This window comes from Calliphora vicina, chromosome 1 (assembly GCF_958450345.1).
Source record: "Calliphora vicina chromosome 1, idCalVici1.1, whole genome shotgun sequence".
Classification (NCBI taxonomy): domain Eukaryota; kingdom Metazoa; phylum Arthropoda; class Insecta; order Diptera; family Calliphoridae; genus Calliphora; species Calliphora vicina.
The window spans coordinates 25577926-25866283 of record NC_088780.1 but is presented as its reverse complement, the minus strand read 5'-3'; the positions used below and the strand labels follow the sequence as shown (position 1 = coordinate 25866283).

The following is a 288358-nucleotide window of genomic DNA, read 5'->3' as shown; positions in this document are numbered from 1 at the left end:
AGGAAAAGGTTTATTAAACCTTTATTATTTTTCATGAACTATATGGCTAAAATGCAGATGAGAAACGATATAATGAAACTTAACAATAAAAAAAAGTACAAAATGTTATTGCTCCACTTTATGGGCCATTTTAATAATAACTATAATATCCTGTTTAATTACATTAAAATTTTACAAACATCCTTACTTGTATCATATAAAAAGTAGTTTCTAACAAATAAAAGAAAATCGAATTTTTATTTAAAAAAAAAAAAATAACTTAAAAAATATCCAATGAACTTATTAACCCCATAAATCTTGTTAGTTTAGATGAACTTTAATGTAAAATTTCACTTTCTTTCAAATTTATTTAACAATTCCACAATATTTATTTATTTAAAATGAATGTAATCACCAGCATCATCATTAGAGTTTCATGTCAAAAATTAAGAAAGAAAAATTACACTTTTACGCTTTACAAAACAAATCATCTAAATATTACGAATTTTTTTTATCTTCAAAACGAAAATAAAATGCAAAATTGTAAAGAAACTAATGAAAAAAAAAACATTGAGTACGTGTTTAATAATAAATTACTAGCATTCAACACTTTCAGTCATCATTGCAAAAACTTACTTACACTCAATTCGATTTTTCTTTTTTTTAAATTTCAACTACGAGTGTGAGATGATTTTTCTTTTATGCCACAAAACCAAAGATGATGTTGCTACACTGTTTATGCTGTTTGTTGAATGAAACTGAAAATGCACAGAAATATTGTATTGACATCTAAAGATCATAAAATAATTGAAATATACGTACGTTTTCAAGTGTTGAAAGATGAGTAAGTTTTAAATGTTTTCTTTATTTGCATATAACTAAACAGCTTAGAGATGATTTACATAATAGAATTATGATTATTATTATGAAATTGTGTGTGCAAAATGTATGTAGAGACTTTAGAAATGTAATTTGAGATTAAAATTGCATACAAATTGATTGAAAGTATATTTAGTTGCAACATTGTAAGAAGAAAATTATCTTTAGTATGAGTATAAGTCATTTATATTGGCATAACTTTGTATTATTATAGCATCGATCAGTTGTGGAAAGCTCAATCATTTGAATAATCAATGATGATAAAACATAAAATCGGAGTAAAGTAAAATAACCATGCGAAAATTAATATCTTACACATTAAGTAAAAGTAAGTTATTTATTAGTTTGTCTTATATTGGCTATTATTTTTCAAATGTGTTAATTTAGAAAAAGTATTCTAAAGGTCCTTTCATTAAGCGCTTACTATCTTTAAATGTAAATAAAACACTGTTTTTATTCGTTTGAAAGGTCTATCGATGCCATTATGTATGGAATATAACATATCTGCCTCGGAGTATCCGAAATATCCAATTTTCTATAACTCTGGCGCATAAATCAGGCTGAATTTTACCGATTTTACCTATGAGCTGTATAGACCGCTGTAGTTTTTGGATTATTATTATTATGTCCTGTGGTTCCTATAAGGAACAAAGGGCCACCACAAGCTGATTCCATTCAGTTCTGTTTGATGATTTATGTTTGATTTTCCTCCAGTTAAGACCGCTTTGCGTTATCTCGCATTCAAGTTGACGCCTCCATATGTGCAATGCGTGTTACCCTGGAGTGTCCAGTCAATGACGGTTCTTGCTATGTCTCCTGTGGGCCTGCACGAAGTATGGACAATCCATCGCCATTTTCGATTGATTATTTCAGTCTGGATTGGACGTTGATTTGTTAAGCGCCATAGATTTGAGTTTGATATTGTTGCAGGCCAGAATATCCGAAGAATTCTTCGCATACATCGGTTGGCAAATACCTGCACAGCATTTATGTCACATAGCAGCAAGTTGCACGTCTCGCTGGCATATAAGAGCTCGGATTTGACATAGCTGTTGAACAACTTTATTTTGATGTTGAAAGATATGCTTGATTGGCCCTTGATATTCGGTATGCCACATCGTTATTAGAGCCGCCAGTATTCGTAATGATACTACAAAGGTAACATAAAGATGTTACATCATCCAGGTCGATTTTGCGTATTTTGAACCTGTTGGTATCGATGGTGTTACATCGCAAGCTTTTGCTCTTGGTGGTGTTTATCTTTAGACCAGCTTTTGTCGCTTCGATCTCTAGAGCCTTCTGTTCTGATACCATGTCTCTGTGGCTATGTGACTGTAAGTAGATGTCGTCTGTATATTCAAGGCGTACATTGAGGCCCCATCTTATTCCTCTGCTAGCTCGAGTTGTATTACGTATGATAATGTCAAGCACAATGTTGAACAGCAAATGCAACAATACGCATCCTTGCCTGACTCCTGCAAGTACTTCGAAGCGATTGCTTAGGGTATTGTCATGCACAACTCGGCAACAAACATTCTTATAGAGTGATTGGATAAGATTTATAAGTTTTGGTGGAATACCTTTACAAGCAAGAAAGCTCCATATCGCATCTTGTCTTAAGGTATCGAAAGCTTTTTCGAAGTCGATGAAGACCATATACAAAAGAAACTGCCATCATCCGCAAGGTATTGATGTGATCAGTACAAGACATCTGTGGACAGAGTTCAGCTTGCTCATGCCGATGTTCGGGCAAAATAACTTGGGATATTCTATTATTTATAATGTGAACTATGATCCTGTTCGCTGCGCTGAGAATTGTTATACCTCTCCAATTTTCACATTCCGTTGGGTCCCATTTCTTTAATTGGGATATCTTGTCTCACGCAATGGCTAGTACCAGTACACATGCTTTCAGTAGAAAAGGGTGGGTTGGGCAGCAAGCTAGAGTAGTGTTGTCTTCATATTTCAAGTTGCTCCGACCGGGATGTTGTTAACACTCCCTCTCTGTTCTTTAGGGGCTTTGTGGTTGCGAAGTTTTTAACAGTGAGCTTTTTGGTGATAGCATAAAGATCTCTTGGTATGTGCTCTTCCGCAGCTTTTTGGGTATCGCCTGTGAGTTTTGTATTATAGCGTCGTTTGTCGCTTCTAGCGCTTCGCTTTACTTGTTTGTCTTGTCCTCCCTCAGCGCAACTGTCTCCGATCGAGTTCTGGCTGCATTAAGTTTAGATTTGGCATCTCTTTTTGATTGTATCAGATGCCAAGTGTCATCAGACATCCATTGCTTTTTCCGTGGTGTTCTGTAACCAATATTCTCTCTGGCAACATCCTAAAAATGTGCTTTTATGTTTTTCCATTCAGTAACAGGATGGGCGCATTCGACGTTTAAGCCTTCCTTAAGCTCTGTGATGTAGATATGCCTCCTAGCTGGGGTTAGCAGGTTCCTTACATCGTATTTTTCCGCTGATGTTTCGGGTCTTCGGATTACAGCGGTCTTAAGACGGATAGATACTATTAAAAGGTGGTGATCAGAAAAGGAGTCCGTCCCTCTTTTAGCTCGTACTTCGGGAAGGTTTCTGCGCCAAGTTTTGCTGATGGCTATATGGTCTATCAGGTAGCCTTGTGCACTGCTCTGTGGGGAAATAAAGTACCTCCGACTACAAGGTTGGAATTGCTGCACATTTCGGCGAACAACCGCTCATTCTGCTTCATTCTACCGATGCCATGTGTACCCATTATCCTCTCCTGGCCTTTGTTGTCGGGTCCCAGTTGCGCATTTACATCGCCCATTAGTAGCACTATATTGCCTCTTGGTATTATGTATAGAACTTGATTCAGATGACTGTAAAAGATGTCCTTTTCAGTAATATCAGATATCTCTGTAGGTACATAGCACTAGATTTCTTGCCTTTGTACGGAAATTCGAAAGAATTATTCTATCTCCGCATGGTTTCCAGTTAATAAGGCATGTCGGGCTTCTTTGGACAATAGTATCGGAACACCATTTGATTTTGGTGTGAGGTTGTCAGATGTTTTGTTTTCGCCTGTTCCTGGCCATCTGGCCTCACACAATCCTAGGAGTAGCAGGATGTACCTTGTTAATTCCCAGCGGTCCAAGTTCCGATTCTCATTGTCCCTTTCATGCTAAATGTCGTCATCGTAGGGATCTGTTGGTTTCTATTATTTGCTGTGGTTTCTGCAATCGTTAATGTATGATGTGTGACTGATTGGGACTCCGCATCCGATCCCAGTGTTGGGGCTTTCAACAGCCCCAAGTGGATAGCAATCAGAGAGCTTTCCATCTTTACGAAAGACTCCATTCCCCAAGCAGTTTTTGGCTCATTCGCATAGAACTGCGACTTAAGAAAATACCTATCGGGGTTATATCGCACGATCTCGGTGGCCAGTACATATCATTTCCACCTAAGATGACATGACCTCAAATCGCTCGTGTATAATGTCCAATGTGGCATGAGCTGCATATAACGCCGTTCTGTTGAGACATATCGACATTAGGGTGGCCCTTAATAAACGAAAGTTGGATTTTGGCCATTCTCACCCTCCAGTTTGGTGAACATTAGTAAAAAAATCATCCTGAAAAATTTTTAGGTAAATCGGTTGGGGTTAAGACGTGCCGCAAGCCCTCTGAAGTTTTGAGATGCATTTACAAGGGGAAAAATGCATTTTTTTAAGTTTTTGTAAAAATTTTGCCATTAAAAAATTACTTTTGTAATTTAATTTAAAAGAATCGAAATGTGTACGTAATTGTCGTTCTAATGAGATATAAAAAACAGAAATCGGTCGAAAAATGTTAAAGTTATTAAAATTCGCCAGGCCTTTAACGTGTCTCAGGCCACTAGAACAAGAAATGTAGGAACAAAATTAACATATTTTGATAAATATTAAAATAAAAGCTCATTTTTACTTAAAATATGTCCATATATACTTGTATATGAGTTTTTGTCTTCGTAGGATACCGTTAACCTATTCTTAGGTTTGATCAAAAAAATAAAAATTTTTTAACGGCAGTTTCAAAACTCCATTTTCAAATTTTTAAAAATTTTGTTAAACAAATTTCAGAATTTTTTGATCATCTCATTGGGATTTATTAAGAGTATAATAGGGAATAAAAATGTGAAAAAATTATGAAAATATCTCTTATAGTTTTTCCGTACCTGCGATTTAAATTTTGAAATTTTCGAGAAAAACCAATTATTTGGCAATTTTTAGGCCAATGAGCTCTATTTCCTTACTCTTATGAATTTTAAGCAAAACTTATACAGAATATTATAGTCGATATAATTTTAAATATACTCTGAAACTTTTACTAAAATCGGAAAACGTTAACCCTTAAATCGTGAAGGTCAAAGGTAAAATTTTTCAATATTTGGAATTTTTCATTGAGAGATAGCGAAATGTTCGAAATTTTGTATATTTTTGGGCCGATTTTGATGAAATTTAACAAAACTATAACATAAACTCTGGGGTTTATAGTAACAGCACAAGAATGGAAATTAACGCTTAATGGCACTTGGGGTTAAAATGACACCAAACTTTTAAAATCATAATTTTTTTATGGTTTTAGAAGTTTGGGGTCATTTTAACACCAAGAGCTATATAGGGTTAATTTTAATTTTTCTGCTGTTTTTGTAAATACTAGGCTTTGTGTTATATTTATGTTAAATTTCATCAAAATCGGCCCAAAAATGTACAAAATTTCGAACATTTCGCTATCTCTCTATGAAAAATTCCAAATATTGAAAAATTTTACCTTTGGCCTTCACGATTTAAGGGTTAACGTTTTCCGATTTTAGTAAAAGTTTCAGAGTATATTTAGAATTATCTGGACTATAATATTCTGTATAAATTTTGCTTAAAATTCATAAGAGTAAGGAAATAGAGCTCATTGGCCTAAAAATTGCCAAATAATTGATTTTTCTCGAAAATTTCAAAATTTAAATCGCAGGTACGGAAAAACTGTAAGAGATATTTTCATAATTTTTTCACATTTTTATTCCCTATTATACTCTTAATAAATCCCAATGAGATGATCAAAAAATTCTGAAATTTGTTTAAAAAAATTTTTAAAAATTTGAAAATGGAGTTTTGAAACTGCCGTTAAAAAAATTTTATTTTTTTGATCATACCTAAGAATAGGTTAACGGTATCCTACGAAGACAAAAACTCATATACAAGTATATATGGACATATTTTAAGTAAAAATGAGCTTTTATTTTAATATTTATCAAAATATGTTAATTTTGTTCCTACATATCTTGTTCTAGTGGCCTGAGATACGTTAATGGCCTGGCGAATTTTTAATAACTTTAAAATTTTTTGACCGATTTCTGGTTTTTATGTCTCATTAGAACGACAATTACGTACACATTTCGATTCTTTTAAATTAAATTACAAAAGTAATTTTTTAATGGCAAAATTTTAGCAAAAACTGAAAAAAATGCATTTTTTCCCCTTGTAAATGCATCTCAAAACTTCAGAGGGCTTGCGGCACGTCTTAATCCCAACCGATCTACCTAAAAATTTTTCAGGATGATTTTTTTACTAATGTTCACCAAACTGAGGGGTGAGAATGGCCAAAATCCAACTTTCGTTTATTAAGGGCCACCCTAATCGACATATAGCGCTCGCTGTGGACGATAATGGCTTACCCAACGTCGATCTCAAAGAAATATGGACCAATGACGCAGCCAGCCCAAAATCCACAGCAAACAGTCACTTTTTCAGGATGTATAGACACTCTTGGATCTCATATGGATTGGTATCGTCCGAAATTTGACAAGTTTGTTTCTTGACGTACCCAATCATACATAAATGGGCCTTATCTCTGAAGACGATTTTCTAATGCACAGAACAACCGTTTTGTTGAACCCTATATCCATTCAATTCGACAGATGTAGCATCAACAATAAGCCCGATATCAACTTTCAATTTTCGGAAGTCACTATTGGAAGACCCTTTACAAGTTACTGATATTTGAAATTTGTATTATTAAGATGTTACAAATGGAGAATATGAACTCTCATGAGCTACTTGAGTTGACCTCTTTAAAAATAAATTAAGTAGATTTTTTTTTTAAAAAAATACTTAAATTGCAACTCAAGGGATGTGTGTAAGCTAGTGAAGTTAACGCAGGGGATGAGTGTATAGTAGTTAATATGGCAAATATCAGTTGAATAAAAATACATGTATTTGTTATCTCATATTTTTCCTTAAAAAAAAAGTTATATTAATTTTCAGGAAACACAATAATTTCCTAATTGAATTTAAGTATTGTTTTTTTGCTACATAACAAAAGTATTTATTACAATAAAACCACCATAACTCCAGCTAACCATAATAATATGTGCTATTATTACTACCAACTAACTACTTAAATAAATATTGAAAGAAGACAAAGAAATCTGTTGTGTATGGAGCATTTGGCAACAATGCGGAAATCTTTGCCAAAAGGTAAAATTTGTTTAACCAAATTGGTAATTTGTCAAGTTCCTTAGCTATTTGATTTTGATTTCCTTGCCATATTTAAAACATAACTTAAATAACTTAAGCGGACTAGGAACAATTTTAGAAACTTGGCCATGACATTTTAAAGCAGTTAGTTTAAATCAACATATTCTTAAAATGTATAAAGTTTTTGTGATAAGACTCTGCTTGGCTACTAAAATCCAAGCAAACTTTAAGTTAATGATGATGATGATGTTGCTTTGTGCAGGATTTCTATTTTATTTCATTATATTGTGATTTTGATCGATGGTGCAATTGATGGTCATGTCGTTTGCTTAGTTTTTCCACTTTTTTTATTTTTGTAAAGGAATTTATGAATGTACATTTTTTTTTGGTTATTTAAATGTTTTCCTAGTAAATATTAAGCATCCTCAGCTTCATCAATACATTTATACAATCAAACATATTTGTGGTTTTCTGTAGTTTTCAGGAAACGATTATTCGAATCTGTGAGTAACAGCATAGAGTTGAATTGACCAAATATTGAAGGTACTGTAGCAGAGGACGTAATTTTACATTAAGCTTTCAAAGAAAGGAAATTATGACTCCCTGTACTAAGGCCTTTTGTCTATGATTTTCAAATAACATTTTTTTCCAGATGATCCAGTAGTTTAGAAGACCAGGTTCCTACAAGCTGAGAAAATGCATGATAACGACATGGTTGGGGCAACTATAATATGTTATATGTCATCATAAATGTTTGTCGCAAACAATTTTATGGTTAAATACATTTTATTTAATTTTTAACTTGTTTCTTACAGTAATGTTTTATAATTACATGATTGTCGCTATATGGTTGGCAATATAATTGATTCAGTACGATGTTATGTTTGTGGATAATCTAACTGTTTACAATCAGGACATGATCAGAAATATTCTATATTATGATTGAGCTAGAATCATAATATATTTTGGCTCAACCATAATATTATTGTGCTACAACCATAATATGATGATATCATCTATCATGATTTAGTATGAAGATATTATGGTTCAGGTGAAATCGTATTATGGTTGTGCTACTATTGAACCATAACATGTTCTACTCATTATTATAAAGGTTGTCTCAGTAAGAATGCACTCATTATATGAAAAAACATACAAACTTGTCAAATGGGGCAAGGTTTGTGGAACTTCTGAGGAGTAAATAAAAGCTTTTAATATAAGTATTTCATATTGTTGAAAACACTATGACTTGAGGATTGATATTTTAATAAAATTAAATAATTTTATACAATTTTGGGACTTCATTTACCTTAAAAAACTAAAAAAGAAATTCATTTTAACAATTAAAGATAACATAACAAAATTTGGAACCAATATAGACTAAAATGTCCATAAATCAATGGCATTAGAATTTTTTAAATTTTTTATTTTCAAATACTGAAATTCCTAGAACGGGGAAAATGTGTTCCAAAAACTGAGTTTTTTTTAGAAAAGTGCCTACAGTGACGTTATTTACCATGTGATATTAAAAATACTTAGTACGTATTTAAAAAACATATGGGGTTATACAAATATAGAGCTTCTTCTTGGATCGGTACTTTGCCTTTTTATAATTTTTTACTCAAACCGATTTTTTTTTTTAATTGGCCAAGTTTGGATAGAACTGGGGGGGTGGTTTGTCCGTTTAAGTGAGCCAAGCTTTTCCTTACACGCTTTTGCATTAAGTTATCTTTCCGGATCATATAAAAATTATATATAGTCCCGAAGAAATTTTTTTTTCTACAAAAGAAAAAATATATGGGCTTTTTTGGGGAAAAACGTAAAAAATGCGGTCCTTTTTACTAGTTCCAACTTTGGATGCGTATAACTTTTTATAGGGAAGGGATAACTGTTAGCAAGTTGCTTTTTTTATTTAGAATTTTATCGCCAAAATAGCTGATATTTTAAAAATTTCGACCCTCCGTAGGCCCGCCATATCTAAAAAACCATAAAAAGATCGAGCAAAATTAAAAAAAATAAATCAATAAACCTAAATACCTCTTCAACTAATAGAGATAACCTATACTTGTGAGCGTATTTTTTGTGGATCTGCTCAAGGACTATTTATATTTAAAACTTCAGCTCATTCAAATCATAAATGGATTTTTGGCGATTTTTTTAAAAAATTTGAGACCCGAGGTGACCAACTTTGAGGGGCTACGTACTTACCCCCATTAGCGCTAGGAAGCTGAACAAACGTAAATCAACTCGAAAACACCTCAGCTCAAACCATGTACAATATCTCCAATAGTTCCCAAGATACCGAATTATTTCCAAAAAAAGTTTTTAAACCACTGTGCAACATTTTTAAGCGATTTATGCACGTTACAGTGATTTTCGGAAGCGGGTCTATATGGGAGCTATGACTAATTATGGACCGATCGTAACAAAATTTGGTAAAATGAATTTTGTATATTTAAAACTTATTTGGAGCGGAATTTGAGGAGATACATATATAAATTAAACAGTTATGACCGATAAAGTCCAATTTCGGAAGGACATTTGTATGGTGGCTATGTGAAATAATGGACCGAGTTTAAATAGGCTTGGTCCTTGGGCCGAAAAAATTATATGTACCAAATTTGATCGAAATATCTCCAAAATTGCGACCTGTACTCTGCGCACAAGGCTTACATGGACAGCCAGCCATCCTAACGGACGGACGGACATCGTTTAATCGACTCAGAAAGTGAACCTAATTAAACTAATATTTTTGGGCGTTACAGACATCTGCACAAACGCATTATACCCTCCCAACTATGGTGGTGTAGGGTATAAAAACTGCGTTAATTCGCATAATCTTGGTGGCCAGTTGACAGCAGAATTTCTTGAGATAAAAAAAATGTGCGATGTGGCAGGTGTCGCCATCTTGCTAAAACCACATGTCGTCCAGATCCATGCCGTTCACTTGAGGCCACAAGAACTCCGTTATCATGTTCTTATAACGAATGCCATTCACAGTCACTGCAATTTCGGCCTCATCTTCAAAAACTAAGGCTCAATCAGGACGCCTGACCAAAATCCACACCAGACAATTGCTCATTGTGGGTGCATTTGTTTCTCATGAATTGCATGTGGATTTTCTGATATACATGAAACCATTAAGATGGAAATGCGCTTCATCGGAGAAGATGATTATTTTCGAAAAATTGGCATTGACTTCACTTAGCTGCATTACACATTTAATGAATTTGCGGTCGCTTTCCATGGTCTGCTGGTTTGAGCTGCTGAGTAAGCTACGTTTTGTACACATAAAGGTGGAGGGAGGTATTTTGTCAAAATTCGCTGCGTAGTGCTTTGTGAAATTTGAAGTTGTTGAGGACGATGCCTAATTAATGTTTTCGGGTTTTCGGCGACGAACAGTGGCGCCATTCGAAATTTTTCGTTGTAAAAATTATAACTTTTGAACCAAATGAGATAATCAAAAATTTTAAAATGACTATGATAGACAATTGATTAGCCTATGAAATGAGTGTTTGAAAATGGTTATACGCCTTTCAGGTGCCTACTTATGGGTTAGCAAAGTTGAAATTTGTGGAAAAATCAATTTTATGGGAAGTAAAATAAAGTATTTTTTAAAATTGTTGATATTTTATGTTTCTTTTTAAAGGCTTTTATGATATAAAATTATTCCAGAAAATGTTAAAACTAATTTTTTTTTTGGTTTTTTCACGGTTAATGTCATTTTTGGAAACATGTATTTTTTCAAAATTTTACCTCTAGCAAAAAATGGGGCAAGGACGTTCAGCTAGAGATTTTAGCATTAGGTAAAGGAATAATCAAAGAACTTATTTTGAAAATATAGCAAATATAGAAATTGATAATTAAAAATAATGACGATCCCAGATATTGTATATGAAAGCGGACCAAATTACCTATAGTCTGTTTTTTTGAAAACTGAAAATCAGTCAACTTTGAAGGGCTATATCTTCAGAACCAAAAATATTATTCTAATAAGAGTAGCAATTTGAAATCGTTGGACAATTTACTGTAAAATAGGTTTATTCAATATTTTTTAGGAGCACATGAAATCACTTGTTCTACGGGCGCCACTGTGCGACGATCTTGTTTACAACATCAATGTTTTCAAGAGACCTGCCGGTTTTTGACGAATGGTTGACACTTTCTCGACTGAAAATTCTTCGAAGCTACCTCAGCATTACTTTCCAAATATGTTTAACCTTTATGTCAACAGCAGAACTGCTTTACGCACGTCAACAGCAACATACCTGGGTATATCCATTCGTTTTGTATTTAATTACGATTACAAATAATTATGTATATCAAAGAATTGTGGTTATGTAGGACCATATTATGATATTTTATGATGCTATATATTAGTATATTACGAACAATAATTAGGGATCCAAATCGTGAAAAATTTCCCAGGAATTCCCTTGAATATTTTTTTGGAAATTTTCGGGAAATTTCGTGAATTTCTTTATAATTTTTCTTGTTTAACCCATTATCGGCCACTGCCAGAATCCGACGGAGCTTATTAAATTCCTTTTAAAGGCATGGTTTAAAAGCTCCAATTAAGAAAAAAAATTTAAATTTTTTGCCCCAGGGTTGCCATATTCCTAGTATGGCTTGGTCGAAAAATCGACCATTGGCCGAAAACGATATAATTTAAGAAATATAAATATTTGCAATTAATAAAAGAAAATCTTTTGTTTGAAGGAAAATATTAAAGTAATGCGGTTTTATTTAAAATAATTATCATTTCTGAATATGTGACATTTAAAAAAAATGTATGGTATTCATCAAAACATTTGATGTGTAGATAAATATTGCTCTTCTTAGATGTAAATAAAGTGGGCTTTTTGCATAACTTACACCAACTATGTTTATTCTACGCGATCTTTGATACGGCGTGTACTTTCTCATTGATTCGAGGAAAGTTTGTGGGATATTCCAAGTTCTCATTTTCAGACTCATTTTCGTATGTCAATAGTTTACTTATGACTTCAGAATGAAAATCAATTTGAGATAATTGTTTGTTGTTTTGAAGTTTTTCTATTCTTTTATCACTTTCGGCTATAGAATTGTTATGGTTTTCTTTTGCTTGCAATATCTTTTTGCATTGACATGTGGTTCAACTGTGGAGTTATTGTTACAACATTACTGTTGACTATCAACTAAAGGAACAACTTCTCCTCGCTACCTTTCTTTAGATTTTGCAACGTAAAATTTTCCATTCTGTTTTCACGTATAGTTCCAGTTGCATAAAATTTTCGCACAAAAAGACACGTAAGCTGATAAGTAGAATAAAAAATTGTCAAAGGAAACAGAATGAAACTCCGGATCAGGTACGTTAGCAAGCAAATTTAAAACTCTTTGGGCACCAGGACATATGCTCTTACTATAAGATGTGGCTGAACAACCGTATAAAATACTATAAAATAAGTAGCCCTTTTCTGAACATAAGCACCACGACTTAAAGCGGAATCGAATTGGCTTTTATTTTATAAACATCTTACATGAGTGCAACAAAACGATCTGATATATCCAAATTAGTACTATCGGCAAGATGCAAATACCTGTTTCAATATTGATAATGCCATGTCGGATTGAGAAGACCAATAATGATCGATATGTGGTAAAGTATGATAACCAGACAAATATAAAATTCCAATGAACCTACGCAATTCTGTTGGTGTAAGGTTAGCAGTAGCATTATTTTCACGCGCATAGATATTTGCAAAAGCAACCATTAACGCAATAATGGAATTATCCAAATATAGTGCATAGATATCAAAAGGAGATTTAGGTCCCACAAAACAAAATGATATGTATTTATCACACAAGAATTATCCAAGGGTAAAAATAAAACATGTTATGATTTTGAAGCATTTTAATATAATAAGAAAATAAAATAATTAAATTAGTATGCATGACGCTATATGATGGGTTTCGGCCATTGGTTGAATTTTCGATCACCAAAAATTACGGACTCTCAAAAATAAGAGTTTTATCATTTTGAATTTTATTTCTTTCTTCTCTTATAATTTGGTATTTTGTCTTCACGGAAAAGTAATAAAAATAAATTAAATTTTTATTTTTTTAATTTTTTTAACATTTTAGAAAAGTGACTAAAAATTGCATTTTTTGCTTCATCAAGAAAAAATTCTGGTTTTACTTAAAGACAAAAAATAAATATATCAAATATGTTAAAATAATATTAAACTTCATTTCTGTTAAAACACATTTAAAAAAATATGGTCAGCTTCATAGATATTCACTTACAAAGTTGCTGGTCGAAAATTCGACCACCAGCCGAAAATGGGTTAAATTACAGTATTATTTCCTCTCAGATAAATGAGATTCGTTGTGATTTGTTGCCAATCCAATGATTCGATTATATCCATAAATCGATACTAGCAACAGAAAGTCAATTGACACAGACGAATTACGATTTAAAAACCCTAATTTTTGTAGCACCAATTAAAATTTTTCAGCCACAACAGAATTTTGTTTTAATTTAGACTTAATCATTGGATATGAAATAAATTCTGTTATCACAACTAAAACTAATTTCGTTGTGTGACAAAATGTTTCTTATTATGTCTATTTAAAACAGGAAAATAACAATTCTAGTAGGTTGACTAAATTGAAATATTAAGTTGTTAAAATAATTATTGGAATGGTTGAAACTTCTATATATATTTTTATTTAGAGAAAAGAAGGTCAATGTTTTTAATTTGTTTATATACAGTTTGTCAAAAATATCTTTGTTATCTATTATATTAATAAACATATGTTTATAAAAAATGTGTTGAAAATAATAAAGAAGTTGATTATTTATATTAGTAATCAATGTTTTCTTTGAAATTTTGTTATTTTTTCTCTATGTGCAAAGAATTTTTTGACAAACTGTACATTTTGATTTGGAAATGTTCTCTTTCGAAAACCTCTTAAATCTTTCAATAAAGTTTATTGAATTTTGACGGGTACTTTGAAAAATTTTACTGATTTTTGTATAAATTTAGTATTAAAATATTCCCGGAAATTTACTGGATTGAACAGATTGTCTTTAATATTCCATGGGAATGGAAAACGTCCTGTAAATTAGGAAACCTAGCCGTAATATAATTTGGCAGCAACCCTAAAATCCAATCAAAATATAATGGTGTTCGATTATGGTCGCCACAGCCATGTTTTCTCTTTGCGTGCATAAAGAGTTCTAGAGATTTTGATAGCAAATAGATCTCTAGGAATCTTTAGAATTTATATATAAATAAAACGTTGTAATTGGATTCCTACTATTTACTTCTCTAAAACTCTTTATTAAACACTTGTATTTACATTAGTTTTAGTTTTGATTTTATATGTATGGCGCATAACATTCCTATTTCCTTTTTTAAAAACGAATCTCAAACTGAATCGCCAATAAACACCAAATAATTGTCAGCACTACCATTTCCACCAGCATGGATTGCAACATTAAACACATTCATGCAACATGCATCCATTTGACTATAAACTGTTAAACTGACATTAAATTGATTGCCTTTAAGTTAAAGACCGTAATAGTCAAGATGTTGTTTCATTTCTGTGACTTCTTTTACCAACATTTCTGTTTGCCTTTTATTTGTAGCCAGCCACACATCCACTTTATACTAAAGATGTTGATAATACCTACATACATATGAACATGTTATTGGGGAATCAAAAAAATAAATAAATAAAAAAAGGTACGAGTATTTTATTTTCCACATGTTATTTTGAACACATTCACACAGCCATTTGTGATGAAAATTCAATTGACAAATTGTTAAATCAAACAGATTTTCTTCACTTCAATCGATATCGTTACAATACCAAAACTATCATCATACCTTAACTTAACTTAGCTTTTCATACTCAGTTTGTGTGTGGTAAATTTTTTCCTTTACTTTGGCATAAAAAAAAGTTCGTCTTAAATGTTAAACAGCGTTTAGTACAAAGATATTGAGTCTTAGTTGAGGCAGAATAAGACATGCATTCAGCCTGGCTGGGCTGGCATCTGCGATTTACATGAAGGTGGCGTTTGACATATGCTTTCCGTCATTTGTACTGTACGTTTGTTCGAAAAAAAGGACACATTTTGAATTTGTTTATGTGAGAAATTTGTTCTTTGTTGATGTAGCAGCCTGTTTTTCTGTGTAAGACAACAGTTTGCAGGTTAAATAAATCACACGTTTTGGTATGAGAGACAGACGTTTGTTTCGCCTTGATTTAACATATAAATTTCCTGGAATATAACAATTTCCATAATGTGTTTTTTTTTGTTTAAAGATTTAAATTTCTAAAGAAAATTTACGGTTATATTTACTATGTGTTCCCTACAACTGAGACATGTTGATTGTAATGTTAAAGAGATGTACATTATGGACGTCAAAATTTATTAATTTTTTTAAGTGCTATGAGCCTGCAAATGGACTCTATGGCTTTGCTGGCACATACCCAATCATTTGTCCAAAATTTGTCATTACAATTTTCCATAAATGTGGTTGAATATCATTGATACAGTGTTAAATTACCTCCTCCAAGGCACGGAGGGTAAATTTCCAGAAAAAAATGGAAATAAATTTTTAATTCTCAAAATCTGATTTCAGAAACGTTGCCTTTTGAGAGCAATTTTGGTTACAATAGGGACTCTAAATCAAATATCAGATTTAAAACGATAATGATATAGAAATAATTTTATAAAAAAATATGCTAAATCTACTAAAATATCACAGCTCCCTGGCGGTATAGCATTGAAACGACAGCAAAGTAAATTAAAACAAGTAAGAGAGCTATATTCGGCTGTGACGAATCCTTATCCCTACAACAAATTATACTTTAAAATCAAAATTTAAAACTTTTTTTTTCAAAATTCCTATTTTTTGTTGATTAGTGGAGAAAAATTTATGACAAAAACTTTTTTGTTAAAAAAAAATTCGAATAAAAAAATATATTTCCCGATTATGACTAATTGTAGGTCCAACTTAATATGGCCTTATATACGTTGTTGGAAAGGACTTTGAAATATCTATCATTAGATAGTAATCTAGATATAGCTTAAAAATAGGCCAAAAATCTAGGTTGTACCGGTTTTTTCTTATATCTGAGAAATTTGTTGGCTGATTTTATCGAGTCTATAACGAATTTTCCCGGGTATATAGCGGATATATGAATCATGTGTGTAAGTAATTTGGGGGCTACGGAAAGTTGATTTTAACATACGGACGGACAGACGGACATGCGCACATATCTATGTATATCGACTCCGTATATGTATATCGACTATCTATAACGATCCAGAACATATATACTTTGTGGGATCGCAAATATATATGTTCTGTACCCTTCTCACTCATAGTGAAGGGTACAAAAATATAGGCTATACAATTTTAATTATTCCGCCTACTTACCATCAGAGGCGTTGCAACCTATACTAATATCAAACATAACGCGAAATTACAGATTTGTCAAGCAAAAAGATTTCTTCTTCTTTCACCACCTTGCCTTCTCCAGTCTATCCCCTTTCTAAAGCATATAATACAATTAATATATACATAGGCATTAATGTATATTCTCTTTAAAAAACGGAAAACATTCCATACGTTATAACAGCGCGAATTCACCAATATTTATGTCGTCAGAAAGTTCTAGCTATTGGCTTCAAAATAAAAGTTTAATCTCTGTCGTATATTGCTCCTTCCTTGAGATATCTTAATCTAAATTTTGAAGAAACCCGGTTTTTCGCTATTCATGGTATTTTCGCTATGAATGAAAAAATTTAAATTTTTCGTTACATTTCGTCTTTATTTTATGGCTAATAATATGTGTTTGATGATTTCATACTGCGACACTCAGCCAAACCCAGAGTTACGAAGTGAGGATTTTTTTGAATTTTTTTATATTTTTTTAATACATAAAAAAATTTGATGATCATCATAAAATCCTATGGAATCTGTGATCCTGTGTTAGTCGTGAACCTGTCAGAGACGATATCTCAGAGAATAGACGAGATATATTATAAATTCGCGGTAGGAAAATACCACGAATATAGCGAAAAAACTTTTTTTTTCAAACTTTAGGTTAAAATATGTATCTCAAAAAATGAACAATAGGAGTTAAACCTTTATTTTGAAGCCAATAGGTAGGACTTTCAGACGACATAACAAATTTTAAGAAAACTAGTATGGGAGCTACATTCTGCTGCGCCAAGTCTTATATACCATCAAATTATACTTTAAAATAAAATTAAATATTTTTATATAAATAAAATTTAAAACTTTTTTTTTTAATTTATTTTAAAAATGTTTATTGCAATTTTTTTAAAAATTTTTATTTTCGAAATTATTTTTTAATTTATTTTAAAAAAGTTTTTTCCAATTTTTATACCCTTCATCTTCGTGAGAAGGGTATATACATATATGTAAGTTTGTCATTCCTTTGTAATTTCTACAATATAATTTTCCGACCCTATAAACTATATATATTCTGGATCCTTATAGATAGCGGAGTCGATTAAGCCATGTCCGTCTGTTTGTTGAAATCAATTTTCTGAAGACCCCAGATATCTTCGGGATCCAAATCTTCAATAATTCTGTCAGACATGCTTTCGAGATGTTTCCTATTTAAAATCAGCAAAATCAGTACACAAATGGCTGAGCAACAACGTATATAAGACCATAGTAAGTTGGACCTACAATGGGTCAAAATCGGAAAAATATTTTTAACCGGAATTTTTTTTCACTAAAATAATAATTGAAAAAACAAAAAACAAAATTTTAAATTTCCAAAAAATTACAATTCGAAAATTTTTTTTTTCCAAAAAATGAAAAAAAAACATTTTTGGAAAAAAAATAAATTTTGTTTACCTAAAAATATTTAAAATTTGTATTTTGATGTATAATTTGGAGAAGGGTATATAAGATTCTACACAGCCGAATATAGCTCCCTTTCTTTTTTTTTGTAAATTTATTAAAAAAAAAAATTATTTTTTTGGTGAAAAAAAATTCGTGTTAAAAAATATTTTTCCCGATTTTGACCCATTGTAGGTCCAACTTACTATAGCCTTATATACATCGTTGCAGTGCATTTTGAAATATCTATCATTGGATATCCATATTGTCTATATTAATGACTTAGTAATCTAGATATAGATCAAAAATAGGCCAAACCAATTATTCAAATTATTCCAAAAACTCGTGAATGTTCACAGAATTCTATTCCGATCGAAAGTGGAATTATTTTAGAATTTAGCTTTTTCACAAAGATTAAACGAAAATTTTTGGAATAAAACCAACTGCGGTTAAATTGAATATTGTTTAATATTATTGGGATTTCTTGAAGTTTTATTTAACATCTTTACTTAATTTTTGATTTAGTAAGCATTGCCAATTTGAAATTAAAAGAAATAACATAAATTTATTTTTTGCGAATTAACAGAACTAATTGGAGTCTAACGAAGGTAGAACAAAATCTAATGGAAATTGAAGCCATTCCGATACAAATGATGACAGGTTTGTATATAACCAAAATTAGAAACCGAGTCAGTTTATTTCTTTACATTAAATTTTTATTGTATTTTTTTATTTTATCCAGTTACATTTTAAAACCAAAGAAATTTTTTAGATTTTTACGGAAGTCTACATTCTTAAAATTTAATTTTTTCTATGCGGGAATTCCCGGGATCACGGGAAATTTCAAAATTAATCCCGATTTCCCGGGAAATGAAAAAGTACGGGACTCAATAGCCAATTGAAGATCTTGCCTCGTTATCAGGTATGTGTGTCACCTGATGTTAACTCATTGTCTTTCTTCGATGTTCCGAAATTTCAGAATTCCACAAGTAGTTTGGTTTGGTAGTTTAGTATGCAGTTTCCTTATGTCTTTTCCTTTGTAATACTAAATCACTACAAATATGTTTAGAGTAAACAGAAATAATTTGTTTTTGCTGATCGGCCCATGATTATCTATAGCTACCATATAAGCCCTACTTGTGATAATCAGTTAAATCTAGTTAAAACACAAGCATCTTTTAAATTCATATTAATTTAAATATTCACTTTAAATAAATTTGCAGAATACATTAATTAAACTAAAAACTATTGAAAACTCATTGCTCACACATAATTGATATGTATGTTTTGTTCAATGTAAACAGCTTTAAACATACATAAATTAAAGTAAATTACCAGCCACTCTTGAACCAGTCAATATGAAATCATAATATTTATTTGAAATCCACACATATATACATATGAATTTAATCCTTGACATAATTAACACTTTCAAACCTGTGCCACATTCTAATAAATATAAAACTCAAAACAATGAAACATTTAATTACACACTTCTTCTATGAATAAATACATTATTTTTTACAATTTAATGCATTAAATAACAATATAATTTATACAAATTATAATTATGAATCTTTTATTTGAAATTATTTTTAGCATACAACCTACAAAGTAATTTGTTTTTTTCTTTTGGCCAATATCTCAGTGAAGATGTTAATGATGGTGTTCGTTCAACAGTACTTGTGGTAAGGTGGTCAAAAAACCAATTATATCATCTGGAATTTTTTTTTGTTTGGTATTATTTGGATATAGAAAGTTTTGGTGTGTTGTTTGTTTTTGAGGGTTTCTATTATAATGGATTTTAATGTTTAATTGCAAATACTTGTTATAGGCAAAATTATTAACGTTTTTATAACTGAATTTGTGTTTGAAACTCAAGCTCTTTTGTTAAATTAAATAACAAACAAAAAAAATACCATTAATATTTTTAGAAAAAATTTAAATGTAAGATCTATGATTAGTTTAATGCTACACATGCGTAAATTTCAGTTTCTTTTAACTTAAATTATTATTTAATAACCTTCACTTTAACACATCCCCAGTTTTTTTTAAATATTTACTCTATACTACCGGTAATGGCCAGCTATGTGTGGTCTTTTGTTTACTTTGATGAGCAGCTTTAACTAAAACTCATCTTGAAAAAGTCGATAAGCGTTAAACATAACACAACCTGCAAAAACTTTTAAACGGAAGTAACAGGTTGTATGTACTAAGTATTGTAACACCAATTGACTACATATTATGTTGCTGCGTATTTTAATCGTATCAAGAGATACTTACCTTTTTTTGTGTTCATAATTAAGGCAAAAAGAAAGTGATGAAAGTTGAACATGTGTTTTTTTGCAGTTTGTGAAGCTGCAACATAGTTGTTGGCCACAATGTGACCTTAAGATAATTTTATAGGTGTGATTATAAGTCAGTGAACTACGGCTTCAAATCAATGTATTTAAACTTATGCATATTGTGGTAATAACATACAATTTAAAGAGAAGGGTGGGATATTAGTGCTAAAAAAAATTAATAAAAATATTTCTTTAATTTATTTTATAAATATTAGAGGGACTCACAGAAATCTTATATGCCAAATCATATATAAGAATCATTTCTGTAAGTTATTTCGGGCCTAAATGAAAAAAGCTTCATTTAACATTATTTAGGGTGATTCATCGTGAGGATTGATTTTCAATATGCTTATTTTACAGATCACGCGGTGGTGTTTGGTTACTCTGGTATTTTATCGTGAAATTTTGTTCAGTGATGAGGCACATTTCTGGCTCAATGGTGATGAGCAGGGAAACCGCTTTAAATATGCAGTAAAAACTTTAAAATATGCTCTTAAAATTTAAAAAATATGTTCTTAAAAAAACAAACTTTTACATAATTTTTAACCAAAAAAATATACTTTTATTTAAAAAAATCAACACAATTCATTTCTAAAAAGGTAAAGTAATATAAAATAACAAATAACAAAAAATAAATACAACATAAAAACTATAGGAACTTAAGCTATGAAAAGGCCTCGAGAGGTATTTTTTGATGATATTTTATATAAATATAAAGTCACTTCTTCAATTAAGGTTATTATTGCAGTAAATTACAAAATATTGACTTAAATTTTCAAATAAAAATCGTTGTCTATTGGATCTGAAAACATTTTTATAGATAGAAAATGTTCTTTCGACATCAACTGATGTTATAGGAGCAAATTTAAAAGACAATATTTATTTAACACTTAGAACGGTTAAGTTTGAATTAGAACTAAAATTTGATGTTTAGATGGCACTATTATTAAAATAGTGCTTATTTTATATTAAATAAATTTTATATTAAAACAAGCTATATTCGACTGTGCCGAATCTTATATACCCTTCATCAAATTATACTTCAAAATAAAAAATTTAAATATTTTTAAGTGAACAAAATTTTTTTTCAGTTTTTTTCATTTTGTTGAAAAAAAAATTTTCGAATTGTTTTTTTAAATTTTAATTTTTTTTTTTTTTTTAATTTTTTTTTTGTGAGAGCATCTATTTTTCAATTTTGAATTTTAAACAAAGGAAGTAAAAACTGTAACACAACAGTGAAAATATGCTATTAAACAGTAAAATATGCTCTAAAAACGCAAAAATATGACGTAAATATGCTCTTAAAACAAATATATGCAAAAATATGCATTTAAGGGTAAAATATGCAAAAGTATGCACTAACAAATCGATGCCAAAATTCTTAAATAGTTCTGAAACATGTAAATATCTTATCCATGTGCTCATTAGATTCACCAGAAAAAACATGCATTTGCATTTTTTGGTTTCCCTGGTGATGAGCAACCCGATGAGTACCATGACCTACCATTACATCCATTAAAAACGACGGTATGGTGTGGTTTATGGGCTGGTGAAATCATTGGTACAACAAAATTGGACCTTCCGAATGGACCACCTCAGACGTAATCATGTCCAACATTTACCTGATATCATTTTCAAATGGTGATTTTGACACGGAATCGCCTAGACCAGCCAAAAAAAGTTTGAAGACCAAGAATTGGAGGCATTACTCCATTAAGATTGTTCTCAAACTCAACAAAAACATATTCACATTTTTCATACATATTTGAATGCACAGTAGACAGGGTCGATTCAGGTTCTGTGAAACGGTGAAATGAAAAGTTTTTCATATTTTCATAAAGTTTCAGATTCTCGTTTAGTGAAAAAATTATAAATAAATTCAAATGTTTATGTGAAATAAAACAAATTGAAGAACGGGAATCGCAATTTGTGTAATTGTGAAATGATAATATGAAAAGTTTTTATTAAAACGAAAATGAAAAGTTTTTTCTCATTTCACCGTTTCACAGAACCAGAATCGACACCCAGGTCTATTGTAAAAAAAATAGTTTTTAACGCCTGGAATTAAGCTTTTATAAGGATTCAGTTCCACAAATGTTTGAAATTTTGTGGAACTGAAAACTGAAATCGACGGACGGCTCCATTGAGTATGTGAGGGAAAATATATATTTTCCCTCACATACTATTCCATGACACAAATAATTTCTGTCATGGAATATAATGGACGATATATTTTCATTTAATTTATGTCAATGTTTGTTTAATTTTATTACCATATTCGTACTAGTTTTGGAGGGGAAGCTGTGAATACTGTAGCTTCTTCGTGTCTCAAACACCGACCATGCTTGGAGAAGAGCGTTGTACGAGTTGTCTCTGGGCGAACGAAGCCCATCCCAAGAAATTATGTCTGAAGAAGAGTTAGGTAGATAACTCTTCTTCAGAGTTATCTACCTATTAAGCTTGAAGTAGAGCTATGTTGATAGTTGTGTGGAAATCATGTGGGGGTATCATGGGGACCTTCACCAAAACGTTAGTATATGACATAGTCTATGTGACATGGTACTTTCTATGTTTTCCGCGCCACATTTTTCTCCGTATCAGCTATGGGCGACTTAATATTGACTTAATCTCCACACTGTTGACCTTCTTCGTCAGTTTAGAGAGACCTAACTGTGGGCCACAACTTGCCGTAGTTGATCAGTTCCGGTCTGGTTATCGCAACGCATCTTTCTGGTCTGTACCTAGGCTCCACTGCCAGCGGTGATGGAGAAAAGTCTTGATGTTGGGACGGTAGTCTCTTGGAGAGATATTATAGAGCTCTAACTCAGTTTTCCTTTATCTGTCGGCAAAGCCTTGGGCTTCAAGCTATTGGTTTCTAGGATTGAGATAAAAAGTAGCTCCATATTGCATGGTCTCCGGAAAGCAATCGGGAGTGAGAGCGGTGATAGTGGTTGTTGCTGCTTCAGATGTTGCAATTGCTGCTATTGTTACGATTATGGTGGGTAGGTGGTAGTGTGGCATATGATTAAGATAATGTCGGCAGAGAGTTCTATTGCCGTTAGCATCATGGGTCGTCAAAACACTTCAACCATTCTCTATTATGGTTAATTCCGGAAAAATTGAGGTGACAACAGCCCATCAATTGAGGTAAAACCAGCCCAAACAAGAGTTAAACCTTAATTGGTTCAACATGTGGTGAATAATATTTAGATTTTAATATTCCTATTGAAATGGTCGATACCTTAGTGTTAGTGGATTTGGATAAGGAAGACGTGTTATTCGAGATTATGCTTAACATGCCTAAAAAATCAAAGTTCTATGGGGCTGCATGAAATCGCCTTAAATTCAGCTTGTAGCACGGCATGAGCAACGAGGAGATATTCAAATTATGGCTAAAACCGATGAAGGATGTCCATATTGAGTTATGTAAACTGCAGATTCCTTGCTTTGCTATAGTTGGCTACATCCTACGCCCACATATAAAGATGTCTTTAAAATCGCACGCCTAGAAGTCATTCAACCGAGTATCCAAATTGTTGTTCTGGATAAAAGAGCTCTGTAAAATCGAAATTTACCGGCTTCATGTTCAAGCCTGTATATATGGTTTTAAAAGGTATAGGAAGAAAATTGACAAAATGTTGGTTAATAGATAAGTTCCTTCAATAAAACAGTTTAGAGTAAGCAAAAATGGACCATTACACATGTGAACAATGCGTTTACTGTGTTGAACATCATTTCAAAAATAATGAATGTTTGGTGGCCACAGTTTTGTACAAAATCATGAAAAGCATTGAAGAATATTTTCACCATAACGGCTATATTAATCATTTAACCCTCCGTTACTCGCAACTGATCTGGTTGATACAGGTAAACATTTATTTATTGTAAATATTTTAAGCTAGTTTTTGATAAAAAAATATTTTTTATGTATTACTCTTTTAAATACATTGCATTTAATATTGTATTTATGTTTTAGAAATAAAAAGTGATGAGATTATTTTCAAACGCGCCTGTTTTTATTGATGTCAATTTGATACATTGCGACTAGTCTCGATTGAAAATGATTGCGACTAACAGAAGGTTAAATTTCTTCATTTGGAGTTCAGATAATCCACATGCCAACCACAACGTGTCTCTCTTTTGTACGGAGTTTAGACTGGAGACATCATTGGAGGCATCATTATTCGATAATCAGGCTGTCCAAGCTAGGACTGGTGTTCGATGTCTGACATGATAGTTCTTTCTGTCTTAAGTAGATGACAATGATGTGGATTCAACCGGGAAATAATCCAATCACTGCATGAAGCATTTTCTGGTACTCTCTTGTTTCGGTGATCAGAATTGGCCCCCTAGATAGTGATATTAAACACTATTGGATTTCTTTTTATGATGTTATTTGAAGCCCAACAAGATCACAACTAAACGTTTAAGTAGGAAACTCAACGATACATCAACGAAATTCAGCTATATTTATGCAAAAATGGTCACTGGAAACTTCGACAAAAGAGTGCCGCAAAGTTTTGAAGGTCATTTGAAATATGATTTACAATATAATAATATGAACTTACGAGTTAATCACCCATTTCTAAGTCACGTGTGACAAATTTCTCTTTATTTTGTATACTAATTATGTATTATTGTATGAAACGAAAAACTACATCTAAAACATCACTTAACCTAAAATGTTTCCACAATTAAACATACTCTTAGGTATATAATTTTCTTTTGCAATTAACTCTTAATAAGTCTTAAAATGTCCAACAACTCCAATGCTATTTTGCTAAATAAAACATACAGTAATTTTCTTTTCATATCTTAAAACTAAAATTATGAAAGAATTTAAGACTTAAGTATATTATTTTTCTAATGCATTTATAATTGCTGCATTAATACAGAATAATGTTATTTTCATTGTTAGAACATTTGATAAGAGGAAAAAGCAGAAAATTACTTTATTTCATAGTTTTGTGCGGCTAACAAAACACTTAGAAAATTCCCCGAAAGGATTTTTCTTGAATACTATTGCACATATGTGTATACAAGTTTGAATTTGTTTTATTGTTAAAAAGAAATTAAAGATTATTAAAAAATTATTATAATATGAAAAACTCATCTTAATCTAAAACTCATTTTTTGTTGTATGTTAGCTGTGTTAGGAAGAATGCTGCATGTTTAACTTAATCATACTTTTTTTTGAAAAAGAAAAGATATAAAGAACATTTTTTTTCTACAATTATGTACTGGCAAAAGTTTTAGTATTAGTTTAGTTGCTTCCGAGCTGTGTTATTACAAGTATTAGAAATCTGAGAACAAAAGTTTTTAAAATAATGAAAAAAATGAATTTCTAGAAAGAACAAACAACAAGTGAATTAAACAAAGGCCAAAAACAACAACTAAATTGCACTATGGTTAGATAAGATATATTTGTGCACAAATATATTGTTATATAAAAATATATTCAAGATTTTCATTAGAAATCATACGAAGAAGGATACAAAATTTTTTAAAGTAGAAAAATATTAAAACATGCTCTCAAGAATATTCTACTGTAAAAGAAATGTAAAACATTATTTTTAATTTATTGAAAAGTTATCCCTTTTACATATTCTTTTCACTTCCTTTGTCTGCATCATTCCCTTAAGGATTCCGTGCTTTGGAAACTGGCGATTCGATATATTGGGAGTATGACTTATAATTCTGGTTTTTATCCCGGGAATTCTAGGGAATTTTTAGTAGGGATTCCCGGGAATTAAAAACTGACGAAACTACATGTTAGAACTCTATTTTTTTTCAAAAAGTCAAAAGTTTTTTTTTACAATTTTTCGTTTATATCTCGGCAATAATAGACCACTTATTATTGTTATTATTATTATTATTATTATTATTATTATTATTATTATTATTATTATTATTATTATTATTATTATTATTATTATTATTATTATTATTATTATTATTATTATTATTATTATTATTATTATTATTATTATTATTATTATTATTATTATTATTATTATTATTATTATTATTATTATTATTATTATTATTATTATTATTATTATTATTATTATTATTATTATTATTATTATTATTATTATTATTATTATTATTATTATTATTATTATTATTATTATTATTATTATTATTATTATTATTATTATTATTATTATTATTATTATTATTATTATTATTATTATTATTATTATTATTATTATTATTATTATTATTATTATTATTATTATTATTATTATTATTATTATTATTATTATTATTATTATTATTATTATTATTATTATTATTATTATTATTATTATTATTATTATTATTATTATTATTATTATTATTATTATTATTATTATTATTATTATTATTATTATTATTATTATTATTATTATTATTATTATTATTATTATTATTATTATTATTATTATTATTATTATTATTATTATTATTATTATTATTATTATTATTATTATTATTATTATTATTATTATTATTATTATTATTATTATTATTATTATTATTATTATTATTATTATTATTATTATTATTATTATTATTATTTATTTGCTGTTTTTCAAATGAACATTTAAAAAAGCATATGGAAAACTGCACGATATAGAAATAAAGGTAAAGAAAGATTGACCGGTGCGAATTATTCCAGAAAACACTAGCAGAACAAAGGCCCCTACTTTTGATCGCGGCACATCATTTGGTATTTTTATACCCTTCACCATGAGTGGCAAGAGTATATATAAGTTTGTCATTCCGTTTGTAATTTCTACATTTTTCATTTGCGACCCCACAAAATATATATATTCTGAATCGTTATAGATAGCGGAGTCGATATAGCCATGTCCGTCTGTCCGTCTGTGTGTTGAAATCAACTTTCTGAAGCCCCCAAATAACTTACATACACGAATGATACATCAATATCTCCGATATTCCCCCTCGGTTGCTATTTAAAATCGAGAAAATCGGTCCACAAATGGCTGAGATATAAGGAAAAAACCAGGACAACCTCGATTTTTGACCTATTTTTGACCCATATCTGGATTACTAAATCATTATTATAGACAATATGGATATCTAATGATAGATATTTCAAAGACCTGTGCAACGACGTATATAAGACCATAGTAAGTTGGACCTACAATGGGTCAAAATCGGAAAAAATATTTTTTAACCCGAATTTTAGTTTTCAAAAAAAAAAAATTAAAAACTAAAAAAAAAAATTTTTTAAAATTAAAAAAAATATTTAAAATTTAAAAAAAAAATTTACAATTTCGAAAAAACAACTGGAAAAAAATTTAAATTTTGTTTACCTAAAAATATTTAAAATTTTATTTTAATGTATAATTTGGTGAAGGTTATATAAGATTCGGCACAGCCAAATATAGCTCTCTTACTTGTCAAGTATAGAATTGATTTTGGCCTTGAATGGAAACACAGCAATAGTCCTTGGCCACAATGTCAGCTTTATAATGAGTGTGTTTTGCAGATGTTGTGTTATAAAAATTCACCTTTGAATCCAGTAATTTGGAAATTTTCGAGATCAACATAAATTTTATCTTTTAACTATTCAGTTAAATGTATTGAATTCATTCCTTTTACTAAAAGGATTAAGAAATTTTTTTTCAATTAATTTTGAAAATGATTAAAAGTTAAATAAAACTGAATGAAGAAAAAACATTTTAACTCAATTTGTAGTAGAATTGATTCAACAAAAATTTAATCATTCAAAGTTTGAATGAATTCTGTTATTAATGAACTTCAAAATTAATTAAATTTAAATGAAGCTTTTGAAGGAAATTAGATATTGGAAATATATTTATGAAATGAAAGGCTGACATTTTTTAATTACGGATTAAGATTTTAGTGAATTAAGCTCAAATTGAATTAATTACTACGAAGTTCTACATATAATGATTATAACACTAACTTTGTATATGAAATTTTGCAATAATATTCATAGTTTACAGTATTATTATATATTTCGGGAATAGCCGGCTACCTGGGAATGTAGAGAAAAATTTTACCGATTCCCGGGAATCAAAAAAGGTCGGGAAATTAAAAACCCTACTTATAATAGATGGCGTATCGTTTGAACACGGTTTTCGTTTTTAATAACTTTTATGACATTTTAAAGGGCACATATCTATCATTTATTCTCACTTAGTTGTTGAACATTCTAGTGTAAACAACAAAGTTTTTTTTTTTGCTTCGAAAATGTCGAATTTTAAGCCAGCAAAGCGGAAAGTTTTGCTTTACTTCTTTAATTTGAAAAAAAGTGCCGCTGAAGCAAACCGGTTGCTCACCAAAGCTTATGTATTTCATAGGTTTCAACGTGCGAGAGATGGCTTGTGCGGTTCAGAAGTAGTGATTTTGAAACGGAAGACAAAAATTGCCCAGTCCATCCAAAACAGTTTGAAGAAAAAGAATTGAAGGCATTACTCCAAGAAGATCTTTGTAAAACTCAACAAGAGCTTGAAAATTCATTAGGAGCTACTCAAGCAGCAATTTAAAAACATTTGCGAGCAGCTGGATTCATCCAAAAGCAGGGGAATTGGGTACCACACGAATTGAAGCCGAGAGACATTGAAAGACGATATTACATGTCTGAAATGCTGCTTGAACGCTGTAGAAGAAAATCATTTTTGCACCGAATTATTCCTTGAAAAATGCATCCATATAATATATATATAACCCGAAGTGTAAGAGATCGTACGTGAAGCCCGGCCAACCAGCCGAATCGTCACCAAGCCAAATATCAATGGCGCTAAGATAATACTTTGGTGGGACTAAAAGGGTTTTATCTATTATCAGCTGCATAAATCTGACCAGATCATCACAGGGAACCTGTATCAAATACAACTGATTTATTTGAAATGAGCATTAGCTGAAAAACGACCAGAATATGCGGCCAGACATGAAACTGTAATATTCCATTATAGCCGCGGTCAACCACATGTTGCAATACCTGTTAAAAGTATTTAGAATGAAGTGGTTGGGAAGTTTTTAATCCAGACCTTGCCCCGTCCGACTACTATTTCTTTCGAGCGAAGCAGAACTCTCTCTCTCTGGGATACGCTTCACTTTGGAACAGAGTATCCGAAATTGGCTTGATTCGTTCTTGGCCTCAAAAGATGAGTAGTTCTTTTGGCTCGGAATCCATATGTCGCCAGAAGGAAGGGAAAAGTTCATAGCTAGCAATGGAATAAATTTATATTGTAGAAATGTTTCAAAATAAAAGATAAACATTTTAAAAAATCCTGCATTTTTAAGTCATATACCCAATAAAATATTGTAGACGTTTTCTATTTTGAGGCTATTCCTGTTAGGATACCTCTGAAGAAACTCTACGAAACATTTTTCTAGGAAGCAAAGAGTATTATTAGTTTTTCGGTCAAAAAATAAGAAAATTCAACATTTTCGATATTTTCAGATTCAAAATCGGTTTGAACTTTGGAAAAATATAGCTTTGAAACGTTTTTCATATGATTTCATTATTTATTGTTTAACTAACAGAAGAAAAATTAATAAAATCTGTTGTATATTATGAAAAAACTGGACCAAAGTATGATGAAATTTCAATATTTGAATTTTAAAATAACTACAAAAGATAAATTGCACATGCCATTATGTTTTTATAGGGCCATTAAAAGTTTCGACAAACCAAAAAATTCGCAAGCGTTTATCAAAAGGGACCCCACAGGGTGCGAATAATCTGCTATGCCTGTGTGAAATTTCATGCCATTTCCAAAATATTTTCATTCTGCCCACTGTGCAGTGTTTTAAAGTTCTACCGTAGACTTCCAATTGAAGAAAGCTTCTTGTTTGCTTCTGTTATACAAAATCAAAAAAAAAAAAAAATAACACAAAAAATCTACTATGCAACATTGTAAACAATTAAATGTGGCAAGTTACCTTAAGAACACAAAAAGAAATCTCTACATTACTTTTTTTTTCGCCCATAAGACGATTATAATGTTTTTTTTTTCCTTTTCACCATTTTTATCACAATTGTATCACAAAAGCATTTGGAAGTGTCAGTTGCTATTGCTGATGATATATTAAAGATAATATACATTTTTTTTTATTTAATGCTATTTGCAGTTGCAATTGTTGCTGCTGCCGGTTGCCATTGTTGTAACATGTATGCAAGCTTAGTTGCAATTAGTTGTAACATTAATTTTTGTGAGAAAGTTAAGCTTTATTTTCATTTTTGATTTATTTATCAAGATTATGCTAAAAGAATATATTAGAAAATGTTACTGGAAATATTCTAAGGCGGAACGATACGTCAGAAATTGTGTGGTAAGAAGACGACATATGAATTTTTATTTTGTAGAGGGAGTGTTTTAATGGTTTTAGGAAGACATGTGTTTAAATAAAGAGTGTCTCAAAGTTTACGCAAGATTTGAATTATATAGATAAGACAGCTGTTATTATTTTATTGAAACATAAAGTAAACAGGATAGGGTAAATTATTCAATACAATATCAAGCAATTGGCGTCCACAGCTTTGCTGGCACATACGCACTCTTCCTTCAAGGTCTCGCGGCTTCAATTCGTATGCTACCCAATTTCCCTGCTTTTGGATGAATCCTACTGTTCACATACGATTTGAAATTGCTACTGGAGTAGCTTCCAATGATTTTGAAAGCTCTTGTTGAGTTTTGCTTCATGCTTTGGCGAGCAATCGGCAGAACTTCTTTTTTCAAATTAAAGAAGTATAGCAAAACTTCCCGCATATGATGACATTTTCGGAGCAAAAAATGCTTTGTTGCTTACACTATAATGTTCAATAACTAACTAAGAATTGATGACAGTTATGTAGGCTTCAAAATGACATATAAGTTATTAAAAACAGAAAACCGCGTTAAAAAGATTCGCCATTTATTGTAAATCCCGCATTTTTAAGTCATACACCCATAAGAAAAATAATACAATTAGAAGAACAAAAAAGTATTAATAGTGCGCCCTATGTTTGATTTATGTCGATAAGTTTAATAATTTATAATATTCAAAAAGGTGCCATTAGGAGAAAAAGTATAAATTTTCACTATTGAACACTCATGTTTGAATTTTCAAAATACACTCAGGTCCTGTTTTATGCAATAGATGCGTTCCAAAAAAATCGCATAAATTGAATTCGCATAAAACGATACTCTAGCTTCATATAAAAACTACACAGAGAAAACAGATTCGTGTTCACAACCGAATTTGGCACCAATCGAATGATTCAGCCTTTGTGACCGAATTTTACAGTTGTAGATAAAAATTTTTAGATGTTGTAATAAATGTTTGATTGTTTCAATCGAAATTGTTCTTTATCCACTGATTTTCTGGCACTAGAACCGAAAAATTCAATGTGTACAACCGAATCATTCGATTGGCAACAAATTCAGTTGTGAACACGAATCTGTTTTCTCTTTGTAATGATTCGTTCCAAAATTCTGAAAAACCGCATAAATTCAAATTTTAATTAAAAAACCAAAGCAAAATCGCATAAAAAAATCAACAAAACTATATTTATTTCATTTACCTAAACAGTGAAAACAAAAACCTAATATTAATATAATATTAATTCATTAATCACAGAAAAAACAGAAAATGATCCAAAAATTAAGCTAAAATATTTTTTAAGGATATTCTGTAAATATGTATGATCAATCTGAATGACTGAATAATTGTCGGCATCGTTTAGGAATTGGTTCAACGTCACTTTCATCACTAGATGATATAATCATATTGTCATTATATTGTAAAATATCATTTTCATCAGTAGAATTTAAAAAAAAAATATCTAAAATTTTAAAATCTGTTAAAATTCCAAAAAAATCGTTTATTTAAAAACTGCATAAATTTGAATCCGCATAAAATGAGACCTGAGTGTATTCTATTTTGCGAACATGTTTTATGATGCAGATGTCTCCAACCATGAAAATCTGTATTCATATTTCAAAAAAAAGACCAAACTGTTTACCCGGATTTGTCTACAAAACGATTTTTGGTATAAAATTTGAGTGATCATAGATTGAACTTATTTTACTTAAAATCACAATATTTATAAAGTTAGAAACCAAAGAGAAATATACAAAGAGCAGCAACTCTTCTGTCAAAGACCAACTCAGTTGTCAAAAACCTAAGTGGTGAGAACGTATTAGTAAATAAAACTATGTGAAAACGAAAACAATACTCGTATCTGTGTTTGTTTTGAGTAATATTTTTGTTTGAGTTTTTTTTAGTTTCCGCTCTATATATATTTCGCTATCGTAGAAACGATTTAAAATATTTGAGTTTTTTGTACTCAAAATTGATATAAAATGGTATAAAATATGTAAAATACATATTCAGCTTATTATCCTTAAAATATCAATATTTACGATTTAAAATATTTCAATGTTTTTTAATAAAAATCAATTTTTAGAAAATAAAGCTATAACAGATGAATTTATTTTCTTAAAAATTATGAAGCTAGTAACGACTTAAAAAAATTGAGTATTTATACCCTACACCACCATAGTGGGGAGGGTATTATGCGTTTGTGCAGATGTTTGTAACGCCCAAAAATATTAGTCTAACACCCACCTTAAAGTATACCGATCGACTTAGAATCACTTTCTGAGTCGATTAAACGATCTCCGTCCGTCCGTCCGTCCGTCTGGTTGGCTGGCTGGCTGGCTGGCTGTCAATGTAAACCTTGTGCGCAGAGTACAGGTCGCAATTTTGAAGATATTTCGATGAAATTCGATACATATTATTTTTTCGTCTCAAGGACCAAGCCTATTGAAACTGGCTGAAATCGGTCCATTATTTCACCTAGCCCCCATACAAATGTCCTCCCGAAATTGGACTTTATCGGTCATAAATGATTAATTTATATATGTATCTCCACAAATTCCGCTCCAAATAAGTTTTATATACACAAAATTCATGTCACCAATGTTATAGTCATAGCTTTTTGTATTAGTCATAGCTCCCATATAGACCCGCTTCCGAAAATCACTTTAACGTGCATAAATCTCTTAAAAATGTTGGTAAACACACAAAATTCAACATAGTTAACTTCAATATACACATAAATCACACGACCTAATTTCATGGTGATCGGTCCATAATTGGTCATAGCCCCCATATAAGGCCCACTTCCGAAAATCACTCAAAAATATAAATTATTGAAATTTTAAAAGAACATTTTTTTTGCTCTTTTACTTAGTGTAGGGTATTATATGGTCGGGCTTGACCGACCATACTTTCTTACTTGTTTTTACTAAAAATCAATTTTTATAAAATAAAGCTATCACAGATGAACTTATTTTCTTAAAAATAATGAAGCTATTAACGAATTAAGAAAATTGAGTTTTTTAAACTAAAAATCGTTACTTTCCCTAAAATCGCAGTATTTCCAAAGGTATAAGCTATTTAAAATATTTGAGTTTTTTTAAACTAAAAGCCTGTTTCACGGTGTAAAAAGAAAAAATTATTCGAACGAATTTGTATGAAAACTATTTGAAAGAATTTTAAAAACTGAATGTTTTTCATACACAATTTTTCGACTAATGCGTTTGTGCAGATGTTTGTAACGCCGAAAAATATTAGTCTAACATCCACCTTAAAGTATACCGATCGACTTTGAATCACTTACTGAGTCCTAATTTCATGGTGATCGGTCCATAATTGGTCATAGCTCCCATATAAGGCCCACTTCCGAAAATCACTCAAAAATATAAATGATTGAAATTTTAAAAGAAAACTGTTTCTGCTCTTTTACTTAGTGTAGGGTATTATATGCTTTTATTACATACTTTCTTAATTGTTTTAAATCAATGTTTGCTATAAAAAAAGCTAAAGAAAAGTTGTCGAATAATTTATTTTAGGGTAATTATGATCCAAAAAACTCAGAACAGCCTTCAGAAACTATTTTGCAAAATAAGTTTAGGAACCAGGTGTAAAAAAGTGAAGAGTGCATTGTTGCCGGTTTAGGTGTAAAAAACAATAATTTATTGAAAAACTGATGAAAAAGAAGTAATAAAAAATATTTCGAACAGATCTAGCAACTAAAATCTAGTAAAACTTTGATTTAAAAAAAAATGACATAAAATTTCACGTGCTAAAATTATGACATCTCTCACAAAACAGCTGACAGAACAAAAACTAAAAGTCAGAATGCATTTCGACCTTCGAGGGAAATGTTAAAAAAAACTGTAACTAAAGTCGATTCCCGTCAGAGACTCTGGGTGCATCTGCAGACAAGCAAAATCTTTCGCAGTTTCAGCTTATTTTGCCAAAAATCGTAGTATTTACAAAGTTATTAACGATTTAAGATATATGACGAGTGATGTGGTCTGGTCAAAACTGAATCCTTAAGACTCTACTTGATCTTTTCGCATTGTGAAATAGACTTTTAACCGACCAAATTTGGTAATACATCCTGCTAAATAGATTCCAATCAAAATATTAGTGCTGCTAAAAGGTGGAAGGAATTTTCACATATGTTTTAAAAGTTTTCTCTTTTATATTGTCACTCAAATGTTTAATATAATTAATTTTATACAAAATTATCAAGCACTAAGAAAGTAATTAATCTTGCTTAAAGTAGCAGCATTTAAATGTCTACTGTTAAACTCATCTATCTTCTTTTTTGTAAGCTTCAAAATTAGATTTCCTTGGAAATTTCTCTAAATTTTTGTTTTAAACACATTTAATTATGTTTATAGTTATAAGGATCACAGGTCTTGCTATCACTGCATACGCGGCATAAAGTGATTTACATTAAAATTAAAACTTTGAATTAAATATATTTATTTAAGCACAGCATTGTTTTTTCCTACTTGTAGTTTATTTTATCGCCTTAATAAATCTCTAAAGATTTCTCTATTAAGACGCGCTGCCTAGTACGAAAAATAGTGACATTTTAAACAAACAAAAAAAGAACTGGTGGCAGTTAAAGAAAAAAAGTATGTAAGAAAAAGAAAAACAAATTAAAATCATCTTAAAATGCATCAAATCAAGTAGAAAACAATTGTAACTATTGTATTAATGTAAAGTTTTTTTTTCGAAGACATATGAGAGTAAGTAGTGTAAGGTGTGTGTATTAAAAAAAAACTGTGAACTGTGTGGAAGAAGTGAACGTGTACTTGCACTTGTTGCAATTGCATTCGCAACATTAAAGCAAATAAAAATAAATGCCAACATTTCCCTAATTGCGTTTGCCAGCCTTTCAGTCAGTCAGCCAGCCAGCCAAACAACCAGTCGTCGGTCGGTAGCTATAGCATCATAAAACAGTGCGGCAACAGTATTACAAATGAAAACAGCAACAAACAAATGAAAAAAAATGTGGAAAAGTCAACAACAACATTGAATTAAACTTTCTTTTTTCGTCAACAATTTTTTCCTGCGAAAAAATTGTTTGTTTTATTTATTTTTTCAGATGAATGTATGAATGTTTTCTATTTTCTTTTTATGTGTTTTTTTTGTTTGCTTATTTTTCTATTTTGTGGATGCAACATTAGCAATTGTTGATGCAACAACAACAATAACAGCAATAATATTTGTGGTAGACAAGGTGTATTTTATGGCTGTTTTTTCATACAAGTTACTGAAGTTTATACGATTTTTTTGTGGGTTTTTTTTCCATAAGTCCATAATCTATTGTATACAATTTGAAATAATATTTATATAGAAAAAAAAAACTCAAAAAACTATGCAGACTAATAAGGTGCGAGGGAAATTGTTTATCTACTGTGGAAAAAAGCAGTAGTAGCTGCAGTAGTTGTCTGGCGTAAAAGAAAATTAAATAATTTCAAATATTTATTGTTACAATTCATTCATTTATTTAAAAAAAAAAACACACACACATGTCTACTATAAACAAAAAAAGTGAAGAAAATTTCAATTGTGTATGGTTAAAACAACAATAACAAACAGACAAAAATAAAAAACCAAGACATTCAACTTTTTTTTGTAAAATAAAGTAATTTAAAACAAAAGAGTTAAACAGCAAACCTTTTTTTCATTACAAATCTTTCTTTTTATTTTTTGAACAGAAATAAATAAATAAAAACCTGCCCCTGATGGCTAAGATTCAAGTCAAAAACCCGATATCCTTCCTTTCCAATGCGTACTTTCTTTTCCAGCTCTACACTGTTACACATTAGGGTGGCCCTTATTTTTTATCAGTTTTGACTTTTTCGATGCTCTCAAGCTCTAAAATCGTTCTTGTTTTTATACCCTTCACCTTCGTGAGAAGGTATATAAGTATATAAGTTTGTCATTCCGTTTGTAATTTCCACAATATAATTTTCCGACCCTATAAAGTATATATGTATATTCTGGATCCTTATAGATAGCGGAGTCGATTAAGCCATGTCCGTCTGTATGTCTGTCTGTTGAAATCAATTTTCTGAAGACCCCAGATATCTTCGGGATCCAAATCTTCAATAATTCTGTCAGACATGCTTTCGAGAAGTTTGCTTTTTAAAATCAGCAAAATCGGTCCACAAATGCCTGCGATATGAGGAAAAAACCTGGACAACCTCGATTTTTAACCTATTTTTGACCTATATCTGGATTACTAAGACATTAACATAGACAATATGGATATCTAATGATAGATATTTCGAAGACATTTGCAACGACGTATATAAGACCATAGTAAGTTGGACCTACAATGGGTCAAAATCGGAAAAATTTTGAACCCGAATTTTTTTTTTTCACAAAAAAAAAAATGAAAAAGCAAAAAAAAAATTTTAAATTTTAAATTTTAAAAAAAAAAAAAATTTAAAATAACAATTAGAAAATTTTTTTTCCAAAAAGTGAAAAAAACAACTTTGGAAAAAAAATAAATTTTGTTTACCTAAAAACATTTAAAATTTTTATTTTGAAGTATAATTTGGTGAAGGGTATATAAGATTCGGCACAGCCGAATATAGCACTCTTACTTGTTGTATTTTAGTTAGTCATATAGAAAATTTAAAAATATTATTGGGTGTTTGACTTAAAAATGCGGGATTTGCAATAGATAACGTTTTTTTTTTTGCTTTGAAAATGTGGAATTTTGTACAAACGAATTTTCATATGCGGGAGGTTTTGCTTTACTTCTTTAATTTGGAAAAAGTACCGCTGAAGAACACCAAAGCTTAAGGTGAATGAGTTGCATCGGTTTCAATGTGGGAGAGATGGTTTGTTCGGTTCAGAAGTGGTGATTTTCACACGGAAGACATAGATCGCCCAGGTCAGCCAAATAAATTTGAAGATCAAGAGTTGGAGGCATTACTTCATGAAGATTGTTGTAAAACTAAACAAAAGCTTGCAAGATTGGAAGCTACTCCAGCAGCAATTCCAAAGCGATACCCTTTTGCTCCCACCAATTATACTATCAGATGCTGAAATCTAACCAGACCATCACAGGAAACCTGTACGCAATTGATTCTATTGAAGCGAGCATTGACCGAAAAACGCCCGAATATGCGGCCATGGGAAGTTTAGACTCACTCGCTTTATAGTCCACTGATATGTACATTTAAGCTTTGAAAATACGAATTTTGTACCAACAAATCCTCATATTCGGGAAGTTTTGCTTTACTTTTTTAATTTGAAAAAAAATTGCCGCTGACCAAAGCTTATGGTGAATGTGTTTTAACGTGTGACAGATGTTTTTTGGGATTCAGAAGTTGTGACATTGACACGGAAGCCAAAGTTGCCCAGGACAGCCAAATAATTGAAGGCATTACTTCATGAAGATTATTTTGCAAAATCATTGGAAGCTACTCAAGCAGCAATTTCAAAATGTTTCCAAAAGCAGGGAAATTGGCTACCGTATGAATTGAAGCCGAGAGACTTTGAAAGACGATTTTGAATTTCCGAAATGAAGCTTGAATCATCACTTGCAATGGAAATGGGTCCATTACGTTCAACCTATGCTTAAAAGTTCGTATGTGAAGCCCGGCCAACCTGCCAAATCGACACCAAAGCTAAATATCCATGGCGCTAAGGTAATTCTTTGTATTTGGTATTTGGGAGCAATAGAGTCCTATCTATTATGAGCTGCTGAAATCTGACCAGACCATAACTTGCAACCTGTAGCTAGCATTGGCCGCGAAATGCCCAGAATATGCGGTCAGACAAGAAACCGTACTATTCCATCATGACAACGCTCATGGTTGGGGAGTTTTGTCTTCCCCGCTATATAGTCCAGACCACGCCCGTTCATGAATGCAGAACGCTCTCTCTGCGATACGCTTCACTTTGAAACAGAGTATCCGATATTGGCTTGACCACAAAAGATGAGCAGTTCTTGTAGCTCGGAATCCAAATGTTGCCAGAATGATGGGAAAAGCACATAGCTAACAATGGCCAATACTTTGAATAAATTTATATTGTTCAAATGTTTCGTAAGGTTTGTGGAGCTTTTGAAGGGTACAACAGACTTTTTATATTAGTATTTGATATTGGTTAAAACCTTAGGACTTAAAGATTGATATTGTAGTAGGTTGAAGAATTCTATAAATTTGTCGGGCGTTATTTATACTACCACCACATAGTGGTTTTCCATGAAGAAAAATATAAATTTTAAATGAATGTAAAGATTTAACGGTCAAATATATCATAACAAAATTTTTAACTAATGTAGATCCAACTATCCTTTGCAACTACGGAAATTCCAAAAACGGAGAAAATATGTTTCAAAAACAGAGTTTTTTTTAAAAAAAAAATACGTAATGTAATGATATTTATCGTGTGATAGTAAAAAGACTTTGTTTGTATTTAAATAACATATAGAGTTTTACAAATTTTTTACTCAAACCTAAAATTTTTTTGTAAAAAACTGGCCAAGTTTGATTAAGTCTGGTGGGTACTTTGGATGCGTGTAACTTTTTATAGGGACAAGATAACTATTATCAAATTCTTAATATTTTATTTAGAATTTTATCGATAATATAGCTGAGTTTTTAAAAAATCAAAAAATTATCGAACAAACTTAAAAAAAATAAAACTAAAAAATATCTCTTAAACTAAAAGAGATCATCTACACATGTAAGAGTATTTATTGTAGATCTTCTTAAGACCTATTTATGTTTTACATTTCTGCTAATTCGGATCATAAATGGATTTTTGTCGATTTTTTAAAGAAATTTGAGACCCGAGGTGACCTACTTTGAAGGGGGTGGGCCTCATTACCGCTAGGAAGCTTAGAAACTGTTAATCAAACTCAGAAACACCTCAGCTCCAACTATGTGCAATTTGGTAACAAAATATCCAATAGTTACCGAGATACCGAATTATTTCCAAAAAAAAACACATTTCTAAACCACTGTGTGACAGTAGATAGCGGACATAATGTTCAAGCTACATATGTCGAATTTAGGGTTTTTAATTTCCCGACCTTTTTTGATTCCCGGGAATCGGTAACATTTTTCTCTACATTCCCGGGTACCCGGCTATTCCCGAAATATATAATAATACTGTAAACTATGAATATTATAGCAAAATTTTATATAAAAACTTAGTGCTATAATCATTATATATAGAGCTTCGTATTAACTAATTCAATTTGAGCTTAATTCACTAAAATCTTAATCCGTTATTAAAAAATGTCAGCCTTTCATTTCATAAATCCATTCCCAATATCTAATTCTTTAGCTTCCTTCAAAAGCTTCATTTAAATTGAATTAATTTTGAAGTTAATTAATAACAGAATTTATTCAAACTTTGAATGATTAAATTTTTGTTGATTCAAATCTACTACAAATTGAGTTAAAATGTTTTTTCTTCATTCCGTTTTATTTAGCTTTTAATCATTTTCAAAATGAATTGAAAAAAATGTTAAGCCTTTTAGTGAAAGGAATGAATTCAATACATTTAACTGGATAGTTAAGAGATAAAATTTAAGTTGATCTTTTCCAAATTATTGCATTCAAAGGTAAATTTTTATAATATATCATCTGCAAAACACACTTATTATAAAGCTGTCATTGTTACCAAAATGGCCAAAATCTGTTCTACTAGTGTTTTCTGGAATCTTGGTCAATTTTGGCATTGAAGATTATTCACCTTTATTTCTAGATCGGGCAGTTTTCCATATGTTTTTTAAATGTTCATTTGAAAAACACCAAATAAATAACAATAATAAGCGGCTTATTATTGCCGAGCTATAAACGAAAAACAGTAAAAAAACTTTTCACTTTCTTTTTTTAAAAAAATAAGGTTCTAACTTGTTTTCTTTGTAGTTTCGTCAGTTTTTAATTCCCGGGAATCCCGACTAAAAATCCCGGGAATCGGGTAGTGAAAAATTGGCAAAATTCCCGGGAATAAAACCCTAGTTGAATTGGCTGTTGGACGGATATAGCGTTCAACAACAAGTGCAAATGATAAAATTGTTTTATCAAAATATGTGTTCTTTTCGGGCAAAGTTCCGCGTAGGTTGTGGAGTTCGGGCTGGTGATCGATCCATTTTGGCCAGGTCATCACCGTCAATGACGAGCGCTAAATTTGATGATATGGACACTAGCGCCACATTGGTCATTCTGCACGAGCGATTTGGCATATCATCTCTCGTATAGTTGATGTGAATTGGACACCAAGAAAACGTTTTAAATAAGTGCCACCCTATTACACATAAACACTCAAACATATAGAGAAATTTCTTATGCAATTTTTTTTGTTTGTTACTTTATCTTTCACAGATTTTTAGAATAAAATTAAATTCCCATAATATAATTTTTCTATATTAAAAACTTGTCTTCTTTTCATGCCTTATCATCACAAATAATTATTTTAAAGTTGTTTCCACACTAATGCCATCTTAACCGAACAAAACTGAGCAAAAAAATACAAAACAAAACAACTGTTTTTAGCTGGTCCAACAACATTCAAAGATACGTAATTTCGAACAACAAAAAAAAATACTGGTAAAAACATAAAATACAAATACAAAATCCCGTATCATATAATGGCATATTTGTTAATGCTTTAAGCCATTTTGGTTATTATCAGGATTTAAAGAAAATACAAAAAATACAACTACTCTTTTTTTTTGTTTAATGTTAATGAAAAACTTTAACTAAGTATTTATACAAGGAAAATGTTTTCCAAAAGCTGGTTTTTCTTTAAGTTTGACTTTGAGGAAATCGCTAAAAATGAAAATTGTTTTTTAAATAGTTTTTTTTTTATTATTAATATTAGTTTGTACAAGGTCTTGGCAACATTTTATTTGAAATAGGAAAATTATTATAGAAACAGGAATGAAATTCACTTGAAACTTTTATGTACATATTCAATGTAAAGGAAGTGCGTAGAAAATTTATGGTTTACATTGTTGACGCACATTTCCTGAAAGTTTCGTAACTGGAGTGAGTGATTTTATTTATTTGTAAGTATTTGCCATACCTTTAACTTTCAAATAAATTACTATGCATATAAGTATTCATATCAGCAAGACCAAGTCTGGAAACAAAATTTAAAGTTTTGTTTTATTAAAATAGAATTTGTTTTGTAAAATTAATGATTTTTTAGCAAGTAAATTCCGGCTAAACTTAAGGACCAGTTCTCTCCTTCACATACACAATAAGGAAAAGCAGTCTTCCGAGTCGAGGGTGCCAGGTTACAATTCAAAATATTGTAATATATATTCAATCTCAGTTAAAGTCTATAAAAACATAGTTACATGTGTTAGGACTAGATGGAACTTGATTAAGAGAATGCAAACAACCGTTCGGTTTGAATTTTTATAGAGAACTAATTTTTATTTTATTTACAAATCTTAATATTAAACAACCTATAGTATTTGGTCATTGTTAGCCATGACCTTTTCCCATATTTCTGGCAACATATGGATTCCTAGCCAAAAAGAACCGCTCATCTTTTAAGGCCAAGAAAGAATCAAGCCAATTTAGGATACTCTATTCTGAAGTGAAGTGTAGCCCAGAGAAAGTGTTCTGCATCGATCGAAACAAATAGTAGTCGGACGAGGCACGGTGTGGACTATAAGGCGGGTAGGGCAAAACTTCCCAACCACTAATTTCCAAACGAATCAGTTGCATTCGGTACAGGTTCCCTGTGATGGTCTGGCCAGATTTCAGAACCCTTTTTCTCCCACCAAATACAGATAATTACCTTAGCGCCATGGATATTTGGCTTTGATGTCGATTCGGTTGGTTGGACGGGCTTCACATGCGATCTCTTACGCTTCGGGTTATCGTAATAGATCCATTTTTCATCGCAAGTAATGATACGCTGCAAAAATAATTTTATAGCATTCAAGCAGAATTTCTGACATACAAAATCGTCTTTCAAATTCGTATGGTACCCAATATCCATGCTTTTTTGGATGAATCCAATTGCTCGCACACGTTTTTTAATTGCTGCTTGAGTAGCTCCCAATAGTTTTGAAGGCTCTTTTTGAGTTTTACAGCAATCTTCTTGGAGTAATACCTCCAATTTTTTTTAAAAACTTTTTTTGGCTGGAAATTTGACAAAATTGTATCAGGCAATCAACATATTTATGGCTGCTCAAACAATATTCGGGGGGTACATATGTATGGGGGCTGGATGAAATCATGGACCGATATTTTCCATATTCAATACCAGACAATAGAAAATGTCAGCCAGCTAGCTGCTTTTGTTTGGTCTCTATCGTATTTTCAAAAGACAGACAGACGGACGGACATTGATAGATCGTTTTAGAGTTTTATGAGGACCCATAAAAGATATACCAATGTGGGTATGCGACAAATATTTTTATTTGTTACAAATGGAATAACAAAATCAATATAAACCCCATCTTTTTTTACGGTGGGTATAATAATAATTACAATTATTGTTACTGCTTGAAACTAAACCAATTTTGGATGTAAATGTAATGTAAGCCAAATTATCTCTAATCGCATAGCTGGAATAAAAAAATTAAAGCCTCTTTTGGATGCTGATTCTGATAGCAAATATTGCAAAAAAATCTCCTCTTGGGGATTTTTGAAATGTTTTTTTTTTGGAAATTGATGGATTTGCAATCACAAATTGTAAACTTTTTTTTCCAATATAGCATTTCGAACTAAAAATTCTATCCTAGGCTTACTGATATCTCGTTAACTTCTTGTAATGTTGATCTTCGCCATTTGTTTCTAAGGAGACCTCTTTCCCAAATGCATTTCTTCTACGGATTATTAATTTCATTTACTTCTGCTCTTGCCCAAAGTTGTTCATTGGATATTATACGAGGCCAAACGATTTTAAGAATTCTTCTAAGACATGTCTTAACAAAAACTAGTAGTTTATTTTTAAAACCCTATGTGAATGCTCCAATTGTCTTTCTTATTCGGCTTTCGACATCTTTGACCTTCCATCCTCAGTTATGACACTGCCTAAATATTGGAATTCTTCGACACGTTGGACATGTTTTGGACATGTGTTGTGATCTAGGGTTAATGCAGATCTTCTCTGTCTCTATTCTAAAGCCAACCGCACTTGTGACAAGATAGGTTAAATTAGCTTTCATATACATGGTAAATTGACTTATCCTGTCACATAGAATATGAAAAAAGTTCACATTTACCATCAGCGTGATCTAATGACTCAAGGCGGTCTTAAGGTCTGGTTGGATTCCACAACATACCTCGTACGATCAGAAACAGTAGAAGCGATAAATGGCTACCTTGACGTATTCCAGATACGGAGTTATGAGTAGAGGCGATAAAAGGCAACCTTGACGTACTACAGATATGGTGTTGAACGGTTCTAATATTTGGCATTCTGAACATTCAAATCCATTGTAACTACTACGTTTGATGAAGATAATCATCTTTGGTACACCAAAATTTCACTGTTCGGCCATATACACTCTCTATGTATCGAATCAAATGCTTTTTCGTAATCTGTAAACAGTAAATATAGGGGAGAGCGCACCTCAATTGCTTGTTCAATAACACTGTGTGTAATTTTTTGAGTCCTGGAAATATAACCATATACGGACACCAATACGTAATAAAAGACCAAAGTTTATCCTAAGTCGTGCACTTATTTTTGGAAAAAAGTGATAATTTTCTCAGGCTCATATCTTGCAAATAGTTCGGAATAGTTCGGAAATCGGATTTACTCTCTGAGGCAATGTTGTAGCCCTTGTTATAAAGAACAAAAATTGTGAACATATAAAATCAAAAAAGCTTCATCTTCAAGATCAAAATCGCAAAAAAACTTCGAAATAAATTTAGAAATAAATAAATTTAGTTTATAATATTTTGATAGTTTATGGCCCAAAATACTTAATTCCTTTAGTTATTTCATACTAACTTATACTTACTTACCTAAACGGTGTTAAGAATCATTCCCAACAAGTTATAATGTTCTAGAAAGTTGTTTATTGAGATCTTAGTTACATTTTTGTAGTTGATTGTTTCCTTGAATTTTGAACGGTTTGCTACCTATGCACATAGGTCTCCAAGACCTATTTTTTTGGCCAAAACTCAAAACTTTTTTTCCTATATTTGTTGTTGGAATATTGTAGCAAACACTTCCGATAAACAAAAAAACTAATTTGTTTTTAACTTTTAACTTTTTATAAAAAAAAATAGTATACAACTTACATAATTTCAACCGATTTCAACGAACCAAAAACGCACAAAATTACAGTGATATTTTGTGCTTACGAATCATAAATAAATTTCTGCTAGTTTTTGCTTATTTTGAAGAAATCAATTTTTGTTTCAGGAAACTTTTGCTTCAAAAATTATGATTTACTCAGAGTTTAGCAGAGTGGAAGTCAAAAACAAGAAAAAAATTAAATTATTAAAAATTTAATAAAATTTATGTTTTTTTGTTATTAATTAATTGTATCTTTTGTTTGAATTCATGTATATAAGTGAATATTTTAGTTTTGGCCAAAAAAGTGGTTCGCCAGACCTATGTGCTATGGAGCTGAACAGGGGAAAAAAGGAAAAAAAATCTATTGCCTCAAATCCTGGCTTTTACAGATCGCAGTCTATTGTCAACTTGGGTGATCTTTCTCTCCAGGATGATTTTCATTTATATTTTCATGATAACGCATTAAATGGTAATACTTTGAAAATTTTGGTATCCAAATAAAATTCAACACAAATAAGTTTCATACATACAGAATTTTATGGGTATCGTTTCATAATTATTCATACATCTCATACAAATTTGTAAAGAAAACTGTTTATAATGATATAGGATATGATCGGGCTTGATCGACTATACTTTCTTACTTATTTGTAAGTTAGGTTTCATAATTCAAAGTCGATTGGAAAATATATGTTCAAAGTGACCGACTCGGATTAAAATTTTAAACTATTTATCTTGTTGTATTGAGTTAGTTTTGACCAATTTTTTTTTATTTCGAATTGAAAAAAATGCGACTATTCGAAAAATTTGTTATGGTAAATTGATAAATGTTATTCATTCGAATAAAAATATATATTCTACTCAATTATTCGAATGATAACCCTAATTTGGATTCACACTAGGTCATGAATGGTCATGCAAATGTGTGCATAAGTGCCAGCAAAGCCCTGGAGGTTATTATGCGTGCAAAATACTAGAATATTAAAGTTAAATGTTTTATTTTCACACACTTTAATTAAGTATTAAATAGTTACTTTTTTTACTTTCGGTAGATAAAATATTCATTTAATATTCCACCAGCAAAACATAAGCTGCATTCTAACTTGTTTTACATAGGCCACACCTCATGGTAATAATATTTTTAAAAAGTCTACAAGACGTAAAATTTCTAAATATAATTTTCCCATAAATACTTCAATGTATTTTAAATCTTCTGATAAGATATGGATTACTATCTTTCATATCTACTTAATACCTACTTTAAGTATACATTAACACTAAAAGTCTATCTATATTAAAGAATAAAACTCAACATTAATAGAAATTAAATTAGAAAATATTTGCCATCTTAATGATACTATTATTGTGATTAAAAATATATGGTATTTTTATGGTACGAGTATTTATATGCATTTAAAAAAAAAACTCTTTTAAATACCAACAACTCTTTATAATACAAAAAGTTAAAAAAAATATATAAAATAAAAAATAATGCAATCAATTAAAAAATCCCACAACTTGTAATAGGTACTACATAGAAGTTGAAAAGAAGTGGTGGTTATAGTAAGAAGAGTAATAAGAAGTAGAAGAAAAAAAAACTTAAGACGCGTGCCGTCATAAACATCATCTACTAGAAAAAAAAAACAAACAGACATTAAAACCAACGTACAAACTTATAGATTTTATAACAACTGTTGCTGCTACCACCAATTTAACAAGTTTATAGCTATGACAAGACAAGACAGACAGACCGACTGACTGATAAACAAACAAACAACCAAACATACATCCACTACTTGAATAACGTGGCTAGAACCGAAACGCCGCTGTTGCCACTGGCTACTGTTAACACTCTGTATTCGCTGCCTCACTCGTATTGTAAGAATTGTATAACATCTCTTCGTAATGAATCAATGCAATCTTTAACAATCCAGAATAACGTGTATCTTTCTTTGGTCTTCTTGATTGTTGGTGTTTGTTTTTTTTTAGTTAGAAAGAAGATACATATATAAACAGTACGACAAATGTTTGTTCAATAGCTGAAGATAGAAAAAATTTTAAGTAAATGCCACAAACTACGCATGAGCTGTAAAGCATTACACCATAAAGTAGGAGTATTAAAACAAAATCATAGTTTATATATTTATATGAGAACAGTTTGAAGATTATGGAAAAATGCAGGTGAAATAAATTGAACAAAGTTTTAGACGAATTACAAGATACTCTATTTAAATACTTCTTTAACTAATTCAGGAGCTTAACAATATTATAGTAATGGCAAGCACCGAACGGAAATCTGGAAATGATAGATTCGGAAGAGGATAGATTAACTATCGATATCTTAGAAAATTTTTAAGGAGGGAGAAAAACCCTGGATGACAGGGTATGTTAGGACAGAAACTAGAACCCAATAAGCATTTTTACTGGAATTCAAGTTGAATGCAAGTGTAATTCAAGCCTTTAATTATAGTCAAGCAATTATTTCAATAGCATTCTCCAGTAAAAAGGAAACATAAATTCAAGCCATATGTTTTTTGTTTGAAAAATATTTAATTTTTCAAATATTTGTCAAGTTTAAAACATAATTACATTTGCATTCAAGTCAAATTCCACCAAAATGTTCAAGTGCTTGAATTTTTGGGGCTTACTGGGAAGGCTTTTAAATGGAGCAACCATATAAGACTATCAGTAAACTGTAATGTGTTCAACACAAAACTTACTGTTGTACACATCCCAGTAAGGTAACACAAATTGCCAAACATAAATTCTGGAGTCTCTCCTGCGAACAGGTCTCAAAACCCATACAAAACCCGAAGCACTCACAGATTCAAATGGTAAGATGTCGGAAACAATAAAATAGATGTAAGGAATATCAAACGGAAAGAATGGGAGATACAGAAGAAACAAACGCTCTTGAACGAAACGCCACAACACAAATGGTAGATAATGCAGTCAAGAGTTTCTCACCATATAAAGCAGCAGGGCCGGCTTTCCTTGAGAAAAGTATCGACCTAATAGAAAGCAAACTGGCAAACATATTTACTAATTACTTAAAATATGTATACACTTCAATATCCTAAAGGTCATCTTCATACCAAAACCAGGAAAGGTGAGCTACACAAATACAAAATCCTATAGATCCATTAGCTTAATGTCATTCTTGTTGAAAACTTAGGAGTGAATTGTCGACACAATGGTAAAAAGACAAATACCAGACAGCGAAATGAAATTTAAACAACATGCCTATATTAAGAGTAGATCCATCGAGAAAGCTCTACAGGAAGTTATAAATCATATTGAAAATCATTTGATCTATGTTTTAAAATAGAAGGAGCTTTCAATAATGTTTTGACTTCGAGTGTTATTGGTTCAGTATGGCAAATTGATGTGAACCAGAACATAGCTACTTGAATAGGTCACATGTTGGAAAAAAGATGTATAAATTGCTAGACAAATGACACCTAAATAAGAGACATAGTATGCAGAGGAACCCCACAAGGTGGTATTTTATCTCCCTACTAAATTAAGGACTCAAACTCTACTAAGCACTCAATCCGATTAATGTTTCTAACCTATCTGTTATGCAGATGGTATCGCGATACTGATCAGATGAAAGGATCCCAAAAATGCATGTGAAAGGGCAAAGGAAGCCCTCAACATATCCTATAACTGGACCAGAAGAAGAGGATTAAATGTAAACCCAGATAAGATGGAAATTTCACTAGAAAGCTGAAAATTTCAATTTATGAATCCCTTGTGTTTTCAAACAATACAAATGACGAAGAAAGTCAAATATCTAGGAGTAGTACTCGATTGTATACTATACTGGAAGAACCACAGAGAACGGAGTAAAAAAAGCACATAGAATATGGGTTTTCTGCAGAAGAACAAAAGGGGGCATAAAGCAGTAGATAACACACTGGCTATACACGAGAATACTGAGACCGATTCTAATGCATGCCTCGATAGTATGGTGGACATCCTTAGACAAGAATGTAAATATAAAACCTCTGTTCTGCAATGAAAACCATATCGACACAAGATATTCGATCAATACTATAGATGAAATATGAAGCAGTTCTTGCTGCAACTAGACTGATAGTAATGGGAGAATGTCTGATAAATGACCATACAACCAGACACCAAAGTATAATAAATACCTTATTAGGGGGTAAATAGAAATAGATGAGACAGAATTCGAACAAAATATTGAAACATTTATGTGAAAGAATTCCACCAGAATATGTAAAAATAAACAGCATCACCATAATAAATGGCCTTTCAGTAAGCTCTTCCTAGCCTTAAATTTAAATAAAATTAAGTATATGTGAGATATCATCGAATTCTTTCCCTGACTCCATGAATTTGACTGATGGCATGGGTTATGTTGGTTTTGAGGGCGCTGCGACTTGTGGCATATTGTCATAGACCAGCAACTTAAGAAATCCCCACAAGAAAAAGTCTAACGAGGTCAAATCACAGGATCTCAGAAGCCAGTTCACATCACCACCACGTGAGTGAGGTGTGTGAAACGTAGTGGCTTCCTGTTGAACCCACATGTCGTTGGTGTCCATAACATCCAATTCAGGCTAATGAATTGGTAATCATCGACCTGTATGTTGGCCTGGACAACGTCGTTCTTAAAGAAATATGGACCAATGACACCGCAAGGTGCATAGCTCCTCAAAGTTGGTCACATCGGGTCTTAAGTTTTTTAAAAAAAATCGCCAAAAATCCATTTATGATCCGAATGAGCTGAAATTTTAAATATAAATAGTCCTTGAGAAGTGGCTATCTATTAGGGTATTCGAATTATTCGATTTTTCTCTTGTTCGAATAAAACAAATAATTCGAATAAGAGATTTTAACTTGTTCGAATAATTCGATCACACGTTTAAAAATAATCGAATTATTCGAATAATTTAATTTTTTTAATAAAGTAAAGAATGAAGTTTTGTTGTTGGTTTTTTAATATTTTATTGTTAAAGAAAAACAAAAAATAACGTTAAAGTTAAAAATTCAAAGTCCATCATTAAATTTTCAACAGAAATATTCTGATCAGATTAACTCCCGAACAATCTACAAAACAATTGACTAGCAAACCCTTCCGTTTTGGAGCTATGCTTTAAAAAATTTGAGCAGTTGGACATGATCCTGAATTCAAATACAATAACGTATTAAGAAGTTTTTTATGTCGTTCATTAATTCGGGCTTTAAATTGAGTAACTAATTCTTTAATTAATTAATTATTCACTATTTCTAAATTATTTATAACAAATTGTATTATACATCAAGCTCTATCAACGTTACCGAATCTTGGCTTAATAAAGTGGGCTTGGGGAATTACACAATAAAGGGAATCTGTCCAAAGTTTGATATCATTGTCAGTGAACGTGGCTAATTTGAAGTCAGTCAAAGGTGTTCAAAATCATGAATATGACGAACTCTTGCAACATAACGTTAGTTTTAGTATTTATGTTTACCATTCGATTTATTAAATATTTTGCAACACTTATGTACGCGGTTAATAACATGACTTATATACATATATTTTAAGATCATGGCCTTCATCTGTTTCAATGTAATCATTATAAATGTCATCCTCGATATCACTTTCGACGACCGTTTCAAAATCACATTCTCCATCACATTCAACTCCACTTTAATCTAAGTTAATATTTTGATTATTAATTTGCGATTCTTCTTTTATTTCGCCAGCTAAATAACAAATATTTTATTCCGTACCTTTTATTTTCATTGGTTCAAGTCCTAAGTTAAAAATTTTGAAAGATTTGTTTTTAGAATTGTAACTTTTTGCAGTAATATTTATATATTTATAGAAGGAGCTATCGGAACACTCATCTACTGTGATCGAAAGTCCCTTTGTCTTTAGTTATTTGTCGAATTTCAGAAACAATACAATTTTTGTGAGTCATTATTACTTATTTAAATTTGAAATTATGAAAAATTTTAAGCAATTTAATAAATTTAAATATATATGAACATTTATTCGTATTATTCGATTATTCTACATAAAGTTGTTCGAATTATTCGTTATTCGAAAATGGCCATTTTTAAGTTGTTCGAATAATTATTCGTAAGAAATTATTCGATTAATCGAACGATCATTAGTCGAATGAATACCCTATTATCTATATTAGTTGAAGAGATATTCAGGTTTATTGATTAATTTTTTTTTAATTTTGCTCGATCTTATTATGGTTTTTTAGATGTGGCGGTCGAAATTTATTTTAAAAATATCAGCTATATTGGCGATAAAATTCTAAATAATATAAAAAAACTTGCTAATAGTTATCTCTTCCCTATAAAGTTATACACATCCAAAGTTGGAACTTGTAAAAGGGGCAATATTTTTTACGTTTTTTTCCCAAAAAAGCCCATATATTTTTTCTTTTGTAAAAAAAAGAAAAAATATATGATCCGGAAAGATAGCTTAATGCAAAGATATCCAAACTTGGCCAATTTAAAAAAAATTCTATTTGATTAAAAAGTTCTAAAAAGGCAAAGCATCGATCCTCGAAAAAGCTCCATAATTGTATAACTCCATATTTTTCTTAAATACTTGCTAAGTGTTTTTACTAGCACACTGTAAATAACGTCACAGTAGGCACTTTTCTAAAAAACTCGGTTTTTGGAACATATTTTACCCGTTTTAGGAATTTTGATATTTGAAAATAAAAAATGTCAAAAATTATATTGACAGTGATTTAAAAATATTTGAGTCTACATTCCAAATTTTGTTATGATATCTTTAACTCTTAAAATATTACATTAATTCAAATTTTATATTTTTATTTGTGGAAAATTACCATATTATAATTTTGTTAGTTTTTAAGGTAAATGAAGTCCCAAAATTTTATAAAATTATTTAATTTTACTAAAATATCAATCCTGAAGTCCTAATGTTTTCAATAATATCAAATACTTACATAAAAGGCCGTTATTTACTCCTCAGAAGTTCCAAATTTGTTAGGTTTTTCATATAATGATTCTGAAATCGGCGGGCTCTCAAAAAAAGGTGTCATCAGTTTTTTGACAACACCTAATTCATACCTGGTGATAGCGCTTAAGTAGATATGGCAATAATATAGCTAAGAGTCTACCAAACTAATTTTGTTTACATTTTTTGACAAAAATTCTAAGAAATGATAATGTTAAATTTTAGAACATTTTACAATGTTAGAATCGCATACTATAATGGTGACAATCTTTAGATAAAATGGAAAGACTAGTAAATGTCTCGTATCAGTCTATCCGACAATACGATCTGCAGAGCGTGTGAGGAAGAGGATAACATATTGGAACATTATCCTCTCCTGCTTTCAGTAGAAATGAAAATGTTCATATGGATACCATGCCAAACTGGAAAATCTTAGGAATTCTGATTGACAAAGAAAATCTTAATATGTAACTGCCTCATGTAGGGTGCTTTTAAGAATTATGTTTGTTTTTATCGGTTCTTAACATTGTTAACGTTTTACGAAAAATAAATGATGTCTTTTAATAGTTGTGAACATATTTCTTCTTTTTCTTCTGCAACAACATGGCTGTTGGAGTTTTTGTTCTCTACTAAAACAACTCTCTCGATTAACAATTTTAACTTGGTGGTCTAGACGATTTACGATGATGAACAAATGAAAACTACAAGAATACTTTAGGAGAAAAAAAAATACAGTGAACAAGATCATCTCCTTTAGTATTAATATGAGGTAATTATAACAGTTTTGATATCGTTTTATTTCTTATTAAATACGACTCTGGTTTTTATGCTCGTTGTGGTAGCTGTATAAGAAAATAATAATAAAAAAAAAATAGTTTGAAATGAAAGTAGTGCCATATGGTGGGAGGTAACATGTGTGTAAGATACGTATAATAACGATTACGTTAGTTCAGTTATCACAAACAGCAGCAGGAAAAAAAATATAAAAAATAATAATAAAAAATACTTCAGAAATAATTGTTGGTACTTGTTGCAGTTATTTTTAAACTGTATTATATTTAATTAATAGTTTCTATACCAACAGTACATTTGTTTTTTATTTATTTTTTTGCAACTGACATAACTGTTAGGATTTTTCCTTAAGTATCTAAAATAAACACATTAAAAATCATATAAAAAAGTCAATAAACTGTTTTGTTTGTTTTACTTGACGATGATAATCTTTAGAAATAGTAGATCGCTGAACCACATCAATGTTTATTTAAGTTGTAATTAAATTTTGAAGTTTGATATCAAAACAATAACAATAAAAGTTGAAACAAAAATCCCCATTTAAAAAAAAAACAATTAAAAACTGTAATGAAGCTCGTAAAACTGAAAGAAGAAAAAAAGGTTTCATTAATTATACAATTATGTACTTTATTTTCTAAGTATAAAGTACCAGTAATGCACCGTTTACTTGTATTTTATAAAAATAATATTGACCTTACATTATTATTGCTGGAGTTTTTGACCAACATTTATATTTGGCTTTTATCTGTGTTATACATTTTTTCTAGCTATATACATTTGACATGTGCCTTTAATTTTTAAGTTGTGTTTTTTTCTTCTTCTTGGTTTGCTGCAATGTAACAGCATGACGCTGATTGGGGGAACTATCTGTGGTATTAGTTCCGCTTAGTGATGATTTGTAAATAGGGGTATGAATTAGTTGTGAGTAGACGACTGTGACGAATCTTTCACCAACTTCATTATATGAATTTTAAATATTGATTGATTTGTAAATGCATAAATTAAGTTTTCTTTTGTAGATGCCACAGAAAAGGTAATTAGAGTGTTCATTATGTCGATTCGTTATAATATTTATTTTTTTTTCTAAATTTCGTAGGACACAATAAAGGTGTTAAGACATTCGATATTTTAGTGTCGTATTAAATTATTCACAAAGATAGTGTTCGATTTATAAGGACTGCTTACTTACGTTTATCGTCATAAAATTGAAACTAATAAAATAATTGTTTTTATGTAATTTGAGGGAGTTGATGGTATCCTACCAGATGGGTCGTATCGAAATAAAAAAGATACCCCGAACCAAAACCAATAAACCAGCGTCTGTAGACCATGTAAGGTGCTGCTAAAGCGGGCGTCGGACTTGCATCAAGCGGTTTGTTATATAAATGTGTATCGGAAGCGTCTGTTCATCATGTTAGGTGTGGCTTCATTTTGAAGAATAAAATTAGCTAGCCTGGATTCTTTATCTGGCTGCCCCAGAACTAGAACAGGATGCGGTAGACTAATCACCTGTACTTCTTAAATTCCTCTAATTAATGAAACCTCAAATGAGATAAAATGGACGCATCACTTATTGGAACATGAAACGTGCGCACTCTGTTAAATTGCCTCAGCTATGCAAATAATTTAAGAACTAAAATCTTCTAGTGCTTGGGATCGATGAAATGAGATGGCTAGACTCTGGTGAAATGAGAAAAACTGAAGGAAAGCTGTTTTCTGGATAACCCAATTGTTCAAAACACCAAAACGTCGTAGGATTTTTGCTCTCAAAGGAAGTACAGAACGCACTAATCGAATGGAAGCTTCATTATGATCGAATAAAATTAATTAAGATCACGTGTCATAGAAATATAGATCATCCAAAGTTATGCATCGACCGAAGTTTCTGACCCTGCTGCAAGGGAAGAATTTTATAGCAGTCTTTCAAGTGTGTGATCTGCCATTAATCGTTATAATAATGGCTACGAACGAGTAGTGGGGAATCATGGTTGTGGGAGCATGAATCTATTCACAGAGATGTGTTTAAATAGCAACCTGATAATAGGAGGAACTTTGTTTCCACACAGAAATGTACACAAGGTCACGTGGTTTATCGTGATCATAGAACCCTGAACAAATCAGAACCACATTGCAATTAGCAAGAGGTAGCGGGGATATATAGGACTCTCACTTGGAATTCTCATTTATCCAACACTATCAAAAAGGCCACTAGGGCAATATATGCCTGCCAGCGTCTTTTTGGTAGAACATGGGGGTTAAAACCGAAGATGATTTACTGGTGTTTTATTACGGTAATTAGACCAATAATTACATATACTGTATTAGCATGGTTGAAGAAGGTAGAACAGGTGACCGCGAGAGCATTACTTGACAAGGTATATCGCCTCATCTATGTCTCCATTACTGGGTCGATAAGGACCTGGCCCACTCATGGTCTGGGTGCAATCCTACACAACCCACCTTTACACTTATTGGTAATGCAGGAGGCCTATAGAAGTACATCCAGACTACCGGGAATATCCGGTGTAATGTCGGGAGATCTGGTTGGGCACATGCGTATTCAAGGCATCTTTGAAAATTATCCTAGTATTGCAATATCGGACTATATGTCACCAACTCTGGTGTTAAATAGGAATTTTAGGGTCCTTAACCTAAAAAATCGGCAAAATAATGCCGATCAAGTATGGTTTATTGATGGTTCCAAACATGCTAATGGTGACACTGGGGCTGGTATCTATGGTCCCAATTTTCAAAGGGGTATCCCAATGGGTACATTCCCATCAATATTTCAGGCGGAGATTTACGCCATCCTTATATGCTCCAATGAATGCTTAAGAAGGATATTAAGGAGCAATAGAATATTTGTTATGTCTGATAGTAAGGCTGCTCTTAGAGCACTATCATCATATGAAGTGAGGTCTGGTGTTGTTATGGACTGCTGGACATCCTTGAATGAACTCGGCGCACACAATGAACTTACATTGTGCTGGGTACCTGGCCATGAAGGTCACGCTGGCAATGAACGCGCTGATTGTATTGCAAACAGGGGCGCTCGACGCTCGTTTATAGGTCCTGAACCGTTCTTTGGCATCCCACGTGGATACACTATGGAAGGTATTCGTTCTTGGGTTGAATCGGAATTTGCCCAATTTTGGGATAATTTACCAGGACTAAGACTGTCCAAACGATTCTTAACCCTATCCAGACGTAGATCTCAGTCGTTGCTTTCGCTCGGAAAGGGTGACTTGAGGATACTTACTGGATTATTCACCGGACACTGTGGTTTAAAATATAACCAATTTTTGTTAGGTAACGTTGAGAATGAACAGTGCAGATTTTGTGGACTCCAGGCCGAAAACTCTGAACATGTTCTATGCGACTGCCCAATGCTGGCAATATGCTGAACTAAATGGCTCGGAAGGGCCTTAATGGCCCCGGGGGACATAATTGATATCTCATCAAATAGAATATTTGGCTTTATACGTAGCCAAATCTGTTAGGATGAAAAATTTAAGGCTGCAAAAAATATCCTTTGGGTCGCAGTGCGTAGAGCCTCACTAATAATAATAATAATAATGCTCCTAAAGGGAACTATGAAAACAGATTCGTAGTAGCAACAGAATTTATTGCCAATCGAATGATTCGGTTGTACACATAGAATTATTTTGTTCCATCAACAGAAAGTCAGTTGACAAAGAAGAATTTTGCTTGAAGTAATCAAACGTTTGTTACCTCTTCTAAAATTTGGTAGCCTCAACCGTAAAATTCGGTCACTAAGGTAGAATCATTCGATTGGCAACAATTTCGGTTGCTATCAGGAATCTGTTTTCTCTGTGTATATGTTCTAGTTAAAAATTAATAAATCTCTTAGATTTATTTGTTGTTTTTATATGTTTTTTAAGCATGAATCATAATGCCTCATTTTAGCATCTTCAATAAATATGTATACCCAATAAAACGGATAATATTTCATGATTTCACCTAGGGTTTAGAATCCTCCACGGACACAATGAAATTCAATAAACCACTTTTTTACCATTGAAATTGATGGTTCTGAGTTCCCGGAGTATTTATCATGCTTAGCCTTTATTCGAGTAATGGCTTTTTCTGCAAATTTCTCCTCAAGTAAATTTCTCCTGCTATCAATGGCTGTCAAACACAAACTAAATGAGGCAACTTGTTCAAATTTTGACAGTAGTAAACTTACAGATGCCTGTTGATAGGAGCAATGTTGACCATTCAGTGAAGAGCCGGGAAATTCAAAAAGTCGCAGACTTATTGACACCTCATCGGTACATTAGTTTACCCCATAATCCAAATATACATTAACATCTATATCCGAAAATACATTAATTCTAGATTATGTAACTATCGAAACATAACTATACATTGTTCCTATATGAAGCACACATCCGGAAAATAAAAGGATAAAAGGATATCTTTGCAGGATAAAACCTAAGACAGCACATCGCGGCACAATAGTTATCTAGATTGAAGTAATTTAAGTCCTGCATCGGTATAAAATGATAAATTTTGATCGAAATTCTGGGCTGGAACTAACATGTTAAAAGCATACATCTAATCCTAATTAACTATTTCTGTTTCGACAAATAAATTTTTATTGTTTTTGGATATTTCAGACAATTTATACAAGAAGTCCTAACCTGATGACTTTTATATAATAAATTACTTCAGATAATATCTTATCTTAATTTCCTGATGACTCTTTAAAACTTTAAAGTTTAAACATTTATCATGCCATAAGTTATGTAAACTAACTAAACTCACAAAAATGAAACTCATCACAAATGTTAACAACAAAATTATATTAAAATTCAAACATTTCCACATTGATTTCCTTAAAAACAAACACTATCTACTTGAGGCAGGACAACATTTTAACCACACATTCGTAACGATGGGAATGTGCAAAGTAATTTCTCAACAAAAATCTTACTCATCTTATTGTTTGCCATTGATAATCGACCACTTTTTCTTTTCAATAAAGTTTATGTCAAAATAAGTAAAAACGAAGAGAAATATTCACATGGTAACTGAAAAAAATACTCAGTTTATGAAAACAAAAGAAAGAAAAACGCCTCAGACATTTTACCCGGAAATCAATCACTACAAATACTCGTAGAAAGGGCAGCATTTAAGACGGCATCACACAACGACCACTATATGCGAGAACTCGTACCAAGCAATTGCAAGTTTTTAATATCAAAATAATCAACATTTTATAGTGTGTTTTATTATCAATATTTTCTTTGTTGTTATTGTGTTTTTGAGTTTCTTTCTACCAACAGCAACCAGAACAACAACAACAACAATATGACAACATACCAAATGCCGCTAAAATAACCATAAGTAGCAACATCAAGCTACCACCAACAATAACATTAAGAGCAACAGCAGCAACAACATAAAAATCCACATCAAGATGGAGAGTAGTTTAAAGCGCCACTCTATGTTGAAGTTGAAAGAAAGAAAACAACAAACAAACCAAATAAAAATTATAAACAAAAAAAATCACAATCAAAACAATAACAACAACATTAAATTGTGTGCATATAAAAGTTGCATATAAAACAGCCAGTTCCGCTGCACTTGCAACAAGACAAACCAAACAAAAAAAAAAATAACAAAATCAGCCTGCTGCTAAATTTATCCTCACACAAATACATAAATACACACATCCATACTCAGCCGGCCACCACGCCACACCACAATATATACCACCAGCTCCATACTAATTCCATTAACTAACTAGCCAACCACTCTCTCTTCCCATAATCATCGTCATCATCATTATCATCATCGTCATTCTTGTATTGTATGTTTTTCTTTCTTAACTCCATTTTTTTGTATACATTGTTCATATTTATTCGTACTAAAGTTTTTGCTTCACCATCAACACCGTTATAAATTGTTTTTCTTCATCATCATCATCTTCGTCGTCATCATCATCATGATCTCTGTTCAATTTTTGCCGTATCTTAGAGATACACACGAGTATGTTGTAATGTAACTGGCTTGAAAATCAATGAAAGTATCCCCAAAACCCAAGATACTTACTTGCTCAGAAAGATGAAAGAAAAAACCAAAGACAAAAAACTAAAACAAAACAAACAAGAAAAAAGAAAAAAATTGCAAACTGAAAAAAACCATCTACAACATGTACGGTATCAACCCAACAATAACATTATCATGAGTAAGCGTTTCTTTTGCAGTTATCTCTACTCGTGTACTCGTATGTAGTGCCTCCACAAAACAGGTGTCTTGGAGCATAAAAACCATCCACGAAATTTCAAAACAATACGAGTATGTACTCGAAATATACACGTTCATTGATAAATAACCAAACGAGACATTTTCGTAATCTCTCGTAGAGCATTAGGTATTTTAAGAGAGAGTTTACTTATGTAGATACTTTGTGCTGATTCTCTGTTATTAACAGAGTTTGTGGTAAATAGTTGATACACTTTAAAAATTCCTACTTCACTACTATATAATTACTTGCATGACACAAATTTATACAATTTTGGGTAATTTAATGCAAAGAAAAGCCATCTGGTTACTTTTTACTCCCCAGGTAATCTAGCATGAAGTCAGTTGTCTCTTTAGTGTTTTTAAGTAATCATTGCAGCGATGCGCATTCATATTGTTCATATTAAGAAGATTTTCGTCAATTTACACCTACACAACTCGAATATAAGTAAGATGAACATATATAAATAGTGGCTGCTGTTCAGTTTATCATAGGCACTGTCAAAATTAACATAAACTGTCTTGTTCATTATAATAATTCTCAACCAATCTATTTCTGGAGGCTTCTAAATAATTATGAACAATATTGTTTACCGGCCGATTAACAGCAGTTAATATAACTGTGGACATTATTAATATATCTGTGGATATTATTAACATATCATTCTAGAAGTAGAACTTTCAAGATGCTACTAGAAAGAAGATGAAGATGTGTATAAATAGAGTTCAGTTTATTATTGTTCATTATAAAGTATAATTGAAATGAAAACAAATAGTGACTATTTATACTGTTGTTGTGTAAATTTAAATAAATAAAAAATTGTTAAAATTTTAAATTACTAAACTGCTTTTATTTGCAATCAAAAGTATCCGGTTTATTTAAAGGAAATAAATCACCGATTTTAAAAGGTAAAAATCGTAATAATATATTCTGGGTCCTTATAAAATTCTAAAACGATCTAGCTATGTCCTTCCATCTGTGAAGGTATGTTGGGGCCAAAGGTAGAAGAAGCTTTAAAGTAATAAAAACACACAAGGGAAAAACGAGGATATATAGAAAAGCGAATTTGGAACAAATAGTTATTACTGATAGCTAACTTATGAATGTGTCCAAAATTTAACCAAATCGGGGGAACCTGACAAATATTTTTATTCAAAATTTAGAAAAATTAATGCCCGTTATGGTCACCACAAACAGGCCATATACGATTCGGCCAAGTTTTTTACTCACTACAAAGTATATGCACAGAGAAAACAGATTCGTGATGGCAACCGAATTTGTTGCCAATCGAATGATTCGGTTGCACACATAGCATTTTTCAGTTCTAACAACAGAAAGTCACAACAGTAAAATTCGGTCACTAAGAAAGAATCATTCGAAAATAAACAAACTCTCCTCCATGTGGTGCACTCTTTCCCTAACAAACAAGGCTTTGTAGACCATTAGTAGGCAGTATAACCCTAAGAACCATGATAACAAAATTCACTGGCAGACTCAGTAGCAGAATCGGATAATTAACCCATTCAGTTACTAATTTTAAATTAAAATGCGTTTATCACCGCCATTGTGTGACTTGCAAGGACTACACAATTGGAAACCTCTTGTATATTGACTGCACAGATCAATGTAGAAACCCCTTCATCGACAGCACGGTCTATCTAATCCCTGCCATCCGTCGCTAGCTAATTAATTAACAAGTCCAGGACAATTAGCAAAACAGCAACATCTGGCCTGATAATCCAGTCCGATATATGATCTCTGACTTCGAAAGCTCCCAGTCGATAAAAGTCAAAGTGTGTGTTTCGACCGAGAACCAAGACCAACGATCTCGGAATTTCACCACCTTAATACGTTTCCTGAGCCCAGCGCCAATAGCTATCTGCTAATTTCAATAACCCTAATGCTTACAGCGCCTAGTAAGATACAATTGGTGGCCTGAAATTTGCCACTTGCACAAATATCAGTAATTAAACCAACGATATTCTACCAGCTTTGGTTTTTAACCACAGCCACAACCTGTTCACATAATGATCCGACAGGATAAGTCCTGGGGCCAATGGATATCTATGGCACTTGATAAAGGCTCTAGTTAGCTACGAATTTAAAAGGATTCACTTCTTACTATGAATGAGGTCCGTGCACCTCAGGGACCCCGGTTTTGCCTTTTATTTCCCTTGAGGCATCACATCAAGGTGTGTAGCTTCACCAAGATGTCCAAATACAGTCAGTGGCATAGATAATGTGGCTCATGGACACTTATGTATGTGTTAAGAGGAAACAACCCAGCAGTTCTAGGAGACAGTACCAAACTAGTGATTTTACCCATCATTTAGGGTGGGAGCTAGTTACTTCAATAGCCACTTGACTAGTTATTTTAACATGGGCATGTCCTAGGCAGGGGGTCAATTTTATATTTTTGATTACAATGGGACTGTCTAAAAGCTGGTCCAAAGTAGGCAACGCATTGGATTCACATACTGGTTACATAGCGTCAGTTACCTTGTTAGCTTTGTAACTGGGTACTTGATCAGCTACTTGACTAGTTCTTTTAACATGTGCATGTCCTAAGCAGGGGGTCAATTGACCCGTTTGATTACAATGTGACTATCGGATAGCTGATCGAAAGTAGTCAACGCTTCTGGTGGGTAAAATAAAGTGCAGTACAAAAAAAGTTTTGAAGTGACTTCACCATAGGTTGCTAAGAGACACTAAAGTGACTATTGACTTTATGCTATGTTACATGGGATATCAGTATACTTAAGCAAAAATAAAAGTAAACTGTATGAGAATTATATTAACACAATTTGTAAAAAACCAGTTTGTACGAATTACTCACAAAACGATTAAAGTGACTACACTCTACATTACTTAGAGACACTTAAGTGGCAATTGTCTTTACTCTATATTACTTGGGATGCATAAAGTAACAAATTGTCTTCTCTCTGCACTACAAAGTGCACACACGTGTCAAATGACCAAAATATATAAAATGGAGGCAGCCAAGTGATAAGACATTTGTGACAATTACTGTCTTTAAGGAATACATTGACTACTTGCTTAACTGCTGGGAATATAGAAATGAGTGTAATGTGTAGTGATATGTGATTAGTATTTAAGAATTGTAATAACCGATATTAACATTCTATCTTATTTTAATTTGACTTAAAGCAGAATTCAAAAGAAATAAATCAAGTGACATTATTTGAAATCAAATCGAATATTTCTTTTAGTGTAACATAATCTCAGTTAACACTGTAAATATATTTTCGTTTTAACAGCAATTTCTCAACTGCTTATTTTAAACTCACTTTCAACACGCTCTTTGATCAGGTGCAATAACAATAAGAAAACATTTTACAAACAGAAAAAAAAGAAGGCAAAACAAACGCAACAAAAGAAAGATAAAAACAATTTTACATGTGCACGTTACTGGAGAGGAAGCTTTAGAAAGGGGCAGAAAAAATGGTACCAGAATTAAAGGTACTAAAACTAATAAATTTAAAATAAAATTATTTAATAAAAATGGAATAATTTACAGAATTTTGTTAGATAAATATTAATTTAAATTCAATTGAAATAAGAATTAATTATTTTAATAAGAACCAACTAATATTGAATTAAATTTCTTGAATGTTGAAGTTAAGCTGTAGACATAAAATATTTAATAAAAATGTGTGTAATTTCTTTGGAAATTGAGTCGAAAGAAAACATTTTCTAATTACAATGTATTACTAACTTTAAATTTAACTTTTAACTTTTTGGAATCGAAATCAAGAGTAAACTCTCTGCTAAAAAATATTTTTTTCTTAAAATTTAATTCCAACTTAATATTTTTAGCTTTTATTCAAAAACATTTACTAATTCTAGAATTAAAAATATTTAACACATTAAATAATTATATTAATTAGTCAATATTTCTGCCATTTTCTGTATAGTTAAACTAAAAGTACTTTTCAAACACACTACACTACCCAGTTATCCCCCTTTGACTCATAACTAGACGATGAAACAAGTGTCAGTTAGCTGGACCGCAAACCCACTAAACGTAAAAAGCAGATGAAGAAGCACACAATAAACTTTTAGAGTTTAAGCCGAAAGAAAATATTTAGTATGAAAACGACTTTCGTGCGCTAAAGACGTGAGCAACGGAATAAATTGAAACACACATAAATACACACACAACACAACTAAAATATTGAAAAAATATTCGTTAAAAAAACCAAAACCAAATAAATTTGAAAAAAGAATAACAAACGAATTAATTTTTGGTGGTTGTTTTAACAATGAAAGTTACTGGCAAAGAAAAAAATGATAATAAGTGACTGGTGAATTTATTAAGAGAAAAATATTAAAAATTTTATTGAAAAAAAAATAATAATAAAAGAATATTTAACACAAAAAGCTATAAGAAAAAATTTTTAAAAAAGAAAACAAAGTTTTTTGTTACAAAAATAAAAAGAAGTGTAAAAAATAATATTAATTACAAAATTTGTCAAGCATTAATAAATTGTTGGTAAAGTTTTCAATACAATTTAAATAAAGATCTTCATGACAAAACTTCAATTGAAGCAAAAGTGTTTAATAACAAAAGTAGTTCAGAAAATTATAAAAAAAAAATTGCAAAAGAAAATCATAAAACTGCCGGTTTTACGCCTTTTTAATAATTTGTAACAAAGAGCAATAAAGCTAAATATAAAGTGTTTTACTGTTTAGTTTAAATAGAATCAGCCAAGTGTAAATTTTATTACAAACATAAAACCAAAAAGAAAAATAAAAGCTTAAAAACAAAAGACAGAAATTTGATCTGTTAAAGAATAAAATTTCTGATAAAATTTTAGATTTTTGTTACAAATATGTCAACACATCAGCAAAAACAACAGCAACAACAGCAGCACCAACGTCAAATCGATGTAATAATGACGTCCATGCAGCAGCAACACCAACAACAAACAAAACTGGAACAACATTCGAAACCCATCTTAAGCCCCACACGATCCCTTGATGAAGGTTTTGAAAGTGATCCGGATCGTGTTTCAACGGATTCAGAGCATCCAACAAGTGGAACGACTCAACACAATCAACATGCAAATGCTACAAATAACAATAGCAACAACAACATCAATAATAATAGTAGCAATAATACCTGTAGTACTAGTAGTAATAGCAATAGTTGTAGTAACATTAGTAAGCAACACCAACAACACAATGTTGGTTCTACTTTGGCACAATTGTCATCGGCAGCTACTGGTGGCTTGTCAGCCAATGCTGATTTGTCATCATCGTCTAATACATCTTCATCACTATTGACTGCGGGACATGTTGCTAATAAAACAATGGATTTATCCAAAACCAGGTTGGCTGCAATGGGAGCACCACAAATCATTCGCCGTCCACCCAATGTGGCTGCCATGCAGCTACATCATCATCAACAGCAACAACAACAACATCAACACCAACAACAGCAATTGCTGCAACAACAATTATTAGATAAATACTATAAAGATAGAAGAGGCTCCAGCGACAACAAGTTTATACAACAAATGAATATGCAAAATGCCGCACGTATTTCTTCTACACCATCTTCATCTACGGCCGCTGCATCGTCATCCTCATCATCATCATTATCGTCGGCGGCTGCTTGTGCAACATCGAATGCTGGAGGCTTAACGGCTGCCAGCTCTCAAGTCATGGGCTCACCACAAACTGTGCAACGTTTGCAATACCAAAAGCAACGGCAACCTGTGGTAGCATCTTCGGCAGCTGTACACAATCATCGTTACGCGCCAGGCGGAAGTAATGTGGCCAACAGTAATGGCGGCTTTAGACGGGCCAAAACTAGAGCCATGTCACCATCTGTACTCAAGACCAATACAAATGCCAATAACTCCCGCCAACTGCTGTTAATGCCTCGTGGCTCAGCCATACGTTCGCACTCGGTCGATGCCATTACACGTCACAGACAACATCAGCACCAGCAACAACAGCACCAACAATTACAGCTCCAGCAGCAACAACTGCTAGCTGCCCACAACTATGATCCCTCGAATGCTCTAATTTTGAAACATGAAGGTTCTGGTACTACAAGCAGCTCGGCTTGCAACACCAACACCACCACACGCATGCAACATTACAAGTTTCCTGGTAACTCTGTCAATGGCGGTTGCTCTTCTCTAACACCCGGTTCTACAACACAGGCGCTACTCGTGCAGCCAATATCAAGTGCTACATTGTCAGCTAGTGCCGTGGCTCTACCGCCCGCCACCACCGTTTTGAATACGGGCAATGTTGGTGATGCCGCTGCTGCCTTGGTGGCAGCAGCTGGTGGATCACCAGTAATTGCCTCATCCACAAATAGTTTGTATACATTCTATCCAGCTGAGGGTAATCTACAAGTATGGCAGTCCGAATGTGGTGATTTGACATATAAGTCATCGCGTAATCTACTAACGCATAAGGCACCAGTTTGTTGGACCCAGTCTATACCAAGGCAAACAAGACGGTAAGTCTCACATACACTACACTCATGCACTCACTGTACTGCACTCCCAACAAGAAAATATCTTAAAAAAAACTCAAAAAATCTAAAAAAAAACCATGTTGGTTAGTGTGTGTTAGTCTAATTGAGGTATTGCATTGGTTTGCCATGATACAAAAAAAAAATATGTTGCAAAAAATTGGTAAATTTTTTTAATTTTTGCAACCACCACAAATTAATTAAAAACAGTTTATATGTCTCTAAGCTTAGTTCTTTTTTTTCGATTTCTATTTCTGTTTTTTTATGCGTTTTGTGACAAAATTGTAAAGCTTTTTGCAACAAACAGGGTTTGAAACTAAAAATTCAACACAAAATTTACATCAAAATATCAAAAATTTGGCTGATATGAAGTTTGAAATGATTTTTGTTTAATATTAAACTAAATGAAATTTCCTATGTCTGCTTTTACACACAGCAAGTTTACTTGAAGCAAGTCTCTTCGATTCCCTTTTAAACTTGCTCGACTGTTTACACACAGCAAGTCTGTGTTCAATTTTGTATGTCAAAACCTAATGGACGCCATAGTGAAAATGAGAAAACAAAAGAGAATTGCCAGTACAAGCAAGTGTGTACCCCTCTTCATTCTTCTTGCCTCTCTCTCCTATAAACTCTAGACTTGCGCAAGAAAACTTGCCCTGTGTAAAAGCAGACTATATTTTGTAAGTTATGTCAGTTACTTAGATAGGTTTGTTTCAAACAGATTCAATTTGAGCTTAATTCGCTAAAATTTTAATTGGGAACTAAAAACTTCCATAAATCCATTTTAAAAATCGAATTCTTTAGCTTCATGCAAATACTTTTATTTACTGTAAATATAATTCATTTATCGTTGAAATAATTCATAACAGAATTCATTCAGACTTTGAATGAATCAATTTTTTTAATTCAAATCTCCTACAAATTGATCATTTCCAAATTAAATTGAAAAAAAAACTTCTAAATCCTTTTAGTAATAGATTCGAATTGAACAACAATTTAATCATTTAATACATTTTTAAAGCTTTTTTGTAATGGATTTGAATTAAAGAAAGAATGAATTCTTGAAGGAATGAAGTCAATATGTTTGCAGTACTGGGTGCCCCGATAGACCAGTGTGCTGAACTATTTATCTGAGGGTTGCGGGTTCGATTCCCGCCAGAAATTCTGGCAGACAATCAAAACGCTTCACAGTTTGTGTTTGTTAAAAAAAAACTAAGGAATTAAAACAGTGAATGAATTCGTGCTAAATGGTTTAATGGAATTGTTAAGAAAATAATCATTTTCTGAATCGATTAAATGATGTCCTTCCGTCCGTCCGGTTGGCTGTCCAAGTAAACTCACAATTTTGAAAATATTTCGATCAAATTTGGTATAAACATCGATCTTTTATTTCACTTAGCCCCCGTACAAATTTAGCTCGATATAAGTTTTATATACAAGGAAATCATGTCACTTAATTTTATGATGATCGGTCCATAATTAGTCATAGCTCCCATAAATTATTGAAATTTTAAAAGAAAAATGTTTTTCCTCATTTACACAGTGTAGGGTATTACTTGTTTTAACTCTTTGCGGTTGGGTGGTTAGTTTACTAACCACATTGTCTATAGTCTTTAAAACAGAGTTTATTGTCATCTATTGGCATTTTGCTAAACAATTATATTTTTTGAAGTCATCATTTATGATTTTTTGCAAAACTTTGCCGTCAGGGTGCTCTGGTTAGAAAAATATTTTCATTTGAAAATATTGTAAAAATCAGATTTTTTAAGCGATTTTCACGCATTCAATAAAAAAGCACAAAGTATTTTTTGTTCATTGAATTCAGAGTTACTTTGATATTTCGGTTGTTTGGTCAGAAAATTTTCGATTTCAAAAAAATTTATACGAAACAAAAATTTGTATCATAGTTATTTTTAATGCCAACTAACCACCCCACTCCACAAAAAACCTTAGAATGGGGTAGTTTTTTGATGTATTGATTAATTTTTTTTTCTTACTTTTTATAATAAACTAACCTTGATTAAAATAAAAATGCAATTGTTTTGATTTTAAACTTATACACAAAAAAGCGTAGCTGAAAGAGTTAATTTATTATTATTCATTTCAAATATTTAGCTAATTGTTTGCATAATTTAGCTTGTCTTTTATAAATTTTAAAGTTAACTGAAATATTTTCAAAATCCTATCCAAAATTTGCAAAATATTTTATTGAATTTTGTCACAAATGTTTGCCAAGTCTTTAAGATTTGTAAAATGTTTGTTGCTTGACTCTTTTGTTTTATATTTTGGCTTTCAATTGTTTTTATCAGTATAGATTATAATTAAAGTAATTTATTGGCAAATTTCTGTTAATTTAAAGCCAATTATTATTAAATAATAGTAATTACAAAATAGTTATTTGTTTTTAAATATAAACATAAGAAAATATCAATTACAAAAAAAAATAATATATTTCAAAATAATTATTTGTACGCGAAAAAAGTTTTCAAAATAAGTTAGCTAGCTATTGAGTGCCAATTATTTAATTGGATTTTTCCATACTTTTGACATCAAACGATTGCAAAGGTTGTCAAAGATATGGTGTGGCAAACTTCGGCTTCTCTTATTTAGATGTCTTTGAACTTTTTCTTGATTAATTTATGTTAAAAAATTTCATATAATTTTGTTTGGTACTTATTGGGTTGATGATTGGTTCTATATACCAAATGAAAGTCTGATATATAAAAAAATTAAATTTAATATATATAGTCGTCATGAAATTATATAGAGAGAGATAAGCAAATGAATACAATACTACTATGTTTTGATTAGTGTTGTCATAAACGTTCAGTATAATTTTATTAGTTGACACAGTAAAAATTAACACAATTAGGTGAAATCATTTAACGATATAAACCATTTCCAATACCAAACAAACTTTAACAACAAAGAGTATTTGTGGAAAATATCAACCAGCTAGCCCTTTAGTTTGGGCCCTATCATGTTTTAAAGAGACGGACAAAAATAGCTAGATCGTCTTAGAACTTCATAAGTACCCAGAATATATATATTCGTTTGTGGGTGTGCGACAAATATTTCGACGCTAAATCATAAATCTAAAAGCTAAACAAATAATCTAAAAGCCATAATTTTTATGAAAAAATAAAATCTATACTTGTTTTTAGGAAAGTTGTGTGTGCAACCCTGTCATTTTAATTAATCTTATATATTCTGTACTCCATTTGCAAAAGGAAAGGATACAGTTTAATATCCTTTAGTTTTTTAAAAATTGTGTTAGTTATGGTTTCGTTTTTTTATATTGTCTGAGTGACTGTTGCTTTTTAAGTCAAAAATTATAATATAGTACATTTTGCAGATAAACGACAGATTTTCATAGATTTTTTATGAGCTATATTAGGCATAATTCTCTATATCCCCGAACGAGACAATAAATTTCTAATTTTAATTATTTGCTTAGTTAATTTCGCTTATGAAGAATTTCAAGTCCACTTTTTATGAAAACTGAGGTTTAAATACAAAACTTTAGGATATTTTTGTTATTTCTGTGTGCAAAAAACAAAACCAATTATTAATTTATAACTAACAATGTGGGTAACGTTTTCAATTGTATGATAAGGTTCTTTTGTATACTGTATTTTTGAGAATCAAGCCCGACCCACACTGAGGAAATGATCAAAAACCTTTTTTATTTAATTTCAATAATTTATTTTCGGGAATGATTTTTGGCCTTATATGGGAGCTATGACTAATTATGGACCGATCGTCATGAAAATAGATCGTGTGACTAATGTCTATATGAAGCTTATTTCTGTTGAATTGTATGTGGATACCAATATTTTTTAAGAGATTTATGATCATTAAAGTGATTTTCGGAAGTGGGCCGTATATGAAAGCTATGTACCGATCATCATAAAATTTCGTATTGTAGATTCCCATATAAATCAAACAGTTATGACCGATAAAGTCCAACTTTTGGAGGACATTTGTATTGGGGCTTTATCCTTGGGCTGAAACAAATGTATGTTCCAAATTTAATCGAAATGTCTTTAAAATTGCAATCTTTACTTGGCGCACAAGGTTTACATGGACAACCAGACGGACGGACATCGTTTAATCGATTCAGAAAGTGATTCTGAGTTGATCGATATACTTTAAATGGAGGATATTAGACTAATATTTTTGGGCATTGCAAACACCTGCACTAACCAAATACACCGTCCCCACTATGGAGGTGTAGGGTATAAATAATCTAATCTTCTGCATTTCTTTAAAAAATACATATCGATTCCCGCCAGAGACTCTGGGCGTAACTGCAGACAAGCAAAACGCTACGCAGTTTGTGTTTGTTTAAAAAAAAAACAAATATCAAAGATGAAAGTTCTAAAAGTTATTATATTTACAATAAGAACTTTTTAAACATTTTTTTTTTGACTTTTTTTTCAAAATGGGCCTTTTTTTCTCAAAAGAAAGCATAGATATTTTCCTTGAAGTGCTATTGATATGCGAGTTCGATATCTATCAAAATAAATGTTTTGTAATACTATTTTTGACTTTTTTTGCAAACAGAAAGCTTAGCTCTTTTCCTTGAAGACTCTTTTGGTCGCTTAGTGGGATGCGAGTGGGATATCTATCAAAATAAATATTTTGTAACTCAAGACATACAATTTTTAACTCTTTTTTGCAAAATCTAACTTTTTTCCAAAATGGCCCCTTTTTTAATTTTATTTTTTGCTCAAAAGAAAGCATCCTTTAAGTAGGTTTTAGTTTCTTAGTGGGATGCGAGTGGGAAATATATCAAAATAAATGTTTTGTAACTCAAGTTATAAAATTTTTGATTTTTTTTTTTGCATCGATTTTAAAAGTTGGTTTACTTGACATATATAAAATAAATTGCATATATAAAATAAATTGCATTTTTACTTTTCATTATGACTCAAATGATTATGATTCAAATCCCCATTTTACATAATATTTATATGTAAACACTGAAATTATTTTAAATTTCTACTTAAGCAATAATGATAATCCAATTGATTTACATGACTGGCAACAAAGAATTTGTCACTATTGATATTTTTTGTTTTTTTTGTAAGTTTCCCGGCACCTGTTAGAATGAAATAAATTTAAAACGAACTAACAATATTCAATAGTTTTATATATGTATTTCTAAATAGTATAAACATAGTTTGTGGTGGGGTATTTGTTGCATTTATAAGTTTATTTTTTTTTTTTTTAATATGGTTAGCTAGACACCAACTATTTGTAAGCAGCTTTAGTTTTAATAGCAATTTTAAGCTGCTTTTTTTGAAACACTAGCTGATTTTATTTATTTATTTCTTTTCTGTGCGTTTTTTTTTTCTTCTCCAAAGTGAGTTTTTTTATAGTAAATAATGATTGGTTTTGTATGTTTTTTTTGGCCGTAAGTCTGTGTGGAAATGGCTTTTAATTAAAAAATGCTTTGTTTTGAGTGCAAATCACAATACAATATTACTAAGTTTTGGTTTCAGAGCAGCTAAAAGGGTTAAAACAATTTGAAATTGTTGTTACCTTGTTTTTTTTTTGTCTGTTTCTATTTGTTTGTGAAAAGTTGTTTCATTAAGTTTTATTTACAATTTACAATTTAAGCTTTAAATTGAGTATGTTTTAACTTTGTTTAAGGTATTGTTAATTAAACAAACTAGAAATAGTTTAAATATTTTGCTATGGTTTTTTGGAGATTATTAGGAAATTCTTGGCGAAAAATAGAAACCAACCAACCAACCAACTGTTTCTAATTTAACTAAATAGAAAAAAAGAGGTAATGCTTAAATCTATTTTTTCTTCTTCAAGTTTTTGTTAATAGCTAAAGTGGTTGATGTTTAAAAAAAAAACTTAGTTTTCTTAGTTTTAAGCTGGCAATTGGTTTGTCCAATTGCTTTTTTTCCTGGCAGTTTTTTCCCCAGTTTCTAGTAATTATTTGCTTAATTGATTTACTTAGTCTAACTATTTTGTCAACTGTTGTTTTGCATGCTGGTTTTTTTTTTCTTATTTTGTTTTGCTAAAAAGCTAATTATGTAATCGTTTTTAGGAAGTTGTTAATTAGTTATACTGAAAAAGTTTGGCCAAAAATCACAAAAAAACAAGAATTTTCTCATGCTAGCTACTCACTAGCTTTTATTACTTAAGTCTTTTGTATTGTCATGGTAAGTACTTAGTTACAATTTTCTATAGTTAAATGGCAATTATGGTAAATATTTCAACAGTTGAATTGATTTTTTTTCTTGTTGTAGCTCAAATATATTTTTTGAAGTACATATTATGAAGTTAAAGTATTAATTTTGTAAGAATTATGTAAAATAAAAGTTTAAGGTTGATTTTAGCAGTAATTGTTCATTAAGAAATGTCAAGCTGGATGGATTGGTGGTTTAGTACCATAAAACTGTAACTAATTATTGTTGTGTAATTGCAGGGAAGATGTGTCTACTATGGTGAATAATTTCATTTAAAAGATTTAATACAAATTAAATATTTGATAGTTTTACAAAAGTCAATGAATTGTTGATGTCATTGGTTCATCGATTACTTGGAGAAACAAGTAAGAGTGAATTTGTTGGGTTAAAAGAAGAGCCTCAATATTAAGCTGCTTTTTGATTTTTCAAGAAACTTTTTTTTGTGGAAAAATGCTTTTTTGTTGAAATAATATTTTTGATAAAATAAGCTTTTTTTGTTAAAAAGGCTGATAAAAGTTTTATTGCAAAAATACATATTTATCAAAAAAAGCTTTGAAAATCGTTTTGAAGAAAAAATCTGTTTATGTGAAAATGTATTTTATGAAGCAAAAAGCTTTTTTGTAGTAAACATTTTATTCCGGCTTTTTGTTGCCAGAAAAGTTATAAAAAATTTGTTGTAAAAAATCTGTTTTTGTAAAAAGACTGATTGATGTCTTTTGTGCTTAAAGCTTGTTGTTATAAAGACTGTGTTAAACATTTTTCAGAAAATATTTCATGAAAATATCTTGTTTGTTGAAAATTTGTTTCACCAAAAAGCTTTTTATTAGAACAAAATGTATTTAAATAAAAAATAAGCTTTTTTTGCTAAAAATTATGACAATATTTTTATTGAGAACTGTTTTTTTTTGTTGAAAAGCTTATTAAACATCTTAACCCTCTAACCGGCAAGGCCGCCTTTAGGCGGGGTTTGTTAAATGTATGTAATGCTACTTTATTTGCATATTTCTCCCGTTATAACGGTAAATATGTGTAAAGAGACAAATAATTTACTTATTGTGATAAATATGAACATGAACTTGTCTTTTTTTTTTATTCTCACGTATTTTCTTTTTATTCAAACAATAACCTGGTATATTCTTTTATCTCAAAATAAAATTGGCCGGTTAGAGGGTTAAGCTTACTATATTGTAAATATTTTTTTATGTGAAAAAAATATGTAGTTTGTTATTTGTAGTTAAAACCTCTTTTTGTGATTAAAAATTTTGCATACCAAAAAAGTTCTAAAAACTTTTGGGAAAAAATATATTTTTTGAAAAAAAAATAATAATAGTGCTAAAAGCTTTTTTGTTATAAGGTTGTTTTAAACGTTGTTTGAGAAAATATTCTGTGAATAAAGCTTTTTTGTGCAAATTTTTTTACAAAAAACTTTTTAAGAGAAAAAGCTTATTTAAATTGAAATATAAAAAATTGCAAAAGTTTCATTGAGAAGAAAGTATTCACATTTTTTAAAAATGTTTCTTTATATTTATTACCGTTTATGGTGTAAAATGTGAAAACATGTGTAGGATGCAAAAGCTTTTTGTAGTAAAAATATTTTATTTTGTGGTAAAAGGCTTTTAATGAAAAAAAAAGTTATTAAAATCCTTTTGTCGAAAAAAGCTTTTAAGAATAAATATTTTTTGTAAAACAATATTAATTGTCCAAAAAGCTTTTTTTTGGTAATAAGACAGTTTAAACATTTTTGAGAAAATATTTTGTGAAAAAGCTTTTTGAGAATAAAAATGCTTTTTGTAATAAATTAAATTTTACAATAAAAAGCCTTTTATGTAAAAACAATTTAAGCTTTTTATGTGAAAAATAAATACTTTTATGTAAAAAGCTTTTACAAAACATTTCTTTTATTTAAAAACCATTTTTGGTGAAAAAGTTTTAGCATTTTATATTAAAAAAATGTTTGTTAAAAGAATTTTAATAAATAAAACTGTTTATTACTAAATGCTTTTGATAATAAATAACATTTTGTGGTAAAATGCTTTTCTATGTAGAGATTTCTTTGTTAAACAACTTGTTGGATATAAACAGATTTTTTAAAAAGTTTAATTGATATAAAAACTTTTTTAATAAAAAAAAACTTTCTGATTAAAAAGCTTTGAAAAATAAATGTTTTAACGTAAAAGCTTTTTTAAAAACATTTTTATTTAAAATCTGTTTTTTTAAAGCCGCGTTTTATATTAACAAAATTTTTTTTAAAAAAGCTTTTAATAAAATAATAGCTTTTTGGTAAAATGTTTTTTATAATGAAAACACTTTTAAGTGAAAACGATTTTTGGTATAAAAAGCTTTATATAAGAAAAAAAAATTAAATGTAAAAGGCTTTTTATGGGAAAAAAATTTGTTAATGGAAAAGCTTTTAGGGAAATGCATTAAAAATAATTTTTTTTTTTTAAAAAAAACTAATTTTTCTTGGTGAAATATTCGAAAAGGGGATTACACAAATATTTGCCATTATTTTATTATTAAACCGATTTTAAAGCCTGTAATATATTTTCAAAACTTTCAAATTGGCCTTTAACCATTATCATAATTTAAATAATTTCTAGCCCACTTTCTTTTAATTTTGCTGTTTAAATTTCTTCAACTATAAATCCAACTAAGTGACACATTAGAATTCTTTTTCGTCGTCCACTTAATTTCTGGTAACCCCCTCAAAGGTCAACAACATGTTTTTTTATGAATGTTTATTAAATAATTTATTTTCTTCTAATTAAAAACAAAATCTCTATAAAACTTTCATTTTTCTTCCAAAAGCCATAAATGTTAATTAATTTAAATAATCTTACAGCAAAGCAAAGAATTAAAGTAGAAACAGAAATATAGACAAACATTTAAATTCTCATCTATTAAAGCAGAAAATTATTATGATAAACTTTCGTTTGAAAAAAAAAATGTAAATTAATTAATTTAGCCATGGTAGTCAGAGTTCAAATCATTTCTAAATTTATAATTATTTGTGGTTTGTTTTTATGTGTTTCAAACTTAAATGACATTTGGTTAAAATAGAACTTTAAAATATAAACAAAAATATTAATGATTTAAAAAACACGCAAAAATTAACAAAAATGGACAAGATAAAAGCCAATAAAAAGAAAAACGTGTTTAGCAAATTATTTTTGAAATTTGAATAAAAAATTTCTTCATTATGATGTTTTTTTAATACATACTTTCCATATATGAAGTCACACATAAATAAATAAAACGTGGGTTGTTTTTTTTTTGTGGCTGTAAATTGATTGTTAGCATCTTCTTTTTAATTTGAATTTCGGGTAGGGGGGGCATACATAATCATTAAATTTTTGGCCATATAAGTGTACTATAGTAAGTAGTATGTCTAAATAACAATATAAAGTTTAAGCTCTCTTCATACTTTCAAGTCTGTCAAAAAAAAAAAAAGTAATATTACTTATTATTGTTATTTATTTTTAAAGATTTCAAGTTAAACAACTGAAATGTTTATTTACAACGTAATCTTGGTAACATCATTGTGATTGCTGGGTCTACTATAATTTTGCTGAGATACTAAATCATGTTGCTGTTGCTGTGGTAGCTGTACAAGTATTTGCACTTTCTCTACAATTTCATGACAATGTGATATTGTTTTGTTTTTTCTTCGTCAGCTTTTTGCTGATCTCCCAAAGATGGGAACTTTTTTTTTTTTTTTCAAGTCACTTTAAAGAAGTAATTAAAAATGTTTTGCTTAATTTTTTTTTCTTGTCTTTGTTGTAAATTTTATTGTGTTATAATACGGATTTTTAAGGGAATTTTTTGGAAACTATTTAAAATGAAAATTTACAGCAAATGTTATTATTAATTGTAGAAAATAATGATAAATATAATTTAAGGTTTTTATTAAGTATGTGAAATATTTTTATTTTTTTATTATGTGGCAATAAAATATTTTTCTGATATAGGGATTATGTGGAGGGTAGGGTCAATTAAGGACCGTTCCTCAAAAAAGTTGGTAGAAAGATTTAGGTTCATATAAAACTTGTTAATGTCTAATTTCATCACGAAATTGCTACAAAATGACACTTTTTCAGAACTTGAAAAGCATCCTAATGGGCGTTGTAGGACATACTAAAACTGTTTTGAAAGATTTTGAAACACCCTCAACATTTTGAGATATTTTGAAAAAACCGTTTCAGGGTAGGTCTCAGTACTTTAGTATCCCTAACTCACACATTTTTATACCGATTTCAAATTTTTAAACAATTATGGAGAGGCAAAGAATTAAGCTTTCATAAAATGTATCCATGCTTAAAATTTATACTCCAAACAATTTTTTAAGTTTTTATAAAAAGTTTCGCTTTATTTTACATTTTTTTTCGTAATTTTTCAAATTCAACAATAGTTATTTAGATTTTTTTCTATGAAAACCTATTTTTCTGCACAGTGACAATAAAGACAATTTTATATAGACAAAAATGAGATATTACTTGTTAAAATCGGTTTATATTTGCAAAAGTTATTAAACTTTTTCGGAAAAACTTCGCAAAAATTTACCTTGTAAATTCAAAATTTTAGAAATATTTTTTTTTGTTCTTTTTTATACCCTACACCACCATAGTGGGGAGGGTATTATACGTTTGTGCAGATGTTTGTAACGCCCAAAAATATTAGTCTAACACCCACCTTAAAGTATACCGATCGACTTAGATTCTAAGTGATTCTTAGTCTTAGAATCACTTTCTGAGTCGATTAAGCGATGTCCGTCCGTCCGTCTGGTTGGCTGGCTGGCTGTCCATGTAAACCTTGTGCGCAGAGTACAGGTCGCAATTTTGAAGATATTTCGATCAAATTTGATACATATTATTTTTTTGGGCTCAAGGACCAAGCCTATTGAAATTGGCTGAAATCGGTCCATTATTTCACCTAGCCCCCATACAAATGTCCTCCCGAAATTGGACTTTATCGGTCATAAATGTTTAATTTATATATGTATCTCCACAAATTCCGCTTCAAATAAGTTTTATATACACAAAATTCATGTCACCAAATTTTGTTATGATCGGTCCATAATTAGTCATAGCTCCCATATAGACCCGCTTCCGAAAATCACTTTAACGTGCATAAATCGCTTAAAAATTTTGGTAAACACACAAAATTCAACATAGTTAACTTTAATATACACATTAATCACACCTAATTTCATGGTGATCGGTCCATAATTGGTCATAGCTCCCATATAAGGCCCACTTCCGAAAATCACTCAAAAATATAAATTATTTAAATTTTAAAAGAAAAATTTTGTTTGGACTTTTACTTAGTGTAGGGTATTATATGGTCGGACTTGACCGACCATACTTTCTTACTTGTTTTATTCATATGCACTGGGAAAGAAAATACTAAAACAAGGTGTTAATAAAAAGTTGAATAACTTTTACAATTTTTATCCGATTTGAATACTGAAAAACATGTTTTGTCAAGAATAAATATATCCTTTATGCGTAGATATAAATTTTCATAATTTCATATCAAAATAATTTCATATGAAAAGCGACTAAAATCAAAAAAGTTGATAAATTTTGTTTTTAGCTATTCTTAACAAAAACAATACTTATAACTTACAAATGCATCAAAAAGAGACACAATTTGTAATGTCCTCAGAAAGACCTATAACCCACGCTGGGTCGTTTTCCAAGTTTTTTTTTCCATCGTAGCACCGTGTTATTATAAGACAATTATGAATGTTCAAGTAATTTTTTGAGGGGGACCGTGTGTTTTCAAAAGACAGACAGATGGACGAACAAAACTATAGCGTCATAGATTCTTATAAGGGCCCATAATTATGATGGTCTGCGATGAATATTTCAATGTGCTACAAACGAAATAAAATAAAAAGATATTTTATAGCATAATAAAATGTTTGCCTTGAATTTGGAAAGACTATTCTATGAATTTTGTAATTATTAAAAATGTTATTCTTATTAATAGGTTTAAAATACACAAATTGAATTAGATATTTTAAACTTTTTGTTTTCTTGTATGTTTGGTAATGCAGTAGTCGGTAATGCAGTGACCAAAAATATTAGAAAATTTCCAGTATATTGTTGATTTTGAAGCCATTAATTTAACAAATGGAAAATAAAATGTAGAATGTATTATATATTGGTAGATAGGAAATTGTGTCTGCTTTTCAAAAATGTATACAATTTTTAATATACAAAAAATTTATAAAAGACTTTTTGCAAAAGCAAGACATATATAATTTCAATTGAGTTTTTGTGCCAATGAAAATTGTTTATAATGCAATAAAATGTTTATTTATAAATGTTTTATAATCAGATTTTAGAGAGATTTCATTTCCATATGCTATAATGAAAAAAACCTTTGAAAATTGTTATTGAAAATTCCAAAATTCCCAAAAAACTTTTCAAAAATCTAAAAAATAGGATTTATACTTTAAAAAAGTACTATTTTTAGTATCTCAATAAAAATTCATTTCAAAATAAAATTTCTTACTCATTTTGAATTTCTTTTAAAAGTATGAATTTCTATAACATTTTCTTACAAATTTCTCAATATAATTGTTTTTTATTTCGAAATTTTCGTTAAAATTTACCCTACACAAGTACCCTCAAACAACAAATATGTATTTCATTCAAATACTATTTTTTAAAGCATCATCAATAATTTGTTAAATAAGTGATGGGTTAATGATTTGAAGAGAAATAAAATAAGCAAAGAAAACTATTTTTATGACCAACAAACAAAATAATAAACAACTGAAAAAACCACAAAAAAGTAAAAGTTTTTTTTTCGTTCATATATACAAATTTTTATTGATCATCATAAACAAAATATTGTATGTAAATGTCATTAACTTACACATAATTTTACAAAGATACTCTTTCACACACTTTTGTAAAGTAATTTGTGCAATTTCATTTTGACACTAATAAGAGTACCAGTAAATATGTACATCTACATTAATATTAGGCTGGTCTCTAAAGTAAGGTGTCGATGTTTCCAACTATAACTAAAGTTTAGTTTGTTTGAGCAAATCATTTCTCAAAAGTTTTGTCCTGACATCAGTATTTGCTGAGCTGAATCAAAGGATAAATAGATAATTTTTAAGGTTTCTATGATCAGATCCACATCACATCGGATCATGGAGAGAATTGGTTTTGAAAAATTAAAATAAAATTCGTACTAAATTGGAAAACGGAAAAAACCATTTGTATTAATTTTAAAAAATTACTTTAAACAACTCTCTATAAACAACTCATAAAATCTTTCCAAAAAAATACAAAAGTTGGAATATTTTTGGACTTGAAAAACCTATTAAGTGATACATACCAAAATTGCTAATTTTTCTTTTACGAGCAATATGAAAAAATCATAAAAGGTACCTTTTTATATTTTGATCCAGCTCAACAAATACTGACAGTAGTAGGACACAAATTTTATAATAAATTAAACTTTCATTTCATTAAATATTTTGGTGCAAGCCTAATAAACATATTTATGAGAGTAACTGTTTGAAAAATATAAGAAAAACTAAGTATGAAAAATCCTAAAGTCATGCCCATGTCAAATAATCAAATGAATATTTATTTTATGTGTAAAATAAGTAAATAAACTCACACCTTAAAACAAAACTTGGGAATCTTTGAAAAGTTATAAATTTTAATTATTCCTTTAGAGTTTCTTTTTGAAAACTATGTGGTAATAAATTTCTGTAAATTTCTTTTCAAAATATTTCACAAAACAAAAGAAATTAACTAAAAGTGCTTAAATATTTGTTTAAGCAAATCATTATTAGCAAATATTTACAACAAATATTTTTTTCAGTTTTACAAAAATGTACTTAAAAACTAATCAATCAATCATTTAATTATTAACAGGGTAACTAATATATTTTCCTACAACACCTAGGCTATAATTGCTTGGCAAAATAAAGGCGTTACTTAGTATGTCTTCGCCAAATTTAAGAGGATTTCTATTTTTTGTAACACATTTAAATTATTGTTATAAATACTTTAAATAACTTGCATATTTTGCTTTAGTTTGTTTTTTATTTAAACCTTAATTTAAGATTTTTCTTGAATAATTTAATTTATAGAGTTATTTTTTTATTTTCTTTAATTTTTATTGATTTTTTTTAAAGAGATTTGTGTGAATTTTATTTATTTTCTAAATTTGCCTTGCAAATTTTGTTTAGTAAAAGTAATAAAATTTAAGTAAAAATAGAATTTATGTTAAACAAACTTATATTTTCATTTATATAGACAAACAAATTTCATATTAGTTGTTAATTTTATTGAAAAATAATTTGTTTTTAAGCAGCATAGTATTTCATCATCTTTTTGTAGAAAATTTGCTTAATCATTTGAATAATTTACGATTATAGAGTTAAGAGTTTAAAGTCCTCAATTTATAATACTTACTCAAGGACGCAAAAAGGTTATATACATGAGAAATACTTATATAGAATTAATGCTTTAAAAAGAGTATTGAAATAGATTAAATATGGTTAACACTAGTATTTGTATCTTTTCACCAAATTAACATATTAACCCTATAAAAATATTATTCCAAGGGAAACTAAATGGAAAAGATAGTAGTAAATAAATTAAGCAATTGCTATGAACAACTAAAGAACCCTTTAGAAATTAATTTTTGGTTTAAAAATATTAACATTTTGAAATTATTTATTAAAGTATGATGCTGTATGAAAATATTAGGGTGGACCTTATTTTGTACATTTTCTGTGCTCCCAAGTTCTAAAATTATATTCCATCGTCTAAAGTCCAAATACTGATAACAATTTTAGACCTTGGGAGCAGCAAAAAACGAGCCACCTTGATGACCATTTTGCATAAAAGTGGTTGAATTTAACCCCTTCAATGATCTTGGGCTTGTTGGATTAGACATTTGACTTTAAAGAACTCTATAAAATGAAATCCAATGGTGATAAATTACACGATCAAGGGGGACCAATTCTGATCTCAAAAACGAGTGAGTACAAGACCATATATCATGCTGTAAATAATTGGTTTGATATCCGATTTAGGCAGAAATAACTCGGTTATCTCGTAGAAGTATCAATCATAAGTATCAGTCTGCTGCTTAACCAGCCCGATTTTCGAAGAAGTATGTTTCATTGATGCTTTCAGTGCAAAATCCACAGCAATCTGTGAAACTTTGTGGTTGCGATTGTTTTTCGGAAATCACATGTGTATTCTTTGAACCCTAAATCCGATAATTTTAAAGACTAACAAAGCTTTCAACGCTTAAACAAAGCCTTCAGCGTGAAAATGGATTTAGCGCTTCATTAAATAATTATTTATCTGAAGCTATTAAGGGGAGGGGATTTTATTACTTTTATGGTACCTTTTGTTTCTTTTATATAAACCAAGCATGGAATTCGGGCAAATGGCCATCGTGGCCGATCTCGAATTCTGGAGGTCCAATTTTTGGACGACTTTTTCAAGCAATGCTAGCTGTATGTCACGAACAGTGTTGGCCTCCAAGACATCAATTATTGCTATTTAATCCGCATAAACATTTGACTTCACGTGACCCCACAGAAAATAATTGAGAGGAGTCAAATAACACCACCTTGGAGGCCCAGTAACAGGTTCATTTCTCGAAATAAAGTTATCGCCAAATTTTGATTTCAACAAATCGATGGTTGCGATCGCCGTATCAACGATCGCGTAGCGCCATCCCGTTGATGATGGTGCGATGATATCATTTGACGGTAATGCGAGCTACGGCTTCATGTTTGAAGAATAATGGTCCGATGATGAAACCAGCGTGTATGCCTGTTGTGGATTGGTCTCATTCCATTTGCGGAAATTTTGTTTACAAGCCAAAAATGAGCCTCTTCGCTGAAAACAATTTTGCGATAAAACAGTCGCCTATAAGTTGCGCGAATCCAATCATTATTTACAATAGATGTAGTATCTTTTCAACGCGGTTTTTGTTTTTAATAACTAATATGTAATTTTTTCTCACTTAGTTATTGAACATAATAGTGAAAACAACAATGTTTTTTTGCTACGAAAATTTCGAATTTTGTGCCAAAAAAGCGTCATATGCGGGAAGTTTTGCTTCTTTAATTTGAATGTTTTCTATCGGTTTCAATGTGTTGGAGATGATTTGTGAGATTCAGAAGCGGTGATTTTGACACAGAAGACAAATATCGCCCAGGCCAGCCAAGAATTGGATTCATTAATCCATGAAGATTATTGTAAAACTCAACAAGAGCTTGCAAAATCATTTAGAGCTACTCAAGCAGCAATTTTAAAATATTTGCGAGCAGCAGGATTCACCCAAATGCAGGGAAATTGGTTACCATACGAATAAAAGCCGAGATACCTTGAAATACAATTTTATATGTTCGAAATAATGCTTGAACGCTATAAAATGCTCTGTCACATGTTGCAATACCTGTTAAAAAGTATTTAGAATGAAGTGGTTGGGAAGTTTTGCCTCACCCGCTTTATAGTCCAGACCTTGCCACTTCCGACTGCTATTTGTTTCACTTTAGAACAGAGTATCCGATATTGACCTGATTCGTTCATGGCTTTAAAAGATGAGTAGTTCTTTTGGCTCGGATTCCATATGTTGGCAGAAAGATGGGTAAAGGTCATAGCTAACAATGGCCAATACTTTTATTAAATACTTTTCATAAAAATACCTTTTAATAATGGTAATTTTGCATTTATGATGCAAGGATTTATTCCATTAAAATAAATTAAAATAATTTAAAACGCAACTTTTTTTTTGCAAATCGAAAATTTTTCAAAAAAAGGTCTGATTCAGATTTTAACAGTACATCATGATACTGATATTAAGTTAAAATATTTATTATATAATCAAATTTATATAAAAAACATACTAAAACAAATTATTATAACACGCCTTATTTTTATGTAACTTATTATATGCGATTAAAATCGCCTGTTTAACATACAAAATTTGGGTGGTACTAAAACGAAATAAAACATTTTTATACAAATACCTTTATATACAGCAAATTTCATCACTTTGTTTTGTTTTGTTTTTTCACTTACTTAGATGACCACTTATAAAAAAAACATATAGTTAAATTAATAAAGTCCCTCCCTGGTTTAAGCGTTTAAAATTAATACAAACACAAAACATGTTACTATTTATTATACTAAAAGAAATACTTGATTTAAACACTACAAATTATAATTAAGGTAACTTTAATATAAGACACAAAATAAAAAGAAATAAAACATGATAAAAATGCCATAATAATTGTTTGCAAAAAATGGAAAAAAATTAAATAAAATAAAACATTTTAATGGACTTTATGGGATCAGAGGACAAGGTGAATTATTTATATATACATGGAATTTTTGAATTTGAGGTTTATGCGGAAAATATTTAAGTTATGCAATTATTGTTACATGTATAGAATATTATTGGGTGTATGACTTAAAAATATGTAATTTTGCAGCTTTTAATTTGAAACAATTGTAATAAATTTATAAATTTATTCAAAATATTGGCTATTGTTAGCTATAAACTTTCCTATTTTCTGGCTACATATGACCCCTTTCATACTAGGCTCAATAACAAAACAGCATGCAAAATTTTCTTATCCTTAACCCGACATTACCTCTGGCATCTACAAACACAAGAGACTTGCGCAACTAAATAGTTTGAAAGGGTTCTATGGTCTAGTTTGAAAGGGATCTATGGAATCCGAGCCAAAAGAACTGCTCATCATTTGAGGCCATGAACAAATCAAGCCAATTTCGGATACTCTGTTCCAAACTGAAGCGTATCCCAGAGAGAGCTTTCTGCATCGATCTAAACAAATAGTAGTCGGACAGGGCATGATCTAGACTAAAAATCTAAAGCGGGTGAAGCAAAACTTCCCTACCAGTTAATTCTAAATACATTTTAATAGGTATTGCAACATGTGACCGAGCATTGTCATGGAATATTACGGTTTCATGTCTGGCCGCATATTCTGGGCGTTTATCGGCCAGTGCTTGCTTGAAACAAATCAGTTGCATTCCGTACATGTTCCCTGTGATGGTCAGTTCAGATTTCAGCAGCTCGTAATAGACAAAAGCACCCTTTTTCTCCCGCCAAATACAGATAATTACCATACTGCCATATATATTTGGCTTTGATGTCGATTTGACTGGTTGACCGGGCTTCACATACGATCTCTTACGCTTCTGTTTATCGTAATGTATCCATTTCATCAGCTAATAATAGACAAAAGAACCCTTTTGCTCCCACCAAATACGCCATGCGCCTTAGCGCCATGGATATTTGGCTTTGGTGTCGATTCGACTGATTGGCCGAACTTCACATACGATCTCTTACGCTTCGGGTTATCGTAATGGATCCATTTTTTTTCGCAAAAATGATTTTATGTTACAGCGTTATTTTAAGGTCTGTCGACTTCCGTTCATATGGTATTCAATTTCCCTGCTTTCGGATGGATCCTGTTGCTAACAAGCCTTTTGAAATTGCAGCTTAAGTAGCTCCCAATGAATTTCCAAGCTGTTGTTGATCTTCAAATTTGTTTGTCTGTCCTGGGTCTGATCTTTGTCTTGCTTGTCAAAATCACCACTCTTGAATAGCACAAACTGTCTCTCGCACATTCAAACCGATGGAACACATTCACTTTGGTGAGCAATTAGTGTGCTTCAGTGGCTCTTTTTTAAAACTTAAGAAGTAAAGCAAAACTTCCCATATATGACGCTTTGTTGGCACAAAATTGGACACTTTCAAAACAAAAAAATCTTAGTTGTTTACATTATAATATTCAATAGCTAAGTGAGATTAAATGACAGATATATATCCTTCAAAATGATATATAAATTATTAAAAACAAAACCTCGTTCTATTGTAAATCCCGCATATTTAAGTCATACTTCCAATATAAAAACATTATTTATTTATTATTTATTTTTATTTACTATAATTAAAATTACAATAAATCTGAAGAACTAGAACACTAGCAACTAAAGCTATCGGCTTAATAAAAACATATTGTGATTGTTTGAAGGGTGTTGTGATTATTATAACCTATTAAAAATTGCTATAAATACATTCATGGTTTCAAATAAAATAATTGCTGCCTTTTAACTAGTTTTTGAACAAATTCTATTTAACAAATTTCAAATCGTTAAAACGAAAACCTAATAAAATGTTATGCTTTCTAAACCATCTCTATATTAATAAAAGAAAAGAAACAATAAAAAAAATAACATGATAATCTGCATCTTCGTCATCATCTAAATAAAGTAAACTAACTAAACAAATATAAAATATCAAAAAATTTTAAAATTATTATAAACATTTTGTGCAAGTTTTACATGAAACCTTTCACTTTGTTAAATCTTAAAACAGTTTAAATAGAAAAATTGTTATCTTTAGCAAACAAATTATATATTTTTCTACAGCAAAGTTTAGGTTGCAATTTCTAACACCTATTTTCAACAAATTACAATTTTCTCTTATTGTTGTTATTGCTTCTTTTTTTTTGTTAGTTTTGTATCAATATTCTTTTTACTAAACATTCAATACTTGTTAACACTCTTCAAACTCAAACAGTAATGTTTGTTTGTAGTTGCCTTTGTTTTTGTTTTTTTGTTTTGTTTCTTTAACAAGATTAAGAAATGCATGCAGTTGCATGACTAAAATAATATTTAATCTTAAAAAATAATACATTGCAGAGAACATTTCTAAAAACTGTTATAAATAATTTTGCAGCAATGGTTTCTTTTTCTTAGTTTTTTCCTTCTAAATTCTATGTTAAAAGCAAAGCGAAAAAAAAGCACACCAACATTCAATGATGCATTTTTATTGATAAGCGTCAGGCAATGTTTGTTGTACGAGCACTCGTATATATGTTGTTTTTTTGAACAAATATTGTCTAATTAATAATGATTGTCTGCAGATGACATGACACGACACTCTGTGTTGAGTGTGCTGAGTGCTTTGAGCCACAGTGTTAGGTGATCCTGAAATAGTGCAATTATTTCCAAGATTTTATCTTTTGTTTATGTTTAATAATTGGTAACACAGTTTTTTTTTTTTTTGTGGGTTTTTGAGTTTTTTCTCATTTCATCTTATAATCATCTTTGAAAAGTTAGCTGGAAAAAAGAATTTGTTACATTTTCGTTTTTTTTTTTAAATTAAATTTTAAAATAAATTTAAAATTTGATGTGTTTTTAACAGTAATAAGTGGAAAGATATTATAAGCCAGGGAGTTAGATAAAAGAAATTGCAATTTTTACAATTTTTTAAAAAAAAACGTTGGATTTGAAACTTTTATTAAAACACTCAAGTTTGTGCCTTAACTCTTTTGTTTTGTATGATTTAACCGATAGCAGAAGTGGTGCGATACAATGATTTCTTTAGCATTTCCACAATTAATTTAAGCTGTTTATTTGATTATTTCAAATGTAAATCATATTTTACACTGTGCTGCAAAATAAAAATATTCAAAAAATAAATTAGAACCTGTTTTTGTAACATGAAATATAAGAAGCTTGAAACAATTTTTATGAGTTTTATTTTGATTTGTTAGATTTTCATTGTTCTCAAAGTTCTAAAATAGTTCTACGTCATTTTATTATCAATAACCAAATGCTGAAAATTTTAGCAAAATCGGATAACGTTTAAATTAAAAAATTGTTTTTGTATTTCACTTACCCATTAATGTTTCAATATTGCGAGTATAACTGAAAAAGGCGGCGTTTTTTTAATTTTTTAGCTTTTGTTTTGAAAGATTTGTACAATATAAATTTATTTAATGTATTGGCCATTTGTTAGCTATGGCCTTCCCCATCTTGCTGGCAACATATGGATTCCGGGCCAAAAGAACTGCTCATCTTTTGAGGCCAAGAACGAATCAAGATAATTTCGGACAATCTGTTCCGAAGTGAAGCGTGTCCCAGAGAGAGAGTTCTACATCGATCGAAACAAATAGTATTTGAAAGGGGCAAGATCTGGACTATATCCCAATCACTTCATTCTAAATAGTTTTTGATAGGTATTGCATAATGTGGCCGAGCGTTGCCATGATGATTTATAATGGTTTCATATCTGGCCGCATATTCTGGGCGTTTTTCAATAAATGTTCGCTTCAAACGAATCAGTTACGTTCGATACAGTTTCCATGTGATGGTCTGTCCAGATTTTAGCAGCTTGTAGTAGGTAAGACTCTTTTGTTCTCACCAAATACAGAGCATTACCTTGGCGCCATGGATATTTGCTTTTGGTGTCTATTCGGCTGGTTGGCCGAGCATCACATACGATCTCTTACGCTTCAGTTTATCGTAATGGATCTAGTTTTCATCGCAATTATGATAGCGATCAAATTTCATTTCGGACATGCAAAATCGTCTTTCAAGGTCTCTTAGCTTCAATTCGTATGGTACACAATTTCCCAGCTTTTGGATGAATCCTAATGCTCGAAACAATATTGAAATTGCAGCATGAGTAACTCCCAATGATTTTGCAAGCTCTTGCTGAGTTTTACAATAATGTTTATGGAGTAATACCTCCAATTCTTGATCTTATCTTAGAAAAATATGTCAGTTTTTATGTTTAATTTCAATTACGTTTATTTGTTGTTAATCTGATTAAAATGAGTGACGAGAAAAAAATGCGTACTAAAATTATTACACAGAGAAAACTGATTCGTATTAGCAACCAAATTTGTTGACAATCGAATGACAGAAAGTCATTCTATCAACAAGGGAGAACCTGTCCGTTGATAGAAAACCTGGTTCGGGTATATGGAATGGTCCACATGATAGTTCTAAAGCCAATAAGTTGAAAGCATTTTCTCAAGAGCTCCCAATACATCAGGTAGGAAAGCAGTGCGGTTAGCTCAGTACTCGGACTATTTGGTACGAAAAGTTAAAAGTTTATAAACATACAAGGCTCAAAAAGTTCCTGACAGGAACTCTGCTAAAAATTTAGAGACCAAAGACAGATTACGGAAATTAAATTAAAATTTTATAAAAAAATATACCTGCGGCTTCCGGTTCAATATTTTTATATTAATGATGCTCGAGGGAATATTGTAAAAAGTGTTAGGACCCAAATGCAATTGCTGCAAAAGAAGCCAAAAATTTGTTACAAAGGGCTCTATAAATACCGACATTTGCATCAAGGAATGTTTACAAAAGAAGATGCTTCCATTCATAAGGCTTCTTAATGTGTCCACACATTTTTGGCCTGATTTGGCATCCTGTTACAAGTGGTAAAAGAATAATAATGTGGTATTTGTACCAAGAGAGGCAAATCCTCCAAACTGCCTGCAGCTAAGGTCAGTGGAGAGATATTGGATTCTTGTTAAAAGAGAATTGAAGAGCACAAAAAAGTTGTCCAATAGTGTAGTAGATTTCGATCGGAGATAGACTACCTGTTCGAACAAATTGACAGAAAATGCTCTAAAATCATAATGGAAGGACTTGCGGAAAATATTAATAAATTCATCACTATTGATTAGAACTAGAAAAATAATATTTTTTGTAAGTTGTAATAATAATTTCATTCAAATAAAAAAAATAAAAACTGTAGGTTTAGTGTTTTTACTAACATTTATGTATGTTAAGATTTTTTCGATTTCTTTAAAATTCTGTGATATTCTGTGATAAAAAGCCTTTAATAACGCTCTACAAAAACTTTATTTAACAATATACTCGTACAATTTATCATTGAACAAGTTCATTTGACATAATTCAATGAAAATTTATATACAGCACTTAGTTATAAATACCCGCATAATACTTAAAAAGAGCTACTTACTGTATTGTGTGAATTCCCAAAATTGTTTAATAAAGCAATTATGATTGAAGTTTTAAAACAAATATTTAAAAACATTTAAAATTTAACAAAAAAAGTTAATACAAAAAACCAGCAAAAAACATGATATAAAAAATCTTTTAAAAAACAAAATGATTCACTAAAAATAAATAAAAACAAATTGACTCAATGCCAGCTAGAAAAAATAAATAAATTTAAATTAAACTTTAGTATTGGACAGCAAATCTCAACTCTAGGAAACACCTACAATTAATTTACATTTTTGGTTAAAAACTCATAAAACTTAGAAAAGACTAAGTAACAATACAATTAACTTAAAAATCAGGCCTTTTGTTGAGGTAAAAAAAAATTAATTAAGTTTGTGAGAATAAAACTGTTTGAAAACAGATTTCAAATACTTTAATTGAAACCCTTTTTTATCTGATTTGTTTATTTATTTACTTTTTAAGGGCATCAAAATTCACACTTTATTGTGATGTTTACTAAGTATCTTCATTTCAAATTGGTTTTATAATTACAATTTTTAAAAATACAAACATACTTAATTATAAATTATGGCTTTATAATAATCTTGTTTAAGATTTCCGGTTTAGCACATATTTTAATTTTTAGCATTTATGATATTTTCTTAAGATTTTTGTTGCGGCCTTTTTTGGTTTATTTAATACCCTACAGTTGAAAACATTTAAAATTGAATTGCTGAAACAAACCCATATTAGGCTGAATATTCTGTTATTTTATTTGGAATTTCTGTAAAATTTATTAATTTAAATAGAAACATTTTCTATATTTTAGATATTTTTAAGTTACATACTAGTTTTATTTAACAGACTCTAGCAATTTTGTTTTATTTATTAATTTAAAAACAAACACACTAAATTATCATCAGATTTGTTTAGCTGTTTTAAAAGAAGCAAAACTAGTTTTGAAATTGTATTTTATTATTATTCATTCAAGCTGAAACCATAATATGAATTGCATGAATTGCTTATAAATTTCAAAAAAATAAATGTCAAAGGATTTAATCAACAGAATTTGAATTTTAACTGTTTGAAAACAAAGCTGATATATAAATTATTTATTTAAATTTAAGCAAGATTTAATAAAAATACAGGATTTTTTTTTTTATTTTGTAAATTTTTATAAGTTTGCTCAATGTTATTTGAATATTCCATAATTCCCAAACAATATTAAATATGTAGGAGTGCTATATTCGGCTGTGACGAATCTTAAATACCCTTCAACAAAGTATAATTTGGGAAAAAGTTTAAAACTAAATTTGGTGAATAAAAATGTCCCTATTATGATATCATAATGCACTGATTCTGGAAGGAGTATGAGGTCCATCTTTAAAACTTCAACTCGAATATTCCTCTGCTACATCTATGACAAATTTCATTACAAACGTTTCAGCCTGTTAAAACAAGTTACTAAACATTCTAGTGTAAACAACAAAGTATTTTTGCTTTAAAAATTCGAATTTTGTACCATCGAATCGTCATATGCGAGAAGTTTTGCTTTACTTCTCGGTTTCAACGTGCGAGAGATGGTTTGTTCGGTTCAAAAGTAGAGTTTTTGACATGGAAGACAAAGATCGCCAGCAAAAGAAATTGAAGATCCAGAATTGTAAGCATTACTCCATGAAGATTGTTGTCAAACTAAATAAGAGATTGCAAAATCCTTGGGAGCTAATCAGGCAGCTATTTAAACATGTTTGTGAGCAGCAGCATTCACTCAAAAGCAGCGAAATTGGATACCATAAGAATTGTAGCTGAGAGACCTTGAAATACGATTTTGAATGATGTTTGAACGCTGTAAAAGAAAATCATTTTTGCAACGAATCTTTACTTGCGATGAAAAATGGATCCATTACGATAATCCGAAGCCAACCAGCCGAATCGACACTAAAGCCAAGTATCCATGGCGCTATGGTAATTCTCTGTATTTGGTGGGAGAAAAAAGTCCTATCTATTATGAGTTGCTGAAATTTGGCCAGACCATCACATGGAAGCTGTACCGAATGCAACGGATTCGTTTGAATCGAGCATTTACCGAAAATGCGGTCCGACATGAAACCGTAATATTCCATCATGAAAACGCTCGGTCACATTGTGCAATACCTGTTAGAAACTATTTATAATGAACTGGTTGGAATATTATTTGTTTCGAACGATGCAGAATGATCTCTCTATAGAAAATATTCTGCTCCATGGAGGCAAAAATTTTCTATAGAAAATATTCTGCTCCATGGAGGCAAAAATTTTCTATAGAAAATATTCTGCTCCATGGAGGCAAAAATTTTCTATAGAAAATATTCTGCTCCATGGAGGCAATAATTTTCTATAGAAAATATTCTGCTCCATGGAGGCAAAAATTTTCTATAGAAAATATTCTGCTCCATGGAGGCAAAAATTTTCTATAGAAAATATTCTGCTCCATAGAGGCAAAAATTTTCTATAGAAAATATTCTGCTCCATGGAGGCAAAAATTTTCTATAGAAAATATTCTGCTCCATGGAGGCAAACATTTTCTATAGAAAATATTCTGCTCCATGGAGGCAAAAATTTTCTATAGAAAATATTCTGCTCCATGGAGGCAAAAATTTTCTATAGAAAATATTCTGCTCCATGGAGGCAAAAATTTTCTATAGAAAATATTCTGCTCCATGGAGGCAAAAATTTTCTATAGAAAATATTCTGCTCCATGGAGGCAAAAATTTTCTATAGAAAATATTCTGCTCCATGGAGGCAAAAATTTTCTATAGAAAATATTCTGCTCCATGGAGGCAAAAATTTTCTATAGAAAATATTCTGCTCCATGGAGGCAAAAATTTTCTATAGAAAATATTCTGCTCCATGGAGGCAAAAATTTTCTACAGAAAATATTCTGCTCCATGGAGGCAAAAATTGTCTATTGAAAATATTCAGAAATATTCAATATTTCTATAGAAAATATTCAGCTCTATGGAGGCAAAAATTTTCTATAGAAAATATTCTGCTCCATGGAGGCAAAAATTTTCTATAGAAAATATTCTGCTCCATGGAGGCAAACATTTTCTATATTCTGCTCCATGGAGGCAAAAATTTTCTATAGAAAATATTCTGCTCCATGGAGGCAAACATTTTCTATAGAAAATATTCTGCTCCATGGAGGCAAAAATTTTCTATAGAAAATATTCTGCTCCATGGAGGCAAAAATTTTCTATAGAAAATATTCTGCTCCATGGAGGCAAACATTTTCTATAGAAAATATTCTGCTCCATGGAGGCAAAAATTTTCTATAGAAAATATTCAGAAATATTCAATATTTCTATAGAAAATATTCAGCTCTATGGAGGCAAAAATTGTCTATAGAAAATATTCAGCTCTATGGAGGCAAACATTTTCTATAGAAAATATTTTGCTACATGGAGGCAAACATTTTCTACAGAAAATATTTTGCTACATGGAGGCAAACATTTTCTACAGAAAATGTTCTGCTCCATGCATGCAAACATTTTCTGTAGAAAATATTCTGCTCCATGCAGGCAAACATTTTCCGTAGAAATTATTCTGCTCCATTAATATCCATAGAAAATATTGCTCCATGGAGTTAAACATTTTCTATCCTCAAACTTACAGAAGTTCATAAAATTTGTTAAAACTATTTAAAAATATTTCAGCAAACTATTTTAAGATCTGCAGAAATTCTCACGGCACACTTCTTAAACCTTTCTCTAGTATAGTACGTGCCATACAACTTCAATATATCTCCCTCATTAGCTGCATGAATAATAACATATTTTGAATAGAAAGTAATTTTAGGCTCATCTTTAGAATCTCAATTAACTTGAGTCGTCGTAGGTAGTGCATTATATAGTCGCTTTAAATCTATTAAGATTTGATAAATTATTTGTTGTCTAACTCAGTGTATTTGTTTGAGTTTATTTCATGCGTAACCAATTTAATTGCAAATCAAATTCTGTCTCACAGTAACCACTTTTTTAGGAAATTTAGATTTTTGATACGAGTTTATGTTAATTTGGTTACTAACATATTTGTTTGCTTAAAACTTTATATGTACCCAGCAGACATAAAGGTTTGATTTTAGATTGAGAGTAATTTGAAGTTGAGGCATTTCTCAAAGGTAAACTTTTATGTATTAGGAATATTATGGCTTTCTCAACATTTTCTTCAAGATTTAATAAGAGATTTCAATTTGTATTTCAAATCCAATAAAAAAATTAGAAACCTTGTCAAAAGTTTGATAGTGTGTTGATAATATTTTGAAATCAATTCAATTCTCAAATATGTACAATATATACTTTTAAGAATGCTTTGATATTATTTGAAAATTATATTTTTCTCAACATTTCAAAAAGTTTTTCTTAAATTTTCTTAATTGTTGGAAATAATATTTGAAATTAATGATTCTTGTGTTTGATGGGTGGCTCTATATAAATGTTGTCGGCTTGCAGTTTTTTATACTTTTAAATTCTAGTTTGTTGGATTTCTTAAATACGTTTGTTGTGGTTTGCTATTTAAAAGTTTTGGTTTTGAAAATTTGATATGAAATAATAATTCTTTGATGTGTTTCTTAATGGCATTGCAGTTCTTGGTTTATAATATGTTTAGATCGTTTTTTGTTTTTGCATATTAAAGTGATGGTAAAGATTGTTTTCATTTCAATATAAATTAACCTTGAGATTTAAATCTAATTTGTTTAGATAAATTAAATTTTGTATTATAAATTTTAAGACTTTATGCAAAATTAGACATTTATGGATTTTGAGTTTAAGAGAAGGTGTTTGTTTTTATTTAAAGTGACAGATTTTTGTTTAAACTTCTTTTATGTATCAATTAATATTTTGCAATTTCTTTATATGATTGTTTTTTTATTATTATTGTTTGTTTTGTTTGTTTGTTTAGTTTGTTTTTATGTCTACTTTAATGGTATTGTTTTTATTGGCTGTTTGTATTTTTATTTTTGGTAAAGGCATTAAAGAAATAATGAAAGTCGGTCAAGTTTATATTTAAAATAGCGCACATCAGTCACTCTTTGTTTCAGGGTGACACATTTTGTATAAAATACCAAATTGTATGGAATAAAAAGGTTGCATTTAGTTATTTAAAATAAATAGTTTGAAATAGTTACAAAATTTGTGAAATTTGTTTAAATGAAGTAATTTTATTTAAGTTCAAGTTCAATTTGTTTTAAAAATTGTTTAAGAATAATTAGTAAAAGTTATTTGTGGACAATAGGGTTGACCTTATATTGGATTTTTTGGAGTTTATGTGCTCCACAGGTCTAAAATTTTTCTTAGTTTAGACAGAAAAACCATCTGAAACCTAGTATATCCTTCCCATCACCTTAGTGGGAAGGATATACTAAGTTAGTGCTGATATTTATAAAATGTAAAAATATTGTCCTAACACTCACCTTAAACTTTCTGAGTCGTCCGTACATCTGTCCGTCCTTGTAAACCTTGCAATCAAACTACAGGTAGCAATTTTAATGGAAAATTTAGCGCAAACTTTTATATTGCCCCAAGGACTAATCCTCTTGAATTTGGTTAGAATCGCTCTACAATTTCTTCTTAGCCTCATACAACTGCCCTATCTGCAAATAGTTAAACTCTCATAAATATCTTAATTATAAACATATCCAAACCAAATTCAACACAAATTAGTTATATATGAGCTGAACTCGTAATACCAAATTTAGTAGCGATCGGTCCACAATGTTCCATAGCTCCCATATAAGCAATATTCTCGAAAATTTAAAAATTTGTGACGATCGGTCCATAATTAGTCGTAGCTCTCATATAAGGCCCACTTCTAAATATCTTAAAAATGTTGGCATTTAAATAAGATCCAATACAACTAAGTTTCATATCAAAATAAAACTGTTTATAATCATATACTTGATGTAGGGTATCATATCGTCGGGCTTGAACGACTATACCTTCTTACTTATTTTTGTTTGAAACATCTTAAATTTCTTTATATATTTTTCATGTTTAAAACATAATTCCAACAAAATGTTCAAGTGCTTGTATTTCTGGGGCTTTGGAGTTTTTTGGGTATATATTCTGTGTCTCTATGAAATTCAAAGACGATCTAGTCATGTCCGTTCATCTGTCTGTTGAAAACACGGTAGGGCTAAAACGAAAAAAGCTATCACAAATACTTCTGTTGATAAGGCTTGTAAATGGGCTATGATTTCACCTGTCCGCCATACAAATGTCCCCCGGAGTACTCTTTGACCTGTCATAAATATGGTGATTATGCTGTTATCTTGATAAAATTGTTCACAATTTAGTTCTAAGTACTCTGAAATTATACTGTAAAGTATGGCGAAAATCGGACAGCATTTGTCCCTAGTCAGCAAACAAGGTCCCCCTCAGAAAATGACTTGAACATTTATAATTGTCTTAAGAGTCATGAAATTGGACATAAATAAGTTTTATATTCTACCAACTTTTATGAGGATCGGTCAGTAATTGACTCCACCCACCAAATTTTTAAGATATTTCGATCAAAGTGCCCATACAAATGTCCTCCCAAAATATGATCTTATCGGTCATAAATGCTTGATTTATATAGATATAAACAAGTTTTTTGTACAGATCATAATTGTGTGCTGATCGATTCATAATTGACCATAACTCCCATAAAAGGGCCACTTCAGAAAATCACTTTAACGAGCATAAATCTCTTAAAAAAATTGGTATCCAAATAAAATTTAACCGAAAAAAGTATCGTATAGAAATAAATCACGCGACCTAATATCAAAGCGATCTGTCATATCTTCCATATAAACCCCAGTTCCAAAAATCTCACAAAAATAAATTATTCAAATTTTAAAGAAAATTTTTTTTTCTAATTTACTCAATCTCAAATAAATAGTGCAACATATATACAATTTTGCTCAAATTTTGGGATTATAGAAAATCGAATAATTGCAAAATAAGGTACAAAACTGTTTCAAGTAATTTTACAAAATATTTAAAAATTTCTTTGCTATGAAATCTAACCTTTTTGGCTTTAGTTACAAAACTAATTACAAAAAAGTTGCAACACAAATTAGACATTTTCCGACAAAGCCAAAAAGTAAGAAAATGTGTGTTAAACCAAAAAAACATGTTCAAATATGTATACGATTACTGAAACACAATTTTGTTCCCACTAATTTTCAACTGCAAAACACATTAAATTTCATTATATATTTAACCCCTCAAAACAAAACATCAAAATTTTGCAAAAATTACCATGTAAAAACACTGACAAATGAGTCATATGTTAAAAAACAACATGTTATAATGTTTCCTGTATATGCATTTAATATGTAAAATATATCACAAAAAAAAAATACCTTAACTCTACATACTTTACATATGTGTCAAACGAAGCTCAAAGGTGACTACTGGCTGTCACCCTATAATACTTTATATGACAAAAAAAAAAATACAACAAACCTTGTCTCTAAATGAGGGTGTTACATATTTAGTCATGTGAAAAGTTTTTTTATATATATTTTTGCTTCTACTGTTGCTATATGCAAAATACAAAAAAAAAACAAACTGCATATTGTTGAGAATCCGCACAAAATATTACAATACTGAAAAAAAACAGCAAAATGTATTATATTTTATTTTTAACAACCATACGTTGACGATACAGTCTACTTCACAAAAAATACAGATGACGCAAACAGCTCTAATGTCATTTAAAATTACGAGTTTAAATGCAATCAACGACAAGAAAAAGTAAGTTAAATTCTTTATATTTGTATTCAGATATTTCAAAAATTAAAATGACATATTCAATTTGCCATTAAATTGGCTCTTATAAAAGCTATAAAAGAACTTTTTTAATGATATTGTTGCTTAACCAAACAACAAATAAAGAACAACTGTCTTCCCTTATAAATAACAGACTGCACCTAAAATTTCTACTTTATTTGGGAATTTTGTGAATTTTATTTATTCATAAAAACTGAATAAATAAAATACAAATTTAATTTGAACCTTGTTATTTGTATTTATATTGAATTTCTTGAAAAAATTCTAATTTAGGTTCATATAGAACTTGTTTATGTGTAATTTCATCACCGTATTAATTATTATAAGAGAATTATGAATGTTCAAGCCATTTTCTGAGGGCGACTTTGTATGGGGACTAGGGACAAATGTTGCCCGATTTTTGCCATACTTTACAATATAACTTCAGAGTACTTAGAAATAAATTGTGCAAAATTTTATCAGGATTGCAGCATAATCAACATATTTATGAGTGCTCAAACAGTATTCCGGGGGGAAATTTGTATGAGGGACAGGTGTAATTATGGCCCATTTACAATACCTAAGAAACCTTATCAACAGAAATTTCAGCCAGCTAGCTCCTTTCGTTTGGGTCCTATCGTGTTTTCAACAGACGGACAGACGGACGGATATAGCTAGATCGTCTTAGAATTCCATAAGAACCCAGAATATATACTAGGGTGATCGATTCTTCGACATTTTTTCGAAAAATGACAATTTAATATAAACAGGTTTCGGTTTTTTTATAATAACCGGTTCACCGGTTTTTTGGAAAAATATTAAAACGCCTAGAAATAAGATGAAAAAAGTTTTATTTATTATAATAATAGTGATTAAAACAATTCTGATTACTTCTTTTATCCTTCACAAGGTCTTCGGTTCAAATTTGACCCATTTTGAAATTAATATTTAATTGTTTCTAAAAGTGAGTGGTTGATATTTTATGAATTTTATTTAATTTCAAATGTCTTTAGGTTTTTAGAAAAACAAATTGGCAAAAAAAATATCTATAAACTTGTTTGGACTTAAGGTCTTTTGTTACAAACAATTAAGTTATATTTTTTCAGAGCTTTGGTAGCACTGCAATATATCTTTGGTAGCTCTAATATATATATGTCTATTTTCATCATACTTGCTGAACATTATACTCGAACTACTGTTTTTTCTAAAAATTAGTGGTTGATATTTTATGACTTTAATTTAATTTCAAATGTCAACAACTACGTTAGGTTTTTTTTAAAAAACAATTTATTTTCTATATGGGTCAAATTTGACACAAAGATCGTTAATGTCAGTATAAAGGTTAAATAATCTCTTAGGAATAAGTGAAAAACACTGTTTAAATGCTTTGGAGTATATCGATTTTTTTGTTTTTATAAAATTAGACATTGAAAATTATCTTTTACTCGGTGTATTTGTAGGACTTTCCAGATCACTTGTGACATTTTATAAATATAAAAAGTCTTCTAAAATAGTTGAAGTATTTGTTTAAATTTTTTTTTTGGAATTTTGAATATTTTTTAAAGTTTTTAATACACTTTTAGAAAAAACCGGTTATTCGAGGATAAAAACCCGGTTTCTTCGATATTCGTGAGCTTTTCAAAAAAACCGAAACCGACCTTACCAAAAAACCGGTTATTAAAAACCGGGCAGATTTTTCGAATTGATTTTAAATTTAATTTTTTTTTATAAATTTAAAAAATTTTTTTTTTGTTTTTTAAATTTTTTTAATATTTAGCGAAAAAAACTTTTGGTGAAAAAAAAATTCGGGTTAAAAAATATTTTGAAATGAAAAATGTAGAAATTACAAATGGAATGACAAACTTATATATACCCTTCTCACGAAGGTGAAGGGTATAATTAAGATTTTCCAAAAAAAAAAAGTAAGAAAGTGTAGTCGGACAAGCCCAACCATATGATACCCTACACCGAGTATATGATTATAAACAGTTTTCTTTTGATATGAAACTTATTTGTATTGAATCTTATTTGAATGCTAACATTTTTAAGATATTTATGCTCGATAAAGTGATTTTCGGAAGTGGGTCTTATACTAATTATGGACCGATCGTCACAGAATTTAGTAGGATGATTTGCTCATATATGTGTTGATATATATTTGGACGCTAACATATTTCCGAGATTTATGCACATTAATGAAATTTTCGAGAATGTTGCTTATAGAATGGAGCTATTGAACATTGTGAACCGATCGGTATTAAATTTGACAGTACGAGTTCAGCTTATATAAAACGTATTTGTGCTGAATTTGGTTTGTATATGTTTATAATTAAGATATTTATGTGAGCTTAACTATTTTCATATAAGGGCAGTTGTATGGGGGCTAGGAGAAATAATGGACGGATTCTAACCAAATTCAATAGGCTTAATACTTGGAGGAATGTAAAAGTTTGTGCCAAATTTTATAGAATTATCTTTAAAATTGCGACCAGTAGTTTGATTACAAGGTTTATATGGAGGGACGGATAGACGGACATCGCTTAATCGACTCAGAAAATGATCCTGAGTAGATTTAAGGTGGGTGTTGGAACAATATTTTTGCACGTTTCAAACATCAGCACTAACCCTCCCCGCTATGGTGGTGTAGGGTATAATCATGTGGCTTGAATTTATGTTTCCTTTTTACTGGAGAATGCTTTTGAATTCAATGCTTGAATTACACTTGCTTTCAACTTGAATTCCAGTAATAATGCTGATTGGGTATACTTTTGTGGGTCTTCGATAAATATTTCGATGTTTTACAAACGGAATGACAAAATCAATATACCCTCTTTTGTATATAAAAATCAAGGTAGTCGTGGTTGTTTTGCTTAAATAGCAGTCATTTTCAAAATTTTTGTTTTCTGGTGATTTCGTAAAGTTGGCTATTCCCGACTTATATAATGCTACTGTAAATTAGGAATATTATAGCCAAATTTCATATAAAAACTTAGTGTTATAATTTTTAAATATCAGAGCTTCGAATTAATTAATAAAATTTGTGCTTAATTCACTAAAATCTTAATCCGTAATTAAAGAATGTCAGCCTTTCATTCCATAAATCCATTCCTAATATTTAATTTTTTAGATTCATTCCAAAGCCATTGTTTAAACTAAATTAATTTTAAAGTTAATTAATAACAGAATTTATTCAAACATTGAATGATTAAATTTTTGTTAAATCAAATCATTTACAAAATTAATTGAAAAAATTGTCTTAAACCTTTTTGTACTAGATTTTAATTGAAGAAAATTTAATCATTTAATAAATTTTTGAAGGTATTTTGTTATGGATTTGAAGAAGAAATTTAAAGAAATTAGAATGATTCAATAAGAAATAAATTCTATAAATAATGAATTCTAGTTTTAAATTCTATTACGAAAAACCCCAAATAAATAATTATAAAAGCGGTTTATTATTGCCAAGATATAAGCAAAAAACTTTAAAAAAAACTGTTCACTGTTTTTTGGTGAAAAAAAATTGAATTCTAACTTGTTTTCTATGTATTTTCGTCAGTTTCTCGGGTAGTGAAAAATTGGCAAAATTCCCGGGAAATTTGTACCGGGAATTTCCGGGATAAAAACCCTAGTTGTAAATGAAAAACATGGAAACAACAAACGGAAGGACAGTCATTTATATAACATTATCGCTCATAATGAAGGATTTAATTAGTATCTTCAAACACTTCATTAACAAAGAAAGCCTTTTTGCAATAACTTGAATACTTAGTTTTCTTTTGTGATGATTTAACCCCAATTGCTTCCCAGTGATTAATTTGAAAATCTCTTGAAGCAAAATTCTTAAATGCTCCACAATTTGCTTGTCTTTTAATAACAATATTTCTTAAAATTTGATTTGCTTTCTAATAAAATGGTCTTAACTAATAAATTCATTAATTATCACACCAGATTTATAATTTCAATATATTACTTTTCTTTTTCAAAATAAATACTAATAATAAACTAAATATTTATGAATATAACCGTCATTCTCTTTACTTTGTATTGCTTTGTATAAAAGCCTTATAATTGTTAAGAGTTTAAAGTCTGTTTAATATTTTCTTGGTCTTTGTTGATGTTTTTTTTCAAATTTTATTTGTTTTTATCAATTTTGTTTATTTTTTTCTTAAAATTTTCAATGTTAAAACCTTAACATTAAATGGAAAAAATTTATATTTTTTTCAAAATAAAAACCTTGTTTATTTTCATTGTTCAATTTGTAGCCAAAGTTTGTTGGCTGGCCTGTTGTTTTTTTCTTGCAGTTGAGTTTCTTCCTCTGAAATTTTGCTCATTCATATTTAAAGCCACAAGCCAAATGCAACTTCCTTTTAATAATGTTGCAAATAACGAAAAGCATATTGTGGTGGATTGGCAACATTTGCATGAGATTGTCTGTCTGTCTGAATGTCTAACAAAGACAAGTGCAGTCAAGCGCAATAATGTTTTTGTGTTTTTGTTTATAATTTTATGCCACAGTTTTTATTTTATGCAGTTTTTTTTTTGTTTTGTTTTGGCCATAACAATAACAACTAATTTTCTATTATAAAAATTTATTGTCTTGAGGAGGAAAACAAACCAAAAAAAAAAATAAGCAAAAACCAGAGACCTTTAACAGAAATGAAGAAGCTAAATTTTAAGGTTGCATTACAAATAAAATTATTTATATTTATAAGCCTTAAAAACTAAAATAAAACGTTTATTTTTATTAAAATTTATCGATTTTCAATGAAACAAAGAAATAAAGTTTTGTGCTCAACTCTTTTGTTTTCTAAAAGGACAAACTTTTAACTACTTGCTTTAAATATCTGTTATATTATTAATAATATTGTTGTTTTAATGCAATTACTCTTTGTCTTTGTCTTTCCTTTCCTCATAATATGTAATTGTTTTTGTTGTGTTTTCTAGCCATATTGTCGTGCTCATTTATGTTGACCATCTGTTTTAGGCCAGATTTAATGCAGCATGACATGACATGATTGTGTTTTGTGTTAATTGAAAACGAAAGTGTAAACAATTCATTAGTCATTTATTTTTTTTCTCTGCCACTTTTCTATTTACCTTTAAAATACTTTTAAATACATCAGTCAAAGTTTCTGGGGTGTTTGTTTGTTTGTTTATTTAGCTCTAGATACTATTTTATTTGTGGTTTTTGTTGGTTTTCAATTTCCTATGGCTTTCGTTTATTACAGAAAGAAAGATAGCAAGAAAGATGAAAATGTTTCCGTGTTTAATTAAGAAAATTATTGACATTCGGTTTTGTCATGAAATAGTGCAGTAATGCGTGACAACTAGACCAACGAAAACAAAACTAAAGAAAACAAAACAATTCAAGCGACCAAACAAACCATCTAGATGAAAATAATAAGATCATGATAATGTTAAAGAAGTGCTGTATGCATTAGCAGCAGCAGTAGATGAAGAAGAAGTAGTGGCGTTTGATGATGATAATAATAATTACTTGATATTATTATGATAATCAAGTAAAAGTTTCCAAATAGCTAATGATGCATGCCATAGTGGCCAAAGAAGAAATGCTTAGAAACTATAACATGGAAATGTAGAAAATGAAAGAGAAAAAAAAAACACAATATAAATATGGGGTATATGAAATAAAATAAGAAAAATATAAAGAAAATAGAGAGTAGCAAACTAAATAATTATATTGAGATTTAAAATACAAAAAAAAAAAATAAAAACTTTTTTTGTTAGACAAATTTTAAACCAGAAACTTAAACTAACATTTAAATTCCAAGTTCCTAGTTAAGTTATGGTTTATCGGAGATAAATGAACTATTAATAAAAACCTTGTCTATTTGCCAATATTTTCAGCATCTTCAGCATGCCAGTGACTATTGTTAATGTGAGAATCCATCCCAAATGGACAGAAATCGAATTTTTCATTTCCAATTTCAATGAAATTTATCATAGATATTATGTAAACAATGAGTTCATCAAATCTATAAAACTATAGAAAAGTGTACATATATAAATACCCAAAACTTTTCTGATTTCATTTTAAAGATATTGCCTTTCAAATGGCATACATTTTCACTTTCAATAACTCAAAGGACATTTTTGAAACACAAAGTTCAAGACCGACACTTTAAGTATTCTAAATTCTAATTTAAACATCCGTCTTTGCTCATGTAAAATGTGGCCCTTATTATTTACTTTTTGGACTTTCGGTGCTTTCAGAGAGACGCAGAGAAAGAACATGATTGTGGTAAACATAATCTAAAAGCAACAGATTGTATGATTGTAGTCCAAACATATTATGATCATTATTATTATTCTAAAATATCATATAATGGTCAGATATATGATATATACATATATGATCATATTATGATCCAAAGTAATCACATTATGACCCAATTAAATCATATTATGATCAAAAGTAATCATATTATTAAAATTTATTTTTAATAGGTTTTAGTTTTAACATACTAAATTTCCAATTAAAATATTATTGAAAAATTCACTGAAATTTATTGTTATTCACTTTAGGAAGGCTAATGATATTAAACAAATAAATCAAACAATTACAGATACAATCTAAAAAATATTTTTTTTGTTGAAAAAACTCGGGTTAAAATGTATTTTTCATTGTCTGTCCTAATCATTAGAAATCTATATTGTCTTCAAAAATCAAAGTCATTGTTTTTTGCTTGCCAGTAAGAATATTTCTTGGAATTCAAGTCAAAAACAGGTGTAATTCCCGGCTTGAGCCCAGTGACAAGCTGTAATAAGAAAACATAAATTCAAGCCACATGATTTTTGTTTTAAAAATATTAAATTTGTTTAAATATTTTTTAAGTTTAAAACTTGCAAATTACAAACTTGCAAATATTACAGCAAAATATTGAATTTTTAGGTCATTGGCGCATATTGGGTTATATATGAGCCATTTGTGGTTAGATTTTCTCGATTTTAATTAGCAATCTAAGTTGGACTATAGCGGATATATTGATGTATGAAAGTTATTTGGTGGCTTTGGAAATTTGATTTCAACAGACAGATTTTTCACCTATTTATTCACAAAATTTTTTTTTGGATATTTTTTTCTTTCACCAAAAAAAATTGTTTTCACCAAGAATAGTTTTTAATGATTATCTTAAAGTATACTTTGGTGAAAGGTATATAAGATGGTACTACATCACATGATTTAGGGGGCCAATACTGATCAATGAAAGAAGAGAGTAGCAGGAATCTCATCTCATGCTGTAATTGCATTGTTTCATGAGCCACATGTCGTGCATATCTAAATTATGGAGATTGAACTCCGCTATCATGTCGCGATATCGAGCATGAGTAACACTAACTGATTATGCCTGAATTGTGTTGATGCAGCGTTGAATTTTCTCCTCTAATGAGCTGATGGTTTTGGAATTATTAGCATAGACCTTTGACTTCAAGTAACCCCATAAAACTAAATCTAATGGTGTTAAATCTCACAATCTGGAGGCCTATTTTGATAAGAGAAACAAGAGACAAGACAATTGAAGTTTTTCATGGGCTCTATAGTATATGGCATCCTATTGAAATGACATGTCGTCTACTTATAATATTATCCATTTTATGCAGAAAGAACTTTGTTATCATGTGTCAAAATTGAGCACCAGTTACATTCACTGCTTAACCAGCCTCATTTTCAAAGAATTACGTTCCAATAATGACTACAGCACCAAACAGTAACACGTTGTGGTTCCATTTGTTGTTCCATAATTGCCAAATGAGGCAATTTTAAGGATTATATAGGTGAAAATATGCTTCAGAGAATAGGATGCTCGCAAAGTATCCAATTGTTGATGTTCAATAATCCATTTAACAAAACTCTCTTCGTTGTTTATGTCCATTCGGTTTCGGTTCTTGTGTTAATTGAACATTAGCAGCATGAGCTGAGTACATGTTGTAGAGAGCTTCTTGAAAATGTTCTGTCTTGTCCTATAAAAGAAAAAATGTAGTTGTACATGTTTACCATAACCATTACATGTTCGAAATAAACATTTCGACAATATTATGGTCACTGTTATTATACCCTTCGCCATGAGTGGCAAGGGTATATACAATAAGTTTGTCATTCCGTTTGTAATTTCTACATTTTTCATTTGCGACCCCACAAAGTTATAGATCGATATGTCGTTATAGATCGATATGTCCGTCTCTATGTTGAATTCAACTTTTCAAAGTCCATTGCAACGATGTATATAAGGCTATAGTAAGTTGGACCTACAATGGGTCAAAATCGGGAAAAATATTTTTTTCTTTGTCTTAAATTCTTTTTCCAAAAAAAATGTGTAAAAAACTTTTTTAAAAAATTGAAAAAAAAATTTTAAAAAAACTTTTTTAAAAACCAATTTGGAAAAAAAAAGTTTAAAAAAAAAAATATTTTTTTTTTAATAAAAATATTAAAAAAAATATTTTTAAGTATAATTTGGTGAAGGGTATATAAGATTCGGCACAGTCGAATATAGCTCTCTTACTTGTTATTTAAATGATTGCGGTAATCATAATCCATTCAAATGATTATATCAATCATATATATGATTGTAGTAATTAATTATATGTTTGTTGCAACCAATTTAATACTATATGGTTTTCATACTCTTAGAACAACATTTTATGATATAATGATTCATCATGCACATGATTGCCAGAAACATATATTTATTTACTACAATCATATTGCGATAATTATGTGGATGGTAACTTAAATATATTATGATTACCGCAATCATATAATAATTACAGTGACCTTAATGTTGTTAAAAAAACTTGTGCAAAATTTTGAAATGGTTATGTTAGAATGTACATATTTTTTCTCTGGATGTGAACATTCACCAACATTCCTATGCACTGCTTCGATATTGACATTTGAATGAATTATTTTTGGACGGTAAAGCTTCCTGAAGTTTTCAGTTACTCTCTTCAGAGTTAATTTTTAAAATAATGTTCAACAATGGAAAAGTTTTATTTTCTCGTTTAGTGATCAATTTTTACTAACTGTTGTATTTTTCTTTTGTTTGGCAACAGTTTACTGCACAAAATGAGGTAATTTCCAATGCTGCTTGCATTTTGGAACACCTTTTAAAAGGATGGTATATTATTTTTGTGTATAAAGTCAAGTCAAAGCAATAGTACAGGTTTTTGTTAAAATCTATTCTGTCATAATGATGTTGCTATTCTGTTTTGCTAATTGAAATGTGTTTTTTAAAAGTTCTGCAACAAAAATTTAATTAACAATTTATTAAATATTTTAGCAATATGATCATTAAAAAAACAGCAACATACCGGTCAAACTAGATAATAATGAATTAGTTAATATTTTTTTGCTAAAATTAAAATTCTTAATCTTATATTAATATTTAAATACAAGTTAATAATATTAATAATGCATCTGTTTTTTTTAAAAAAAAGAAGAATATTTATAAATATAAATTTACTTTTTTCTAGAATATCTAACACAACTACTACATAATTAACATAAACTCATAAAAAAAAAACTAAAACAAGAAAACATAAAATTAAAAATTAAAAAAAGCAAAAGAGTTACACAACAAGTTTGTGGTTTAACTCTTTTGTTTTTGTATTATGTATGAGCAAAAAATCGTGCAAAACTAAAGCAAAAAAATGGTTTTTATATGAAATTTAAAACAAAAATAGAACCTAATTAATTTGGTTTAAACCATTTGGAAAGAATAAAAGTTAGAAAAAGTTGGTAAAATATTGAATAAAACTTTTTATTTTACTTATAAAACTTGAGTTAAGGGTAATAAATGATTTTTTTTTTGTATTTTTATTTATGTTTAAGAGGCGTAACAATCATCTTTTTTTTGTGGCATTTCTTATATGAATTATGTTTATTATGGTGGGTTTTTAATTTATTTTTCTAAAATAATAATAATAACAAATTGCGTAATAAACAAGATGGGTTACCAAATAAGTTAGAAAAAGAAATTTTTAAGCAAAAATATTTTTAAAATTTTTTTTAAGCCAATCCAATTTTTTATAAATATAAAACCAAAAAGCCTCTATTCAGTTTCTTACTCTAGTGTCCTATTCTTTTATTTTTACCTTTATTTTATTCTACATTTAAGTCTTAGAGTATGAAGCAATTAATTTTTCATTATTTTTTTTCAAATACCTCCAGAAGTTCACTGTCCCTTAATAGCAAAATTATTATAGATTAAAAACTTTGAACATTAAAAGCTCTAAAATACTATTACAAAAGCCTGGCATTCTTCATCTTTATTATTTTAGAATTTAGCTAAACAAAAAGTTCAATAAACTTTACAACATTGTAGAAAATAATTGTCGAAAATCATTTTAAAATTTAAAAGAGCGCTAATTAAAGGTCTTCAGAACTATGCATGTAACAAAACCAAATATTAATCAAAATAATTCATTAAGTTCCCAGGTTATACAAAAGTTAAAAGCAGATTTTTATGTTTGGTAATTTGTCATTCTAAAAAAAAGTTCTCAAAGAAAGCAACGCAGAACTTTTTCTTAAAATTAATAAACAACTATATTTTAACTAGATCAAAGAAAGGTTTAGCTGTAAATAGTTATTGCAAATATTACAATAGTAATATTAATACATTAATCATTTAGATTTCAATTATCTTAACAATTGACTTCAACTGTTTAAAGAATTTTCAAAGCAAATTACTTTTATTAACTCCCAAAATCTAAAAACATGTGTGAGAATATTTAATTCTCATCTAAAGGGTCTTTCATTAAGTGCTTCCTATCATCAAATTTAAATGAGATATCATCGACACCTTATCTGTGGCTTCGCTCAGTGTCCAATTTACCATAACTCTGGTGCATAAATCAGATAGAATTTGACCGATTGCATGGTAAGTTCATGTCACCTGGTCATGAGACGACCATACCCTCAAATCGCTAGTGCGGAATTTCCAATGAGGCATGAGCTGTGCGGCATGTAGCACCATCCTATTGATACCACTTGCTGTTTAAATCAACCAATTCAGGTCAAAATAAGTTTGTAATCAAAGACCTATATCGCTTGCCGTTGACGGTCATGATCTGGCCAACATCGGTCTAATAGAAATATGGACCGATGACACCTCCAGGCCAAAATCCACACCAAACAATAACTCTTTCGGAATGCATTGGACGCTTTGGGATCTCATGTCGATTGGTATCGTCCCAAATTCCAAAATTTTATTTGTTGACCTATCCATGCATTTAGAAATGAGGCTCATCGCTGACGATTAATTTTTGATGAAAATTAGAGAGATTCCTACTGCTCCCGGGCCTATTTAGCCTATGTCTATGGATGTCCTGGGTCAGTTGAATTTTTTACAAGTGGAGGGCCAAGACACGATACAATATTCGCCAAGTTTTGGCCTGCGTGACAGCGGACAGCTGCGATGTTTTCGACAGATCTTGCGTTTCGTCACCGTACTAGTGTCGGTTCATTATTTACTGAACCAGTCCACACCAAATAGTAACTTTATCGAGATGTATTGGATACTCTGGGACCTCATGTGGATTGGTATCGTCCCAAATTCCAAAATTCATTTAGAAATGAGCCATTCATTTAGTAATGAGCCTCATCGCTGAAGATTATTTTTTATGAGAATTAGGACTAGTTTCCATCTGCTACCGGACATATTTAGGACTTCTATGGAAGTCCTGGGTCAGTTGAATTTTGTACGTGTGGAGAGCCAAGTCACGAAACAATATACGCCAAGTTTTGGTCTGAGAGAGGACGAGTTCTTGTGAGCGACGCGGACGACGATGTTTTCGACAGATCTTGCGTTTCGTCATCGTACTAGTGTTGGTTCATTGTTTACTGAACCAGTGGACTCAGATTTATCCTATTTAGTGGACTCAGATTTATCCTATTTATCATGAATATTGCTCATGATAGGACAATTATAGCGACCGTAAAATGGGCGAAGCGAGCAGAAGGTAATCGAACAGAATATCCATTTTAATAAAACAATTTGATCAGTTGCAAGCATAGTTGAACGCTTTATCCATCCGTGATGATTTAACAAAACAACCTGAATAAATGACAATCAATTCGACAGATGTAGCTGCAACAATTTGGCTCCTATCAACTGTTTGCAAGACCCTTTACTTTGATGTAATTTCAGGCCTCCAATACACAAAACTAATCTCCATTATTCCTACTTTGTAATAATTAATTTCTTTTTAGCAAATTTTTCACTTAAAATTGCTAGTTTTTAACATTTAACAATACACAAACATTTACTTTCTTTTGACGGCTATATAATTTGAACCATAGTTTTTTTTTTTAAAAAAATCGCTGTAAAAAACTACAATAATTCTATTGCCTTTCAAACAACAACTTGGCCAGAACTATTTTTATTTCATAAAATCATTTTTCATTATGATTTTGCGGTATTCTAGTAAGTAAGACAAACTGAAACTGAACTAAAGTAAACTATTCTATTGAGGAAGTTTTCTGCTGCTGTTTTTTCTTTTATTATTATTTTCTTTTGCTGCTGGTGGTCTTTGAAAAATTGCGTGTTTACTCCATTAGCATCATTGATTGCTCATTGCTGTGGCCAATGTGTTGGCCAATTTATCTTTGTGTTATTTTTTTTTTTTTTGTTTTATTTGTTTGCCTCTTTTTTTCCATTTTGCTTTTATTTTATTGATGTGCCACAAACTGATTGTTAAATTGGCACTTTTGTATTTAAAGGTGTGTTATTTAAATATTTTGAAATCAACTGGTAGATACTTTCAGTTGTTGTATGCAACATTGTAAGAGTTGCATACAATTTGATTAATGATTTGATGTATTTAAGTTTTTATACTTTTAATATGTTTAGCGACCTTTTGAGGTTTTTTTTGTGAGGTGGTAAATAAGTGGTTTTTGAGGATAAAAGGAAGTTAATTAATTGAAGTGTTGGTAGATTTGATTTAATTATGAATTATTATGTTGCAAGTAGCATGTACATGTTAACTTTGCAATTAGAGCCAATACAGAATAGAGAATTTGAATAATTTTGTTAACTTTCTTTCACATTTTATCAATGATATTTGACAGAAGAAATTAAATAATATTTATAGTCTAAGATATCGTTAGGTTTTGCATTTGTTATCAATTCTGATCACCGGTCAAATCTGAATGTATGGAATGAGGCAATGTCTTGTTAAAACCACATGTCATCCTTATTCAATCGTCCAATTTAGACAGAAAAACTATGTTATTATGTTGCAATATCGATACTCAGTCACAATCACTGCTTGGCCAGTCTTATTTTCCAGGAAGTATGGTCCATTGATGCCTTTGGTTCTATGAATACCATGAATGGCGATTACAATTTTTGGGACTCCATTTCAAGGTACATTAGGTTAACTCTTAACAAAAAAGTTAAAATTTTCAAAGTCTCATTCCCCCGTTTGGTAAATTTTTGTTTAAAAAAATTATTCTGAAAAAATTTCACGTTAATCGGCTGGGGCTCTGACGTGCCGCAAGCCCTCTGAAGTTTTGAGGTGTATTTACAAGCAGAAAAAATGCAATTTTTTTTAAAAAAGTTTGCCATTAAAAAATTACTTTTGCAATTTAACTCAAAAGAATAGAAATGTGCACGTAATTGTCGTTTTAATGAGATATAAAATACAAAAATTGGTTAATAAAAATTCCCCAGGCTATTAACATGCCTCAGGCAACTAGTACAAGAAATGTAGGAACTAAATTAACATATTTTAAGAAACATTAAAATAAAAGCTCATTCCTACTTAACATATATCCATATTTACTTGTATATCACCTGACTATTCATAGTAATGATCAAAAAAATTCAATTTTTTAAACGACAGTTTCAAAACTCCATTTTCAAATTTTGAAAAATGTTGTTAAACAAATTTCAAAATTTTTTGTATCATCACATTGGGATTTATTGAGAATATAATAGGGAATAAAACTATGAACAAATGATGTCAATAGCTCCTCTAGTTTTTCCTACCTGATATTTAAATTTAGAGATTTTCGAGATAAACTAATTATTTGGGCATTTTTTTGGCGTATAAGCACAATTTCCTTACTGTTATGAATTTTAAATAAAACCTATTTAGAATATTATAGTCCAGGTAATTCTAAATTTATTTTAAAAGTTTTACTAAAATTGGAAAACGTTAAACCTTAAATCGTGTAGGTCGAAGGTCAAAATTTTCAGTATTTGGAATTTCTCATGAAAACATAGCGAAATATGATATATTATTGGGCCGATTTTGATGAAACTTAAGAAAACTATTACATGAAGTCTAGTATTTATAATAACAGCACAAAAGTGAAACTAACCCTTCATAGCATTTCGGATTTAAATGACCGCAAACTTCTAAAATTGGAATGTTTAAAAACAAATTTAAGCCCGTAAAAATTACAATATTTTCTCTATATATGAATATCCTTGGACATTTTAATGTTAACTCTTTCCGGTTTAGTGGTCGCTTTACTAACCACCTTTTCTAGAGTCCTTAACACATTTTAAGTGACATCTATTGGCATTTTGCTAAACAATTAAATCTTTTTAAGTCATCGTATACGTTTTTTGACAAAAAAAAAATTAATCTTTCATAAATGTCTGCATATTTCATGAAATTATGTAATTTCTTATAAAAAGTTTTTTTATTTTTTTCATAATTTTTCAAATTCAACAATAGTTATTTTAATTTTTTTATATGAAGACCTAGTTTTAAAGATAATTTTATATAGACAAAAATGAGACATTATTTGTTAAAATCGGTTTATATTTGCAAAAGTTATTAAACTTTTTCGAAAAAAGTTCGAAAAAAATTACCTTGTAAATTTAAAATTATACAAAATTTTTTTTTATTCTTAGTTTTTTGTTTCTTTTATTCATATGCGCTGAGGGAGAAAATAAAAAAATAAAAGGTGTTAATGTAAAGTTGAATAACTTTTACAATTTTCATCCGGTTAAAAAAATTAAAAAACAGTTTTGTTAAGAACTAAATTTACTTTATACATAGTTATAAAGTTTTATAAGCTATCATAGAAAAATAAGCAATGAAAAGCAACTAAAATCAAAAAAAGTTGATAATTTTTTTTTTAAATTTCTTAGTTGCTCAACATTTTTGCATGCCATTTGTTTATAGGCACCTAAAGGCAGCTAATTTTGGTATATTATTTAGATAATAAGTTAAACTTTAATTCTATGTTAAAACTAGATCGGCGGCAAACGGCGCCAATAGTTAAAATCCTAGTCAAAGTTGCGTAGGTGAGCCTAAAAACATTATATATTTTAAATGAATAAATTTCAAATCTGCTAAAAATATTTACAAAACTCATTACAAAGGTATAATCTGGACAAGATACTCTTTCCAATAAAGTATAACAATCTTAAAAAAAAAAATTATAAATATTAAAAATACACTTAAAAATACAATTATACATGGTATAATTTTAATATCCCAAATTTTTAAAGTCGAAAGTAGTGTGTTCTGTCACCATTTTCGAATACATCTATTGACATACTAACTATAATTTCTGCAAATAATTATTGCTTGATATCTCAGCTTTACAATAGAACTTGTTCAATTATGAGATGCATTCACCTTATATAATCCACTGTGCGCCATGGTTGTTAATAAAGTAACCACCACCATATTCCATAAAAACCTTTAGCTGTATTTAAATTATTTTTTATTTTTCATAATATATGACCCTAATTAAATTAAAAATGCAATTGTTTTGTTTACAATCTTAAACTCATAAAAATGTGGTTGAAAGAGATAAGCATCTTAATAATTCCTTTAAGAACTTAAAATTTAAACTTGTATTCTGTCGATCTATTAGAAAAGTTAATTTTCCTGTTATTGACTCACAGTGAAATTAATTTTGCTTATTATTACCAAAATTTTATAATTAATACAATTTTTCTGATGTGGCTGACATTAAAACTGTTAATTAAATGGTAACTCTTCTATGTTAAATGATTTACTATTGCTATTATTGAAACAATTTTAGAATAAAATCGAATCATTTGATTGATTTTGCCTGTGCAGAAACTATGTAAACTTTTAGAAGAAAGCTTTTCTTACATTCCGTTTAGAATATAAATTGAATTTACAAGCCTTTAAGATTTTAAAAAACCTTTACACAGCCCCCTTTTTAGTATCTTTTGTACCGTTATTTGTTACTTAGCAAAACCCTTTTTTTCTAAACCAACTTCCATTATTACTTTTGTCAATTATTACATTCTGATTATTTCTTTACTGACCTTTTCCCCCAGCTCTTTCCTTTCTCTTTCCTTTTAACAATATTTTCCTAAGCGCCCAGCTAAAAACCAACTGTAAACCTTTAAACTTCAATCAAATTCCAATCATTATATTGGCATCAAAGAAATTTCAAATCAAACTTAAGCCCTTTTCTTTGCGCATCAACCATCAAACGACCATAAAACAAGATTGCAAACAAAATTTTCATTTTCAATACCAGAAATGTAATTTCCAGCATGTTTAGTAGTTACATGAACCTTACAAATTAACGGTTGCAATAGGTGAATTATTAGAAAAACAATAAGAAATACCTAACAACAGAAGAAGAAAAAAAAGCAATGTTTTCCTGTATCATTTTCCAAAGCAGTTTAGAAAAAAAAATAGTGGAAAAACGAAGTGAACAACATATGGAAACTTAAAATGATGGAATATATATGAATGAATAGCAAGTCTGGCTGACTGGCTGGAGAGATGGAAATGTTAGAGCATTGAAAACAAAAAAAAAATAAAAAAAAACAATTTGAAATAAAAAGTTCATTAACATTGTGGCGGTTTTGGTGGCGATGAGAAAATTTCATATCAACAGCAGTGGCACACACAACTTCCAGCATGTTAGCAATGTTTTAAATTTCATAATTTCGCATAAATATTTTTCCGTTTTTTTCAGATATTTTTTCTTTCATCATTATGCACATCCATGAAAAACTTTCGCTACGTTAAGATGTTTGTTAAAACGTCCGTCCATCTGTCTGTCTGTCCGTCTGTCTATCTACTTTTGTGATGATGTTTGGCAGTGGCAATCTTTCTCCTCTTATACAACATTAAAGGAGTATTTTGTTTAAACAAAAGACGTACTCATGTATACACAACTATTTTCGAGGAAGATAAAGTTATAAAGTTGCAACAGCCACAAACAGTAGATGAAAATAAAGAAAAACATAATACAAAATCTATGTATTGAAATTCAATGAAATGAAGAGTTTATGATCAAAAACGTACATATATTGAAGTAATTGCTTATAGATAATAAAATTAATGATGTAATATTAAGCAAAACTTTATATATACTTAAATATAAGTACGTTTGTAATAAATATCTTTATATGTTTGTAGAAATTGTTTGATATTTAAGGAAATTGTTAAGTTAACTACACACTCATCCGATTTCTTTTAAAACAAATAACACAGTAAAATATTAAGACTCATTATTGTTTGATGCAATACTAAATGTTGAAATTAAACTTCAATATTTTTTTTTATAAATAAAACTGATCATGATTAAGATAATCCAAAAAAATAAATATTACAATGATTATGACGTTGATAATGTTTACTCATCACACAAATCAAAACTTTTGCCACGCACTATACATTTACATTTAAATGTTAAACAACAACAAAAAAATAAGTAAAACTCAACACAGTGCACAGTGGATTATATAAGGTGTATGCATCTCATAAATGAGTTTTGCAAATTATTGAAATTAACCATAAAACAAAAAAAATCGTAAAGATAAGATGTCAAGCAATAATTATTTTGCTGAAATTAAAGTTATTATATCAACAGAAGTATTCCAAAATGGCGACAGAATACACTACTTTCCACTTTAAATATTTGGGGAGTTAAAATTATACCTTATTCAAGGGCGTAGTTTTGATATCTATAATTATTTTTTTCAGAATTGTTATACCTTGTTGGAAAGGGTATCTAGTTCAGATTCTATATTTGGGAAGACTTTTGTGTATATTGTTAGCAGGTTTGAAATTTATTAATTTAAAATATATAATGTTTTTTGGAACTTTGACTAGGATTTTAACTATAGTCGCCGTTTGCCGCCGATATAGTTTTAACATAGCATTAAAGTCTAACTTATTATCTAAAATGTATATCAAAATTAACTGCCTTTTGCTGCCTATAAACAAATGGCATGCAAAAATGTTGAGCAACTCAGAAATTTAAGAAAACAAATTATCAACCTTTTTTGTACAATTTTTAATTTACAAGGTAAATTTTTTCAAAAAAAGTTTAAAAACTTTTCCAAATATAAACTGATTTTAACAAGTAATGTCTCATTTTTGTCTATATAAAATTATCTTTAAAACACTGTGCAAAAAAAATAGGTTTTCTACAAAAAAATTAAAATAACTATTGTTGAATTTGAAAAATTACAAAAAAAAATAAAACTTTTTATAAAAACTTACATAATTTCATGAAATATTTAGACATTTATGAAAGGTTAATTCGATGCCTCTTCATAATTGTTTAAAATTTTTAAATCGGTCTAAAAATATGTGAGTTGGAGATACTATAGTACTATTAATTTTATACAAAAACTCAAAAAAATCAAAAATGTATTTTTAACCGTTCATAACTTTATTTTTAATAATTCGATTTTTATGATTAAAATAACCTATTAAAGCCTAAAGTCTCACCTATTCAACAAAAGAAAAATATTACAAAAAACCTCATCCATTCAAATGTTACAGATTTTTGATCCGAAAATTACCAAAATTTTCCACTGTGCAGTGGTTTGTTTAATAAAACAAATTTTAAATATGGCCATTGTTAGGTATGACATCTTTCGGCTAACATATTTCCGAGCCAAAAGAACTGCTCATATTTTGTGGCCAAGAACAAATCAAGCCAATATCGGATACTCTGTTCTGAAGTAAAGCACATCCCAGAGAGAACGTTCTGTTTCGATCGAAACAAATAGTAATCGCACGGGGCAAGGTCTGGACTATAAAGCGGATGAGGCAAAACATCCCAATCACTTCATTCTATATAGTTTTGAATAGGTATTTCGCATATTCTGGTCGTTTTTGCTAGCTTCAAATGAATCAGTTGCATTCGGTACAGGTTACATGTGATGGTCTGGTCAGATTTCAGCAGCTCATAACACTGTACAACATTTTTCAGTTCATTGCTTTGGGACTCAATTCTGACAATTGCACGTGAAAGTAGCCCCCAAAATAAGAACTTCTGCATCATTAGTTTTGTCAAGTTGGCTGCCATATTAATTTAATGGCCATACGAATTTTTTTTCCTCAAGGTGGATTTTTATCACTTTTTCTATATTTTAGCACGGTTATATCTCGTATACCGTACGGAATATCTCTTTTGTGGCTGAAGAAAAGTTGTAGATATTGAATAGTAGAAAAAAAGTACGGAACATACCTACCCGAAAAAGGTGCATCCAGTGCCTTAAAAATCGCAAAAATGACCATTTTTTTTTAAATTTTTTACCAATTTTTCACCTTTTTTGTTCAATAACTGGATTACAAATCCAATTATGGACTGATCACCATGAAATTAGATCGTGTGATTTGTGTCTATATAAAAGTTATTTATCATGAATTTTGTATGTATACCATCATTTTTAACAGATTTATTCACTTTAAAGTGATTTTCGGAAGCTGGTCTTATATGGGAGCTATGAATAATTATGGACCGATCATAATAAAATTTTTTGACATGAATTTTGTATATATAAAACTTATTTGGAGCGAAATTTGTGTATATACATACATAAATTAAACATTTATGACCGATAAAGTCGAATTTCGGGAGGATATTTGTATGGGGGCTAGGTGAAATAATGAACCGATTTCAGCCAATTTCAACAGTTTTCGTCCTTGGGCCGAACAAATTATATGTACCGAATTTGTTTATGATCGGTCCATAATTAGTCATAGCTCACATATAAGACACGCTTCCGAAAATCACTTTAAAGTGCATAAATCTGTAAAAAATTATGGTATACATACAAAATTCATGATAAATAACTTTTATATAGACACAAATCACACGATCTAATTTCATGGTGAGCAGTCCATAATTGGATTTGTAATCCAGTAATTGAGTAAAAAAGATGAAAAATTGGTTAAAAAATTTAAAAAAGGGCATTTTTGCGATTTTTAAGGCACTGGATGCATTTTTTTCGGGTAGGTATGTTCCGTACTTTTTTTCTACTATTCAATATCTACAACTTTGCTTCAGCCACAAAAGAGATATTCTGTACGGTATACGAGATATAACCGTGCTAAAATATAGAAAAAGTGATAAAAATCCACCTTGAGGAAAAAAATTCGTATGGCCATTAAATTAATACGGCAGCCAACTTGACAAAACTAATGATGCAGAAGTTCTTATTTTTGGGGCTACTTTCACGTGCAATTGTCAGAATTGAGTCCCAAAATCATGTGTTGTACTGTGTAATATATCGGACCCTTTTGGTCCCACCAAATACAGATCATTATCTTAGCACCGTGGTTATTTGGCTTTGGTGTCGATTCGTTTGGTTGGTCGGTCTTCATATGCGATCTCCTACGCTTCGGGTTATCGTAATGGATCTATTTTTCATGGCATGTAATGATTTGTTGCTTTTCTTTTATAGCGTTGAAACAGCATTTCAGACATACATAATCGTCTTTCAAGGTCTCTCAGCTTCAATTCGTATGGTACCCAATTTCCCTGCTTTTGGATGAATCCTGCTGCTTGCGAACGTTTTCAAATTGCTGGTTAAGTAGCTTCCAATGAATTTGCAAGCTCTTGTTGAGTTTGACAACAATCTTCATGGAGTAATGCCTCAAATTCTTGACCTGCAAAGGTTTTTGGCTGTCCTGGGCGATCTTAAAAACAAAATATGGTATTTATTTATACGTATTCACTTTTGACTAACATTTGTCACATTTGACTAATTTTATGGTTCTAGGTCCATTATTATAAAATACTAAAAAATAGTACTTTTTTAAGGAAGGAAAAAGGTCCCTTTATTGTCGATTCAAACTCAGTTAGGATCATCTTTGTTTAATTTCCTGATTCTAGGTTCATTATTGTAGATAACTAAAAAAGTACCATTTGAAGAACGAAAAAGTACCATTAGTTCTGACTTTTTGGTACTTTAATACATTAATCCGGCTATTCTTGATTCTTTCATTACTCAGAAGCATAACAGCCAACTATTTCATATGTATATAAGTTAAAAAATTTAATATATTAAAAAAGTGCCATTTGAAGAAAAAGTACTAATTTGCCTTATCCCTCTGGAACATCCTTCAAGTTCAAATTTCCAAATACTGTATTTTGGCAAAAAAATTGTGTGACAAACATATGTCTCAAACGACTCAAATCTGTGTTCATGTTCTCTAGGAAAAAAGTATGTTTTAAAAAAGTACCAAACCGTCTACCCATATTTGGCCCAATCTAAACCTTTGCACTCAAATTCCAAATAAAACCATATAAGTTAATTTTTATATGACTTTAAGAACAAGTGTTTAAAACATCAAAATTGTCTAAATAATTCATAATAAAATGTATTTTCCCATTTTATACCTAAAGGGTTTGAATTTCCAAAAAGTACCAAACTTATATTTGGTATTTTAACTTATACAATTTAAAAGGTATTTATATTTTTATTTGATTAAAAAGGTTAATTTTTAGCCGTTTTCTCCCCTAAAGGTTTTGAAAAAGCTGCATTTTTTAGAATTGGATCTACATAAGACAATCTACTTAGTGAATCTACATAAGGAGAGGATAACCTATAGAGCAAATTTATGTCTCTTTTGGCGTTTGGACAGGGGGATTTTGAATCAGTTAGTCACTTAGTAACGTTACTCTTTTATATATAGAAAAGCGATTACCACCTACATTATAAAATTATCTACTTGACCTAATTTTTTTCAAAATTAAATATTCTTTAGAATTTTTCTAAATTTCAAAATCATATTTGGTTGATATTTGCAATATTTTTTTTGTTTGTTTAGAATACTTAACAAAAGACTAACTCCACATTCTTATAAGCCAAAGTCTAAGTTAGAACTTTGTCTAAATATTTAGCTGTAAATAATTGTCAGCCTGTCACAACACGTCATTCAACTTTTAAAAAAATTAAGTCATTAACTAATGTGTATTCTGTTTATTAGTTTCTCATTGATAATATTAATGACTTCACCAGCCTTTCAAATGTAGAGGTAAATGGCTATAAAGCTTAATAGAAGATTAAATAAAGAACGGGTGTTCTAAATTAGGTAAGATGGATTATAAAACCAAATAAATGGTTTAAAGTCTTAGTCAGCATAACATTAGAAAAAGAGAATAATAGAACTGAAAAAAAAAATTTCATTTGAATTGAATAAAATTTTAATCATTCAATACAGAGATAAAATTTATTTTGAATTCGAAAATGGTATCAATAATTAATTTTTTCGAACCTTTGCTGGTTTTTCAAACAAAAATTTTTTCACAAAATTTTTTTTACGAAAATTTATTTTCTATCTTTGACTCTGATAGTCTCAACCAACGGCATTTTCAAAGAAAACCGTCGTAACTTTTTGTGAATTCTTTGCCACCTGTTTTTTTCATCTTGGACCAGCACTCAGGGGATGACCCCTACTTATGAAAAGCATTGTGTTGGAACTAGGAAAATAGGTTATGGGATGGAGATAGGGTTAAATGACAGGAAACACTTCAGCGGGAAATTTGTACAATACGGCTAAAGAACGAATTTTCCCTGTAGTATGTTGTGTGGTCCACTGGCCAATCGACCACAAAGGGAAGTGTTCTTGATAAAAAAAACGTGTATTACGTAAAAATCTGCGAGTATCAGGAACGACTTCCCTAATTTCATCAGAACACATTCCATTGTAGTACCGATAGAACAGTGAAACGCAGCCCACAATGAGACGGTGCTTCAGCGAATCCATAGTTGGATACCCTATTGTCAATAATAATCACCTTCGTACTCTCCTGTACGCGGCCGAGAAGCTCCAAAATAGACTTTGAAGCACCGGCCTATATATTTAGCCTATCTCCGATAGGCTTGATCTGTAATTGAATGAATATGATTGGCAAATGTTGCTAGAATTGGAAGAAAAATAAGAAATATAGTAGGATAAAGAACGGAGCTTTGCGGTACCCCTGAACTTATCTTGAACTCTTTTGATGAGATTTCATCTATAACATCTGGTATAGTGCCATCTCTGAGGAAGCTCGATATTAAGCGAGAGAAATTAATACCGACTCCAAAAGCAACAAGTTTTGATAAAAGTGCACCGTGCCACACTCTATGAAATGCCTTGGAAATATCTGGAGCCACCACCTTACTTTCGCCAAAACGGTGAATGGAACGACACCATTTTTCCGATAGGAAGGGTTTGAAGTTTGACGTAGACGATCATTTAGAAAAATAAGAAATGGAATAGGAGAAAGAACGGAGCCTTGCGGTACCCCTGAATTTATCTTGAATTCATTTGATGAGATTCCATATATAACAGCGATCTCTGAGGAAGCTCGATATAAATCGAGAGAAGTTAATATCGACTCCAAAAGCAATAAGCAATAGAGCCACCACTTTACTTTCGCCAAAACGGTAAATTGAAATACATAATTTTTCCGATTGTAAGGCTATAAAGTCTCCCGTAGATCGTCCTCTACGGAAGCTATACTGCCGGTCGTTAATTAAATTGTTGGACTCCAAATATTTAACCATATGGTAGTCTACCATACTTTCCATAACTTTGGAAAGTGCAGAATAATTTTAAGGCTTATTATTCTCTCCCTTTTTAGGAATTGGCTTAATATTAGCAATCTTCCAACATACAGGAATTACGCCGGCACGGTAAGAAGTGCTGAAAATATTAGATAATCGTGTAACTTGCCTTGGTTATTTGATCCGTCACAAGATATCTGCCCTTAATGAAAAACTTTTACTTGGCATAATAGAAAATATGATTCTATAGATCAAAAATCTCTCTATAAAAGCAAATAATAAATCGTTGCGTTTTTATCAAAAAAAAAATTAACATTTTTAGAAAATTTATTTTATTAAAAAAACTGGTTGAACAATTATTTAACAATGTATAGAAATGTATTAGATTTTTTTAAAAATTAAAATTAAATGCTTTTTTTATTATTTGAATGAAGTTCGTGGTTCACTGATAGATTTATTATTGAATAAACTTCCTCTTTAACGGAAATAACTGAGAACATGCGTAATAAAACACTTAAATATATTCAACAGCAAATAATAAAACAGAAAGGCAAATAACTAACAAAAAAAATGTCAACAGAATACAAAAAAAAAAAAAACAAGTAGGAAAGTATAGTGGGTCAAGCCTGAATATATAATACCCTATATTGAGTATGAGAAAATCATTATTTTATTAAAATTTTATTCAAATAGCTTCGAAATTGCGAGCATTAATTGCGCACAAGTTTACAAGGACAACCAGTCAAACATCCAGACGGACGGACATTGTTAAATCAACTCAGAAAGTGATTCTTATTCGATATATGTAAAGGCGGGCATTAGACTAATCTCGTATTTTGAGGCGTTCATCAAACATCAGCACAAACTCATAATACCCTCCCCATTATGGTGGTGTAGGGTATAAAAAACATATAAAACATACATTTAATGATTTGAATAAAGAAATATTAAAATACTTATTAAACCTCCGATTCGATTTAGCTATTTGTTTACAAAAAAGATTTTAAATTTCAATAACTAGATTTATGTTTAGAAAACAAAACAAAAGACTTAAGAAATGATCTGCCAATACTACAAGCACATCAATAAAAACAAAACAAAAGACTTAAAACACATGGTAATGGAAATTATTTGTATGACAAATTGAAATATTTATATTTAAGAGAAAAACAAAAGACAAAACAAAACAAACTAGTTTTCAATAAATAATAACATATCAAAATAATTTTGAATTCAATATTTTATTATTATAATAATACCCCATTTAAACCACTGTTTCACACCAGTGGCTGCTACAAACCCATTTTCGTAAACATCCGACTCAACGTAAACCAAGTGTCAATTGAATTAAGATGCACATTTATTTATTTTTCTATATATAACACTAACAACAACAACAAAGCAAACTGAAAAGTAACAAATTAGCACGTTATGTATTTGCGTAATTATCACTATTTTAGATAACAAAACCAAATTCATACCGAAATCTACTTACAATCTCTAAATCTTTACACACACAAATGCTTAAAACAAACACTTAACAAAAAAAATAGTTTTTAACATTTAGAAAAAAGGGAAACTCATATTATGAGTAAGACAAACAAACCAAAAGCCAACATTCAAATAATTCAAAAACAACTTAAGCGTTACAAAGCTACGGCGAAAACCACAGCAAACAAACATTGGTCATCATCGTCTTAGATTTCAAATGCTATTTGTTGGTGGTAAAGTGTTGTCTGCATTTAAAGTAAATATTGCTGTTGTTATTGTTTAACATAGCTATCAAGTTAATTCATACATCTGCAACAACTTAACACAGCCACAATGTTTTTTTATGACGTTTCAACGTCATACAGTCTCTCTTTCTCTCTTTGTCTATTTTTAGCTACTAATATTTAATTTAACAAGATGAAGCAGTAGACAACGTAGACTAACAAGCTCTGCTAAATAGCCAGAGACATCATGGCATCCGTCTACTAACTACATACTTAAATATGCTTACTTACCATCTTACACTGTCTTAACTATGAGTGTTTTACACTAAATTAGATAACTCCTCTTTTTGTTTGTTTTATTAGTGTTTTAGTCTTTACATTTAAGATTTTAAGTTAACTGATTGAAATTTTTTGAATTTCTGTTTTATGTCTAAATGAGTTTGATTGATTTAAGAGATTTGTTTGATATATTTGACCATGAAATTTTTTGTTTGTATTTTTATTCAAATTTGATGAGGTTTGATGAATGTCCATCAAATAGTTAACAATATCTTAGGCTACGTAAATCAAACTTTTATAATTTTCTAAAATAAAATCTAAAATCATCTTCATAAAAATACGACTGAAGAGGGACTATTACAGTGTGCTAGTTGTAAAAACTGTCAAGCGGGGCACCTGGTGGGTTAAACTAATTAAATAATATTTTATTTCAACGTATAGGAAATTACCCAGTAAGCACCAAAGCCCCAAAAATTCAAGCACTTGAACATTTTGTTGGAATTTGACTTGAATGCAAATGTAATTATACTTTAGACATGAAAAATATTTGAAAATTTATTTATTTTTCAAACAAAAAACATATGGCTTGAATTTATGTTTCCTTTTTACTGGATAATGCTATTGAAATAAAGTGTAATACAACTGTATTTCAATTGCTTGACTATAATTCAAGGCTTGAATTACACTTGCTTTCAACTTGAATTCCAGTAAAAATGCTTATTGGGTATGTCTTCTTTTCAAAAATATATAAAATTTTTAAGAATTAAAAAATATATAGAAGACATTTTGAAAAAATATGGGGAAAAAATTAAAAAATTTAAATTTTCATGCCGTTTTAAAAATATTTTCGAAATAATGGTGTATCTCAAAAATACGTGCTAACCTAGAAAAACGGTTCTATAGAACAGTGCCTAACCAAACAACTGTTCTATAGGCCAGAGTTGAATAATGAAGCTAAAAAAGATACTGTTTTATAGAATAAAGTCTTGTTGAGAAACTATTTTATAGAAGTGTCTCCTTACGACATTTTTGTAAGTCTTTTTTAGACACTTTTCTATAGAGTTGTGTCTTCTTTACACACTTTTCTATAGAACAGTGTGTGAAGAAGACACTTTTCTATAGAACAGTGTATGAAGAAGACACTTTTCTATAGAACAGTGTGTGAAGAAGACACTTTCCTATAGAACAGTATCTTTTTTAGACACTTTTCTATAGAACAGTGTCTTTGTTAGACACTTTTCTATAGAACAGTGTCTTTGTTAGACACTTTTCTATAGAACAGTGTCTTTGTTAGACACTTTTCTATAGAACAGTGTATTTGTTAGACACTTTTCTATAGAACAGTGTCTTTGTTAGACACTTTTCTATAGAACAGTGTATTTGTTAGACACTTTTCTATAGAACAGTGTCTTTGTTAGACACTTTTCTATAGAACAGTGTCTTTGTTAGACACTTTTCTATAGAACAGTGTCTTTGTTAGACACTTTTCAATAGAACAGTGTCTTTGTTAGACACTTTTCTATAGAACAGTGTCTTTGTTAGACAATTTTCTATAGAACAGTGTCTTTGATAGACAATTTTCTAAATAAAAAACTTTTCTATAGAACAGTGTCTTTGTTAGACACTTTTCTATAGAACAGTGTCTTTGTTAGACACTTTTCTATAGAACAGTGTCTTTGTTAGACACTTTTCTATAGAGCAGTGTCTTTGATAGACAATTTTCTAAATAAAAAACTTTTCTATAGAACAGTGTCTTTGTTAGACACTTTTCTATAGAACAGTGTCTTTGTTAGACACTTTTCTATAGAACAGTGTCTTTGTTAGACACTTTTCTATAGAACAGTGTCTTTGTTAGACACTTTTCTATAGAACAGTGTCTTTGTTAGACACTTTTCTATAGAACAGTGTCTTTGTTAGGCACTTTTCTATAGAACAGTGTCTTTGTTAGACACTTTTCTATAGAACAGTGTCTTTGTTAGACACTTTTCTATAGAACAGTGTCTTTGTTAGACACTTTTCTATAGAACAGTGTCTTTGTTAGACACTTTTCTATAGAACAGTGTCTTTGTTAGACACTTTTCTATAGAACAGTGTCTTTGTTAGACACTTTTCTATAGAACAGTGTCTTTGTTAGACACTTTTCTATAGAACAGTGTCTTTGTTAGACACTTTTCTATAGAACAATGTCTTTGTTAGACATTACACTTAAAGCTTATCTTAGATTACTTTAATGTTTGTTTATATTTTAGAATCTTTTCTAATCGAATCTAAATAAAAATCTAACGCTTTTAAATATTATCTTATAAAATCCAACAATTATACCCATTTATCTAAACATTTGCTTCCTAATTTCTTTGTTATCGAAATTCTAAACATTTCATAATACTTTTAAATGGTTTTTTAGTCAATAAAATTTCTTAACAAAATTACTATTAATTTATAGAATATTAATACCTTTAAAGAAAATTGGAAATTTCCGCCACTCAACAAAACAAAAAAACCTTCCTAAAACACTCCATTACACAAATTATTTTAAATATTCAAGCTTTGATAAATAAAAAAAAAACTTCAAAGAAAAAGAAAGAAAACAACAATTATTAACACCTTCAAGCATTTTAAAATATTCACAGATTTTTTTCAACGAAATTTTAACAAAACCTCAAACAAGTGAAATTCAAAACAATTTCAAGCTCTCCTCCAAACTCTAAGTTCAATGTATCGGTTTCTAACAAAAATTTCATTTGCTAACGTCTAACGCATGCACAGTAGAGAAAACACAGGCAATGAAACTCAACAATATTTATGTTGTTTATGTGTTGAAAAGTTATAACAAATATTATCTTAATGTTATTGTAGCTATTATACGCATTTAGAGCCTGAGTATAGAGTAAGAAGAGGAACACAAGAAACTAACAACAACTCGTGTCTAATCAATTATAAAATAGTTCCGCTGTCACCAGACTTCATTGCTATAACAACTTCTATTTGAATTCTATGAAAGAAACTGGCTTCTATTTTTTCTCTATTTACTTTTTAGTTGTGTGTTTATGAATGAAAATTTTGCTTTAGATCTAGATTTTTATGTGGCAGACAGAAGTGATTCATCTTGCGCAAACTTGTCGGTGTATATTTTTGAATGAAAAAATTTTTGAATCTTTTAGAGTTGCGTTTTGTTGATTCTTTTAATTTTCATTATTTTTTTACATTTATGTGGAAATCGTATCAAAATTTAAATTTTGGACTTTGATGTACATATATTAATTTTGAAAATAATGATGAAATTGTAAATAAAGATTTACTCATGAAATTAACAATTGTAAAATTTGACACCCGAGTGTACTTATGATGGCGTAATGACTATAAGAAATTATACAGCAAATGCAAATAATTGGTGATGAAAATAAGCTATCCGTAGATCAAAATCCCCAAAGGATTTGGAAAATTTATTTCCAATTTTTGAAAAGTTACGAAAAGCCTTCAAAAACGAGTCTTCTTTGGGCCTAATCTAATAGAACTTTTATAGACACTATTCTATAGAATAGTGTCTTTTGTAGACACTTTTCTATAGAACAGTGTCTTTTGTAGACACTATTCTATAGAACAGTGTCTTTTGTAGACACTATTCTATAGAACAGTGTCTTTTGTAGACACTATTCTATAGAACAGTGTCTTTTGTAGACACTATTCTATAGAACAGTGTCTTTTGTAGACACTATTCTATAGAACAGTGTCTTTTGTAGACACTATTCTATAGAACAGTGTCTTTTATAGACACTATTCAATAGAACAGTGTCTTTTATAGACACTATTCTATAGAACAGTGTCTTTTATAGACACTATTCTATAGAACAGTGTCTTTTATAGACACTATTCTATAGAACAGTGTCTTTTATAGACACTATTCTATAGAACAGTGTCTTTTATAGACACTATTCTATAGAACAGTGTCTTTTATAGACACTATTCTATAGAACAGTGTCTTTTATAGACACTATTCTATAGAACAGTGTCTTTTATAAACACTATTCTATAGAACAGTGTCTTTTATAGACACTATTCTATAGAAAATTGTCTTTTTGGACAGTATTCTATAGAAAAGTGTCTTTTTTGGACACTATTCTATAGAAAAGTGTCTTTTATAGACACAATTCTATAGAACAGTGCCTTCTTTGGACACTATTCTATAGAAAAGTGTCTAGTTTGGACAATATGTTCCATAGAACCAATAGTGTCTAACCAAACCACTGTTCTGTAGAATAGTGTCTAGGTTAGCTTAGGTTTTTAGGCAGCCGTCCAAAACCGTTCGTCTCGCACAGCTCACTTGGGTCCATTGGTTGTTCCTTTTTTGGTATCTGTGAAGATAGAAAATAAATTAAAGATGAAAGAGAAGAAAAAAAGAGAGGGAAATCTGTAGGTTGAGTGTTAGCAATGGAAAACATAGATAGAAATTGGAGGAGTTAGAGGAGAGAAGAATTTAAGATTTCAAATAATGCAGACATGCGACAGTTGCCGGGTCCCAATGAGGTTCAATTTGCATTTTATCAACCACTTGTTTTCCCTTCTTAAGGCTTCTATGCACCTTAATTCCTTACCAGCAACCCGCAGAGATTACTAAAGGATCGCTTGCCAAAAAGCCTCGCACGTAGATCACCCATTGCCGGACAATTATAAAAAAAGTTTAAGATGATCTCTTCCACCAGCTCATTCTGGCAACTCCTGCTGAAGTCGAGGTGAGGCAGCCCAAGTTTTGCAGCATGAATACCAAAATTGCAATGCCCGGTTATCATCGCCACCATATTGCTAAGTCGTATTCGTTGTAAGCGAAGTAGATGCGACGACCAAATCCCAAATTCAGTACTGTAGATGCCCCCGGCCAATCTATTCCTTTTTTGGACCCATCTGTATACGATGGATAGCCTCATTGAACCAATGGAGCGGCCATTAACCGAAGTTCCTCAGGAAGAAGGGTTTAGGTGTGCATTATCAATGTGATCAGGAAGGTTTTAAATACTTCCTATTATGCAAGCATGTCCATAGGATCTATAATTCCATGCATTACAAGCGTTGAGCCTAAAGGCAGTGTTCAATACCACTGGTAGCCAGTTAAGTAGATTAAAAAGCGACTTCGTCCTGAAGAATACTACATTCCTTTGGGAGTCTAAAGGACATTCTTATCCCAAATTTAGGAATGTGGACGCCTCCGCCAAATCTATCCCCTTTTTTTAACTCATCCGTATAGATGAATAGTCATTGAACCAAGGGATAAACCATCAGATTCAGAAACCGAAGTTCCTCAGGAGAAGGGTTTGAGGGTGCAGTAATCAATATGATCAGGAAGATTTTGAATACTTCCTATTATGCAAGCATGTCCATAGGATCTATAATTCTATACGTTACAAGAGTTGATCCTAAATATTGTGTTCAATGCCAGTTTTCTGGTAGCCAGTTAAGTAGGGTAAAGAGCTCAGGATTGCCAAACTCCTCAATACCCTTTTACAGAGAATACGGTTGGAGGCCATATCCATTGCCCTCCACCAGACAGAGGCCTCATAAAGAGACTGTTCTATAGAATAGTATCTATCCAAGTTATTTATTCTATATAATAATGTCTAAAGAAGACATTGTTCTACAGAACATAGAGTCATGAACAGGATATTTTGTTTTAATGGTAAATTAAAAAAAAAAAAAAAAGTATTTGTGTCCATTTAAATAAGTTTTGAAAATTATTTTTAATTTTTAATTTAATAAACAAAATTCTTATTTTTAACAATGTACTAACTAAAATCATTTACAAAACTTGTTCAAATAAATGACACCTCATTCGTCAAAGTCTCTGCCACAATTTTCTCTCTGTCTCCAAAAAAAAAAAATACAATATATTTATTAAATTTTTAATTAAAAAAAAAATAAAACAAAAAAAGGGAATATGAACATTCACTTTTTTCAATTTTACTCCAATTTTCCAACACAGAGCATAAATTATTTATATATTTTTTCATGTCTCAACTTAAATAATAATGTACTTGTAAAAACAACAGCATACAAGCAAAGAAACAAAACAAAACTTATTTCAACTTTGAAAGTTCAAATTATATCAACTGATGGAGAAAGTAAATCATATGCTGCTTTTGCCAAACAAACAGCCAAACAGTCAGTCATTTAGTTATTTACTTACTTACTTGCTAGCTGGCTGGCTAGCTAACTGCTAAGATTTTCTCGTTACTTACTGTTTCGCTGGTTTGTGTTTCATAAAAAGCCCAAAAAAACATAGCTGCAAACAGCATCACCACAATAAGGTAAAACATAAACAACAACTGTTCAGATTGTAAAAATAAAAATAAAAAACATTTCAATGACCGTTCGCTTACTCACTTCAAAATATTATGCCTTTCCTTAGTAAATAAATACACCAAATATATGTATTTATGTATATGTAAGTTTATGTGTGACTGTATCTTAAAGATTGCGGTATGTACTTGTTAGTGATTTTACAATTTTGGTTTTTCACCAGTGTTGCGTGTTGTTTAGCGGTAGGTGGCATTTTTTACAATCACGTTTTGCCGGTTGTACCATTCAACTTTGTATTTTTCACTGTTTTTTACCCGAAATATTTTTAACATACACACATTCATTTTTTTTATTATTATTATCTTGTCTTTATTTAATATTTTAGCAGCTGACACATTGTCTCCCATCTTTATTTGCTTGTAAAGATGGGTTTGTTTAGAAAAGTTTTAAAATAATAAAAACTTAGCAATTTTTTTGAGGGGTTTTTTGGGAAATTTATAAAAATTTCTTTTGTATGATTAGGGTTTAACATGCCATGCGAAATTTATATTTTATATATTAAAAAAAATGAAAATCGTTTTTTCCTATTTTTTTTTCTCCACAAATTATGAAATTTCTTGGAAATAAAAATCAACAAAATTTAAAAAAAAGTTATATTAAATAGGGGTAGTTTTTATAAATGTTTTGTAATGCAGAATGATAAAAATAAAAGCTGTTTCTTAAATCTTTTGTTTTAAACAAAACATCAGATGTCACTCAATGGGGCAATTTAGAACAACTTTAAATAATTCTGTAGTTTCGCAACGAATATGGTATAGAAGAGTTATAGTGGATTTATAGTTTTGAATTTAGACTTTATAGATTATCAGCCCAATTATGAATACAAATTCCCCGGGAGTTTTCTCCCTTTTCCCATTTTTCCTATGTAAATTCAATGGGAAAAAACTCCCGGCGAATTTTTTATTCATAATTGGGATGTATATAACGATTCCAATTTTCTTCTTTATCTGTGATACGAAATCTAATAATTAAGGTCTTCAAAAAACCTACATCTTTACATAACCTCTTATAGTTTATTAGATATGTTCCTTTTAAAGTTATCGATAACTTTTCTATAGAAAAGTAAAGTTATCGATAACTTTTCTATAGAAAAGTAAAGTTATCGATAACTTTTCTATAGAAAAGTAAAGTTATCGATAACTTTTCTATAGAAAAGTAAAGTTATCGATAACTTTTCTATAGAAAAGTAAAGTTATCGATAACTTTTCTATAGAAAAGTAAAGTTATCGATAACTTTTCTATAGAAAAGTAAAGTTATCGATAACTTTTCTATAGAAAAGTAAAGTTATCGATAACTTTTCTATAGAAAAGTAAAGTTATCGATAACTTTTCTATAGAAAAGTAAAGTTATCGATAACTTTTCTATAGAAAAGTAAAGTTATCGATAACTTTTCTATAGAAAAGTAAAGTTATCGATAACTTTTCTATAGAAAAGTAAAGTTATCGATAACTTTTCTATAGAAAAGTAAAGTTATCGATAACTTTTCTATAGAAAAGTAAAGTTATCGATAACTTTTCTATAGAAAAGTAAAGTTATCGATAACTTTTCTATAGAAAAGTAAAGTTATCGATAACTTTTCTATAGAAAAGTAAAGTTATCGATAACTTTTCTATAGAAAAGTAAAGTTATCGATAACTTTTCTATAGAAAAGTAAAGTTATCGATAACTTTTCTATAGAAAAGTAAAGTTATCGATAATTTTTCTATAGAAAAGTAAAGTTATCGATAACTTTTCTATAGAAAAGTAAAGTCATGGTTGAAAAATAAGCCAAATACGATATGAAGAAAAAAGTTTTGAACAAAGTTTGGAAAAGTCCATAAATACAGTTTATGTCATTTAAGTCCTTACTCAACATTATTTATTTAAAACATATAAAAATAATACATTACAAGTACCATTTGTCTTCTCTTTACAACTGAGTCATTAATTATAACATTCAAATAGTTAATAATAAATTAATTTTTAAAACATACTAATAACATTAGTATGAGGGCGTTTTTTTAATTTTCTCAGTATCTATTTAGTTGCCATTATAACATCATACAATTTGTTAACATGTATGTAAATAATTTATTTAAAATAAGAAATAAACATACAGATATTTCGCTAATTGTTTAAGCCACCTCTCCCGCTGTTTATTTATTTTATACAAATATTTTTAACAGATTTTTTAACAAACAAAATCTTGTCACGAGTCTTAAATTTTGTGATTTGTTATTTAACTAATTTAACAATAACAAGTTGAGGCAAGATTTCTGTTGACTAAACAATTTCATGGCAGTTTAGACAACACATAAATTAGCAAATAATAACAAGTATTTAGTGTTAAATACAAACACTATAATACAAAACATTTTATTTTATTATAAATATAAGTATTTTTCATTATTAATACTGAATGAAGTTTACTATATAGAGTAAATGTTATAGAAAATGAGACAAGGTTATTTCCGTTTAGCTAATGGCCCATTATAAGTCATATAAAAGTATAGAAGTGTGTAATCATTTTAATCCCACCAGTGGGTGCTTGTCAATTTCTAACAGTAGTTGGTTTTAAAATATTTTTTTTTTAACTATAGTAGGCTTTTAAATCTTTTAATGTCATTTTATTTTTTGTTAGTTTTTATAACATAACTTGTGCCATTTTTTGCTCAAATTATATCACCTAGTATTAATTTAATATTTTTAATGACTTATTAAGTTTTTGGGGTTTTTTTGAGGCTTGACAATTATCTTCTTTTTATTATTATTAGTTTTACCTTGATACCATTTTGTTTTAATAATTACCCACTTGTAAATTATTATTATACACATGTGCTAAAATAAACATTTTATAATTTATAAAAAAATATTAATGTTTTTTTTGTTTATCTTCTCTTTTTAGGTATGTATACTTATGGCTAACATTGAAAATTATAAAAATTTTAAATATTTTTTGAGAATTTTTAAATACAATTGTGTTTATTAAACTATTGTTGGGGGATGTTAAAGGGTAAGTTTTTGAATGAATTGTGTTTAAACTAAATGGAAGTTTAACTGGGGTTTAAAAGAAAGTTATGTTTTTAAAAAAGTTTAATATTCAATGGCTTTGTCAATTGTGGATGGCTTTACGGGGTGAATTTTAAAAATCGAAATAAAAATGCTGATTTAAAAATGTATCTTTCGTCATATTAAACGAACTTGAGAGGAGACTTGAGAGGATACTGGAAACAAGGCTGGAGACGGAACTTGAGACAAAACTAGATATGAGACTACTGACGAACTATAGACGAGACGAAACTTGAGACGGTACTAGAGATGAGACTAGAGACGAGACTAGAAACGAGAATAGAGATGAAACTAGAGACGAGACTTGAGATGAGACTAGAGACGAGACTTGAGGTGAGACTAGAGATGAAACTACAGACGAGGCTAGTATTGAGACTAGAGACGGGACTAAATACGACACTACAGACGATGATATATACGAGAGATTATAGACGATGATATACGAGATGCTATAGACGAGACTATCTAGAGAAACTAGAGAGGAGATTTAAGACGGGACTATAGAAGAAACTAGATACAAGACTGAAGACGACGTTATAGACGAGACTAAATACTATAAGAAGACTATAGACGAAACGATATTTAAGACGAGACGATATTTAAGACAAGACTAGAGACGAGATTATAGATGAGATTATAGAGGAGACTAGAGACGAGACTAGATACTACAGACTAGAGACTAGAGACGAGACTAGAGACAAGACTAGAGATACGACTAGAGACGAGACTAAAGATGAAACTAGATATGAGACTAGAGCCGAGACTAGAGACGAGACTAGAGTCGAGACTAGAGACGAGATTGTAGACTAGACTACAGACGATAATATATATGAGACTAGAGACGAGATTTGAGATGAGAATAATGACGAGAATTGAGACGAGACTAAATAGGCGAAAATAATGACGAGACTTGAGACGAGACTAGAGACGAGACTAAAGATGAGACTAGAGATGAACCTAGAGACCCGACTAGAGACGAAACAATAGATTATAGATGAGACTATAAATGAAAGGACAAGAGATTATAGAGAAGAGACTATAGTTGAAACTAGAGGCGAGACTTTATTCGAATCTACAGACTATACTACCAACGAGATACAGAAGAGACTACAGACGAGAATGGAGGCGAAGCTACATATGAGACCACAAACTACACTAAAGACGAGACTACAAACGAGAGATTATAGACGAGAGACTATAGAGAAGAGGCTATATAAAAAATGTATAAAATACTACAGACTTTTATAGTCTAGATGATTATAGATGCGAAACTATATAAAAAATTAAAGACTAAACTATATATGCTTTTGGGTAAACAAATTCTCTGCAAATAATAACTTCCAAAGAAGCGAAAATTAAGTAGAATTTTTCTTCCGATATGAGAATAGTTATTACCTTTATATGGATAAGAGAACGTATTTATATTCATTCATAAATTCCAAAAAAAAACAAAATGCCGGTCTCTCTTCATGTTATTTTAAATAAACTTTGCAGCTGAATTTGTGATCAGTTTATACGAATATAAATTTAAACATTCTTTAAGGCGGATTCAAACTTGCTAATCGTAAAAGATAGATATTCCGTACACAGAGAAAACAAATTCGTAGTAGCAACCGAATTTGTTGCCAATCGAATGATTCGATTGCACACATAGAACTTTTCGATTCTATCAACAGAAAGTCAGTTAATAAAGAAGAATTCAGGTTGAAGCAACCAAACTTGTGTTTGGTCATAATGTTTTAAACTACTTGTTTAACATTTGAAGGGAAATAAGGCTTTCTGCCTTAAGGAATTTCCTACCTCAACACTGAGCTCTCATTGATTTTATACTTCCATCACTTGAAGAAAAAAACTTTTACCAAATTGCATTTTTTTGTTCCACCACACAACTATAATTCAATCAAACAAATGATGTAAAAACAAAATAAGTCTTATATCACACATCTCCCACCATCAATTGTTGTATTAAATTTTGAATGCAACAATTGCTGTTGTCTTCTTTCTAATAAACAACAAATTGTTAACATTAGATTACAACTACAGCAAATCCACTTTACAACAAGAGCTTTTCAATCAACTTTAAAAACTCCTCAAAAAGCACTTATCAAACAAAATTTTCAGTTAAACAAAAAATTATACACATTCGCGCAATATCTTTATGGGTATATAGAGATATAAAGCAATAAAATCTAACAATTTTACATGTAGATTGAGTTGGCGTTTAATGGAGATTTTTGGTTGTTTTTTTGTTGTTATTATTATTATTCGAGTAGTTGGTGTCTTTCTTCTAGCAATTTATTATGAATGAAATAAGTTTATGATTATGGCCAACAAAAACAAAATATTGGCATCATGATTAGACATGCTTACATACTTACATACACTTTTAATATTGACAATACTTGTAGTTGCTATATTGCTCATTATTTCTATACCCCAAAAAGTAAAACAATAATACAAAACTCTTTCATTGCTGCTCTTAAAGTTAAAATACATAATAATATCATTTTAAAACTAAAAATTTCACTTTCATTTTTTACCCTCCAGTTACAAACAAACAAAAACCTCTTCACAAAAATCTTCAAACAATTGAAATTATTTGATGGTCTGTCTTTTATGTTTGTCGTTCGATTTATTTTTATTTGATTTTTTTTTTTGTTTCATTCGTTTTACAAAAAGGGGGAATAAAACTACATGTTTAACAAGATCTGTCAGCCATAAAATGTTGGCTATAATGAGTGGCTTTCGTACGAGCTTGATGTGTGTGTTTGAAGAAATATTTATGCTTTTGTTAAATATTTATGCCACAAAGACATCAATAAACCTTAAGATTTTATGTAAATCAGGAAATGTAAATATTTGGTTTATTGATTTGTGAATAATTGCTTAAGAAATTTTTAATAAATTTAGCAGTTTATAAGCAGAAATTGTAATAAAATGAAAAGTTAAAAAAAAATATGAAAAAAATTAAAATATTTTTATTATAATTATTAAAAAAATTAAAATTTTAATACAAATATAATTATATTAATGAAATCTGGAGCTTATTTTCCATGTCTTTGATCAATGAAAAAAGTTTTTGCACCCGGCCAAAAAAGAACTTCCTAAGAACCGATAGAGAAGTCGAATTTGAAAATTAATAGAAATATAGCTAAATCTCCAATGAATTTATTACAGAATTGTGTTAGGATGATTATTTTACTATTTTAAACATTTTGTGTATAAACTTTTCAGCCCCCCAGTAAATAAAATCAACTTCCAAAGAAACGAAAAAGGAGTAAAATTTAATATTAAGTAGTTGGGGCAAATGTAATGATTAACAATGAATTTAATACAGATTTGTTTTAGGAACATTTTTAAACAATTGATATAGAAACTTTCTACAGTTCCTCAACAAAAGAAGAACTTCCGAAGAAGCGAAAAATAAGTAGAATTTTCAATAAGAATATAGTGAAAAATAATAATCAACAAAGAACTTCCAAAGAAACGAAAAAGAAGTAGAATAAAAAATAGCATCATCATCATTAATTTTCAAAGAAGCTAAAAAGAAGTAGAATTTTCATTTAACACCATGTAAAAATATTTTTTAAAAATACCCAACAAAAAATAACTTCTAAAGAAGCGAAAAAGAACTAAAATTCACTACTAATGCTATGAATTCTACAAATGGTGGAGTTCAGTGTTGTCAGATGAGTTATTATTTAATACATACCCTCTACTATGGACCAGAATCTTGTCTATAATTATAACACAGGCTAAAGGCAACACATTTATCTCTCTAAACATTTAGGTCTCTAAACTCAAATATTAAGACAGTTTTGGAAAATGGATTGTGATAAATAGCCAAAAGTGATATATTCCCTTCAATAATAGAATATTAGCCTAATAGATCGAAAGTGATGTGATTAGAAGATTAGATAGATGTGATTGGAGGACACTAATGAAGAATCTGAAATAAATTTTGTATGAAATTATAAAACTGATTTTCTCGATTCTAAAAATCAGTTCCAATATGCCGGATCGTATAAGTCCAAGAGAGAGCAATTTCATTCTATTCCGAAGGGCTTTCTAAAATTTTAAATGCATTCATCAAATTTAATAACTTGGATTTGTATGGGGTAAACATCAGCATTTTTCATTGAAATTGAGAAAATTCCATATGGAATTGAGAATTTATAATTGAAATTTAGAAAAATTCAAATGAATTTTATAACATAGATCAAGTTGTCATCTTTCTAGGTAACTTCTAAATAACTGAGAGCCAAAAACCAAAGTCTGTTATCAAAAACATAATTCATTCGAATGTATTGCCATGAATTTTATCATTGCATCATATTGTTACGAAATTGTACTTGAATTCAAATATAACGATTTTAAGGGCTGATTTAAAAAAAGCATAATGCTTTCAAATAACAGTGCTGTAATAGCAAACTGTAACATATCTGTGGGCATTATTAAATAAAAGCTTTCAGTTGATTTGATCGTAAGTTGGCAACGCTGTATTCGAATTCGAATATTCAGTTAAAGAACATTGTAGAAAGTATACCACAGATGGCGTATGTATTAGTAAGATCTAGAATATTCGAATTTTGACAGTTAAAGAGCAATCTAGAATGCAGATGGCAGTGTTATAAATAGTGGCAGAGGTTGCAGTAGAGAGTGAGTTTATCAGAGACGCTATTTGAATAAAAATCAACTGAGTGCCTTAAAGTGTGCTGTATTTTTCAAGTCAATTCGTATACATTATAAAGTGTCTGTATTTCTGAGAATTTATAAACGTGTATAGAAAAAAAATTAAGTGACTATTTAATTCTGTGGTTGTTGTACATTTTGAATAAATAAATAGTTGTTACAATTTTTAAACTACTAAACGGCTTTTATTTGCAATCAAAAGTATACGGTTTATTTAAAGGAAATAAACCAGCGTTTTGAAAAGGTTAAAACGTAACAATATATATGTGTGAAAAGAGAACAATTTCATTTGAATTATTTCAATAACTTTTCTCTCTCTCCTTCCGTTCTATGTGTTTATTTTATGATTTAGAATTTTAAATTAAATATGAGAAAATTCTAAATTAAATTAAGAATTTAAATTTTTAACTGAGAAAATTTTAAACTAATTTCAAAATTTAAATTTGAAATTGAGAAAATTCCAAATAAAATTGAAAACACAGATTATTACAGATATACAACAAAGAACAGTTTTCAAAAAAGTAATATCGAGGCGTATTTTGATGTTCTACTGCCTCTTGTCAATGGTTGTGGAGCGAGAGAAAAAAATACAATTTTCAATGGGCAAGGAGAGTGATATAAATTTGTCCTTCTTTTCAAACCACACAAATTTTGACATTTTCTTTTATTTGGTTTCTATTGTCATGTTACTGAAACCAGCTGATTCATGTCTATATAATTGAGTATTACAAATTAAAATTGAGAAAAATCCAACTAAAAAATAATAAAATTTGGCTTTTGCTCAATTTCACATTAAAATTTCCAATTTTAATTGAAATTATCTCAATTTAAAATTAATATTCCCAATTCTATATGGGATTTTCTGAATTTCAGCTTCATATTCTCAATTTAATTTGGAATTTTCTCAATTTAAATTAAAAATTCTCAATTCTATACGGAATTTTTTCTGAAAATTAGCACTTAATTGTGAATAAATTCGAAAAGAATCCATCGATTTTTAATGATTTTTTTAAAACCAAAAAAAATTAGCTATTTCCACGCAAAAAAATATATTTTTTGCTTCAATTTGTTATTATAACTCCGAAAATATTGAGCCGATTAAAATGCAATATATATGTGAAAATTTGTACATAGCATGGGAAAAATGTTTTTAAAATTCAATCATTCAAAAGACGAACATAAACTATTCAATTTTACGTTTATCAAAAAAAAAAACTAAAATTTTGTGAAAATGAGCGAATTCACTTAATTGTGCATAAATTCGAAAAGAATCGATCGATTTTAATGCTCGATATCGCATTTTGTTGCTATTATATGTGGCTATGCGATGAAGTAATAAATATGAACAATTTCTGCCGTTTTCAATTTTTCAGGAATTTTTTAAAACAAAAAAACTTTCTATTTTCACGTAACAAATATATTTTTTGATTCAATTTGTTATTATAATTGCAAAACTACTGAGTCGATTAAAACGAAATATATAAACAGATTAAAGAACATGTAAATTTAAATTTTCATAAGTTTACTTTAATAATAACGGACTAACCGTTTTTGAGTAATCATTAATTATGTGCAGAAACGTCTAAAAAATCATAATTCTACTTAAAAATTTTTTTAAAAAAAACCTCTCATTGAAATTAAAATTTGGACAATATTTGTCTTACTGCAACCACAATATATCAAAATTGTGTAGTGATTTAAAAAGGCTCTAACATTTTTTCGATTTTTTTCCCCTGTGTTATGAATATGAAGTTTTATATCCCAAATTCATTAAGAAAATTTTAATACGAGAAAAAATTTAAAAAATAAAATTTTCAGAATTTTATAAATCAGGTCAAATATGGCTCATAGATGGCCTAAAAACAGAAATTCCATTCAATATAAGAATATATATTTAACATTTTAGTTCAAAACCATTTTATATGACCAAAAAACACCTACAATTGTGTAATTTAAATTCTTTCATTAATAATATTTAAAAATCCTCAATATGAATTTTAAATTTTGATTTTGAATATGTCGTCAAAACCTTTCAAAATTCTCATAAGACTAAATTTGTATATCACTATTAATTTTTCCAGTAACTAAAAACTATTTTATTTTCTTTTCAATTTTAAAATATTTTTATTTTATTTCTTGTAATTGAGTGACAATTACCAATTTCCTTTACAAAAAAAATACAGTTATTATTTTTATTTTATTGTTTCAAAATCATTATTTTTTAATAAATAATAATTATGTCTGTGTTACACATTAACAATATATAATAACATTTATATCCGAAAGAGAATGTCTAAGTAATCAAACACCTTTGATCATGCACGCCAGCCGAACTTTGAACGGCTGTGGTATTTCTCTTAATTGTTTTTAAATCAATTCATTTATAATAATTATTTCTTTGTTTTCTACTTCTTAAACAATTTCTAAAGAAAGAAATGTTTATAATTAAACACAAAACTTTTACTTTCTTGAAAATATTTCATATTAATTTCGTTTTCATTTCTTAACTACGTTTAAAAAAATTATTTAAAACAAAAAATAAGATGCTGCAAAAAGGTAATTAAACTCTTCCACCAAAAATATAAAAAAACCTAAATTAAAACTACCAACATTTAACCAAATAATCTGTAGTAGTTGTGGCTGGTAAATAAAGAAAACAAAAAGTAATTAAGAAATAACGTTGAAATAAAAATAAAAGCAAAAGTAATTAAGCTAACGAATGAAAAAAAAACAAAGAAATAATTGAAAAATAAAAAAATAATAATAAATTTAAACAAAAATCTGAAAAATTTATTAATAAAACAAGTAAAAAAGTATGTTCGGTCAAGATCGACCATATAATGCCCTACACAGATTAAATGAGCAAAAACATTTCTCTTTGAAAATTAAAAGTAATTTCCGGAAGTGGACTTTATATGGGCGCTATGTTCACTTATGGACCGATCGCCATGAAATTAGGTCGCGTGATTTATTTCTATATGAGACCTCTTTCTGTTAAATTTTATTTGCATACCAACATTTTTAAGAGATTTATGCTCGTTAAAATCATTTTCAGAAATGGTTCTTATATGGGCGCTATGACCAATTATGGATTTTTGGACGTTACAATCATCAGCACAAATGCATATTACCCACTATGCAGTTGTAGGGTATAAAAATTATGAAAATTTATTTCCAAAAAAAAATGTAGGGGTTAACAAACCATTATTTAAAAATAAACAATAATAATAAATACAAAATAAATTTATTGTTTTTGTCTGCTAGTATATTACTGCTATTATTTTTCTTTTCTTCAACGATGAAAACTATATTTCAACGCCTTGTTTTATTTACAAGTTTTATTTTTATCTATTTCATTTTGTTTATCTGATATTTATTTAAACCGACAAACAACCATTTAAAAGTTTATTGAACAACAAAAAAAAATAAATAAATATAAATATTGATGAGTGTTTATTGAAGCAGTGAATGGTGGTGGTTGGATGGATATTGAAATGCTTGAATTTGTTGCTATATTTGAACCACATAATTACTGTCAGAAAAGAGGTTTACTGCAGCAATCGTCATAATCATACCAGGGAAGTTTAGACAAAAAACAAAAAAAATAATAACATTTAATTAATTTTTATCTAAACATTACTTTATTTTTTTTTCATTTCAATCACTCGGCATAACATCTTAAGACAATTGTAATTGACAGATTGTTATTTTAAGCTTCAACTATTGGGTTTGTTTACAAATATAAATAATAGTGTCATTTGTTTAAGCAGTAAGTAAAGTGGTTCTTAAATAGAGGTTCAAAAACTATGATATTGTTGCTAGTTTTAAGTTGATTAAATTGGCTCAAGGAATATGCAAGGTATGCAAATTGTATATCTGGGGATAGGAAATTGTATCTTCTTTCCAAAAATGTATAAAATATTTCATTATTTAAAAATTCGTAGAACAATTTTGCTTACAAAACGACACTAAATTGTCAAAATTTAAAAGATAGTTTTTGCAAAATTAAAAAAAAAAGTATTTTAACAAAATCATAAAAATTAAAAATCTACTGTTTCAAAATTTAAATTATTTTTTCCAAATCCTTTTGAATTCAAACATTTTATTAATTTATTTCCAAAAAAGGGACAAATGTAAATATTTTATAAAAAGTCCGAAAGGTACATTCTACTAAACTTAAAACAGAACTTTATAAATTCTAAAATTTTAAAATTTAAATTGTACCTTTGTTCAAATTTGAATAGCGTGTTTTTTAGCACCTTGAAAAGTTCTTGTTTAATCAGGCCTGTCACACATTTCGTTCGGAATGGTTTCAATTCCGTAGTTTTTATTCCGCTCGATTTCATTTTAGGTTCTTCAGATTCCGTGTAATTTGTTAATTCAAAAAATATTTAATAATTTTGCATTTCAAATTTTAATTGGGCAGCCTTTTTTATATTAAAACAAAAGTGAAGCTTTTGGTACAGAAATTGATTAAAATTTTAAGAAAATCAAATAAACACAAACAAATATCAATTTCACTTTGAAAACTTATAGTGGTTTCATACCGAAAGAAATTTTCATTTTACTTTTTGTAAAGAAGCAAATTACGGAATTAATTCCACTTTTGATCGGAATGGAATTCTGTGATAGGCCTGAATATTAAAAAAAATACTTTTTTCAATGTTTACAATTTACTATTAATTAAAATTAAAAAGATATGTACTTTATTGAAAAACTTAGTTAGTACCTTTTTCAATTCTGGGGCCGAATTATAGCATTTGTGATCGAAAAATAAATTCGATATCGTAATTATAACAAAATGTACTAAATTTTATGCTTGATATCGAATGTCGTAATCTCAAATAAGAAAATTACGATCGATGGTATAGACAGTAGTGTGCTGGACTATCAATCTGAGAGTTGAGGGTTCGATTCCCGCCAGATACTCTGGGTGCATCTGCAGACAAGCAAAACGCTTCGCAGTTTGTGTTTGTTTTTAAAATAAAAAAAAAAATTACTCGATATTAAATGCGGTAATTCGGCCCCTGAGTAGCTTTCTTTTTCCAAAATTTAAATAGTATCTGTGAACTTTTGACAAAACAACTTAAGTGGAATTTTAAAATTTTTCAGGAGAGCGCAAAAACTGTTGAATTTATCAATCAATATTTTATTATTTGTCCTTGAAGAACTTTATTATTTGTCTCAATGAATTATACAAAGGATAAATAATAAAATAATTATCGATAAATTCAACAGTTTTTGCGAATTAAGTTGTAGTGTCAAAAACAAATCAACAAAAACTACAAATAAGTTGATTTGTTTATTTATGATATCTCAGAAACTAATATTCGTAAGAAGAAGCAGATTAGTGTAAACGGAGCGTTTTGAAAAGTTAGTTTTATTATAAAAAAAACTAAGATAAGTTTTGTCCAATCTCCACAGATATGTTTTATGCAATCTTAAATTTGCTGATAAAAGATACTATTTTTTAAATTATATGAAAAAAGTACCTTTTTTAAAATTTTAAATATTTAAAAAAAGGTAAATAATTAAAATCGTACAAAATAGAAAAAGTATATTTTACTATAATCAAAAAGTACTTTTTTCAATAATGTAAAAAGTACTTTTTTCAAATTGAAAAAACTAATTATTTTCAAAATCTAAAAATTTAATAAATTTTTTGAAAATTATAAAAAAATCCTCTTTTCAGAAATTTTTTCAAATATTGAAAATTTAAAAACTTTTTTTCGGAAAACTGAAATTATTGAAATCTATCAAAATTCAAAAGATACATAGATATACTAAAATTTTGTACAAAATTTTAACTTTACCTAGTTATATATGTATATAAAAGCTACTTTCTTCCCAAATTTAAGCAGTACGGAATTTTAAAAAAGTACACTTTTTCGAAATTAAAATAGTACAATATTTAAAAAGGTACTTTTTTAAAATTAAATTCAGAATTTTTTTCCAAAAAAGCTGAAATAAAATCTGATAAAATTGAAAACATACAATTTACCAAAATTCAATAGATATCATGTACCAAAATTTAAAAGGTACTTTTTTCGATAACGTTTTTTTTTTAAACTTGAAAAGCTACTTGTGTGTCAAAATTAAAATATTATGATATTTGCCAATTTTAAAAATGGACTAGTTTCAGAAATTTGAAAAAGTACTTTTTTTAAATTGAAAAAGGTACTTTTTGGCAAAAGTACTTTTCCAAAAACAGGAAATAATTGCAAATTGATCAAATTCAAAAGCCATATTTTACTAAAATTACGTTTTTCAATAATGTAAATATAACTTTATTCAAATTTTAAAAGCTACTTACATTAATTCAAAATTAAAAGATTAAGTTTTTTGCGTATTTTAAAAAAAATTTAAAATTTTGCCAAAACCAAAAAAAACCTAAAATATTTAAAATTTGATAAAATTTAAAAGGTACAATTACCAAAATTTAAAAGGTACTTTTTTCAATAACGTAAATAGTACTTTTTCAAACTTGAAAAGCTACTTGTGTGTCAAAATAAAAATATTAAATAATATAAGAATAAGAAATTGAAATGGTACTTTTTAAAATTGAAAAAAGGTACTTTTTGGCAAAAGCACTTTTCCAAAAACGGGAAATAATTAAAATATGATCAAATTCAAAAGCTACATTTTACGAAAATTTAAAAGGTAGTGTTTTCAATAATTTAAATAAAACGTTATTCTAATTTTAAAAGTAACTTTATTTCAAAATTAAAATATAATGGTTTTGCATATTTAAAACAAGTACTATTTTTAAAAATTTAAAATTTGGTAAAAGTAGGCTTCCAAAAAAAAAGAAATAATTAAAATCTGATAAAATTCAAAAGGTACAATTACTAAAATTTAAAAAGTACTATTTACCTAAATTTAAAAGATTAACTTTTCAACAATATTTACATTATTTTTTTTTCTAAATAAAAATATGACGTTTTTTGAAAATTTAAGAAAAGCATTATTTAAGAAATTTAAAAAAAATTACTATTTTCAGAATTTAAAAAAGTACCATTTTTTAATTTGTAAGTGTCATTATATCATAAGCTACTTTCCACAAAATAGGAAGTAATTGAAATCTCATCAATTTCAAAAGTTACAAATCCAAAATGTACTTTTTTTCAATAATGAAAAAAGTACATTTTTTTTAAATTTGCATAGCTACTTTATTTAACCATGAAAGTAAATAATGGAAATAGTAAAACTACAAAAGATACATTTTACTAAAGTTTATTAGGCATTTTTTACTAAAATTTAAAATATACAGCCTAACTACGAAAGCCTTAAAATCGATTTTAAGTCCATAAAGTTGGCTATTATTTTAAAATTCGTACCATAAAACAAATTACAAATATAATTTAAAATGTTGTTTTATTATTTCAAAAAAAAAATTTTTGTTTTGAACTTTTATATACAATTTGTTTTTATAATTTTTTGAAATTTCTTCTTTTTATTCACATTCATTGAAAAATATTTTCAATTATTTGAATGTATATGTTGGAAAAAGTTTTGAAGCTTTTTTCAAATAAAAACAAAAGTTCTATTTTAAAATAAAGTCGACTTTAACAAAAATTAACTTTAAAATTTCTTTCATAGTTAGGGCCATAGATTTTCAATAATGTAAATAGTCCTTCTTTTCAGAAATTAAAATAGTACTTTTTACAAATTTGAAGAGGTACTTTTTGAAAAAAATTAATAATAATCTTAAAAAATTAAAAAGATAATTTTTTCCAAAAATGTAAATAGTACTTTTTACAAAAGTGTTTTTCCAAATACTTGAAAATCGCATAAATCTTTCAACGGACACTAAAATTTTTTTGATAACAGAAATTTATTTTGTATAATATTATAAACTACTCAGCTCCATTAAAAATAAAGTCTTAACCTGTAGTTATAACTAACCACAGGTGTTCATATTAAACATTTTCTCTCAAAATTGTTTTCTTAATTCTGTTACTACTAACATGTAGTTTAAAATAACCACAACATTTATTTGGGTTAAATTTTTAATTGAGAATTTTAAAAATTAAGATCAAGAGAAAAATTCTAGGGACTCTTACCAATATATTAATATCCAATACTTAGTATATTTCTTTATTATTTAGGAAAGTTAATTTCAATAGGCAGACAAAGTTAAGTAGGATCCAGACAAGACTTTAATATTCATTACAAAATTTAATTATGATTCAAAAACAACATTTGGGAATCACTGCCTCAAAGGTTTTTGTTTAAAGTTGATTGTTTTTCGCTTTGTTTTGGTTTTCAACTCATTGTACTTTAAGCGAAAGTAAAAGTTTTTGTGGTAAATTTTGAAAATAACAATAACAACAACAAAAATACACAGTAAATAAACATTTTACTATAATTGTATGCTTTTTTATATTTACTACATTTTTTCCATCATTATTTTTGTGATCTTTCATAAAGATAGGGGTCATGTTATTGCTACCGTAACATTGTCTTATTTGGGAAACATGTTTATTTATTTCCAATTAAAATAGTTTTCAATAAACATCATACATTGTTTAAATATATCTGTAATAATATGTAATAATTCACGGTTTATTGTTGAAATTTAAATAATAAGTAATAATATTGATTTTTCACACTCTGGTTTTTTGTTTAAAGTTTTACGTTAAACAAAAAAATTAATATTTTTTAAACAATTAATATGAGTTTAACTCTTACTTAACGTAACTTAATAATTTAATGTCAATTTTTGTTTATTGAAACATGAAACATTTAAGCACTTTTAATGGTTATTTAAAAGTAATATTATATAATAAAGGGGCCATTTATCCATGACAAGACAGACAATTCAGACATCATGACATAAGCAATTAAGGCAAATAAATTTTATGCCAATCATCTACTCTTAAATACCAAGATGCTACCATCTTTGTAGCTGGTATCAGGCTTCCTACTTGATTATTTAACATAACTGTTTATGATCTGCATGTAAATGGATGGATGGTTTGTTTGCAAGTACTTTCATGGAGCCACCACTCAAAAATATTTACATACCTATGCACATCTTAAATATCATTTTGTCTCGTTTTTCTCTCTTGAATTATTTACCGATATTGTCGTAAATAGTTTTGTATTGATAACGCCTGAAATGATGCATTTCATTGACAAATAAGCGGCTTAATTTATTGATGCTTTAAATGCAAAACACTTGTATTTTAAGTCGTAAGTAAGTATTTGATTTTTTAGGGGAATGTGGGTTTTATATTGGAATACTTATTTACAAGTTTGTATCTTACAAATTGATTTTGAATTTCAAAAGAAGAGGAAGCTGTTATGAAATTTGTAATGTCTTATGGATAATGAAAGAATGTTAAGCGGTATATTAAATATTCCACGGAATGGGTAATGACATTGTATGAAATTCTACAAATTTGCTAATTTCAAAGATTTTATATGCACTTAAGTATATGGGGGATTTCACGTCAAGTGAACCAACTTTTAAAATCGATGTCATCAAGATCTGTCAAGAACTCTCGGAGTTAGAGGGGGTAAAAATTTGACATTTTGGCCAAACATGTGATTTTTCTCATCCATGTAACTTATTACCTATTGTTCTTAGCAAAATGTGTCCCAAATAGTTTACATAACTATTTCTTCAATCTTTCGAAAAAAAATTTTTTTAAAAAAATAAAAAAATTTGAATATTTTTTTCCGAAATCAAAAACATTTTTGATTTTTTTTTTCGAAATGAGCACTTTTTTTCTTTTTCTTAAAATAAAGCTTAGATATTTTTCACTTGACGTGAAATCCCAATACCACTCAGATTAAAATGTCCTGGACTAAATAATGAATATTAAGCTTTAAGCTTATATGCCTTAATACAATCTCCTCTATAAATATGGCTCAGTTTTCACATTCGTATTAAATAAATCTTCCGGTATCTTTTAAAGTACTTGTCATGAAGATCACATGACTATCTCTCATTTAATTTTGCACGACCTTCACAAAATTCACATTGAAATTTTTTATTACTAAAAGTCAAAATTCACAGAATTCATATTGAAACGAAGATTACAATTTGAATCAACGGAACTGGAAAATAGTTTATTATCTGAAATTTGATTAAAAGCTTGTTTATTGATATTTCTAGTTCAGGTTTAGTTCAGTTTCTAGTTCAGGTTCTAGTTCAGGTTCTAGTTCAGGTTCTAGTTCAGGTTCTAGTTCAGGTTCTAGTTCAGGTTCTAGTTCAGGTTCTAGTTCAGGTTTTAGTTCAGGTTCGAGTTCAGGTTCTAGTTCAGGTTCTAGTTCAGGTTCTAGTTCATGTTCTAGTTCAGGTTCTAGTTCAGGTTCTAGTTCAGGTTCTAGTTCAGGTTCTAGTTCAGGTTCTAGTTCAGGATCTAGTTCAGGTTCTAGTTCAGGTTCTAGTTCAGGTTCTATTTCAGGTTCTTGTTCAGGTTCTAGTTCAGTTTCTAGTTCAGGTTCTAGTACAGGTTCTAGTTCAGGTTCTAGTTCAGGTTCTAGTTCAGGTTCTAGTTCAGTTCTAGTTCAGGTTCTAGTTCAGGTTCAGGTTCTAGTTCAGGTTCTAGTTCAGGTTCTAGTTCAGTTTCTAGTTCAGGTTCTAGTTCAGGTTCTAGTTCAGGTTCTAGTTCAGTTCTAGTTCAGGTTCTAGTTCAGGTTCTAGTTCAGGTTCTAGTTCAGGTTCTAGTTCAGGTTCTAGTTCAGGTTCTAGTTCAGGTTCTAGTTCAGGTTCTAGTTCAGGTTCTAGTTCAGGTTCTAGTTCAGGTTCTAGTTCAGGTTCTAGTTCAGGTTCTAGTTCAGGTTCTAGTTCAGGTTCTAGTTCAGGTTCTTGTTCAGGTTCTAGTTCAGGTTCTAGTTCAGGTTCTAGTTCAGGTTCTAGTTCAGGTTCTAGTTCAGGTTCTAGTTCAGTTCTAGTTCAGGTTCTAGTTCAGGTTCAGGTTCTAGTTCAGGTTCTAGTTCAGGTTCTAGTTCAGTTTCTAGTTCAGTTTCTAGTTCAGGTTCTAGTTCAGTTCTAGTTCAGGTTCTAGTTCAGGTTCTAGTTCAGGTTCTAGTTCAGGTTCTAGTTCAGGTTCTAGTTCAGGTTCTAGTTCAGGTTCTAGTTCAGGTTCTAGTTCAGGTTCTAGTTCAGGTTCTAGTTCAGGTTCTAGTTCAGGTTCTAGTTCAGGTTCTAGTTCAGGTTCTAGTTCAGGTTCTAGTTCAGGTTCTAGTTCAGGTTCTAGTTCAGGTTCTAGTTCAGGTTCTAGTTCAGGTTCTAGTTCAGGTTCTAGTTCAGGTTCTAGTTCAGGTTCTAGTTCAGGTTCTAGTTCAGGTTCTAGTTCAGGTTCTAGTTCAGGTTCTAGTTCAGGTTCTAGTTCAGGTTCTAGTTCAGGTTCTAGTTCAGGTTCTAGTTCAGGTTCTAGTTCAGGTTCTAGTTCAGGTTCTAGTTCAGGTTCTAGTTCAGGTTCTAGTTCAGTTCTAGTTCAGGTTCTAGTTCAGGTTCTAGTTCAGGTTCTAGTTCAGGTTCTGGTTCAGGTTCTAGTTCAGGTTCTAGTTCAGGTTCTAGTTCAGGTTCTAGTTCAGGTTCTAGTTCAGGTTCTAGTTCAGTTTCTAGTTCAGTTTCTAGTTCAGGTTCTAGTTCAGGTTCTAGTTCAGTTCTAGTTCAGGTTCTAGTTCAGGTTCTAGTTCAGGTTCTAGTTCAGGTTCTAGTTCAGGTTCTAGTTCAGGTTCTAGTTCAGGTTCTAGTTCAGGTTCTAGTTCAGGTTCTAGTTCAGGTTCTAGTTCAGGTTCTAGTTCAGGTTCTAGTTCAGGTTCTAATTCAGTTTCTAGTTCAGTTTCTAGTTCAGTTTCTAGTTCAGGTTTTAGTTCAGGTTCGACTTCAGGTTCTTGTTCAGGTTCTAGTTCAGGTTCTAGTTCAGGTTCTAGTTCAGGTTCTAGTTCAGGTTGTAGTTCAGGTTCTAGTTCAGTTTCTAGTTCAGTTTCTAGTTCAGTTTCTAGTTCAGTTTCTAGTTCAGGTTTTAGTTCAGGTTCGACTTCAGGTTCTTGTTCAGGTTCTAGTTCAGGTTCTAGTTCAGTTTCTAGTTCAGATTATAGTTCAGGTTTTAGTTCAGGTTCTAGTTCAGGTTCTAGTTCAGATTCTAGTTCAGATTATAGTTCAGATTTTCGTTCAGGTTCCAGTTCAGTTTCTAGTTCAGGTTGTAGTTCAGGTTCTAGTTCAGTTTCTAGTTCAGTTTCTAGTTCAGTTTCTAGTTCAGGTTTTAGTTCAGGTTCGACTTCAGGTTCTTGTTCAGGTTCTAGTTCAGGTTCTAGTTCAGTTTCTAGTTCAGTTTCTAGTTCAGGTTTTAGTTCAGGTTCTAGTTCAGGTTCTAGTTCAGATTCTAGTTCAGATTATAGTTCAGATTTTCGTTCAGGTTCCAGTTCAGTTTCTAGTTCAGGTTCTAGTTCACTTCTAGTTTAGTTCTAGTTCACTACTAGTTCAGTTCTAGTCTTCAGTTCACTGTTAACCTTCTCTTCTATAAGCATTCAAGGTTTCTTAGCCTGAAAGTATTTAACGTATTTAATGGAGTTAATATTTTAACAAATTGGTTTAGGTTAGTTTAAAGAACTATCATAACGAAATTTATGACAGTTACTCAAAACCTCCCATAAATTGTGAAGTTAACAAAACTACAGATAGTTATGAATCGTCACCGTTTAAAGAGGACACATAACTTAAATAAATGGTTTATTATATTTAGACTGTTTATGAATAACTATAATAATTAACAATGAAAAAGTTCATTAAGATAAGATCTGATATATTGATTAGTACCTAAATGGTTTTAATAACGTGCTAGTTCCTCCTCGAATAAAGTATTAGAACTACAATACATAGAATTTCAACCATTCCCTGTCACCCAGTTACCCTGTCGTTTTTCTTTATTATAGAACTGATTTCTATCACATAGTAACCAATCAGTGAATAAGTTTTATGTCAGTTTTCTTTATTCGAGAAATAAAAAATTCAGTTATTCATTTCTAGTTTTCTCTAAAATAAAGGGAAAATATTAAAATTGTCTTTCGCTCATAAAAATATTAACTAAACATGTCTTAAACATTTAATGGGCCAAAATAATGATAAAAATAAAAAATAAAAAAAATGTTATATTATATATAAAGTACTGTATTGGTATTGAGCTTAAGTTATTTACAAGATTTGCAGAAAATTAAACACAAAGTTGTAAAATGAACATAAAAATCGATAAACGGATACTAAAGTATAGATTTTTTAAAAATTTTATTATTCATCACAAATAGCAACTTCTTCTTCTAAGTAAAGAAACGAAATCCAATAAACTTTCCTCCCCAAAAAAAACACTTTCTTTTCTAACTCAAAACATTTACATCTCTCTTATGAAGAAAAAATATAGAAAAATTAATATAGATGAAGCAAAAAAAAGAAATTGAAATTTTTTTTAAGCGAAAAACAAACCTTAAAAACAAAACTTAATAATTTATTGCACATCAAAGGTGCTTTGCATACTAAAACTGTTAGAAGCCACTACTAACAACCACTTTGGAAATGTTTTTGCAAACAACCGAAAAACAGTAATTTATAAAAGCCCGGGAAAAAAATACTTTATCTCATGTTTAGAATAGTTAAAATCAAATTATAGAGTAAAAACTGTTAACACTTGTTTTGTTGACGCTTTTATTATTACTCTGGCGGTGGATGTTGCTGCTGTTGTAAACATTAAAGTCAACAGCAATAGGAACAGCAACAGACTTGTATGTTAAGTTTGCTGAGATGTTTGTTGGTTTGAAAATAAAATTTTTACTTTAGCCAAAGTTTTGTGGTACTGGTTCGTAGGCAGACAAATGCTTTGGCATACAAATGTGGTTCATTTGGTCACTAGGGCAGGCACGTACTAAACTAGAAACTTTAACGAAAACATCGAACAAAAAAAAAAACTTAAACACAGAAAAGCCAAATGAAACGAAAAAAAATCTACTTAAACTTAACATTCAAGTGAACATGTTAAGATAGAGTTGGGTTTTTTATTTTTGCTTCTCTGCTTGTCTAAAGCATACATTATAAATATAGTATATATAGAGATCGAAAGACAGACAGACGGAGGGACAGACAGGCAGTACACATCTTGCAAAGTGTTTGTGGCAACAAAATTGTTACAAATTATAATTCACCCAGCAATTGTGGGAGAAGAATACAAAAAAGCCAGCTACTACGGCTTAAACAGCTAAAGGAAGTTTTTTTTTCTATTTTAGTTTTTGCTGTTGAAACAATAATGGTAACACAACTGGCAACAGCAGTTCTATGCAAATTGTGGGTAATTTATTTAAGTAAACTTAACTTAAGTGCACTGAACTAAAATTTAGATAGACAGGCAGACAGACAAACAACTACTTATCTTGGCAAATACAATTTGCTAGTTTAAACATTTTAATAAAATCTTAAAAATAATGTGACCATGGCCATGATGATAAACATAAATTTAGCAAAAAGTATCAAAAAAAACCAAGAAATCTTTACAAATAAATAATAAAAAAACAAAAGAGTTAAGAACAGAACATTTACAATATTAAACGTTTAAAAAAGCTGGGCTAAACCTTGACAATCAAAAACCTTTTTCAAGCCAAAACAAAAGATTTAAGCAAAAAACTTGTTTGTTTTTGTTTAATTTCTGATGTTGTAGTAAAAAGTTTTTTTTTTTTTTGAAAAATAGAGTTTGATTGATTTGTTTATATATTTGGCAAGCCACAAACAAAAAACCAAAAATTAAAAAATATTACAAAATTCATAATTAGTTGCTTATATTTTGAAGAAGAAAAAAAAACGTCAACTTTTAACAAAACTTCAAAATGCAAATCTCACAGTTTGTTTAACTCTAAAGTAGACAAGAAAAAAAAAACAAACACCAACCTCTAAGTTCAAAAACAAATTATGTTAATATGTTAAATTAAAACGCGTGTGAAATTTTTAATTTGTAAACTCATCCAATATAAATAATTATTATAAAAAAAACAGCCGGCCACAATAGAAGTTTTATTGCTGATGTTTGCCAACCTTGCCTGTCTTTTCTTGTGACTCTTTTTTTTTGGAGGGGATGGGGAAGATGTAAATTATTATTTTTTTAAGTTTCAGCCATTATTTGGTAATAATTGCCATTTTTGTATGTTTCATTTTATTTTGAAATTTATGGACATTTATTAATAAAAACCAGTTCGTTTGAAATTTAGGTTTAGTTAATCATTGCTTTTTGTAGAAATATAATAAAATTCACAAAATAAAACTGGATTTGTATAAACAAAATTTTGTTTCAAGAAATTGGTTATTTCTATTACTCTATATTTAGCCTTCTCAACCATATTACTGTCATCCAGGTATGCAGAAGATACTGCAATCACCATAGGTATTAAAATTTTAATCCAAAATTCTATAAATTTTGAAGATATTTCGATCAAATTTGGCACATACTTACATTTGATTCGGCAATGAAACTGTTTGGAATCGGTCCATTATTTCTTAAATATCCTCCCGAAATAGGACATTATTGATAACAAAATGTTTAATTTATATAGGTAAATACATAAATTTAGCTCCAAATAAGTTTTATTTATACGGAAGTTATCTTATTTTATGATGAGAGGTCCATAATTGTTGATGGCTCCATGAAAGGCCCACAACTGAAATCCCTTTAAAAAGCATAAATCGTGGAAAAATTGCGGAATCCAAATAAAATTTAACAAAAATAAGTTTCATATAGAAATAAATCTCATGACTTAATTTCATGGCGATCGGTTCATAATTTCTCATAACTCCCATATAAGGATAACTTCTGAAAATCACTCACGAAAACAAATTATTGAAATTTTACAAAGAAATTGTTTTGCACATTTTCTTGTTATTTTTTAGTAAAAAAGTTGTAAGATTTGTAGCAACTTACTACAGTTAGTTTAAAGAGTTTAAATATTATTTAAATACATTTTTGTAAGTGGGAAACGAGATACTTTTATGCCAACACATTGTCCTGAGTCACATCTAAGATCATTCTTGAAAGTTCTCTAAACCGAATGCAATAGAAAGTCAATAAAGCTTCATATGCGGGAAGTTTAGCTTTACTTCTTTATTTTGAATAAAAAGTGGAGCTGAAGCATACCGATTGTTCATCAAAGCTTTTGGTGAATGTGTACCATCGATTTCAATGTGCGGGAGATGGTTTTTTCGGTTCAGAAGTAGTGATTAAGACATGGAAGGCAAAGATTGCCCTGGCCAGCCAAAACTATTTGAAGACCAAGAATTGGAGGCATTACTCCATGAAGATTGTTGTGAAACTCAACAAGAGCTTGCTAAATCATTAAGAGCTACTCAAGCAACAATTACAAAATGTTTGCATGGAGCAGGATTCATCCAAAAGCAGGGAAATTGGGTACCATACGAATTGAAGCTGAGAGATCTTTACATATCCGATATCAAGTTTGAATGCTATAAAAGAAAATCATTTTTGCCCCGAATCATTATTTGGGATGAAAAATGGATCCATTACAATAAACTGAAGCGTAAGTGGCCATATGTGAAGCCAACCAGCCGAATCGACTCAAAAGCCAAATATCCATGGCGCTATGGTAATGCTCTGTACTTGGTGGGACCAAAATAATCCTATCTATTATGAGCTGCTACATGCAACCTGTACCGACAACAACTGATTCTTTTGAAGCGAGTATTTGCCGAAAAACGACCAGCATATGCAGCCAGACATGAAACCATTATGACAACGCTCGACCACATGTTGCAATACCTGTTAAAAAGTATATAGAATGAAGTGGTTGGGAAGTTTTGCTTCACCAGCTTTATAGTCCAGACCGCGCACCATCCGACTACTGTTTGTTCTGATCGATGCATAATGCTCTCTCTGGGATACGCTTCACTTTTAACCGAGCTAACAGCTATGATGTATTTTCATCTTTCTGGCAACATATGGACTCCGAGCCAAATGAAAAGCTCATCTTTTGAGGCTAAAACCGAATCAAGTCAATTTCGGATATTCTGTTCTAATGTGAAGTGTATTCCAGAGGGAGCGTTCTGAATTGATAGAAAAACAAATTGAATTCTCACTTCCAAACCACTTCATTCCAGACATGACAATTATCGCTTCAAACAAAACAGTTCTGTTCGGTACAGGTTTCCAACCAAATACAGATAATTATCTTAACGCCATGGATATTTGCCTTGGGTGTCGATTCGGCTGGTTGGCCGGGCTTCCGCCAATTCTTGGTCTTCAAACTTTTTTGGCTAGCCTTTGCGATCTTTGTCTTCTGTGTCAATATCGCCAATTCTTAACCATAAGCTTGGTGAGCAAGCGGTGTACTTCAGCGGCACATTTTTTTCAAATTAAAGATGTAAAACAAAACTTCCCGCATATGACTCTTTGTAAGCACAAAATTTGATATTTTCGAAACAAAAAAAACTTTGTTTTTTACACTATAATGTTCGATAACTAAATGAGAATAAATTACAGGTATGTACCCTTCAAAATGACATATAAGTTATTAAAAACAAAAATCGCGTTCATCTATTGTGAGTCATTAACGCAATTTTTTTGATACCAACATGATCAAATTAAGAAATAATATCGCGCTTTCACAGTCACTGCATGACTAGATTCATTTTCGAAGAAGTATGGTCCGATGATGGCTCCAGTCTCATACATTTGCATCGAGTCACATGGTGACTAGTTTAAATCATGAGTGAATTTTGTTACACCTTTTATCTTGCCCAATTTTATTCAAAATTGCCTCTAATAAAAGAATACATTGACATGAATTCTTATTAACATTTCATTTAATGAAAATTTATTTTTTATTTTCTTTCATTATTGAAAAAAATACAATGAAATTCGAATCAAATACTTCAGAAGTATTATTTGTGCTCTAATCTATTTTCATTTTGCATAGGAATCTTTAAGGATTTTTGTTATAGATGCAGGGTATTTAAGATTCAGCTTGAGCAAAAATATAGCCTTCTAATTTGTTTATTAAGTCAGTAGCACTAAAAATTATTAAATTTGCTTACCTAATCCTTAATACCCCTTTCTCCACTACAACCAACTGCAAAATTACATTTTTAAATTTCTAAAAAAAAACAAAATGATGACTACATTTAATTCAATACCTTTTTAGTCAGTCATTTAAATAATATTTTTAATTTGATAACACAGGGCAACAAAATCGAAAAAATTTTAGAGGTTTTTTAAATCACTACACAATTTTGATGTATTTGGGTTCCAGTAGCACAAATATGGTGCAAATTTTAAATTCTATGGAGAAGGTTTTTTTAAAATTTTTTTTTTCTAAAATTGCGAATTTTTGTAGACGTTTCTCCACATAATTTATGATAACTCAAAAAGGGTTAGCCTGATATTACTGAAATAAATTTGCAAAATTTCCAATTTACATAATCGTTAATCTGTATTGCGTTTTAATTGGCTCAGTAGTTTCGGAGTTATAATAACAAATTGAAGCAAATAATAGGTCTGTTCATTTACTTTCCCAGTAAATACTTGCAACGAGACAATAAAATCAAAATTTACAAAATTACTCTCTTAAATTCTCAAAAATATAAGAAGTAAATGAACGATTTTCCAGTAACAATTGTTTTATACACACAATTTTCTTATTTTATTCCTTTTAAAATGTATATATACTCACATTTTCTTAAATTTTATTGAAAATTCTTTTTTTTACATTCTTTCACCACAAAAATAAAATTGTAAATAAATAAACAATAACACAAAACATATGAAATATAAGATGCTAGAGTAACTTCGGGTAATGTGGACTACCGTTTTGTTTTTTCTAAATTTTGGCCACAATATATATGGATATTAAAAGAGTTGTGAAGCAATAAATTAGCTAATGTATTCTCTAATGGTTTTTGCAGTTGAATATTTTTTCCGTTAAAGGATACAAAATTTATGTGAAAATATTGTAAAGAACCCAAAAATCAGCATTAAAAAAATTGGAGGGTAATATGGACCACTATATGAGGGTAATGTGGACTAGTATTTAATACATAAAATTCATGAACCAGCTAATCATGAATGATTAAAAAATTTAATTTCAATATATTTTTATTAATACAAACTAAAAAGTCGCGTTCTTGGCTTAGATAGATTGCTTACAAAGTACATAGTTATTGTCGGGTAATATGGACCAGTAGTACATAATCAAGTAATTTAAGTAGTCCACATTACACGAACTTGGGTTACAGTGGTAAAAAGTTATTTTTACCTAATAATCTAAATGTGCTTAAATTCTTACCAAATATATGCAAAACTACGTGTCCACTTTAACTATATAAAACAACCAAACATTAAATTCTACCAAGTTTTGTTTCTTACTTGAACCGAAAAAAATGTTGAGCAGGCGCATTAATTTCAATACAAGAATAAAAAGTCAACATATCAATAACTCATGAAAGCAAATGTGCAATTGTCGTTTCAAACAAATTGTAAAATGTACGACAAATCAGTTTTATCATACCTTCAATAGTTTCTGAAAAAAGACACTGGTCCACATTAGACACATAGTCCACAATACCCGAAGTTACTCTAACTATTACGAGTTCAAAATAGAACTTGTAATAGTTTGCAACGAGAGAACATTCTCTAAAATTTGATTTTTTCTCTACTTGCAAGTTTTTGGAGTTAATGAACGCTTTTCCAGTAACAATTGTTACTAACTAGTAACAACTTTTAGTTATTGAACATAGCTAATATATTTTTATGTGAAAATAGAAAATTTTTTGTTGATTTAGAAAAATCATGAATAATCGAAAACAACATAAATTGTTCAGATTTATTACTTTATCACAAACCAACATGCAATAGCAACAAAATGAGATATCGATCATAAAAATCGATTGATTATTTTCGAATTTATTCACAATTAAGTGAATTCGCTCCTTTCCACAAAATTTTACTTTTTTGTTTGATATAATTGGGGAAAATGTTTTAAAAATTCAATCAATCGAAAGAAGAACATTAACTACTCAATTTTATGTATATCAAACAAAAAAGTAAAATTTTGTGAAAATGAGCGAATTCATCTAATTGTGAATAAACTTGAAAATATCACTGTCCAACACCAACAAAAATTACGAGGTCCGACCAATAAATTTTGATAGAAGAGACAAAAAAACAGACACGTGTATCGGCGTTTTGAAAGTTTACATCTGAATTTCATTTGACATTACCTTACATTTTAGGTATAAAATGTGTTCAGCAAATTTATGTAAAATGTTAAGGAGAACATTTTTTTAGAATATGTTAACCCTCTAAATCCTCAAGGCATGGGTCTTTTTTGTCCTTCTCTTAAAAATGAGCAAAAAACACAATTAAAACAGGGATTTAATGGGTTAAAATGTTCCGCAAAAATATTATCCGTGAAATTTTACTATAAGTCCCTGAATACACCAAAACGGAAAATTCAACCAGAAAGTCAGAAATAAGACATAACAAAAGAGAGCCGAGGGTTAATTTCGCATTTATTAAGAATTTTTTTTAAAGAACATTTTAGGTATAACATTTTTGTAGAATATGTTAAACCTCTAACTCCTTCTTCTAAAAAAGAGCAACAAATTCCATTAAAATGTTCCTCAAAAATATTGTCCGTGAAATTTTACTATAAGTCTCTGAATACACCAAAACGGAAAATTCAACCAGAAAGTCAGAAATAAGACACAACAAATGAGAGCTTAGTCCGTTTTCGATTTTTCATGAGTTTTTTAAAACAAAAAAAAATTAGCTATTTTCACGTAAAAAATATATTTTTTGCTTAAATTTGTTATTATAACTCCGAAACTACTCAGCCGATTAAAATGGAATATATAAACAGATTACAGATTATGTAAATTTGAAATTTATTAAGTTTACTTCAATAATATCGGACTAACCCTTTTTGAATTATCATAAATTATGTGGAGAAACATCTAAAAAAATTCAAAATTTTAGAAAAAAAAAAATTAAAAAAAATCTATCCATAGAATTAAAAAATTTTACCATTTTTGTACGGTTACCATGATGCATCAAACCTTTTTTTGCTGTTGTCCTGTGTAATTGATTTTTATAACGTTTTGCTGTTGGTAATCATTTTTTTAAAAAAAACTTTATCACCCAAACAAATATTTAACAACATTTTAAATATTGAAAACAAGTTTTTGTTAAACAATATTTTCTTAATTTATTGTTTTATTGTCTAAATAAATGTGATTGCGGCAGTATTATTATGCAAATTTCAATACATTTTGAGGAAACAAGTTGTTTATCGAAATTAAAACTAATGTAAAATATTTGTTTAGCCATCAAATCTTAACGAAACTTGTAAACATTATTGGTATTTTATTATTATTTTTTTTAATTTCAAATGAGTATGTGTAATTTTATGACTTAATAATAATAATAAAGAAAAGAAAAGTTCAGAAAATAACACCTTGACCTTGAAAAAATCACTGTATTTGTTATTTACAATTGAAATAAACAATGTTAAAGATTGTGTAAACAGATAACTTCATTTAAGTATTGATTAACTTTAAAAAAAAAGAATCTTTTTTATTGTGAATATCACAAAAAAACTTATTTGTTTAGGAAGATAAGTAAGCTATAGGACTAGCTGTTCCCTTGATGAAGATAAACATACTAAACATGATTGATTTAACATACATACACTAGTATTTGGTTAGTTTTTTAATTAAAAATTCTCACAAGTTGTGAACAAAAAAAAAAACCCAAAATTTGTTCATGTTTCTATTATATATAAGATAAACAAACGAAAGAGTTAAGCATCAAACTTGCTAATTAAATGTGTGTGCGTCTGATGATGATGTTTTTAAAACCATTTTAAGTTTTAAAATCTTTTCAATCAATTATAAGAACTTTTAATAAACATGCTGTAAAACCTCAGCCCTAAAGCGGCTTTTTTTTCTTTAGCATAGTTGTAATTATAGAGTTTATTTTCTTTAGAAAGGTTGTAATTATAGAGTTTAAAAAATTGCTGGCTGGAAGTATAATTCTAACCTATTTCTTTTTAATTCTAAGCTAAACTTTTATTATATTTTCAAAAGAAATAATTTCAAATACAAAACCTATTGCAAATTTAAGTAACATTATTCCAAATATTCACAACAACTATAACCTTCAAACACTTAACAATTTGTAAGGCTTAAACTTACATTATTTTTTCTATTTTTTTAGAGATTTTCAATCGCTGCAATTTTCACACACATAATTTGTGATTTTTTTTCGGTTTCATTAAGTTCCATTTCAATGTTGTTCTTGTCTTTACACATACAAGACGTAACATTGAAATTGCCTATTAAAATACCAAAATTCTTTTAATTATTCCTAGTACACCATATCCAATGTTATTTCAGCTGTTTCTAATTGTATTTCAATAAGTTCCATTTATATTCAGATGTTTTTAAATGCATTTCAAAATATTCGAATTATAATTCAGAAATTTCCAATTGTATTTCAGATGTTTTTAATTGTTGTTCCAAATTTTCTATTTGTATTACAGAATATTCGAATTTGTATATTTCAGAAATTTCAAATTCTATTTCAGAAATTTCCTAAATGTATTTCAGAATATTCGAATTACATTATAGAAAATTCCAATTATATTTCAGAATTGTCTATTTGTCAAAATATTCCAATTATATTTCCTAAATTTTCCAATTGTATTTCAGAACATTTCAATTATACATATTTAAGAAGTTTCGATAAGGCATCGGAACTTAACCGTTTCGACTTTGTTAAAACTTCATACAAATTTCAGAGTTGCTCGAAAACTTTAAATTGCCTTTGGTTTGTCTTTTATTGTGGTGCAAAGTTCAATTTTTATATAAGAATAGTGTAAAATAGTTCAATTTAAATTCAATATACATTTTTAAAATTTGTGAAATATTGGTTTCGATGTAATGCTTTAATTTTATTTTAAACAAAGGATATCTGATTTATAAAATACATGTTTCTTTCAATAAACAAAACAAACATTTTTTGTACAAATGTGAACAAATAATATTAAAATATGATAAATTTATATTGTTACGTTTTTACATTTTAAAAACGGTGGTTAATAAATAATCCGGATTCTTTTATAGAGTATATGACTTAAATTTTTTTGGTTTTATTTTGAAACATTTGTCTACTATTAATTTATTGAAAGTATTAGCTATAACATTTTCCCATCTTTATGGCAACACATATAGATTCCGAGCCAAAAGAAATGCTCATCCTTTGAGGCGAATCAAGCCAATATCACATAGAGAGAGTGTTCTGCATTGATCGAAAAAAATATTAGTCGGACGGGGCAAGGTCTGGAGAGGCAAAATTTCCTAACCACTTCATTCTAAATACTTTTTAACGGGTATTACGTTTTCATATTCTGGGTGTTTTTCGGCCAATTCTCGATTCAAAAGAATCAGTTACATTCATTATAGGTTACCAGTTATGGTCTGGTCAGATTTCAGCAGCTCATAATAGATAGCAACATTTTGCACACTCGGCTGTTTGACCGGGCTTCAAATACGATTACTTTGGCTTCGTGTTATCGAAATTAATCCATTTCTCATCGCTATTAATGATTCGGTGCAAAAATGAGTTCAAGCATCATTTCGGATATGCAAAATCGTATTTCAAGGTCTCTCGGATTCAATTCGTATGGTACCCAAATTCCCTGGTTTTAGATAAATCCTGCTGCTCGCAAACGTCTTGAAATTACTGCAAGTTCTGGTTGAGTTTTACAACAATCTTCATGGAGTAATTCTTGGTCTTCAAACTTCATCGACTGGCCTGTGCGATCTTTGTCTTCCGGGTGAAAAATATGACTTCTGAACCACACAAACAACCTGTCGCACGTTGAAACCGATGGCAATTGGTGTGTTTCAGCGTCACTTAAAGCTATTTGAAAATAAGTTTTGCTTCGAAAGTAAAATTCAAAACAAAAAAAATAACATTGTTATAATATTAGTAACGCATTTTTAAGTCATACTCCCAATAATTGTAAATAAAAGCGACCAGTAGTTTTAAAATGTTTAACAACTCTTTATTTATTTAAATTAAAGTAACAATTATTATAGCTACTCTCTTTTAATACACACACTTATATTACACACTGGTAATACATTTTATGTTAACTATAACAGCGCTTACCCTACACAAACTTACTCACAACTCGCTGCTACTATTCATATGCTCAGCGCCATCTTCTGAAAGTTTCATGAATAATCTAACAGAAATACAAGAATGTTATATTTCCACAATGATTACAAATAGAGCTTTTAAAGCAACAGACTTAGTTAATGTTTTCATACTTAAAAATAATAAATAACGTGCTATCAACATTGATAATAGAAGTTTATACTAATGGAAATGTTTATAAACATGATGAATGTTGCAAACAGCCGTTAGAGACCGTTAAATTCAAATTTAAATAAAATTAAAAATATCCTTCTTAAGAAAACATTTATTAGAAAATATGCTATTGTAGTTTGCATAAGTATCCTTGACATCCTTAGAATCACATATCAAATTTTTTCTCAAAATCAAAAATAAAGGACATTAATTACAAGATATCCTTCTTCAAAGTACCGTTAAACTAGATAATTATCCCCTTTCTGATAAGAATGTTTTTGTTGAACAATACATCAGAATAAAAAACATTCAAGGATTAATATAAGATTAAGTTTATAAAAATGGGACAGTTATTATATTTCCCTAAATTTCAATTACACCGAGAACCCCCATGTATTCTGTATTTTATATATGTTTTTGATCGAGCAATGGCTCATATATTGAAGGAAAATCTTCAGTAAATATGGCTTTTTTTACTTAGTTTGAAGACAATTTTGTGAGCTATCTCATGTTTAGTTGAGAAATGGATTTCTAAAAAAACTTTAAAGACTACGATTTATTAGGTATAATATGAGATCCAAAATCTGTCATACTTTAAGCGAATTTGTACGCGAATTTTGAAATCGTATGAAATATTGAAATGTAACACAAATTTTAACAAAAACAAAACACATGTAAAATATACACTCAAAGTACACGCTTGTACGCACATACAATTTTCTGAAAATAAGCAAATTCACTTAATTGTGAATAAACTCAAAAATAATACATCGATTTTTATGATCGATATCTCGTTTTGTTCCTATTACACGTGGCTTTCGGATAAAGCAATAAATCTAAACAATTTCTGCCGTTTTCAATTTTTCATGATTTTTTTAAAGCAAAATATTGGATATTTTTACATAACAAATATATTTTTTGCTTCAATTTGTTATTATAACTCAGAAACTACTGAGCCGATTAAAAAGCAATATATACGCAAAAATTTGTACATAGCATGGGGAAAATGTTTTCAACATTCAATTAATCGAAAGAAGAACATTAACTACTCAATTTTATGTATATCAAACAAAAAAGTAAAATTTTGTGAAAATTTGCGAATTCACTTAATTGTGAATAAATTCGAAAAGAATCAACCGATTTTTATCTTCGATATCTCATTTTGTTGCTATTATATGCGGCTTTACGACAAAGTAATAAACCTGAACAAGTTCTGCCGTTTTCGATTTTTCATGTTTTTTTTAAAACAAAAAATTTGGATATTTTTACATAAAAAATATATTTTTTGCTTCAATTTGTTATTACAACTCAGAAACTACTGAGTCGATTAAAACGCAATATATAACCGGATTAAAGGCTATGTAAATTTGAAGATTTTGAAGTTTACTTCAGTAATATCGGACTAACCGTTTTTGAGTTATCATAAATTATGTGGAGAAACATTTAAAAAAAATCTTTCCATAGAATTTAAAAATTTTACCATTTTTGTACTACTGGAGCCACAATACATCAAAATTGTGTAGTGGTTTAAAAAGCCTCCAAAATTGTTTCGATTTTGTTGCCCTGTGTAATAAGTAGATGTTTATACTGATGTAAATGTTTATAGACATGATGAATGTTGCAAGCACCCGTTACAGTCCGTTAAATTCAAATTAAATAAAAATATCCTTCTTAAGTAAACATTTATTAGAAAATATGATATGTAGTTTGCAAAAGACACTCTTATCTTATGGAATCCTTAGAATCCAATGCTATTTGAACCTATATAAAACTAAACTAAAGCGAATTTTGAAATTTTGAAAAATTTTAAATTTTGTATAGCCCTGATAAATATATACACATATTTCAGGATTTCCCAATTGTATTTCAGATTGTTATATTTATATTTCAGAAATTTCCAAATTAGTAAATTCTGAAATAGAATTAGAAATTTCCCAAAAAAAAAAAACAATTGGAAATTGTGTAGTTCGAGTATGAGCAGTAGCAGAATGTGCTGTATGAGGGGATGTGCAACCAATTGTAAAAGCATAATCCCGTTACATTATGTCTACTTGTTTTAAGCTTTTTGTTAATCTTGTTGCTGGCTGCTGCAGTGGTAGTCAACACCAACAACCATTCCTTCCAAGACTAAAACGTGTGTGGTATGTGCTTTTTGCCAACAAAAAAAAAAAATTCTCTGTAGGCTTTTTTTTCTAATTAGTAAAACGACTTGACTAAAACTGATAAACAAAACAAAACAAAAAAAAAAAAACGACAAAATCTGTAAATAGAAAATTTGCCTTTGATTTTTCCTTTTTCTTGCATTTTCATTCAAATACATAGTATTTTATTGTTGTTTCTTAAACATTAGTTTCCTATAAGTAAATATGTAGTTAAGTATTATGTATGCATACAATAAATTATGGTTTACTACAATGTTTTACACACAGAAAATATCTTTTATTTTTTTCCTTCATACGTTAGATTGTTTGTTGCATGGTAATTTTTTCTTTTTATTTTTTTGTTTTTGCTTGTAACTGTTAATTGCAATGAACGAACGTATGAACCAACCAACCAACGAATGAAAAAAAAATATGGAAGAAACTGTAATGTGGTGAATGTCCAGGAAATGCTTAAAAGTTATAAACATCTTTGGTTTCGATGTTCAGATATGTTTGTGTGTAAAATGGTGGGAATACAGTATGAATAAAAAGAAAATTCATTAAATAACTAATACATACATGTTGTGCAATGATGCAATTGTCCAGGAGAGTAAGTAAAATTTGAGAGAAACCAAGTACTTGGTTAAGGACTTAAGGTAAATGAAATGACCACCCACTAAGATAATTTGTTTGACAAAACTTTCATATAACATTAAGTAACTTAAACAAAGGACTTGAGATACTCAATATATACAGATTCAGACAGTAAAGCTTTGACCACAAAAACTCGAAACTGTTTGACAGCTGTTTTAGGGTTAGGAAAAATTGAGCGTTACACGAGAGAGCAGGTAGTTTTCTTTGTTGAATGTTTTGAAGAACATAATATGTTCGGAATATTGATTTAACTTCGTCATATGTGAGAAGAGTTATTGAAAAATTAAATATCATAGCCTGAGAGTGTTTCAAGAAGCTCTCTCCAGTGCATATTCTCTGAGGATCATCGTCTTCATACTTACAAAGTTCAATTGACCCTACAACTAAAGCCAAATGACCAGCAAAGAAAGTTCGTTGAATTGATTATTGAATATCAAGAAGTGAATGCTGATATTTCGAGAAAAATCATTTAAAGCTGTAGGCATCAACGACATCGCACTGTAAGGTGAATGCTTTGGGTAGGAGACAAATGAGGCTGGTCACACAGTGACTGTTACCAATATCTCAACATGATGCCATGCTTAAATAATTCAATTTATGCATGAGATATTTCTTAGGTATATTCCCTCGTTACGATGATCACAATTTGAATTTTGGGTTATTTGTAGTCAAAGGTTTTGAAAATAAATCTGATGCAATTCGAGGTTAAGTTTTGAAAAAGGCCCAACAAATCCCTCAGAACCAGCGCAATGGGGTCTCAAAGTAAGACATATTACAGATGTAAATTTTTTTGTAGTTCATTCAAAATCAAAGATATTAATATATTCTTAAAGTCCTGGATTTAATCAATACAAAATTTGTTCACAGTTAATGACCGATTACATTACAAACTTTTCCTGTTAGTTTAACAATAAATAATGAAAAATGTTTGAAGGAGCACACAAATAATAGATTTTAAATTTGAAAATTTTGAAAATAATTAGCCTAACTATAAAAGAAATATTAAAGTTAATTTTTGTTAACCCTCTAACCCGCAAGAGTGCCTCAAGGCATGCATTACAAAACACCTATTATCTCAAAAAGTAATTAAATTTTTGTTTTTTTTAATTTAACTGTGACTTTAATTAAAGATTTTTTAACATTTCCCTCGAAGGTCGAAATGCATTCTGACTTTTATTTTTTGTTCTGTCAGCTGCTTTGTGAGTGATGTCATAATTTTAGCACGTGGATTTTTTTTTAAATCAAAGTTGTACTTACTTTTAGTTCCCCCATCTATTCGAAATATTTTTTATTGGTTCCTTTTGATTAGTTATTCAATAAAATCGTATCATAATTATTGTTTTATACACCTTAACCGGCAACAATGCCCTGAGGCACTCTTCACCTTTTTGCACCTGGTTCCTAAACTTAATTTGCAAATTAGTTTCTGATGGCTGTTCGGAGTTTATTGGGTCATAATTACCCCAAAAAAATTATTCGACAACTTTTTTTTAGCTTTTTAAAATTTTAAATATAAAAAGAAATTTCCTAAAATTAAAAATTATTTGTATTTGAAATTTGTTTTATGGTACGAAATTTAAAATAATCAACTTTACGGACTTAAAATCGACTTTAAGGCTTTTGTGGTTAGGCTGAATGAATTTTTATTTTTTTTTAACCGAAAATCCGATATTACTCTTTATTTCCTAGGAAATAAGGAACTTGCAAAGCTGTTTATACATTTTGAAAGACATCCCAACGAGTATAGTTTCAAAATACAAAACGCCTTAATATTACTACTAGGGTTTTATTTTGATACATTTGCACAATATAAATTTATTCAAAGTATTGATCCATCTTTCTGACAACATATGGATTCTGAGCCAAAAGAACTGCTCATCTTTTGAGGCCAAGATCGAATCAAGCCAATTTCGGAGACTCTGTCCCAAAGTGAAACGTATCACCGAGAGAGCGTTCTGAATCGAACGAGACAAATAGTAGTCGGACGGGGCACGGTGTGGACTATAAAGCGGGTGAGGAAAAACTTCCCAACCATTTCAGCCAAGTTATTGAAACATGTTGTCAAGCTTTGTTATATATGGAATATTACGGTTTCATATCTGGCCGCATATTCTGGACGGTTTTCGATCAGTGCTCGCTTCAAACGAAGGTCTGGTCAGATTTGAACAGCCCATAATAGATTGGCCCCATCAAATTCACAGAATTACCTTAGCGCCATGTATATTTGGCTTTAGTGTCGATTACGTTTCGGGTTATTGTAATGGATCCATTTTTCATCGCAAGTGCAAAAATTATTTTCTTTTATAGCGCTGAAGCGTCATTTCAGACATACAAAACCGTCTTTCAAGTTCTCTCAGCATCAATTCGTATGTTATCAAATTTTTTATGAGTTTGACAACATAAATTTTAACAAAAACAAAACGCACATACAATTTTCTGAAAATAAGCCAATTCGCTTAATTGTGAATAAATTCGAAAACAATCCATCGATTTTTATGACCGATATCTCATTTTGTTCCAATTATATTTGGCTTTTCGATAAAGTGATAAATCTAAACAATTTCTGACGTTTTCGATTTTTCATTTTTTTTTAAAATAAAAAAAAATGCCATCTCATGTAGAAAATATATTTTTTGCTTGAATTTGTTATTATAACTCCGAAACTACTGAGCCGATTGAAACGCAATGTATATGTGAAAATTTATACCTAACATGGGAAAAATGTTTTCAAAATTCAATCAATCGTAATAACAACATTAACTACTCAATTTTATGTATATCAAACTAAAAAAAAGTAAAATTTTGTGAAAATGAGCGAATTCACTTAATTGTGAATAAATTCGAAAACAATCCATCGATTTTTATGATCGATATCTCATTTTGTTCCTATTATATTTGGCTTTGCGATAAAGTAATAGATCTAAACAATTTCTGACGTTTTCGATTTTTCATGATTTTTTTATAAAAAAAAATTGCAATTTTCATGTAAAAAATATATTTTTTGCTTGAATTTGTTATTGTAACTCTGAACTCGATTAAAACGCAGTATATATATGAAAATTTTTACATAGCATGGGGAAAATGTTTTCAAAATTCAATCAATCTAAATAACAACATTAACTACTCAATTTTATGTATATCAAACAAAAAAAGTAAAATTTTTAAAAAATAAATGTGCGAATTCACTTAATTGTGAATAAATTCGTAAACAATCAATCGATTTTTATGACCGATATCTCATTTTGTTCCTATTATATATGGCTTTGCGATAAAGTGATAAATCTAAACAATTTCTGACGTTTTCGATTTTTCATGATTTTTTTAAAATAAAAAAAAAATTGCCATTTTCATGTAAAAAATATATTTTTTGATTGAATTTGTTATTATAACTCTGAAACTACTGAGCCGATTAAAACGCAGTATATATATGAAAATTTATACATAGCATGGGGAAAATATTTTCAAAATTGAAACAATCGAAATAACAACATTAGCTACTGAATTTTATGTATATCAAACAAAAAAAGTAAAATTTAAAAAAAAAAAATGTGCGAATTCACTTAATTGTGAATAAATTCGTAAACAATCAATCGATTTTTATGACCGATATCTCATTTTGTTCCAATTATATTTGGCTTTACGATAAAGTGATAAATCTAAACCATTTCTGACGTTTTCGATTTTTCATGATTTTTTTAAAACAAAAAAATTGGATATTTTTACATAAAAAATATATTTATTTCTTCAATTTTTTATTATAACTCCTAAACTACTGAGCCGATTAAAACGCAATATATACGTAAAAATTTGTATATAGCATGGGAAAAATGTTTTTAACATTCAATTGATCGAAAGAAGAACATTAACTACTTAATTTTATGTATATAAAACAAAAGAGTAAAATTTTATGAAAATGAGCGAATTCACTTGATTGTGAATAAATTCGAAAAGAATCTATGAATTTTTATGTTCGATATCTCATTTTGTTCTTAAGCCGCATATAGCTTTGCGACAAAGTAATATACTTAAACAATTTCTGCCGTTTTCGATTTCTCATTATTTTTTTAAAACACAAAAATTTGCTATTTTCACTTAAAAAATATATTTTTTGCTTCAATTTGTTATTATAACTCCGAAACTTCTGAGCCGATTAAAACGTAATATATAAACAGATTAAAGGTTATGTAAATTTTAACATTTCTAAGTTTATTTCATTAATATCGGACTAAGCCTTTTTGAGTTATCATAAATTATGTGGAGAAACATCTATCTAGTGGTTAGTCAATCCTTTTTTTGCTGTTGACATGTGTAGTCTTTATAATACAAATATATTCATGAGTTCTCCAATTTTACAATTTTTGTGATAATAAAATTCTATATTTATTACATATTTTAATATTAGACACAAAGATCTTCCCAAGTTGTTTTTATCTATAAATAAGATCGACCAAATGTTGATCCTTCGGCCACTTTGATGGGATATTAAATTCGTAATGTCAAATGGACTTTAAATAAAAGTAAATTCTGGAATTTCTTTCATACATCAGTCATTTATAGACCGATTTATCTAATTTTCAATAGCAATATTCTTGATATTTTTATTATTTTTGTTTATAAATTTTCTTAATCCAAAATTGTTAATAAAACTTTATTACTCATCTATCATGTCATAATTTCAAACTTAAACAACCCACTGTATAACATCAAATACAAGATTTTAACACTTACATTAGTTGTTTGTTTTTCAACCTTTTTTTCTCTTTATACTTTTAGAAAAACCAACATATTTTCCCATAAAATAATTTCATCAATTTCCTTTTTCCACTTATTTAGTAATACTCATACAATAATGGTATTTTACACCTAAACACAATGTTTAGTTTTCCCAATACAGTTTTGGTTTTCCTTCTGCTTCATCTTCAACAAAAAGATAATCAAATATTTGACCTGTTCAGTAAATAAATTTCATTTAAACAGCACACAACACATTGTTTTAGCCAGCCAAAAAAAAACTAAAATACAGCAACAAAATCTAACAACAATTGCATTTATAAGCCTGGTTAAAGTACATTGAAAATTACCAGAACAAACAACAAAATAGTCTGAAAGAAGTTCTTTTTGGGTTAGACAAGATCAATACGTTTAGTGCCCTACTTAGAGAAATGCTTAAGTTGAGAAGAGAATGATCGATATTTTAGGGACGTTGTGAGTTATCAAGGGTTAAATTAGTTGGAATAACGAGTAAATAGGAACGAGGCCAATAGTTCTTAAGATCTAGAGGAATTTGACATAAGAAATATCCAAATTAAGTTCTATTTCCAAGACTTCTAATGTCTCAAAAAACAAGTTTCATAAGATTTTAAGAATTTTTTTCCCAGTTCCACTTAAAATAAATTTTTTGTAAATGTTGATCTGCAATAAATAGCGTTGTTTAACTTTGAGCTCAACAAGTTTCGAAACCGAGCTTTCTTATTCCAAATAGAGACCCTTATTGAGCTGAAAACTTATTAGTCTAACATTTTAAACTTTTTTTCAAAATCCTAAACACTTTATGCCTCCATTATAGGGTGAGCAAATAAATGTTTCTGTTACGCGATAAACTGAAAATAAAATAAAAAAAACTCTTTTTGGTCGCATCATAACGCTTCTGTAAGAAAATAACAAAACTGCTGCACAAAACTTCATGGTTTGCAACTACTGCTGCTGGCACATCTTTCAGCTTGAGATTTTCTTCTTTTTTTTTCTTAAATTTTCCTCAATGCTCCAGTGATGTTGATGATGATGATCAACATGGTGATGAAGACGATGCCTACGTTGAAATTGCTTACCAAAAGTTTATGTACTCCTAAACATTTAAGTTCTTCTTCGTAGTTTTTTTTTCTATTTTCTATTCTAACACTAAAACTAAGTCTCAAAGTCTCAAAGAAGAATCTGAAAATGAAAAAAATAAAAAAAAAATAAAACATAAGTTTATAGGCAGGCTCATAGTCAAACAGTATGAAGAAGTTTTAAAGTTGCATGTTAATCTCAATTCAAAAGTCTGTAATTACAATTTCTTTTAACAGCAACAAACTAACAACAGCAGCAGCAACAACAACACACAATGAATAAAATACAACAACAGCAACACCAACCATGAAGTGAGAAAAAAGTGTGATAGTGACTGACACTCACGGTTGCTTCCGCAACCTCCGCTTTTTTTCTTTTTTTTTTCTTCTTCAAGAAAAAAAGTTTTTTTTTTCTAACTTGCTTGCATCTTTTAAGCATCCCATATCTTAGTGAAATGGCTAATGTATGCTACTTGCTACAAAAAAAAAACAACAAAAACCATTGAAGTTAGTAAAGTCTACTCTAGTATGTATGACTCTGACTCTGACTATGCCATGTCTGATTCTGTCCGCCTGCTTACCCGTCGTCGTCTCACTTTGCTAACATGCCATCCACATGTTTCCAAAACATACAGAATGCACCATAACATCTATGACAACAACAACAACAATAACAACAAATGAAGCACAAAACTTAAACACTCCAAACACATTCTAATTCTGATGATGATGATTTCTCGCATATTTTCCCGCCACAATTACACAAACCAACAACAACAACAAAAAAAGAATAAAAAATCTGCCACAATTGTTGCACCAATCTAGAGAAGTATGCTAAAGAGAGTAATTTAAAAAGGCACTTGATTGAATTTTCAAAAAATAATAGGGACTTCCCATTGAAGCTACATCCGTCGAATTTTTAATTCAATTATTCAGTATGTTTTGCCAAAATACCAATCCATATGAGATCCAAGAGCGTTCAATGCATCCAGAAAAAGTGACTGTTTGCTGTGGATTTTGGTCTGGCGGCGTCATCGCTGCATATTTCTTTAAGAACGAAGTTGACCAGGCCATCACCGTCAATAGCGCGATGATTGCCAACTTCTTTTTTCCTGAATTGGATGATATAGACACCAACAGTCTCTTCTAATAGGGACTTCCAAGATTTGACAGCTGATAGTGCCCATTAGGGTGGCTCTTAATAAACGAAAGCTGGAGTTTTGCCAGTCTCATATGGGCAATTCCATATCATCGTACGTGACATTTGTACGTCTATAGAGTGGAATAGATTTTGCAAAAATAAGAGTATCTGAAAAATAGTTTGGTCTTTATGTTCCATTCAGAGGGTACTATACTTTAAAATAATAAAAAGATCTTTCGAAATATTGTTGTCCAAAATATTGAGCGAAATAAGGGTATATCGTACGTGACATAAAACGGAACTAATTATGAGGTACATGTAGCAATATGCGAAAATATTCGAATCGTGAGTGGCGTTATGTTTTTTTTTAATTTCTTACACTAAACGAAATATTTTTCCTTTACAATCCGACATATTTAAATAAAAACAATCTTTGGATGATTTTATAATAAATAAAATTTAACATCGTACGTGACATACCGTACGTGACAGATTTTTCTCTTATAATAAAACAAAATATTAATAGAAAATATACATTCAGTTTCAATAAACAATTTGACAGTAGCAAAGAGAGAGTCAGATTCATTTCATACTACAAGCTAATTGGGAGCCTAGTTTTCGCCGCAATTTTAGCCTAAACCCTACCTAAAACATTAAAAAACAAGTAGGAAAGTATTGTCGGTCAAGCTCGACAATATAATACCCTACACTAAATAAAAGAGCAAAAACATTTTTCTTTTAAAATTTCAATAATTTATATTTTTGAGTGATTTTCGGAAGTGGGCCTTATATGGGGGCTATGACCAATTATGGACCGATCACCATAAAATTAGGTCGTGTGATTTATGTCTATATTAAAGTTAAGTATGTTGAATTTTGTGTGTATACCAACATTTTTAAGCGATTTATGCACGTTAAAGTGATTTTCGGAAGCGGGTCTATATAGGAGCTATGACTAATTATTAGGGTATTCAATCGATTAACCGTTAATCGGTTAACCGATTAATTTTGGACGGTTAACTGTTCGAATAATTTAAAATCGCCGATTTTCAAATAACAAATAAACCGATTAATTTGTGTCGATTAACCGATTATCCGAAATTCCTTTTTTTTGCACTTCAACATATTTTTTTGTTTTTATTTTTCCGTTTTAATTCCAATACAAATGTGAAATTAAAATTACATATTTTTCGAACATCAAAGAAACAGTGAGTATAACAACTGTATTTATATGTATTTGAAACTTTGTTTGTATTTACATGTATAGACGAAACTTTTTTTTGAAAGGAGTCATTTATCAGAACTTAACGAAAATATTAAAAGTATTCAAAATCTAAAACAATCCAAAAAGGATAACGAAGGATTTTATATTCATAGATAAAACTAAAAAAAAAGAACTGAGATATTGGATATTCTTTATCATGCTTTCGATTTCTCCAACATCTACAATCAGCGAGGGAGTTTTTTCAAAGTCAAGTTTTATTAATTCTAAAGAAAAAAAATCGTTTAAAAGGAAAACATTGAAATTATATTTTGTTTAAAAGATCATTTCAGAAGATCTCACTAAAATCCTAAAAAAAAAACTCACAGGTGTATACAAAAAGGAATTTAAATACCATATTTGCTATTATTTTTGGTTGAATTGTTATGTTTTGTTTGTTTTTTATGTTTTTGTACACAAAATTCGTGGTTGTATTTTCAATTTAAAATTAAAATAGAAATTATTCGGTTAATCGAATATTTTTAAATTAACCGATTATTAACCGAATAAATGTAAACCCCGATTAATTATTTGCTCGATTAACCGATTAAATCAGAAACCCGATTAATTGAATACCCTACTAATTATGGACCGATCGTAACAAAATTTGGTGACATGAATTTTGTGTATATAAAACTTATTTGGAGCGGAATTTGTGTAGATACATAGATAAATTAAACATTTAAAGTCCAATTTCGAGGGGACATTTGTATGGGGGCTAGGTTAAATAATGGACCGATTTCAGCCAGTTTTAATAGGCTTGGTCCTTGGCAGAAAAAGTAATATGTACCAGATTTGATCGAAATATCTTCAAAATTGCGACCTGTACTCTGCACACAAGGTTTACATGGACAGCCAGCCAGCCAGCCGACCAGACGGACGGACGGACATCGTTTAATCGACTCAGAAAGTGATTCTAAGTCGATCGGTATACTTTAAGGTGGGTGTTAGACTAATATTTTTGGGCGTTACAAACATCTGCACAAACGCATTATACCCTCCCCACTATGGTGGTGTAGGGTATAATAAATATAATCAGTTTAAACTATTATTTTTGTCTTTAAAATGTTGTAATATGATCCATCTTGAAAAAAGTTTCAAGGGTTTTTGTGTTTTCAGTCGTGGTAGCGATTCTCGTGGAATTGCCCATATCCCAGTTTGGTGAACATTGGTAAAAAAATCACGCTGAAGAAATATATTAGGTAAATCGGTTGGGGTTAAGACTTATTGACAAGAGATTTCGTGTGTTTTTCGTGGTTTTAAAAGTTCCAGTTAAGGGTTAATTTCCATTTTTGTGCTGTTATTGTAAATACTAGACTTCATATTATATTTTTCTTAAGTTTCATCAAAATCGGCCCAAAAATATATAACATTCCGTTGCCCTTCTTAGAACAAGCTAAAAAATGTAATATTTTAGGTCATTGCGAAATTATTCAGCGGGTACAGTTTCAACGTTTCAAATATTTAATTCTAAGGAACATAGACTATATGAAATTCGGACCGACAACGGGTCAATTTCGAAAATTTTTAAACCCGATTTTTCTTCACCATAATTTGTTCCGTAGCCCCTGAATAACTTACATAAAAGATTCATACATCAATAAATCCGCTATAGACCCGGTTTGGTTGCTATTTAAAATCGAGAAAATCAGCCCACAAATGGTTGAGATATGAGGAAAAAGCCAGGACACCGTCGATTTGTTACCTATTTTTAATCTATATCTGGATTACTATGTATTTAATAAAGATAATATGGACATGTAATGATAGATATTTCAAAGACCTTTGCAATGGCTTATATAAGGCCATAGTAAGTCGGACCTACAATGGGTCAAAATCGGAAAAAATATTTTTTAACCTGATTTTTTTTTTCATCATAAAATTTTTTTGGACATAAATTCTTTTTGCTAAAAAAAAAATTTCGAAAAATGTTTTTAAAAAAAAATTAAGTTTGGTTTACCTAAAAATATTTAAAAAAAATTATTTTAAAGTATAATTTGCTGAAGGGTATATAAGATTCGGCACAGCCGAATATAGCATTCTTACTTGTTTATTCTAAGTTATGTACGTAGAAAATATGGATATTAATTGAAAGGTATTCCAAAAAACATTCCAACGCCTTAGAAATTTGTGCCGTCAATGGGACAATTTCGGAATTTTTATATCTCGATTACTAAGTCATATACAATATGAAACTCGGATCGACAAAGGGTCAATTTCTGAAAAATATGTTTAAACCCGAGGTTTCTTCACCAAAATGTATTCCGTAGCCCCTGAATAACTTACATACAAGATTTATACATCAATAAATGCGCTATTGATCCGATTTGCTATTTAAAATCGGGAAAATCGGCTCACAAATGGATGAGATATAAGGAAAAAACCAGGACAACCTCGATTTTTAAGCTATGTCATTAATATAGTCAATATGGATATCTAATAATAAATATTTCAAAGACCTTTGAAATGGCGTATATAAGGCTATAGTAAGTCGTATCTACAATGGGTAAAAATCGGGATTTTTTTTTAACCAAAAAACTTTTTTTGTCGTAAAATATTAATAAATTTCAAAAAAAAAAAAAAATAAAATAAAATAAAATTTTTCCAATAAAATCATTTTACTAATAAATTAAATTTTTTTTTTAATTTTGTTTATTTAAAAATACATATTTAAAAAAATGTATTTTAAAGTATAATTTGGTGAAGGGTATATAAGATTCGGCACAGCCAAATATATCTCTCTTAATTGTTTTAAACTATTTTTAACCTATATCTCGATTACTAAGTCATGTACAAGTTTTTCTCGAAAAATTTATTTAATCTTTATCTTAAAGTGTACTATAGTTAGGCCGAAAAGCCGAATATCATTTTCATTAAATTGTTTTACATAAGTTAAGCCATTTTTAAGTTAATATAAAATAGTATATTTAAAAAGTTGTTATTAATATTAAAGATTTACTAATTTAATATTGTTTTTCTCTTTCTAGGTAAGTGTCATCATCAGGCTCTTAATTTAACTACATTTTAAGGTATTTATGCCTAAAAATATGCTTTACAATTATAAGTTGTTGAACAACATAAATTATGCTGAAACAAATAACAAAACTTAAAGCAAAGTGTAATCCGTTGCTTATCAAAATCACTTTCTTTAGGCTATACTTCCCCTTTAACAAAATCAAAATAATAAAAAAACTAGTGCCGATTTTCAAGAGTGTGTACTTGTTGCAGCAGCGTAGTGAGTAGTGCACACAAATACTTATTTCACATTAGTTTACAGCATGTGAATTTTCCAGTCAAAGTTTAACTGTTTCTTTTCTGCTTCTTTCATATATATACACTTGGAAAAGTATTTTTTTTTTCTTTTAGCTTTTTTCACTCGTAACATTTCTTTTTAACTTTTTGCATCTTCTGACTAAGAAGAAGTCTTCATATTGTGGTTGTCGCTGCTGCTGCTGCTTTAGTACTAACTGTAGGCATAACACACATGTCTGTAAGTGTTTGAGATATGAGTACGCTTTAGATTTAGATTCTATTCATTTTTATTATATTCGTTTCAATTTTTTTTTTCTAGAATTTTTTTTTCTGCATACATGCATTTCATGCTTTTCTATGTGTATGTGTGCTTGTGTGTATGTTTAACAATTGTTATAAATTTAAAGGAAAATTTACAAGTTTGTTAAACACATTAGAAGTGTAAGTTTATGTTATTTTGTGGAAAATCAACACAATTATACATACAAAACAGACATACATACATTCGTAGTTACACACTTGCTGTAGTTACATTGAAATAACTGAATTTATTGAGATTAGGTTTTTTAATTCTAGGTACTATTTTATTGTATTTTACTCTGTTATGTTGAGAAAAGTACCTTAATACATTATTGAGTTATTTGGTGTAAAAATTTAGATTCCCATTTGGTTCACAGATTCGCCGAAAATAATATTATTTAATTATTTATAAATGAAAATAATTCCTGTTTAATTAATGTTTTTCTCCCAGCATGCGTATGAGTAATATTTATCAATTATAACAAGTATACGCCAATAATAATATTTCTCTTTATAGCAATTTTTATACCCTTCACCAAGGGTATATACATATAAGTTTGTCATTCCGATTGAAATTTCTGCATTTTTCAATTGTGACCCCACAAAGTATATATATTCTGGATCGTTATATATAGCGCAGTCGATATAGCCATGTCCGTCTGTATGTTGAAATCATCTTTTCGTAGCCCCCAAATAACTATAGCCCCGATTCGGTTGCTATTTAAAATCAAGAAAATCGGCCCCAAATGGCTGAGATATGAGGAAAAACCCAGGACAACCTCGATTTTTAGCCTATTTTTTATCTATATCTGGATTATTAAGTCATTAATATAGACAAAAGTCCTTTCCAACGACTTATATAAGGTCATAGTAAGTTGGACCTACAATGGGTCAAAATCGGAAAAAATATTTTTTAACCCGAATTTTTTTAAGAAAAAATTTTTTTTTGTCTTAAATTTGGTTTCACTAATAAATATTGTTACGTTTTAACCTTTTCAAAACGTTTGGTTTATTTCCTTTAAATAAACCGGCTACTTTTGATTGCAAATAAAAGCCGTTTAGTAGTTTGAAAATTGTAACAACCCATTATTTATTTAAAATGTACAACAACAGAATTAAATAGTCACTCAATGTTCTTTTTCTATCCACGTTTTCCAATTCGCAGAAATACCAACACACTTGCTACTTTTTAATCAGCCCTTAAAATCGTCATATTTGAATTCAAGTACAATTTCGTAACAATATTAAAAAATTAAAAAAACAATTTTGAAAAAAAATTATTTTATTTACCTAAAATATTTAAAATTTTTATTTTAAAGTACAATTTGGTGAAGGTTATATAAGATTTTGCACAACCGAATATAGTTCTCTTACTTGTTTTATTTTCATACCGCTAGCCAAAGCGAATTTATACAAGGTGACGACAATGGCGAACTTAGGCAAATTCGAAAAAATTCATTAATTTTTATACCCTACACCACCATAGTGGAGAGGGTATTATGCGTTTGTGCAGATGTTTGTAACGCCCAAAAATATTAGTCTAACACCCACCTTAAAGTATACCGAATCACTTTCTGAGTCGATTAAGCGATGTCCGTCCGTCGGCTGGCTGGCTGTCCATGTAAACCTTGTGCGCAGAGTACAGGTCGCAATTTTGAAGATATTTCGATCAAATTTGGTACATATTATTTTTTCGGCTCAAGGACCAAGCCTATTGAAACTGTCTGAAATCGGTCCACTATTTCACCTAGCCCCCATACAAATGTCCTCCCGAAATTGGACTTTATCTGTCATAAATGTTTAATTTATATATGTATCTCCACAAATTCCGCTCCAAATAAGTTTTATATACACAAAATTCATGTCACCAAATTTTGTTACGATCGGTCCATAATTAGTCATAGCTCCCATATAGACTCGCTTCCGAAAATCACTTTAACGTGCATAAATCGCTTAAAAATGTTGGTATACACACAAAATTCAACATAGTTAACTTTAATATAGACATAAATCACACGACATAATTTCACGGTGATCGGTCCATAATTGGTCATAGCCCCCACATAACCCCACTTCCGAAAATCACTCAAAAATATAAATTATTGAAATTTTAAAAGAAAATTTTTTTTTGCTCTTTTACTTAGTGTAGGGTATTATATGGTCGGGCTTGACCGACCATACTTTCTTACTTGTTTATATATGAAGTTTGAAGCTACTCAAACTCGAATTTGATGAATTCGCCACTGCCACTGCCACCACCTTGTATAAATCCTCCACCTAGTTCTTTTCTTGCATGTTTGATAATGCAGTAGTCGGTAAAGCAGTGACTAAAAATGTGCAGTGACCAAAGCTAATTTCCCGTATGTTACTGATTTTGAGTTTATTAATTTGTCTTGTGGAACAGAAAAGGTAGACATATTATATATCAAAATGTAGGAAATCGTGTCTTCTTTTCAAAATTATATACATATTTTAATAATTACAAAATTTAACTTTTAACAAAAACAAAAACAAGGGAAATATGTTTTCAGTTGTGGTTTTGTTTAAAAAATGTATTAAGCCATAAAATATTTATTTATGAATGTTTTAAATGAAATTTTACACGTATTTAAGGTAGAATTTTTAGCTTTAGATAATATACTGGAAAAAACGTTTTAGATTAGTTATTGAAAATCCCACAATTCCAAAAAAAACTTTTCAAAATTCTCAGATATAAGAGTTTTTAGCTTTTTGGCTTTAAAAACCATACCAAAAGTGGAAAGGAAAATTCCCTTTGCTAAATAATTTAAAACATATTGGGGCATACAAAACAGGTTTTTGTTTTTATAAATTTAGAAATACAATTAGAGAAAAATTAGTTTATTTATGAAATTTACCTCAAAAATTGTTTTATGTTTGAAGGCTCTGCTCCACGTTGTGAAATAAAGATAAGATATACAAATTATATACCAAAGTGTAGGAAATTATGTCTTCTTTTCAAAACTGTATGACATTTTTAATAATTACAAAATTTATAGAAGACTTTTTGCAAAAATAAGGCAGCAAAATGTTAACTGATTTTTTTGTTAAATTAAAATTTTTATAATGCAATAAAAGTTTTGTTTATTATTCTTTTTTAATAAAACTTCGCAGTTATATAAAAATTTTCAATTAAATTACAGATTGAATGCCACTTTCAGTTCGGATAGAAAACAGAAAATAGGGATCATTTTAAATTTGTCTTATACCCCAAGATTCCCACTTTGGGGCCTTGTGACTCTGCCCCCTTTAATTCCATAAAATCTAAATTGAAAACTTGAACTCTACACAGAGAAAACAGATTCGTGATAGCAACCGAATTTGTTGCCAATCGAATAATTCTGTCTTAGTGACCGAATTTTACAGTTGTGGCTACAATATTTTGAAAGGGTTAATTAAAGTTTGGTTGCCTCAACTGAAATTATTCTTTATCAACTGACTTTCTGTTGTTAGAACTGAAAAATTCTGTGTGTGCAACCGAATCATTCGATTGGCAACAAATTCGGTTGCTATCACGAATCTGTTTTCTCTGTGTAATATACCTCTTCTATAGCTATGGGAAGTTTAATTAAAATCAGACTATCCGTTAAGAAAATACTGATTGATTTACACGTTTTTATTTTCGATATTCCCTTACTGTATCGCGTTCACAATTCGAGTACAATCAAGTGCTGAAATACATATTTATCATGATGTGAAGAACCCACATGTAATTGAGGAACATATCATTGTGTCTGAAGCCAGCAGTTAGTCAACATTACTGAAATGTTGTGGCATGGAATTGATACGATTTGTCAGTAGTATTAACAATCTGCTGACATTTAAGTTAAACTACCATATTCTTGGTACCATTACCACCAAAAAAGTACTTTGTTTTTCTTACAAAACCTACAAATTCCATAGCCAATTTCCCCAACTCTATTCTTACACATACAACATACGCAGCTATAAACCAAAGCAAAAACCATTGCAATGAAATGCTAAAATAAGCAATTTATGTTACAAACTAATAGCAAGTGAGTATTATTTAGTTTGGGAATAGAAAACAGAGCGCATGCGTCACCATGGTTATATAATCGTAGTATATTTGTAAGTTTGTAGCAGGAAAAATTCAAGAAAAATATTCGTGAAACATGTGCAGATTAATTGAATTAAAGTAGAGAAATTCCAGCAAAGACAGTTAAGTTTGTTATAGAGATTTTAAAAGGAAAACATTTTACATGAAATTCTTACACATAACTTTAGTACATAGAGATCAATAGAAAGATTTAACGGAACTAATTGGTGCAAGAGAAAAAATTGGCCTGTAAGAAGTTGCAACATTGAATTCACACACTAGCTGTAGCTGTTTTTGGGGGTATGAGTAGTTTGTGGGAGCAGACATAGGCGGCGTAGTTGAGAAGTGATATTTGGAATTTTAAAACCAACTCTTGCAATTTATGATCCCCATAAATTTTGATTAAATTTTTTAATGTCTAATTTGTGTGTACTCTCAATTATATATTAAACTAATGAATTAATTCTTATTTGTTCTAGTTCTCACATAGTTAATACACATTGAATATTTTCCATAAGCTTTCAATTGAAGAAAACCCCAAAAATCTTTGTTTTTATATTAACTACTGCTAGCTGCCACATTTTTTTGTTGTTTTTTTTAATTCCTACCTCCATACCTCAGAAGAATGCCATCCATCTAACAATAAAAACCCAACATTGCAATTGTTCCTTCAACTCTCACAACAGTTAAAGTATTTACTTCATAGCTGGAGAAGAAGTAGAAAAAAATACAGCCCACACACATAAAAAAGAATTTATCCAACACACGCGTCAAAAAACAAAAAGAAACACAGCAACAAAAATCGAGCATTGTGAATAAAAAATTATATGTATAGGAAAACAAAAATATTTCTCAGGTGTATGTTTTTTTTTTAATTTTTATATATTTCTTTTTTTTACTATAAAAGAGGTAGTTTCGACACAAAACTGCAATCAAGTTCAAGCAACAAGTATAAGGTCTTGACTGTTGGCAACATACTGTTCATATAGATATAAATATATATAAAAAAAGCATACTCGTATGTTGCCAACAAATAAAACTGAAAAACGAAAAAACTCCAAACAGTTTTATAAAGATTTTCAGATTTGTTTTTTCGGCTATTTTTTTTGTTTAAAAACAAGTGTTTGATATGCAAAAAAGAATTGCCTAGGTAGATGTGTATTTATATTTGGTTGTTTTTTTTTTTGGTAATAGTGGCATTAATACAAAACTATACACGCCTTTCATAAATAAGCTAAATATTTATTATATTTTCTTCTATTTCTATGTAATATTTATTTGTCTATGGCATTTCTTCGTTTATCTTCGTTTATTTGCATTTTATGAACTCGTAACAGGCAGTTGGGCATTCTGAACTCCCCCTTTAATCATGTCTTTTAGTTGGTTGTTGTGGTTGTTATTTGAATGGTTTAAATGTTATGTTTAGATTTGAAAAGGATTTATGTTTTTTCTAGTATTTAAAACACTGCGAAAAAAAAAATTGTAGCGAAGTACTAAATATAACGGTAAATTATATTACAATATATGGAAAATTCCAAAAATATTAAAATGAAAAATTCAAGTTATCAAAATGATTGATACACAAAATAAGCATACAATTTTTATAGAATAAATACAAGGTGGCGCAAAAGTAATCCTCCTATTGGTCAAATAAATAGTCAGCAATATTCCTCGTTCTGAAGCAGTGTAGCAAAACATTGTTTATTAACGTGTATTTTGTATGTATTGACTACACAAATGTCAAAACAGAACTGACATTAGGGGCCAATCGCAAAATTTATAGCATTTTCTGATAGGAGGATTACTTTTGCGCCACCTATATATTTAAATATTCTATTAAAATGTATAATATTATTTATAATAACACAAAATTTTCGTTAAAAAATTCATAAATTCATAAATTTTTTTAAGGAAAATTTAAGTTATCGATACATTTTCTTTAAAACATTCTGGTTATTGATGAATTTTCTATAGAAAATAAAAGTTATCGACAAATTTTTTAAAGAAATTACATGTTTTGCTTAATTTTCTTAAGAAAAATATCGAATTTTAAAACAATATTATTTTTATTAAAAATAAAAATTATCGATAAATTATTAAACAAATAATTTATTTTAAAATAGAAGTTATCGAAGTTATAGTAAGTAGAATTAGAAAATTCAAATTATCCATAAATTTTTATAGAAAATTCCAGTTATCAATAAATTTTCTATAAAAAAATCCAATTATCAATAAATTTTCTGTAAAAAAATCATGTTATCGATGAATTTTCTATAAAAAAATAAGTTTTCCATCAATTTTCAATTGAAAATTTCAAATATCGATATATTTTCTATAGAAACATCAAATTATCGGTAAATTGTCTATAGAACATTCGAAGTTATCAAAAAATTGTAATTAAAAAATTCAAGATATCAAAAAATTTTCTATCATTAAATTTAAAAAAAAAAAATTCAAAATATTGATCCATTTTCTATAGAAAATTTAAGTTACCGACAATTTTTCTAGAAAAATTCCATTTATCGATACATTTTCTATAAACAATTCTAAAAACAAATCATGTGCTGTCATCGAAATTACTTGTCTGGGGAAAAAACTTCTAGTTGATACAGCTACAGCTGAACTTTCAATCATTGGCCGAGTCAGACTCTGATCGATCCGGAGCGATAATTCAATTGTCGGGGGAACTTAAATCTTTCCCACTTTCTGAATAAAGACAATACTCGTGTCCCTCTATCTAACAATAGCAATGTATGATATCTTAAAACACCAATAATAAATCCTTAATAACCAAGGATCTATGAGATTTACAGTGATCTGCAGTTCCTCTAGTATAATAATAATTTATATGGTTTAAAACTTTGATTAAACAACAAAAATTAGCTGAGAGTGAATTACTCGCAAAAAATATGTATAGACATGATATCATTGAGTGTTTTCGGGTTCAATAAATGTGTGAGGAATTGCGAAAAGATTCCACAAAGTTCCATTTTATTTTTTCATAGGAAACATAAGTCTGAATCAGGGACCATAAATAACGGTTATGTTAGAGTCAACGGAGACATATATTGTTATATACCAACCGATTCATATTGACGAGCTCTTTCAGAATCGATGGTGATATCGGTGGTTATTTTTCAAAGTAAAAATAAAAGTTCGGATAAAACTCTTAAAAACAGAGTTTTAAATAGGCTTCATAAAAAAAAACTCATTTGAGGAGTTTTATTTTTACCGTCAGAAAATAAAACTCATTTGAAGAGTTTTATTTTTTCCGTCAGAAAATAAATGTCATTTGAGGAGTTTTATTTTTGCCGTCAGAAAATAAAACTCATTTGAAGAGTTTTATTTTGTCCGTCAGAAAATAAATGTCATTTGAGGAGTTTTATTTTTACCGACAGAAAATAAAACTCATTTGAAGAGTTTTATTTTTTCCGTCAGAAAATAAATGTCATTCACTCATTTGAGGAGTTTTATTTTTTCCGTCAGAAAATAAAACTCATTTGAAGAGTTTTATTTTTTCCGTCAGAAAATAAATGTCATTTGAGGAGTTTTACTTTTCCCGTCAGCAAAAAAAACTCAGTTGAAGAGTTTTATTTTTTCCGTCAGAAAATAAAACTCATTTGAAGAGTTTAATTTTTTTCGTCAGAAAATAAAACTCATTTGTAGAGTTTTATTTTTTCCGTTAGAAAATAAATGTCATTCACTCATTTGAGGAGTTTTATTTTTTCCGTCAGAAAAAAAAACTCATTTGAAGAGTTTTATTTTTTCCGTCAGAAAATAAATGTCATTTGAGGAGTCTTATTTTTGCCGTCAGCAAAAAAAAACTCAGTTGAAGAGTTTTATTTTTCCGTCATTAAATAAATATCATTTGAGGAGTCTTATTTTTGCCGTCAGAAAATATTTATTCTCTAAGTGTTTTTACATTTTCATACTAATGCCTAGATTTTGTTGTTGTTGTGGTTGTTTTTAACTGATCAAATGGGCGTATGAGTAATTTTTGTGATATCTATGATTTCCGCTAGAAAAGTTGAAAAGTTTAATTTAAGCAAAAATACTTTTTGGCCAAAATAGAAAAAAAAAATAGCTAGAATTAAATTTTAGAAATTCTGCAGCAACTGACAAATGGAGGTGTGTTCTTTAAAAAAAGAAAGAAAATATATGCAAAAATCACTAAACTAAAAAATCAAGAGAATTTTCTAATTTTTAAATAAAAAAAAACTAAAGAATTTTTCAATTACAAGTTTTTTTTTTAAAAAAACATATAAATTTCATTAAATAAAGTTTTATCTTAAAGTACGTGCCTTATTGCGTTTAAATTTCTTCAATGAATTACTTTTTCTTTATGTTCATAAATATATTTATTGCTGCTTAAGTACTAAGCTAACATTATTAGAAAGGTTTTTCTATAAATATGTGTAGAACTATTTTCATTTCTTTAGTTATTTCTCGCATTATTGCAAACTATTTTATCACGTTTGAACTTAATAGTTTGCCTTGGCTTTCCTAGCAATTGCTTTAGTTTATTAACAATTTAACACTTCATAGTTATTCGTAACTGTTTTTCTAACTAATATTCTATTTTCTAATAGTAAGTATATTTCTGGGTTCGTTGTTTTATTTTTTTATTCTACTTTGTATCACAAGCTTAAATGTTATTTATCGTTATAGATTTTTTATGTTTATTGATGTATTTCAGTTAGAGCACGTTTTTCTTTAAGTTTTATAACTTAAATAATATTTATTGTTTATGAGAATTTATTTGCTTTTACATAAATTATAAATTTCAAATAGGAAAATAGGAATTTTGAGGTGAATGTTTTGTTTTCCCAGCAGTCTGGACGATTAAGACTATATGGTTAACGGAAATGTTAAAAATACAATTATTTGTTGATAAGATAATTAAATATTAATTGAATTTCGCAAAAGTTTAATGTTAAAGCGGATTTGTCTCTATTGGTTAACTTAAACCAAGCTGGTCTAAAACCTTTATACAGGCCTAACAAGTTCTAAGTAATGGGTTTGAAATGTTTTTTTTCCATTTAGAAAATATGTTTTCCTTTCAGTCCATTTCATTTAATTGTAACTAAAAAGCCTAAATATTTAAATAAGTAAATGTAACATACTCGTGCTAGGCCTTCATGGGCTACTAGTTGTGCTTTTAAATGTAACTTCATTTTGCTTTTAAACGATTCCTTAAAAAAAGATTTGATTTTTTTTCAAGACTTTTTTTGCTGTGATTACCGTTATTATTAAAGCATATAATTGAACACACCCAATAAAGTAAAATCATCACAATCACTAGCCAGCATCATCGTTTTTTTTTTTTTGTTTGTACGAAAAAGATCTTAACTTAAAAAAGTTTAGCCATGGTCATGCTTTTACTTATATAAAAGCCACACAACTAATACCTTACTAGCTTCTTTTAAATAAATGAAAGAATGAATGAAAACCAAAAAAAAAAAAATAAATAGAAAAAACAATCAACAACAAAAAAACATGCACCAATTTCCATTGTACTCGTATGCCTTTTTTGCCTTAAATACTAACTTACTTTCCATAGAGACCAAACATACAAACATACGTACGTACGATTATAAGCCAAGACAGTAGTAAAAGATTTAACATGTTATTGTTGTCCAATGACCAAAAGATGTTGTTTTTTTTTTTGCTCCATCTCTCTCTCTTAACTAAAAGTATTGTAGTTTGCAATGACGATGTGAATACATATTTGCAGTTATAACTATTATAACAAAAGCAAAAAAAATAAAAAGAATGAATCAAACATTAACAACAATTGCATGGAAAGCAGCAGCAGCTTAAATAGATAAAGAAAATATAAAAATAATAATCTAAACTCACAGCAGGTTCCCTTTTTTGGTTTAAGAGGATAATGCACTTACTATATACCCTGATCTATAAATGCTGTATGTCTTAGAATAACATACAAATAATATTAATAACAAAACTAAGTAATTTTTATTTAAGCTTAATGCAGTTACTAACAATAACAACAAAAAGAAAGCAGATGCAGCAGCACATGTTTGTTTTTAATTTCTTTTTGTAACTTCAAATAATTTCTGCATCGTTTCCTTTACATTTCAAAAAAAAAAAACTTACAAATAATTTAGAAATAATTAAAGATAAATCCAGATTTTCCATTATTATTAACTAAAAAAAAACAGTTCTACAAGTACATCAGCTAAAATTCATATAAAACAAAAGATTTAAAAAACGAACTCTTTTTCACTCAGAATTTTAAAGTAATCGATAAAATTTCTCATTTACAACTTTACTTTTGTAAAGAAGATTTATCGATAACTTTTATTTAAAAATTTTTGTTTTTAAAAAATTAATGTTATCGATCAAATTTTTTACCAAAAATTAAAGTTATCGATAGATTTTCAAAAAAAAATTAAATTTATCGATAAATTTTCAGTAAAAAATTAAATTCATGGATAAATTTTAACTAGAAAAAAAACTTATCGATAATTTTTTTCTAGAATACTAAAAATTGATACATTTTCTAACAGTATCGATATATTTTCTAAAGAAAATGAAATGTATCGATCAAATTTCTATCAAATATTTAAGTTGTCGATAAATTTTCAATAGAAAATTAAAATTATCGATACATTTTCAGAAAAAAATTAAATTTATGAATAAATTGTCCCTAGAAACAGAAGCTCTCGATAAATTTTTTCTAGAAAATTGAAGTAATTGATAAAATTTCTTTGAAAAATTAAATATATCGAGAAATTTTCTAAAAGTATAGATATATTTTCTAAAGAAAAAAAATTTCTACCAAAAATTTAATTTATCGATAAATTTTCAATAGAAACTTTAAATTATCAATACATTTTCTTTAAAAAATTAAATTTATGGATAAATTGTCCCTAGAAACAAAAGTTATCGACAATTTTTTTCTAGAAAATTTAAGTAATTGATAAATTTTATTTGAAAAATTAAATATATCGATCAATTTTCTAAAAGTAACGATATTTTTTTTAAAGAAAAAAAATTAAATTTATCAATAAATTTTCAATAAAAAATTAAAATTTTGGATACATTTTCAGTAATAAATTAAATTTATGGATAAACTGTCTCCTAGAAAAAAATTTATCGATAATTTTTTTTTAAAAAAACTAAAGCAATTGATAAATTTTTTTTGACAAATTAAATATATCGATAAATTTTGTATAAAAAATAAAGTTGTTGATAAATTTTCCAAAGAAAATCTAATTTATCGATAACTTTTCTTAAGAAAATTAAAGTTATTAATCATTTTCTTTGAAATATTAAATATATCGATACATTTTCAATAGAAAATAAAGTTGTTGATAAATTTTCTAAAGCAAATAGAAGTTATTAATAAATTATTTATAGATAATTTAAGTTTTTGATAAATTGTCTATAAACAATGAAAATTATCGATAATTTTTCTAAAGAAAATGAAAATTATCGATAATTTTTCTAAAGAAAATTAAAGTTATCGATAACTTTTCTATAGAAAATTTAAGTTTTTGAGAAATTGGATATAAAAAATTAAAGTTATCGGCAAATTTTCGAAAGAAATTAAACTTATTGGTAACTTTTCTAAAGAAAATTTAAGTTAACATTATTTTCTATAGAAAATTTATCGATAACTTTAATTTTCTTTAAAAAAAAATTCGATAAATTTTAAATAATTATACCTGTGGAAGTCTGATTTTTTGCTTCAAAAATGTCGAATTTTGAACGTCATATGCGGGAAGTTTTGTTTTACATCTTTACTTTGAAAAAAATAGCCGCTGAAGTACACCAATTGCACAGCAAAGCTTATGGTGAATGTGTTCCATTGGTTTCAAAGTGCGAGAAATGGTTTGTTCGGTTCAGAAGTTGTGATTTTGATACGGAAGACAAAGATAGCCAAGGCCAGCCAAAAAAAAATTAAGACCAAAAATGAAGATTGTTGTTAAACTCAACAAGAACTAGCTAAATCATTGGCAGCTACTCAAGCAGCAATTTCAAAATGTTTGCGAGCAGCAGGATTCATCAAAAAGCTAGGAAATTAAAACATGATTTTTGCATGTCCAAAATGACGTATGTGAAGCCAGCCGAATCGACACCAAAGCTAAATATCCATGTCTCTTAGGTAATGCTTTGTATTTGGTGCGACCAAAAGTGTTCTATCTATTATGAGCTGATGAAATCTGACCAGACCATCACAGAGAACCTGCACTGAACGCAACTGATTCGATTGAAGCGATAGGACCCTTTTGTTCTCATCAAATACGGAGAATAACCTTAACGCCATGGAAATTTGGCTTTGGTGTCGATTCGGGTTATTGTAATGGATCCATTTTTCATCGCAAGTAATGATTCGGTGCAAAAATTATTTTCTTTTATTGCGTTCAAGCATCATTTCGGACATGCAAAATCATCTTTCAAGGTCTTTCGATTTCAATTCGTATGGTATCCAATATTTCTGCTTTTGGATGAATCCTGTTGCTCGCAAACGTTTTTAAATTGCTGCTTGAGTAGCACGCAATGATTTTGCCAGCTCTTGTTGAGTTTCATAACAATCTTCATGGAGTAATGCCTTCAATTCTACTACAAACTATCTCTAGCACTTTGAAATCAATGAAATATATTCAATATTCGGCGAACAATTGGTGTGCTTCAGCATCACTTTTTTCAAATTAAAGATGTAAAGCAAAACTTCCCGCATATGACACTTTGTTGGTACAATATTCGACATTTTCGAAGCAAAAAAAAATCTTTGTTGTTTACACAAATAATGTTCAAAATAGCCTTCAAAATGACATATAAGTTACACTGTGTGTAATTTTTTAAGTCATGGAAATATAACCATATACGGACACCAGTACATGATAAAAGACCAAAAAAAAGACCCGTGTCTCCCAGTTTTGCCCAAAGTAATGCAGTTTTTTTATAGGCCTTCAAAGTCATATAGAAACCAAGAGACTTCACATGAAGTTAAAAGCATCTAGCCTTCACTGGTTAATAAGTGACCAATCAATGTTAAGCCTGGACTATGAAGTCACCCTGTATAAAATCATTTTAAAACCAATTTGGACATATTGAATCCAATTGTGGGGAACGGCCAGTAATTCCAGTATCGAGCTTATACAGAGGACCCAGTCGAAAATTCTTAGGACCATGACGGGTGCACCATGGTACATAAGAAATGAAAACATCCACAGGGACTTGGAAGTGCAGGATGAGTTTAAGAAAGTCCGCGATAAATATATACTGAAACTGCAATCACACCCAAATCCGCTTGCTCGGCTTCTCGCACAGAGCCAAACCAGATCAAGGCTTTGTAGAGGAGATCTACCACCCCGCTAAAATGAGGTCCATGCATCAAACAATGCTCTCTTTAGAGAGCAATTAGTTTTAATTTTATTTATAAGATTTAATCACTTATTGTTAGGCCTAATGATATAGGCAGATTCAATAAATAAATAAAAAGTTAAAAAAAAAAAAGATTTGGGGTCTCGGTGTCATTTTTGTAAAAAAAAGTGATAATTTTCTCAGGCTCATAATTTGCAAACAGTTCGGAATTTTGATTTACTCTCTGAGACAAAGTTGTAGACCTTGTCATAAAGAACATATAAAATCCAAACAAAAATTCATCTTCAAGATCAAAATTGCAAAAAACTTTACAAAAATTCGAAATAATTTTTTTTATTCTGCCTAAAAGTTTATAATACTTTAATAGTTTATGGCCCAAAACACTTAATTCCTTTAGTTTATTCTTACTATTTAATTTGACCTATCTAAACGGTGTTAAGAATCATTCCTAGTTCATATATTTTAAAAAGTTGTTTATTGAGATCTTAGGTATATTTTTGTAGTTGATAGTTTCCATGAATTTTTAACTGTTTGCTACCTATGGGCCTGAGCAGAGGAAAAAAACGTAAAAAAAAATTGAATTTATTAGAACGGAAAGAAGCCAGTTTGTTGTTTTCTTATTGTTGGAAATCTTTATCTAAGAATATCTAGATATCTTTATTTCTAGATATTGACTAAACCTAGAAAATTAATTAATCTATACATTTTCTGTATATAGTTTGACTACCGATTCTAAACTGTATCGTTTATGTTACGGTAGCTTAGCGGTTACGGCAGCTAACTAGGAAAATTATAATTTGCTGTTAATTATGAAAAAATCATCGTTTTCTTAATAACACCTCAAGCAATTGTACAGCTGCTGCAATAATATTGACCTAATTTAAACATTAGACCAAAAACATTTTAATTGAAACTCATAAGTTCCTCTTTAAAAATGAACAGCGTTTTTAACCGTAAAAATAAAAATTAATAGATTTGTGGCCTAAGTCTATTGTTTTCGCAATCTTTTACGATTAAATAAATATAAACAAAAACAATAGTTAATTATAACAAATTGCAAATAAATTATTTTAATTAAATTTAAATTGGAAATAAAGTTTATGCATTGTGGCAATTTCTTAATATTAAGAAAAAGTAATTAAACCTTGTTAAAAAAAAACAAAACTTACAAAATCTTTACATTTAATGCCATATCATTATTAAAAAAGGGCGTGTGATAAAATATTAATACAAAAATATGATTAAACAAAAACAAAAGTTTAATAAATTGAAATGGTTAATAAACAAAGTTTTCGATAACTATTATTATGGCTGCAATTCATCGCTTATTGATGTTAACTTATTTGTTACGATTATGTATGGTTTTGTTTTAGGGGGTATTTTTGTTTTATTTTTATTAATTTCTTTTGTTGTGTTAAATTTCAAGTATTTCATTTGATATTTTAGCTGGTTAAAGGCAATTTGTCTTGCGTGCCAATAAGATATTTTGTTCGTTACATTTGAACATACATTCATAAACAAAACATTAATTATGCCACTTGCCACCACCACCACTTATTTCATGCAAGTAGGTAGTAGTAGTTTTTTTGTTGTAATATTTTTTTATTATTGTTGTTGTTTTTGTAAAATAGATTGTGTGTATTACCACCGTTAGCTATTGTTTGTTGTTATCATGTATTTGTAAGTTTTTTTGCTGCTATTACAATCAATATGTTGTAATTTATTATAAATATATTTTTCGGTTTGTTTAAAGTAGTAAAGAAACCTTGTTAAATACTTCACTTGTACATAAATAGTAATTTGCATTTCATTGTTGCCAATTTTTTTTACTTTTTAACTTAAATTTTGATTGCGAATTAAAGTGATTGGTAACATAAATTAAACGTTAAGTTTTTTTAAATTAAACAATGCTGTAATAGTTTTTTGTTATTACTGATAATAAATTCATATACAGAGGTCATTACTACACAAGTGAGTTAATTTAAGAAATATATGTAAATATTTGTTAAAGACTTAAAGAGCAGATTGGAAATTAATATTAAATGAACATAATTATAGCCAAAAATAATAATAATAATAAAAAACCATAGCCTAATGTTTTAATATTCCCAATAACATTTAAAATGCATTTTTATCTACTAGAAAAATTAGCAGATGCTTCGAATTCTTTAGGGGAGTAAATGGTAAAAACTATATTTTGGTACACTTGCATTAATTACACAGGTCGACAGCAAAAAAAGGCTTCACTAACAACTATATACATTTGATGCATCATGGTTACCTAAGCACATGAATGGTAAAATTTCTTAATTCTATGGATAGATTTTTTTAAAAATTTTTTTTTTCTATATTTTCGAATTTTTGTAAATGTTTCTCCACATAATTTATGATAACTCAAAAAGGGTTAGTCCGATATTATTGAAGTAAAGTTGAACAAGTAAGAAAGTATGGTCGGTCAAGCCCGACCATATAAAACCCTACACTAAGTAAAAGAGAAAAAAAAAATTTTCTTTTAAAATTTCAATAATTTATATTTTTGAGTGATTTTCGGAAGTGGACCTTATATGGGGGCTATGACCAATTATGGACCGTTCACCATGAAATTAGGTTATGTGATTTATGTCTATATTAAAGTTAACTGTGTTGAATTTTGTGTGTTTACCAACATTTTTAAGCGATTTATGCGCGTTAAAGTGATTTTCGGAAGCGGGTATATATGGGAGCTATGACTAATTATGGACCGATCGTAACAAAATTTGGTGACATGAATTTTGTGTATATAAAACTTATTTGGAGCGGAACTTGTGGAGATACATGTATAAATTAAATATTTATGACCGATAAAATCCAATTTCAGGAGGACATTTGTATGGGGGCTAGGTGAAATAATGGACCGATTTCAGACAGTTTCAATAGGCTTGGTCCTTGAGCCGAGTAAATAATATATATCAAAATTTGATCGAAATATCTTCAAAATTGCGACCTGTACTTTACATGGACAGCCAGTCAGCCGACCAGACGGACGGACGGACATCGCTTAATCGACTCAGAAAGTGATTCTAAGTCGATCGGTATACTTTAAGGTGGGTGTTAGACTAATATTTTTGGGCGTTACAAACATCTGCACAAACGCATAATACCCTCCCCACTATGGTGTTGTAGGGTACAAAAAGTTCCCATTTACATAGTCTTTAATCTTTTTTATACCCTTCACCTTCGTGAGAAGGGTATATTTGTCATTCCGTTTGTAATTTCTACATTTTTCATTTCCGACCCTATAAAGTATATATATTCTGGATCCTTATAGATAGCGGAGTCGATTAAGCCATGTCCGTCTGTCTGTTGAAATCAATTTTCTGAAGACCTCTGATATCTTCGGGATCCAAATCTTCAAGAACAACCTCGATTTTTGACCAATTTTTGACCTATATCTGGATTACTAAGTCATTAATATAGTCAATATGGATATCTAATGATAGATATTTCAAACACCTTTGCAACGACGTATATAAGACCATAGCAAGTTGGACCTACAATGGGTTTTTGACCCAAATTTTTTTTTTCAAAAAAAAAAATTTAAAAAACAAAAAATATTTTTAAAATTTAAAAAACAAAAAAAATTTAAAATTAAAAAAAAAACTATTTTAAAATTTTTTTTTTTCAAAAAATGAAAAAAAAAATAAAAAAAAATTTTGTTCACCTAAAAATATTTAAATATTTTATTTTGAAGTATAATTTGGTGAAGTGTATATAAGATTCGGCACAGCCGAATATAGCTCTCTTAATTGTTTATATTGCTTTTTAATCGGCTCAGTAGTTTGGGAATTATAATAACAAATTGAAGCAAAAAATATATTTTTTACGTGAAAATAGCAATTTTTTTTGTTTTAAAAAATTCATGAAAAATCGACAACATCAGAAATTGTTCAGATTTATTACTTTATCACAAACACAAATATAATAGCAACTAAATGAGATATCGATCATAAAAATCGATTGATTCTTTTCGAATTTATTCACAATTAAGCGAATTCGCTCATTTTCACAAAATTTTACTTTTTTATTTGATATACATAAAATTGAGTAGTTAATGTTCTTCTTACGATTTATTGTATTTTGAAAATATTTTCCCCATGCCGTATACAAAATTTCACATATCTATTGCGTTTCAATCGGCTCAATACTTTCGGAGTTATAATAACAAATTGAAGCAAAAAATATATTTTTTAGGTGAAAATAGCAAATTTTTTTGTTTTAAAAAATTTATGAAAAATCGAAAACAGCAGAAATGGTTCAGGTTTATTGCATTATCAAAAAGCCACATGTAATAGGAACAAAATGAGATGTCGGTCATAAAAATCGATTGATTTTTTTCGAATTAATTCACAATTAAGTGAATTCGCTTATTTTCAATTTACTGAAATGAGTGAATTCAGTGTGAATGAATTCAAAAATTATCAATCGATTTTTATGATCGATATCTCATTTTGTTGCCATTATATGTGGGTTTATGATAAAGTAATAAACCTGAACCATTTATGCCGTTTTTGATTTTTCATGAGTTTTTTAAAACAAAATAAAAAAGCTATTTTCACGTAAAAAATATATTTTTTGCTTCAATTTGTTATTATAACTCCGAAACTACTGAGCCGATTGAAACGTAATATATAAACAGATTAAAGGTTATGTAAATTTTCCAAGTTTACTTCAGTAATATCGGACTAAACCTTTTTGAGTTATCATAAATTATATAGAGAAACATCTACAAAAATTCCCAATTTTAGAAAAAAAAATTAAAAAAAAACTTCTCCATAGAATTTAAAATTAGGACCATATTCGTACTACTGGAGCCACAATACATCAAAATTGTGTAGTGGTTTAAATTATTTATTTATCAAAAAAAATAGCAAATATAAATTTGGTTCTTTTAGAAATTCGAACCCTATTATTATTTTTTTGGTACTTTTTTAATAAAATATTTATTTATTTCTTACTTATTTTAATTTACTTATTTTTAATTACAAAACAAGTCAACAAACTTAATTTATATAGTGTATATGCTATAATTAAATCTTATTTAATAAAGAAATGTCATGGTTTGTTAAATATTTCTACTGAAATGTTGTTTAATAAAAATGCCACATAAAATATTTATATTTACTTATTCAAACTGCACTTCCTTATACAAATTTAATTCAGCACATAAAAAATAAAATTATTTATTTGAAATGTAAGTTTGTTATAATTACGGAAGGATAGTTTTACACAAACAACATATTTCTTCATATAACTAATAATAAAATAATACAATTAAAACCACATAACTTATAATAAAAATAACAACATCTTTTAATATATAAAAAAGTATACATTAAAATCAATATATTTAACATTAAACTTAGAAAAAACAAAATCAAAATCAAAACTTAACTACTTCTTACTCTTTCTAATAACAAACTTAAACTTAATTTATTTTGCCAAAGAACATTTACCTTGATAATCTTTAAAAATAAAATACTTCAAGCAAAAAATCTAGGAAAAAAAATTAACTGAAATTAGTAAACATTATATGACCTAAATAAAGTTTTACTTGAAACGCAAAAAAAAAATAGCTCATTATACTTACACACACAACATTTACCATGATCATCTTGAAAAAACAAAAAAAAAAATAGTACTAAATACTAAATGTTGTATATTTTATCTGGGCATTTTATGATTAAGTTGGTACGTGCATGAGATGCCAAAGTCATATAGTTGTAAATACAGATAGATACACATTCTTCTAAAAGCACAAAAAGATTATCAAACTTATTAAAATTAATAGTCATCATTTCCTATTAGAAAACTTATACTTAATAGTACGTAAAATACTTTTCTTATGCTTTGAAATATTTCTAAAACAAAAGCTAACGAATCGAAAAGAATCAAATTTAATAAAATAAAATGAAATTACTTTAAACCTTAAGAAAGAATAGCAAATGTGAAACATAAAATGCAGCTTGCTAAACTTAAATAAAAATTCTATCAACAGCATTAGTTGTCTAATGAAAATCTATTAATAGCATTAGTTTTCTATAGAAAAGCTAGCAATAGCATTAGTTTCCTAAAGAAAATCTTTAAATAGCATTAGTTTTCTAAAGAAAATCTATCAAAAAATATTAATTTTCTAAAGAAAATCTTTAAATAGCATTAAAATTATATTAATAGCATTATTTTTCTATAGAAAACCTATTAATAGCATTAGTTTTCTATAGAAAATCTTTAAATAGCATTAGTTTTCTAAAAAAAATCTATCAAAAAATATTAATTTTCTAAAGAAAATCTATAAATAGCATTACAATTCTATTAATAGAATTAGTATTCTATAGAAAATATATAAATAGCATTAGTTTTCTAAAGAAAATCTATAAATAGCATTACAATTCTATTACTAGTATTAGTATTCTATCGAAAATATATAAATAGCATTAGTTTTCTATCGAAAATCTATTAATAGCATTAGTATTCTAAAAAAAATCTATAAATAGCATTATAATTCTATTAATATCATTAGTTTTCTATAGAAAATTAATATTAATAGCATTAGTTTTCTAAAGAAAATCTATCAAAAAATATTAATTTTCTAAAGAAAATCTATAAATAGCACTACAATTATATTAATAGCATTAGTTTTCTATAGAAAATCTATCAATAGCATTAGTTTTCTAAAGAAAATCTATGAAAAAATTTTAATTTTCTAAAGAAAATCTATAAATAGCATTACAATTCTATTACTAGTATTAGTATTCTATCGAAAATATATAAATAGCATTAGTTTTCTATAGAACATCTATTAATAGCAATAGTATTCTAAAGAAAATCTATAAATAGCATTATAATTCCATTAATAGCATTAGTTTTCTAAAGAAAATCCATCAAAAATATTAATTTTCTAAAGAAAATCTATAAATAGCATTACAATTCTATTACTAGTATTAGTATTCTATCGAAAATATATAAATCTCATTAGTTTAATATAGAAAATATATTAATATCATTTGTATTCTAAAGACAATCTATAAATAGCATTATAATTTTATTAATAGCATTTGTATTATAAAGAAAATCTATAAATAGCATTATAATTATATTAATAGCATTAGTTTTCTATAGAAAATCTTTAAATAGCATTAGTTTTCTATAGAAAAGCTATCAATAGCATTAGTTTTCTAAAGGAAATCTATAAATAGCATTATAATTCTATTAATAGCATTTGTATTATAAAGAAAATTTATAAATAGCATTATAATTCTATTAATAGCATTAGTTCTCTATAGTAAATCTATTAATAGCATTAGTATTCTAAAGAAAATCTATAAATAGCATTATAATTATATTAATAGCATTAGTTTTCTATAGAAAATCTTTAAATAGCATCAGTTTTCTACAGAAAAACGATCAATAGCATTAATTTTCTAAGGAAAATATGCAATTGCCTTAGTTTTCTATAGAAAAGCTATCAATAGCATTAGTTTTCTAAAGGAAATCTATAAATAGCATTATAATTCTATTAATAGCACTAGTTCTCTATAGAAAATCTATTAATAGCATTTGTATTATAAAGAAAATCTGTAAATAGCATTATAATTCTATTAATAGCATTAGTTCTCTATAGTAAATCTATTAATAGCATTAGTATTCTAAAGAAAATCTATAAATAACATTATAATTATATTAATAGCATTAGTTTTCTATAGAAAATCTTTAAATAGCATCAGTTTTCTACAGAAAAATGATCAATAGCATTCATTTTCTAAGGAAAATATGCAATTGCCTTAGTTTTCTATAGAAAATCTATCAATAGCATTATTTTTCTAAAGAAAATCTATAAATAGCATTAAAATTCTATTAATAGCATTAGTTTTATATAGAAAATCTATCAATAGCATTATAATTCTATTAATAGCATTAGTTTTGTAAAGAAAATCTATAAATAGCATTAGTTTTCCAAAGAAAATCTTTTAATATCATTAGTTTTGTAAAGAAAATTTTTTAATAGCATTAGTTTTCTCAAGAAATCTATAAATAACATTAGATTTCTAATGTTTCGATATCATAATTATTTAACGAAAATCTTTCGATAGCATTAATTTTCTATCGAAAATTTATTGTTTGCATTAATTATCAATGGAAAATTTATCGTTTGCATTAAGTTTATACAGAAAATTTATTAATAACTGTATCTCATGTTTGAGAGCACTTTATTTGAAAATTTTCCTAGACCTGCTTTAAGTTCTTAACTTATTGCAAAATTTCCATAGGAAGTTTTTTTACGGTAATAATGTTTGCCATATTTTTAGCTTTGGCTGTGGCATATGTAAATAAGCGGTTTCAGTTAAGTTACCTACTGCAAAATCATTATTGCTGTTTTTTTTACAATTTTTGTACGTTTTCCTCTTCTTTAGCCATCGATGATGATGGTGTTTTAAACGAGTAATAACCTATTGACCCAGATATTGTTGGGCTTAAGACAGATGAAACTCAAAAACAAATAAACAAAACGATATGAAAACTGAAAGCGATTTTTTAAACAAGAAATACTGAAAAAAAACTAAATATTTAATGGTAAATAGTTATAGCTATTTATATTTGAATATGTTTTAAATGTAAAAAGGGAAATTGTATAAAATTATATTAAAAAAATTTAAAAAATTTTGATAATATTAAAATTAGTCAAATAGTGTTTCTTTAACAAAAATTATGAAATATTTATGGTATTGTTTAAATTGCCAACATTTTGAAGCAAATATTTATTTAACAATTTAAGTTAAATTATTAAGACTTTTCATAGTCAGTCTTTAGTGGTTAATGTTTTTAAATATTTGATTCATTCATTTACATTTGAAATCTTTAGCAATCTATGTACTCAATATTTATGTAAATAGCAATTCAGTTGACATATTCACAACACTGCTATTAAGCAAAAATAGGTAATATATTCATGATTATTATTAATAAAGAGAAGACAATAAGTAAAAATAAATAATCTTAGTCTTGGCTAATGTTTATTTAAGTATTGTGTAAAAATTGTGTTAACAGTTGTCAGTCAATTGTGTCCACTTTAACAAGTACGTGTGCAAGTAAAACATTTATGTCTTATGTCTTTAGTTTGATAAATATCTATTGGCGCTTAAATGTTAACAATTTTAAAATGACCTATTATTCATACCTTATAAATGAGGTTTTAGTTTTTAGGTTTTAAGTTTTTAGTTCAGTGGATTTCAAATTTAAATTAGTTAAAGGTAAAAGCAAATAAAGTGTTTTCAAACGTATCAATAAATTTTCTATTAAAACTTAAAATTATTATAAAATTTAGTTCAGAAATTTCAAAATTAACTCCAAGAATTTCAAATATTTCCTCATCAATAACAAATACTAGCCATTTTTCTAGTTTCGCAACTATTGTTAGCATAATACAGGAAATTCTTTTCAAAGCTAAAAATCTAATCTTTAAGATTTATTTTGTATCAAACCGTAAAAATTATTTCATTCTTAAATACTGAAAAAAAAACACCACAAACATACAAAAACAAAAGAACAAGATTTTTTTTCCAAATCTAATAGAATGTATGAGCATTTTGTATACCCTTCATATAAAAATAAGTTTGTTATTCCGTTTGTAACTTCCACATTTTGCAATAGTTACGAAATTGCACTATTTGAATTTAAGGATTTGTAACGACTGCTTACAACATTAATCATGTTTATAAACATTTCCAGTGCTCGAAACTTTTACTTATCAACAATGTAGATAACGCGCTGTTATCAACATTGTTTGTAGGTATAACAACATTAACTGTTAAAGCTGCTAACATTAACATTAAAGCTGCCAAAAGCTCCAGAAATAGAACATTCTAGTTTTCTCCGTTAGATAATTCATGAAACCACTAGAAGATGGCACTGTGTAAATAAAAAGTAGCAGCAAGTTTCAGAGTGAATGAGTGTATTGTAGGCGCGTTTAGACTTAATATCAACTGTATTACCAGTGTTATTTCAAAGTGTATAATAAAACCGCGACTACCTCGATTCGTCCACCAAAATTTGTTTTCAGCAAAAATATTTTTTTTTCACCAAAATTAGTTTCTCCCAAATAAAGTTGTTTTTAATATTTTTCTTAAAGTATTCGCCATGAGTGGCAAAGGTATATATAGTTTGTCATTCCGTTTGTAATTTCTACATTTTTCATTTTCGACCCTACAAAGTATATATATTCTGGATCGTTATAGATAGCGAAGTCGATATATCCATATCCGTCTGTCCGTCAGTATGTTGAAATCAACTTTCCGAAGCCCCCAAATAACTTATATACATGATTCATACATCAATGTATCGGGAATTCTTCCGGCTCGATTGAATTTAAAATCGACAAAATCGGCCCATAAATGGCTGAGATATTAGGAAAAATCCGGACAAACCTCAATTTTTGGCCAATTTTTTATCTATATCTGGATAACTAAGTCATTAATATAGACAATATGGATATCTAATGATAGATATTTCAAAGTCCATTGCAACGATGTATATAAAGCTATAGTAAGTTGGACCTACAATGGGTCAAAATCGGGAAAAAATAATTTTTAAACCGAATTTTTTTTTTATCAAAAAATTTTTTTTTTAAAAATTAAAAAAAATAAAAAAAAATTGGGAAAAACTTATTTTAAAAAAATTAAAAAACAATTTGGAAAAAAAATTTAATTTTGTTTAAATAAAAATATTTTTAAGTATAATTTGGTGAAGGTTATATAAGATTCGTCACAGCCGAATATAGCTCTCTTACTTGTTTTTTTGTTCTTTTTGTTGGTTTGCCAACATTATTTGATAATTTTTTCTTTACAATGCTGGACTGACTGGCTGTTGTCTTAACTATTTGGTCGTAATGCTCAATGACCGTTAAAATGGTTTAAGTGAGCGCATTTCCACAGCTTGATACATTTTTTTTTTAACAAATTTATTGGCATCTTAGGCAGCTCCATATAGACGAACATATTACAACAGCAGCCTCAGCAGCAGCCACAACTAAATAACATTTTTAGAATCAACAGCAACAAACACTACATAAATATTTAGCAAACCAACTAAAAAAAAAATAAAATAAATCCGAATCTATAGAAAAGCTAAGAAAAAGAAATGAATGAAAATTTCGTAGCTGGTGAACTTTTGTAACCTTTATCTAACGATTCGTTGGTGGTGGTAAACATTTTCTATCAACATAAACATTTATCATTACAACTGGCCAAAACGAAAGCAAAAAAAATATATATATTTAAGCAAGTTCTTAACAACGGAAAAATAGCAGCAAAAAAAAAAGAGAACGGCTGTCTAGTTAAATGGTTAGATTCATTTTATTAACTCTATATTAAGCAGCTTGAAAAGGCAACACAAAAATCTATAGAACATTTTTACAGGATGTTAGAATGAGTTCTTTTTTTTTCATTATTATATGAGTTGATAGTTATGATGTGCAATTGGCGTGGTTAACTATCAACAAAGTCATTATCATTATTTAACTTAAAAAATATTTATTTGAACTATATTTTATAAGAAATTGCCCCAAAAAAAGAAATAGAGGGGCTTATTTTATGATTGTTTCTTTTTGAAATTGATGTGATAAGTACGTGTTATGCAGACATTTGAAAGAGGACTATGAGAAAAGGGAAAATGTATATAGAAAATTTAAGTCAATGAAAACTTTTCTATATAAAACAAAAATTATCGATAAATTTTCTATAGAGAATTTAGGTTATCGTTAAATGTGCTATAGAAAATTAATGTTATCCAAAAAAATTCTATGGAAAATTTAAGTTATCGAATAATTTTCATTGAAATAATTAAGTTATCGCTAACATTTTTTTATATAATGAAAGTTATCGAAAAATATTCTTTATACAAATTAAAATTTTCTTTAGAAAACTCAAGTTTCGTTAAATTTTCTTTATAACAATTAATTAATCGATAAATTTGTACTATAAAATTTAAGTAATCGAAAATAAAAGTTATCGAAAAACTTTCTATATAAAATTGAAGTAATCGTTAAATTGCCTTTATAAAATTGAAGTTATTGAGACAAATTAAGTTATCGATACATTTTCTACAGTAAATTCAATTTCTTAGTGAAATATAACCTGTACCAAATGCATTCATGTGATGGTCTGGCCAGATTTTAGCAGCTCATAATAGATAGGACCCTTTTGCTACCACCAAATACAGAGAATTACCTTAGCGTCATGGATATTTGGCTTTGGTGTCGATTCGCCGGTTGGCCGTCTTTCAAGCATTTTTTTGCTTTTGGAAGAATACTGCTGCTCGCAAACATTTCGAAATTGCTATTTGAGTAGCTACAATAATTTTGCACGCTCTTGTGGAGTTTGCCAACAATCTTCATGGATAAATGCCTCCAATTCTCGGTCTTAAAACATTTTGTCTGGCCTGTTCGATGTTAGTCTTCCGTGTCAAAATCAATACATCTGAACCGAACAAACCATCTCTCGCACGTTTAAACCGAACACATTGTACATATGCTTTAGTGAGCAATCGGTGGAAGTAACGCAAAACTTCCAACATATGACGCTTCCACATTTCAAAGCAAAAAATAACGTTGTTGTTTGCTCTATAATGTTGAAAACTAAGTGAGAATAAACAAGTAAGAGAGCTATATTCAGTTGTGCCGAATATTATATACCCTTCACCAAATTATACATAAAAATATTTTTTGTTTAAAAAAAAAATTTTTTTTTTTTTAAATTGTTTAAAATTTTTTTTATTTGGAAAAATAACACTAGTTTACAAGGTTTTTGCTCATGAATTGAAACATGTGGGGATTTGTGTATTTAGGTCTTCTAACTTCGGAAAAAATATTAAAAAGAATCCTGGACGTTAAACTTTTGAGATATTTATTAAAAAAGAAACGTGTAAAAATGTACATTCAATTAGGACAAAAAAATTAAGAATGAAGTGTTTAGTCCTCATTTTATAATTATTTTCATTTGTCTCCCTCACGACACTTCAACAGTAGTCTCCTAGCATATTCTGACCCCAAAAACCTTGATAATTCCTCTCGAAAAACTTCAAATCTTTATGGAAACGCTCTCCATGTTCATCACTCATGTGTCCTAGGTTTTCCGGGAAAAATCCACATGAGAATGTAAAAAGTGAATTTTGAGGGATATATTTACACTCATCAGTTCAAAATTATGTAATAAATTCGCAACAATATCTCTGTAATTTTGACTTTTCTTATTCCCCAAAAATTCTTGAACAACCAGTTTAAAAGAATTCCATGCTGCTTTTTCAACATCGACTCTCGAATTTGGTATCAACCAAAATTTTTCTTATTTGAGGACCCACAAATATCCCTTCTTTTAGTTTAGCCTCAGAAAGACTCGGTAACACGCTGCATACATATTGAAATGCTAGTTTTGTCTTATCTAAAGCTTTTACGAATTTTTTTAATGTAAATAAGCATTTTGCAGTGTTTATGTTATAGGAAAACCTCGATTTGACTGAATAATTTTTCCGCAAATAAATCAAAAATGGCCTGGGTTTATTTTACACTTTCTAGAAGACATTTTAAAATAGTTTTTACTTTAGAGTTTTGTATTTAATAGCGATTTATTAACGTTTATCTACAGGAAAGATGTACTTTTAAACAGTATTTATTTTTTTCCCGTTAATTTTTTTTGGAATTTGTCAAAAAAATACAACTCTGAAAGTATCTAGTAGCTTCGCCAGAGTATTGAGTACCCAAAAACGATGTAAATACTTAATTACTACAATTCGGTACACTACAGTATGCATTAGTAGTACTCAGGGAAGGTGAAAAATAAAAACCCATATATTTCAAAATTTTGACGTATAGGTGGGAAACAAAAAATTATCAATTAACCAGCGTCCCTAGCTCCTCTCAAAAATATAATCCATGAGCAAACAAAAATGTTTGATTTGTAAACTAGTGTAATTTATGACAAAAAAAAATTCGGGTAAAAAAATATTTTTCCCGATTTTGACCCATATATATATCGTTGCATTAGAATTTGATATCTATATCTATCATTAGATATCCATATTGACTATATTAATGATATTCTGGATCGTTATATGTAGATAGCGAAGTCGACATAGCCATGTCCGTCTCTCCGTCTGTATTTTGAAATCAACTTTCCGTAGCCCCCAAAATAACTTACGTACATGATTCATATATCAATATATCGAGAATTCTTATATACATACATCGTTGCAATAGACTTTGAAATATCTATCATTAGATATCCATATAGTCTATATTAATGATATTCTGGATCGTTATAGATAGCAAAGTCGATATAGCCATGTCCGTCTGTATGTTGAAATCAACTTTCCGTAGCCCCCAAATAACTTAAATATATGATTCATACATCAATATATCGAGAATTCTTGCGGCTCGGTTGCTATTTAAAATCAACAAAATCGGCCTACAAATAGCTGAGATATTAGGAAAAACCCGGGACAACCTCGATTTTTGGCATATTTTTGATCTATATCTGGATTACTAAGTCATTAATATAGACAATATGGATATCTAATGATAGATATTTCAATGTCCATTGCAACAATGTATATAAGGCTATAGTAAGTTGGACCTACAATGGGTGAAAATCGTGAAAAATATTTTTTAACCCGAATTTTGTTTTCATCAAAAAAAATTTAAAAAACCAAAAAAAAATTTAAAATTTAAAAAATTGAAAAAAAAAAAAAAATTTTAAAAAAAAATTTGCAAAAAATTAAAAAAATAATTTTTGTTTACCTAAAAATTTGTATTTTGAAGTATAATTTGGTGAAGGTTATTTAAGATTCGGCCGAATCTTGAAATTTTTTTTTTGGAATCGTAGAAATTTGTTCATATTTTTGTTGTGCAAAAGTGTAAAAAAATCAGAGTATAATTTTCCCTTTTTTGAAATGGATACCCTTATTAATTATTTTTCCAAAAAAAAAAAATAATTTTGTTCAACTAAAAATATTTAAAAAAAATTATTTTAAAGTATAATTTGAAGAATGTAGCCCTCTTGTTAATCAAGCAAGCGGCATTGTCATAGAATCCAATCATTGTCGTGATCAGATTTAAAAACGATAGAAAAGGTACATTGATCTCCCGAAATCGAAAATCATCGGTTTTATATTCGATCTAGAATTAAATTCTTTATCGTTTAAACAAAAAAAAAAAATTGCATTTCATAAGTCAAATGTACCTTTATTGTCGTTTTCAAAACCGATTCCGACAATGATTGGTTTCTGTGACAATCCCAAATGGCTCATGTTTAAGAAAATAGGATATTAAGGTATTTTCCACACATCTATAAAAACCATACTAAAACGAATTTGGAAAATCTGGAGACCTTAAATTTATGTATTGCCAAATGTTAAAAAATTTAATTTTTTAATTTCGTTCCATTTATTAAAAATATTGATTAATTTTTAATACTTCTCATACAGTTTCTATAAAAAGAAAAAGTTATCCATTAATTTTCTTTAATAAAATTTGCAAAAAACCAGAAAAAACCCCATCACGGAAGTCTACCAAAGAAAACCACTAATTGTTGCATATGTACATCATAACAATCGGTTAAACATCAAAAGACCCCAAAAAGAAAACAGACATACAAACAGATGTAACTCTTCATAAACTAGTCACTTACTATGATAACTTATAACTATTACTTACCTACAAATACAATATTAAAGACCAGCCATGCCAATTACTTGGAATTTATAGTGAAACCCCTAATTATTTTATATAAAAAAAAAATAAGAAAAATCCTGTGTATTAAAAAAAACTTTTGTAATACTTTTGCTTTTCTTTTAGCTACTCTTCTAAGTTAACAACTATGGTTGGTTGGCTGGCAATTCAGATTTTTTCTTTTAAATATATTGTAGTTTTTTAATCCAGCTTAATAGGTTTTTGTTATTCATACGAGTGGCCAAAAAATCAAATTTCGTTTATGAAATGGGTGTTGTCGTAATTTTGTAATAGTTTTATAATAATGAGTAACTTTTTTTTTTGTATTGTAATGACGGCAAACACGATATGTGTTGTTAAGTGTTAGTTTGGCAAATATTTTGTTACAGGAATTGCTTATTTTACATGTTAAAATGCTATACAAATTTAAAAAAAATACACACGATTATGTATTTTTGGCAATATGTTGGCAAGTCCTCATCCACAAATGGTAAAAATTTAAAAAGAAATATCTAATTGCTTTAAATTACCAATATTTGCACATATGGACTATAATTCAAATAAAGTTTCTAACACAAGTCTTTTGTTTTAATCTAAAAACTTAAATTAATTAAGGTTTAACAATTGCTTGAAATTGTTGATATCTTCAAATAATATCAGAATTTTATTTAAATAATTTTGGTTTTTGCTATTAAAAATCCAGCATAACAAAGAATATTTTAATTATTTTTTCTTATTTTTTTCCAAATAGCTATTTAAATGTCAAATAAACTCTTATAAATCTAATTAAATATGCATTTTCTTTAAACCTTATATGTCACAAATTTATAATTGTATGCTTTAAACAAAATTATATTTTTCAGTCAGTCATGTTATTAATTTAGCTTGTTAGTAAATGTAAATTTTAATAATTAATTTGTTTATAAATAACTTGACATTTAAAATGGCACACTACAAAAATTACATTGTAAATGATTCTCAGAGTTCTTAAATTAAAAATAGCATTAAAAGATTTCATTAAGATATTCAAACATATGCAAATGATTCCATTAAGATAAGAGCTGTTGAGAGCTATAAGTAATAAAATATTTCTAAAGAAATATTAAAGATAAATGTTTATATATTGATAAATTTGTTTAAAGAAAATTAATGTTATCCATAATTTTCTAGAAAATTATTGTTATCAATACATTTCTTGTGGAAAATATATGCTATGGAAATACTTTCTAAATAAACGTTACATTTTCTATAGGAAACAAAAGTTATCGATAAATTTTCTATAGAAAACAAAGTTATCGTTACATTTTTTTTATAGAAAACTAAATTTTCTATATAAGAATTTATCGATAACTTGAATATTCTATAGAAAATTTATCGATAATTTCTTATATAGAAAACTTCAGTTATAAATAGAAAATTTTCAATAATTTTTTTATAAAAAATTCAAATTATTGATTAATTTTCTGCAGAAATTTCAAGTTATCGATAAATAGACTATAAAAAATGTTTGTTATATTGTTAAATTTTCCGTAAAAAATTCAAGTTATCAATAAAGTTTCTATCGAATTTTCAACTAATCAATAAATTTTTTATGAAGTTATCGATAAATTTTTTATAGAATATTTCAGTTATCAATAAATATTCAATAGAAAATTCAAGTTATCGATAAATTCTTATATAAAAAAATCAAGTTGTCATAAAATTTCTCTAATAAATTAAAGTTATCTTTAAATTTTCTCTAAAAAAATACAAGTTATCGATAAATTTTTTATAGAATATATTTTATAGAATCGATAAATTTTTATGAAAAATTAAAGTTATCGATAAATTTTTTATAGAAAATTTCAATTGTCAATAAATATTCAATAGAAAATCTAAATTTTCTCTAAAAAATTCAAGTAATCGTTAAATTTTCTCAAAAAATTCAAGTTATCGATAAATTTTTCGAAAAAAATCAAGTTATCGATAAATTTTCTCTTAAAAATTAAAGTTATCGATAAATTTTTTATGACAAATTAAAGTTATCGATACATTTTTTATAGAAAATTTCATTTATCAATAAATATTCAATAGAAAATCTTATCAATAAATTTTCTATAGAAAATTCAAGTTATCGATAAATTTTCTATTAGAAAATCAAGTTGTCGATAAATTTTCTCTAAAAAATCAAGTTATCGATAAAATTTATCTAAAAAATTCAAGTTTCCGTTAAATTTTCTCCGAAAAATACAAGTTATCGATAAATTTTTAATAGAATATTCAAATAATCGATTAATTAAAATCAATTTGTCGATAAATTTTCTGTAAAAAATTAAAGTTATCAATAAAATTTCTCTAAAAAATTCAAGTTATCGTTAAATTTTCTCCAAATAATACAAGTTATTGATAAATTTTTTATGGAATATTCAATTAATCGATTAATTTTTTATGAAAAATTAAAGTTATCGATACATTTTTTATAGAAAATTCCAATTATCAATAAATATTCAATAGAAAATCCGATAAATTTTCTATAAAAAAATTCAAGTAATCGTTAAATTTTCTCAAAATATTTAAGTTATCGATAAATTTTCTCTAAAAAATAAAGTTATCGATACATTTTTATGACAAATTAAAGTTATCGATAATTTTTTTTATAGAAAATTTTAGTTATCAATAAATATTCAATAGAAGATCAATGTTTTCTCTAAAAAATTCAAGTAATCGATAAATTTTCTCTAAAAAATTCTAGTTGCCGATAAATTTTCTATAAATAATTGAAGTTGTCGATAAATTTTCTATAAAAAATTAAAGTTATCGATAAATTTTGTACAGAAAATTTCAGTTATCAATAAATATTCAATAGAAAATCTTATCGATAAATTTTCTATAAAAAAAAATAAAATTGTCGATAAATTTTCTCTGAAAAATACAAGTTATCGATAAATTTTCTATATAATATTAAAGTAATCGATAAATTTCTTATGAAAAATTAATGTTATAGATAAATTTTCTTCAGAAAATTGACGATAAAATATCTCCAGGAAATTCTTGTTATTTTGAACTTTGATTTTCTAAAGACGATTTGTCTATAACTTTTATTCTATAAAAAACTAAAGCTATATAAAATTCTTGTTAACTTGACAACAAAAAAATTGTCTATAATATTTCCAAAGCAAAACTTTATTTCAATTATTAAACAACATTTATCGATTGAAAATCAATAGTAAAAGCTTTTAGTAATTTATTTTAATAAATTTTAAATACGTAAAAAAACTTTTAATAATTTAGCTGAAAAAAAGCTTTCAAAGTTTCTCTAGAAATTATCAGAAAATGTTGTCAAGATTTTATAAAATGGATTAAAGCTTTCAAATATCTATAATATTTCTGTAATACAGTTTAACTTCTAGTAAAGCTTTTATAAATTATAATAAAATTTTGCTATCAAAAGCTTTAAATTAAAAAAATTTACTTATGCAAATTATAAATATGCTATTATAAGAAAAAATGCAAAAATATTCAAAATCAAATCGATGACAATTTGTTGCAAATCATCTGATTCTGAAAAATAATTAATCAAAATTGATTTTGGATTACTGACTACAAACATGCGTTTGCAAGAAAATCGCAGCACTAGTTATGAGAAACATTTGAATAAAGCTTTTGATAAATTTTGTAAAGAAAAAACTTTTAATTTTAAGCTTTAAAAACATTTGATTTACGAAAAAAAATATTTTTTTTAAATGAATGTTATCGAAAAATTTGCTGTAGACAATTAAAGTTATCGATAACTATTTTTAGAATCCATACGATTATGAAATTAAAGTTATCAATCCAAAAAAAATTATTTTTAAAATAAAAGTTATCGATAAACTCTCTTTAGGAAATTAAAGTCATCGGTTAATTTTCCATAGAAAACTTAAGTTATCAATAAAGAAAATTCATGTTATCGATTCTTTTTTAAAAAAAATTTTGAAATTATCGATAAATATTCTATTTTAAAATTCATGTTATCGATACACTTTCTACAGAAAATTTAATTATTTATGAAATTTAAGTTATCGATACAAAAAAATTATCTTTTGAAAATTAAAGTTAACGATTAACTCTCTTTAGGAAATTAATGTCTATACTTTCCATAATTTTCCATAGACAACTCAAGTTATCAATAAAGAAAATTCTAGTTATCGATAAATATTCTGTATTCGATACACTTTCTTCAGAAAATTCATGTTATCAATAAATTTTCTACAAGCAATTAATTTTATCGATAAATATTCCATGAAATATTCAAGTTATCGATAAATTTTCTATAAAAAATTGATTAATTTTTTTCTAGTCTGTCTAAAATGGAAACAATAAATATTATTCACACCCTCATAGCTCGTTGAATGTAATGTCATTTATATGGAAATACATATAAATCAATTAAATTACTTCCTTATATTTATTGTCTGTATTTAATACTCGTACACAATTTTGTTGTCTCTACAATTTATTTCACATTCACCTTCATCTTTCATGTGAACGAATCTTTTTTTATGTTTTGCTTTTCAAATAAATGAAAAGTGGTTTTACTTCGTTATTAAATGAAATATAATTTTAACGTTTTTTTTGTTTTCCAAAATTTTACGGCCACTTGCAACAAGTCCTACAAAAGCTGTTAAATGCTTTATTTAGCTGTTTTCGATTTATTGCAGTTTTTTTTTTGTATTTATATTATTCATTTTAAATAATATAGTAACTGAAATGAAGTTTAAGGTCAACTACTTAACAGCACATGATCTAAACGGCTTAGGTTATTGGCTTCTGGTGATTGTTGCATATATGAATATACACATGTTGAATATACATTGTACAAACATGTTGATGCATGCAATTTATATGAAAAGAATAAGAACAAGAACTTAAGTCAATGACAATGATAAAAACGTCATTAACATTTTTTAAAGGCTTTAATTAAGAAAAACAAAATCTTATAATAAGTGGGCTGGTTTATTGTAATTATTAAAGGTTTTCCAAGAAAATAAATCTTCTTAAAATTAAAATGAATTAAACGATTTAAGAGTAAATTTTTTAGAATGATTTATATTTAAATGATTTGATAGAGCTTTAGAGCTTTAGAGGCTGGTTGATTTTGAAAAATTTTAAATCTAAGCATAGATGTTTTGTAAGATCAAACAAACAGCATCAAATAAAACAAGTAAAAGAGCTATATTCGGCTGTGCCGAATCTTATATACACTTCTCCAAATTATACTTCAAAATACCAATTTTAAATATTTTTAGGTGAACAAAATTAATTTTTTTTTCCAAAGTTGGTTTTTAATTTTTTGGAAAAAAATTTTTCGAATTGTTTTTTTAAAAAAAATTTAAATTAAAATTTATTTTTTAAGTTCAAAAATTTTTTTTTTTAAATTAAAATTTTTTTTTTTTGGTGAAAAAAAAATTCGGTTTAAAAAATATTTTTTCCGATTTTGACCCATTGTAGGTCCAACTTACTATGGTCTTATATACGTCGTTGCAAAGGTATTTGAAATATCTATCATTATATATCCATATTGTCTATATTAATGACTTAGTAATCCAGATATAGGTCAAAAATCGAGGTTGTCCTGGTTTTTTCGTCATATCTCAGCCATTTGTGGACCGATTTTGCTGATTTTAAACTTCTCGAAAGCATGTCTGACAGAATTATTGAAGATTTGGATTCCGAAGATAGCTGGGGTCTTCAGAAAATTGATTTCAACAGACAGACTGACGGACATGGCTTAATCGACTTCTCAATCTATAAGGATCCAGAATATATATACTTTATAGGGTCGGAAAATTATATTATGGAAATTACAAACGTAATGACAAACTTATATATACCCTTCTCACGAAGGTGAAGGGTATAATAAAACTAAATATTTGTTTTGAGTTGTCCTAAGTATTGGGTACATGCAGGATTTACAATAGATGGCGTATCTTTTCAACGCGGTTATTTGGTTTTTAAACTTTCATTTGAAGGAAACATATCTGTCATTTATACTCACTTTGTTATTGAATATTATAGTGTAAGCAAAAAGGTTTTTTAGCATCGAAAATGTCAAATTTTGTACTAAGAAAACATCATATGCGGAAGGTTTCAAATATATTATGAGCTAATCTTACCAGAACATCACAGGCATCCTGAAGAACGCCAAGAATATGCAGCCCGACATGAATCCGTAATATTCCACCATGACAATGATCGGCCACATGTTGCAATACCTGCTAAAAAGCGGGTTTTGCCTCACCCGCTTTATACCTAGTCCATCCCATGCCCATCCGACTACTACTTGTTTCAATCAATGCACAAAGCTCTTTTTGGGATACGCTTCGCTTTGGAACAGTGTGTATTGGCTTGATTCGGTCTTGGCCTCAAATGATAAGAAGTTCTTTTGGATCGGAATCCATATGTTGCCAGAAAAATGGGAAAAGGTCATAGCTAACAATGACCAATACTTTGAATAAATTTATATTGTAAAAATTTTTCAAAATAAATGCTAAAAACATAGAGAATTATACATAGAGACGAGACACTTTCAGTTGTCAAACAAAAATACAACAAATCAAATGTCTGATACAACAACAAAATACATTGACTAGCATGTATTTTGTTGTTGCAAGAGTTAGGTTTTTGACAACAGACTTAGGTTTTTGACAATTACGTCTCGTCTCTATGTTACCTTATGGCTAAAAATTTCAAAATATACCATTTTGAAAGGAGTTTTTGAAATAAATAAATGAATTAAAATATATTGTTACAAATTTGCACTAGCGATTTGAATTTAACGATCGGTAGCAACTGCCAGCAACATTCATCGTATTTATAAACATTTCCAGCAGTAGAAGCTTCTACTTATCAACAATGTTGATAGCATGCGGTTGGTAGCATTGTTTGAAAGTATGGCTTATAGCTTAAACACTCAATGTTTAAGCTGCGAATTTTAACATCGAAAGCTCTAGAATTCGATTATAGTAGTTGTCCGTTAATATCATTGTAGAAGATTCACGAAAGATGGCGTGTGTATAAATAGTGGCAGAGGTAAATGAGTTTATTAAAGGCGCTGCACAGCGGTATGAGAAAACAAAAAGAGGGAAATAAATCTGTAACTTCTAAACCCTTAGTCCAATTTAAACGAAATTTCACATGCACAAAGAGGAAGTGTTGTCGAGTTTAAGTTTTGAACTCGGACCTCATGGCCCAACCACGAGCGGGACCAGGGGTCCCTAAAGTAGGACACCTCGGGTATGTTCAATTTTAAAAATGATCAAATTTTTCGTTTGTGTTCCGATTTCAAAAAAAATACATACATAGAATCTTCTCATCGAGCACTACATAAAACCTTGTCAATTATCTTTTATAGCTTAGGAGATATTCGCATTTGAAAATTTAATTTTCAAAATTTTTACCCACCCTACACCAGTTTTTTGGTGACGGCGGTTCCAAATATTCTCCGATTTTATCCATTTTTCTGTTATAGGATTAACAACAGATGTATATATCAAATAAAGAAAGAATAAAAAAGGCAATTTTTCGCTATTTTTCGGAGGAAAAAAGTACTTTTATTCCTTTTAAGTTATCTAAAAAAATTCTAAGAGGCTGTATAATGAATTTGTACTTTTTGAAAAGCTAACTTTACATCAAATATTTTAAATGAAAAAAAAATTATAAGTTTTGATACCGACGGAACCAGGTCCATTCAAAAAATGCCTATTTTTTATGTAAAATACAACTTTAGAGAGTCGATATCAAATTATAATAATCTATTTTAGATGGCCCAATATGTTCTTAATTATTTTGTAAAGGGTTCCGATAACCCCGCACCTAGTATGGATATTATAGCCAAAAATCGAAAAAATCCCATTTTTGGAGTTTTTCAATACTTTTTTGAAAACGAAGAAATAGGATCATTTTTAAAATTGAACATACCCGATGTGTCCTACTTTAGTGACCCCTGGTCCCGCTCGTGGTGGGGTCATGAGGTCCAAATTCAAAACTTAAACTCGACAACACTTCCTCTTTGCGCATGTGAAATTTCATTCAAATTGGGCTAAGGGTTTAGAAGTTACAGATTTATTTCCATCTTTTTTTTTTTCTCATACCACTGTGCGCTGTTAGAGTTAACATCAACTGTCTTGTACATTATAAAGTGTGTCTGTATTTCTGCGAATTTATAAACGTGTATAAAAACACTGACCCAGCGGGAAAAAGATGCATTTAAGAGGTCTTCTGCGAGCAGGCAGAGTAGAATGAGTATCGCATATTATAGAATGTTTAAGCAGGTCTTTTAGAAGGCCTACAAAGTGAACACCTAGAATTTCTTCCCGCTGAGGAGTGACTATTTAATTCTGTTGTTGTACATTTGAATAAATAAAGAGTTGTTACAATTTTAAACTACTAAACCTGCTTTTTATTTGCAATCAAAAGTATCCGATTTATTTAAAGGAAATATTTTATTTTATTTAGTCTTTTTCGTCAAATATTTACCATATGTGAGTTAAGATTTGATTTGGTTAAAAAAGGGAAATTTTAAGTTATTTGCTAAATTAATTATAATTAGGAACGTTTATTAAGCTTCTTTTAATTAATTTAAATATTCTAAACTCTAAACTTAACATTGACTGCCATTCATTAATTATTTATGACAATAAGGAAATTTATTTCCTTTGCCTCAAAACTAAATTAAACAATCATTAGCAATTAGGTATGTTTATGTTAAAATTTGATTGATTAAAAATTTACGTAAATTAATATCAGTAACAGTGGTATTTTTAAACATATGGAAATATTAACACTTTAGAATAAAAGGAAATTTAAATTTTAACACATTTATAAATTAACACATTAAATAATTTACAAAACATTAAACATTAAAAGATGAATATTAAGAGTAAAAAAATTAAACATGTGATTTCTGGGAAAAATAAATATTTTGTTAAAATAAATAAACACTAAATACTACCTTTATTAATAAACAAATTTATAATTTAATTTGTGTTTTCTTTCATTTATTTTTAGCTACACAAATGCTCCTCAAAGTACGGTTAACAATGCTAGTCTCCTGTATCCCTCCTCCAATGGACAAGTCTATCGCATACATCCAGCCACCAACGTTAATACAGTGCCCAATGCTCAGTCGCTTAATGGTGATGTGGTCGATGGTGTAGCCATTATTTCCTCCAATACGGATACGGCCTCAAACTCTCATGGTTTTTCGCAGCGACTAAAAGAATTGGCCGCCTCAGCGGGCCTTCTATCGTTAAAACCCAGAACTCCCTTGAAACCAGTTATCAAGACACGCGGCTCTCCCGGTCCTGAGTTTCCCAAAAAAGTGACTTTCAGTGCCTTTGCAACGGTGCAAGTGGTGTGATTTCTTTGTAGCGTGATTTGTTGTTGGCTATTGAGCTGCAAAAACAAATTAACACTCTACTGTAACCAAATAAAAGTGTGGCTTTAAAAGGTTTTTAGCATTTTTTTTTCTTCTAAATACAGTGAATATTAAAAATATAAACTAAATTTTTAGCTTCACACTAAATCAAAAATATTTATTTAATTAATTAACAAAGTTTTAATTTTTTCCTTTGATTTCTTTTCATTAGGTTGCTGCTGTTAAAAATATAAGAGAGAGAAAAAAAACGTTATGGTGATCATGTTGATGATGATGAAAATCAGCTGCTTCTTATTGTTGCTATGTTTGTAATATTTAGATCAAATAATTTGTTGATTTATTTTATAAAATATTTATATATATGAACTTTTAAAAAAAAACAAAAATTAATACATATTGTTATTAAAAAAATGTATAATAATGTAATTAAATATGGTTAAAAAAGTAATGCACAGTGGAAAATTTGGCTAGAATATGAAAATAAATTGAAATCCAAATACTTGTGTATAACAGAAAAAGCTTAATAAAATAAACCTGAAAATAATAAAGTCTTTTTAACAACAGTAAAGCTTTATTTCAATTTATAGATTTTTGTTAAAGCTTTTAATAAATTTCAAGATACTAGTGTTAAATATCTATAATATTTGTGGCAGAAATACATATTTCAATTTAAAATATATTTGTTAAAGCTTTTAATAAGTGTGTTAAACTTTTCGTACATTTTATAAGCAATATTTTGGTTAAAATACCAACACAAATTTAAATTCAAATATGTATTTAAGGAAACGTTTAAAACTAAAAACTTGATAAACAAACTTAAAAACAGCAAAGCTTTATTTCAATTTTATATATTTACAAAAGCTTTTAATAAATTTTATGTTAATTATATTAATTTCTACCACAAAGCTTTATTTCAATTTAAAATATTTGTTAAAGCTTTTACTAAATTTGAAGATAATTGTATTAAACTGTTGGCATATTTTGTAAACAAAAATTATCGATTAAAATAAAAAATATCAACATAAGAAAAATGCATTATAAAGTAAAAGCTTTTGGCAATATAATTTAACAAATTTTAAATACGAAAAACATCATTAAACAATTTTATATTTTTACTGCAAAGCTTTCAAAGTTTCTGTTAAAAATAACTTAAAATTTTATCACAAATTTAGAAAATTGCCAGAATTTAATTTAATAAATTGTCAATACGATAAACGACTTTCACATCTTTTTAACAGAAAAAACACTTTCAAAGTTTCTTTACAAAGTAACTAAAAATTTTATTAAAAAATTTAGAAAACTGTTGAAAGCTTTCATATACCTATAATAATTCTATACCAAATTTAATTTCTAGGTAAAGCTGTTAATAAATTATGATTAAATATTGCGTTTAAAAGCTTTTAAAAACATACCATTAAAATATATTAATAGTATAGCTTTTTAAGTATTCTTTCAATTCTTATAAATCGATTTTGTAATATTTCTATAGAAAAGCTTTATAATTCGATTTTGTAATATGTTTAATCTTTTAATTTCTATAAAGCTTTTGATTAGTTTTGACAAACATTTGAACATATAGTACAGCTTTTTAAGTTTTCTCTCAAGTCTAAACTTTATAAATCGAATTTGTAATATTTCAATAGAAGAGCTTTTAAACTTATTTTTTCTGTAAACTTTTTTAAAAAGCTTTTGATTATTTTTGACAAACATTTGAATATGGCTTTTATAAAAAAAAACTTTTAACATAGCTTTTGATAATTTATAAGAAAAAGCTTTAAAAAAATTATGAAAAAAAATATTTTCTAGATAAAGCTTTGAATAGGGCCTTTGAGAATTTATTGAAATAGAAACAAAAGCTTTTTATAAGTAAAAACATTTGACAAAATACGAAAGAAATAGCTTTTGATAATTCATAACAAAAATTGAGAACAAATTAGTTTTTAGGTAAAACTTTTCAATTAGCATTTCACAAATTTTGGAAAAATATTTTACTAAAACTATAAACTAAAACTATTATAATTTGTTAGTAAATTGCATTCTCTTGATACATTATGAAAACTTTTATCTAAATACATAACAATGTTTTATTAAACTAAAGCAAAAAAAATACTGAGTTCAAAAAAAGGACGAAGTTTTAAATCTTATTTTTTATTCAAGCTTGCGCAAAATTTTTCTGTAAAACTTTTTCGTAGACACCCAAAAATTACATAGTTTATGTTTACTTTAATTGCTTTTAAATCGAGCTTTTAAGCTTTAAATTGATTTAATTTAATTGAATTTAAAAGTAGTAGTAGAACATTTCCTGAAAGCTTTTATATACACAGTAATAGAAGTGCTAAAAAGCTTGATTTAAAACCATTTTTCTATATATTGAAGGAGAAGCTTTAAAAAGCTAGTATTAAAGACAAAGTTTAGGCAAAGGTTTAAACATAAATACAAAAGTTTTTAGTTTGTATAAAGCTTTGAAACAACATTTATAGGTAAAGCTTCTAAACATGAACAGTTTCTGTTGAAAAATCTTTGATGTTTTTAAATTGGTTTTAATCCTATTATAACTTAAACTCACAGCCTAGATTACAAGAGCTTTATATTTACGTATTCGTAGCAACAAAAATTTTTGTTTGAAACTCCTCAAAATTTCAAATAATGTTAAAAGCTTCATACATCTATTATTTTGACACTTTCAGCTTTTATTTAAACAGAATTCGAAACCTTTTTCAAACTAATACACTGTGCATTACAACCCAAAAAAAACTTAATATAACATTTAAGGATTTACAAAAAAAAAACAAATATTTCTTATATCTATATTTTATATGTGATTTAAATTTATAACAAACAACATTAACGGTAATTGTGCCATGATTAAAAATGTGGCTTAATAATTTTAGAAATTGTAACTAAAAAAAATTTCCGCTGCAATAACACAAAATTAAGTTTAGAAAAATAAAAATTTAACCATAAAAAAAAACGTATTTAAAACAAAATTTATATAAAAAAAATCTATAAAAACCAAAAGGTGGTTACATTTATTATTTTTTTAACCTAAAAATAAAGTAACATTTTAAAAAGAAATAACTAAGTAATTATTAAAACAAAATACAAGTCTAAATAAATCTATGTCACTTTATTATTATATTTTATAATAATTGTAATTATGTATGTGTGTATTATATATTTAAAAAAAACAAAACGAATTATATTTACGAACCAACAAAATATTGTATGTATATTTATAGAATTCACAGTTTCAAATAAATTTAAAAAAAAAAAGAAATTAAAAGTTTTACTTAAAATATATGTTTAACATGTTATTTGTAAAGATTGGCTTTTTATCAAAAATTGTTTAAGTACTTTCTTTAAGTGAATTCCCTTTGTATATTTAAGGTTTATATATTTAAGACTGTATAAATTAATTTTATAAGAATTTCTTATATATTTAACAGATTTATGTACACAAATTAATATTAATAATATTAAAATACAAATTGTAATATTTTTGTAAAATTTATATGAATTCAATTAATCTGTTTCTTTTGTAAAATAAAAAAAATGATTGTTTATCACAATAAAACAATATTTATTACTGCTGCTTAAAGAAAAAGAGTTTTATTTAAATTTTTAATATCGAAAGGGAAACAAAAATGTTTGACGTTCCAAATTAGTTAAAACTTGGTAAAACTGGTTTAAATCGATCAATTTCAATTGTATTGTTACGTTTTAACCTTTTTAAAACGCTGGTTTATTTCCTTTAAATAAACCGGATACTTTTGATTGCAAATAAAAGCCGTTTAGTAGTTTAAAAATTGTAACAACTCTTTATTTATTCAAAATGTACAACAACCACAGAATTAAATAGCCACTCAATGTTTTTTTATACACGTTTATAAATTCTCAGAAATACAGACAGAATTTATAATGTACACGAATTTACTTGAAAAACACAACACACTTTAAGGCACTCAGTTGATGTTTATTCGAAAAGCGTCTCTGATAAACAGACTCACGACTGCAACCTCTGCCACTATTTATAACACTGCCATCTGCACTCGAATATTCTACATTTTACTAATACATACGCCATCTGTGGAGTACTTTCTACAATGTTCTTTAACTGATTATTCGAATTCGAATACAGCGTTACCAACTTACGATCAAATCAACTGAAAGCTTTTATTTAATAATGCCCACAGATATGTTACAGTTTGCTATTACAGCACTGTTATTTGAAAGCATTATGCTACTTTTAAATCAGCCCTTAAAATCGTTATATTTGAATTCAAGTACAATTTCGTAACAGTATGTTACTTTTTAAACGCTCATCCAATTTTTAAAATATTGATCTCACAGTAATGTTTATGTACCCTACTTTCAATATGTTTTCCTAGAAATCCTTTTCTTTTGAACACATGATATTGAACCAAAAAAATGTCCTTAAATAAAGGATATCTCAAAAAAAAATTATAATATATTTTTAAAGATTTTTCTCAATTTGTATGGTCAACAATACATAAAAATTCTGGGGCCAAATTACCGCATTAGATATCGAGTAAAATTGATCGTATTTTTGTTATTTAAGATTATAGGATTCGATATCGAGCAAAAAATTTAATACTTTTTATTACAATTTTGGTATTGAAATTATTTTTCGATAATTCATGCGATCATGACATGTGGATATCTCGACATTTAGAAAAAAATGTCCTAATATTTCGAAGAATAATCAAAAAACTTCAAATATATTTTTAGTCCCTTAAAAATATGTAGCATATTAATTTGAATGTCTATATACATAGATTTTTACTTATATTTTCTATCAAAATGGAAATATCCTTCGACTTATTGGGTGTATGACTTATCTAGTCAAAATATGTTGCAAGCTTCAATCAAACAAATTGAAACAATAATTTAGCAGAGATTAACATTTTTATTTAGCGATCTGCTAAACTGTCCAATACTTCATTTATTCAAAAACATATAACCGTTATAAACAGCATTGCCAACACAAAATATCCATAACTCTCCATAGATATGGCATCTCCGTATAATAACAATACGGCATCACTCCCCCACACTTGAACAGCTGTTCCAAACAGCCAAACGTAAACAACAATTATGGACTTTTGAAGAAAATAAATTTTATTTGTTTTATTTATCACTTGTATACATTTTATAATACATTTAATAAACAAATTAAGTAAAAAAATGGCTAGTGACTGGTAAGCAATAATAAAACATACCATACAAAATATTTTCATGGAAATAATTATCCTTTTTTAGGATATGTGTGCCTCGATTATATGAGGTGACTAAAAATCAATTACAGGGCTATCAAACCTATGAGCATCCTCTCAAATTGCCCACTGTTACGATGGTGGATAGTAAGGGTACCAGACCCTCCAGCATGGGCAGTAATACGAGCAGTAGATCATCGAGTATGTCGATATTGGCTGAGCCACTATTGCAGACTCTGGATGGCATAGATCCATTAACACAGTTTGCCAAACAGGAGGAGGAACTAATGGATCCACTGTCACAAATGGCTTCGGAATATGTAAGTAGACCAGATAAACTAGGTTTTCTTTTAATTTTCTTGCTATATCTTGAAATATATCTTCATAAACTGTTAATTCTGGCTCCTGTATATGGATAGTGAGTGAGCACAGCTAATAGAATTAGTGAAAAATTTAACTTGTTATCTTGTATAAATCTTGATTTTTAATCCATTTCTGCAACTTATAATCCTTCATATAATTATTCTGCTATATATTTAATCCAAGAAGTTTTTTTTAAATCAAAACTAACCTACATGAAAAAGAAATTTTGGCGGATGAGTGTTCAAACTGGAAATTTATGATATTTTGGTTGTGTTAAGTTAATATAAAGTTAGATAAATTAACAATACATTAATATGTTAATCATTAAAACAAAATTGTGTCTTAATTCCAGTCTGAGCTATGTTTTAAACTACATAGAGGTTAAATAAACATATTATTTGGATTATAGAAACTTTTAAGTGTTAAAAATGGGTACAATTGTTTCTGGGAAATGTTCATTAAGTTATTTCTTAACTGTCTTGCAAAATGTAGCAGTTTATCTTCATAGACTATTAATACTTGCTTCTAAATATTTGCATTTATTCTATTATCTGATACAAAACAAGTATTTTCAACATTTATTTTAATCCTCCACATTTTCTTTCAAACCCCAGGAGTCTTTCAAAAAAATCAAAGCCAATAAACATGAAAAAGACATTTTGGCCGACGAGTCTTTAAACTGGAAATCAAAACGTTTGACGATATTAAATAAATTTACCACATCGGAGAAACTATCCATATCCACCAGCTTCTTAACAACTTCAGCACAAACTCATCCGGGAACAGATGCTAGTAAGTAATAACTAAAGAAATTTATAAGCAAAAAAGTATTAACAATTGTGTTCCCTTTCTTAGTTAAAGTGCAAACTGTAGTCTCTGATAAGGTAAGATTTCGTTTAGAACAATTGGATGACTTTGAGGATGGCTCTATGCGTCATATGATGGATTTAACGCAACAGGAGTATATACAGCGTATTGAACAATTAAATCATGAATTGGTGCAATCTTGGCATAATGATCAACGTGTTAAGGCTTTAAAAATTGCCATACAATGTTCTAAGATTTTGGCGGATACCTCTGTTTTGCCCTTCTATCCCAGTCAGTTTGTATTGATTACGGATATTTTGGATATTTTTGGCAAATTAGTTTATGAGAGATTGAAACAAAAGACTTTGTCGGGACCAGAGTAAGTAGTTTTTAAAAGGTTTATTATTTTTTATTAAAATTTAATTATTTTAGTTCCATGCGTGCTGCAAATTGCGCTAGTGCTCGAGATACTTGCCTTAATTGGTTTTTCAAAATAGCCTCTATAAGAGAACTGTTGCCTAGATTGTATGTGGAAATAGCCATTTTAAAATGTTATGAATTCTTAAATGAAAGGTAAGATTTTGTTTAAGTGTTATATATATTTTTTTAATACATAATTTAAATTTCTAGCTATGATGATGCCTTACAACGTTTAACCCAAATGATACGTGGCATAGGAGATCCTTTAGTGGCTACATATGCCCGCTGCTATTTAGTGCGTGTTGGGGTCTTGGTAACCACTAATAAATCTTATATACAAAATAATTTTAAAGATTTTTTGTCAGTTTATCAAACGGTAAGATAATTCCTTATTATTAAACTCAAACTTTAATAATGTTCATGTATCTTCTCTAAAAGGCTTTTAGTGGAGCCATACGTTCCGAGTTAAATCGCCAGAGAGTTGATATGTCCATTTATTTATCTCTTTATGGGCCAGCACTGAATTTCATTTTGCAAGCTCTAGTGCACAAGAACAATCTATATACGGAGGACATTTTGAAAGATGTACAAAATGTCAAAAATAAGTGAGTTTCTTAAAATATTTATATTTGTAATATTTAAAATTATTTTTCAAAAATTTCTAGCGGCACTATATTAATGGCCATTTTACAAGCCTTTCAACCCGAATTTATAGCCTCAAATGCTTTTGAATTTGTTAATGTCTTAACTTCATCCAACACTGAGGGCATATCAAAATCACAACTCTTCAAGGCCTTGGGTTCTAGCATGAGTAGCTGTAATCCGTTATTTGAACAGCGCAATGCTTTTTTGATAGAATCATTTAAAACCATAAATACATTTACGGATCCCAGTGAATATATAACTTGTGTTGAATCCTGGGCCCAATTTGTGGCCTCCAATTTCCCGGTAAATTTCTATACTCAAAAAAGGGAATCATATTATTATTCAAAACTTATATTTTTAGATCAATGAACTTAATCGTTTCTTAGGCGAAATTCACACTCGCATTGCCACCACCAAAGTTGGCGAAAAGCATCATCAGCAATTGCGTAACATTTTGGATAAAATTTTGCAGCATCAGAAAAATATTGAGCTGCTTTTAGTTCAGGTTGTAGTTTTTATGGTTTTTTGTATTAATTTTTTTTATTGTGTTTTTAAATTTTTCTGCAGGATAATTTTTTGCCATTTTTAGATTTATTTCAAAAAGAATCGACTAAAGTGGAGGCCGGTAAATATATCTTAGATATTTACAAACGCAATGGCAAAGAGTTCACCTACGATGCCGTGGTCATAAATGCCTTAATGTATGTGGGTAAAATACTCAATGATTCGGTTAAGTAAGTATGAATGTTTAGTTTATTAAAGTAATAAACAATTATCGACAACTAATTCCGGTTTACAGCAAAAGCGAGTTAGAGAGTGTATAACAAATTTTCTTTTACAAAAAGATATAGTAAATTTTGGATAAAGATTCAGCTAAATTTTTTTAAATAAAATTAATTTCATTCTCGAAAAGTAAATTTTTGTTATCGATATCAAAAATCATTTAATAAAACTAATTTTTTGTTATTGATAAAATGCAGATATTTAAGAAAATGTTTGTATCAATAACATAATTTTCGCTCTAAAAAATTCATGTTATCGATAACACAATTTTTCTTTAGAAAATAATTCGTGTTATCGATAACACAATTTTTCTTTAGAAAATAATTCGTGTTATCGATAACACAATTTTTCTTTAGAAAATAATTCGTGTTATCGATAACACAACTTTTCTTTAGAAAATAATTCGTGTTATCGATAACACAACTTTTCTTTAGAAAATAATTCGTGTTATCGATAACACAATTTTTCTTTAGAAAATAATTCGTGTTATCGATAACACAATTTTTCTTTAGAAAATAATTCGTGTTATCGATAACACATAACACATAGATAATAATTCGAGTTATCGATAACACAATTTTTCTTTAGATAATAATTCGAGTTATCGATAACACAATTTTTCTTTAGATAATAATTCGAGTTATCGATAACACAATTTTTCTTTAGAAAATAATTCGTGTTATCGATAACACAATTTTTCTTTAGAAAATAATTCGAGTTATCGATAACACAATTTTTCTTTAGAAAATAATTTGAGTTATCGATAACACAATTTTTCTTTAGATAATAATTCGAGTTATCGATAACACAATTTTTCTTTAGAAAAAAATTCGAGTTATGGATAACACAATTTTTCTTTAGAAAAAAATTTGAGTTATCAATAACACAATTTTTCTTTAGAAAAAAATTTGAGTTATCAATAACACAATTTTTCTTTAGAAAAAAATTTGAGTTATCGATAACACAATTTTTCTTTAGAAAAAAATTTGAGTTATCGATAACACAATATTTCTTTAGAAAAAAATTTGAGTTATCGATAACACAATATTTCTTTAGAAAAAAATTTGAGTTATCGATAACACAATTTTTCTTTAGAAAAAAATTTGAGTTATCGATAACACAATATTTCTTTAGAAAAAAATTTGAGTTATCGATAACACAATTTTTCTTTAGAAAAAAATTTGAGTTATCGATAACACAATTTTTCTTTAGAAAAAAATTTGAGTTATCGATAACACAATTTTTCTTTAGAAAAAAATTTGAGTTATCGATAACTCAATTTTTCTTTAGAAAAAAATTTGAGTTATCGATAACACAATTTTTCTTTAGAAAAAAATTTGAGTTATCGATAACACAATTTTTCTTTAGAAAAAAATTCGAGTTATCGATAACACAATTTTTCTTTAGAAAAAAATTCGAGTTATCGATAACACAATTTTTCTTTAGAAAAAAATTCGAGTTATCGATAACACAATTTTTCTTTAGAAAAAAATTCGAGTTATCGTGTTATCGATAACAAAAGTTTCTTTAATTTGTTTATAATTGTTATCGATAAGTAATTGTATTCCTTTAAAATAAACCTTTTCAACAAAAACTAAGATTTGTTCAAATTGTCTTAAAATTCCAGCGCCCTTACCGTTGAAGATGAACGTCGTCAAATTTCGCAATTAATCTGTCACTTTATACGAAAAGTTTACTACGGTCGTGATTTCGAAAAGCAACTTAGTTTCTATGTAGAAGCCCGAGGTTCTTTTTCCAATCTAGACGCCGTTTACAACACGCTTGTCCAGAGTGTCAACAAACTGGCCATGGAAACATGCCAAATTGTACAAAATCAACATTCCCGCAAGACACAGGGTTTTGTTAAGGCTTGCATAGCCTTTTGTTTTATCACCATACCCAGCATAACGTCGGTGCAGCAACAAATGGACTTGTATCTGTTAAGCGGTCAAGTGGCCTTAGTAAATCAGTGTTTGGGACAAGCGGATGCTTGCTTCGAAGAGGCCTTAAACTTAGTAGCGCAATTACCAAACTCCATAGAAATCGATGGCAAAGCCAAGAGTATGGATTCGTATTTGGTATCATATCTGAGTAATATGTTAGCTACATTAGTACTAGTGCCTGATAGTCCGGAACGTGGGGTTTTATATCTGTTAAATTTACTGCTAGATGTTGTACAAAAATATCCATTCGCTTTGAATACGGCTGGGCCGACAAAAATTTACTTGAATGCCTTGGATATGCTGTATGTACAAAATTTGGAGGAGTTTCCTTATCATGTGCCGCAGGGTAAGTTAGTTGTTTACTTTATTAAAAACATTGCAGTAATAAAAATATTAATATATAAAAAAATTCCAGTGGTTTCCAATGATGAGCTATACGGCCATGATCCCAAATTTCTGGCCGAAGTTAATAATATTTGTAGATTTGTGGTAGAGGAGGTACTGAGACAATTAAGTATTTTGGGTTCATCGCAACAATTTAAATTACAGGCCACTTTGTCCTTGGAATTATTTTTGAGAATTGTTCGCTATGCAGATCTAGCAAAAGAGCAAACATTTCAGTTGGCTCTTAATCTTTGGTTTTTGGCCACCAAACATGAGTCTCATTTGGAACCAAAATATATGGTGAGTTATTACCTTAAAACACATTTAAATAAAATTAATCAATTATTTTTTTACCCAGCCACGCATTTTAAAATCCCTAGAGGATCTTTATAAATTACTAAAGGATACTAAATCGAAAGATGCCAATAATTTAAAGGAATTACTTTTACGTCTACATAGTAAATAAGTTTAAATTTAGATAAACTGACATCAATTAACATAGGTATATTAAAAAATGAAGAAAAATTTATTTAAAAAAACCCATGAAATTCAATTCAAAAAATATCTAAAAACTAAAAATTTTAAATTTTTTTTAAATCTAGTTATAAGTTGTAATGGCCAAGTTCGAGCAAATATTGCTTAAAATTATTAAATTAGTTTTGCATATTTTTTTTTTGTTTTCTTAAAAAATTTGGTATTTTAATCCAAGAAAAACTATTTTTAGTTAATAAATTTAAGTATGTAATATTTAATAACCTTAATCATTTCAAGGTAGTTTTTTTAATACTTTACATGCATAGTGTGTTCATATATTTATATGAGTATTGTATTTAATACCGCTAAATTTATATTAATTATAAAAATATATTAAATATATATATGAGTTAGCGTCATATTTTATTCTCATAATCGAAACAAATAATTGTTTAACTATAACAATTGGTAAGTATAAATAAAATATGAAATAACATGGTTTGCATTAAAAACGTTAGATGTAAAGCAAGACGTAAAAACCCGATTAACATGAAGAGATTCATGAATGATTCATATACTGGCATTTCACACAATTCCATTCCGATCGAAAGTGGAATTAATTCCGCATTTTGCTTCTTCAGAAAAAGTAAAACGAAAATTTCTTTCGGAATGAAACCACTTTCAGTTTTCAAAGTTGAATTGATATTTCTTTATATTTATTTGTTTTTCTAAAAATTTTAATCAATTTCTGTACCAAAAACTTCACACTTTTCTTTTAATATTAAAAACGTTATCAAATTAAAATCAGAAATACAGAATTAATAAATATTTTTTAATTAATAAGTTACACAGAATCTGAAAAACCTAAAACGAAATCGATCGGAATAAAAACTACGGAATTGAAACCATACCGAACAAAATGTGTGCCAGTCCTGATAATTTTAATGAACTTCAGATTCATACCATTATAACCAGCTACATTCGGTTTGATTTGATAATACCACAAATGGTTTGCAGAGCGAGAGAAAAAAATAAAATTTTCAATAGGCAACGAGTGTGATAAACATATATTTGCCCCTCTTTCCAAACCACAACCATTTTGACATTTTCTTTTGTTTGTTTTCTACTGGATACAGCTGATTCATATCTGTGTAATCTGTGATATCAGTTCTCTTACAATTTTCTGTCGTTAATTAATTCTGTTATTTTCTTATGTTTTTATTAACAGAGACGTTTTTAAAACCGCAATTATTTTTTTTTGCTTCTTTAGAATAACATTGTCCACCTTTGCTGTTGCAAAGGATTTATATGGCTGATATAAAGGCACCCAACAAATTCAAACAATAACATTTTACAATTTCTGGTAGATCAAGCTGAGAAAGTCACAAGAACGATGTAATCTTCGATGAAGAATTTGGTAGTGTTATTGTAGCGCTCCAGTAAAGGAAAAATCGGTCTTCAGAATGTTGTACAACGTGCAATTAAGGATGATGTAGGAATCATCATTCGTCTCATCGTAGACATGACATTGATCATCTTCAGTAACATTCATTCGGTAAAGGGAATGTTGGCTAAATGAGTTTTCTGTGAGAATGCTATTTATCTGTATAGATTGACCCCCATTTTCTCAATCTTTTATTATTTTTTATCGTGACGATAAACTGACAGTTCTCATACAAAAAAAATGTTAATTGGAGGTTTATCGTTACGAAAAACGATAACCAGATATTGAGAAAATGGGGTTAAGTCTTTTATAATATTCCCTTCACTCTGTTCAGATCCACATACTCTCTCAGTCCTCAATCACCTTAACTGCTTCCTCTTTGGTCCGTCTATTCTATAGCAGTTCACCTTCCCTGACAGCTCTCTTCGAAGCTTCATCTACAAGTTCAATACCTAGAATTCTCAAATGTAATAGTATGTAATATATTTCAATCATTTATACTCGAAAGTGAATCGTGTGGATTCGATTTACAAAACACCAATATTTCACATATTTTCCTTTAAAAACAAAATCGTTACTCGGATTCGATTCACAGAATATTCTTCTCCTCGCATGCTCTACAAACTAAAAGTCCAATATATATGTGATCGTTACTATACTCTTTAAAGACTGATAGGTTTACATTACTATAGTAATGTAAACCTATCAGTCTTTAAAGAGTCGCTCTATTTAGTTCATCCCTTTATCTGAGTCTCCATATAAAACATCCTGTCATTAAATGGGAGGTCCAGTCCATAGATAAATACACATAGATCGGAAACTCTCCTGTCAAAGACCTATCTCAGTTCTCAAAAACCTAAGTGGTGAGACTGTATTAGTAAAAAAAACTATGTGAAAACAAAAACAACAGTCCTAAGAGTTACTTTTTTGAGTATTTTTTTCTAGTTTCTGATCTATGGTTCAGTCAATAACTCCTGTTCTAAAATTGAGTGATTTTCAAAAACGAATGATTTTCAATAATGAAAAATTGACAAATGTTCTGCAAATCGCACGATTTTGAACATTGAAATATGTTTGTTTCAAATCATGAGGATTCGATTTACAGAACATAAATATCGGGGTTATCATAGAATCCAATCATTGTCCGAATCGGTTTTAAAAACGACAAAAAAGGTACATTTGTCTTATGAAATCCAATGTAATTTTTTGTTTAATAGATAAAGAATTTAATTCTAGATCGAATATAGAACCTATAACTCTCGATTTCACAAGACCAATGTACTTTTTGTCGTTTTCAAAACCGTTTCCGACAATGATTGGATTCTATGACAACCTCGTATATGTGAATTTTAAGTAGATCTAGAATGATTCAAAATATAAATATGGAACAAAATCGAATTAACTATGCAAAGATCCTAATGATCACAAAAATGTAAAAATTCTACAAAGAATTTAAACTTTAAATAGTTGTATACTTACCGCTGTGTTCCATTAAATTCGTCTGTATTCGGTCTCATTTTTCAAATAACCGTTTCAAAAAGAAAATCGTTTGAATTAATAATATCGTATGCTTAATTGTATTTCGAAAATGTTTTATTTCGAATCGAATTACACAATAACCCCCCAGTCCTAATTGTTTGTTTATTTACATGTAGATGCATATTCGAAATTAGTTTTCAAAAGAGTTTTCAAAACAATACTTCAGGTTTAAGCTACGTTTAACTAATAGATAAACTAGGCTTCATCACAATATATATTCATGTCCACAATTGGATATACGCTTCGAAACAACCCGAGTCTCCTAGTTTCACTTTCTGCAACAGAGCATTTTCGAATTATAATATAAAATTTATATAAATTCAGATATTTTAGAACCGTATTGAACCGTTAACCCATTGGGAGTTTGAAAATGGTACTTTGTAGTTCGAAGAAAAGTATTTCTCAAAATTGTCTGCCAATAATAGTGATTCCATTTATTTGAAAGTAGGGGCCGAATAACCGCATTCGATATTGAGTAGAATCTATCGTAATTTTTTTATTTGAGATTACGGCATTCGATATCGAGCATGAAATTTAGTACATTTTGTGATAATGACGATATCGAAATTATTTTTCGATACGATAGTTCACTCGATCACGAATGCGGTAATTCGGCCCTAGCATTTTTGAATTATAATATAAACAAATTCGAACATTATAGACTCGAATTCAGCCATAGAGACGAGACATTCCGATTTGTCAAACAAAAAATATAAATAAACAACAAAATACATTGACTTTGCAAGAGTTAGGTTTTTGACAACATGGGGGTTATAATGCAATAAAGCATATAAATTCGAATGATTTTCCTTTCGAAACGAATTGCACAATAACCCACCAGACTTATGGGTCTATTATGGATAGACCCATTAGATTTTTGACAATAAAGTCTCGGCTCTATGTTACCCTATGAATTGAGTTGTTACCACTGGGAGTTTGAAAATTGTATTGTAATGCAAAAGTTCATTTTAAACATAAGAATTCCTCAAAAATGTCTTCGGAATATAATTTATTGATCTTCCTGACTTATCCAACTTTTCGCTTGTAATCAATAGTCTATGTTGTGTGTTAGAAAATTATAAATAACTTTCTTTTATTATGACTATTATTTTGTGGTCTCCCTTGTCCGTCACTCCTACCTCACAGCACAACAACAATAAGACTAGATCAACTTCGTTTTTTAAGTTTTTTTTATTGGAAAAGAATTTTTGTTTTGTTTGTATTTAAATATATATTCTTATGATCAAAGTGTTGTGATACGCTGCTGTATTATATTCTCATAATTCGTTTTTTAATGTTGTTTATTTAATTAAATTTTTTCGTAATGAGTGAAAGAAATATATAGAGAGAGTATGATGCATTAAAGTGTGAAAGATGTGTTGTATTCTGATGAAAATGTTTGTATGATTTGATTTTTTCGTATCAACTTATGACAATGAATTATAAGAAAGTGTGTTGGTAAGGGGGAGTTAAAGAAAGGTGTGTGGGTGGTGGTGGCATTTTAACTATTCTGTAATTTTAATATACACTACAATTTTGTTTGTAACTAGGTATTTATAGATATTTTTATGTATGTATATAAACTCTTCACTACACAAAAGCTTTTTTTAAATTTAATTCTTTAATAATGGCAAAAATATATGCATGTATGTCGGTAGTTAGATTTGTTTTTTTCCAGTTTTTTTTTCCTCTAAACAATTAAATTATGGCATACGAAATGAAATTATACAAAAGTGTATTTCCCCTAAAAATAAACTGACTATGAAAAAAGCTAGTATGTATGGTAAGGAATTTTGAGACGACGAGTTTTGATGAAAATGATGATGCTATGCTGTGATAGTCACTACTATATAAATTTCTATTATAAATATAAAAATCTAAAGCTGAAGAGAAAATATTAAGACTATTACAAACCCAAATTCTTATTATTTATATGTATATAATAATATACTCCAGTTAAATACGAGTGTACAAGGGAGGAGTCAATCGAAGAAACTGTGTGTGTGGCCCTTATGAATTTCTTAATATATAAAAGGTGAAAAAAAACTATTAGAAAACAGAAAGTGATTTCATTCTGAAAAAAATTGTTGCTCGATCGGTATGAAATTTTGACAGGGGCATATATACTAAATACATTCAGCACAATTATGAGTAAAAATTCCCCGGGAGTTTTTTCCCTTTTCTCATATTTCCTATTCAAATTCAATGGGAAAAAAATACCGGGGAACAAACTCATAATTAGGCTGATTGTGTTTCCTTTCGAATCGAGTTCCGGAGTATTCCGACAGATATAACAATCAAATTCAAAATTGCATTTTAAGCAATTGACAAAATGGAAATCATAAATACAACACTCTATTTCAGCTTGAAATATTATTCGTTTTAAATATTGATTTTATAACAGATTCGTTATAAAAACAAATTCGAATTACAACATATTCCAAAAACGATTTTCAAATTTATGTTCTGTAACTGCGTAACTCAAAAACAAAAATGTGTGCTAAATACATTTTATTTCGAAAAGATTTCGAATCGAATTGGGGAGTAACCCCCAGGTTTGTTTACTCGAAGATAAAATGTGTAAGTAATGTCGATTCGAAATATGTAAATTCGTTTAAAATGAAATCACTGCATCGCTGATGCTCATTTATGAATAAAAGATCTCCGGGAAGACAATTTATCATTTAGAATCGAGTTAAAGCCCCGTGAAATTTAAAGATGGACCTGTTCAGAAATGCATCTTTGAAATATGTATTTCGAAGTTGTCTGTAGATCAGTGATCGGCATAAAGAGAACAAGGAATATGTTCTTTCTCTGTTGTAATCTGACAATAATCAATACATTTTTCTTCTAATTTTCATCATTGATAACATTTGTGTTGTTTATAGGTAATAACCGATCACGTTCGGCCTCCTCTGGTGGCTATGAGCATAGAGAAACATAGAGCGGAAACTAGAAAAAAACTCAAACAAAAAAATTACTCAAAATAATCACACATACGAGTGTTGTTTCTGTTTTTACATAGTTTTTTCTACTAATACTTTCTCACCACTTAGGTTTTTGACAACTGAGTTAGGTCTTTAACAGGAGAGTTTCCGCTCTATGTCTATTCTCTATGGCTATGAGTATAGACCTCTGCTCTAGTGATATTCTAAGCATATTGCGTTTTAGATTGACACCATAATTATGAATAAAAAATTCCGCGGGAGTTTGTTCCCCGGGAGTTTTTTCCCATTGAATTTGAATAGGAAAAATGAGAAAAAGGGAATAACTTCCGGGGAATTTTTATTCATAATTGGGCTGAGGGTGTAGAGATGTAGGGTGTATTCGTAAATGCAGTAAATTTGTGCATCACTGACGCAATAACCTGCAAATTTTTGCAACAGTAAACTAAATTTGAGGCATCACTGCCAATAATATGCATTAAAAAACGTTTGGCTTAAATCAATAAACTTCGAACGAAATTTTTGGTTCAATAGAAATAATTTTTCATAACTCCTTACATAACTTACGAATATTTATGTTATGCTTAAAATCACAAATGCCTTCGAGAGTTTCACTCTTGAAAATCCATGTAATCGGTTCATAAATAACCGAAATATGAGCGATACTTTTAGAAACCCACAAACAGACCTATATGTTGCACAAACCAAAATTTCGATAAAGTTTTCTAGATTTCACTATTGATCATCGAAATTGGTTCCGAATTAACTGAAATATATTATCGATTTAAGAAATATATAGCTAAATTCACCTAAATGGAACAATGTTATCATAAATGAAAATGTAATTTTCACAAAAATGTCAAAGACCCAAAAAATACTGTAAGATCGATCAACTCTAATTTGATCAATTATTCGTAACTCCAAAGAACTAAGGATATAAAGAATCTTTTTTACTCCTAAATACTCATTTCTTCGATTGACTCATTGCTTATAATACAAAAAAAAGTAAATAAAACTTTAAGCCATTTTTTTCATTGAATACAGTTTGCTGCTGCTTGAATGTTTTTACCCTGCTTATGCCTTACAAATAGAAATTTTATTTTGTTTGGAATACTTGTTTTTTTGTTTGTTTTGTTATGAGAATGTTTTTTCGCTTGTTTTTTAAATACTATCACTATATGTATGTTGTATGCATATATATAACAAACAATACCACCTTTAAATACGAGTTAAATTGGTTTTGCTAGGGCTTGATTTCCTTTTCTTTATAATTTTAGTTTTGTTTTGTTTTTTTGTAATAAAGTTATCTGTAAAAACTACATTTTTTATTATTTAGATATTATTGGAATATGTACTTGTGTGTTAGCTTTTGTGTATATTGTTTTCGGTTGATTAAGAACTCCAATTTTTAATTAATTTGTTACTGTTGTGGTTGGTTTGGTTTGTTAGCCCTCATATAAGGTAAGAGAATATAACTAATATGTTTTATTTTTCATTAATATTATTTTGTTTATATACTACTATATATATGCTATCCAAATTATCATTTCTTCATGGCTGCTGTTCGTTTTGCTGTTTGTATGTCTTTTTGTCTGTCCTTCTATCAATCAATCTTTATTTAAATCAATAAAGAAGGCTGCTGTTTGCCTGCCTGCCTGCCTTGCTTTCTCTGCTCTTCCTTTCTTCTTATACTTAAAAGTAAGAGTTTATATTAATTTTTTTTTTGTTTTTTCTTTTATTAATTTTCTTTTTATTGTAATTTTATTGTGTGTTTCGTAGCATTTACTTAATCGAAAGAAAAGGACAAATAAAAAGAAAAATGTGTTGTAGTATGTAAATTTTATGACTGATTTTGTTTGAGTGTTTGTTTTTTGTGTACAAATTATATATTGACTTCTTATTTAGAGAGAGAGAAAGAGAAAATAAAATAATAATAATGATAGTTTTTTGTTTTGTTTTATTTTATTTTTTGTTGTTTATTATTTTTTTGATGTATTTTTGTTGTTGTTGTTTTGCTTTAATATATATATTTATTTTTTTATAATATTTATTATGTATTAATGCAAAAAAATTCACACATTTAAATGGGCATGGAGGGAGGGGGCTCTGGTTTGATAGCAAAGGAGAAATTTGTTTTATTGAGAAAGAACGAACGGTACACACGAGAGCGAAAGGACAACAACGAGCTGTTTTTGTTTTTATTTTTAAAAATCCACAATGTTAGAGAGAAACGCTGAAAGGGGGGGGATGGCGGGTAGTGGTGGCGTGTAAACAAAAAACCAAAATCTATAGAAAATTGGGCAAAAATATAGATTAATTACATTTTATTGTAATAATTACTACCAATAAGAAAAAACACAAAAAAAAATCAAAGAAAAAAAAAAGAAAAACATGCTGCTGTTTGTGATTTTTCTTCGTATTATGAACTAATAGAGAACGAACGAACCGCGTGTATGAATGAACAAAATTTTTGTTGTTGTTTTTGTAAGAAGATTATTTTTGGTGGTTTGTGGATGTTTGTTTGTTGTTTTGTGGTGTAGTAATATAACTGGAGAAACAGTTTGTTGGTTTTTTTGTTTGTTTGTTTGTTTGTTTTAGAAATAAGAAATGCAAATAGTAATTTTATAGGGGATTTTTTGTTTTGTTTTTTTGTTTTGTTTTAATGGGGGTTGTTACTTAAATTACGACACATCCTGATCTTCAACATCTTGGATTTGCTCTTTTTGTTCACCATCACCTGCAACAGAATAATAATAATGATAATTGCAATTAGATATTTAGACAAGTAATTACAGAATTTAATAGTAAACTCACCGTCGGCTTGCATATCAGACGTCCATAATGTAAGGTTATCCCTCAGCAGTTGCATAATGAGTGTGGAGTCTTTGTAGCTTTCTTCACTTAATGTGTCCAATTCGGCAATGGCATCGTCGAAAGCTGCTTTCGCCAAGCGGCATGCACGATCGGGTGAGTTCAAAATTTCATAATAGAATACCTGAAAAGAAAAAAGAGAAATGTTTTATTAATATAGATTCCTTAGTTTATGAAAAAATAACGATTCAGTCTAAAAAAAAAGTATGACTGTTGATTGAAATATGTTTTCCCAAGCCTACAGTTAAAATAAGTACCTATTTGTTGCTTTTGGAAATCCTCCGTTCTCCCAAAAATCTAAAACAAATATACTTTCGATTATTTTGCTAATCCTCAAAACTTATCTACAAACATGTTGACAAAAACTTTTAGAAGTCCACTGACAAAAATCAGATAAATAGATTCATAAATGGATGATCCAGGGCTACTCTGACTTTTTATTTAGTAGCTTTTAATAAAACTTTTTAACTTTTTTTTAAAAAAAATCCCCTTTTAAAAAATTACATTTTCTTAAAAAGTTTCTTTTAAAAAAGTACTCCTTTAAAAAGTTTCTTTTAAAAAATACCTTTTCTTAAAAACTACTTTCTTAAAAAAGTATTTTTTAAAAAAATTACTTTTTCTTAAAAAAGTACTTTTTCTTAAAAAAAGTTCTCTTTCTTAAAAAAGCACATTTTCTTAAAAAGTACCTTTTCTTAAAAAGTACATTTTCTTAAAAAAAGTTTCTTAAAAGTACTTTTTCTTAAAAATTAGCCTTTCTTAAAAGTACCTTTTCTCAAAAAGTATCTTTCCTCAAAATACATTCTTCAAAAAGATTGTTGCTTCCGTTTATCGCCAAATTTGTTCACATGAAATTTTATCTTCGGACAAGAACTACCGGAGACTTACTAGTTCGTTCAAAAACTTTTATATCAGCCTCAAATGTATCAACTGGAAGCTAAATCTAATTTTAAAACTTAATTCTTAATCTTATTCTAAATACTCACCGAAAAGTTAAGCGCCAAACCCAAACGGATGGGATGTGTTGGTGGCAGATCGTTCATGGCAATATCACTGGCTGCCTTATAGGCAATCAATGAGTTTTCAGCGGCATCTTTGCGATCTGAACCGGTAGCAAACTCAGCCAAATAACGATGATAATCACCCTTCATCTTATAATAAAATACTTTACTTTCGCCTGTGGTGGCACATGGAATGAGATGTTTCTCGAGTACATTTAAAATGTCCGAACAGATATCGCGCAATTCTTTTTCAACCTGGCCGCGATAAGTTTTGATCATTTCCAATTTCTCTTCGGCACCCTTATTCTCCTCCTTCTGTTCGATCGAGGTAATAATACGCCATGAGGCACGACGTGCTCCAATAACATTTTTATATGCTACCGATAAAAGGTTACGTTCTTCAACGGTTAATTCAACATCCATCGAGGCAACTTTTTTCATGGCCTCAACCATTTCTACATAGAAAAGAGAGAGAAAATAAAAAAAAATATTAATTAGTTATAGTCATGTGAAAGAGTAAAAGAATTTCGAAAATGTTGTATTGTATGTATTAAATTAATATAAATATCAGTAGAGTGAAGCAATTTTAGTTATTTATTACAAGTCATAGAAGTTGTAATGACAACCATTTAGTTAATATTACTAAATAAGCCTTGGAATTACCTTGTAAGGAATAAAACAACATAGTCAGTCAAGCCAGCCAAACAGCCAGCCAGTTGGGCAGTTAGACTAACAAACACACATTCTGTTCTGTGTAACTTTGTATGTATCAAGTGGCAGAAGATGATGACATTCATCATAGTTTTTTTCTATTTTTTTTTGCATTATAACCATAAAAGTTACAAGATTTGTTACTTTTTTTCTTTATTTTTGTATAAAACGCATTATTTTTTGTCGAAGCTATTTGTATTTTATTTTTGCAATTACTTTTTTTTATTTTTAAACAGACTGACTGGACTGATAACAAAATAAAAAAAATATATGTAATAAAAAATAAAAAAGTCTCATGTTGTTAGTGAGTGATTTTATTATATATTTATTTCTTTGAAAATAAAGGGGTTTAGTCATTAAACAAGGTGAACTGAACTGAACACACACATTTTTTTATGACTCATATACAAACATACATAGAAATATATAAATAAAATAAATGTTGTATAAAAAAAGAAACATAGAATAAGAAAATTAAAAAATAAAAAAAACGGTTTATAAATAATGTTTATTAAACATAAAAGTAGTAAAATATAACATTACTATCTCTTTACGAACGAGTTTCATTTTTACATACAAAATTAATCCTCATGATTTAATCAAGAGTATGTATGATTTTATTTTTAATCTTAAACTAAACAAAAATTATAAAAGATTTGAAACAAACTGTTTGTGTTTGTTAATAACTGTAGTTTTAAATTTCACTTTTTATTTAGCTGTAACATTTTCACCTAATTAAGAAGTTTATCATATCAGTTAAATAATTTTTATTATTTAAATTTAAATTTATGTTAAAGGTGTAATAAAAAGAGTAAAAAAAACTTTATGGTTGACAACTGAGCATTATATTGAGGGCTAAGTTAAAAGTAAAGTTTAAAATGTATGTTCAGTTATATCTATAAATTATATGCTTTTAAAATATCAAGGGTAAAAAACTTTTATAAAAGCCATGAAAACTGTTAAGAATGTGAAAAATTATTTGGCTATAACTCAGCCTTTTGGATAATTTTTTCGAGACATATTCGAAAGACTAGACTAGAATGTACTCATTCTGATGCAGATACAAAAACTGTATTAGTAGTAATCCTGATTTCCCTAAATCAGCTTCTTATTTGAAATCTCATAGGAAAAGTCCCCTTATTATATTCATTAACACATTTGGTGGTCCTTTGATACAGCAAAATTATTTGATTTTTTATTAATTTCCTATAGAAAAATCTGACTTTGATAATTTGAATGTAACTGGACAATGTTTTAGAGGTACAATTCCTTTATGTTAATTATTTATCTGGAATTTTGCTGTTTTTTTTTACTAATTTTAGCCGAAATTGTTGCGTAAAAAATTTATAAATGTTTTAGGGCATTCATTTAATTGATTTGTTCAGATTCGCCGCTAAATCGAATTTTGGTCAAAGCTAAATTTAGCCGTACATCGAAACTTTTAAGATTCATAATGCGTTACTGATAAAAGAAACATCAAAGCTAAAATGTCTAAATGCCTTTCATAAGACAATTATTAGATCTACTTCTACAGAACATTTTTATATTTTAAATTGAACCACTTTTTAAAGGAACGATTTACAGCATTGAATAATTTCTTAAAGAAATTTCAGGTTATTTCTCTATTAAGTCTTCTGTTAGTTTTCAGACTGAAAAAATAACTTCTTGGAATGAAAGGCAGGAACTTTTTGACAAATACTCGTATTTTCATGGAATCATTATCACGACTAACTAGCTTTTACTCTTGCTATCATGTTTTCCAGGAACCTGTTATGAATTCAAATGTGAACGTCATTCGTTCGACAACGAATTTCGCAAAGTTAAGCACAAATATTTAGCTGGGAAAGAAATCATTCATGTAATGCTGAGACTTGATATTGCAAGATCATTGTGATACTTTTTAATGTATAAATATTTGGCCATCTTCAATTCAATTCCTATTTGGATCGTTGTAGCAGAAAGCGTAAATGTTGTGTGAGAATTCATGTTGCGAGGTCCATGTTTTTGAGTCATACTTGGCCATTAATAAAATGTCTTAAAAAGATTTGTTAAAAAAAATATTATTGCCATTCACCAAAAGATGTTGATAAGAACATGAAAGTTGACAATTCGTGTAGAACACATGTAGTTGTTTATATAAATCTGAAACTATTAAGTTGTTATTCAAGACGAGCCAAATCCAACAAGAGTCATTATAAAGGTTGGTCAAATTTGAGGTTAGGAAGTCATATGATGAAATGTCAAACATTGAGAAGTCATCCTTTGTCAGTTAATTAATAAAAACTAGTAAAATTTTAAGCATGAAACGCTTTATCAATTATGCGGTTATGTAAACAAAGTAATGTGTGAGATCAGTGATCTTTTGTCCCATCATGACGCCGCCACGATCCACACGGCCGACCAAAGAAATTAATTGTTGTAGTAGACATTATCCAGTCAAGTAATTTCTCGATTTCAATTGGCCTATGTACTATTTTCTCTGGTGCCATTTGAAAGACCATAAACAACTGATGCTCTAAAAGATTAAGGTCGGCTTTGCATTGGTGGTCAACATTTGAAACAACATCATATACGATTAATAATTCCCATATTTCTTCATTACATTGGTATCAATAAAACTGAATTCGCTGTTACGCCAATTTTATTCATAACCATAAATTTGAGGAACAACTTTAGGCAACAAAATCATCGAATTGATAGAATGTTTACGATTATGACAATGTAAACAACATTGGATTTGGAAAGGTTATTTTATTATTTTTCTCCAGAAGTTCTTTAGAAAAATAAGAAAATGTGAGTTATCTCTGGTGGCTTCAAAAAGTTGTATACACTTAATTGATGGATTACTTCTTTGCATGTTTAGCTAATGTTCCCAAATTTTATTTAAAATAAAATATCATATATTTATGTGAGGAAAGCTTGTAAAATGTCTAAGGTTGGGGAGTTTTGATTTGAAGATTGGCCATTAAATTAAGATTAATTTACAAATGTGATTTTTGCATCATCGATTATTTTGTTTTATTTGCTAGTTTAAGCGTCCGATACTAGCGTCGCGGGTTAATCTTTGCAAAAAATCGAAAAGTACAAACAGCTGATGAAAAAATAGTTGTGTAAAATCCAAAAAAAAGTTGTATTTTTTTTGTGGAATTTTGTTCATGTTTTTGTTGTGTAAAAGTGTAAAAAAAAATCAGAGTGTAATTTTCCATTTTTTTTTTTGTTGATAATTTTGTTGTTTTTTAATTTTAGTTTTCGGAATTTTTCATAATTATTTTCTCATTACACACGGCCACCTACAAATCTATTCTTCTTATTCATAAATCACTCACAAAATGTGACATTTTCTGACGTTATGTACTGCCAAATACAACGAAGTTTAAACTAGCACCCAAAAACATCAAAGTGGATTAACATTAGATTAGATATATTTTTAGATTAACTAATCTGATTATTAATTGACATTGGATCTACAAGTCAAAAACATGCCCTAAGAAAACTAATAGTTAATTGACAGTCCCTCAAAAAATGTTCTGTTTAAGATTAAAAAAAACACCTAAAAATGAGCTGAAACATGGTCCAAATAAAAATAGTTTCAACAAATATTTGGTTCGATTTGAGTTAATAAATATAAACAAAGTTTAAAAACCTTAAAATAAATTTTGCAAACATCTTAACCAACAAAATAACAACTGGTTTTAAAAACATAATAGAAAATAAATAATCTTTTTTTTTATTATTTTCTTATGGAAATTAGTTGTCTTCAGATTTGTATCAGACTTTATTTGAAAGCAATTTATTTCAACTTATTGTCCACATGTAAATTTGTTTATTAACAGTTTTGATATTTTATTAGCCCAAATTAAATGTTTTTAAATCAGAGCAGCAAGAAAATGCATTCATTATATGTACATATTTTTTTAAATGCCAGTACACAGTTAGTTGTGCGGTGGTATTGAAAATTTAACTTTTAACAAGGTTAAATAAACGCGTTTCCCACCAACCGTCAATCAAATCTCCAGTGTACTACGTTTGAAAATAAAACATGCGCAAACAAAATACGTCAAAACTATTATAAGAATCTATTTCTATATGTATGTACATCAGCAATGAAAAAAAATAAAAAAAAAGTGAAGAAAAAATTGTATATAGTGAGTGAGAGTATGGGGCTAATCAAAAGAAATATTGTCTTGTTAATATTGATGTAGATACAAGTGAATTTTAATTTGTTTAAATTTCCATTTAGCAAAAACACGATGAAAAATATATAAACTAACAATTAGTTTTTAAAGCTTTTTTATAATATTAGAAATAGGTATATTTAAGATATTCTTTTATAATTATCACTTAATAATTATAACTTATATAATTAAAGAAATTCTAATTAAATGGTTTTTTTTTTTAAATAAAACAAACATAAAAAACGACGACTGTCTATATTAAAGAATCTAACAACAATAGCAACAGCAGCAGAGATATAAAAGAGTAGCGCGTTCATAAATAACACGTTAAATAAAATTATTTAGTATATACACCACATTAATCTATCTCATCATGGAGCCAGCCAGCAAGGAACTTATGCGAAAAGCGGGACAAGCAGCACACAAGAAGAAAATGTGAAACAAACAAGCGCGTATTTATTTGCAAAATTAAAATCACACAATCAACGAAACAAACAGCCAGCCGGCCTGCCTGCCAGCCAGTTAGTAAGGCAGGCAAGTAGACAGTCAGCCAAATAGACAGACACTCAGGCCAGGCCAGATAACCAGACGACATCGTATAAAGTCTATAAGAACAAGAACAACTCAACAACAGCAGCAGCAGCAGCAACAGAGAATTAAATGGGAAAAAGTCGTTTCTGTTGCCGGCTCGATTGCTGCTGCTGCTGTTCCACAATGATGGTCGAAGTGGAAACAAAGCTAAAAGCAACAACCAAAAATACAAGAACAAGAACTCTTAACAACAAAAACAGCAGCAACAATAACAATAACGCCAGACACAGCGAAAAACTTTTGTTGCCACTGTAAGATACATTTAGCCATGCGTGTGAGCAAGACAAATCCACCACCATCTGTACGCTACACACCACTGTACACAACTAATTTTCGTCTACTATATAATTCTCTACAGTGTTGTAGTTGTTCTCTATATAGTAGTATGTACAAATATTTGAAAAAGTATAAATATTAAAAAAAAATATATAGAACTTCATCACCACCACCACGTACATCATCTATCTATCTACATCTTATGGTTTGTGTAGAGTAGATTTTTGTTCAAACTAATACTCAAAGTTACCAGACAGACGGACGTTTCGTATTTGTACGATACAATTTTAATAATGTAATTTCTATTGCCAAATTTTCGCACGAGTTATTGAACTTTAAATATGATTTTTTTTTTTTTGTAAACTGATAACAAAGGATTTATAAGAGTATCAATATTTAATTTATATTTGCATCATACTAACCAAACAATGAAATGCGCTATATCTTATCTGATCAATTCAATTTTAATGAAAGTGTCCAACACATTACATATTAATACAAATTTCATTATACCTTTTTTAAATATGAAAAAATTAAGAAACATTTTTAGGTTTTCGCTTTTTTGCAGTATTCGATTAAATTGCAGTTATATTAAACTGAAAAATGGATTTTCGAGCAGTTTAGTTAAACTTGTCTTTAACACAAAGAGAGCAATTGAATAGACCCAATTGTATTGTTCAAATTGATGGATACCTGTTAAAATAGTAAAAAATTTCAATGAAACCAACTTGGAAGACAATTTCTGTTTTTTCATCTATACGAAAATAAAAACTTATAAAGGTTATTCATTTCAAAAAAAATGGAAAATTACACTCTGATTTTTTTACACTTTTACACAAGAAAAACTTGAACAAAATTCCACAAAAAAAATACAACTTTATTTTTTGATTTTTTTCCTGCTTTTGTTTTTTAAAAGTGTAAAAAATTAGTGTGTAATTTTCCATTTTTATGAAATGAATACCCTTATTATATCATTATTAGAGATCGGCAATTCTTTAAAATTTCCTCGATTATTCGGATAATTTAATAAAATACTTTTAAAAACAAAATATTTTGAATAATTTGTTTGATTGGAAAATGAACGTAGAAAATTGTTTCAATGTAACCAACTGGAAACATTATATTGTTTATATAAACTTTTTTTAACTCGATAAGTTTATTCGACTATTCGATTAATCGACAATTATTGATCAAATAATGTTTTATTCTATATTGAAAAATGTTATTTATCAAATAAAATATATATTTTTTCCTCGATTATTCGAAAAATTTTAATTCGAATGATTGATAGCCCTGTTGGTCTGTTCAATAACAAAAAAAACTGTTACGAATTATCTCAAATTGTTCCAGCTTTTCAATACAAATTTAAAATGTTTATGTGAAAATTTGTAATAATTCGTAATAGTTTTTTGTTATTGAACAGACCAAGTGTTGTTACTACATATTTGTTTTGAAGGAAACAATTTTGAATTCAAAATTCAAACATATTGATTATTTAATTTATAGTTATATACTCGAATTTTGAGCTTAAGTATCAGTTTAGTTTAACTTGGCTTAATGATAATTAAAGAAAAACTCTAAAATTTGCCTGTGGTTTTAAGAAAATATTTATATATGGTAGTTTAACTTGGCGTTTAATTTAACTGGAAACAAATTTATCTGCACTTTATGTAAACTTGGTTTAACCCTTTAATGCATATTGTTGCCAATTGTCTACATTCCAGTTCCACTTAATTTTAGACAAATATAAGCTTGATACTAATTCAGAAAAATCAAATGGAGTACGAAAAGTTTCAGCTAACGAAATTCTAAATCAAACTAAAGCTAAAGGAAATATAATAAATAAAAATCAACTAAATATTTGATATTTTATAGAAAAATAAAAGTAAAAATCATGCATTTAAGGGTTAAAAAAAGAAACTCATGTTTGGCATAAATTTTACAACTTAATTAAGCGTAGCCTTATGAAAATAGAAATACTAAGAGCTAGTTATTTACTTGTTAGTTAATCGTAGATTAACCTGCTGTTAAGTTAAACAAGGTTTTAAACAATAATTGTGTTTCTCACAAATGGATTACGAACTGTTTAATTTTTTTTTGTGTATTCCAAAAAAAGCTCTAAATATTTTCAATCCTGAGGAACGTTTTAGTTAAACTTGTCTTAACGAAAATTAAATAAAGGAAAATGAGTTCAGATTTTAAAATTTTTAAGCACTAGTTTCACATATCTCAGCTTAACTTATTTGTTAAGACAGTTTAGTTAAACTAGAAGCAAAATCAACTTGGCTTTCGACTAAATTTAACAAAAATTAACTATAAATTTTTAGATATATTTTTAGGCGTAGTCTAGTATGTTTGTTTAACATGACTTTACAAACTTTTTGTTAATCCAGAAACTAATATTTAACTTAACTTTTACAAAATACGGGTCAAACATGAAACCACCATATTTGGCATTAAGAGAAAACTGAATGTTCTTTGAATTTTTTGTTTATTTTAGTTTAACTTGGCTTAAAGAACTGTTTTGTTAAACTTGTTATAAATTAAACTTAACTTTAAGCAACTTAGCGAGTAGTTTAGTTAAACTTTTCTTAATGTATGGTAAATTTTGCCAATTTTTATTTTAATTAAATTCATCTTATATGTGAGTAAACCAAGTTAAAATCGGAGCATTAATTAAATAAATTTTAGCTTTATTCACTAAAATCTTCAATCATAATAATAAATGTCAGCTATTCATTCCATAAAACTATTCACAATTATTTAGCATTATTTGTTTGAATAGAATTCATTCATTGTTGAATTAATTCATAAAAAAAATTCATTCAACCTTTGATTGATTAGATTTTTGTTAATACCAAATTGAATTAAAATTTATTTATTCAATTTATTTTCGATTTTCTTTTAATTTTCTTTAATTTTTGTGTTTCTTTTAATTAAAAAATTAAAAATTATGATTGAAGAAAAATTTAATTATTCCATACATTTTATGTAAAGGACTTGAATTAAAGAAAACTTGAATGATTCAATAAGAAATTAATTCTACAAAGAATAAATTCTCAAAGTACGAAGGAATTAAGCCTATGAATTAATTCGAAATTGTTAACAGATAAAATTGGAATTTGTAAATGAATTAAGAATTAATTCGAACAGTTGGTTCATATGCGCATTTCGTCGATTACATAGTTCGGATCGCAAGGTAATCTTTTCTAATGTCTATCATCATTTATGATTAGAAATAGAACTAGGAATTTCTTCTTGATTAGCCCTAGAGAAGCGAAAGAACATTCAAAGATTAGATTCCATTGCTTCAAACATTACTATAAACTTAATCACCATGAAATATAACTTGGTATTCTTGAGAGATTAAAATATCAAGTGTTCACTGCTATAGGAGTTTCCGAATAAGTTGTTGCTGCAACCGCAGAGTTGACTGTCCTTCGCCAAGTGAACTACAGTCATTACAGTACGTATTACAAAAAGGCAACAATCGTTTTAGACAATTTAGCTTGAGTGTTAAGATTCCAAGATACTCAGTTGAATAAAATATAGATTTTCTGTTGCAAAAATAAAAACTAAAACAATGAAACCAATAGGATTTTCAGAATGATTTGATTTAGAATCTTAAGTTTTCCCAGCAAAAACTGTTAATTCATAATTGCAATAATATTGGCAACAGTTTAATTATTACGAATGAGCTAATACAAATTGTGCATTCACGTGATCTCTTATCAGTTTCTATTTTATATTTCCGATTAAATTTATGAAGAGGAAAACGTCTTCAAAATATCCCTGAACTTGTTATGATACGCTTAAACACAAATTATAATCATTTTAAAAATAAGATTCATTGATAATTGTTACTATTATTAAAGATTTTAGAATTCTTTCGAGCACTTTGATAAAATTAGTACATTGTTTTTACAATCTGACTCAAATATACCTACTATAATAAAATATAATGTTATAAATTGTGGTAGACCAATAAAAAACTAAATGTATTTATATTAACTAAATAATACAAATTACTGAAAAGAAAATAGGTAACTAAGTGAAAAATTGGAAACGATGCAGTTGACAAAATTGTCCAAATATTTATTTTATAAAAGAATTTTATTTTATTTTTTTTTCTCAAAACTATTCTAAAGAAAAATTAATTTTGAAACTTATTTAGAGCCCGAAAGAACCTGAACCTAACTAATGGATCTACATATTCATAATATATTTTTAATTCATCAAAGGTTTATAAAACTAAATTTCCATACGAAATTTAATTTATAAACCTTGATAAATTTAAAAATTGACTACGAATAAGGCTTTAAATTGCAGAAAAACCGTTTCTGCAAATACATAGTAACAATTTATTTGTCAGCAGCATCACATACAAAACAGCAATTGATTACTCCATGTTCTAAAAAAAGTATACATATATACCACATGCACATTCCAACCCAATGACAAATGTTACACCACTTGTTTTAAAATGCCACCACCACACCACCTTTCTTTTCCTTTTATTATTTTGTTGTACGATTAACATGGTGACTACAAGTCTAATTTGAAAAGAAACAATTACGTTTTAGGTTTTTTTTTAATACTAACACAAATATAGTACCTAAACATGAAATTATTATATATTTTTTTTTTATTAGAAATGCTCCATTTTTTTTGTTGGCGAGGATTCGAAAAGGGGAGTGGTAACAAGGTGGGTTAGTTAAGTTTAAAAATTATATATGTATATTGGTGTGGTATGATAAGGGGATGAAAAGTTTGACTGACTGGCATTTTTTTCTTCTACATACATACCTATAACAAAGAAAGTTTATATGGATACAATTATAAATTGGGTTCAAGTTGATTTCAAACAAACAAAATTGTTTGGTTAAATTAACAAATGACTAATATTCAGAAACTAAACAACAAGAAAGTTATGAGTTGCCATTGCAAAATTAATTACAAGGAATTATAATTAGAATATTATTTTTACAGACGTAAAAAAGATTTGTTTCTATATCAATATGATGGAAGATGTATAAAATAAAATATTGATTAAACGGTAGAATAAAGATTTTGATTAAAAGCAGGAAAATAGCTCAAATTATATTGAAAACATTGTAAACAAATATAGACGATTTATCCTGCAATTGCCAAGGACATCCGTTTTCCAAAATAGATCCATTTGGAAACCTAAATTCTTTTCATTTAATTTATTGTAATATTTGTAAGCCTCGATTTGGCCAATAATACAAAAGATCAGTAATTCATTATTGCATTATAAATAAATAAGATTGTCAACTCAACGACAGCTGTATCAACTAAAAATTTTTTAACTAGGAAAGAACTCTCAACAATATTGCAACTGTTACAACAAAAACAATGTGCAGCAGTCTCAGCATAAATTATTAACCCCCATCATATTCTGAGATTAATTTTATAACAAACATTTTTCAATTAAAGTGGTTAAATACTCAGTTTTGTTACAATTTCGGCACAGTCAAACGTTTAGCATACAGGGGAGGGGTATGACTACATATACAGTTGGGAATATTTGTTCCAAGAAACAAACAACAGTCTTAAAAAGACACCCTAAAAGGCAATTAGCCAATATGTTGACATTTAGATAACATTTATATCAATAACATAATCAATATTACTACATGTTAGCAATGACAACAAAATTACTCTTACTTTTTTTTAAACAAATATTACCAAATTTATACAAATCTTAAGTAAATAAAAAGTGAATCATTTTTTAACGTTTCATATAAGCTGTTATCTTTTGTATATGTATGCTAATTAACATTTTTACCCAAAAGAAAATAAAAAGTATTCCAAGTGTATTAGAAAACAAAAAGTACGTCTTGGTAACCCTGTAACTACACACACATATTTCTATACACATGATGAAGGTTGTGGTTGTCAACGCGCAGAGCAACAACGATCGATTCATTCATCGATTTTTCGCGCTTGTACAAAATACAAAAAATAATAATTACGAAGAAAATCGACAAAACACACAACTCCAAAACGAATAGAATAAAGAAAAGAAAAATAACAAGAAAAGAAGAGAAGCAAAGAAATTAAAGGAATGGAGTAATAAAACAGAACAGAAAAAAAAAAAGTAAGAAATATTTTACTAAAAGCAAAAAGAGTTAACACAAACACTAAAGAGGAGGACAAAAAAAAGTAATATGCGAAAAAGTTGATATCTAGTTGAACTATTCACGCTAACAGGATACTAATGCAAAAGCAAATGAAATGGAAGATATAGCGAAAAACATGATGATGATGATGACGAAGATAATGACGATGATGTTAATAGAAGTAAAAACCACATTTTTTTGGAAAATATTTTTTTTAGAATAGAAACAAATTTGCAAATTATTTAACTTTTTTTGAAGACTTTATCCCTTATAAAAGAAATACTCTATATTTCAAAATAATGCAATAAAGAAAATTCTCGACACCACCCTAAAATAAACATTTTTGGTTTTTATAACCCCCACCCCCATATATAGATTTATTCAACTCTAAATGGAAAATTATGTATACACTTGATTTTTTTTTCTTTAAAATTTACACATTATTTTTAACTCAAATTAAGTTTGAATTGTAAAATTTCGTCTAAATTTCAACTAATTAAAAAACACGCCAAAATTCAAGCCGGTAAAAGAAAGAACTGGTTTTTTTGTATTTATATTGCGTTTTCTACGAAAAATTTACTCATCGTTGCTTTTTCAAATCTTTTAAAAATACCATAATTTGGCTGGCCAACTGGTGCTGCTGACGCACCAAAACTTTTATGGAAAAAAGACAGACAACGCAAACAGACAGCCCCACAAAATTTAAGCACATGCATACACATTTTTAAAATTTATAGAAAGAAAAATCTTTTTTCTTCTCTTTTTTTGTAACTCTTGCCCTCTTCAACTAATCCAAAAAGTGTTCCGGAGGGCTACAAGTTCACAAAAATGATGAATTGTCAAGATTTAAATAACTTTCTTTAACAGTCTAGATAATTTTTAGTATATTTCTTTTTTCTCTATATTACTCACCATCATAGCGTTCTGCTTGTTCGGCTAATTTAGCCTTGTAAACATTATTTTCACGTTCAGACATTGTGCAAAATATTTAATTTGTGTAGTAGTAGAATTTAATAAAACTTGTTTTATAAAAAAATCCTTTTCCGATTTTTTTAATTTAAAATTAAAAAATTTCGTTTTATCCCGGCGTCGTTGTGCTTTTTTTGTGTGATTTCAAAAAAATTTGCTCGTCGCCTTCGTTCCGAATTTTTTTTCTTTCTGTTTTAAGCTTTTTTGCTCGACTTTTTTTCTCTACTACGTTTTTTCTTTTTGTAATTCTGACAAGCGCCGCTTCTATACGTTTTTTTTTTGTTGTATTTTTTCAATGTCGTCGGGTGTAAATCCTGGTCAGAGAAGAGAGAGAAAGAAATTGTTTGTTTTATTTGCTTTTTTTCCAATTATTTTAAAAACACTGAAAGTTTTATGCCAATTTATTTTTGCGTTATTATTTGCTTGTTTTTTTATTTATTATTTTTAATTAATTATTTATTAAATAAATACACACTTTTCAGATGGTTGATGATCGCCGTCGTCTTTACGCCGCCGCTGCTTTTTTCGATTTGTATAGAATCGTTGTCACACTAGTTTTTCGTTCTTTGTCGCTTGCTACAATCAATATGGCCGCACCTAAAATGCCTACAATATAGTCGTCTCTTTTCAACGCATGTGGTTGTTGAATATATTTTTCAAATTTGACAGTTATATATTGGTAGCATTCTTTTTTGTAGTTTTGTAGCCACACATAAAATGCTAAATAATTGGCAATGCAATTTTTAAATGCTGGTTTTACTTTTTAGGGTTGTATTTTAAAAGTAATGCCTATAAATTATTTAATGGAAATTGGGATGCCAGATAGATTCCTTTTCTTAGAAAATTGACAAGTTTAGAAAATTTGTGTTATTAAACCGCTACTATTTATAATACTTTATTTATAGACATTTAAAATACCACGACATTGAATGAAATAATTAATTAATCTACATTGTAAGAAGAAGAACAAATAAATAACTAATTAAAAACATTGCAAATCTTATCTCAAGCTCAATAAATTATAATTAATAAAAAAAGGTCTAATTAATGTCAAATTCTTACGGACATTTAAATATTTTAAGGACCTACTATAATATATTTTTGATGGCTTTCATTTTATTTTATTATATTAATTTTAAATTTTCTAGATTCCAGAGAACTCAATTATTAAAATAACAAATTTTTATTGAGTATAAGCCCTAAGTCTCTACAATTGTCAAATTTTATTGCGTCTATAAAATTTGCGATGTGTAGACAGTAATTACCATATGTAGCAATTCATTGCGCAATGATTGCTCTACTGTTGTCATTAAATGTACAATTTTTTCTTTCTATGATTCGATGTGATTAATGCATACACATTTAATTTATTTAAGTACCAAAAGTAGAAAAATAGAGAAATTAGTGGAAAAAATCCTTCAACACAAATATAAGCAAGATACATCTCAATTTTTCATACAATTTCTCACCTAAGTTTTTGCTTGTGCTTAGCAATAAAAATAGCTACGTGGAGACATAGGCCATAGATTATAGTAGTAACGGTAATTGAAGTAAAAAAAAGGGGAAAACTTGCGATAATATGGTAACACTGTTTGTAACATACGCGAAAAAATATTGTTTGTGATAAAAATCCAATTAAAAAACAAAATTATAAAAATTCTTTAATAAAATAATGAATTTTAAGACCGCAATAACATGTAAGTGACAATATATTTACACAGAATATAAAACTAAATAATGGTAATTATTTTCAGAAACATGAAAAATAAAATGAAGTGAAAACAAAGTTAAAAAGTTTGTTATAGAAAAAATATGTGTTAAATTCCAGAAATATGTCAATTATCAACAAATAAACTTAAAATATCTGAAACGTCTTCACAATTGTTAACAATATGGCACCTGATTTAGGAGGCTGGATACACAATTTCACAGTCACTGATACCCAAACACACAAGGGTGGTTATACCTTGTATAAAATTACGTCCATTGTAAGTTATTAAATTTTTTGCAGATAAAACAAACTAAATTTATTTACTTTTATGATTGACAGGTCTTTCCCAGATCTGTACCGCAGGCTCTTACACAAATTGTGGTATGGCGTCGTTTCCATGATGTCAAACGTTTACACCGCGATCTCAAGCGGCGCCATAAAAGTCTACAATTGTCCGGTTATTTGCCAGAACCCATAGATTGTTCATTTTTTAAACGTTTCGACAAAGATGTCATACAGAAACGCAAGGAATATATTTTACAACTATTGGACTATGCCGCCCAACATACGGCCTTGTATAAATGCCATGCTTTTGCTCAATTTTTTAACGAAACAACGCCCCCAAATAAAATCCAAACATTGGTGCATAAGGCCGTTAGAGGTTTGAATAGAAATCTGGAAATATTGCAAGATCAAGTAGATTTTGCCAGAAGAGAAGCATGCGATAAGAAAACGTCTTCTATAAATAATGATCAAGTGTTTCCAATTCGTCAGCAAGATGAACAGCGAAATGCTAAAAAAGAAGAGATAACGGATGTAGTGCTCGAGTTGGGTGAAGGGGAGGAGGAAGATGATGAAGATGAAAGTCTTAAAGTTGAATATAATTCAAATGTTAATAATCATCCAAAACATTTTTTGACCCCCATGGCCTCTATAGAAAGTGATGATAGCGATTATATATACGAAGCGGCTTTAGAATTTTCTCAGGCCGTACAGGCTGAAGCAAATTTGGAATATACGGAAGCACATACACGCTACAAACGTGGCGTCGATATTCTACTGTACGGCTCTAAAGATGACAACAGCGATGAAAGAAAATTTATAGCAAAAGCTAAAATAAGCAAATATTTGGCAAGAGCCGAAGATATTCATGAACGTTTTTTGAGAAATTTCCATAGAACTTTAACATCATCCCCCAAGAACAATTTCCAATTGGCCATTGATGTTTCGGGCAATACGGCTTCAGATTCATCCGGCCTGTATTTGGAAAGACCCTGGAACCATATGGCTAAGTATAAAGTCAATCGTCTGCTGGGTAATAAAGTTCTACTGGTTACTTGCATAACTGAGCATTTGAAACCTTCGTATGTCATGAAAGGCATTGAAAAGCCCTCTAGCAATTCGCCCACACAAACTGTATTTTTGCCTCAACATGTTCCCTACATGGTAGACTTGTTGGCCTTCTTTCAGTCAGATCAGAAAATATTCCTACTACTTAAGCTGGCCTTGGGTGGCAAACTAATCGACTATGTACATTCCTTAAATACTACGACGCATTTAACACAACATTTTAGTGAAATGAATGTGAGTGCTGTCCATGTTAGCCACAATACTTTGGAAGTTAAAGATTTACTAAACAATTCTAAACAGTTAATACAATCAGTATCGAATACATTACAAGTTATTAAAGATTTGGATTCGCCAGATAAAGTTACAGGCAAATCGCCACGTAGAAGTCCACGTAAAATTCCCTCTTTCCATACCAAAATACCGGAAGATCAACTTAAAATGTGGTCACAACAATTGCTAATTGCCATGCATGCATTGCATGAAAAAAGTGTTATATTAAGGTGAGTTAAAAATAATAAAAATAAAGTTTTTTGTGTATTGGTTCTGTATGTTTCATTTCAGTGATCTTCATATGGACAATTTGTTATTAAATGAAAATGGTCAATTACTTTTAACTTACTTCTATCAAAACGAGGGCGTCTCATCGGACAGTTGCATACACAAAGCTCTAAGTCCAAAAGCCTTGGATGAACATTTTGTTGCTCCAGAACGTCCCTTAACATTGCGCTCAGATTGGTGGAGTTATGGTGTTATATTGTATGAATTATTTCTGGGTTTGGTAAGTGCAATATTTTTTTATTATTATTATTTGGTTATTTGTTTTGTTTTTAAAATGCATGCATGTATATATGGTTAATGCTTACAAGATTGTTTTACAAAAAATTCACCCAAAATATTGTGGAAAATCAGCCAAAAGACATAATGACAATTTTAATATTTGAATTACCAAAAACTTGTTTTAATAATCGCCCAAAAAACATTATAATCATTGCGGATTAGTGTTCTATTGATTATTCGATTTTGCGCATAAAATATGCTCAAGCTGCAATTTAATTACTTGCGATGAGAAATGGATCCATTAATGCCCCGCCTACCAGCCAAATTGACACCAAAGCCAAATATCCTTGGCGCTTAGGTAATTCACTGTATTTGGTGGGAGCAAAAAGGCCCAGAATATGCGGCCAGACATGAATCCGTAATATTCCATCATGACAACGCACGACCACATGCTGCAGTACCTGTTAAAAAGTATTCAGAATAAAATGGTTGTGAAGTTTTGCTTCACCCGCTTTATAGTGCAGACCGTGCCCCGTACGACTACTATTTGTTTCGATCGATGCAGAACTTTCTCGGATACGCTGCACTTTGGTATCCGATATTGGCTCGGAATCATACACCAATAGATTTTTTATGTAAATTTTTGCTTTGGATTTCAAATTCGAACAATAACATTTCTCACATAATCGACAGTCGCTACGTTATCTATATTCGTATTTTCCTATAAGTTTCCATAGCGATTTTCTACAGGAAGATTCAATAACAGAAAAAAGCTATGTTTGCTATATCTACCAAATCGTATTACCCTTGACCTAGAAGGTGTATTTTACTATAAAGTTTTTATCCATTTTTTTGCCAAAAAAAAAAAAAATCTTGGTGAAAATATTTGTTGATAAAACATTTTAAAAATAAATATAAAATTAGAAAAATCTATAAAATAGACAAATTAAAAATAACCCATAAGTATGCTGTAAAAACTAAAAAATGCAAAATATGCTCTTAAGGCTAAAATATGCACTAACAAATCGATGTCAAAATTCTACCAAATTTGCTACACCATAAAGTATATATGGAGTCGATATAGCAATGTCAGTCTGACTGTTGAAATCAACTTTCCGATGTCTCCAAACAACTTACAAACATGATTGATAGATCAATCATGATTGATACATTGCTATTTAAAATCGGCTTACAAATGGCTGAGATATAAGCAAAAAACCACGACTACCCACATTTTTTTAACCTATTTTTATACCCTTCACCTTCGTGAGAAGGATATATATAAGTTTGTCATTCCGTTTGTAATTTCTACATTTTTCATTTCCGACCCTATAAAGTATATATATTCTGGATCCTTATAGATAGCGGAGTCGATTAAGCCATGTCCGTCTGTCTGTTGAAATCAATTTTCTGAAAACCCCAGATATCTTCGGAATCTAAATCTTCAATAATTCTGTCAGACATGCTTTCGAGAAGTTTGCTGTTTAAAATCAGCAAAATCGGTCCATAAATAACGGAGATATGAGCAAAAAACCGGGACAACCTCGATTTGTTTACCTATTTTTGATCTATATCTGGATTACTAAGTCATTAATATAGACAATATGGATATCTAATGATAGATATTTCAATGTCCATTGCAACGATGTAGATAAGGCTATAGTAAGTTGGACCTACAATAAGTCAAAATCGGAAAAAATATTTTTTAACCCGAATTTTTTTTTTATCAAAAAATACTTTTTGTCATACATTTTTTTTCCAAAAAAAAAAAAAAAAATATATAAAAAAAAAATTTAAAAAAAATTTGGAAAAATTTTTTTTTTAAAAAAAATTTCAAAATAAAAAAAATTACTTGAATAAATTAAAACAGGATAAAAAACAAAAAGAGTCGACTTTTAAAAAATCGTAAAAAGTCGAAAAGTTGATTTTTTTTATTTCAACTACATATGATTGGCTTCGAATAATATAATTTTACTATATTATAAGAGACGTGGACGCTATAATTTCCACATTCTTCCCCAGTTAAGAAACTAAGAAAATTTTGATTCGTTTTTATTGATTTTCTATTAATAGTACGGTTGCTTGTTTCAAATTTTTTTAAAATTATTAGGCATTTGATCTGAGCACGACAAAACATGTTAAATTACTCTTGATTTCGAAGATTTTTAATAATTTCGCTTTTTTTATACAAAATTAAAAAAATTGTAATATAAATAACAAACTACTCCTTGCATATGTTTTTCATAATTACTTTTCAATTCCATATAAGATTTTTAATCTTATTATTTGGATAAATACCATATCATAATCGTTTCTATTGTGTTTAAAATTTTACTTTCCGTTGTAAGTATCATTAAAATATCGATTGGATTTAAAGTTGCGAGACTATTAAATTTAACTTATAAAAATATTGCGTACCACACCTATTATTTTAAACACAAATGTGGAAAACCTGTTATAGAAAAGACACTGCTTTCAACGACTATCAGAGTTTTTGAGTATGTAAATTACAAAAAAAAAAAAAAAACTTTTTGTCTTGGTGATATTTTCCTAAATTGAATTTATTTTTTACCTTAAAAATTGTAAAAAAAAACTTGTTTTCTAATTTAACACTGGAATGCTGATTGCACATTTTTGTATTTTGTTTTATTATATTATGACATCCTTTTTATTTTTTTATTGCATCGCTTTTCATAATTTTATTTTTATACATTTCATAAAGCAAATTCTCAAAAATTATAAAGTTTTTACTGATGATTTCGATTTTATTCAATTTAAAGGAAATTTATTGTTGATCTGTTATACAAAATGTACATGACAAAGCATTAGACCGCAGAGAGAAGAGCTCTGATGTTTATAAATCCCTTTTAAAGAAAAACAATTAAAGTGTTAATCTGCCTGGGTATCGGTTATATGTATATAAGTTTGTCATGAAATACGATCATCTCGCTCACCATGAGCGGCAAGGGTATATATAATTTTGTCATTCCGTTTGTAATTTCTACATTTTTCAAATTATGTATATTCTGGATTGTTATAGATAGCGAAGTCGATATAGCCATGTCCGTATATCCGTCTGTCCGTCTATTTGTTGAAAACAACTTTCCGTAGACTCCAAATAACTTACAAACATGATTGATACATCAATATATCGGGAATTCTCTAGAGAAAATCGGCCCACAAATGTCTGAGATATAAGGAAAAATCGGGACTAACTCGATTTTTGGGCCATTTTTGATCTATATCTGGATTACTAAGGTATATAGACAATATGGATATTTAATGATAGACATGTATATAAGGCTAGAGCGATTTGGACCTACAACGGGTCAAAATCGGGAAAAAATTTTAAACCTAATTTTTTTTGCCAAACATTTTTTTTGCCAAAAATTTTTTTTGTCATAAACTTTTTTCGATAATGAACAAAATTTAAAAAAAAAATATTTTTTTTTTACTTATGTATATTTCGAATACTTAGTTCTCTTCATAGACAATACATATGTATAAAGGGTCTTCCAATAGGGACTTTGGAACATTGATAGTTGATAGCAGTCGTATTGTTGAAGCTACATCTGTCGAATTGGCTGTCATTTATTCAGTTTGTTTTGCAAAATTACTATGGATAAAATTGTTTTATCAAAATGGGTGTTTCATTCGGGTAACGTTCCGCATTCTTCTCTCATTTTATTGTGAGGCCAGTTTCTGGAAGAATGGCAACGTCAACAAACAACATTTTCGAATTTGGGACGATACCAATCCACATTAGATTCCGTAAAAGGTCACTGTTTGGTGAGGATTTTGGGCTGGCGGCGTCTTCGGTCCATATTTCACGTTGGCCACGCCATCACCAAGAACGGCATCGTGACACGTGCATAGGAGATGAAGTATGGTCTCATAATCCTCCACAGTAGTCATTAGAAGGAAGTTCAATGCATCTAATATGTACCAAAACCTACATGTCCAGTGATAATTGGCATTAGGATACTAAGCAGCGAGCGTTGTAGTTGTCCTCATACCACGCGTTATAAGGAGTGCTATTGATCTGAAAACTCTTTAGGTGGATGACTGATTTGTGGCCCAATTCAGTGCATTCTTATTTTTTATTATATTAAAAGAAATTAACGGATTCATCAAAAAATTAAACAAATTTATTTATTTAAAGCTTTACCCATTTTACTCTACATTTTCATACAAATATTTAACAAAAAAATTATAGTTTTCATTTTTAATTTATTGGTGGTTTGCTTTTATAAATATTTGCTCTACAAACTAAAAATATCTCCTTTTTCGTTCATTATTTAAAGTAATTTCATATTTACATTGTGCTTTATGTGTTTTATGATTATTAACAAAAAAAAAAAAAATACAAAAATTAACTAAAATAAAATAACTTGCATATTCAGTCATTTAAAGCGGCTCATCCAGGACAAATAGATCTGTATGGCTTTGTACAATATCCCGAAAATGCTGAAATATCTGATGCTGCCAAAGATCTATTAGAAAAATTACTACAACAAATGCCCGAAGATCGTTTAGATTATGAGAAAATTAAACAACATCGTTATTTCGAAGGTACCAACTGGGAGGAGGTAAAGCATAATGGTTACAATAATTTTACACAAAAGTGAAATTGTTATGAAATTTTTTAAAATATACAAGGTTTTATACAATAATCTAAATATATACATGGAAGCCAGTGATAATTGTAAGAGGAAAGACAACTCAAGGAATTAAATGAAACGGTTTGCTAAATTTATAAAAAGAATATACATAATTATACAATAAATAAATGTAGTTATTAAATATACATATGTACGTATAATTTATATTTTATTGTAGAATATAACTAAATCTAAATACAGTAGAAAAGTAACCGATTTTATGTATGTATTACATACATATGTATGTATTTTAAAGAGATTTGTTTCCAGGAGTATGACTTTTTGCTCCAGTGTGAAAACTGAATTTAAGACAGTTTAGTTTTAGATGGTAATTTTCACTTTGTCTAAATACTTGGATGACTCCATATATAAATTTGTGGGTTTGCATTTGTCACGTATGTTTGTCACCTTTATAATGTACAGAGAAGTCAATTGGTTACTGTATACATCCCAGGTAATCGAATGTAAAGTCAGTCTTCATTTTAGTGTCACTAAGTAATCTAAGGTGTATTCACTTTAAACTTTACTTGTAATGCATTTGACAATGAAGTGATTGTAGCCACCAGAAATAGTCTATTGGAGAATCAATTGCCATAAATTAATCATTAATTAGTCCCATAGCTAATTGTGTAACCATTTGGGAGGAGGCGTCAATAAATTAAAATTTCTTTTACATTTATCTTTTTTTCCCTTTTTATACCCTTCGCCATTACAAAGGGACCAATTTCATGGACCCAAGTGAGCTGGCTGATAACTAGCTGCCTTCATAACCTAACCTAACCTACCCTTCGCCATGAGTGACAAGGGTATATATAAGATTGTCATTCCGTTTGTAATTTCTACATTTTTCATTTGCGATCCCACAAAGTATGTATGTATATTCTGGATCGTTATAGATAGCGAAGTCGATATTGCCATGTCCATCAACTTTCCGTAGACCCCAAATAACTTACATACATGATTCATACATCAATACATCGGGAATTCTTCCGGATCGGTTGCTATTTAAATATATCGGGAATTCAATATATCGAGAATTCTTCCGGCTCGGTTGCTTTTTAAAATCGGCCCACAAATGGCTGAGATATAGGGAAAAACCGGGACAACGTCGATCTATATCTGTCATTAATATAGACAATATGGATATCTAATGATAGATATTTTAAAGTCCATTGCAACGATGTATATTAGGCTATAGTAAATTGGAGCTACAATGGGTCAAAATTGGGAAAAATATTATTTAACCCGAATTGTTTTTTTATCAAAAATTCTTATTCCAAAAAAACAATTCTTTAAAAATTATAAAAAAAATTTCGGAAAAAACTTTTTTTTTAAAAAAAAAAATTAAAAACAATTTAAAACAATTTTTAATTTTGTTTAAATAAAAATATTAAAAAAAATTTAAGTATAATTTGGTCGAATATAGCTCTCTTACATGTTTATATTAAAACTTTTCGGTTTTTGGGGAAGAAATTTCCTTATTTCACCACCTGTATCCGCGTCTGCGCCCTGCAAAAAAAAAGTTTTAATATAAACATGTAAGAGAGCTATATTCGGCTGTGCCGAGCTATTTTTTTTAAATATTTTTAAAAGTGTTTTCCAAATTTTTTTTTTAAATTTTTTTAATTTTTAAAAATTGTTTAAATGATAGGTAAAACTAAATTAGTCATACTTTACCAGAACTTCTGGAATTATAGAAGATTAGTTTCACCATGTTGTCCTCCATTTGGCAACCAACGAACATTTAATGTCCCTGTTTTGTCGTCGACTGAGTTTAACTAGACAACATTTAGAACTATGTCGGTCGTCCAGAGACTATCTGTCATCTTTTTGTTGAAGACAACATTTAAAACGTTGTCGTCAACATATTGTAGATTTCTTTCACCTTTTGCTATTCCCTCCCATCAATGAATCTTTCTTTGTTTTGTTTGTTTTTTATGTTGTTTTGTTTTAAGTTTTTATATCCACCACCAGATTGCGGGAACACATCGATACATTTGGATGTAGATCCACGCATATATGTCCATCGGCCAGTCTGTCTGTTTAAACCACAATATGGCCTAGAGATAAGAACCTACGGGGAATAGAATTTTTTCTCTGTTGATCAAAAATATTTGATATTAAAAATGGGCAAAATCAATTCAACCGAAAACAAATTTAGAACAAAATATTCGTCTAAACAAGTTGACCTATTGAGTTCTATGAGTCCAAAAATGAACAAAGTAAAACATTTTGGATCAAAATAATGGGTCTTCCAATAGCATCCAATGCATCCCGAAAAAGTCACTGTTTGGTATTGGGCTGGCGGCGGCAACGTCTATGGGTATCGCTACAAATCGATGATTACCAATTTCTTTTGACCTGAATATGATGATATGGAAACTAACGACATGAGGTTTCAACAGGACGGAGCTATGTGCCACACAGCTCATAATACTTTGGACATCCTGTACGTGCGATTTAAGGACATGGTTATCTCACTTGGAGGTGATGTGAACAGGACACCGAGATCGTGCGTCATCTTTTCCATTTTTCGTTGATCTTTTGCTTCTAAGTTCTTTACCAAATTGTGATCAGAAACTTTCAGAAATTTATACTTCAACCCAGCATTAGCTTTGGCTCTGTGCACAAAAGAATCAGTGCATTTAATTTTACGAGCTGCTTTTCTAATAGATCCAGGTTTCCTTTCAATGTTCAAGTCATCAAGGCTATTTAAAATCGAGAAAATCGGTCCACAAATGGCTGAGATATAAGGAAAAAACCAGGACAACCTCGATTTTTTACCTAAATCTGGATTACTAAGTCATTAATTAGATATTTCAAAGAACTTTGCAACGACGTATATAAAACCATAGTAAGTTGGACCTACAACGGGTCAAAATCGGAAAAAATATTTTATAACCCGAATTTTTTTTTCACCAAAAGTTTTTCTTTCTCGAAATATTAAAAAAAAATGAAAAACAAAAAAAAATTTTAATTTAAAAAAAAAAAATTAGTTTAAAAAATTAAAAAAAAAATTTAAAAATATTTTCCAAAAAATTAAGAAAACAACTTTGTAAAAAAAAATAAATTTTGTTTACCTAAAAATATTTAAAATTTTTATTTTGAAGTATAATTTGGTTGAATATAGCTCTTTTACTTGTTTTGAAAAGTTTTAAATATTTTTTTCACGTTCTTTTTTTTCGGTGACCATTTTGACCGAAGTAACAGTTGAAAATTAATGATTTAGAAAAGATAATATCTGATATATTTTTAAAAGCTAGCGTATTAAAAAAACAAGTAAGAAAGTATGGTCGGTCAAGCCCGACCATATAATACCCTACACTAAGTAAAAGAGTAAAAACATTTTTCTTTTAAAATTTCAATAATTTGTATTTTTGAGTGATTTTCGGAAGTGGGCCTTATATGGGGACTATGACCAATTATGGACCGATCACCATGAAATTAGGTTGTGTGATTTTTGTCTATATGAAAGTTTACTATGTTGGTTTTTTGGACCAACGACAAGTTTTTGCTGGAACAGTGTGTAGGTTTTTTTTCGTCTCAGAAAGTTATTCTAAGTCGATCGGTATACTTTAAGGTGGGTGTTAGACTAATATTTTTGGGCGTTACAAACATCTGCACAAACGCATAATACCCTCCCCACTATGGTGGTGCATGGTATAATTATAATTTGTTGGACCAACGACAAGTTTTTGCTGGAACAGTGTGTATAAGTTTTTTTTGACTCACTATTTATACATACATATCTATGGCTTAATATAGAAAGATCGTATCTTTTAGTTACTTTACAGGAGAAGAAAAAAACTCAATTATATCAGAAAGTGAAATTGAAAAAAAACAACTAAAAATTTGTAATATATCAAAAAATATTTTTAGAAAGTTGTTTGTTTTATTATAAACCAAAAAAATATGCATTCAACTTTAAATGAGTTAGGGGTTATTCTTTCGAACGATGTTTTAAATGAGTTAGGGATTTTTTATAATTACAGTAAATCTGTTATTCATCAACATAGTGAAACTGATTTTTTTAAGGGAAGTCTATTTGAGTTATGTAAAAAACCCGATTTTGAAAAAGAAACGAGATACGACCTTTCTATATTAAGCCATGGATATTTTGTTCCCGATAACATTTAAATGCACGAATCTAGCAATCTGAAATTTACCGCTGATCTTATCTAGCAAAATCGATGGTGGATATATAAGATTTGGCACAGCCGAATATAACATTCTTACTTGTTATTTTTTATGTTGTTTTGTTTTAAGTTTTTTTTCCATTATTTTGTTGACTTTTTTTTATTTATTTTTTAATTTACTTATTTTATTAAAATTTTATAAAAAAAAAATAATTGAGTTACAAATAGTATATAGTTTTTAATTCATTACAAAAAAATATTTACTATATTTTACAACAAAAAGAATTAAATTTAAATAATTATTAAATTATTATATGTAATTTTCTATAAAACCTAAATTAGATTATTGATTTAAATTAAATCCTTAAATAACTTAAATAAAAATGAGTATAATTGAATATGAGTTATAAGCGAGACTATTTTTGGTCACAATATTTAACATACACATGTTTCTTATAAATAAATATAATTATTGTCACAAAAAAACACAACAGTTTTATTTCATTGTTTTTTTTATATAAAACTAAAATAGTAATTGTTAATAATTTATTAAAAAAGGCACATTTGGAATGCATTGTATTGGAGGTTAAAATAAACAATTTACACTTATTTAGAAACTTACTGCTAAAAATGGAACTTCAAGAACTTACAGGGTAAAGGTATGAACAACGATTTGAAAATCTTGTAAATTGAAAATCCCAACTTTTAAGTTTTAAAAAGAGATTCAATTTACTAAATATTTAAATCTTTTTTTCGTTTCTTTACGCCCTTTAAGACTAAGATTAATTATTAAAACCTCTGTTAGGCTTTTGCAACTAAAACTAATTTAAGGCACATTTGGAATGCAATTGATTTTTGGTGAAATTTACAACTTAGATTTAAAACGTTTACTAACTCTAGACTTTTGGACAAGACTTTGGATTTTGTTGTTAAAAAACTCTACAAGAATTTAGTACTAAAATACATATAATTAAACAAAATAATAATAAAAAAAAAACAAAAACTATATAACAAGAGAAATGCTTTGCACCTGCGCATACTTTAAAAAATAAACAATTTTCCAGGATTAGGAATATTTCAAAGGATTTCTTAAAAAGAAATCATTAAAACCCATTTACAACACTTGTTTTTCTATTATCAAAATGGCCGCCGGAAATGTTTGAACTTTAAATTCATTTCCTGTTGTTTGCGCTGCTGCCATCTTTTACGTATTTCCGTTATGTGTTGATGATGATGATGATTATTGATCGTAAATGGGTTTTTGTGGTGTGCAAGCATTTCTTTTAATGCAAAAAAGGGGGCAATACATAACTGTGGGATACTCCACCATTCTGTTGTTGCTGCTGCTGCTGTTGTTGATGATGTGAGGGCGAAGTCTCTTCACTTTTTATTTGCAAAGCCGTTTCATCATCTGTGGCCGTCGGTGTGCCCACATTTGTATAATTGTGTTGTTTCAGTACTGTTGCACCATTATTATCATGTTGCTGCTGCTGCTGCGTTTGGCCTGTTTGCTGCTGTTGAGGATCACGGCTTAGATGACAAACAATCGAACCATTTTCTTCTAAAGGATTTATAGCCTGCGCAACACTGCCACCACCACCCACACTCATGTATTTTGGCTCTGAGCCATTTTGTTGATGCACCAATTGCACCGCATTAACATCTTGCAAATGAGCCGAGCTGCCATTATCCTCACCCATCATGGGCGATTGACCCATGTATGTTGCCGCATCATGTGTATGCATTTTTTGTGGATCTTCTGCAGCCCCAGTTGAAGTCATTTCCACACGTGTTGGTGATCCATATTCAAAGTGACGCATTGGAAAGATTTGTGATTCATGCACATAAGTGCCGTATTGGCTGGTGTATGTGCCATAGGGACTAGCTGCCGGCGATAATAGACTAAATTGTGGACTTAATTCGTATGGTGGCTGATAACTGGTCCAGCTATCCATGCTGCCGGGCGGCGTGACAGTCGTTGTTTGTGGAAATGCGGCAAAGGGTGCCGCCAATGTTGTATTCAAAGCAGAATTGGGCGGTGTACTTGTCTTAATGTAGCCGGTTTTACGTGGCGGCTCATGTTTGCGCCATTTGGCGCGACGATTTTGAAACCAGACTTGTACTCTTGACTCACTTAAATTCAATTTGATGGCTAATTCTTCGCGGGCAAATACATCGGGATAGGGGGCTCTTTCGAAAGCACGTTCTAGCTCTTCCAATTGGTAGGCAGTAAATGTAGTTCTGTAAAGAAATAAGAGGAGGAAATATTTAAGTAAATTGCTTGGAAAAACTTAAATTACTTTAAATTATTTTGGCGTTGTAAATAAAGTTGTTTATAAACTGCACGAAATAACTTAAAGGGTTTTGGTCATGCCTCGCTAATATCAGATTTAAGCTATTTTTGTTCCCATCTCTAAAAGATTATATTGTTATTTCACATCGAAATATTGGTCGTAGACCAATACTCGTTTATACAGAGAGCCTCAAAAGTGAGTAAACACAACAAATTATTAGATTTTGTTTAAGATAATGAAAATCCTAAATTCTATCTACCGATTAAAATTATGTCGGACTATAATGATTTTCATTATCTTAAAAAAATCACTGCTGTTTACTCACTTTTGAGGATCTCTGTATGTTGTTGAAATCGAAGAGCAATAATGAAGGGATGTTATTAACAATTTGCAATAGAACTATAGGTCAGACAATGCTGCATTGAATTTATTAAATTAAAAGTTCCCAAGACGCATAATTTCGAAACAGAAAAATGATTGGGAACTAAGATCGTGTAATTTCATCAAAAATTTAGACTAGCGAATGTTCGACAAGGCCGTCGAATACTTGTTATCTGTCACACAAAATTACCATGAAAAATAGTCAATATCATGATTCAATACAGAAAAAGTTATGTCAATTAAACAAACTTTAAGTAGAACGAAATAATCTAAGCATACAAGTTGAAATTACTTGATTATAGTCAAACGTAAAACTAATTAAAAATAAATATCTAGCTTATAAAGGATATATATTAGAGATTAGATGCTTTCATCCTTTGACATTTATTTAGTACAAAGTTGGAAAATTTTAACAATTTAACGCGTTGGGCTCTATGAACGTTTTTGAATTGGCTTTTTGAAAACTGAACGACAACAAAGTCATCTTTAGTGATTTCAGTTTTTGCATGAGAAATTTCCCGGTCGTATAATTTCTCAATTTGGATATTTTTGGCCGCCTCGTTCTTGTGATTTAGCGACGCTGTATTATATTCTCTAGGGTAATTTCAATGATTTAAACTGATAACTGATCTGAACGAGATAAGCGAAAGGTTTTTGTAATATCTGGTTCAAAATTTTGTGAAAACATCCAACGTCTGCAGACATGTTAATCATTATTAATTCCCATATTTCTACTTTACATTGTTATCAATAAAACTGAATTTGTCCAAAAAAAAAGTGTGTGTTTTAAGTGAATTTACTTTCTAACCTCCCTTCCTGATCACTCTATAATAAAATGTAATTTAACATTGATTAGGTAAATCTCTCATGTGTTTCGTAACCACAAAACAAGTGCTGAAATTGTATGCAATTTTTGGACAACATGGAGCATGATCTGTATTTTTTTTGGTGGATAAACACAACAACCTCTTAAAATTTGTCAAGTAGAAGTTTTTTTAAGTAACACTTCGATTTGCTCGAGAATACCTCGACTTTTAATCATAATTTTTAAGATTATTTGATTCGTATGCTTTGGTTATTTCGTTCATAATACAAATAAATTTTAAATGGAATGACAAAAATCTCAAAACAATTGGGGTATTCACACGGTCTACTATTTGGTCATATTGTCATAATGTCCTAATATTTTATTTTAGTTTAATCAAATTTGTGTTGTGTTTAAAACACAACAACAACTATTATAATATATTAGGACATTATGACAATATGACTATTAGCAGACCGTGTGAATACCCCAAATATGTCATTGTTAATGGTTTTTTAACCGTTAATGCAGTAAATCAACTATTTAATTTAAAACTTTAAAACTAAACATTATTTTCTTAATGTATGCTTAGGATTTTTCGTATAGTTTATGATCTTTGAAAAGCAGAAAGTTATTTCATAAAATTGTTTATGAAAAAACTAAAAATTTAAAGAAATCTTATGGGTAGATTTTGAATGGCAACCGAACATCAGTTGCGTGTCAGAGAGAAACCAGAGATTTCTGATTGCCAATTTGGCAACAGAAAATAATAGCTGCCAGTTGCCATCTGTAATACTATTTTGGAAACTTAGACACAACTTTAGCTCGGTTGCCATCGTAATAGACCCATTAAATATAAAAAAAAATTCTCTTAAAATTTACCAAATTGTATCCACTGATGTGAATTATTTTGAGTTTAAACTAGAAGTATTTCATATTTTTATATTGTTGTTTAATGTTTGGTTTTAATTCCCATTTTTTTTAAATTATTTCAAAATAGAAAATCTTAATTCAGAATTAAAAATGATAGTTATTCATTCTATAAAACCATTCCCAGAAAAATAATGCATTAACTGCATTCAAAAGCTTTATTTGAAAACAATTCATTGTTGAATTAATTTCATAATAGAAATTTTTGTTACAATATTTTTTGAAAAATATTTTCTGAATAGATTTGAATTGAAGAACAAAATTAATGTAAATCAATGGATTCAAATTCAGAATAAATTCTGAAAGGTAAGAATTCATTACGTCTGAAGTACTAAGGTTATCCTTCGTAATGAATGCCTTTAATGGAATGTTTAATTTAATTTGTGTAGGAAAATCGAATTAAGATTTAATTCTTTCGAACATTTGTTTCAATGTGTCCAAAGAAGTTTGCAATACTTCTAATAAACTCTGTCAATTCAAGAATTAAATCGGGCATTTATTTTTACTCATAATAATAATTATTTGCCATTAAAGATTAAAATCTTACCTTGTCTTTTTCTTTTTAATGCCATTTGGATCACCCTTCTTTTTATCATTTTTCTTGACAGCTGGTGGCGTATTATTATTGTTGTTATTGTTATTATTATTGTTCGATAATGCAGCATTACTACCCACCGAGTTGGCTCCATTTGTGTTGTTGACATCGGCATGGGTGGGCGAACAAATATCATCGTGTTTACCTTTATTATTAAGTTTCATGCCATTCGTTAGACCGCCACCGCCAGTGGGTGATGGGTTAAGATTATTATTAGATGATGATGAGGACGAAGACAAACTATTGGTATTTGAATTGGCTGTAGAAATGACTGAAGGACCGCCAACACCGCCGGCTCCTAAGGAGGGTTGCAAAAGTCCCCCGTCGGTATTGCCATTGCTTGAGTTATTGCTGATTAAGCCATTGGAGGTTAACGTCATATTATGTTGCTCATTGGAACCATTGGTGTTAATGAGTTCGTGGCATTGATGTGAGTTATGATGTGGACTACCATAGATGTGGGCAATATGTTGCTGCTGCTGTTGCTGATGATGATGGGGATCATATTCCAATTTGCTTGTGCTGTGCAGGGCATGATGATGGTAATCACTTAACATGGCACTGGGTGAATGATGTTGGTGATGATGCTGTTGCTGGTGGTGGTGATGATGATGGCTAGGCATTTGTAGTTTATGATGATGTTGCTGTAAACCATTGCTGGTTGGTGGCGGTGGAGAATATTGCTGATGATGTTCCAACTTTTGAGCACTGCCATTCGTTAGATATTCATATTTTTGTGTGGGCGAATAGCAACCCATTTTTGTCACATATTCCATTTTAGATTCATAATCGGGTGTAGAGGATTTATAAGGATCCATTTTGGGTGAACCGGCCGCCAGTAAAGTTTGACAGTCAGGCAAACGTTGCGAACACAAGTCTGAATTATTGCTCTGATGCATAACAGTAGCTCCTGGAGGTAAACTTAGCATTACCGAGTGCATGCCATGGGCTACCGTAGTCATGGCTGCGGAGGTGGGTGTCAAGGGTTTACCATCTAAAGGACTTAAAGGTCCTGCAAAATCACTAAATATTCCATCTTCAAATGCTGAATGCTCCATGTCATATATATTTTATTTGTTTTATCAAAATAGGAACTATTTAAAATGTTTCTTTATTTGTGTTCACAAAACTTAATTAAAAATTTCACACGTTTATTCAACTTAATTGTTTTGGTTTAATTTAAATGTTTTTCGTTTTGTAACTTAATCCGTTCATACTGTTTAATCAATGGTAGCGCGCGTAAAAATTAAATCAAATTCAATTAATTAAATTGATGATATTGGCGCACAAGTTGTATGTGTTTATGTAAATTAATTAATTGCATTAAATTCAAACGCAAATAAATTTTTCACAATTACTAAAATCCTCTACTATATTTAGTTTGTTTTATATATTTCTTTACAGAATTCCTGTAAATGATTTAAGTTTTTTTTTCAAATAGAAAAAATCTGTTTTTTTTTAGTTTGCAAAAACACTTGTATTTTTTATTAGTTTTTTTTCTTTCTGTTTTTATTATTATTTCAAAGTTAACAACAATACGTGTGCGACGTTGTTCTACGTTGAACACGAGGCCCTTAATTGAATCCGCAAACGGTGATGATTGTCTTTTTATACCCAATTTAGCTCGTTTGTGTTTTCCAATTTATTTCCACCAATCAGAATACAGTAATGGCGGCTTACCCACTGTGTTTATACAGAAACCGTTATGTTGTTGTTGTGTGTTCTTGCTGTTTAACAACCACGAATCATATCTGTGTACTTTTGCTTTAACACTGCACGAGAAAGAGATGGCTGATCGATCAGTCGGATGAGTTGTGTTTGTTTGTTAGTTTGTGTGTGCGTATAATGTTATTGTATGAAAACTGTTGTGTGGTTGGTATGCTGGCTCGTGAGAGTCTTGTGTTTGGACTAAACAAAATCCTAGAACTATTGTACTTCCTGCATTCTAGCAAATGTTTTCAAGTAACATTTTGACGCTTGTGTACGGCAACATGCCAGCATATTTAACAGATCCTGGGAAAATGATCCTTTGCTGTTAATTACGGTATGTAATGTGAGAAAAAAAAAAGTTTATTTTTAAAATTGACTGCTGGTAAGGATTTTTATTTTTAATATGGAGCTCTTGAACTTTATTTGATTTGGCAATCTGTTTATAAATTAAAGATTTATTTCCACTTTTTTGTCAGTAATCCAACAAAGATACATATGTACTATATTACGAGATTCTGAAAAATTGTATATTACAATTTTGACCCAGAAATAAAAAGGTTATAGCAATGTCCTAGAAATTTAAAACTATAAGATCATAAATTAAAAATGTGTAACCAAAACTAAAATTTCCTTGAAAAATTTTTTCTCAAATTTTTTATTTAAAAACATTTTGAAAACGTAAAATTATGGATTTGAGATATGGATTAAAATTTCATGGTAATTTTTTTTTTTTCATTATAACAGAAAATGTTTGTATTTAATCTTCTATGGATAAATGAAATACAAACAAGCTTTGTAGAGCTCGTAACTTGTACATATATGGACAGATATTAAATGATTATTTGTTATAAAACAAAAAAAAAAAAAAATAACAAAAAATACAGTCTTATTCACTAAATCATTGTTTCAATTTTTGAAATTTCCGATTTTTACTTAGAACTTATTGTATTTTTTTTGCAAATATCTTTAGTAATAGTTGTCAATAATTTTCTAAAAACATTATTTTATATCTATTTGGTGTATCACTTAAAAATGCGGAATTTACAATAGATGGCGTATCTTTTGAACACGGTTTCTTTAAATAACTTATGTCATTTTGAAAGGTAGATATATGACATTTTACCCTTCACCATGAGTGGCAAGAGTATATAAGTTTTTTTATTTGTCATTCAATTTCTACACAAAGTTTATATATTCTGGATCGTTATAGATAGCGAAGTCGATAACGGCATATCCGTCTGTCCGTCTGTATATTGAAATAAACTTTCCGTAGCCCCCAAAAAACTTACATACAGTGCACTCGCGATAATATGAACTCATCAATATATGAACACCCCAAAAATATGAACACTTTTTACTTGCATTGGGTACTCTAAAATATGAACTTGGTGAACGAAGCTGTTCATATTTTAAAGCTTTTTTAAAATTGTTTTTTTGACGTATTTTATCTATCTACACAGAGTTGAAATCTAAATCAACAGGGTAGTGGCTAAATTCTAATTAAACTGCTTAATAATTTTTGGACTTCCCTAGCTGTAGATGGGTATTAGATGCCATTCGCAAATATGAACAATCTTGCAAAAGTGAACTGGTCTGGTTTTAATTAGTTCATATTATCTCGAGTGCACTGTACATGATTCATACATCAATATATCGGGAATTCTTCCGGCTCGGTTGCTATTTAAAATCGACAAAATCGGCCCATAAATAGCTAATATGTAAGGAAAAAACCTGGACAACCTCGATTTTTGCCCTATTTTTGATCTATATCTGGATTACTTAGTCATTGATATAGACAATATGGATATCTAATAATAGATATTTCAAAGTCCATTGCAACGATGTACATAAGGCTATATAGTAAGTTGGATCTACAATGGGTCAAAATAGGGAAAAATATAATAAAAATTAAAAAAAAAAATTTTTAAAAAACTTTTTAAAAAACTTTTTTAAAAAAATGAAAAACAAATTTAAAAAAAAATTAATTTTGTTTAAATAAAAATATTTGCTTCAAAATGTCGAATTATGTACCAACAATGCGTCATATGCGGGAAGTTTTGCTTTACTTCTTTAATTTGAAAAAAGTGCCGCTGAATCAAACCGATTGCTCACCAAAGATGATGGTGAATGTGTTTCTTCGCTTTCAACGTGCGAGAGACGTTTTCTTCAGTTCCGAATTGGTGATTTTGACACGGAAGACAAAAATCGCCCAGGCCAGCCAAAAAAGTTTGAAGACCAAGAATTGGAGGCATTACTGCATGAATGTTTTGTCAAACTCAACAATCAGTAGGATTCATTCAATTGGGTACTATACGAATCGAAGCTGAAAGACTTGTAAGATTTTGTATGTACAGTGGTTGACAAAACAATGGAAACTTTTCCAAATATTTCATTAGTGGCCCAAAATCTGAAATATAATTTTTTAAAAATCTTTAACATTTTTGTAGTGTTTTATTTGTATACTTTTATTAACTTAATTTAACAAAGAACAAAGGACATAATTAATTAAATTCTGAAAAAGATTTATTTATTACGGCATTGACAAAACAAATTATTTTAACAAATATGGTGTAAACTTTGCAATAACTCAATATTTTGTTGGGTATCCCTTATTTTTTATAACTGCTACACATCGACGATGCATTGAACCAATTAAAGAGTCAATGGTCTCCTTTGAAATATTTTGCCATTCCCTTATAACCGCCTCCGATAAATCTTCCTTCCTGGTGTAATTTTGGGTCCTTATTTTACGATCTACAATTTCCCATAGATTTTCTATGGGATTGAGATCTGGCCACTTCAAAACACGTACCTCGTTGGATTGTAACCACTCGGTTACAACACTAGAGGTGTGTTTCGGGTCGTTGTCGTTTTGGAATCTCCAAACTACACGCAGAGAAAAAATATAGTTGGGCATGGTTACTGTAACCATTTCAATATTGTTACAAGTTTTTTAACTATAGTATAGTCACAGTAACCATTTACATGATTGTGGTAACCATAATATGGTTAATTTACGATTCACATGATTGTACCAACCATATATATGGTTACAGTAAACAAATATATGTTTGTGACAACCATTCATATGATGAAAGACTTATCATATTATGTTGCTCTCGGCTTAAGGCTTATCATAATCTGAGAACAACATATTATGATAAATAAATTCATCATAAATATGGTTGCCACAAACATATATTTGTTTACTGTAACCATATATATGGTTGATACAATCATGTGAATCATAAATTAACCATATTATGGTTACCACAATCATGTAAATAGTTACTGTGACTATAATATTGTTAAAAATCTTGTAACACTATTTACTATTTAAATGGTTACAGTAACCATGCCCAATTATATTTTTTCTCTGCGTGTAGGGGCATATTTTCCTCAGCGTATGGATACATAACATCTTTTAATATGGTTATGTATCCTATACCTGTCATGGTATCTTTTATAATATGAATTGGGCCCATACCTTGCCCTGAAAAATATCCCCATACCATAATATTGCCACCGCCAAACTTTACAGTCTTATTTGGTTACTTTGGATCTAATCTTTTTGCCTTTGGTCGTATTAAAAATGTTCTCCCATCACTGCCTCTTAAATTGTATTTGGATTCGTCGGAAAAGAGGACAGTATTCCATTTCTGTATCGACCAGTTTAAATGATCCCTTGCAAATTGTAGACGAGCAGAACGGTTCTTTTTAGAAATGAGTGGATTTTTCACAGGACGATAGCAACCAAGACCAGCCTCATTTGCCCTGCGACTAACTGTTCGGGTACTTATTTCTAATTTTAGGATATTAACAGCCTCTCGAGGAGTTATTTTTGGGAATTTCTTTAACTCTCTCTCTCTATTAAATTATCTTGTCTAGGAGTAGTCTTACGAGGTCTTCCATTAAATGTTGAGTTTTTACAGAACTGGTCTCACGAAATTTCTTTATAATTTTTGAAACTGCTGATTTATTTATTGAATATTTGTCACAGACACTTTTTTGTTTTAAACCAGCTTTAAAATCGTTAACTATTTTATTTTTTAAGTCTTCACAAATCTTAACTTAAGTCATTTTCGTTAACTTTGAAAAAAAGCAATTATTAGAAAAAGAAATTGTGAAAAAGTACCAGAATTTAAAAATAAAATAAAATAAAATAACTGTAAACTGTAAATATTATTTTCGTTTTACACTTCTTTCTTGTAGAAGTTTAAATTTTCCATTGTTTTGTCAGTAGCGAAATAGTGAATATTTTTAATTTTGTTACTTTTTTTCAGAATATAATTAATTATGTTGTTTGTTTTTCAGTTAATTTATATAAATAAAACTATACAAGTAAAATACAAAAAAAAAATTTATTTTAAAAAAAATATTTTAAATTTTGGGATACATATGGAATATTTGGAAAAGTTTCCATGGTAGAAAATGCATTCCAATTAGCCAATTGTCTAAAATTTTAGTATTCAGTGGTATTCTTTGAATTATTACAAATAAATTATAATAAAATGATCTTAAGCCTAATTAAAATTTACTTTCAAAATAGTAAAATTTTTAGTAGCATTTTGTTCAACTGAAATATGAAATAAATGATTTAATTCAATAAATTTTTCCAAGCACATTCAAAAAATGTACTCTGGAAAAATTATGAAATTAGAAAAATGCTTATAATCTTATGAAAAACATTAAATTTTTAGTAGAATCCTTCTTTTGTTCAAAAATATCATTATTTACTCAAAAATAAGCCCCTATTAAAGAACTAAAGAAATCGCAACTTCAAAGGTTATTATTTAAAAGCCCATATTTCACACAAGCGCACGACAAAAGTGAGAAAAGCGTCCCCTCAACGTGAAATAAGGAAATATATTTAAATTATGTCCAGAATAAACTGAGTACCAGCATATCACAACAGAAACCAAAAATTGTGATCAAGGCGACAGTAATAGAAGCGTGACACGCGCTAATAAAACTGATCACAAATAAATTACAATACAAGAAAAACTCACCCCCAAATATGTATATGAGGATGAGAATCCTTGATAGATACTATGCTAAGTAAAATGCTTTTCTTAGGTCTGTGGTTTCTATATAGGTGGTTGAAGTAGCAATGTTGGCAAATGTGTTGAAAGTATAGTGTAAGAGTATTTATGTTGGCACAACACGTGTCCCACATGAGAACAAATGTCAGTAGTAAGTAGTGTTGAAATATTTAAATGTTATGTATACAAAGAAAACTCTTTTGTTGGCAATCAAATGATTAGAACAGTTCTAACAATTGATTTTTATTTTATTTTTTTTTTACAAAATATTAATGAGTATGGTACAATTGGGATCAGTGCTACAAAAACTGATCTCAAAAAAATAACATAAGATGCAAAACTCTTTGGTTTAAATGTCATCTGGTATAAGCTATAATATTCTAAACTTGTTTATCTTTTAAAATTTCATTCTGGCAAAATTTTAATACAGTCCGGACCCACATTTTATTTTTTTGTTGTAAAACCAGACTAGTAATTTTAAGCCAAAATTATATTACAAAATAGTCAAGTTGTTAAAAAATTCTTAGACTATTGTATCATTATTAATTTGTAGTAAAAATCTCAAAAATTAATTAAATATGAAACCTGCCTGTCGAAATAGTGAGAGTACATTTTTACGAGATGAGCGGCTTATAGATAGATAAACAGTTTAGCGTTATAATATGTCTACTTTAGAGTTTAGGATCCATCGATTTTGTATTTGCCCTCCTAAGGGAATTGATTGCTGCTGCCTTCCACATTTGTATTCAAAATGGGCTTTAAAGTTACACAGAAAGAATTAAATTTCTGATTCAATCAAGAAATTCACCCAATCAGACAAAATATTGTTTGAATTAGGACCTATCACAAAATTTGTAAATTCAAACACAAAATTTTGCAAAAATTTAATTGAATAAAAAACAATATTTTTTCAATTAAAAAAATATGCTATTGAATAAAAATGTTGTTTGAATTTACACACAATTTCAAACAAATATTTGTTTAAAACAGACAAAAATTTCGCTGATTCTGGTTTTCTGGAATTTCTTAGTTTTACTGATTCAGTGAAAAGTTTGTCTGTTTCAAATAATATTTTTAAACAAAATTGGTATAGTACCAATAAAAAAATTTGTTAAAAATAAAAATAAGAAAAAACTACAAATAAAAAAAGAAAATAGAAAAGTAATGAAAAAAAATATTAAACAATGCTTATCTGTTTATCAGACAATTCACATATTTTTGTAAGCCTTTGACAAAACCAAAACTACTTATATACAAAATATTTTTAACCAAATGAGAATTATATAAAAACACATATGCAAACGAAATTACCCAATGAGACTAATATGTACATGATAACAACGAACACTCTTATTTACTTGCTTGTGTTGTTGTTTTATCCCAAGTGTTGTATTAAAATAAAAATCAAACAAAAACATTAATAGAATCTATAAAAATGTTAATAGAAAATAAAATTAGTTTCAGACAGGCGATTGTTTGAAAATATTTTAGCAATAATTATTTCTGTGTAAGACTTTCGTCGATCATCACTCTCAAGAATTTAATCAAAGCATAATATTTAATATTGGATCTTCCTACTCGTCTCCTTCTTCTTCCGACCACTAATTAGGCCTGTGGTCTGTGAGTTTGGTATGGATACATATATGTTAGTGGTCGGCTCTCATAGCCATCAGGGGCAGAACCAGATCGGCGATTCAGATGTACTCAAAACAAATGTGAAACTCGACGAAATCATTAAAATTAAACCAAATTGTAGATTTTGCATAAGAAATAGAAACATATTTTTATGCAACTTCACAATACATTCACTAATGTAACATGTTCTGTTTGAGCCGATCACTGATATAGTATAACTTCATCGAAAACACGGTTAATTTGGCAAACACCTACAAAATCTCCCGAAATATAAAAAAAAACGCTAAGAAACTTAAAATCAGTTGATATTCAACAAAGTTACTGGCTTATAAGTGCATAAAGGTATGAAAACTCGGTTTTTACCCGTAACTCAAGATTTAGTGGGTTTTTGGCAAATTTCAAAAAGTACTCGAGAAAACCTACAAGAAAACTACTATCACTTCCCAGGTATTTCTACTTCATTATTATACCCTTCACCTTCGTGAGAAGGGTAAATATAAGTTTGTCATTCCGTTTGTAATTTCCACAATATAATTTTCCGACCCTATATAGCGGAGTCGATTAAGCCATGTCCGTCCGTCTATCTGTCTTAATATAAACAATATGGATATCTAATGATAGATATTTCCAAGTCCATTGCAACGATGTATATAAGGCTACAATAGGGCAAAATCGGGAAAAATATTTTTTAACCCGAACTTTTTTTCATAAAATTTTTTTTTTTTAATTCTTTTTCCCAAAAAAAAAATTTGGAAAAAATTTAAAAAAAAATTGGAAAAAACTTTTTTAAAAACAATTTAAAAAAAATTTAATTTTGTTTAAATAAAAATATGTTTAACCCTTCGTCATGCACATGTATCTGGCCAGATATTTTACGAATTTAACTGTGATTTAAATATATTTCTAATTTGGCTAGGGGTTTGAGTCTCCTGGTACCCTCTACAAATATTGTTAGGTATCGTTTTATCTATACATCGAATCGTAGCGCATGTATCTGGCCAGATACACACACATTTTGTAAGAAGAGTACTGTCCTTTCTTGGTACTTTTTATTTTTTTTTAGTTGCTTACCTGAAGCTGTGTAAGACTTTTTTAATTTAGAATTAATTAAAACTTACTTTATAACTACTAAATTTAATTGAAATGAACAACTATTTTTTTGAAATTAAACACAAAAATAAAATTTTTCTTATTTTATTTCTCATTAAAATTTTGTTTGCACGGGTAGGTGGTTTCGCATGCACTAAGAACAAAAAAAATAGAAAATATATATCTGCCTGGCGTGATAACAATATAACAATGTACACAGAGAAAACAGATTCGTAATGGCAACCGAATTTGTTGCCAATCGAATGATTCGGTTGCATATATAGAATTTTTCGGTTTTAGCAACTGAAAATCAATTGATAAAGAAGAATTTCAGTTGAAGCAACCAAATTTTTGTTAGAAGTTCTAAAATTTTGTATCCACAACTGTAAAATTCGGTCACCAAGGCAGAATCATTCGATTGGCAACAAATTCGGTTGCCATTACGAATCTGTTTTCTCTGTGTAATATTATCACTAAAATAGCATATTTTTCATATAAATGTACTGAAATACATAGTGTATCTGGCCAGATACATGCGCTAAGTATAATTTGGTGATGGGTATATAATAGGCCGAATTAATTGGAAATTTCTGAAATATAATTGGAAATTTCTGAAATTCAATTGTAATTTTGTGAAATACAATTGGAAATGGTGTAGAACAAAAGATTCTAGTTTAAACAAGAAAGTATAGTATATATTCAAGTGATCTAAGGCCATTAGTATTTCTAATAAAAAACAAGCATTGTTTTGTATACACCCCAGGACTGATTTTGCCCTTTTATAATATCAAACATTACTGATCAACAGAGAATATTTGTGGAAAAGTACATCCCTCTAGTCCCTATCGGTGGGCGGTTATAGAATTTTTGGAATTTGGAATTTTGTAGGTCTACGACCAATATTTCGATGTGTTACAAACTGTATGACAACAAACGGTACCCCCATCATTTTTTTAAAGAGAAGTAACACTCAGATAATTAATGCCTATATATTAATTCTATTATTTTCTTTTCTTTGGAATGGGAATAGATTAGAGAAGAAAAGGTGCTGAAAGGAGGAGAAAAGCTTTTTGTCTGACAATCGATTCAAAATTGTTAAAAGGTAACACTAATTCAGATTATCGGTAACGATATTTTAGTGATAGCGAGATTTTGGGTTATGCAGGTAACGGTATTTTATGTTATTTCGGTTACGATCTTTTAGGGTTAATGGTAATTTTGATCTATTTTAAATTATTAATAAGAATTAAATGTAATTTAAATTAAAGTTTATAAAGATAGTTTTATGATAGAGTTTCAAAAAAACCGAACAAATTGAAAAACGATTGGTTTCGGTTTTAAAAATGAAAACCCGTTTATTTAATATTTTTTTATTATAGCAACAAGAAATATTTGATAATATACAAAAATCTATGAAAACGATTTTGTGTAGATACATTTAGATATATGATCAGTATTAGTTTAGGTCTTCCAATATGTTTGAAAGGGGTCTTAGTCGATATCGAATGCCATAATCTCAAATAAAAAGACCATATAATACCCTACACTAAGTAAAAGAGCAAAAACATTTTTCTTTTAAAATTTCAATAAATTATATTTCTGAATGATTTTCGGAAGTGGGCCTTATATGGGAGCTATGACCAATTATGGACCGATCACCATGAAAATAGGTCGTGTGATTTATGTCTATATGAAAGTTATTTATGGTGAATTTTGTGTGTATACCAACATTTTTAAGAGACGTATACACGTTAAAGTGATTTTCGGAAGCGGGTCTATATGGGAGCTATGACTAATTATGGACCGATCGTATCAAAATTTGGTGACATGAATTTTGTACATATAAAACTAATTTGGAGCGGAATTTGTGGAGATACATATATAAATTAAACATTTATGACCGATAAAGTCCAATTTCGAGAGGACATTTGTATGGCGGCTAGGTGAAATAATGGACTGATTTCAGCCAGTTTCAATAGGCTTGGTCCTTGGGCCGAAAAAATAATATGTACCAAATTTGATCGAAATATCTTCAAAATTGCGACCTGTACTCTGCGCACAAGGTTTACATGGACAGCCAGCCAGCTCAGGTGATTCTAAGTCGATCTGTATACTTTAAGGTGGGTGTTAGGATAATATTTTTGGGCGTCACAAACATCTGCACAAACGCATTATACCCTCCCCACTATTGTGGTGTAGGGTATAAAAATTACGATAAATTTTACTCGATATCGATCAGTATCTCATATTGTATTACTTGCATCAAAACTTGAAAACATATCTTCAGAAAATGGTATTCTAGAGAAGAATTTTAATATTAATATTTTTAAAAACTATATACATAATGTTAAATAATATAATTTTAGTCCTACCTTTTAGAAAAAAAGATTTACAGCAGAACAAACTAACCGAGTAATTTGTTTAAACAGCCTTCTTGTCTTTTGAAATTATGAAGACGCTTGAAGTTAATGAATGGTTAGATGAATGAATGAAAGAATGGGGATGGATGGATGGGTCGTACTACATTGTGTAACTTCATTTGATAACAATATTCTAACTATTTCCTATACAAACTGTATCTTACAAACATTTATATGTATGTACGTAAGAGTAGAGCTGTTGTAGTGTTTTTTTTTTTAGTTGATATTTTTCAAATGATCTTTGGACAAACTATTTCACTTGTTTTTATTTTTGTTTTTGTATAGACAATCAACGATTGAACTCGGTGACAGTAAAAGTACTGAATAATTTTAAATAAATGTATTTTTATAGCGACGATCAGAGTGTGTTTTCATATACAATATAGCTTTTTATGAAAAAAAAAAACAAACAAAAAAAAACATATTCAAACATGGCGTATTTAATGGCTGATTTTAAGTATCACTTGCACAGTTTTATAGCAGTCAGAGCCATTCATTCCGTCCAAGATATTGCTCACATACCCATGCTTTTACTCTGTCTGTGTATGTGTAGAGGGCTCTATATGGATATTCACAAATACACATACCATCAATTAAGCTTCGTTAAGATCAATTTAAAATCCCGCATAAAATAACAAATAGTTTTGTTGTCTTCTTGAACAAAAAAAAAAAGAAATTATATATATATTTATATATTTTTTGTATTGTTGTTATTTTTAACAACCATACAATGTTTTACTGTTTATTTGGGCATCTTTATATAGAGTGCCCCCTTATTTGAACGGGCAGCAACTAACTGTCCGATGTATATGAATGTAGTTGTTTCCAACTTAAAAAAAACCCACTAAAAACAAAAACAAATAAATATTCACAAAACAACCCACAAAATAGTCAACAGTCACTACATATTCAATTCCTTCTGTCCAACAGTCAGTCAGCAGTTATTTGCGTTTTTCTCCACCACTCATTCATTTCAGTCAGTCATCTGTAGTGATCCCGTTCAGAAAAAACACAAAAACGAGCGACCCCTTATGACGTTCTTGATGTTCGAGTAGAAAACAGAAAATTGTTTTTATTTTTCTAGCGATTATAGTCAATAGCCATAATGTCAATGATTATGATGATAATGATGATGATGACGGTGATAACATAGTATGTACTTACTACTTAGTATGTGACAAAGATTGTATACCAGCAAGTACTTTATGGATGGAATCTTGTATTATTTATTTTTTGCTATTAAAAGAAGTTACAAGAAGAATACGCAGGCACATGTTCGTTATAAATTGAAATGAATCTATGATTCGTTTCTGTGAAATTATTTCACTAAATTGTTGGTAGTTTTTTTTGTTTTTTTTTTAGATTCACATGAATTGATAATAGGGTGGCATTTATTTGTCTCAAGAAATAATTGGCAATATGAACTTTAGACTTAACTGATCCATAATTGTCTGCAGGAAGAAACTTCACGTATTTTTCCCTACAAATAGTCCTTTAATTGTATTAATACCTTCTGAAAACATGCTCCTGTCATCAGGCATCTGTCAGTTTACTCCTGTGAAAATTTGATTAATCTGTCTGTCTGTCTGTCTGTCTGTCTGTCTGTCTGTCTGTCTGTCTGTCTGTCTGTCTGTCTGTCTGTCTGTCTGTCTGTCTGTCTGTCTGTCTGTCTGTCTGTCTGTCTGTCTGTCTGTCTGTCTGTCTGTCTGTCTGTCTGTCTGTCTGTCTGTCTGTCTGTCTGTCTGTCTGTCTGTCTGTCTGTCTGTCTGTCTGTCTGTCTGTCTGTCTGTCTGTCTGTCTGTCTGTCTGTCTGTCTGTCTGTCTGTCTGTCTGTCTGTCTGTCTGTCTGTCTGTCTGTCTGTCTGTCTGTCTGTCTGTCTGTCTGTCTGTCTGTCTGTCTGTCTGTCTGTCTGTCTGTCTGTCTGTCTGTCTGTCTGTCTGTCTGTCTGTCTGTCTGTCTGTCTGTCTGTCTGTCTGTCTATCTGTCTGTCTGTCTGTCTGTCTGTCTGTCTGTCTGCCTGTCTGTCTGTCTGTCTGTCTGTCTGTCTGTCTGTCTGTCTGTCTGTCTGTCTGTCTGCCTGCCTGTCTGTCTGTCTGTCTGTATGTATGTATGTATGTCTGTATGTTGTAGTCAAACTACAGTTCGCAGTTTTAAAGCTTTTCTATTGCCTCAAGGACAAAGCCTATTGAATTTGGTTAGAATCGGTCCATTATTTCTCCTAGCCCCCATACGATTGCCCTATGTGAAAATAGTTAAGCTTAGATAAATATCTTAATTATAAAGATATCATATAAACCAAATTCGTACCATTAAATTTTGTGACAATACATATAAGCTCCCATATAAGGCCCACTTCCGAAAATCATTTTAATGAGTATAGATTTCTTAACAATGTTGGTATTCAAATAAAATTCAACACAAATAAGTTTCATATATACAGAAGACATGCCACCTAATTTTATGGTTCATATAATCATATTCTCGGTTTAGGGTATCATATGGTCGGGCTTGACCGACTATACTTTTTTACTTGTTTAGTTTGTGTTTGACGGCCATTGATAGCAGACTACCTCGTGACTTGAGGAGAAATTGAATAAAATTGAATTTCGTCTGCTCATTGAAAATTATATTTTGCGGAAAAAACCATCTCTCAAATATAGACTTTGAGAACTCTGCACCATCAATTTCAATGGTAAAAAAGTCGTTTACTGAATTTCATTATGGCCGTACAAGTACGCAATATGCCGAACATTCTGGACGCCCAGTTGTGGTATCTACACTCGAAACAATTGAAAAAAATAACGATGTGGTGTTGGCCGATCGGAGATTGAAAGTGCTGAGTGGTTTCGATTTCGAATGCTCACTTGGGTAATGAGAAAACTTTCCGCAAAATGGCTGCTGCGAAAGGAGATTTGACTGCAACGATAAAATCATCATACAAAAAATACCTAGAATCGTTGGGCAAAGTGCATAGGTTTCTTGATTTCCAATTTGAAATCCTAAGATATACAAAGTTTGACATGGTGTCTATATAAAACTGCGCGTCTCTAATTCTACCAAATACAGGACATTGTCACAGGTTATGTTTCAGCGTTTCGTCTTCTTTGGTATATTTGATACAACGAAGACGTTGGATATGTCCAAACCAGCCAGATGAGACTTCAACTCTGTGTGTCCAGTTAACACATAAACTAGTCTTCTGAGTGTTGGTATATTCAGGTTCAGAATCACTTTTGTATTCTCTTGTTTTGAGTTTCCTTATAAAATGGCGTACATTCTGACGACTGTAGAGTTCTGCTAGTTTCTGACATGTTAATAGGCAATAAATGCCTATTCTTTAAGTTCATTCTTAAACTTTAGGAGAGAGGATGGCATCTATACATTTTTTAGATAGTTTAACGCCTTTTCGTTGCCGATAATGCCGTTTTGGTCTGGGACTAATATTATCTTAAGATATTCGATATTGAAGTACACTCTAAAAAATGCATGTAAAATTACTCCTGTAAAGTAAGTAATTTTTCATGTAAAATTACAGAAAATGCGTAAATTTAGACATAATATGTTTATGGAAATTAATTACATACTTTTGCCTGCAAAAATACATTCAAAATTAAGTATATTGAATGTTGATAAACATGTTTTTAATAAATAAACATATTTACTTTGAAATTACATATATTGTGCGTAAAATTTATATGTATCTTAAACACATAACGAGTAATATACAAACATGAATTGTCAAAAAAATTTTCCTGAAATAATAAAAAGTTTGAAAACGTTTATTGTCAAACATTTATTATTAAAAAATTGCTTCAAAGAAAAGATGATGGCATTAATAATTGAAGAGATTTCCAACGATAGTGGTAAGATCAAGCAGAATGTATCCGAATGTACCATCGTAAAAGAGTTCAATATTTTTCAAATATCTGCTCTGGCTGATGTTTTCCGTAATCCAAAAACTTGTGTTATATGTATTCTGTCTATATTCTTTTAATTTTTTTATATTTATTTAGTGTTAAATCTTAATAAAACAGTTCCTTTTTAATAAAATATCCTTCAAAAATAAGTTTATTAATTTTATGTCTTTTGAATAGAAAGGGGTGGGAATATTGACATTATATATACATGTATTATATGTAGCTTTAAGCAGTTTAACTGTAACTTTACATATTATCAATGTTTTTTACATACAAAAAATTTAAATTTACATGAAATTGGTATGTTGCTAAACATTTTTTACACATATATGTAGGTAAATTTACAGTTTTTGTATCTATTATAGAGATAACATGTATTTTTACTCTAAATATAGTAGGAGAAAAGTTACCTACTATAAATGGAGTAAAGTTACATGAACATTTATTAGAGTGTATGTATTTATCTCATTATGTCATTGTAAAATGTTCTGAGATCTAACATTTTCGTTTCCCAGGGTTTTGATAACCACTTGACTATCCGTACAAAAACATGAGTTTTATTATCCATCCTCTTCAAGCATTTAATACCCTCCGTAATCGCCATTATCTCAGCCTGGAAAAAAGTATCTGGGAGACTAAAGTATTTACTATGGGTGTATGACATAAAAATACGAAATTGTTAATAACTTATATGTTGTTTAGAAGGATGCATATTTGTCATTTATTCTTACTTAGTTATCGATCATTATAGTGTAAACAAAGTTTTTTTTTGCTTCGAAAATATCGAATTTTGTTCCAAAGAATCGTCATATGCGGGAAGTTTTGCTTTACTTATTTAATTTGAAAAAAAGTTCAGCTGAAGCACACCGATTGCTCACCATCAGATTCAACGTGCGAAAGATGGTAGGTGCGGTTCAGAAGTGGGTTTTGACACGTTGGATTTTGACACGGAAGACAAAGATCGCCCAAGCCAACCAAAGAACTTTGAAGACCAAGAATTGGGGGCATTACTCCATGAAGATTGTTGTAAACTCAACAAGAGCTTGCAAAATCATTGGGAGCTACTCAAGCAATAATTTCAATACGTTTACAGCAGCAGGATTCAGGGAAATTGAGTACCATACGAATTGAAGCCGAAAGACCTGGATGGACTATTTTGCATGTCGTAAATGTTCGAACGCTGTAAAAGAAAATCATTTTTGCACCGAATCATTACTTGCGATGTAAAATTGATTCTTAACGATAACCCGAAGCGTAAGAGATCGTACGTGAAGCCCGGCCAACCAGCCGAATCGACATCAAAGCCAAAATTCCAAGGCGCTAAGGTAATTCTCTGTATTTGGTGACCAGACCATCGCAGGGAACCTGTAGCGAACGCAACTGATTCGTTTAAAGCTAGCATTTGCCAAAAAACGCCCAGAATATGCGGCCAGACATGAAACCGTAATATTACGTTATGACAACGCGTTGCAACGTTCGGCCACATGTTGCAATACCTGTTAAAAAGAATGATGTGGTTGGGAAATTTTGCCTCACCCGTTTTATAGTCCAGACCTTGCCCCGTCCGACTTCTATTTGTTTCGATCGATGTAGAACGCTCTCACTTTGGAACAGATTATCCGATATGGGCTTGATTCGATATTGGCCTCAAAAGATGAGCAGTTCTTCTGGCCAATACTGTGAATAAATTTATATTGTACAAATGTTTCAAAATAAACATTTAAGTCATAAAAAAATTATGAAAGCTTCTTCCAATCAAGTAGTTCATGATTTGTATTTATAATCAATGAAAATATTAAAATTTAAACAGTTTTACTATATATTCGAACATAAATGGAACGTGGAAAAGCTGCCAAACTTTCCGAAAAGGAACAACTTTTAATTTAAAAATCCAAGGCGGGTATAATGTGTGTTTTTTTGAGTTAAAACATAACATAACCTTCTGCCTGCAAATTGAAGTTTTTCTCCATACATTTTTGGAGCAGCCTAATACTTATGTACATATATGCTTATGTTATTTCGAAATCATTTCCACGTTTTGAATAGCGTACAGTTTGTACGGCATACATATCTGTTTTTCTGTGGATTTTGAAATCATTTAAAGTAATTGCAACTTAAAAGAATTACAAAAAATACATAAAGACAAATGCTTCCTAAATTAAACTCTTTCTGTAAACAAATCATACATATTTTTAACGTAGGTTACCTATGATTTTATGTTGACGTAGCATTTATCCGCTTTTGGGTGGGGAGATATGTTACATAATATTAATATAATTAATAATTTGGTTTTTACTTGCATTAGGATTCCTAATTTTCCAGACTTTTTACAGTCCCAGGAAATAAAATTTGTTCAATCCCTTTAATTTTTAGTTTGAGCAAAAAACCAGCAAAATTGAATGTTCCTGTTTAAACATTTTTCTATTTTTGTCACACAAAGAAAATTGATGTAGTTGTGATAACCAATTGTGGCTGAAAAATTCTATTTGTTGTGACAAAAAATCGTAAGTCGATTGACTTTCTGTTCTAGTATCGACAAAAACGATAGATATAATCGAAGTATTCGATGGGCAACAAATCACAACGAATCCGTTTTCTCCGTGCGAAAGTTATTCTGTCAATTTAAGACGAAAACTTATAAAGAAATTCCTGAAATTTTCCGACAATAAAAACCAATTCCCGGAAATTCCCTGGAAGAATTTTTCGAAATCTCTTAACATTTTTTTTTATATTTTGAAATATTATCAGACTCTTATAAATCGATATTTTGGAAAGAGAAAATTAAATTTAAATTTCTTATCCTTTCGTACATTTCCCAGTGAATTTCTTTGAAATACAACAACTTTCAATTTCCTAAATGTTTCCTTAATTAACCTAAAAATCCCCCTTTCAACCCATATCATTAACAATCATTTTAAAAGAGAAATATTTACTTTGACATGCAGGACCCTTGAACTCTCCCATCATCATATCACATCTTGTCTTAATGTCTTGATCTTTGATATCCTTGAGATGTTAAAAAGTCAATATTATTACTTTTAGTATCCTTATTCAAACGCAGTAATGTAATTATATAAAATTATAGGGGCAATAAAATGCAAAATATTGTCGATTATCGAATACACACAAAAAACGTTTTCAGTTTTGTTGGAAAAATATCAAATAATATAAACATCCCACTTCAGCAGCACCACCACCACCAAATACAAATAAATATTCGTACTAAATGCAATTCTATCCCATTATTATCCCATTGAAGATCAAGAGGATTGCGTGTGTGAGTTAAAATTTCTTTTGACCCGCATTAACGAACCTGTGACTTTTAAAAAACTTATATAGTGCGAGTATATTTTTATTATTTGTTGTTGTTTTTTTTGTTTTCTTTTGATAAATATATTTGACAACTAACCGCGGTAAATAATGCTCGAATCGAATGTTGCACTGTTTTTTTTTTTTGGAAAAACATCGCATTAAGTATTTGGTGGGAAAAATTAATGATTAGTTTTCCAAGGGTGCTCAATGGAATTTTATGTGAAATAATTTTGCATTTATAGCTTGTAAATGTATGAAAAATGCGGGATTTATAGGATTAAATTGCAACAATACGATATGTTAAGGTTTTTATTAAGGAATATTTGTTATATTTGTTTATTTACTATTTGAAATACTATTGACAATCGAGCTCTTTTTCTTGATTAAACGCTTATTGGCCAAGTTATTAGCAAATTTAAATATTTTGAGTTTTTATATAAAAAAACGATTTTTGGTCAGAATCGAGCTCTTTTTCTTGATTAAACGCTTATTGGCCAAGTTATTAGCGAATTTAAATATTTTGAGTTTTTATATAAAAAATCGATTTTTGGTCAGAGAAATTAGTGATCACATATCGAGCTGCTTTTCTTGATTAAACGCTTATTGGCCAAGTTATTAGCGAATTTAGATATTTTGAGTTTTTATATAAAATATCGATTTTTGGTCAGAAATATGAGTAATCACAGATCGAGCTGCTTTTCTTGATTAAACGCTTATTGGCCAAGTTATTAGCAAATTTAGATATTTTGAGTTTTTATATAAAAAATCGATTTTTGGTCTGAAATATGAGTGATCACAGATCGAGTTCTTTTTCTTGATTATACGCTTATTGGCCAAGTTATTATCGATTTTAGATATTTTGACTTTATATATAAAAAATCGATTTTTGGTCAGAAATATGAGTGATCACAGATCGAGCTGCTTTCCTTGATTAAACGCTTATTGGCCAAGTTATTAGCGAATTTAGATATTTTGAGTTTTTATATAAAAAAACGATTTTTGGTCAGAAATATGAGTGATCACAGATCGAGCTGCTTGTCTTGATTAAAGGCTTATTGGCCAGTTATTAGCGAATTTATATATTTTGAGTTTTTATATAAAAAATCGATTTTTTGTCAGAAATATGAGTGATCACAGATCTAGCTGCTTTTCTTGATTAAACGCTTATTGGCCAAGTTATTAGCGAATTTAGATATTTTGAGTTTTTATATAAAAAATCGATTTTTGGTCAGAAATATGAGTGATCAGTGATCGAGCTCCTTTTCTTGATTCAACGTTTATTGCCCGAGTTATTAGCGAATTTAGATATTTTGAGTTTTTAAATTAAAAAATTGATTTTTGGTCAGAAATATGAGTGATCACAGATCGAGCTGCTTTTCTTGATTAAACGCTTATTGGCCAAGTTATTAGCGAATTTAGATATTTTGAGTTTTTATATAAAATATCGATTTTTGGTCAGAAATATGAGTGATCACAGATCGAGCTGCTTTTCTTGATTAAACGCTTATTGGCCAAGTTATTAGCAAATTTAGATATTTTGAGTTTTTATATAAAAAATCGATTTTTGGTCTGAAATATGAGTGATCACAGATCGAGTTCTTTTTCTTGATTATACGCTTATTGGCCAAGTTATTATCGATTTTAGATATTTTGACTTTATATATAAAAAATCGATTTTTGGTCAGAAATATGAGTGATCACAGATCGAGCTGCTTTCCTTGATTAAACGCTTATTTGTCAAGTTATTAGCGAATTAAGATATTTTGAGTTTTTATATAAAAAAACGATTTTTGGTCAGAAATATGAGTGATCACAGATCGAGCTGCTTTTCTTGATTAAACGCTTATTGGCCAAGTTATTAGCGAATTTCGATATTTTGAGTTTTTATATAAAAAATCCTGGCTTATTGGCCAGTTATTAGCGAATTTCGATATTTTGAGTTTTTATATAAAAAATCCAATTTTGGTCAGAAATATGAGTGATCACAGATCGAGCTGCTTTTCTTGATTAAACGCTTATTGGCCAAGTTATTAGCAAATTTAGATATTTTGAGTTTTTATATAAAAAATCGATTTTTGGTCTGAAATATGTGTGATCACAGATCGAGCTCTTTTTCTTGATTATACGCTTATTGGCCAAGTTATTATCGATTTTAGATATTTTGACTTTATATATAAAAAATCGATTTTTGGTCAGAAATATGAGTGATCACAGATCGAGCTGCTTTCCTTGATTAAACGCTTATTGGCCAAGTTATTAGCGAATTTAGATATTTTGAGTTTTTATATAAAAAAACGATTTTTGGTCAGAAATATGAGTGATCACAGATCGAGCTGCTTGTCTTGATTAAAGGCTTATTGGCCAGTTATTAGCGAATTTATATATTTTGAGTTTTTATATAAAAAATCGATTTTTTGTCAGAAATATGAGTGATCACAGATCTAGCTGCTTTTCTTGATTAAACGCTTATTGGCCAAGTTATTAGCGAATTTAGATATTTTGAGTTTTTATATAAAAAATCGATTTTTGGTCAGAAATATGAGTGATCAGTGATCGAGCTCCTTTTCTTGATTCAACGTTTATTGCCCGAGTTATTAGCGAATTTAGATATTTTGAGTTTTTAAATTAAAAAATTGATTTTTGGTCAGAAATATGAGTGATCACAGATCGAGCTGCTTTTCTTGATTAAACGCTTATTGGCCAAGTTATTAGCGAATTTCGATATTTTGAGTTTTTATATAAAAAATCCAATTTTGGTCAGAAATATGAGTGATCACAGATCGAGCTGCTTTTCTTGATTAAACGCTTATTGGCCAAGTTATTAGCGAATTTAGATATTTTGAGTTTTTATATAAAATATCGATTTTTGGTCCGAAATATGAGTGATCACAGATCGAGCTCTTTTTCTTGATTATACGCTTATTGGCCAAGTTATTATCGAATTTATATATTTTGAGTTTTTATATAAAAAATCGATTTTTTGTCAGAAATATGAGTGATCACAGATCGAGCTCCTTCTTGATTCAAAGCTTATTGGCCAAGTTATTAGCGAATTTACATATTTTGAGTTTTTATATAAAAAAACGATTTTTGGTCAGAAATATGAGTGATCACAGATCGAGCTGCTTTTCTTGATTAAACGCTTATTGGCCAGTTATTAGCGAATTTATATATTTTGAGTTTTTATATAAAAAATCGATTTTTGGTCAGAAATATGAGTGATCACATATCGAGCTGCTTTTCTTGATTAAACGCTTATTGGCCAAGTTATTAGCGAATTTAGATATTTTGAGTTTTTATATAAAATATCGATTTTTGGTCCGAAATATGAGTGATCACAGATCGAGCTCTTTTTCTTGATTATACGCTTATTGGCCAAGTTATTATCGAATTTATATATTTTGAGTTTTTATATAAAAAATCGATTTTTTGTCAGAAATATGAGTGATCACAGATCGAGCTCCTTCTTGATTCAAAGCTTATTGGCCAAGTTATTAGCGAATTTACATATTTTGAGTTTTTATATAAAAAATAGATTTTTGGTCAGAAAAATGAGTGATCACAGATCGAGCTGCTTTTCTTGATTAAACGCTTATTGGCCAAGTTATTAGCGAATTTAGATATTTTGAGGTTTTATATAAAAAAATTGATTTTTGATTTTTTGATCACAGATCGAGCTCTTTTTCTTGACTAAACGCTTATTGGCCAAGTTATTAGCGAAATTAGATATTTTGAGTTTGTATATAAAAAAATTAAACGCTTATTGGTCAAGCTATTAGCGAATTTAGATATTTTGAGTTTTCAGAAATATGAGTGATCACATATCGAGCTCTTTTTCTTGATTAAACGCTTATTGGCCAAGTTATTAGCGAATTTAGATATTTTGAGTTTTTATATAAAAAATCGATTTTTGGTCAGAGAAATTAGTGATCACATATCGAGCTGCTTTTCTTGATTAAACGCTTATTGGCCAAGTTATTAGCGAATTTATATATTTTGAGTTTTTATATAAAAAAT

General features: G+C 29.1%; 5 protein-coding genes across 7 annotated transcripts; 3 read left to right on the top strand and 2 right to left on the bottom strand.

Annotated features, from left to right (window-relative positions):
- Positions 1-63232: 63232 nt before the first annotated feature.
- Positions 63233-214448, top strand: LOC135955132 (myb-like protein AA). 2 transcript variants are annotated; one of them, XM_065505442.1, is made up of 3 exons: positions 63233-65650; positions 213491-213932; positions 214072-214448. In XM_065505442.1, exons 1-2 carry the CDS (start codon positions 64005-64007, stop codon positions 213840-213842), a joined length of 1998 nt encoding a protein of 665 aa, XP_065361514.1. In that variant the 5' UTR covers positions 63233-64004; the 3' UTR covers positions 213843-213932; positions 214072-214448. The 2 variants fall into 2 exon arrangements, with proteins under 2 accessions (XP_065361514.1, XP_065361521.1); XM_065505449.1 differs by lacking the exons at positions 213491-213932; positions 214072-214448 and adding an exon at positions 174719-174741 and having other exon boundaries at positions 63238-65650.
- Positions 214449-218950: 4502 nt separating this feature from the next.
- Positions 218951-225361, top strand: LOC135955016 (VPS35 endosomal protein sorting factor-like). The gene is made up of 13 exons (XM_065505293.1): positions 218951-219079; positions 219141-219414; positions 220072-220249; positions 220313-220643; positions 220697-220837; positions 220895-221060; positions 221123-221289; positions 221350-221632; positions 221691-221834; positions 221897-222063; positions 223740-224401; positions 224471-224739; positions 224798-225361. Exons 1-13 carry the CDS (start codon positions 219066-219068, stop codon positions 224903-224905), a joined length of 2904 nt encoding a protein of 967 aa, XP_065361365.1. The 5' UTR covers positions 218951-219065; the 3' UTR covers positions 224906-225361.
- Positions 225362-232784: 7423 nt separating this feature from the next.
- Positions 232785-248206, bottom strand: 14-3-3epsilon (tyrosine 3-monooxygenase/tryptophan 5-monooxygenase activation protein epsilon). 2 transcript variants are annotated; one of them, XM_065505275.1, is made up of 5 exons: positions 248051-248206; positions 247519-247889; positions 234696-235165; positions 233656-233836; positions 232785-233578 (listed from the first exon to the last, which is right to left on the bottom strand). In XM_065505275.1, the coding sequence occupies exons 2-5, from the start codon at positions 247580-247582 to the stop codon at positions 233523-233525; spliced, it is 771 nt and encodes a 256-aa protein (XP_065361347.1). In that variant the 5' UTR covers positions 247583-247889; positions 248051-248206; the 3' UTR covers positions 232785-233522. The 2 variants fall into 2 exon arrangements, with proteins under 2 accessions (XP_065361347.1, XP_065361353.1); XM_065505281.1 differs by lacking the exon at positions 248051-248206 and having other exon boundaries at positions 247519-248038.
- A 1135-nt stretch (positions 248207-249341) lies between these two features.
- On the top strand, positions 249342-257178 carry LOC135954991 (ribosomal protein S6 kinase delta-1). Its single transcript, XM_065505262.1, has 4 exons — positions 249342-249563; positions 249626-251136; positions 251198-251414; positions 255817-257178. Exons 1-4 carry the CDS (start codon positions 249468-249470, stop codon positions 256039-256041), a joined length of 2049 nt encoding a protein of 682 aa, XP_065361334.1. The 5' UTR covers positions 249342-249467; the 3' UTR covers positions 256042-257178.
- Positions 257179-260858: 3680 nt separating this feature from the next.
- Positions 260859-267005, bottom strand: repo (reversed polarity). The gene is made up of 2 exons (XM_065505251.1): positions 265168-267005; positions 260859-262451 (listed from the first exon to the last, which is right to left on the bottom strand). The coding sequence occupies exons 1-2, from the start codon at positions 266271-266273 to the stop codon at positions 261494-261496; spliced, it is 2064 nt and encodes a 687-aa protein (XP_065361323.1). The 5' UTR covers positions 266274-267005; the 3' UTR covers positions 260859-261493.
- Positions 267006-288358: the final 21353 nt, after the last annotated feature.

What these genes read in the sequence shown, in the direction of transcription:
- LOC135955132 (XM_065505442.1), top strand. Translation starts at nt 64,005, where the DNA reads ATGTCAACACATCAGCAAAAACAACAGCAACAACAGCAGCACCAACGT. An exon ending in ATACCAAGGCAAACAAGACG is followed by an intron (nt 65,651 to 213,490) that starts GTAAGTCTCACA and finishes ATTTATTTTTAG; the next exon opens with CTACACAAATGCTCCTCAAA.
- LOC135955016 (XM_065505293.1), top strand. An exon ending in TTTTGTCAGTTTATCAAACG is followed by an intron (nt 221,061 to 221,122) that starts GTAAGATAATTC and finishes CTTCTCTAAAAG; the next exon opens with GCTTTTAGTGGAGCCATACG. An exon ending in TCCTTATCATGTGCCGCAGG is followed by an intron (nt 224,402 to 224,470) that starts GTAAGTTAGTTG and finishes AAAAAATTCCAG; the next exon opens with TGGTTTCCAATGATGAGCTA.
- 14-3-3epsilon (XM_065505275.1), bottom strand. Translation starts at nt 247,582, where the DNA reads ATGTCTGAACGTGAAAATAATGTTTACAAGGCTAAATTAGCCGAACAA. An exon ending in GTTTGGCGCTTAACTTTTCG is followed by an intron (nt 233,837 to 234,695) that starts GTGAGTATTTAG and finishes TTTTCTTTTCAG; the next exon opens with GTATTCTATTATGAAATTTT. An exon ending in GTCTGATATGCAAGCCGACG is followed by an intron (nt 233,579 to 233,655) that starts GTGAGTTTACTA and finishes ATTCTGTTGCAG; the next exon opens with GTGATGGTGAACAAAAAGAG.
- LOC135954991 (XM_065505262.1), top strand. Translation starts at nt 249,468, where the DNA reads ATGGCACCTGATTTAGGAGGCTGGATACACAATTTCACAGTCACTGAT. An exon ending in TGTATAAAATTACGTCCATT is followed by an intron (nt 249,564 to 249,625) that starts GTAAGTTATTAA and finishes TATGATTGACAG; the next exon opens with GTCTTTCCCAGATCTGTACC. An exon ending in ATGAATTATTTCTGGGTTTG is followed by an intron (nt 251,415 to 255,816) that starts GTAAGTGCAATA and finishes TTGCATATTCAG; the next exon opens with TCATTTAAAGCGGCTCATCC.
- repo (XM_065505251.1), bottom strand. Translation starts at nt 266,273, where the DNA reads ATGGAGCATTCAGCATTTGAAGATGGAATATTTAGTGATTTTGCAGGA. An exon ending in ATTAAAAAGAAAAAGACAAG is followed by an intron (nt 262,452 to 265,167) that starts GTAAGATTTTAA and finishes ATTTCTTTACAG; the next exon opens with AACTACATTTACTGCCTACC.